Here is a 251,989-nt window from a genome sequence, read left to right as displayed (position 1 = left end):
TTGTATACTCCCACATCCAAAGACGTCCTATAAAACTGTGTGACTTCAACTTTGTAGTAAAGGTATGGGGAATATTTGCTGGAAAAGTCAGCTGTCCAAATACTTTTGTCCATACAGTGCAGCAATGGAGTGAAACATAGTTTTCAAGGACTGTGAAGCAACACCTAACATAATACAAGACTACATACAGTAAAGTGCAAAAACATAAAACAGTGCCAGGCAATATTTGGCTCTCAATCTTTTTTTTCCCAACCCATAATGGCAGGGGCTTTAATTAGGTTCAGATTCCTGATGTAGACTTGGCTCATATTTAAAGCCTAAGCCCAGTAGGAAAGGGTATGCTTTTGGAGGAAATTAGAGTTTAGACACAGTGGGCTTGCATAGGGAAACTAATCACTGCTGAAGCAGTATTACATTTTTACAGAAATTCCAAATGCTATATATTATACAATACTATATATTAAGGAGTGTGCACCCAGCAGTGTGAAAGGTATGAGCAAGATCAGGCCATTTATCCTTGATACAGAAACATTTAATTAATGTATGAAAAGAAAAATCTGGCCACAGTTCAACAATTCTAGTTGTTGTAAAACAATGATCAGATTCTCTGTTGTGGCCGATTCTAGCACACATTTCTGTAAATAAATTAGCTGAGAAAAAATTAATATGACAAGATTCTAGCTACAGGGTTTTGAGACACTATACCTGAAAGCGAAGATTTTTTTTGTACTGGCTTTTGTTGATATTTAATGCCTATTCCCTACTGTAACTGTAATGAAACTAATATATATATATATATATATATATATATATATATATATATATATATATATATATATATATATATATATATATATATATATATATATATATATATTTGTTATTATATCTTTGAGAATGATTTTATGTTTTCAAGTTTAATCTTTTAAGCTATCTAGTTGTTGGTTTGCTCAACCCAGCCATTACGGTTGCACAAGCCAGTGCACTCTTAGTGCTGGTCCCAAACACGGATTAATGTGGAGGGTTGCGTTGCATCCAGCGAAAAAACATGTGCCAAATCAAACATGTGGATCACGAATCAGAATTTCATACTGGATCGGTCGAGGCCCGGGTTACCTACGACCGCCGCAGGTATTGTTAGCCAACAGGGTACCTGTGGAATTTGGGCTACTGCTGGCCGAAAAAGAGAGGAGGAAGATGCCTACAGAGACAGCAAGAAAAGGAGAAGTGTAGGAGAGAGGAGGTTCAGGTGGGTTCATTAAATTTAGGTTCTATGACTGGTAAAGGGAGAGAGATAGCTGAAATGATGGAGAAGAGATATGTTGTGTGTTTAGGAGACCAAAAGGGAATAAGGCCAAGAACATTGTAGGTGGGTTTAACCTGTTCTATCATAGTGTGGATGGAAAGAGAAATGGTGTAGGGGTGATCCTGAAGGAAGAGTTTAGTAGGAGTGTAGTGGAGGTGAAGAGAGTTTCTGATAGGGAGATGAACGTAAAGCTGGAAGTGCCTATGCTCCACAAGTGGGCTGTGAGATGGAGGAGAAAGAAAACTTGTGGAGTGAGTTAGATGAAGTTGTGGAGAGTGAACCTAGGAATGAATGATTGGTGATTGGGGCAGACTTTAATGTGTATGTAGGTGAAGGGAACAGAGCTGATGAGGAGGTGATGGTAGATTTTGCTAAAAGGATGGAAATGGCAATGGAGAATACTTATTTTAAGAAGGATGATCATAGAGTGATGTATAAGAGTGGAGGAAGGTGCACACAGGTGGACTATGTTTTATGTAGGAGATGCAACCTGAAGGAAATTTTAGACTGTTGGCAACACTGTTCCCGGCAACACCCAGGCAACACTGTTCCCGGTGTTGCCTGGGAACAGTGTAGCTAGACAGCATCGGATGGTGGTCTGTAAGATGGTTTTGGAGGCGAAGAAGAAGAGGAGGAGAGTGAGGTCCGAAAGAAGAATTAGACGGTGGAAACTGAAAGATTGTAGTGTGAGATTTAGGGAAGAGGTCAGACAGGGGCTTGGTGGTGGTGAAGAGGTGCTGGATGTTTGGCAACTAATGCAGAAGTGATAAGGGAGACAGCTAGAAAGGTATTTGGTGTGACGTCTGGAAATAGAAAGGAAGACAAAGAGACGTGGTGGTGGAATGAGGAAGTGCAGGAGAGCATAAGGAGAAAGAGGTTGGCAAAACAGAATTGGGATCGACAGAGTGATGAGAAAAGTAGGCAGGAGTACAAGGAGATGCAGCAGCAGGTAATGAGGGATATGGCAAAAGCCAAGGAAAAGGCATATGAGGAGCTGTATGTGAAGTTGGACACTAAGGAAGAAGAAAAAGATTTGTACTGATTGGCCAGGCAGAGGGACCGAGCTGGGAAGGATGTGCTGCAAGTGAGAGCAATAAAGGATGCAGATGGAAATGTGCTGACTAGTGAGGAGAGTGTGTTGAGAAGATGGAGGGAGTATTTTGAGCAGTAACTACAGGGTAATAAAGTTGATTACTTACACCATAAAGTTATTGGAAGCCAGGATGAGAGAAGAGGTGCCCATCTGTGAGCAACAGTATGGTTTCTTGCAGAGGAAGAGCACCACAGACACATTATTTGCTTTGAGAATGTTGATGGAGAAGTATAGAGACGTTCAGAAAGAGTTGCATTGTGTGTTTGTGGATTTAGGGAAATGCTACGACAGGGTGCCGAGAGAGGAATTGTGGCATTGTATGAGTAAGTCAGGGGTGTCAGAGAAGAATGCGAGGGTGGTACAGGACATGTATGAGTACAGTGTGACAGCAGTGAAGTGTGCAGTAAGAAAGACAGACTGGTTTAAGGTGGAGGTTGGACTGCATCAAGGATCGGCTCGGAGCCCTTTCCTGTTTGCAGTTGTGATGGACAGGTTGACGGATGAGGTCTGACAGGAGTCTCTGTGGACTATGATGTTTGTGAATGATATTGTGATTTGTGGTGAGAGCAGGGAGCAGGTTGAGAAGAGACTGGAGAGGTGGAGGTACATGCTTGGGAGAAGGGGAATGCAATTCAGTAGGAGTAAGACAGAGTACATGTGTGTGAATAAGAGGGAGGGCAGTGGAGTGGTGCAGTTGGAGGAGGTGGAGGACTTCAGGTACCTGGGGTCAATAGTGCAAAGTAATGGAGAGTGTGTTAGAGAAGTGAAGAAAAGAGAATTGAGAGTGGCAGGAGTGATTTGTGATTGAAGAGTATCTGCAAGGGTGAAAGGGAAAGTTTATAGGACTGTGGTGAGACCTGCTATGTTGTATAGTTTAGCGACAGTGGCATTGAGTAAAAGACAGGAGGTGGAGTTGTAGGTAGCAGAGCTGAAGATGTTGAGGGTTTCGTTGGAAGTGACGAGGATAGACAGGATTAGAAATTAGTTTATTAGAGGGACAGTGCATGTAGGACGTTTTGGAGACAAAGTGAGGGAGGCGAGACTGAGATGGTTTGGACATGTGCAGTGGCGGGACATAGGGTATATAAGTAGAAGAATGCTGAGGAGGGAGCCGCCAAGAAGGAGGAAAAGAGGAAGGCCAAGGAGAAGGTTTATGGATGTGGTATGGGAAAACATGCAGGGAGTTGGTTTGAAAGAGGCAGATGTAGAGGACAGAGGGGTATGGAGACGCCTCTGTCCTCTACACCTCGCTGTCCTCGCTGTGGCAACCCCTAATAGGAGAAGCCGAAAGAAGAAGAAGAAGAAGAAGAAGAAGAGGTTTGCTGGACTTTTCTCACATTCTGATGATGAGAGTGTTTTATTGATCCACTGAAATTATCCACATAAATAATGCATTAAGGTAGATTTTAAAACATATACTTCATCCATTTTATGCCAGATGCCTAAATTCCATGCCAAATTAAAGCCTAGTGAATTATTATTTAAAACCCTTTGAATTATCATTCATATTAATTAAGTAGGTATTTTTTTGCCCCTTAAGATATTTTGCAAAAAGAATGCACCAGCAATACATGCTGTAATGCCTGGCATACTTTCACTTTTTCTGTCATGTTAAATTACACACAAAACATTCATAATTGACTCAAAGCCAGTGCAGTATATTCTGGTAGACATAGGTACATGGGTTCTTTTGGGTAAAACTTCACAGCTGTCCAAGCGATTGGGTAAGGAGTAAAAATTGTTACAACTGTGCCAAATCTCCCCTATGACTGAAGTGTGTACTGTCAGCTACTCAGTCATGTGAAGGAAAATGTGGGAAAATGTGTGCACTGTGTGTAAGATGTCAAAGAAAACTTGATGGATAACCAGCTAATAATGTGGGGAGAAGCAGGAATACTGTCATTAAGCAGCCAGAAAAATAGAAACGTAAAGGGGCTAAGCAATTCGCTGAAACCTGATTTGGGCAAAAGTATGCAGTTATCAGCAAACAGGCATAACATAGACAAAACAAAATTAGTAATGTGTAGGTTAGCATTAGCTTGTGGTCAAAACAATACCCAAAACAGACAGATCACTAGATCTTCTAAACTAAACACAAGGCTTGAATGAGAGTTCCCTCAGTTTACTTGTATCATGGGAGATGCAGACATGGACATTTTCAACATAAACCTGAATGGAATGAAAAAGATTCCTAAGATGATGAATGTACATGTGTATTAAATGCCTAACAGAGCTGAATGAAAGTGAAATGAGTGCAAAAAAAAAAGGCATGCAACAAGACAACAACTGATCTTGAAAGGCAACAATGACATTTAAATATTTCTCTGAGGCTGTCACTATGTATATGTGGCTATACATAGTGGAGTCTCTTTTTCTGCTTTCTTTTCTGTTACCTTCTCACTAGATTGTAGCATTACAATATACAGAGTCAGCATATTATCTGGTGAAGGCAGTATCTTAAACACTAACTGAATAAACTTAGTATGTATAAAAGACGGGCAACTTCCAAAAAACAAGGTTGCAGCATTAGTGTTCCATTTTTAATTCAAAGTAAGTGTATAGAAATCAGTAACTAAATCAGCCTGACAAAATTACATTTAAAGGTTGCCATCTGCGGTCTTTGTTTTCATGGATTTTCCACAAGAGAAACACGAGGTGACACAAGGTGATGTGGAGCATATGAAAAGAAAACAAGTCAACTAATTCAAACTTTGAGATATAATGTAAACATTAATTTAAATGAAGTACACAATGTTAATCTACTGAACTGTAATTCTGGTGGGATAGATAGTGTGCAGTAGCATTACTATAAGATAGGCTCCTAAGTACCAACAATATATTAATATTAATTATGTATTGCTTTGGTGAATGCTAGTTTTTTGCAATTAATAATATAATAAACTATACAAAAATACACACTGTGCATCTCAGAGATACTGGTACCTGTTTCTACTTTTAAGTTTCCTTATCTTCATATTTACTTCATGTATCCAATCTCAAATATCTTTTAATTGTCAAGATGAAAGCTTTTACTTCTACATTTAAGCAACAGCGTTTCTTTTCCAGCGCTTGTGAAGCAAACTTTTCGAACAATTTCTGAGAAAAATGCTGTAATATGGTAAAAGTAGAATGAAAACAGTGCTTTCTTCATATAATCATGTAATAAGTCAGTTGTTTAGTACTCTTTATAGGAACAAGTTGGCATGAATTCCACAATGACATCTCAATTAAAAAAAAATTATGTTGAAATATACGAGTCTCTGTACGGCAGTGGCGGGCCGTGCATTTGGTACCTGGGCCTTCAGTGGGAACTTACCCAACTTAATCCACCTCTTAATACCACCACTATCACGTCGCAATTATAACAACAGCAATTTAACAACGAGTGGCATTACAGAGAGAGACGCATTTCGTGTATGGAAGGTGAATACCATTTTACTAAAGCAAGAAACCCAGTTAAGACAACTCCAAACCTTTACACTACCACTGCAACTGTGCCACCTACATCATCTGGAGCAGCTCAAAATCAATATTTGTCTAATAACATGACAAAAACATAAAAAATTTAAATAAAATACAACCTAATCACCAGAGATGTATAGTCATAATTTGCACCGCTCCGTAGGCATAAAAAAGTCTAACTCGGATATATTAATGTGTGCAGAGAGCTACACATGTTTTTTTTGCCAGTCGAACTTGGCTGTAACAGTTTCCCTCTGACCAACCGAACAGAGGACGGAAAAATGCTGATGCTATTCTAGACCAGCACGCTGGCCATGTGAGGTGAATATGAAATCTGATTGGTTACATCCACCTACACATAATGGAAACAGTGCAGCCAAGAGAAACGCTACAAAATGAAGAGAATAGACTATTGTGAATAAATTAATACCTATTAATACAATAAATATAAAAATGTATGTTGTAAATGTAGGTCAGTGCTTCTGGTAGTGTTTAGGCCAGCAGAGAAGACTTTGCTGGCCCTGACCGCCCGCCACTGTTGTACGGTATGTAAAGGAAAAGCACATCTAAGTGTGGTATGTCTCTCATGACAGTTATATAACTCATATAAGAGCCCAGCTTTTAATTTAAATAACAAAATAATCTAATGAGTCTAAATACATTTGTAACATACAAGAATTCAAATTTGATTGGTTAAAAATTTTTCATGTCTGATTTTTTTTATTAGCTGTTGTTTGCCTGTTCCCCTTGGGCACATTGTTGGGCATAAGTTGACTAGGTAGTTTTTGAAGATTCTCTGACATATGTCTCTGCTGGAAATTTTTTTTAAAAGTCTTAAAGTCTTTTAATAAGTTATTATTAGTGTTGAAGAATGCAAATTATGCCATTATGATACAGTACAAGAGTCAGACAAAATGTATAATGAGTAATGAAAATCAAAATGAATAATCAGTTTATTAGTATTTATGGACTATTCTGAGCATCTACAGTATATTACAAGTTTGGAGTACATGTAGAAGTTGTGACCATACATCTAATTGCAGAATCTTTAGTATAAAATGTATATACATTTGTTTCTAATAGAAAAAAGTGTGTGTGTGTGTGTGTGTGTGTGTGTGTGTGTGTGTGTGTGTGTGTGTGTGTGTGTGTGTTGTGTGTGTGTGTGTGTGTGTGTGTGTGTGTGTGCGCGCGCATTCTTTAAATGTATGTGCGTTTCTAGAAGAAATTGAATGACATATTTGAAACCTGCTTTCCTTTTCCAAATGGGAGGGCTGGTATTGCATCAAAGCTGTGTGAGCAGCCATGTGGTGTGTGGGGAGATGGATGAGGGTTCTACTTCAGCTGGGTGCTCAAGGCAGGTGGGATGAAAGTGAGTGATCGTGCTGTGCTAGTGGGAACCTGTGATTAGTCTTTTCACTAAAGCCAGAAGGAAATGTACTGTGATCATTGAAGCAGCTTGATGTACAGACCTATGCAGTGTTTTACACATTTCGTAGCAAGTACTCAACTGACACTATTAGCTAGATATACTTACTTCTAAATGTTTTGTAGATTCAGGACTTTCCTCCCACCCCATAAAAAACTTGCTATTCCTGCCTTGAACTTAGTGCTCCCAGGATAGCTTTTGAAAAAAGAGAGCAAACCAGATAACCTTGCAGAAATCCACACAGAGAACATGCAAAAAATTATCTGCACACAGACAATGACTTAAACTCAGGAACAAACCAGAGATTCACTAGCTTAATTTGCATATTTTTCTTTCATCTTAATTTGGATGAAAACTGAACAATTCATAAAAAATCAGATAAGAACAGGTTAATGATGATCTTTATCCTACCATCCATTTTTAATCCTTTAGAATATTTCATAGTATTTCTAGTTTTACAAATGAGTTAATAATACAGTCCCTGAATCAAACTGTGTTAACTGCCATAGTATTTTTTGTAAATCTGCAATAAAAAAAAAAATCTTTTCAAAGTTGCATGTCACACAACTAGCTAGATTGCTTTTTATTCAACTTTACATATGCAAATAAAATATAGATATAATCAAAATATCTTTATTTCAATTAGGCACATATTATGTACATAGATGTCTGTTACATTTTATTTGCCAAATACAGCTGCTAAAAGAAACATAATACCTACTTACAACCTACATAATTATACCAAGTTTAGTGTGGACTAATTTCAGAAAAAGATAAGAGGATGTTTTGGTATATTTTTGGCAGTTGAAAGGCTTTTCCACATGTTTGGCACAAAAAAAAAAAAAAATATCTGAATCTATTTAAATACCTAAAACCAACAGTGACAACTAAAATCCAATCCAATATTAGATCAATTATTCTTTGCTGTGCTGTAATTTACAGAACAGTAACTATTAACTAAGTAGGAATTTCTCCAAAATGACTACTAGCTACTTTCACAAAAATATTAGCTACACTCTTTAATAATGACTTCTAATTAATCACTGATTTTAGTGTATTTAATTCCCATTTGTTAAGAATATCATTCCTGTTGTGTCTAAAATGTAAATGTTTGTTTTGTTAATGTCAGCTCCTCAGAGTAGTGCAGACTCAGCATGTTGTATTTATTTAGCCAGGAAAAGGTCTAAAGGGACCGCAGTAACCCACAACAGTACAAGGTTGTAATGTAGCAATGAGCAAAGAATATTCCCTACCTATTAATTATGGAGCAGTATTTTAAATTGTACCCAAATTAGATAAAAAAATAAATAAGAAAAGACAGCACTTTATACCCTGTAGCTTCTCATTTTCACAAGATATGGACTCAAATTAGAAGACATTTCAAATGGCACACATGTGCAATTCTTGGCCCACTGATTGCTAATCATTTATTTTCTCCTTTTCTGGTAGACTCATTATTTTACAGTTGGTATGAGAAGGATATGTGGTAATTCAAAACCTATTCATTAACAGAGGCTTTCATTTCATTCTTTCATTCAACAGTTAAAACCAAATTTACATAAAGGTTTGACTTTTTTCAATTATTCATAGGTGCTTGGTTTTGTCAAATAATTTTTGATCTTTTCCTGATAAATTGCTTAAAAAAATCCACCAATGAACTTTTTATGTTTTTAAACTTTTTTAAGATAATCAATGTACCAAGGCAAATACATCTATAATATACATGTTCTCAATAAATAAGATAACTATAAAGATATAGTAATATAGATCAAACTAGATAGATATAAGATAATTTTTTTCTGTGATGATCGCAAATGTTGAGCTATTTTATGAGTTGCTCAGTTGCTCATTTTATTAGATAGCGTTTGGCATATATTTATTTAATTATGTGAAAAGGATTTGCGGTCCGGCTGGACGCATCTTGCGGTCCGGATTCAGACCAAAGTCCACCAGTTGGCGACCCCTGCTCTAAAGTGACCCACAAGCAAGTCTTACTCAGGCCACTGGTCTAAGTACAGTTTGTTTATGGTTCATTGTGTGGTGCACCTATTTTGTGCATTGGGAAAACAAAATGCTATTAGTGCACATCTCATTTGGCCATAGAGATAATGAAATGCTATACATACAGCATACATATTATACCCCTAACAGAAAAAATACTCAGGTAGCTTTATGGGTGTTGTACTTGTGGTCCCACAAAAATAACAACAGTGTTAGCAATTTGCTAATAGAGCCACTACAACACAAGCAATTATGTTAAAGGCAACAGTGTTACAAAAGTGTTATGTAACTGACTAAACAAATAGTAACTATAAAATACACATATACAGGTATTATATTGTTTAATTAGTATACAGTACATAAACTATATGTATAATGTATGACATGCATGTATTTTGTCTACCCTAACCCATACTACATAACTCCAATTTAGTTGATTTTGATAGGCCAGCATTGAAAATGCTTCTGGTATGTCACTTTAATAAATCTGCTTTTCCTCCTATAAAAAAAAAAAAAAATATATATATATATATATATTTCTAAGAAAATATATAGCATTGCAAAATCTCAGCATTTTAAATGACCCTATTCAGTGTTACACAGCCACTGGACTATTGTAAAAGAGTCAACAAGTAGTCTGAAATTTTATCAATGCTAAAATGTTCAGAAAGATAACTAAGTTCCCTTCTGAGTCCACTTGTTTTGTGAACACCAAACGCACCAAGGCCATTTGCAGCTAATTCCCTTTTGGGTCCACTTTAACAGGACTGAGTATAGTTTGTTTGAAAAGAACTATATGTGAAAAAAACCAGCAGATACAAAGCACTACAGCAGTAAGCTAGGCACTTCAGTACTGATTTGGCCTCAGTAAATCTTGACTGATTTGGCCTTTCTGTAAAAAGATAACAAATATAAGTAAGCTTTAGAAATTAACCTTGTCAAACTCACTTCAAGAGTGGGGGTGTTTGCACTTATCCACCTCTCTTCAATTACACAAGGGTTTTCTTAATGCATTGGGAGGTAATGGAATTGTTAGGATGATGATGATGAATGGTGGTATGTGAGGAAGAACAGATGGGTATGTAATTACCAGTGTTCTGGGATTCACTCGAAATGCGGCTTCAAGAAACCATAGCAACACCATCCGTCACATGGCAGACTGCCAATAGAAATTGGATCCCTTTCCATTCTAATCTCTCATCTGGTGCACTTTCATGCTTGAAACATATTTATCTGCATTGTTGCAGCAAAAGGCATATATTAACTCTTCTTGACTGAACCAGTTTTATTAATTTGCTCACTAGGAACCAGCATGAAAATTTTACATCCTCGGTATAGCAGTAAGCTTAGAACACTTTTTGTTCAATATAATTTTTTTCAGCCATGGACAGTAATGAATTGGGGAGGTTAGTGGGAAGGTTGATGTTAAGTGGAGAGGACAGCTCGTCTTTGCTCTGATCTGTGCAAGTATGCAGATGCTCTCCTCTCTCATTAGTGCTGCTGCAGCCCACAGATGCTACTGCTCCCTCACCCAAGTGCTGTACATCAATACAGGAGCTGACTGACAGTGTGACCCAATCTACCACATTTGATGCTAAACTTCCTAGTTGAATGATAATATTTAAGCAGATATGACTCAATGTTATCAAACTTGGCAAATCTATTTTATGGTTAACGATTGTAAGTGTAAAGTTGGTTGAGTCAACACATAACTAACAAAGCTTTTTTTCTAGCACTTAAGTGAATGCGGAAAATAAAAGAGAGAGAAGGTTGGATGATGTTGGGATGGAAGCAGGAAGCGGATTGGATTAGTAAGGAGGAAGTGAGAGCATCAATTAAGAGAATTAAGAATGGATAGTCGGTAGGACCAAATGACATACCAGTAGAAGCATGGGGAAACTTTTTCTGGAAGGTGAGAGGATGCCTGAGGTATGGAGAAGGAGTGTGCTACTACCGATTTTTAAGAATAAGGGAGATGTGCAGACCTGCAGTAACTACAGGGGAATTAAGTTGATCAGTCACACCATGAACTTATGAGAAAGAGTTGTGGAAGCCAGGCTGAGAGAAGAGGTGACCATCTGTGAGCAACAGTATGGTTTCATGCCGAGAAAAAACACCACAGACGCATTATTTGCTGGACTGTATCAAGGATCGACTCTGAGCCCTTTCCTGTTTGCAGTGGTGATGGACAGGTTGACGGACATGGTCAGACAGGAGTCTCTGTGGACTATGATGTTTGCGGATGATATTGTTATTTGTTGTGAGAGTAGGGAGCAGATTGATAAGAGCATCTAAAGAGGGATCCTTCCTGGTGGCTACATCCTCAGCATTCTCCTACCGATAGATCCTTCCTGGTGGCTACATCCTCAGCATTCTCCTACCGATATACCACATGTTCCTGCTCTTTAGATCCTTCCTGGTGGCTACATCCTCAGCATTCTCCTACCGATATACCACATGTTCCTGCTCTGCACATGTCCAAACCATCTTAATCGCGCCTCCCTCACATTGTCTCCAAAACGTCCTACATGCGCTGTCCCTCTAATAAACTAATTTCTAATCCTGTCCATCCTCGTCACACCCAATGAAAACCTCAACATTTTCAGCCCACAGATGAGGTTTATGGATGTGTTGAGGGAAGACATGCAGGTAGTTGGTTTGAAAGAGGCAGATGTAGAGAACAGGGGATATGGAGACGAATGATCCGCTGTGGCGACCCCTAATGGGAGCAGCCAAAAGAAAAAAAAGACTTAAGTGCTTAAGTGCAATTAAGAAAATTACAGGATGCAACCTAGAATCGAACGTAAAACAGGTTAACGATCATTATTTACATATAGTCATAAAATTGAGAACAATAAATCTGAATCATCCAAAAGGACTTGATAGTTTTATAGGGTATAATTAAATGATTTTATGTCAAGTAACCTTTTCTTTAATCTTGTGACCTGAAAAATGGTCATTGTTCCATATCCAGAATAGTACAGTGGAAGCTTGACACTCTCAACCTCGATAGTTTGTGACTTTTCATTTGGAACTCGCCTAAGAGTAACTCACTGAAAATCTGATCAGTTCGCGAGAAGCAGCAAGTGGCTCAAAAGAGTAACATTTCAAAACAGAGTTTGTATTAATGAATTACATAACATTTAAAAAAATTATTATTGTTTTATTCGTTTAAAGTAGTAAATAAAACATTTATGACAAGTAATTCATAATTTTTGTTGAGTTTACAGTACAGTACATGTACAATTCCCCTGGAAAAAGCAACCATCAAAACAAGGGAGTCAAAACCTTGTGATTTTTTTTTTTACTCACGAGGGGTCATAGAACGTAACCCCCGCGAGTATCTAGGATGCACTGTATATACACATTCTATCAATCAGGGAGATGATATGTATAATATGTACTCCAGCATTATTGTTGCCCACCTCTTATCAACATCCAAACACACACACACACACACACACACACACACACACACACACACACACACACACACACACACACACACACACACACACACAAAAATAACATATACTATGTCATAGTCTTAGGAAAATAAGTGACAGGATTAGTGTGAACATTCATAGAAAACACAGACATAGGTTTAGGTCCCAGTAGCTCAGTTCTGGATAGAAGGATTATTTTTCTTTTTCTCAAACTCAGTGCTCACTGTCACAAGCCATTGTTTTTAAGACTCCAGAAATATCCACAGAACCTGAAGCCAGATCTGCGAAATAACATTGCACTGCAGTTCAAGAGTTCACATTTCCTTATTTTAATACACCCAACACTTTCATATTTCTTCACACATTTCTGACAGAAGTGTGTAACAGTTATTTTTTTTAACTTTAATACAATAAAGCTGACAATTAGCATGCAGATAAAAATGGCTAAAGCATTTTTATTTTACACACTTTACCCAATCACAGGCATCAGTTTGGGAGAATTTAATTATTTAAGGGATTTTTAAATTTACATTTACACGTATATCTTTAGTGTAAATGTGATCTCTGAATCAATTTTAAATACCTAGATAAAAAAAAAAAAAAAAAAAAAAAAAAAAATATATATATATATATATATATATATATATATATATATATATATATATATATATATATATATATATATATATATATATATATATATAAATAAATATATAAAACGTATTTGGAATACTAGAATATATATATATATATATATATATATATATATATTTTATACCTAGATAAAAAAAAAAAAAAAAAAAATATATATATATATATATATATATATATATATATATATATATATATATATATATATATATATATATATATATATATATATATATATATATATATATATATAAATAAATATATAAAACGTATTTGGAATACTAGAATATATATATATATATATATATATTTTATACCTAGATAAAAAAAAATATATATATATATATATATATATATATATATATATATATATATATATATATATATATATATATATATATATATATATATAAATATATAAAACGTATTTGGAAAGAAAGAAAGAAAGAAAGAAAGAAAGAAAGAAAGAAAGAAAGAAAGAAAGAAAGAAAGAAAGAAAGAAAGATTGAATAAATGAAAGAAAGATTTATTTTTAGTGCAACAGAGCAGCTGTCTTCCCATCATGTATAAATGCTGGTGTCTGCTCCACTGTATTTCTTAGCTCTGCAACCTCTTAAGTTCAGTATTCTCATTTTTACCTCAGTGTTTTCTTTCTTCACACATTAGATATTATATAAAAGACATCATGGTCTTTTATTCTGTAGTTCAGCCTATTTCCTCTCAAATTATTTCAAAGGTTCCAGTCACGAGTTCTCCAGCTGGCCTTCTGTGTATAATGATTTTAACACTTGGTTATAGATTGGTTTGTGTTTATTCTGCAAATACTCTCAATATGCTTTTCAAGATCACATATCGCCTTCATCGAGCTAAATTTAACAGAATGTTAATTATTTATTACTCTATTATATTGTAGCAGTCAACATAGAACATTGTAATAACCTCAAACTATAATTATTTATGCGGTAGCTTGTACCTGCTCAGATATTAGTCAGTCTCTTGCTAGCTTCCTCAGTAACAGCTGAAAGGAAATGTTTCTGCAGTGTAATTGCTCCCTAACATAACTTTCACAGAAACGGCAGCGCAAGTAACACAGAACTTCACAGCTCTCAGCTTCCTGTGAAAGGCAAGGTCACACGTCATCTCATCAGGATCAGCAAAAGCTTCAAGAACATTGCTCTCACATTGCAATTTCTGGATCACCCCTGCTAGCACTGAGTAGGTGTTGGATAGTCTATGAATTGCATTCTGCACTATGGACAGCAGGAGCTTCCACCAGGCTCCACATTTGGCCAGTGACTGGTAATGAAATACTTCCAAGAAGGCATTATGTCTGCATCAAGTGAGGATTACTGAATCTTTATTTTATAGCACAAAGTTACTAATCACTTCTGCACCTTTTATTTTGATGTTCAACACACTGCAGTTTTAAAATCACATAACAGAAAGAGATGGAATAATTAAGAGTGTGTGGTTCTGGATCATTGAGCTAGCTATTATAATGTTTATCTTTTATGTTTAGGCAAGTTATTTACGTCTAGGCAAGTCATTAACTATCTGTTCTAAACCCTTAATGTTAATACAATGCTTGCTGGTAATTTTTTTGTGTGTAACAGACACTGTACATTGTACAGACACTGTAGCTGTAGAGAGCAAATCACAAGTTTATGTTTATGGACTCGTTTTTTATTAATTTTTGTTTCTATTGTTACTGATCATAAATATGGATAGGGGATTCATCCCATAATCTATACCTACAAGAAACTAATTTAAACATATAAAAACATATAATGATCAATAGAGCTAAATAGAGTAGATTGTCCATTAATAAGACTAAAATGGAAGAGTTTCCATTGTTAATTCGATTTTTTATTGGTAATTGGATTTTGTGTTTTTTCTGGGTTCTTCATTCATTTGAGGATAAGCAAGAAAACCAATGCATCTCAGAATCTAAAGGAAAACTAATAACAATGGAATCATAAGCAATACATTACTCCTTCATGTGTACTGTGAGTTCTGCCTGTTATCAATATTTGTATTTCTTATCATTTTAAGCAGACCTCTGCATAACCTGATATTATTTTTTCAGAGAGACTTACTAGAACCTACATAGTAAATGAAATGTAGTTGTTTCACTCTTCTTCTGATTGAGATGTGCACTCTAAGTCCTAAAGTTGAGAGTATTGGATAACAATGAATTAGTTTTGACAAGTTGCTTCCATCCCTTTTCACTTAAATTATAATAAACATGCATTTTATGTTTATTTAAATGGTTTATATGAATACATACAGTGCATTTGGAAAGTAATCAGATCCCCTATACTTTTTTAAATTTTGTTATGTTGCAGCCTGATAATACAGTCGTACAAATTCATTTTTCTTTTTCATTAATCTACACTCAGTATCCTATAATGAAAATAGAATTCTAGTAATGTCTGTTTTTTTTATTATAAAAACACTGAAATATAACGTACATAAGTATTCAGACCCTTTAACTCAGTACTTAGTTGAAGCACTTTTGGCAGTCTCAATATTTCTCAATATTCATTATATTAACAGCACAAGTTGATAAAAAAATATGATAACGCTTCATGATTTTGCGTGTCATACAGTTTTGCATGGAATACAGTTACTGTGTAAATTACTCCTTTGAAATGAAATCATATTTCATATTCTAATCCATAGGCAGGTTGTGGAAATGAAACTACCCTGACAGCACACTTTCATTTTAAGTAATAATGCACTCAATAAAATGTGATGGACAGCTGCTGATTTGGAATATTTTGGAATATGTACAGTACTTATTATAATTGGCTCATTTACCATGCATTATTCAGCAAAAATGACAAATGTCAAAATAGAAGCAAAGTAAGCAGAGCAGAGTTTACTCTTCTATTGCTTTTTTGCAGATCACAAGCAATTAAATGTATTTAGTAAGGGGTAAAGTGTCAGCAATTGTTCATCAAACTACCTACAAGATATATTACATATAATTCACTTGGTTGAAATCTTTACTTTAATCTGCACTGTCAGAGGTAAAGAAAAAACTAAAGGAATGCTTTGTTTGCCTTGTTACAATGCAAATATATCATTAGAATTTTATACATGGTTAAAAAAACAATGTAAAATAGGACAATAGAACAGGACGGTATTAATATTTTAAGGGATCGCATCCAGAATGGCATATAATCAGTAAGCAGTATATTAAATCAAATTGGCTACTACTAAAGCATATCAAACAACATCTCTATTTTAATATGACTTATTTGCAGTAGGACAAATTGTTCACAGGAGTCGGTTTTTCATGCAGACTGAAGATTCTTTTGACTCAATGCACATATTGACATGCAATATAATGCCATATAATGAATGCCTAAATATAGGTTTTGCATTTTTGCACTTATTAAAATTCAGCTAACAATCAGTACTGATTTTTACAGTTAACTCAATTGTATAAATTCATGTTGAGAAATCTCTAAAATGTAATGCTATTACTGTGGATGTGGGTATGGCAAGCAGATACTTTAAGATTGTTGCCTGGGAAAGAGCTGTTTTGAGTGGCCTTTGGCCTCAGCAATGCCAGTCAGTTTTGAGAGGGAGATTGCTGCAGCAAAGGCTGATGGGATTGTTTGTCCTGCTGTGCTTTGACCCTGAGACTGGGGATGCTAGCTCTGCACCACTGCTTCATTTATCTCTGCCACTTCTTTCCTGTCTGATCAAGCCTCTGAGCTCATGCTGCTGTCAGGATAGAATCTCTCTCTTCCATCTTTAAACCTACAGTATCTCTATCCTGAATCCTGCCTGGGATAGACATGTTTTAACAAGTAGTGAACCAGATTTTCAAATTAAACATTGTTTGTTAGATTCACTTCCATTTTTTATTAAAAAATTTTTAAGATGCAAATGTTAAATCAATGAGGAGACAGTACCAGTCATTTGTTTAATTGTAGCTCCAGCCATCTGTTTTTTAGGAAAAGACTAATAGAAGAACAACCAATTTTTCAACTAAATGCAATTAATTTGTCTACTAGTTTTTGAAATCATTCCACAAAAATAAGCCATAAGTTCCCAGCATTATTTATGCTTATGTATTTTCATGAAAAATGTGTTTGGTTAGAAATAGTAGATTATAAAGGTGTGTGTGCAGAGGTGCTGCTGTGGTATTCAATCAAATCAGCTCTTCATTTTATTTCAAAATCAATTTAAGTGTCTTCCCTTTCATACTTCAGAACAAGTAAGCTTGCTCAAATATTATTAATAGCAGTATGTGAGGTAGTCTGCTGTCATCTTGACAATACAATAATAGTTTTAGCTTTTTACACTGTTATTTTGACAAATATCAACTTCACTTCCTCTTCAATCAAACATTCAATCATGTCATTAACCACACTGTAGCAGCCATAGAACGCTTGATTAACAGTGGAAACTTTGATGCATCAAATAATTTTTCTGGTATAATTCAATATCCAGCAATCCAGTAGATTAACTGTTGCTAAGTACTAGCCAATCATCTATAGGATCTAAATACAGAAAGGATCTGTCAGATTATGGGTTAAATACGAAACACAGTCGGGGGCTTCTTGCATTTCTTCATATCCATGGTTACTGATGGATAATTTTAAACTCATCTAAAAATAAAAGTAGTAAATGCAGACTTGCAATGCATCATCAAAATAATTTATGTAGTTCATAAAGCACAAAAGGCTTCAATGCTTTTCCAAGGCAGCGCTGCTTGTCATTAGTTAAAAAAATAATAAACAAATTGATGTAAAAGTGTTTTAAAAACCCACCATGGTTTTTATCTCAAAATGTTAAATTATTAAAAATAAAAATTAATTGAACAAAAACACAATGTTACCAACCAGTTTCATTAGTACATGAATAGAAATGCCTGATTGAAGGTTATATCTGGTGCCTGGAAACTAGCATGATTTGGCTTTGTTTTTACATAGTTCACCCAATAACAGGGTACTGTGTAGACTAGTAAAGACGATTCCTAATATAATATGCAAATGTTTGTTTCTTGGATGTGATTCTTTGGCCCACTTGGAAACAAATTCTTATAAACATCCCTGGGACTGTTTTACCACAGGATTTAGAGTTTGGAGTCAGGAATCTACATTGCATTTGCAATATGGTTAATAATATTAAATATGTGTAATATGTCCATTACCACACATGTCTAGGGTATGCCTGTGTATGAGAATTATGACATTATACAGTACTGTATATTAGTAAATGTATCAGTGGTATAGGTCATTGTTGCCAAAAAATAAGGATCAGTGAGTTTAAGTTTGGGTCTTGCAAGCAGCGCTATGGTTAAACTATTAAAGTGCATTCATCCATCCTGTGTGCTGCAGACTGAGGGGAGGAGTGCTAGATTCAAAGTGGTGTCATCCATCTCCTAACCCACTGCTGGATAAATGCAGTGTGTATGATGAATGAGAAACATGTCCTTGTTGAAAATAAGAGCCAGTACAATGAGAGAATGATGGGAAAGGAGGTTACCTGAGCTAAAGTGGTGGATCATGAGAAATTGGCATGCCATTGTAGTGTGTAAAATACTGAGCTGGTGTTTTGAAAAGTATAGTGTCTATCAGAAACAATCACAAAAGGGAAGCAAAGTATTTCTTATTCTTAAGAGTGATCACACTAAAGAGTGGTTGGAGAAAACACTGAACATTTCACCATTGCAGAAAAATGAAGATGAAACACACATATGACTTGAAACACTTGATTGTTTACATTAGTGGCATTTAATGAACATTTACAAACAACAGACATAGAGATCACAAATTTATAAGTTTGAAATATGGTTGTTTGTTTTACAGGCTGTCTGTCCTTGCTACAGGATTCATGCATTTTTATTCAGTTTTAGGGGTAAAATATGCTCTTTTTCTTGTTACATTTTGATATGATACATGTTTCTTTTGGAAACCCAGAGGAATCAGTGCTACTATAAATGCTAAAGCTTTAACAGAGATACATATGAACAGCACATTTACTGTAAGCATGACATCTGTTTTTTATTTTCCATGCTTGTGTTGGATGCTTGAAAATTAACAGATTGCCAAAGCTTTTTTGTTTGCTGAAATTCTTAGGAACGGTAGATTCTGGGAATGAGACCCTGGGGTCTGGTTTGGTTACACAATGCTTTGCTGTATTCTGTACAAAAGCATGTAATCTATCAAGAAACATAGTCCAATGGAACTGTCATGTTAAATAAGCAAAGCCCTCATAATAATGAACACAGTATTTTTACTAAATAATGATTTGAGGTCTGTCAAGTGACAGACTTCTGTAATTACAGCAATTACATCACTATCCACTTTATTAGGAACATCTCTACACCTGCTGATTTACGCAGTTATTTAATTATCCAATCATGTGGCAGTAGCACAGTGCATAAAATCACACAAATTCAGTTTGAAAAACTTCAGTTAATGTTTACATGAAAGATCGGAATTGTAAAAAAAGATTTATCCCTGAATTCATCCATGGCATGTCTGCTGATCTCCCAAAACGTAAATACCCTAAACCCTGTGGAAACCAAACCAAACCAAACCAAACCAAACCAAACCAAAACAAAACAAAACAAAACAAAACAAAACAAAACAAAACAAAACAAAACAAAAAAAGGACCTGCAAGATGAATAACTCACAGGTTAGTTGAAGATTGGAAAAATACAAGAATTTATTCTATTCCTTAATTGTCCAGTTTGGAGCTCCTGACCTGTATGTACATGATTTAAGGCATCATGCTGCTGCTGCACAATTAGCTGAATAGATAACTGGATAAATTTGGTGTATGTGCATAAGTGTTCTTAATAAAGTGAACAATGTCTATACAATATAGGACTGACTTTTGAACATCCTGAAGAGCAATAATTTCTTTTTAAAATAATACATGTATTACATCTAAATGTCAAAATCAACAGTAAAATATTCAATATACCAGTAGAATATTTTTAGCGACTTGTATGCATTATATATTCCTTTTAAAATGATACTTAGGGATAATCATTACTATAGGGATAAAAAAACAAAAAAAACAATATGGCAAACAAACAACAGATTTTGCGAGCTTATCTTAGTGTGTATGGTGGATGGCATGGCTTTGGTTTGTTGTGGTTTTTGCATGCTTAGATTGTCAGAGCTTTTGTTGTCTGTCTAAGCTTCTCATATCACTTATCATAGCAACCAGCCAGTGTGATCTTAAGTCCTATATTATTTCATGCTAGTGGGAAATTCTGAATCTGTGACTCAAAGTTGAAGGGTCTTTTTTGCTTCTTTTGGTCCAAGTTCTGTTTACCCCAAAACATCAAAGCCTATAAAAGGAACGCTAATTCATTTGAGGAGAAAAACTGACATCAACATGCAGGCAAAGTGGGAGAATAAACTTGGGAGATGACACTAACTGAAAATAGATGAAACGCATCCTCTATCAAAGATCTGGCACAACGTTTAGCCAAGAGCTTAATGAAAATCCATTTGGCATAGAGGCAGAAGACTCCATCCCCTTCGACCAGAATTAAGGCTCTTTGGACTGCCCTGACTTAAGGCCACACATGCTGATGCCAGAACAGCAGATGTGGGGCTTAGACTAAACACATGAAGTGGCTAGGCGATGGATTAGCCAATGACTTGTCAATGTGGCATGGCAGAATGGCAGACAGCCACTGATTAGTTGAACTGTGCATTTCTGTTCTGGAGCATGTGTTTGTTTCATCATCTCAATGCTCATTAATTCATTAATCAAACGCATGGGCTCCAGTCCTACAATCAGAGATGTGTTTTATCACATTCATTTATTCACTATTAGACTTGTACTCCTTGGCCTGAGTGAACAACTGCGGTGAATGCATAATGAGCAGAATTGAATTAATGCAAATACAAGAGACTAAACTGAAAGACATTTCAAGCTGAGAAGCAGCTTGACTCATCTCTAATTATTATTTTTGTAAATTTTACTGTACTATATTTTTCTAAACACATGGTCAATTCTAAAATTGACCAAATAGATGGTAGCAACATTTTTTAAATAAAGTAACAGCAAATGTTGTCTGACACACACAATAAATCACAATTAAACAAAATGTCTACAGAATTTATTTGCCACTGCATAAAAGCTCTATTAGCACAGGTAGAGAAACTCAGTGGAAACAACAGGGGTTTTCAAATTGTTCAGGGAATATATGAATGATAATTATCTTTCTGGTTTATCAACTTTTTATTCAAATTAAATTTAGGGCAAAAACTTTTCAGTATTCAAGTAAATTTGCTGAACATTATCATATACATTATTTTGATATTACTTCATGACAGAAATTACTGTAATTTCCGGACTATAAAGCGCACCCATATATAAGCCTGTGAATTTTACAAATATTTTTATTTTTAACATAAATAAGCCGCACCTGTTTATAAGCCGTGTCTACCCTAATGTACTTTACACAGGCTTTAACAAAAGACACGTTACACACGGTGTAACGGGTGAAATATGTTGTGCTTCCTTTAGGAGCATAGCGGTATTTTGGGAATAGCATGCCATTGCATTTTTCCAGTATTACTGCGTGTGTTCAAGACGAGGATTATGTCCTTATTATTTTCTGATGCTGATTTTCAAGTTTCTTTGACTAACCCTTAACGCTTTTGCCAAGAAAAATAAAAAAGCATGAGTTTTGGAAACCTGTCTGTGCTTATATGATTTCTGTTGCAACTGGAGTTAGTCTTCCTCCTTCCTTTCACAACTATTTATCTCAGGAGTTTATCTTTTGGCATCGTCATGCGTTAAAAAAAAAGTTTTTTCTCCCGATGCCGTGCAGCTCAGAACACAGGTGAGGTGCGTTTTTTCGTTTCCGTTCGGATATTTCATTGGTCTAATGTTATGGGGTGCAGTTTTTTGGCTTGAAGTTTGTGAAACTGGGAAAAACCCAGGAAAAATTAATAAATTAGCCGCTTCGTTGTTTAAGCCGCGGGGTTCAAAGCGTAGGAAAAAAGTAGTGGCTTATAGTCTGAAAAATACGGTAGTTATTTTGGAGTAGAAATCTTTTTTATTTGCGTTCTGTTTTCAACCTTGTTTTTCCAATAGCTTAGTAATTGTAATTACTATAGAACATATAGAACAGTAGCCCAATCTCATCAAATTGAGGACCCCGGCGTTGTTAGGTTGCAATGTTGCCTACTGAACCACCATTCTCCTAAACAAATAACTAATAAACAGGTATTTATCATTTTCAAAACAAAACATCTGCAATAACAATGTAATTTTCCTCCATTAGTCTTCTTCATATGCCAATTTCGATATTTTAGGTAAGGTATCATGATCAACACGAAACAAACATTAAATCATATTTACAACACAGCATGGTTATAACTATAAGGTAATATTATGTCACATTTAACATGAAGATGAATATCAGCATTTATTTCACTCAGGTGAACTAAGCAGCAAGAGAGACAAAAAACGTGCTAAGCACAAATGATACAAGCACTTATTACACTCCCGATGACATCATGCAGTGTTTAAACACTCCACAACATACCGCATAAAACCAGTCTATGCTCCTCAATGCTTACTGCTTGCCTAAGCAATTTGTTTCTGCTCTCTTTTGAACATGCACTGACAGACAGTTAATTATGACGACATCATCTCCGTATTTAACCAGAAGCCCTGTCGTCTCAGACTTATATTGTAAAAGAACATGTAAATGTAAGTAAAATTTCTCATTGTTTAGGGGTATTTTAAAAACATCTAATGCTTATAGTGTCATTATACTTAATAGAAAATAGATAAAACCATTTTATTGTGTTTTTAATAGTTGTTTATAGGTTGTTGAGTTTTTTGTTTAGTTTTTTATTAATTATTAAAATAATGAATTAATTTGGCATGCAGCTTTCATACAGTACTTTTCGTTTTGCCCACCCTGTTTTATGAAGGCCCCTAAAAAAATTCTGGCTCCGCCCCTGGCCGATGACATTTTCATATCCTTTGATTGGAAGGTCAGAGAGCGCACTTGCCAGAACTCGCAAATGCATCTGTTAGAAATATATTTGTGTGGATTTAATATCTGTTCTTTCATTCCACAGTTGCTGACAAAGGAAAAAAAAAATTTTTGGTCACAGATATACTTGTAAAGGACATTTACAAGACGAATTTTTCAAGAAAAGGTTGGACATCCTGAGGAAAGGTCAGTCAAAACAGTTCAAAACAGTTAAGCTTTTTCATGAACCATTTATATTATTATTTGCGCTTTCTTTCCTGTAGGATTGGCACAAAAACAAACAATTTGCTTCAATTTCAGATTGCCAGGAAAACTGTAACGCATGGAAACTAATGCACAAAAATGCACGGAAAACCTGGGGTCATTTTATGAGGTTAATATTGAGGTTTTTGCTAGACATAATGTATGTGGGTGGTGCCACTGTGAGTGCAGTGGAAGGAGGCTTGTTGAATTGTGTTAATTGGGTTTCATATTTAGTAATGCATTTCTCTGCATGATATACCTGTATGTGATGCAATGCTCTGTTATACTGTGTTTCTCTAGAATATTGATAGTTTCTAGCCACGGCATCATGATGATGGTATTAAGAGGTGGATTGATTAAGGTAAGACACCACTGAATTCCTAGGTGTTAAATGTATGGCACACCACTGGGCCAATGTAATATAGAATGTGAATGAAAGGGGTTTTCATTGCATTTTTTAGCCGAATTGATAGTTATTAGAAACAAACAAACAAAAACAAACTCAAATGCATCTATCTATCTATCTATCTATCTATCTATCTATCTATCTATCTATCTATCTATCTATCTATCTATCTATCTATCTATCTATCTATCTATCTATCTATCTATCTATCTGTCTGTCTGTCTGTCTGTCTGTCTGTCTGTCTGTCTGTCTGTCTGTCTGTCTGTCTGTGATATAATGATTTACTGGATGTCAAAATACAACACACAATGCAACCTTTCCTGCTAGAGAAAAAAGCAACAGAAAATACAGCACAGAGAGATGAGACTCTGAGAACATATCTATAACCTGTATGATTTACTATCTGTTATAGCAAAGAAGCTGTGGTATGAATTTGTAACAGTTTTCCAACATTATAAAATACCATCAAAAACATCAAAAAGAAAAAAACCTGATTTGAATGAAATTGAGGTTGACACCATGATATAATCTTAAAGTTCTCACACTGATTAGCAAATGTGCGCACTACATGGAAATAGTCCATTTTAATGAGCAAAATGAACATGTATTTATTACTATAAATTGCTTTGATTTTGTTAGAAACATGGTTGCTGTGCTTCTTCTTGATTTAAAACCATTTATAAATCCATTTGCTGATTACAATTAAGCGTCACACCATTCCATGAGCTCTCTAATTTCAATTTGTTGCTGTAGCTCAACAGGCATTAAGCAGCATCTGCTGTCTTTAATGTTCAAGAATGAACGCACTTAATCCACCTGTCAACCCCTTGCTGTGTCTCCATGGAAACTGACTCTCATCTCCAAGCCCAGCGACTATAGCAGCTTGAGACAGTATGGACCGAAGGACTGAGCTGTGGAGTAAAAGGAACAGGAGAGGCAGATCAGAGAACATTGTCCTTTAGCCAATCCATCAGTCTGCCACTGTGAACAAAGTGAATTTAAATGTGACATTAGATTTGGGGACCTCTGGCCACACTCATTTTCCAAAGAGTTCAAAGTGACCTGCTTTTGGGAAAGCATGCAATATGGCTGGTAGGATGAAAAGCTTAGAACTTTCAGTGAGTTATACTTGATCAGTTATGCTCAGAGCTGGACTGACTTATAAGCAGAGTGGACTTCATAGCAGAGGTTTCATAACTGCATGTGATATGATAAGTAACATCAACTACCATGCTGCCAAAGATAGTAGGAGCAGATTTTAGACAGCACATTCTTTGGGAAGCTTGAGGTCATGTTGAATCAAACTTATTTCAAAGAAATGCTCTAGATTCAGTAACCATGACATTTTTAGTTTGTGTTCCACTGTTCTGTGGTGGAATGGGAATGAGAACATAATACTATACTAATACTACTAACAACTATAATATTACGGACTTAAATTTCATGACACATTTATAATTATATAATTTTTTAAATAAGAAAAATATGAACAGTTTCAAAATAATTGGATTTGGGTTGATGTAAAAGACAATAAGAACTTTATTAATTTTGAATAAATATTTATTTTGTTCATTCTCTATCAAGTTTTGTCCATTTACATTTAGTGAATAGAATATTCTAGACACAGTTGTGGATGTGCTTTAATCATTTTTAATAATGGATTTAATGATGCTTCACTTGATGATCAACACTTGGTCAAAAAGCTTATTCAATATAGGGCTGAAAAAGTAGCCCAACATAGGCTACTCGAAACTTAGGGTTTGGCATTTTGTTTACAGTTCTTGCTTAGAATTGAATCTTAGTTGCTTTATGTTGTCAGTAATTCCGCTGCATACAAAAACAGAACAATTGGTTCACTAGCATTAAATTAAACCCTTCAAAAGGGCTCAACATTTTAAATTAAAATGTGAACTGAAAGTCAAATTTACTGCACAAAATTATTATTATTATTATTATTTTAATGTAGTATTGGGAAACCGCATTCTTCATCTCTCCAAAGTCACAGTTAAGTGTCAGATATCATGAAACACAATGGCATCTATCATCATTACAGAAAAAGATAGTAATTACTTGAAACTCTTACCCTCCATTTATTTGAGTAAAGTGCTTGACAGTCTCAGCCATTATGACAGAAGAACAAATCACTGGCAGCAATCAGCCTGCCTGAAAGTTATGGCCTGAAAAGGGTCAAAATAATAAAGTTCTGGAAATAGTAAAGCTGAAAATATATGAGTGGCCGTGTGTCTCATTTTTGAATTTGACATATTATTCGATAAACATCATGCAGAGCATAATCAAATAAGTAATAAGAACTAATTTTCTTTGCACATTTGGTATACCACATCTGTCTCCCAAATGAAAAGAATAAATAGCACTCTTCTGATGTGCAATGAATGTCCGTGATTTCAGATGTACTTAAAGTTACTCATGCATATCAATCCATTCATATCCATCCATTTTACATAAGAGTTCCTCTGGGCCTGTATTTTTTTCTTGCATATTATTGTCAGACATGAGTAAGAGTAACCTTATTGGTCATCATAGAGCAAACCTGCTGCACAATGATGCATGGTGGTGCCTCAGTCACAATAATGATGGGCCTCCCAATGCTGCCTGCATTGGCTTTAGGGGTATTGAGTGACACATTATGATTATATGGAAATGAACTATTCCTTTATTGTCACAGGCTCTCAGTATATCAAATCTCCCTGTGGGAAAAATATATATCTAAAAAAAATGCTGAGAAAAAAAAACAGCCACAGCTTTGCTCTTGTTCCTTTGTTGATGCTGAAAAGTCATTTGAGCTTTACCTTTTAAGAATTGGCAGTAATCAGCAAACACGAAACCCTCAGTTTTCTGCTGCCTTTACAAGTATAGCAAAAGGGAGTTTGCCCCTTTTAATTTGTTTGTTGAGTGAATGTCCTGACTCCTTTCCAATGAGATTACTGTTTTGCCAGTTTACACTTCCATTCCCCACATAAACATTAGCTGAAATTGGCCTGTGGGGAAATAAGCTATGAATGCATAAATGGAGGATTACTAGAGAGTGGGGGGAAAATCAATTATGCTAAAACCTCTCAATAACAATAAGTGTGTGAATTTAGCTAGGTTTAAAGATTTTGCTTAAAGCTAAATGCACCAACCACTGCAATATATCGTACCCTTAAGCAATGATTAGCCCTCACCAAATGGCTGTTTCTGTTGTGAAATCTGATGAAAAAAGACATGTTTACCTTTTTTTTTGTCAGAAGAATAAAAATTTGCTTGGCCATAGGGCTTTTGAAATAATGCTATTTAAAAAAAATGTCTTTATAAAATTAGCTTTGAACCTTGAAAGTAATGCTATAATAATAATAAGAAAAAAAGCCAGATCTGATACCAGATTATGACTAATAACACAGCTAATGATCAAGGTCAGCGTGATGCAAGGGAACTACATCAGTTTGTCTTGCTTCTTTCTCTTGCTGACTCTTGTGAGGTATGTAAAGATACAGGATGTCAGCAGGAGCAGCTGGAGGGGCACTGGGAGTTTTCCGCAGGCCAACTACCTAGACCAGTTACATGCAGAAACAGCTGGTGCTGTCTATCGAGTCCAGGTGGGAGCAGGTGGTCCTGTCATCTCCGACTGCTCCATCATCCCTGACCTGGCCTCCACCATCGAGGCCATGCCAAGACCACATCAGTCCCCAAACTTAAAATAAAAAAGTGATATTGGAGTTGTTGTTTTTTTGTGCTGAATCCTGAATAGACGCTTACTAAAGCTTCTGAAAACCATGCAGAAATGACCTTAAAGGACATCCAGATTTTTAGAAAAAAATGTTGACACTCGATTGCACTAGACTTGAAATGTATTTATGCCTTTATATAACAGGTTTAGTATTGAGCAATACATTTATTTTATAATGAAACTATGTGTTATTTATCTATCAATCTCATATAAAAATGACATAAACTAGCAAATATAGCTTATGACTGAATTATGCTTTGCCTTTGCTGGACTAGCTTCTTAATGACAAAATGGCAGCAATCACTGATATCTCAATATTTAAGTGTTAGAGACTAGATGGACTAGCTGGACATAAAACTAGATAACGTATTCATAGCGCTAGTATACCCCCAAAACCAGGAAGTGGCTAGCGGCTATGGATTCTAGTATACCCCCCAAACCAGGAAGTGGCTAGCGCTATGGATTCTTTAGCGTTTTATGTCCAGCTCCAAGAATTTCTCTAAAAGGAGAAAATTTTGACAATTCCACATCTTAAGGAAGTGAATGAACGAAGTAGGCATTTTGAAAACATTTGTTAAAGTATGCTGAAATGAGTAGAACAGTTAAGTAAATCATATCTTTAGAAAATTAAATATTAAATGTAACACACACACACACAAACACACACACACACACACACACACACACACACACACACACACACACACACACACACACACCTGAAATACACCTCTGTACCACTCAAATAGAGTATAACCAGTGTAAACTATTGAATTAAATTTTTTAATTTATAAAATTTTATTTAGTCTGTTAAATTTGTGCCATTTTAATTGATAAATTCAACTTAAAGTGATATGTCAATTGCATTAATTTGATTTATACTATTGAAATTTTATATATATATATATATATATATATATATATATATATATATATATATATATATATATATATATATATATATATATACCGTAATTTCCGGACTATTAAGCGCACCCAAATATAAGCCGCACCCACTGAATTCGACAAAGATTTATATTTTGAACATAAATATGCCGCACCTGTCTATAAGCCGTCTACAATGAAACTAATGAACTTTACACAAGCTTTAACAAAAGACAGTGTCTTTTATATATATATATACTAGCTGAAAGTACCCGTGCTTCGCTACGGAAGGCAGAACGCTAAGCAATATGGCAATAAGCAGTAAGCACTGAGCAGGACTGGATGATCAGAGATCAGAACGTAACGTCAACAAATAACGTACTACCCCTTTGTAGTACTGATACAGGGCAAACTACTTTGAAAATAATTTTTATCGTGCATCTAACATCTAATAAGAAACAATGTACTAAGTTTCATTAGGATCCGTACTGTTATTTCGAAGAGTTTACAATGCATGAGAAATTGCGTTTTTCGCGAGTTAGCCGCGATCCAGGGCGAATTTTTCAAAACCCTTTCTTAGTGAGCACCAAAGACCCAAGAGGAAGGTATGTTCCAAATTTCATTGCAATCCGTTCAGTGGTTTTTGAGATTTCGTGATGAGTGAGTGAGTCAGTCAGTGGTATTTGAGCTTATATATATATATATATATATATATATATATATATATATATATATATATATATATATATATATATATATATATATATATACACACACTGTATTTTTATTTGTATTTATATATATATATATATATATATATATATATATATATATATATATATATATATATATATATATATATATATATATATATACATATAATTTAACCAAGCAGGTATTTTATTCATATAAAATTGTTTTAAAAATGTAAACTGCATGTTTAAACATGCAAATTAGCACAAATTTTTATAATAATAATTAACTGCATTGATAAAAAATAAAAAAAAAACATAAACAATTTTATGTTTTGCATTTCTTCCAACTAATCATACAGAAATTAAACCGAACCATAACTTATAAACCGAGGTACGTACTAAACGGTAAATTTCGTGCACAGTTCCCCCCTAATGTTTATACATTTTTATAATTTACAATTTCATGTTTGAAAAGTTCCCGTGGGCTCACCACCTGCAGGAGGGACCGTAAGGGACGGTGCTGTGAGGATTGGGCAGCAGTCGAAGGCGGGGGACTGCTTAGACTGCTGCCCCCGCGACCCGAATTACTAATAAGCGGGAGAAAATGAATGAATGAATGAATGTTTGAAAAGGTATTTTAAAGTACAACCTATTTCTATTCTAATTTGTTCTCTCAAATAAAATGCCATCAAACTGTAACACTTTCGGTACAGTAAAACAGTAATATTTTTCTCAAGTATATCATTAACGTCCACAGTATATTCTGAACCACAAATACTGCAAATAACTTTTCTTTCCAAAGCTAATTACAGAGATTACAGAGTTTATTTGTTAGTGTTTGGTGGGAAATATCAACGGTAATAGTAGTAAAAAATTACTACTTTTACTACTATTATTACTTATAATAAAAATAATAAGTATAAAAAAAAACTTTCTACTAGACAATTTAATTTCAACCCTGAAGTATGCAAATATTATTTAAGCTTGATCTTTCTTTAATGACAAAACCTTTACATAGATTACACAGCAATATTAATATATGTTTCAAATAAAGCTTACTTTACCTGACCAGATATTAAAAGCAGGCTGGGCTACCAGGCTTTTTTTTTTTACAATCTGTCAAAATATCTGCACTATAGCAAGTTCTACAATAGATTTATTGCATGGTTGGTTTTAAATTCCTTGCTGCGATACATAAGATGTGTGGTATCTGCTTCTAGTTTGGAATGATTTTTAAATGCAGGAAATTCATCAATAAATCCCCCTAAGGCCTATAGTGATATGTGGAAACAATCCTATATGTACATGTATTATTTGTAGAACTCTATCTAGGTTGTCATGATCATGATGGGATTAAAGAGATCTCAATTCCTGTTCTGCTGACTCTGTAACTTGTGAGACAGTGTTTAGACTATATTTACTTTTACTATGCTATAGGGTAAAGTAAAAAAAAATATTAAAGCTTTTTATAATTTTCATCAGAAAATTGCATTATCGCAGATGAATTTGCTAAAAGAAATTCTAGGGAAGAAAATGTACTTAACAGTAAGAAAAGCTTTAGATTTAAAACCACTCTGCAAAATACAAAATACTACAATCTGCTGCATTTTGTAAAATGACTCCTAATTTTGCACTTACTCTGTTGAAATTGCAATTGAAAGACTCTCAATATGATCATCAGGCCTTAAAAGTCTTAAAAGACTAAAAGCCAAAAAATCTCTGGTGTATTATAAGGCCACATCTATTATATTGATTTATTTTATAGTAGAAAATTCTGTGAAGAGCTTAGATGGATTCACCTACTTTTTTCTCAGCTTCTCGTGATGGACTCTCTTTCTTCACAACAGGTAGAAGGGACTGGGTTTACAGTCAGGGGCAACTGAAAGACAGGGAGGACTGTTTAGCTAGAGTTCAGTGGAATAACAGTGATCATTTCTGACAGGATCATAAGTGACCAAGCACCTTTCATTTGTCATTGGCCACCTTGCCCTGTTCTGCCTGCCCAAGAGGGACACACTGTCCTCCTTTAAAGATTTCCACCATACTATTAGAAGACAAAAGGCAATGACGAGTTGACAGGGGTCGGTTTCTCAAAAGCGTAATGGCTCTACAATTATTCAATATGCTGTGCGATTTTCTCTACTTTTTCACTCTTTAAAATTACAGGCTGTTTGGAACTGCAATGCTTGTCAGGAAGACTGTAGACATCTTTTACCAAAAAAACATCTAATGCACACAATTTTCCCCTTGGCCGAAACACAAAAGTATACTGGACAAAGTAACATTTTGATGGAGTAGAAGCTGTCAGCTGAACTGCAAATTACAGCCTTTCTTTGCAAATTGTGTTGACATTAGTGACACACCTACAGTACACAGGATAAAATAGTTATTGCAGACAAATGAATACATGACAAATATTTATTTTTAATACAGACTTATTATGTATGTACATTTCAAAATAAATATTTAGCCAAACAATATATTTTGACACAAGTAATTATTCACAGAAGATTGCATGATCTTTATGTTCTTAAACCATCCTTCTTTTTTTTTAAGCAAAAAAAACCTGAACAAATATTTTAACAAATTATTACAATTATAACAGTTTTTAGACATAACAGGACAATAATTTTAATACAATAAATGTTTTAATTTAAATGCTTAAATCTGTCAATATGTTAAAGAAAGTTCAAAAACAAGAATTAACATTTGCGTTAATGAAACAAGCTTCTAGACAAGCTCTTACTTAATAGAATTAACACTGCATCATATTATTGTTTAAAACATTTAATGATAACATTTTATGATGCCTTTATAAAGGCATCAATCTAATTATTACCCATTTCTCAAAAACAGTTGCAAGGTCATGTTTTGAATCAGTCATACATGCAAGAGAATAAAAGCTTCTCTAAACCTTCTAGTTCGAGATATGCTAAATGTCAAGGCTTTGAAGATTCAACACTTCACTGGCATCCCATATCAGTGAGACACTATAGCCACTACTGTGTTGAAGCTTGAGGCAATTCTCAAACCAGTGCTCAAGCCTGTAATCTGAAACAGACTTTATATCATACAGAGGCATAACTCATGGAATCAGAGTTGACATGTTTACAGCTTCATATATACAGTATGCAAACATGCTCAGAATCACACTCCTCCCTGTGCATCCTATTTCTCAGCTCAGTCCTTGCCTGAGTGAAGTGATTTCAAACAACTACTGTATATGGATGAGATAGCCCTTGGATTCTTACTGCTGGGAGAAGGAATGGAGCAAGCATATAATGAACCTGTAATCATGGTGTTTCTCTGGCAGAATTGAGGACAGAGTATCAGGGAAGGATAGCATATCTCACCAGTGATTAGTGCTGTGGAGAGGTGCCTAGGAGGATTATGGCTCAGAGAGGTGCGGTCTGAGGGTAAAGCTCTCAGCAGCATGGAAATCACCTTCCTCAGGCTCTGCAGTTAAATACTTCATCATTCAAAAAAAATCTTGATGTTTACTGAAAATATTATATAAAAAAAAAAAGTCTCAGTACTATTTGTAAAATGACAACAATATCTTAATGTTTGCAAGTGAAATCGACCAGGATTGTTGTAATGTGGTCACAACAGAATAGTAATGACAAAATATTTTCTCTGTCATATTTAATACTCAATATGAATCAATATTTAATAATTAAATACAGAATTTCAACTGTATTTTTTTTTAAGCTGCAAAATTATACACAAGGAGCCTCGCATACAGTTAAAAGAAAAGAAGGGATTTCTTTCCTCACTGCACCCTTCACAGATCAAGCACAACTTGTTCCTTTACTCCTCCACTATTATCGATGTTCTGGGCGAAGATCAATGGTAGTGTGTTTGTTAGAAATCTCAGACAATAGGAAAAGGCTGAACTCTGCAGTGTGAAACATATCTAACCTCGGCAAAGGCCTCATTTATTTGATTTATCTACTGCGTACCATGGAAAGTGAAAATGACAGAGTCAGCCAAGCAATTACTAGGCTCAGGAGAGTGCTGCCTCATCGAGTGCCCAGAGTATGAGGGACCATCCCAGCAACATGAAACAGCAGGAAACATTTTAAACTATTAAAACCAGCCTGGCCGGTAGGCCATCATTACTGCTAGAGGCAGACTTTATATGCAACCTTATAAGTTGCATATACAATTTAATTAATGCCACATATACAAATGCGGTGTTTTTCAATATGTGACTACACATGACACTGGATGAAAAAAATGTTTTGGTTTTTTTTGTACTCAAAATGTACAGTTTTACTCCATTTGTTTTGGGGTAATTTTTACAAATCTGGATGGGTTTTTGTGCAACTCCGCTGCAGGGTGTGTAACCAGGTCAATCTAAATGAAAATGGACACAATGCTGATATCCCTACTTCTCTCACCTTCTTTCACCACAACCAGATATAGATACCCAGCGGCTAGGTCACTATAACCCTGTAAAAACTACTGATATTTCTTCAGTATTGAAGCCTCAGTTTTCCAACAAGTCCATTTTTACCTCAATTCCATCCTGTGACAGAGAAGAAAATCAATCAAATAAAATCTTGTATCTACCAAGAAATTTGTTTGGGGACACCAAAACACAAATTATAATTTTACCAGCTAGCAATAACTTTATATAGATTTTTCTTTTTTAAATATGCCAATACAAACAAAACAAACAATATTATATTTATTGTTTGTTAATGTGCCACTAATAATACTTAAAATTGTAACACCATATTAATAATACAAGAAACTAATATTCAATTGTATTATCGATGGAATCAATGGTTAATAGCAAATTGAATGAACAGTGTATTAATGTTTATCAATCTACATAATAATCAACACCTCATTGTACCTCATAATACCTCATTATAAAATTATGTTACATAGATTAAACTAATAACAAAATAATTACCTATAAGTTGTACACTTAGATAAACATAATTTTTACTAAAGTTATTTTATTAAATGTAAATTACATTTACATTTTTAATTTTAAGAATTTATTTTTATTTTATAATTAAAGCATAAACAAATCATCCTTTCATTTTAGTAAATGTGAGTTAAATTAAAACCCAGCTTTGTAGGTAACACAAAGAACACATACTGTTTGGGCTAAATTAATTCAGCATGTGCTCTTTTTTCTAGATACCCAGCTTTGTGGTTAAAAAACAACCCAGCCATATTTAGACTGTGTCTATCATGTATCAAAAACTCATTTGAAGCTATTGACAGTACAATTACGCAGACATATAAACACTTTACATCTGGCCTTCAGATGAAGACAACATGTGTTTCTTAATCAGAACATGATCGCAGCTCAGACAGCCTACATTATTGCTCATTTCCCACAACATCAGTTAGTGTGTGACTGCATGACATAGCTGCAATCAGATATAATTAACATATGCAGAATCCTTAATTAAAAATAGGCAGCCATTAATGAGCTGTTGTATTCCTGATAGCAGCACCCTGAGACACCCGAGTAAGAAGGACGACCTCTGAATAACCGGAGCAGTATGGCTCGTGCAAACGGTAGGCATCCATCAGCAGTGGAGCACATCCACCCAGCTCCTGCACAACAGCTACCTCTGCAATAAGGTCATTGGTGTGACAGAAGGACACTCAATTCAGCAAAAAATACTCTGATATTTAAAGGCAGAATAATAATAATCAGATTTTCTTATATTTCTGTGAAGCAGTCATCATGCATGTGTGTGGACTAGCTTATAATGAAATCCTGAAAATCATAAAAACATATTTCTAACAATCTGTGCTATTCTTTCAGCTTCTCCCGTTAGGGGTCGCCACAGCGGATCCTCCGCACGTTTGATTTGGCATATGTTTTTACGCTGGATGCCCTTCCTAACGCAACCCTCCCCAATTTATCCGGGCTTGGGACCGGCACTGAGAGTGGCTGGGGATGGTTCCCTGACCGGGAATCGAACCCGGGTCGCAGCGGTGAGAGCGCTGCATCTTAACCACTAGACCACCAGGGGACCAATATTTCTAACAATCTAGTCAACCTAAACCAGTGTCAGAATGCATCTAATATTGCTATAATTTTTCCTCTAGAGAAATATCCTGTATAGACCCAAAAACAAACTTTAAAATTGTAAAAGGGCAAGGTATTTATCAGTAATAAAAAACTGCTGATTAATTATTAAAGCTCTGACACACTGATGTCAGTTTATGGCAGAGATAAAAACGTGTGTGTATATATCTATGATCTGGCACATTTCTGCTTCTCTGATCATATACCATATATATTCATAAACACTGATATCTACCATAAGGTTATTATCCATAAATGTCAGCACATAATTAATTTTGCCTGTCTGCTGGTTGCTCTCTTTTCTCATTAGCACAGCATGGCTGACGGACTCTATTTATATTCATCCCCAAAATATACAGCCCCATTCCTTCACTGTCAGAGTCCATCCACGTCCTCTACTGCTGAAGGGCAGATGTGGGTCTGATCTTTCTACTGGGCTCTCAGTTTACCTCTTAAGCTGTATAAATAAGTTACTCGGTGGCTTGGGTGCTTAATATTTGGGTCTGTGGCATGTGTAAATTATCTAATAAAGGCTTTCATAGGCTTTCAAGTTCAAAAGCAGTATGGGTGTTGCATCTGAATGACTGGTTGGATCAGAAGGTAAATTGGCAGTCTTTAGAAAATTGATTGTCTTAACCCACCCTGTGGCTGCTCCATTAGGACCTGCTTGTGTTGGCTCTTCATTTTAAACCATGCTAATAAAAAATCCAATCAACAATATTCTGAAATTCACTGTGCAACGTTACACATGCAGGAGAAATGAACTACAAACACTTGTATCTAGTGTGATAAAAGAATGAATGAGAATGCCCTTCTGACATCTATGCACAATCCATTTCAACGCTTCATTGCTGATTCTGATGTTAGGCTGCGACAAATGCAAAAGCATTTCATTAGCCCTTATCATTAATGAAATCACATAAAGCAGCTCAAACCTTCAACTGAAAGGTTATCTCAAGCATATATTACTTCAATCTTTGCTCTTTCACCTTAACCATGCCTTGTGTGATAGAGTAAAAGAAAGTGAGTGTGAAGGACAGTTAAAGAATAAGAGTAAAGGAAGAATCATTTTGGCAATTTTGTAGCTATATGTCTGTAAGCACTGGTGGCAGAGAGCATTTGACCAGTCACCCTGACACTGTAATTATAAAAAAATTACCTAAGTCTGTCTTTTGAGCATATCTTAACACAGCTGCTCCAAACAGTCCATGGCATCATGGGAGATTATAAGAGCAGCCATGTTATGGAGGAGGAGTGCCTGCTTGTAAACTTACAGGAGGATTTTCTCATGTGAGTTCTGCAAGAAGCCCCGAAATGGTTTTCATTTATATTATTGTATTTGTGTTTGCTGAGGTGTAAACGTATGTGCGGAAAATTGTGATTTCAAGCAGCTGTGAGGTTAGTTACAACCTACTACTTACTGGTTTGTCACTTAAAACACCAACTTAAAAAAACTCATGTGCTTTTAAAGGTGTTGCTCCATTATCTAACGTGGGAGGAACTGAACGCTGGTTGACTCCTGGCACTGTGCAGATTACAGCTGAGCTTTTTCAACCTACAGGCTTTAAGAGGGATTTGCTCATTGAGCATAGAGTTTAAGTCTAGCATAAAACTTTTCGAATTCTCTGCCAGCATGTGTATATTTAGTGACTTTTTTAAAATACATTTTATGAAATAAAGCATATAATCAAATGCTTGATCAAGTAAGTAAATTCAATTTAAGGAAATGAAGTCACTATCTACACTATATAATAAATTATGTTTTATGTACATTAGTATGACATTTTCATAGATTGGCAATTTAGTCATGCAAAAGTAAATTAAAATAAGTAAAAATAACAACATCCAAATGTTTCACTGCGCCGACTGTCAACAGCTACTATTCTTTACTCATCAGAAGGGTTTTCTCTTTTACTTTTTCACTTAATTAATTGGCTTCATCATCAATTATTTCACTCTACCTGATGCTAAAGTGTCATCTTAATGCATCCTTTTTCGTCATTTATTGACAAATTAATTTTTTTTTATCTAAGCGGTGTTTCTATTTTAACGTTTACAATTTGAATTACCACCTACACAGGTCTGATTATTGCAATTAAGTTTACACAATCTGCATTTGCTTAGTGCAAATACTACAAATAATTCATTATAAACAAGGCTACATTCTAAACAGATACAGATATCTGTTAACATATTGTATAGTTTATTACATCTGCCAAAGGTTTATTTCTGGTAAATGTATGCACACAATAATATAATATTTTTCTCTTTCCAATAAAGAGATTAAATAATGTCGAAATAATTTGGATAAAAAAACAGTTAAAAAAAGATTATTGTATAGCTCTAGAATTATCTTATGACCATTAGAAACGTGGGTTCAATGTTTGTCTGTGTTTGATTGATGGTCAAGTTTTTGGAATTATTAAATAAGTGGTTTATTAGCTTTAAATCTTTTTATAGGCATCTATTAAACTTAGTTCAGTAAAGTCTAGTCAGATTATGTACATTATGCGACAATGAAGCAGAAAATGATTCAGGATAAATAATATTCAGGCAATAAGATGGGTAATAAAGACATGATTCTTTGTGTTGCAAATTAAGTAATTGCTGGCTGTGTTGTTTTATCCTTTGCCTGTCCATTTCCCTGATTCTGAATTAATGCTTTGATTTGTAGTGAGAGTAGGGAGCAGGTTGACAAGAGCCTGGAGAGGTAGAGGTACGCGCTAGAGAGAGGGGAAAATAATAAAAATCAGTGGGAGTAGGACAGAGTACATGTGTGTGAATTAGAGGGAGGGCAGTGGAGTGGTGCAGTTGCAGGGAAAAGAGGTGAAGAAGGAGTTTAGGTACATGGGGTCAACAGTGCAAAGTAATAGAAAGTGTGTTAGAGAAGTGAAGAAAATAGTTCAGGCAGGGTGGAGTGGCTGGAGAAAAGTGGCAGGAGTGATTTGTAAAAGAAGGGTATCTGCAAGAGTGAAAAGGAAAGTTTATAGGACTGTGGTGAGACCTGTGATGTTGTATGGTTTAGAGACAGTGGCATTGAGAAAAAGACAGGAGGTAAAGCTGGAAGCTGGTAGCAGAGCTGAAGATGTTGAGATTTTCATTGGAAGTGACGAGGAATGGACAGGATTAGAAATGAGTTTATTAGAGGGACAGTGCATGTAGGACGTGTTGGAGACAAAGTGAGAGAGGCTAGAGTGAGATGGTTTGGACATGTGTAGAGGAGGGACATGGGGTATACTGTATTAGTAGGAGATGGAGCCACCAGGAAGGAGGAAAAGAGGAAGAGCAAAGCGTAGGTTTATGGATGTGGTGAGGGAAGAGTAGTTGCAGGTAGTTGGTTTAAAAGAGGCAGATGTAGAGGACAGAGTAGTATAGAGACGGTTGGTCCGCTGTGGCGACCACTGAAAGAAGAAGAAGAGTCTAGTTTCACATGGCGCATAATTAAACATAACAAAAAATGCAACACAGTTTGACTGAGTGTTTTTTATTGCTATAAATGTACTGGGAAAACTATTTTTGGTCTGAAATATGCCAATGCTAAACAAACTAGCACCAAGTATGTATTTATAAAAAACATAATAATAAAAAAGAAAACAGAAACTGGGACAAAGCATACTGTTGTGAGCAAAAATCCAAATGATATAAATAACTAGTTTCAAAGATTTTGTGTAACACACATAGGGTTTATTTTCTTCTTTTGTTAAAACATCTCATTTCTCCAGCTCAAAAAAAATAAAATAAATAAATGCTATTACTATGATCACTTCAACAAGATTTAGAAAAGTGAGAGGATGGCTAAGGAATGAAGAAGGAATGTGCTGGTACAGACCTTCAAGAATAAGGGAGATGTGCAGACCTGCAGTAACTACAGGGGACTTAAGTTGATCAGTCACACCATGAAGTTATGGGAAAGAGTAGTGGAAGCCAGGCTGAGAGAAAAGGTGACCATCTATGAGCAAGAGTATGGTTATATGCGGAGGAAAAGCACCACAGACGAATGATTTGCTTTGAGAATGTTGATGGAGAAGTATAAAGAAAGGCCAGAAGAAGTTGCATTGTGTGTTTGTGGATTTAGAGAAGTCATACGACAGGGTGCAGAGAGAGGATTTGTGGTATTGTATGAGAAATGTCAGGTGTGGCAGAGAAGTATGTGAGGGTGGTGCATGACATGTAGGAGAAAGGTGTGACAGCAGTGAAGTGTGCAGTAGGAAAGACAAACTGGTTCAAGGTGGAGGTTTGACTGCATCACGGATTGGCTCTGAGCCCTTTCCTATTTGCAGTGGTGATGGACAGATTGACAGATTGACAGTGCGGTTGCAGGGAGAAGAGGTGGTGAAGGTGGATGAGTTCAGGTACATGGGGTCAACAGTGCAAAGTAATGGAGAGAGTGTTAAAGAAGTGAAGTAAAGAGTGCAGGCAGGGTGGAGTGGGTGGAGAAGAGTGGCAGGAGTGATTTGTGATAGAAGTGTATCTGCAAGAGTGAAAGGGAAAGTTTATAGGACTGTGGTGAGACCTGTGATGTTGTATGGTTTAGAGACAGTGGCATTGAGTAAAAGACAAGAGGTGGAGCAGGAGGTAGCAGAGCTGAAGATGTTGAGGTTTTCGTTGGGAGTGAAGAGGATGGACGGGATTAGAAATTAGATCATTAGAGGGACAGTGCATGTAGGACGTTTTTAAGACAAGGTGAGGGAGGCCCAATTGAGATGGTTTGGACATTTGCAGACAAGGGACCAAGGAGAAGGTTTATGGATGTGGTGAGGGGAGACAGGCAGGTAGTTGGTTTGAAAGAGGCAGATGTAGAGGACAGGGGGGTATAGAGACGGATGATCCTCTGTGGCGACCCTAATGGGAGCAGCCGAAAGAAGAGGAAAAGAAAGAAGAAGATGAAGATGATTACTCCACATTTCCATGTGGAAACATAGAGAACACATTTCCAACTATTTGGCAGTTTACTTTAGTACAGTTGGGGCTAATCAACCTTACCTGAGAGTGAAGAACAGGAGCAAACTATATGTATTGACAGTCTGAATCAAAAACTAACCAGATGCTCAGTTGTGGTGTTTTGCAGGTTGTAATAACTTTAAACTTAAATTAACTAATATAATAGCTCCAATTTCATGTTATCATTTTAGACGTATGCTCACACAGGACATCCATAGTGTGAGGCATAAGCTATTCTCCTAGCAAATAAGAAAATGTAATCCTCATTTATAGCATTGCAGTGGGGAGTGGGGAGCATATGAGAGGTAAATGAAATGACACAGAGTTTGAAAATAATACAAAAGGCTTTTAAAGAAATTACACAACACAGCTCATTGATTTGCAAATTTAAAGCCCTTTTCCTCCGATTTAAGCACACAGCAGGTAAATTAAAAACTAAAATTTGTTTTGTCTCATTTGTTTTTTGTTTCTAAAAGCTGTAATTGTGCTATATTATATTACTGTTATATTATATTGTATTGTATACTGTTATATACATTTTCTACTCTAATAGGAACATTACAAACTATATGTTGCTAAAAATAAATAAATGTTATGATCTTGTCCCAAACATATTTAGAGTCTTTGTAGGCAGAAACTATGACAAGAGAGAGTAAAATGTATTATTTACACTATTATTTAGACTAGACATAAACACTGATTTATGATCTAAAGACTGGTCCTAACAACAGGACCACGTTTTAAGTGCCACAACAATACACTTTAGTCTATCACAATTTCTGTTTCTGAACTAACTAAGGTCAGTTATTTGTACACAAAATAATATTTTTTTAACTACAATGTCCTTGCCTGTAGTGTTGCATTTTATTGAATTTAATCTTTAAAATCATTAATGTATAAAATATTTATAAAATATTATTTATATATTTATCTTTTACATTATTTTCTTAACATCCCTGTTTACAAATAGAGACAAAAATGATTCTACAGTTTAACTTTAGAAGAGCTCAGTTTTCAATGAGAAATCATGCTGTGCAAATACTGTAGGAAAAACAGTTAGGACGTGTGTGTGTGTGTGTGTGTGTGTGTGTGTGTGTGTGTGTGTGTGTGTGTGTGTGTGTGAGTGTGTGTGTGTGTGTGTGTGTGTGTGTGTGTGTGTGTGTGTGTGTGTGTGTGTGTGTGTGTGTGTGTTTTTGTGTGTGTGTGAAATATGGAATCATACCTGGTAGTTTAAGTTAGAAATGTGAGAGGTTTGAAATGATAAACCTCAAATTACTATTACTCCAAAAAGGCAAATTAGTTTCTCTCAAACATGCAAACAGAGACTTTATATGCAATGTAACAGGATTAAAAAAGCAGGCTTTTAATCAGACTATTTACTATTTACTTTTTGTCTTTCTCCACATTTGTGGTCTTTCTCTCATGTTCTCTCTCATTCCACCTCTCAGCTCTGACCCCCCCCCCCTCTCTCTCTCTCTCTCAAGCAAACAGACATACTTTTACTGCCATATTTTAGAAATAAAAAGATTTTCATAATTTTTAAGTCTACTTTTATTAAAGTAGGAAAGGAAAGGAAATAAATTAAATTAAACTGACTTTTTTTTAAAACCTTCACATACAAAATAGTTTAATTGCATACCAATCATTGTAGTCTGAAATGTTAAGCCTGTTAAACTAATAGACTATATCAAATGACGGGATGGTAATAAAGGAATGAAACGTTTTTTTAATAAACTCTAATCGGTGTGGACAGCACAGATGTTGTTTACTTTATCACCTAGCCAAAAATAAAAATAAAAATAAAAAAAATTTAATAAAAAAAATAATAATATCTGCATAATAATCCAGATGACCAAAATCTGCATTTTTGTGTGATCTTAACAGTGTTTAAACACAATAATATTAGTTATTATTTAACAGAAGTGTTATTTAATTTAAGAGACTTTAAAGAGCCTCTCACATAATTGTGGTGAAATTTTGGCTTACTCTTTATTCCAATGTTGCTTTAGAACATTAAGGTTTGTGGACATTTGTTTATACACAGCTCTTTTAAGGTCCTGCCAAAGCATTTCAGTCAGGTTAAGGTTTGCACTTTAACTGGGCCATTAAACCACCTCGATTCTGTTTTTTTTTCAGCCACTCTGTTGTAGATTGCTGAAGTGCTTGGGATCATTATCGTGTTGCATGACCCAATTTTTAACTGTAAGAAAGATGGCCTCATATTGGACTCTAAAATATTTTGGTATACAGAGGAGTTTATAACCAACTCACTTGAGTGCAAGTTGTCCAGGTACTGTGGCTGCAATTCAAGGCCAAATCACGCCTTCATCACAGTGCTTGACAGTTTTTACGAGGTGTTTGCACTTTTTTTTTTTTCCCAAACATGGTCTGTACATTATGGCAAAACATCTTCACTTTGGTCTTATCTGTTCGAAGAACATTGTTCTAAGTGTCTTATAAACCTAAGTTGTGCTGCCATGCCATTTTTATAGAGAACTCGTGAACTTTAACATTTAACATACTAACTGAAGCATGTAGTTTTGAAATGTACATTTTTTTTTTTATTTTTTTTTTTTTGCAATTTCTCTGAGCATTGTTAGATTTGACCTTGGGTGTTTTTTGTGGGATGTCCAATTCTGGGAAGATTGGCAACTGACTTGAATGGTATCCACATGTGAATAATGTCCCTCACTGCAGAATAATGGAATTTAAATTGTTTGGAAATGGTCTTATAACCCTTCCAAGATTGATAGGCAGCAATAATTGCTTCTCTAAGATCACTGCTGAAGTCTTTCTTCCTTTGCATTTCTTTAACACATCTGAATGCTCCAGACCAACAACTTCATCTATTTAAAAGGTGGTCACACTTGCTAATAATCAATGAATCATGGGCATTTGATTAGCAGCATTTGGCTTTTGAAAAGCAGACTTTTAATTCTCTGAATTCTTATAAAAGTTGTAAGGATGTACTTAGTTTTTTACACATTGTTTCAACGTAGGCTTTATTTTCGTAAAATAAATAATGACGTAATGCAATATGTCATGTTGTTTATCTGAGGTTGTACTTATCTAAGACCTAATAAAGACCAGATGATTTTTGTCCTCTCTTTTTTTTCAGTGCTGCCAAATTCTGAAATCCTTTCTGCAATGCAAAGCACAAGGTTTATATTAATATATTTTTTCTAACGCATTATGGTTGTCATTGAAAAAAAATAATTCATACCAATTTGTATGACGGATGCACACATCTAAAAATAGGTATATAATTTTCAAAAATAGTTGTTTTTTAATAATGAAATGTATAATTGTTACTATTGTGGGCTTTTCTGTAAGAAGACTTTTATCCACTATTTATACAAGAAGGCTGCTTCAGAGCAGAGTACATTGTGTTAAATCTTTTCCATTAATGTCTCTACTTGAGAAAGTTGTCATGGCTGAGGGCTTTGTGGCTAATTTTTTGAGGGGTCGCACCTCTCCAAATAAGCTGCTTGAAAAGAGTAAGCAAAAGTGAATGAGTGAATTGCCTCCATACCTAAACAGCAGGAACTCAATGCAGTCATAACAGTCAGTGAAGAGACTGCATCAAGGCTTAGTCATGGCACATTAAGCACAAATTCACAGGACTAATGACTCGACTGATGTCTGTCCCTTTGACAAACGTGTTTTGTTTGATGCTAGTTTAAATAGATTCTCAAGCTCTGCCTAATTCCTTCCCACACAGAGCTAGAATACACCATTAAAGACAACTTTGCCATTAAATCAGCAGTAAAATGCATGACAAGGCTTTGCACATGTTTGTGATCTGCCTAATATAACTCTGAAATGCAGGTGGAGGAGTATTCGTGCAGGATGAACATAAAATGAGTTTAATAGGGGTTAAGAAACCTCTAGAAGATTCCTGTGACTTAAGGTCAAAACACAAATAATCTATAATGGATAAATCCACAAAAGAAAACAGAAAAAAATAAGATAGCAATTGAAGAACTGCATAACTAAATATAAAAAAATAAAAACAACCCACAGAGGGTATTTATAGGCAAATGCTATAGAGGTAATAAGAAACAGGGGGAAGTCCTTAACTACCATGGTAACAAGAATCAAGAGCAATAAGCATTAAACAAATAATGCAAGTGGAGGCCAATGCATAGAGTATGGAAGCTAAAAAGGGGCACAATCTGGGCAGAATTCATTTGGCTATTTACCAAACTTGTCTTGACATTATAGAGAAAAGACAGCACACTTGGTTTCTCAGAACACAGCATCAGCCTACACTAACTGATAATAAAATGAAATTAAATGTTTTTTGCATTTTAAACAATCACAAAGCAACTTTACTAAAATCTAGATTGAGACTTAGATTCCTTATATTAACATTATTTAAGCTAGTACACAGCAAATATTTACATTTTAATTGAAGTCAAAATGAGACACGTCAGAATAATATGTTTCTTACTACTTTAAATAATTATGCCAATGTAGAAACGTGTATTTATTTTTTGTCAAATGCTTAAGAGACTGACATTTTAAAAAGTATAATATAGAATAATAATAATTAACATAAATTAAATCGAAATACACGCTACAGATACCTTTAAAACCTGCTTGCACCTTTTTTTAGATTTACTATTTAATAGTTTTTACATTGCAATTTCTACCTTGACAATATGTGATATTACATTATAGACAACAGGAAAACATTTTCTACAGGTAGTGAGAAAGGTAATTAGTAGTGTAATGCCAGCCTTTAACTCTGCATGTGTCTGTCAAACATTCCCTGTTGTTTTCTAGTATTGATTGCAGAAGTGTAATATGATCTACAAAACAGTGAAAAACTTGTGTTATATTTCAACTTTGATTTGCTACAGTATGCATTTGGTATGCAGTGTCTACCTGTAAGTAATATTCCTAAAATGAGAAGGAGCAAAAACACTGTAAGCTTAAAACATACATGTCATATTGATTTTAAAGCATAATCTAATATTCCTAATGCTTTATGGCTCTCAACATCTCTAGTCAATATCTAAATCAGTGAATCCAGCTTAAACATTTATATTGATGTATAGTATATATACACTTAAGGCTACAGAATAAAAGATTTTACAGAAGCTTAATTACATTTGGTTTGATTACATTTGATTTTGTATGTTTTTACAGTGTCATGACATTAAACATATGATAGAACTGTGTCTGAAATGCATAAATAACCGGGAAATAAACATTGTTAGCAACTATTAAGGTAAGCTGAAAAGCTAACTAGATGTTAGCATGCTAGCTAAATAGCAGCAGATGAAAACACTCTGATTGCTTTTTTTCACTCAGTAAAACTTGAATTTTTAATGTTATACTACACAGAAATCTCTCTCTCTCTCTCTCTCTCTCTCTCTCTCTCTCTCTCTCTCTCTCTCTCTCTCTCTCTCTCTCTTTTTGTCACACACACACACACACACACACACACACACACACACACACACACACACACACACACACACACACACACTCACTTTATATTGGTTGTTCCTCCTGTCAGGCACAAAATAGCCAAAGTTTATTTTAACAGCTTTCAACTAGGAAAGTGTGTGTGTGTGTGTGTGTGTGTGTGTGTGCATGTTTGCGTGTGTGTGTGTGTGTGTGTGTGTGTGCGTGTTTGCGTGTGTGTGTGTGGTGACATTTTTCATGTGTGAGTAGGTATACGATGTATACGTACAAAATTCCTGCCAAATTCAACTGACACAAAGCTGACAATAAATAACTTTTTATAGAATTGTCAGTGACTCACAGAAGCTAAGGAACATTACACATATTTTCACCTTTTCTCCTCTCCCCTGACTGATTTTATTTTATTTTTTAAGAACCCTACCTACTGTAATTTTAAGAAAACTTCTAGTTAGGAGAGTTTATCCATGTACAGTAAACTGTATGTCCAACAGTTAATCTAGAAATATTAGCAAAAAAATTAACTTCTTGCTGTGTTCTCTCCTAGCCCAATAATGAATCTTGGCACAGAGTACTGATTAGCAGAGGTGGGAAGTAACAAAGTACAAATAATTTGTCACTGTACTAAAGTAGATCTTTCTTGGATCAGTACTTTACTTGACTATATATTTTTTTTTACTTTTTTACTTTCACTCATTAAATTTTTACACAAATATCTTTACTTTCTACTCCTTACATTTTGAAAACAGGCTCGTTAATGTACTTTTGTTTTAGTGAAATGTCAATATTTGTTCTCATTGCGTGCCGTTTTCAGACCATCAACCTAATTCCTGTCTTTGCGCAGCTTTTTTAATCTACCAATGGTGTATAATTTCCTGGCTATCACACTCCACAGACGTAGGCTAGTAATTACGCTAACAACAAATAAGGCAGAAGGCAACAACAAGTATGTGGCTAAAGTGGATGAGACAGAGGGAGTCAGCAATGTAAACATGACTGAGAACAGAGACATCCTGATTACCTGATCATCATCTTTTCTCTGCTTGTGTTCTATATTGTGGTTGTTTAGCCTGGATACAAATAACAAAATTAGAAATTCGTTTTGTAATAATATATTAATTAGGGCTGTCAAAATATCATGTTAATAACATGTTAAAGCAAATACATTTTAACGGCTCAAATTTTATTAGCACAGTATGCATTTCTGTTTGACCATTTTTATTAAAATTAAGAATAAATACAAAGAGCTGAAATTAAAACCTTCAACGCAACACACATTTATTCACAATGTCTTTTCTTTACTCAAATATAAAAAATAAATTAGAAACGAATAAAAATTTTTTTTTATCAGTAAACATTAATTTTACTGATGTGCCAAGTTTCAAATTATAGAATAGAATAGAATAGCCTTTATTTGTCACATATACATTACAGCACAGTGAAATTTGTTCTTTGCATATCCCAGCATGCTTAGAAGCTGGGGTCAGAGCGCAGGGTCGGCCATGATACGGCGCCCCTGGAGCATAAAAGGTTAAGGGCCTTGCTCAAGGACCCAAGAGTGGCAGCTTGGCGATACCGGGGCTTGAACCCCTGACCTTCCGATCAGTAACCTAGCACCGTAACGGCTGGAGCTACCACTCCCCCCACCAAAATCCGCCCAAATGCACACAATGAACCCTCTGGGGTCGACAAACACGCCGTTGCGTTTTGTGTAATTTTTTCCTCATAGCGCTTAAACATATACAGATATACAGATAAGAGCAGTAAATCATTCAAATTTGTAAAGGGTTTACTTTTATTTGTATACACTCATAATAACAACAAAACACTGTGCTTTTGTAAAATAAAGAAAACAGGAAAACAGACAGGGGGTGCGCTCTGCCATCTCTGTCATCTGTCTTCACAGAAACATAAATAAAACAACCTGAATCTTAGTGAATAGTTGCCTCACAGACATAATAAATATACAGTGGCGGGCCGTGCGTTTGGTACCTGGGCCTTCAGTGGGGACTTACTATACAAAAACGCAATATAGCAATGCATGCCATTACAGAGAGAGGCAGTTTGCATATGGAGGGTAAATACCCTTTTACTAAAGAAAGATCCAAAACTCTACACTACAACTGCAACTATGCCACCTACATCATCTGGAGCAGTTAAGAATCGAAATTTGTCTAATAACATAAAAAAAAACCACAACATTTAAATAAAATACAAGAGATGCATAATCATAATTTGCACTGCTTCTCTGAGGCTGTAAGCCAGTGGTACGGCTCGTATTCACTGGTCTGGAAGTGGCGAACAAACTATTTCCTGGGCTGAGACGAGCTAGCTATCTTATGGGTTGGCCAACCTCTCCTCACAACGTCTAGCTTTTCTTAAAAAATTTATTTTTAAGTATGTCTGAGACCAAATCAATTTCTCTTCCTCCGTAGGCATAAATGTCTAACTCAGATGTATTAATGTGTGCAGAGCGCTACAGACGTGTTTTGCTAGTCGAACTTGGCTAAAAGAGGACCGAAAAATGCTGACGCTATGAGGAGAATTTGAAATCTAATTAGTTAAAAAAACAGATCCATTGCTAATATTCTCTAAGGTAAAAAGGCCAGCACTACTGACTTTGAAGGCCCTGGGAAGATTAGATTAACATGGCAGCACATACTGTAGAGGCTAAAATCTGATTGGACAACATCCACATACACATAATGGAAACAGTGCAGCCAAGAGAAATGCTACGAAATAAAGAGAATAGACTGTTGGGATTAAATTCAGTTCAGTTCAATTTCACTGAACAAATATTAAAATTTAGGTTCTAAATGTAGGTCAGTGCTTTTGATATTGTTTAGGCCCATGCTTATGTTGAAATTTGATGATAATATTAGTACATGTTAATCTCTGATAATCATCATATCCCATCATATTTTTTATGCCACTGTTACAATGATTTTCTTACAGTGTTACACCTTAATTCATCTTTATGGACTTTTTTATTTCTTGACCTTTAAGCATGATAAGCCCTACAACACAAAGTTTGGACACCAAACTTTAAATCCTAGTTATCTATTCTGACAAGATCCTCTGTAAATGCTACACTGTGAATCCCCTGTAGTTTATGGACTTAACCTTGAGGTGTGGTGAAAGCTGATGTAGCTCATAAAGAAGTCACATTGTTATTTTTTTTAATATCAGGACACTTTTATTTACAGCTGAAAATTACACTGGATTACAAGAGTTCCACAAGTATGGTTGGATTTATGGATGGACAAAACTTTCCCAACCCACCCCAAAGCCCCCATTCCCAATGTAGCAGACAAGCTGAATGTAAACAAACAAACATTCCAGCACTTTTATTTGGGCTGACAGTGAAGAGGTTGGAATCTTTAAGAAGCAGCACAGATGTAACTTAGAACGCTGTGTAACCTTTGGAGAAATCATTTGGATGAATGAAACATGACAGTGTCTGATTGAGATTCAGCTAAACAGATGATCTCAAAAAACCCAATGAGAATTTTAATTGGTAGACTGTGAACAGATTACACGTTTTAAACATTTTAAAGGTGGAGATTTTACCTAAGATCGCTCAGTGGACCTCAAGGCCAGTTGCTCCAGGTAAAGGAGTTAGGATGTAAATTGGTCGTAAATCGGATGTTAAGTATACAGTAGTTCATTAAAAACAGCATTTTTAGAATATGAGCTGCTATACAGCCACTGAAAGGATGTTGTTAAGTGCATGTAGATCAATACTTTGTGTTGACACATTGCACAAAGACCAGCCAATCAGATGACCATACCTTTTTTAATATAAACTGGAAATACAACATCCATGACTGAGAAAAAAATGCAAAGTGGATTTAAAGATAAAATGCTCTTTAATTTGCCTCGGCAGCATTTCTCACTTTGAAACGAATCACTGAGTTGTTTCTGAGTTGTCACCTAGGTTTGTTTGTACATTTAAGGTATAACTTGGGTATTCATGGCCCAAGTATTAAAATTTCAGTTGTCAGATGAAATTGCAAATATATATATATATATATATATATATATATATATATATATATATATATATATATATATATATATATGTTCAAATATATGGAATTTTACAATAGCGCTATACTTTGCTGGTGCAACTGGCTTTCTCCTTTTGTTTTTAAAATCGACAGAGGGAATCAGATTAGTTACAATATGCAATGCATATTGAGATTTTTCATGCAGGTTTGTTAATTGTTTTTTTTGAATTCCTGGACAGAGTATGATGTTTCTCAGTCCTCATTACTCTTACTTTCTGGGATTCTATAATTCTGCATGTGTATTCATCTTTTATGTTTGTTCATTTGTATTCTGACCCTCCTAATGAGTCATGAGTCAGAGTCTGGTAAAGCTTATTAATGAATTTGTGGAGAAACATTGCAAATGATGAACAGATTACGCACATAGCCAGCAATAAAAAACAGGACTTAAGACTGCAGGAAACAATACCTGTCTTTCCAGCAAACTGAGCACAGTCAAGTCCTATTATGAAATTATTAATGAGGAATGCCAACAAGCAATGGAGGTCTTATGAAATTAATACAGAGTCTGTGTTACACAAATACATTTCATAACTGGTGCCTTTGTTCCCCTCATTTGCAAAAGTAATACTATTGTATATTTACACTGAAACATTTGTGCAGATCACATTTTCATCAACTGCATATGTTCACTCTATTCTTTCCAACTTGCCACACAGTGTTTGCAAGTCACGTGTATCCTTTATACTTTCTCTTTTATTTTACACTTTTCACAAACTTTACCACAACATACTGCCACATCTGCTCATGTGTGTGCACACACACGCGCACACACTCACACACACACACACACACACACACACACACACACACACACACACACACACACACACACACACACGCACACACACTGCATTCGGAAATGACAGGCAGTAAGCAATAACAAAAATGTTACTGAAATGAAAGAGTTCAGTTTTCTATCCTGGGATCCATTTTACAGAGATTGTAGTTTTAAATTCTGTCTTTTTTTTATTTAAACAGAATGCAATTTAAGAAAGTGTTCATTTCAGTGCATGAGTTTGGACATAAGCAAGTATGGACAGAACCAGGGAATGCTATAAAAGTGATCTCAAGTTCGTGTCTCTCTAACGTCACAGCTGTAGCATTTTAATAAACACTACTGGCCGAGGTTGATGCTGCACAGTGGCCAAAAGGCAAGAACAGAAATACACTATAATTACCCAATACCACAACACACACATAAGCCCACACACAGCGGTCAGACTGTGACATGATGCAATCTATTCCTTTGTGGATGAATAGTGTGTTTGTGCATATGAATTCTCTCTGGAAAATTGAAGTGCATGTGGTTTCGAGCTTGGAGTGAGAGAAATATTGGGGAAAAGAACACATATCAAACCGCTTCCGGTAACAGAGAATCACACGCAAAGCTTCAGCCTTTAAAAGAAAGAACAACAATCACAGATAAACAAGAGCCTTTCTGTAGAAAGGCCTCCTCTGAAAGATGTATCACAAAACAACTGCTGTGTAGCCTTTTCGTTTTTTTTTTTATATGTACACAGTTTCTTTGTAGATCCCCCTGACAATCAGTCTCTAGCAAGGGACTTGTTCAACCATGTTCTTGTTTGTTTTCTCATTAACTTGCTGGGTTTTTGCGTTGTTTTGGTGTCTGGGTAGCTCGTGCATGTCCCCGAAGTGCACGGCAGCTGCTCCATTACGCTCTGCTGTCATCCGGCACCGTGTGTAGGCTGTTGTCACCATGAACTTTAATCTCGATTGTATCCGGTTTAAGGGACTCTTTGCCGTTCTCCTCTTTTAGTGGCAGCTTCCTGGAGAGACAGAACAAGGATACCGATGTTACTGGTCAAATTTTGCTAAACCTAGAATGCTTAACACGGATGATTAAAAATTATTTATTACTGAATACAATTATTTTGTGTATTTAACACCGGTCTCTATTTTACCTGAGTTTGGGTACGGTATGTCTTTGGCCTAATATTTTAGGCATTTAAAAAGAAAATTTTTACTGAATATGATGTTCAGCACTACACGTCTACATTTATCTATTATCATATATTTAGAAGACCATAAGGTGAACTTTTAGCATCAGAAAGGCGTAAAGAATTAAATGTAAATTCATGAAATGTACACTTAAACAAATTAAAAAAATGGTAATAAGAATGATGTGGTTTAGCATTTATGAAGACAACCCATTACCCATTATTTTTACCATCAGTTCAAAAATTATAAGAATCTTCTTCTTCTTATATCGGCTTCTCCCATTATGGGTTGCCACAGTGGATCATCCGTTTTCATACCTCCCTGTCGACATCTGCCTCTTTCAAACCAACTACCTGCATGTCTTACCTCACCAAATGCATAAACCTCTTCCTTGGCCTTCCACTTTTCCTCCTTCCTGGCAGTTCTATCCTCCGCATTAACGATATACCCCATGTCCCTCTTCTGCACATGTCCAAAACATCTCAATCTCGCCTCCCTCACCTTGTCTCCAAAATGTTCTACATGCGCAGCCCCTCTAATAAACTCGTTTCTAATCCTGTCCATCATCGTCACTCCAACTGAAAACCTCAACATCTTCAGCTCCGCTACCGGCTTCCAGCTCCACATTCTTTCTTTTAGTCAATGCCACTGTCTCTAAACCATACAACATAGCAGGTCTCACCACAGTCCTATTAACTTTCCCTTTCACTCTTGCAGATACTCTTCTATCACAAATCACTCCTGCTATCACTCTTCTCCACCCACTCCACCCTGCCTGCACTCTTTTCTTCACTTCTCTAACACACTCTCCATTATTTTGCACTGTTGACACCAGGTACCTAAACTCATCCACCTTTTCCACCACATCTTCCTTCAACTGCACCACTACACTGCCCTCCCTCTCATTTCCCACACATGTACTCTGTCTTACTTTGCTGACTTTCATTCCTCTTCTCTCCAGCACATACTTCCACCTCTCCAGGCTCTTCCCAACCTGCTCCCTACTCTCACCACAAATACAATATTATCCGCAAACATTATAGTCCACGGAGACTCCTGTCTGCCCTCGTCCGTCAACCTGTCCATCACCACTGCAAACAGGAAAGGGCTCAAAACCGATCCTGGATGCAATCCAACCTCCACCTTGAACCAGTCTGTTGTTGCTACTGCACACTTCACTGCTGTCACTCTGTCCTCATACATGTCCTGCACCACCCTCACATACTTCTCTGACACACCTGACTTTCTCATACAATACCACAACTCCTCTCTCTGCACCCTGTCGTACGCTTTCTCTAAATCCACAAACACACAGTGCAACTCTTTCTGACCTTCTCTTTACTTTTCTAATAAAATTCTCAAAGCAAATATTGTGTATAAATTATAAGAATGCAACCTATAAAATGATCCAGATTAAACAGTTAATATATTTTAAACAAAAACATAAACAGATATCATTTCAAACCACACAATTTCATTTTTTTATTTATTGACATAAAACTCAAACTGAGACCAAATCTGTGCACTGGAACTCGGATCTTGTACGACAATCCTAAAAACAAGATTTTTGCTTTCTCAGAGCTTTATCATTATCAGTACAGTATCTATGTACCACCCTAGCACATGGCGCTGAACTGATTTCAGGTTAATTATGTTGACACATGGGATACGTAGCGTTTCAGCGTGTGTATGTTGTTTGGTGATATTTTTAGGAAGCGTGTGGCCTTGCAGATTGTAGAGATTGCTGTGTGACAGTTTTATCGCTTTCTGGCTTTTTTTTTTGTCTGGAAGCCAGCCTCTCTGTTCACAAGAAGCATCAGGGTTCTAATAAGGTTATAAGAAGCGAGGCTTTAGGACAGTGAGGAATCAGAAGAGGCCTATCTGGCCATCCCACAGTCTGTGTAAGAGAGTATCAAAGAAGTCTTTTAAAGCCCTGCTACTTGTTATTGGAACTGAAGGCAATCTCGCCCCCTAATCCTTCTGAACTCATAGCCAAGCAAACGTGACAGGATTTGATTCTCAACTGCTAGAGGATGTCTCACAGACACATTACATGACTGGAGAACAGACACTTTTTTGGCAGCAGACATGAAGAAGTTAGATAAAGCACCTCTACAAAAGGTCAGAGTCTTGCAAGAATGAACATATCTCCTCTGGGCCATCCCATAGATACACAGCTTATGTCATATCATGGAACAAAATGTGAATTGTGTAAGAAAGATCCTGTTATTTTATTCCACATTGTTGCTTGCAGTTTATAATAAACATATTACTTGTTTATGAGGAAGATCCTGCTGTTAGGATTCACATTGTGGCTAGCAGCATGTAATAAATGTTTTACTTACTTTCATCAGACAGTAGTGCAGAGCATGAAAATGAGAATGATGCAAAGTAAATTGAATAGAATAATGAAAACGGTGTATTTGGGTTAAGGGAAAAAAAAAGTTCTGGCAAATAAACATATTAATAATAAATCAACTTGAAGAACTGAGAAAAAAAACCCAGCAAGTGCTTAGATGAGTAAGCAGGGACAAAGAACAAATCATTCAAAACAAAGCACAAAGCATTCAGGGACACTCACAGATAGGCAGCCTTTCCTTCCTCCATTTCTTTGCTCTTGCCACTGGTGGCGGTCTTCTTGCTGCACAGCTTGCGTGTGATGCACATGAGCAAGCCACACTGGCGCAGGAAGAAGCAGCTAATGTCTACCAGCACAAGCAGTAGCAGCAGGCCTGCCATGCCCAATCCCACTACTGCACCCAAGCCGAGGTTGCTGAACAGGGAGTCTGCTGAGACAGGAGAGACAAAGCACACTCAGCTACACATGCACTCACACCAAATACCACAGTGAACAGATCTAATACTGAAGCCAACTTCAAATACATGCCCAAAGCAATGGTCCCGTTAATGTGAACAGTGCATAAACAGATTAGTGTGGAGTTATTGTGCCTTACCACTGATTGTTTTTCATCTAACACCTGACAAAATCATGGTGCGCAGAAATTACTTGCGGTACCCAACCTTAGGGTGGATAAGCTACAACAGCAGAAGCCTATTTTGGGTTTTAATTTGTTCTGCAAACAAGATGAACAGGAATCTGAATCTACCATTAGGGTCTGTGTATCTTCTAGTCATTCAACTTTTGTTTTAGAGAGAGAAGTGAAACAAACTCAGAAAACTCAGAAAACAGTTAGGAAACCGGGAAAACCTCGGGAACAAGGCAGAGACTCGAGACACACAAACTCTGAACCAAGAACACACAAAATCATAAGCAACATAACGGACATCATAGCACCAAAGCATAAGAGCTAACATCACATCAAAACATAACAGATTCCTAACGTTGAATGTGGCTTAATGCATTTTCCTTATTATTGTTTTTTATGGGAGGAGACGCTTAAAGTGTAAGTTAAAGTGCTGATTGGGGGTAAATAGGCAGTTAAGTCATCTGATGTAATCCGGAAGTCGACGGCCCATGTACATACGATTGTGTTTATTCCGTACCATTAAGCCATATATATAAGTGATTACATTTAAAAAGATTTTTAATAAAATATTGTAGATATTCATAGAATAAAATAAATATATTTAAAATAGTTGATACCTAAAAAAAAGAAATTATCAGGTGCATATTAGGTAGCACAACTACCTTTATAGACTGTAAAAGCTCTGCCTACTTCTGATTTGACACTGCTGTGGCATATTGATTCTGTAGTTCTGCAATTAGACAAAAACAAATTCAAGGACTTTTTTGTTGTTTTAGTTTTCTTTTCATTTTCTTTTCTGTGCATTCACAAAGAATCTGGAAAATTACTTGTTTTTCAGTAGTTTGGTTCTGGAGTATTAGAAGAAAATAAAAATAACTGTCCTTTTTAATTTTTAAACTTTTCTTTCTAAAATGACCAGAAGATACACGGACCGATTATCACAGACTCCAGTATCTGAAATACACAAACAAACAGCCAACATAGTACCGAAATATGTTGCTGGCATCATAGTTTTTATTTATTCTGGTGTTTAATATGAAAATGAAATGCTCTTTAACTTTTTTTTGCATTGTGCTGCTTCCACATGAATGGCTCATTGGATAAATGTGTTGTGCACATGTTCCTAAAAAAAAATTGTGTGTTATATTTAGTAGCATATATACTTATATTTAGACGCTATATATATTTAGCTTTTTAAAGCTCTTAGCAGCTTTCTACCCAAAGTACAATCTAGTGCTAGACAATCTCATAATAAATAAAGACTAAATATTTTCTAATGCAAGCTCTGTTCTGGAAGATAGGGGTATAAGGGATGGAAGCAGTGAGAACAAGAAACACGGTTTGCTATTGCCCAAAGCCTGCTTTCATTTGAATAAATTATGAAGAAGACAAAATAAATAATTTACTGGAGTAAGTAAACAGTGTAGCTGTGCCAGGACAGATTATTTAATAGTGCTGAAATGCGGGACACCTTTACTAGTTTTATAAAGGCAGTGTACGTATTTGCTTGAATTGCGTTTAGCGCATATTTTAAGCTGCTCCACATTACCAAATTAACCCAGGTAACATTGTGTTGCGTTAGAATATAAAGTCTTAAAGTCATGCAGAATGATTGGCCTTGTAACAAGTTAAAGGCTGATGCTACATGTGAGCCTTATCAGAAATGAGGTATTGTCTGTAATGGAATTTAGAGATAGAATCCATCTCAAAATAACATTTTCAGGCCATTCTTTTGGCCTAAACACATTTATCACCCAGGCTTCTGAAAGCTGCTGTGCCATTAACTTAACATTCTATACAACTAAAGGAAGACATACTGTCCAGACATAATGATGGCAAGTTAGGTAAATGAAAGAGATTAGAAGAAGTAAGAGAGTTAGATGAGTGGTGTCTTGCACTTTAGATGAACCCTGGCATAATTCAACACTTGAGAATTCACATAGTCTTAAGGTAAAATGATATAAGAATTACATATAATGGAAGGTAAATCCACAGTTAAATGTGGCAGTAATAAAAAGGAATGTGCTTTTACCAATTTTGTCTAGTCTAGGTCTTCAGTATGAGCTTAAAGATAGCTACACAACACTGCACAGTAAATAATGAAAGTGTACTGCATGCACACGGACACTTCAGATTTTAGACAGGTTTTCACTTTTGATGTATGTAGGATGTAACAATCTCCTCAATGGCTTATTGGATAGTACATTCATTTTTCTACATCTTTTCCCCTCTGAAGAACGTGTCCCCATTCTTTAAACTGATTTGTTGTTGATTTATAATGTCATTAGAGGCTCAATTTAGCATCTCGTTAATATTACTTATCCCGAAGTTCCACAAATGGGTGTGATTCGTCTGCATCTGGGTTCAACGCACTCAATTAATTAACTCCGAGTGGTAATTGAGTCTTAGCAATGAGCAGCAATAATTTAGGCTCGATTGATTGTGCCTAGCCGGAACCTTCATACTAAGGGGAGGTCTTTGGGTGGGCACCTAGTTTCTGATTGACAGGCTAATGATCCTTATAATCTTGCATAAGGCTTAATGACTCTGTCACTGTGATACATTACTAAATAGGATGTAAAAAAAAGTTTGGAGCTTTGCTAGTTTGAAAACACTGACGTTCCTTAATGCTGACACAAAGATTAGTTATCTTAAGCTTACCTCAGTAAAATGTTTATATTCTTTGTTATTTTATAGATGTCACTTAATAAGCATTTTGCAGAGGCATAAGCATTAATTAAATAATTCATTCATTCATTCATTTATTCATTCATTCATTCATTCATATTTAATAAAAGCTCTATCCTTGTGAATTTTAGTCCCAAGAGCACTGTGTATGATGTGGGAATTCACCCTCAAAGGGACATCAGTCAATACACACACATTTACCCACTCACACCAACAATTTAGGGTAGACAATCCATCTACCAGCACAATTTTTTGAGGCAAGGGGAAATGGAAAACCTAGAGGTCAACCTCAGAGAAGCAGAGAGGACATGTAAAACTCCACACAGATAACCTGATTGTGTCAGGGACCCAGGAGCTTTGAGGAAGCAATGCTACCCACTATGCCAGCATGCCATATGTATATTATTAACTACATTTTAATTATTGTTCAAAGCTACAAAACCCAACAGTTTCTGCCAATTCAGAACAGTGTGGGCATTTCACAGTGGTGTCTATTTGGCACAAAAAGTAGGAATTACATAGCATGAAAACATTTCCAAAAACCTTTCATTGATAATTTTTTTTGCTGTACTATGCAACTATGACACCAGAACACAGTACAAACAGCCAAACCGATTAGCATAGAAACATACTGCTATTATGCTGAAGCAGGAAAAGTTAGCTATATGCTAATAATATAGCATCTATCTCGTTTTATGCTAGATTCCGGGAGTAAGAAAACATACCCTCCTATAAGTCTATTTTTTATTTGTTGGGGCCTAAATTATAATTGGGTGGTATTCACCAAAATTAAAAACCCAGTTTGGGAAACAACAAAGACACCACCACAATTACATGAAGTAAATGTATTCTGTAGGAGTTTTTTACATTGGTTTGGGGAAAACCCTATTTTCATTGATGTTTGAGGATATTTGTTTATGCACACTTCTCTTAGTATCTTGCTCTTGGGATCCTCAACTTTTACTTGGCTATTCCAGCATGTAGATTTTTTCTTCTTCTTTATTTATTCAGATGTTGTTTTTTGTGTGTCTTTGGGATCATTGTCCTTTTGAATAAACTATTTTCTATAGCCCTGTTTAAGATGCTGGACAGATGGCCTCAAATTTGTCTCAAGAATATTCTGAGACAATAACATACGTTCCCCTGATCCTGCAGCTACAAAACAAGCTCTAATCGTCAGCTCTACATCACCATGCTTAACATTTGGTATGATGTGTTGTTGGTGATGTGCTGTGTTGTTATTTTTTGCCAAAAACAGTAAGTCCTAAACATCTCTGCCTTAGTTGCATTGTTCAGATACAGTTTTGGGAATATGAGACATGCACCATATTATTTTTGGAGAACGGTAGCTTTTTTCAAGCCACCTTTTTCAAGCCACCTGTTCCTTCTCAAGGTTTCGTCATAATATTGCCTCAGACAGTTGTTACCTCTGGCTTGTTCATTAAAGATTTAAATCTTTGCTTTGTGACTGTCCATTGATAAATATTCTATATAACAAACAAACAAACAAAAAAATTGAATTCATTAATCAGAAACTACACTAATCCTTTTATGTAATAGAATTTTGTGATTCATCTTGTTTGTCTTGTGATTATCTACTGTACAGATGCATTTCTTCGGCTGGGATAAAAGAGGTACAAAATCATAAATAATTCTTATTTATTAATTATTATTATTATTAATTATTTATTTGAGGGGGAGTGGTGGCTCCAGCGTTTAAGGCGCTGGGTTGCCGATCGGAAGGTCTGGGGTTCAAGCCCCTTGAGCTAGGCCCTTAACCCTCTATGCTCCGGGGGTCCCTTACGAGGGGAATATCAAGGTCCGTGACGTCGGAGTGATGTGGGGCCGCCTTCCCGTGGGCTCACCACCTGCAGGAGGGACCGTAAGGAATGGTGCTGTGAGGATTGGGCAGCAGTCGAAGGCGGGGGCCTGCTTAGACTGCTGCCCCCGCGACCCGAATTACGGATAAGCGGGAGAAAATGAATGAATAAATGAATGAATGAATTCTTATTTATATGTAGGATTATGTCACACTTTGATCAAGAGTCTGAAACCAGAACACGAATGTGACGTTTATTAGCCTTGGAAAACAAACAGAAGCTAGGAAGCAGCATGTACCAGAAAACAGGTATGTTCCAAAACACAGGTAGTCCAGGGATGATCGCCAGAATTAACCGTAGATCGTACAGTGAGTAAGTGCGAACAGGGGCCTTATAAAGGGAGGTTGTAGATTGGAGACAGGTGAAGGTGATTAGTATGAAGGCGAGGTGCTGCGAGTGTGCTGGGTGCCGAGGGGGAGCGTGGCCGGTGGTTCCCTAACAGATTAGGAGACATTGCATAATACTTATATAGTCCTGGCCAAAGATCCCTATTATCTCCTCCAGGGGGCGGCTCTCGATGCCCTAACTCAGCGCCTGGACTGCCCATGGCCCCCCGAGGCACGTCCTGCCTGCGGACCCATGATCGTTCCTCTGGTCCATACCCCTCACAGTCCATGAGGTATACCAGGGTGCTACCCCTACGTCATAAGTTTAAAACTTACCGGACGGAGTACACCGATGGCTGGTCCAGCATTTCCGGCGGAGGAGGATCTACAGCGACTCCAGTGCTGTAGATAAAAAGAGGGGGTGTGGTAGGGGGTGTGGTAGGGGGTGTGGAGGGCTTTAGGAGAAACATGTGGAAGGTTGGATGGATGCGGTACAGAGGAGGCAGGTTGAGCCGATAGGCCAGGTCATTGACCTGCCTAAGGCTCTGCGAACCTCCGGGTGGTTCTGAGGGCACGTCGGAGCTGTGTGTGGGCTGACTCCCACACACGCACACTTTCCCGGAACCAGTAGTCCACTGCGGGAACGTTGGAGGGCTCGTCTGTCCAGGGAAACAAAGGTGGCTGGAAGCCCAGCATGCACTGAAACGTGTTAGGCCGGTGGTGTCCTGGTGCAGGAAGTTCTGTGCGTACTCGGCCCAGGGGAGAAAACGGTTCCAGCTCGTTTGGTTCTGGTTGCAGTATGACCGGAGGTAGCGTCCGAGCTCCTGTATCTTGCCCCCGTCTGTCCGTTGGTCTGAGGGTGATGTCACAAGAACAGAATGACTGTGAATCCCAGGAGCCGGAAGAATGCCTTCCACACATGGAATGTGAACTGTAGTCAAACACGATTTCCTCGGGGACGCCGAAGTTCTGAACGATGTGATGGAACAACACCTCGGTAGTCTCTAGAGCTGTGGGCAGGCCAAGAAGGGGGACCAGCTTGTAGGCCTTAGAGTAGCGTCCACAAAAACAAGGACGCAGGTGTTACGTATTCCTCCTGAGCGTAATCCTCTATAGCTGCCGCATTTCCGGAATATGAAGGAGGTGGGTTGTGGAACTCCGCTGGTGGCGGCCAGCGTGAAAGCCTCCCGGAGAGCAGTTCCTTGATGGGATCCGAAATGAAACCTGGTTGCGGATCCATCGAGGTTAGTGTTCGGTATCGGTCCGATCTTCTGTCACGCTTTGATTAAGAATCGAAAACCAGAATACGAATAGGACATTTATTAGCCTTGGGAAACAAGCCTATGGAAGCAGCAAGTACCTATTAACCTAGGAAGCAGCATGTACCAGAAAATGGGTATATTTCGAAACACAGGTAGTCCAGGGATGATCGCCAAAAAGAACCGTAGATCGGACGGTGAGTAAGTAAGAACGAGGGCCTTATAAAGGGTGGGTGTAGAGTGGAGAAAGGTGAAGGTGATTAGTATGAAGGCGAGGCGCTGCAAGTGTGCTGAGTGCCAAAGGGGGGGGGGGGGGCATGGCCGGTGGTTCCCTAACAGATTAGGAGACGTTGCAGAATACTTATATAGTCCTAGCCAAAGTTTCCTATTATATTTAAAGATTTTATTCCTAAAACCTGGCTAAGGTCAGCGGGGTTGACCGGCCCCCAGCATTGCAGATGTCTTGAAGGGAAAAAACAGATGACAAAGCCTTAAAGGCTGCCACACTCTGAGTTGAGTGAGCTCTAACCCCGAAAGGAGTGCAGTGACCAGCGTACTCATAAGAAAATTAAATAGCATTCACAATCCATCTGCTGAGCATTCGTACCATGCCGTGAACAGGCGCCGCCTCTCCTTTGAGGGAGCTTTGGATTAAGGTATGGTCTCTACCACTTTGATGGAGAGACCGGTGGCTAGGAGCTGCCCCTTCAGGGCCACAGCCACAGACTCCACAACTCTGGGCGGGAATGAATTACTATGCCCCCTGCCTGAGAGAGATCCCATCTAAGAGGAATCTCACAGGGAGTGTGTTTGAGAAGGGCTACCAGGTCTGCAAACCATGGCCTGCCTGGCTACTGTGGGGCCAACAGGAGGAGATGGACTCCGACCCGCCAAACTCTCTTTGGAAATTTCAGGATCAGTGCGACAGGGGGAAAGGCATACAGCTGCTGCCTCGGCCACACCTGTACCGAGGCATCCAGCCCTAGAGGGGCTGGGGGTGTAAGGAAGAACAGTGCGATGTCTCTTGAGTCGCAAACAGGTCCACCTGTGGTCTGGAAATATCTTTACCAGATTTACTCCATCACATTGCGGTGAAGTCACCATTCCCCAGGCCTCAGCCCTTGTCTCGCCCTCAGCCATCTGCTCCCTTATTTAAGGATATTAAAGGGAGAGCAGGGAGCGCAGCTTCCCCTGGGCCCACAGGAGGATCGAACGTGCCAGCTTGTACAGGATGCAAGATCACAGACCCCCTGGTGGCCAACATGGTGGCTTCAGGTCTGGAAGGAAATGCTTTAGAGCTCAAAGCACAGCCAGCATCTCTAGGCATATCTAGGCAATTGATATGCCACATGCCCTGAAGTCTCAGCGGGACCAGTGCCACATCCACACACTTTGTGAAGGTGTTGGGTGAGAGGACAAGACCAAATGAAAGGATTCGGTATTGGTTAGCTTCGGCCCCCGAAAGTAAACCTCAGGAACTTCCTGAGAGCTGGAAGAATGGATACATGAAAGTATGCATCCTTCAGGTCTATCGTGACAAACCAGTCCTCAGACCTAAATTGAAACATGACCTGATTCAGGATCAGCACCAACACCTCGGTCTCCTGGTCCAGAAAAAAAGGAAGACCCCAGCTTGGAGGTAGTGATGCAGGTTGCGGGAAACGCTCGTTGACAGGCGAGTTTTCTGCTGATCTGCGGGCCACTCTAAGTCAAGTTTGGCAACGGCTCGGTTCAATACCTCCAACAGCTGCTCAAAAATGACTGGCTGAGGGGGTGTATCTGAAGGCTCTCCAACATCCATCCCGTCTCCCTCCTCAGAGGAAGAGAGCTGGAACTGCATGCTCAATCGCAAAGGGAAGAAATCGCTAAATGGCGTGCGTCCGAACCTTGCGAGTGATGATGGACCCAGCAGGTGAGTCCTCGAACGCCACTGCACCTCAGAGACAGTGGGGCCAGAACCATGAGGAGCGGGAGCACCCTCCTTGAAGGAGCTCTCTGAGAGCAAAGCATTCGCATTGACATGCAAGCACAATTTGCGCAGTTGGCTCCCTCGAGAACCGACCAAGCATGCTCCGCTCTCAAAAAAACGGCACATAGGCTGCACATATCCATAGGCTGGGCAAGGAGGAACACACAGCTGAAACGTGTGCTTTACTTTCTTTGTCGCTTTAATTTTCTTATTTTTTCCCAAGGACATACACACATAGAGCGCCTCCTGAACAAACAGAAGATATTGCCAGTTTTACTCCATGTGCTTTTATAGCTTCCTGGCTATGACATCACCCTGACAGTGATGCTGTGCTCTCCATTTGACTGATTACACACGTGATTCAGAGCGTGGACATTGCGGAAGCATTGTAAAGACGCAGCTCGAGTTCCTGAAGGGGAACAGCAAAAAATTATAATTCTGAAATCTTTCATCTAAGCAGCTGAGAGTAAATTACCCATATGAACAATAGCTTGGCATATGGCTTTTGCAGACTGAATGAGCACAGAAATTAAGCATTTATTTTTTTAACGGATAACATTAAAACCCAAAGAAAACTCCTGGTCATTACCTTTACCCTCCCCTGATAGAAGGTACTGAAGTCAGGATGCAATTTGGAAAGCTGCTCATTACATAAATATGAGTGCTGCTCAAGCACTGTCCATGCTGAGGAAACAAGTGAGGCATAGCTCTATAATGATCCTTTAAAGACCCAGTAGCCCATTAAGACATTATGCTCCCCAAGCAGAGGTGACCCTCTGCTCATTACTGGTTTAACAGAGTCATTGCCCCTGGGATGGCCATTATCCAAAGGCAAGATGGCTGTGCTTAGGGGCTGGGCTCATGGCTCAGTAACCATTATGTGCATGTAAAGTTGTACCTAAAATGTGAAAAGTAATAAGCTACCACCTGGAGTCCATAGGGGAAAATGAAATTTTTTCGGCAGACAATTCCTGATGAACAGGTGGGTTCCAAGGCTCTCATGTGCAGATGCCTCTGAACACATGCATTTTATTAAATCAGAACAAATCCTAATCGTAGGCAGTCGAGAACAGAAATAAGTCTGAGATAACCTCCTTTTATTAAACTATCACAATTTCATCTAGTGTAAATGATTTTAAAGCACAAATAAATTATTCTTTCTTCATGCATATTACAAGTTTTAATCTGTCAAGTTCTCCTTTTCTCCTGAACTTTTATGCAATTCTCTAGTAGGATAGATATTTAGGTAAATTATAGAGCTTGTCAATAATAGGATAATGTGAACATTTTCTAAAGAGATCACAAATTGAAAGTTGCTCTTTCAAATCAGGCATTACATTTTGAAGCATAGTTTCTTCAGAATAGCTTCAGAATGTCATTTTGTGTAGTGCTTTTAAATCCTCACAAAAAGTGCTGCTTTCATGAACATATACTTATCTAAGCTGCTACAGCTTTTTTGTAATTTCATAAAATAATCAAGTCACTGAAAAATGTCTAAAATGGCTGCTTTGCAAAGACAATGTCCTTGAAAATTTAATTTATTCAAAACAGTACTACATAAGGCATTTGTATTCCTGCAAATGTTTAATACGTCCAGTGATTTATGACTGGTTGCATCAAACTTTAAAATGAATGACTTCATGCACCCTGGTTGGACTGATTTAGTTTATTTCTTTTCCTGGAAAAGAAAAACTTATTTATGACTAGTGTGATCACTTGTAATGGGTAACAATAAAACAACAGACCCATTTCATTTGCTGGAATCAATTCTAGTTGGAACAGTCAACAAAAAGCAATTCCACTCTAGTAGACAATTAAGTATCATTCAGACTGGAAGGCTTTTGTCAGTATCATTAAAGCAATGCAATTTTCTGGCAGGTTGTGTTACTACCTAAAAAAAAAAAAAAATCCAGTTCTGAATGAGACCTCAATTTGTCTGAGCTGTACAAAGAATCATATTAGCTTTAAGTATGTTGAAAATAATATCTAGTTTAAAAAACATTTTGGAGCTCAGCTGTAACTAAGCTTCAAATCAATGCTTAAGAAATTTACAGTAAATGTCCTAAATGTTTTCTTTTTTTTTTAGCCTCTCATTGACCATGCCAACTAGTTTAAGGTGTTATGACCACCAGATAAATATTACCATATTCTTTATTAGAATTGTGCATTTTCAACAATGTATACCTGTTCTATGTTTTTATTAATGAACACAATATGGATTTATGAGCTTTGCAAATCATTGCATTCTTTTAATTTTTTTGCATTCCAACTTTTTTGGAATCAGGCATGTAGAAAAACAGTAAAAGGTGAGTGCATTTATTATGACAATGATATTTTGTTGTGTTTTAAAAACTATTATTGACAAAACAAATTAGATTTCAGTTTATAGTTAGCTGAACTTTCAGATAAAGAGACTGTGTTTAGATTATACTTTTGTTCTCCTACCATTAAAGAGGTAAAATGAACAATTTGCACATATTTGTAAAGCATGCAATTTTAATTCATCAGCAAAGAACACAATTCTCCTTAGGCAAATTCTATGTATATAAAATGAAAAGCAATTGGTATACCATTATTGTAGTGTAATGTTGTGGTGTATTGTAATCATTAATAGTGGTGTATTGTGATCATTTAAAAGGGAGAGATCATGGTTTATGTAAAAACTTGGGGTCAGTGCAGTAATGGCTGATGTGCTTGAAATATATTTTTTGTCATTATTAAATAAGCACTCTATGTAAATGCACAGGATTAATAGTACTAACATAGATCAAGTAAAAAAACAGGCAACATTTTACACAGTGGTACAATATATACAAACTAAAGAGCAACAACTAAAACTCTTTCTCTTTGTGCATGTATAACTCATATTTAGATGTTTATCAATATTTTACACTCAGTTTATAGTCTGAGGATAAAGAGATACCAACCACAAGTGAAGATACAGTGCTTAATGTGGCATGTTTCAATGCAGTAACCATTGTAACCTTCTTATAAAGAAGTGTCCATAATGCTGAAATGCAGACATGAAAATAAAACATTAGCCATCAACTCAGACCTGCAGGTGAGTTCGATCACGTGCACCCATGCAATCATCCGACATTGCAAAGAATCAGTAAACTCCCCAAGAGGCTTGGCTCATTTGTGGAAACCTCAAAACTGGAGGTAAGTCTCTGGCTCAGTCTTTGAGTCTGTTCCCATTGGCGGGGTGGAGATGGAATGACATCAACAGTGACACAAATGCAGAATAAGTGACACTGTAGCTCCAATGAGTGCCACTGCTTAGGCAGAGTGAAGTGTGGGATTTCTATGTCCAGTTGGTGATAGATAGGCTGCTTAAAAGTAGGATTTATTTAAAGGAGGTTTGGTGTAAGTGAAATGGGAAGCATTGCAATCAGGAAGTGTTTTTATTTATTGTAAAGAAAGGCATATATGGAGGTGGAGAGAAGGGATTTTAGTGCTAGTTGGTAGCAAAACAAAGAGCCCAGCGATTTGTGTTGTGGTCCCGAGTGCATTGAATTATGCATTAGGTGGGAATAGGAGAGAAGGATTGTTTAGAGGGAACCAGAAAAGAGGCAACGCAATAGAATTATAAATAAGAGCACATGGAAGCAGGGAAGGATGTAGAGTAAAAGAAAATAGAAGGACAGAAAGGGAGGGAGAAGATGATGGAAGATATATCTGATTAGCAGTGAAATCAATGCAAGAACACATACAAAGAAATACCAATACATGGTTACTGTCACATATCAGAAGTCATTAATCTGACAGAGATTGTCATTACAAACTGATATATTGGAAGATTTCCAAGCCTATTTCAGCAGAGTTTAACAACATTAAATTGTTTTTAATGATCCTAACAGCTTTCATTGGTGTTGCAAAGCAACAACATCCAACTCATAGAAGGACTCATATTACTTTAATTCTCGCCCTTCTTAAAGTGGCTTCACACATCTGGTGCTGTTTCTTGTTTACCCATGTTCCAGATTACACAAGATGATTACTGAATATAAAAATTTGGCTACAGAGAAGTGAATGATAGAACAGAAAACTTTGGTTTCTAATAATATTGAGCTTAAAAATAGGAAATACAAAGAAAAAAAGCCACTCTTGATATGGATAGCTGAAATATTATTTTCACTAATATTACTAAGTATAAATGATGGTCTTGTATTTGAAGAATTTTTTTTCCTATATTTCTTTGCAATATGTCAGTCCCCCTTGACACCAAATTACATTCTTATGTGCTTATTAATAGTATGGTAGATAATGTCACTGAATGCTCCCATGGCGACACCTTTATTTGGGGTATCCATTGATCATGTTCTGGTATATCCCTCATACCACTATGCTAATATTACTTTTAAAAATTTAATTCCTATTTCTTCTACAACCGTCTCCCATTTCAGAATGGTGCAATATAACATTTGTTTTGGTCAGGCAGGGTAAGATGATCATCCCTTCTAATATATACTTATTGCCGTATGACTGAGATAGCTAGATTCAGGTTTGTAGACTCAAGGTCACCCTGTCAAGTATTATCCAGCCATATAATACTGGGTTTAATAAAGGTTGGTACAATTCTAATAATATCATCAGTAAGATAGCCATTATATCCTGCACTCTGATAACCTAGCAAATGCAGTGTTTAGGATCAGTGCTAAAAAGAAGTTTATTCTGGGGGAACATTTTACTATTATTTAAAGTATCAGTGCAGTTTAGTTGTTTTTGTTAAACTATAACTACTGAGTCAGGGGCCAAAAATATAAGCAGCTATAAGTTCTGACCTGTTGTGAGCTGTTAAACTTTAGCTAGTAACTAAAAAGAGAAGTTTGTGTATTCTCTGTATTTTTGAATTCCAGTGTAACATTGGGTGAAATTGAGAATGTCTGACAGGCTAGTGAGCAAAAAAAAAAAAAAAAAAGCAACACACTGGAAGTGATTAGATGTGATAGCTTTGTGCTCTATGGTGTATTTTAACTAGCTTAATAGGGTTAGCAATCAAGTTTCCATCGAAGAGCCTCAAAGATAGATGGGGAAAAGGACCAACATAACAAAGTTTGACTATGAGATAAAAGTAGAGCATTTGGAGCATTTGTACTTATACATTTTCTCAGTAACATTAAAGTTTGTTTTGGTTTTATAATGCTAAAATAATTAGGGGATAATGACAATTACACAATGACAATCTATTTTTTACTACTCAGTGCATAGTATGTAGGCCTCATATGTCTCGGTGAAGAAGGATTCATGATAATGCACATTAAATAAAGCAGAAAATGTTTTGATTTACATTTTTTGTTAAACTTAAGTGCCCACACTGTTAACAATAGTCAGTACTCAGAACTGATTATAGTGAGCGGACTTACCAGGCAAGGGTGTCTCTTTATCACCATGTTCAGCCCTTTTATTAAATTTCTTGCTGAGGCCATTAGCTTGAACTTTTCAACACTATCCCTATAAACAGGTGACATCATATTAAAAATGTCACCCCACTCTGCCCCAATTGATTAAGTTGATTACATTGTAAACTCAACTACTTCAAATCCATAATAAGACTTTCTAATGCCAGTTGGAAGCATCTAATGCTACCAGTGCACTTTGATTTAGACCCTGCATTTTCTTTTTAATTTAGGTCCAGGTAGAGGTACAGTATATGCATCTCACTAAGACTGGATGACTTGGGCATTACATCTTTACTCTTAACCCCAAGGACAAGGAAATAATAAAAAAAAGTTTATATTACTGTTGAGTTAATTAAATAATTTTGAAGTAAGACTTGTGGGAACCTAAAGTTCCCCATTCGGGAACTCGAGTTGCATCGAGTTCCCGGGGCCTTCCTGGGCGTTGTGTGGGACTCGATCAGGTTGCATGGTTGTCACCCCGAAGCTATTCTCACTACAATCAGGAGACTAAGAGAAGGCCAGTCACTCACTGTGAAGCAGTTCCGGAGGCTGCTGGTCCCATGGCAGCAGCCTCCTCCATATGAGACCCCTCCAGTGGTGGCTCCGGGACACCCGGAAGGGCAATTCACACCGTACCATTAAGGTCTCGCAGTAAGCCCTTGGATGTGTGGAAAAAAAGGACGTTCCTGTCCCAAGGCCCCACCTTGGGTGCTCCTTGTCATCACGTAATGCTAACGATTGACGCTTCCCTCACGGGGTGGAAAGAGGTCATGAGTGGCTGCTCTGCCCAGGGTCTGTGGAGCGGGCCGCACCTCTCGTGGCACATAAACTGCCTGGAGATGATGGCCGTATTTCTGGATCTGAAACACTTCCTCCCAGACCTGAGGGGCCACCATGTGTTGGTCCACATGGACAATGCAGCGGTGGTTTCTTATATCAACCACCAGGGGGGTCTCCGTTCTCGCCCCTTATACAAGCTGGCACGACGCGTCCTCCTGTGATCCCAGGGGAAATGGTTGAATTGGAGAGCAGATGCCCTTTCGAGGCAAGGGCTGAGGCCTGGAGAATGGAGACTCCACCCCGAGGTGGTGGAGCAGATATGGTGGAGATTTGACAGAGCCCAGGTGGATCTGTTCTCTTCTCCAGTTAGGGCTGGATGCCATGGTGCAGACTTGGCCGTCTCCTCCTGGTAGCACCTCGTTGACCATGGTTCCCAGACCTGGTGTCCCTTCTCGAGGGCCATCCTTGGGAAATTCCTCCCAGGAGGGATCTCCTTTCACAGGCAAGGAAGCCCTGGTTCACCTCTGCCCGGATTTGTTAAGGCTATGGCTGTGGCCCCTGAGGGGTAATAGTTCGTAGCAGCTGGTCTCTCTACTAAGGTAGTGGAGACCATCCTCCATTCCAGAGCTCCCTCCACAAGGAGGCCATATGCCGCAGGCACCGCCGGCTAGACCCAGTTAACTGCCCGGTTGGTTTAGTTCTGCAGTTCTACAGGAGCAGTTTGCCACGTGGGTTGACTTCTTTGACCCTGAAGGTTTATGTGTTCGCTATCGACCGCTTATATTACCCGACCTGCAGGGCAGTTGCCTTGTAAGCACCCTCTGGTGACACGATTCCTCCGCAGCGCCCGGTGGCTGAGGCCTGGGTCATGACCCAAAGTGCCTGTTTGGGACTTGGCCATTGTGTTGGCGGCTCTATTTGAGCCCCCCTTTAAGCCCCTGGCCGAGGTGGCCCTTAATTGGAATTTGCCCCTGGCATGGGCAGTGCGTTTGTCTATACCAAACCTGGGTACATGCCTAAGGTGCCTACGGCTCCCTCACAACCTGTCGTGCTACCGGCAGTCTGCCTTCCTCCGTTCCTAGCCCCTGAACAGGAGAAGCAGAACCGGCTGTTTCCAGTGCGAGCACGTGTCCGTGGAGAAAGTCAGAGCAGCTGTTTGTCTGCTATGGCCCTAACAGCAAGGGATTCCCTGCCAATAAGCAGACAGCCTGGACATCCGCGACGCTGCGGGCTGGTCCACCCCGGTGACCTTCGTCAGGTTCTATGACCTCGACCTCAGAGCCACTCCGGGCTCCTCTGTCCTACATGCTGGTTGCGAGGCCCACACACACTAGGCAGGGTCTGATCAGTGTGGCGTGATTGGACACTCGTTCCCAAAGCGTTGCCCAGTATGAGTTCCCGAATGGGGAATGTCTCTAGGTTACGTATGTAACCCTAGTTCTCAGAGGGAAGGAGGCCTTACCTTCTCTCTTTTGCAAAAGCTGATGTCGCTACCTCCACGCAGCCATTTTGTAGTTCCTCCTTGTTGCGACGTCACTCGCCGATGACATCAAGACTTGCCTATTGGCCATATTTCACATGTGGTTCAGAGTGCGGACAATGCAAAGCGTTCCCAAAGCATTGCGACACAGCGTCTTGTTTCCTCTGGGAACTAGGGTTACATACGTAACCCAGAGATGGTAAGCAGTTATGTTAAACCTGCTGCTCTTCAAGTCCCTAATTGCTATGATATACTGAGCATTGTGAAATGGATTTTAACTATTCTAGAAAACAACTGAATGGCACTGAATGAATATCAGCGACATATCCCTCTAAACCTTAGGGTTAATTGGTTTGCAGAGGGACAATTTAAAATGGTGGATAAGCTATTTATCATTCCCTTAGATATAGTACAAATTTTATTTCCACACATATGGTTTTTTTATATTAGGTGTGCACTTTCCTGTAGTTGTGGTAAAAGATATGATCAGAAAGAAGATATCTGATATTACTTTTGCCATTTGAGCCACTATTTCACATTGGTACATTATGATGGTACATTATGATGGGGGGTCAAAGGCATAAAAACAATATATAGTCTATAATACAGTATATTGTAATATGTAATATATTTTATCAGGAGTATAAAACTGATTCTAAGTAACAGGCCATTTTATACTTTTTTCAATATCGAGTGGGAGCACCAAAAAAATCGCTTTTGTAGACCAATTTCTCAATATCTTTTAAATGCATTTCTGCATTTTACTGTATGTAACCTACAAGAAAAGATGAACAGAAAGCAATTCATTGTAAGATTTTTTTTTCAATAAACATACAGTGGGTTGCATAAATATTGACCCCCTTGCATTGGGATTATATGTAAAAAAAAATATTGAGGGATGTTTACATTTCTTAATTTGATTTATTTTCAGTAGAATTCACCTCACTGTTGTGTAAAGGATTTCTTTCAGAATAGATGGTTACAGCATATTTCAGTTCGCTAAAAACATAACGTTTATTGCTCTATTTTGTCCTGAAATTCTAGTGAAAGTCTAGTGTTTTTCAAAACACTAGATTAAAAGACAATTTCAATACAATTTGAAAAAGAACTTAATTCAGAATGAATTTAAACCTTTATTAAGATGATCCTATCATGTCATGGGCTATATGTTTGATGCCCCTCTGGTTTTTGAAAAAAAATAAAACCCAAATTCAAAATGTCTGTAGTATATCTATCTTTTCAATTTTTTTTACTTTTTGGTTTGTACTGATTTATATAGTTTTATTACATATTATACAAAAGCAATACAAATCCTCCATTATTCTAAGCTGTACTTTACAAAAGCATAAAATTCTGAAGCATCATGGACAAAGGTGTTTAATTAATTGCAATTTTGTTGAGAGAGGACTCGACGCATGTTTGGTTAAACAAAAGCTAATTGAAAGAGACTAACTCATCTATGTAATAGTCATTGTCATGAATAAAGTGGATGTAATTTCGGTGTAATTTTGAGGTGTGAATAAAGACAAGGACAGACTTGTTGAAAAGCACTCCTGGGTCTTTGCCTGCAAAAAGCATGCAAAATGAGAGGGGACAGCCAATCCACCAGCCTCCTTTTCCATCAACCTCTCTCTGTTCTCTACAGTACTGCTTCCAGTACTACTGGCATTTTTTGCTTCAGTCAACACTACCCTCTTCCACTTCCACTGACAGAACTCACCGAACCGAATAGCAGTTCAAATAGCAGGAGCACAGATATTCAGTCACTAGCTATTCAAAGCTGCTTAATAGTTCACTAGTGCTGCTGATTTTATAACAATGAGCTCTTAAGACTAAACGACTCAAACTTTTAATGCTTTTAAGTGTCATTAAGTTTGACCTGATGTGTGTTAAGTGAAAAGTATTGTTTCTGTGGGTTGAAAGTCTGACAGTGATGTTGATGATGATGGCTGGCTAAGTATGAGTGGGTAGAATCTTGCAAGCAATTATAATCAGAGAATACTTTGAGAATAAAAAAGCATTCATGGTTTTCTATTAATATATCACTAGCTAGAACACACAAATCATAATATTCAAAGTGCAGTTATAGTGAGACTTTTCATACTGTATTGGCAAATTCATCATATTATGCTATTGTGAATAATCATATAATCCATTCTGCAACTGAAAATCTCATAACCCTATATTTTATTTACAGTAGAACAATATAACAAAATATTTAAATGAAGGAAAAGTCCTATTTTAAAGAAAATTAATTTTTTGACATTTTTTATTTGTGGCTGCAGCACATCTTAAAAAAGTTGGGACAGGGCCATGTTTACCACTGTGTAGCATCCACTCTTTTTTTAACAACAGTCTGTAGATGTCTGGAAACTAAGGAGACCAGTTCCTAAATTTCTGGAAAAGGAAATGTCCCATTCATGTCTTATAACAGGATTTTAGTCGCTCAACATTCCTTGTTCTTTTTAGCCATATATTCTCGTTTCATGGAGCACCAAAAGTTTTTAACTAGTGAAAGGTTTTGACAGCAGGCAGGCCTCAGACTCTTCAACTACAAAGCTATGCTGTTGTAATAGATGCAGTATGCAGTTAAGCATTGTCTTGCTGAAATATAATAGGCTTAAAAAAAAAAAAAAAAAAAAAAATATACATATATATATATATATATATATATATATATATATATATATATATATATATATATATATATATATATATATAATTATATATATTTTTTTTAAGCCTATTATATTTCAGCAAGACAATGCTTAACTGCATATATATATATATATATATATATATATATATATATATATATATATATATATATATATATATATATATATATATATATATACACACAGTACAGACCAAAGGTTTATATAGATATTATATATACAGTACAGACCAAACCTTATATATACAGTACATACAAACCTTCTCATTCAAAACCTTCTCACTCACTTTATTTTCATGACTATGAAAATTGTAGAGTCACACTGAAGGCATCAAAACTATGAATTAACACATGTGGAATTATATACATAACAAAAAAGTTAACTGAAAATATGTCATATTGTAGGTTCTTCAAAGTAGGCATCAAGAGAATGCCAAGAGTGTGCAAAGCAGTAATCTAAGCAAAAGTTGGCTACTTTGAAGAACCTACAATATGACATATTTTCAGTTGTTTCACACTTTTTTGTTATGTATATAATTCCACATGTGTTAATTCATAGTTTTGATGCCTTCAGTGTGACTCTACAATTTTCATAGTCATGAAAATAAAGTGAGTGAGAAGGTTTTGAATGAGAAGGTTTGTCCAAACTTTTAGTCTGTACTGTATGCATATATATATATATATATATATATATATATATATATATATATATATATATATATATATATATATATATATATATATATATATATATATATATATGGATGTAAAGGAGTGGTAAGATTTAAATCAATACATTCAAATCAGTCCATCCATGTAAAAGTTAAAAATGTGATGCATTCATTTTAAAAAGTAAGTATAGACAAATTTTAATAAGATCTGGACATCCCACAAAATTGGAAATTGGAATTGCGGGAAAAGAAAACACTGCACGGCTGCACAAGTTGTGAGAGTGTAGAGAGAGATGAGATGCATTGTTTAATCCACTTTGGCTAATGTATGAGTTCCACCTCCCAAAGTTCAATAAACCAAGTGTTGATCTCCTAAACAAAACAAAGCCAAGAACCCTTCGAAGGCATGTGGGGTAAGAACAGTAAAGCTAGTGCATAACACCACGTGTGCTACATGTATACATATAATTATTAGTAGATGCACTATTCTTTAATTACTTAGAAAGTGACCAACAATTTGTGACCAATATTTTATATGTACCGTAGATCGATTTCTCCCAGCTAAACAGTTTTTTTAAGCATGTTCTCTCAGCACCACTGCTGCTCATGTCCTGAGAGTCACATGGACTATAGATTAACAGAGGTAGAGGAAGAGCTAGATCTTCCTGAGAGAGTACATCAAAAGAGCAGTGTTTTTTATGTATAATTTTTCTTTCTTTTATTTTTGCTCTACAAAAACGGGCAATGAAAAAGCGATACCGTTTGTAAACGGGCCATGCCATCGAAATCAGAAGGCACTTAAGTAAATGTCTGTCTGAACCAAAGAAAAGAAATCTGTGCTATATTGAATTGCATGGCATTATATTTTTTTCCATTACATCGTATTGCAGTAAATCACATTGTGTTAAATCAAATTGAAATCGGATTTCACTGCATTGTAATAGGGGTGAATCGTATCACATTGCCTCAGTAGCTGCTTCATATGTATCTTTAATGTATTATATCATTGACTATGCATAGGCCTCAGTTATGGGGATGCACATCCTTAATATATATGCAGTACAAGTGTTTAATAAAACATGTTCCATAGGTGAATGTACCTGTAATATCTGGCTTTTGTGGCATTGAGAACTTCACAAAGGTGGGCTCAGACAGGCCTTTGACATTGCGGGCAGTGAGCTCCACTTCATACAACATGTTCCACTGGAGAGGCTGTAGCAGCACAAAGTCATTCGAACCTGGTACCACCTTGGTCATCCACTGGTCCTCTTTATCCTAAAAAACACATGCGCACAAATACACCCACAAAAGTATGTCAGTCCAAGATTCTTTTTTTTTTAATCACAGCCTTTGCCCGTATGGGCGAGGATGTTGCATTAATGAATAGAGCAATTTTTTTACATAATGATTCCATTTAACTTCAGTTTCTCTAGAAAGCACGTCTAACTTCCTCACACAGGCAACACAGGATGATTAACCCAAATCTGAGACAATTGACAAACTCCTCTGGCCATTTACTTCTTTTACTCTCCTTAAAAAAAAAAAACTGATTGTCTTCATAATCTCACTCAATGTTCCCATGCAATCACATGACAAGTACATGGTAAAACACATTTTCCATTAATGTTGTTTATATGTGTTTATATATATGTATATGTGCATGTGTTAATGGTATTATCCAGCCTGCTGTACTGCAATAAAACTCCAGCCCACACTCTATTTCTCTAAATCATCATCCTTTTCATATTTTGACATTTTCAGACTACCAGATCTCTTTAAAAGCTAAACGGTTGAATATATTTCCTATGCCTGACAAGCCTCAGGCACTACGTCTCTTCATTTCCATTTCCCATGTTCTTACCTCTGCATGCACAAAACTAAGACATCACAGAAAAGATATAGAAAGAGAGAAAGCTAGAGAAAGCGAGAGAGATAGATGGAGAGAGATGGAAAGAGACAGAAAGAAAGAAGATGATGTGGATGATGGACCCATGTGGGTCACAGAAGAGGGAAGGATTTGACATGAGACTGACTAAATTAGGGGCAGCAGCATTGATATTGAGGGATAGAAGGACAAAGCTAGATGTCCTCTAGGGTTCAGCGATCTGTAAACACAGATTTCTCAACAGCAGCTCATAATCCCATAAACAAGCTATACACCAAAATCCGAGCAACTTTTTAATGAGTATACACACAAACACAGGTACACTTGCACAGACAGACAGATAGACTCACATGCGTACACACGCACACATACACACCTGCTGGCTTAATTAGCATTTCTTAGGGGAACAATGTCCTTATCTTAGTTTAAAAAAAAAGGATTTCGTGTTTTGCTGATAAGGCTGCTGCTCTGGAAAGCTACACCCACTACAGTGCTCCAATGCAATGCCAGCTTTTCCACATATTAATATAATTAATTGTGCATATTTTCACATTTGATGTACTACTCCATTTAGAGTTGAGTGATATGGTATGGGCTGTGGGAGGACATAAGACTTTTTTTTGGATCTGATAAATAATGTGTTGTATGGGGATGACTGAAAGTGACAGCCACTTCTGCACCACTTTAGTGATTGACAGAAGGGAACAGCTCACCTTTTGGAGACTAATTGGAGAGTAATAGAGAGTGGTAAGGATGATAAAGAACCTACACACACCCCACTTCAAGCATTTCTAGTGCAGGGTGAACCCTTCTAAAAACAAGTCTAGTATTTTGTACCAGCAGTACAGTCATATTCTTTGCTGTTGAAACACATGCATCTTTAAGAACCTATTTTTGCAACCCGCTCTTAGCTTTATGTCTGGAAGAAAAAATTACTTTTTTACTTTTTTACATTTTATCTAAAGCAGTAATACTTGCTTGCATACATGTTGACATTTATTGCTCCCTATAATAACTCTGTTAATAGTCATTGGCTGAATGACACAAATTTTCTGATTTGTTAACAAAAAAATAGCAAAGAGTAATTAATTTGTTAAGTCAAGTTTGTATAAAAAGAAAAGTTGTGAAGAAATGTTTATGACTCACTGTTTTGTATTTGACAATATACTCCAGGATGGGCATGCCACCATCGTCCTGTTTAACCAGGCCCAGTCTGTAGGCCTTTCCAATGCACCTTTGACCCTGCACTAATGGGGGACTCGGCTCTCCTGCAACACATATATGAAAATGCTTTACATTTGGAGAATGCTCTCTATTTAATAATAAACAATATAAATGCATAAAACATTCACCATACAGCACCTATTGTTGTATTGTTTTATTCTAATTGGTAAATATATAAATATTGCTCTATAATAAAAGTAGTTATGGTTTATATTTGTTATTTGTTTGTTTAGAAATTCATGTATACAGAGACATTAATGGCAGATGCTCCACATAAACATATTAAAACATATAAAAACAGTAAAATATTAAGGGCTATGTAAAGAGCTTTAAGGTTTCTTCGTAACATACTGCAACTTTGCAATTTTTGTCATATTAAATTCAAGTGAGAGAGGAGAGAGACTGGTAAAAAAAAAAAAAAAAAAAACTGGATGGACCTGCTCAAATATAAGCAATATCATGATTTTATTTCATTGACATTAAACCTAATGACTGTATTAATGGGCAAAAAGCATAATATGTAACCATTTGACAACAACAACAAAAAAAAAAATCCAGTGAATGCTTTTATAGGAAATTAATATTGCATTGGAATATTTAGATTATTTTCTATAAATGAACATCTTTTTGTATTATTCATTGCATAATTTACATGAACAAAAGCAAACTAGTCACATTGGATATAAAATGTATTCACATTTCAGATCCTTCTTATGGCTAGCATATATGCAAAACAAACAAAATAAAAATCTTGGTTTAGAAAATTTTTCTTACCCATAAATCACAAAAACCTTCATGTTGGACTATCAGTGAAAAGTTAAAATATGTTTATTTTTGACATGAGTAGACACATAAGTAAAAAATTACCATCACGTCAATTCACAATATATAACAATATACATTACTGACATAACTGTGTGCTGTATGCAGTAGTCTAAATTCTTTTAAGATGAAAAAACATATCATGCAACTGAAGAATTTGCTTTATTAACTGGAATAATGTATACTCACGAATGGGCAATGTCTGAAAGCTCTCTGTGCGACTAAACTCCCCTTGTCCTTTTCCATTCACTGCTGCCACTCGAACCTCATATGTAGTGTTGGGCTCAAGGTTAGTGAGCAGCACTATTGCTGTAAGATGGAAGACAGTGAGGTAGTGAGAGCAAGATAGAAGAGAGATGGAGAGAATAGAAAAAAAACAAGAGAATGGATTTAACTGACACTTGAGATAAATATAGATTGAGGCCTCAATATCAAAATTCTGATTGCTTTCCTCAATCATGACCAAGGTTTGCAATGTCCAATTATTCTTTTGCTCAATCATGCCTCTTTGGCACAACTCTTCTCAGCATTATGGATATTAGCTCTGGGCCTTTTAAGTAGTTGAGCTTGCTTATCTGGCTGTCTGATTTGTCCTTTATGTTCCCGCAAGCCTTTCTGAGTGTTGTGCAGGAAAAATCAATTTGGGATCAAAAAACATTGCAATCTTGGCCAACTCTTAGGATGACTCGCTAACGCAGGCCCTCAAGGCAAGTGAACTTTTAAGGTCATTTTTTCCCCCTTCTTCAAACAAGCATCTTTAATATTTGTGTGTTTGTGGAAACAGACTATTTATCCCTGCAAAATATAACAAACTTTTTACATAAAATATTTTTCATATTGTAGCATGTCAATATACTGTACTAGTCACACATGTTACCTACTAATGAGGATCTGATAGTAGGAGATTGTCACTCACTTTGTGTTCCATGTGACTTCACATCTCTCCACTCATTTGAACTGATGTCTTTGTATCTGACCAGGTAATGGCCAATAGGAACTCCACCATGAGAGTCTGGCTTCATAAAAGTCACGGTAGCTGTGCGCTGTGCCACGGAGCTAAGATGCACCGAGTATGGGTTAGATGGAACATCTGAAACAGGCAGGAACAAGTAGAACATAAACAGCCAACCTGATCTTAAGTATATAATGGAGTACATTATCCTGGCTTTTTGGATAAAAAAAGGTTACAAAAATAAAACAGCTTGAAACAATAAAACATGCAGTTAAAATGTTTCAGTTATAATTTGTATTTATTTATTTATTATTTTTTATATACAAATGATTTAAATAATCTGGGCTACATGCATACCATCATGCCTAGGTTTTTTAAGTGGTATAACCTGTTTAAGCATACAGTGGGTTACCCACAAGTGTTTTTTGAGACAAAAAAAACAAAACAAAAAAGTGTTTTAGTAAGGTGTGAAGCCTTGATAAGTTGCCAGAATAGTGACAATGTACCTTGGCACAGATACTACAAATCTCTTGAACTACAAAGGCATACAATATTTTAGCTCCTCCAGTAAACCTGTTTTCTTTGCTTACTGAAACTTATAAATAAAAAGAAAAAAAAATCATTTTTAACACTGTGTACTCTCCAACGTTTAGTTGGTATCATATCCTTTCAAAGTAATCACAATTGTTGTAAACTGTCCCATACAGAGGCAGTAAAAGGTTTCATTCAGGCATGTGAGCCAGTCACAATCGCCTTTAGGATCTCTCCCTTCATTTTCCCTTGCTGAGCATGAGCAGACATCCTGAGCTGAATTACAATCACCTACCTCTATCAAGGGAGAGAAAGAGAAAGAAAAAGAGAGGGAGAGAGACAGGGACAAATGATGGAGACGGAGATTATAAGTGAGAGAATGGTAAGCAAGAAAGATTAAATGGCCTTTTAAAAACATGAGAGAGTTGGTGAGTGTTTGTGATTTAGTGTGGCAGAAATGAGAGGGAGATATAAATATGCATTTGACTGCAGAGTATTATTTAAGGATTCTAATGCTCTGGTGTTTCTCCGCTTGTGGGTTGTACCACCCAGTAGAGTCTCTGAGACACTCTAAGTAAATATAGAGTGCCCTCTGCTTGTTTTGACAGGAATACTATGTGTGTGTGTGTGTGTGTGTGTGTGTGTGTGTGTGTGTGTGTGTGTGTGTGTGTGTTTGCATATGCCTGTCTGATATTTAATATTTTATATTCACTACTGTATGTTTATGTGGTTAAAGTAATAAATCATTCCATGTTATAAATAGCAATGCCATCTTTTTAAAATCAAATGTTTTCTTTAAACATTATGAATTGCTATCTATAAGCTGAATCTATTTAGAGGAAAGGAAGGTGTTGTATAATGAGATGGAAAAGGAGACATGTGTACCAAATATTTGCATCTCGACAAATGTAGTTCATGTCTGGGGAATTAAGGACTATAGTGACACACTTTGATTAATGGTGATTTGTACAATCAATATGTAAAATTCACAAATGTGCCAAGAGGCATTTCCATAATCACACAGCAGGAGCTGTAAGTCCTCCTGAGTTCTTCTACTATTAAGAGTTGACTAAGAAATTCTACTTCAGAGACAATGAGAAGTGAACCTTTGGCTTTTGGAAAGGGGCGGTCTACTAACCTGCCTGAGCCAAGATGAACTCCTGAAACCGCATGCCAATGTTGTTTCTGGCTGTGCAGTTGTATCGGCCAAAATCCCGGTCTGACATGGGAGTGACCTGGATAAATGAGAGTGCATTTAGAGAAAAATGGTGACCCAATTTATCACTGGTTGGAATGAATTGAATCTGAGCTATACCTTGAAACAAATCTGCTTCGAGCATGAAGTAGATTAGACTAACAGTTTAGACAATCAAAGAATGAATTACTGTGCATATCAGTTACCTTCAGTAATTGATATAACAAGTGCAGATGTGGCCGTGTGTAAGTACCTCTAGCAAAGATTTGCCAGGAGCACTGTGTACTCGCATGTTAGCTGTGCCTTCAGTAGGGATGGTCATCTTGTCTCGCCGCCACAGCATAGTGGCCACGGGGTTGGACATCACTTCACAACTGATATTTACCGGGTTCCCCTCCCATGAGAAAAAGATGGTGTGATTAGTCTGGAACTTGGGCGCATCTGTTAAAAAATAAAAAGCCATTAGCTAGTTGGAACACTAAAAAGCCTGGCTATAGACTATTGTGGAAAACAGAACTGAGATCAGATGCCCAGAGTTAATTTTGAGCAGAAATTCAAATATATAATCCAAGAGCTCACTGGCACAGGTAAAACCACTGGAAGAGAATACAATGACTAAACTCTGTGACTGTCACAGATGTGAGTGTGTCTGCAGATACGCACATGATAACCAAAAAATGCATCTGGGAACTTGCATGCAGCTGGGTTTACAGGCTTGGGATCAATCTGAATATGTAGTAGTGCAATTTACTAAAACAACCTAAACAATCTACAGTCACTGCCCATCATATTCACTTTCCAAAGGCTTTTCTCTGCTTCTCTGTCAGATAGATATGTACACTCTCCAATGGACACACCTGCTTTTTCCATAATAGAGATTGATGCTGTCTCCTGTGTCACTATAGGCAGGCAACTAAATCGCTGAGTTAATGAGTGCCACTGTTGGATAATACATTCCACTGAGTCCCATTTAGAATACATTCACAGTTAATGTTAATCCACCCACCTCCCAGTGCTCTCCCCATCTACCAGTGTCACTCCACCGGATAATCTGTTCTTACTTTATTGATGGAATATAGAAATGTGTCACCACGCTGTGCCTAACGTAAAGATGAGATAGATATTTAACATTATCCATGGAAATTTTCTGTCACCTGGGTCATTTTTGAATATGTAGTAGCAATAATTCAGGATCTCTCTCTGTGAAACTAATGAAACCCTTCAGAACAGATGAAGCCCCAGTGATTGGTTAAATGCCTTCAATCCTTCAAATGCATTATAGACTAACTAAAAACACTCCAGTTTGAAAAGGATAGCACATGGTACTTTTTACAACAGAATGGGCTGGAGGAGGAATGGGAATATTTCCCAGATTCTTATCTCCTGCTGGTGTGATTAAGAGTTGTCATGTGTGTCATGTGTCTGGAATACACAATTGTGACAGTGTGTGCTTGTGTGGGATTTCTGTGAGTAATATCCACTCACACTCGATATCCAGGAACATGCTCTTCTGATGTCCTCCAATTCTGCTGAGAGCTTCACAGTCAAAACGGCCCCAGTCAGACAGGCCCACACCCACGATGGTCAGCATGGACTCACCATGATGCCCACGCACCTCCACACGCTCGTCTGGACTCTAAAACCACAAACACATGGCCCTTTATATTAGCCCAATATTTGAAGAGGTTTTGAGCACTGAATATTAAATACAATATAGGTATCTAAATACCATTTTTTAGTTAAAATTGCAAAGAAAAGATGTAATATTTGCAAATAGGCAATTATATACTAGACTCAATACTACTAGAGGCTACTACTGCCACTAATACTGCTATTACTGCTAATGCTATTACTATTGCTTTTACTACTGCTACTAGTACTGCTAATGCTTCTATTACTACTACAACTACTGGTACTCATACCAGTAAACTAAACTGATGATAAACTTCATGAATTTGACCAAAATTGTGATCAGTCCTTAACCTAGATTAAAATAACCATAGTAACTTCAGGAAGAGCGTTAGCAATGCTCACCAGGCTGGTAAAGTTACTAAAAACCTTTTACAGAATTTGGTCTTTACCATTCTACTGTTAAGCAGATTATATACAAATGGCAGAACAGCAATTACATTTAACAGCAATTTAATTCACCCAATTAGTGTTCATCTAGCAGAATGCACAACTATTAATATTATGGGAAATCAAAAAGAACCACAGGGTAACATCTACGGATTTACAGACCACTCTTGCGTTGTCAGTGTTACTGAGTCTAACATCAAGCAAATACTGCACAATAAAAAAAAAAACATCTAACATAAAACTTCATTTCAACTTAAGAAGTGCATTCTAACTGGGAAGCATGGGATGGCAGTATCATGATTTGGGGCTCTGCTGCCTCAGGTCCAGAATAGCTTGCTATTCCTGAGTGACCTATAAAGTCTGGATTGCAAATTCTACAGTGTAAACTGTAAACTGAACCTGAAGTGGGTCATGCAGAAAGGCAACAAACCTAAGTGCACAATCACATCTACAAAGAAATAGTTAAAGCAGAATAAATGTAAAATTTTTGAATGGCCAAGTCCAGACCATAACCCCAAAAAAGGTAATTAAAGGACCTGCAAAAATGCTGTTTGTGGACTACAGTTCAGCGTTCAACACCATAATTCCCTCCACGATTCATACACATATGACTGTGTGGCCACCTCCAACTCCACTACCATCATCATGATCTCCAACAACAATGAGACGGCCTACCTACAGGGGACTAAAAACCTGGACAGGCGAGCCCTCCAGAGGGTGGTGCAGCTGAGCGTACCATCCACACCGAGCTCCCTAACCTGCAGGACATCTACAGCACGCAGTGCCAGACCAGGGCCAGGAAGATCGTGAAGGACCTCAGTCATCACAACAATGGACTATTCTCTTTGTTGTGTTAAGGGAAGCGATTCCGCTCCTTGAAAGCAAACTCAGAGAGAATGAAGAGAAGCTTTTTTCCCACAGGCCATTCACAGTTTAAACCAGGAAACACCCAGGATCTAGTACTGGACCTCTCTCTCCATCTTCACTGTTTTTGCACTATGACACACACACACTTTAACTCTGGACTGTCACTTTAACTCTGGACTTGCAAAGCACAGTGGCACTTTATACCACATCATACTGCACATGGACACTTTAAGGACAATCACTAAATCACTTTAATTTGTACTGTCAATATCTACCATATGCATCTATGTATATACATATATTTTCACATATATTTTCATATATTTTATATAGTTTATACTTTTTATTTATCTACCTTCTTTTTTTTTTTTTTTTTTTTTTTTTTTTTATCATTGCTTTTATGCTTGAATGCCGGACAGACGTAAAAAACAAAAAACAAACATAAAAGTTTGGTTTAATTTATTGCATATTATGGTGTAACACCAGTAAGTCAAATCAAAGGTTTTTCAGGCAAAATATATTTTGTTGAATAATTTTGCTTAAAACTATATAATATTAACTATTGCAATATACACCGATCAGGCATAACTTTATGGCCACTGATCAGGAATACCAATATGACCTACTGCCTAATATTGAGTTGGTTCCGCCTTTGCTGCCAAAACAGTCCTGACCCATCAAGCATTAACAGCAGTAACAACTTTAGCAATTTGAACAATTTTATCTGTTGAATCAGACTACACGGACCAGCCTTCACTCCCCACGTGCAGTAATGACCCTTGGCTGCCCATGACCATGTCGGCAGTTCAACACTGTTCCTTCCCTGTACCACTTTTGATAGATACTGACCACTACAGCCCACAAGAGCTGCAGTTCTGGAGATGCTCTGACCCAGTCGACTAGCCATCACAATTTGGCCCTTGTCAAACTTTGTCAAACTTTGACAAACAAATGCTTACCCTTGCCCATTTATCCTGTTTTTAACACATCAAATGAAGACAAAATGTTCACTTCTTGCCTAATATATCCCACCCACTAACAGGTGCAATGATAAAGAGATAATCAGTGTTATTCACTTGACTGGTTATAATGTTACAATGTCTATATAACTATAACTATAAAAATAACTATAATGTTTTTGCATCCTTTATTAATTTGGTTCTCTTTATCTAGTTTTATGACATAGAGTAAGATCCGATCACATTTTAGGTCAAATCTATACAGAAAAACAGGGTTCAGAAATTGCACTGTAACTATACAGCCATATTGTGAATTCAGTTATACCAACAGGGGGTAACTGTAGGTGCTTCTTCTTTGCAATACATCCCTCCTTGATTGCTCTTTACCTTTCCCATCAGGCAGGCCATTTAAATTGCTTGCCAAGCAGTCGCTGCTAGATTAAGCATGGTGGCAGGGTATTTTATAAAGCTCCTGTCAAAGATCCACAGACTGCTTCACTGAAGAGCAACTCCATTTACCTCCATTGTTGCAGCCTAACAACTATGCTTTTATGGCATTCTAATGCCCTTTGACAGCTCCTCTTCTTGTCATGTTATCAGACTCGGCGTCCCTGTTGAATTAACTATTGTGCAGGACGCATTTTTATTCAGTGCAGACACAGAACATGGAGGAAGAAAGTGAACCAGCTCCTATATGCAGCACTGGTCACTGGTGACTCTAACAGTTCTGACCAGGGTTGGTGCATTTAAAAAAATGCAGCTCACACATTAGACAATGAGTGCATCAATCAATTGACATGCCTTCTCACCAAATTGAAAGGCACAGAATTTTGTGGAACATTGGAGAGCTATATTTAAATATGCAAAGACAGTACACAGCAAACATATTCTGATGCAATGAATACATCATGATTGCTCATTTCTCGTTTGTATTTCACAAATTTATATCATGGCAGGTTACATCAGACTTTTTTTGATGGTCTCTCATGTCTCACTATAGAAGCACATTGCATTACTGTGTTTATTCAAAACAAATGACTGCTTACCATTATCAGGTTCAGCTGTACCTGTACCTGTACCTGTACCTGTACCTGTACCTGTACCTGTGCCTGTCTAGAGTTTTACCTTTTTTCCATAAGAGAAACTCAATCCATCGCTGGCTCTCCTCCAGGTGATCTCTGGCAGGGGTTCACCCTCAGCTTTACAGGAGATCATAGCAGCACTGCCTTCCACAGCTGTTACATTCCTCAGCTTAGTGATATGTGGTTGGACTACAAGCAGAGTAAAACAGACCACCCATGTAATAGTTATATGAAGTATACAGTGAAACACATGTGATTTAAACAAGAATAAGCCATGGAAATGTTTTGAAATGTTTAATGTATTATACTATTAATAATATAGACAGTTGGCTGTCAACCGTTCTGGAGGCACCACACATGCTTGAATACACACACACACATACAAACACAATTACTTATGCTTAGATGATGATGCTTTTTTGTGGGATTGTTGATTAGGAGATTAACACTTTCCTGCTCAAAGTGAAATAGTGTCAAAGAGGAACTGCATTGCAGCATTTACCTTGAATAAACATAACAGGCTTTCTTTAACAGATCACTATTATTATCATAAAATATTTATATTTGTAGCCCCTGAGATTGCATCAATACATATGAAACAGTCCCATGGGGCAGTTCTGTTTTTGATATGTCTCCTGATATGTTAAAAAAAAAATTACCCCAACAACGAAATCATGCTCTTGACAGTACAAAGATAAATCAGAGAAACTGTGTATGTTTTCAATTTAGACATTGTTCATTAGTGTGCAAAACTAATTATATGATCGGATCAGAAAAATAAATGGCTGGTGTCTAATGTTTGACAGTACTCAGTACAGAGAATAAATGATAACTTTCAAACTTGCAGTCCTATGAGACTATTACAGCATGTCAAGGGATTTCAAACCTAAGACTTTCATATGCACATTATTAGATTGAGAAATAGGTCTTATTAGTATGGAGAAATAAGACAGATGAGATAAATGTTAAGTTAAAACTACGTTTCCCATCACCCTTTGCTAACTAAGCTCCCATGCAATAAATAGGCATCATTGAAATGAACTATCTGAAGAATGTCGAAGAATGTCCTTTGCTTGCACATTGAAAGGATTTTGATGACTACAGAATAAATCTCCATAAATTTACATGAACTGACAAGGTGCTATCTGAATAATCTGAAAGGATGCTGGCAGCTTCATGAAAACCTAAATTGAAATTCTTGGCCATAAAGAGTGCATCACCTATTTTCTTAAATTATTTTAAGAACCTGTTTATGGAAGGAAAACTGGAAGGCTGAATGTGGGAGGATGATGACAAAAAAAAAAAAAAAAGAATAAAAAAATGTCCTCCTGCTCAGCAGAATTGTCTCTTCTCTATGAAGAATATATAACGTCTATGGACGCAGCAATATTTTTATATTACCTGCGTTGTGTTATATACACATATACACGTTATGTAACATATTTAACTACACAAGCAGATGTATAGCCATGTGTACCAACTGAGCACAAGCTTTATTGTAATCTGATTTGAATGTAAATCGCCAGTATATTCAGGTCTTACAACTGCTATAAAAGGAAGGGATGCACCAAATGGCATAGTTCAAATACAGCCTGAAGTTATAACTTTAAAGATTTACATCAAGCCCCAAGTAGGTGCAAAATTTGCTGTGAATAAAACCATTTTAAGCAACATAAAAAATTACATTTATACTTATCTCATTTGTCTTGGCAGACCACAACATAACAATATGAAATAAAAATTAAAAAGAAAATGATATTTGTCTAAGGTGACTATATAAATAAACAGGAGTAAATTTATTACACAGACAAATTAGAGCAGACATGAACATACATGTCCTGATCATGTAGTTTTCTCTGCTTAATATATATCATGCAGATTGAGTGTCTGAGTGACTGTTTTGATCTATCAGTTTTGATCTATCATCACTTTATTTTTATAGTGTGGAAATTGTTAGCTCGGTGGTTAATATGGTAGACGTTAAATAAGAAGGTTGTGAGCTCAAATCCTAACAAGATCAAGCTGCCATTGCTGGGCGTTAGCTAATTGCAAGTAGCTCTGGGTAACAACATCTGCCAAATACAACAAATGTAAATGTTACGCTCTACTAATTATAATGTACCTTAATTGTAATTGGTAAGAATGGTTATATTTGGTGCCACTCTTTTTACATCCTGACTTATAATATTACTTATGATAAACTTGACATTGAAAATTTCAATTTAGAAAAAAATATGGATTAATATGTTTAAAAGCTTGTATTGCCCTATTATATTGTCATAATATTTTTTTGCATGTGTAGCAAAAACAGTCCTTACCGAAAACTTTGAGGAAAATTTCCCGCTGCACATCGCCAGCCTTGTTGGAGGCCTTGCAGGTGTAGGAGCCACCGTCGTCCTGCTTAATGTTGTGAATAGTGAGTGTGGTTCCGCGGGCTCGCATTACATACTTCTCTGGCTCCTGGAGTTCAACTCCCCTCCTACCAGACATAAGACGGCAAACATGTCTAGCCTGGTACAGAAACATTACTACTCTGAATGCAAAAGCACAAACAATAACATAGCATAAAGTAAAAAAAAAAAACACAAACACAAAAACACAAACAAAGCAAACTACATTTTAAAATAGCCATGTTTTATTCAGTTATTTCCCTACATGTTGTGAAACGTAAACATATAAATCAAGCTCTCTAGATAAAAGTGTGCACTAGCAATTGAGTAGTCTATTAAATTCAGGATTAATACTGTGCTAATGCTATAGGGCAGGATGATTGCATTGTGAGTAGTATGATATATAACTGAACTAGTCTTGTTCATACAATTAAAGTACAGTCATGGTTATAATAAGGTCAGAGCCTTTGGGGGAAAAAAAACCCTGCAACTCAGTATAACATAAACAAATTACTCATATTTTATTTAACTCCTAATAATGATTACAAATATATAAATAAAGTGTACCTGAAATACAATTGAAATTCAAGTTTTAGCAGGTGTACTTTAATTGTCAATGCTGTCTCAGTGTCTCCTAGCGTTTGGTTAGATTCATTCATAAAAGGTCAGCATGTGCCAGTTCTTGGCACCAATCAGATTCTTCTTCTTCTCTTGCCAATCTCAGTAGACGTAATTACAGTGATTGAAGGCCTGTAATTAACATGTTGGGTCGCCTGTCACTCAAAACCCACACATTAGAGGTGAAAAGTATTCATTCAAAATACAAATGTGTATTATGGACCATTTCCTGCTATTCTTTTCTCAGATTTCTCAGATCATATGGCAAAAACTCTTATCTCCTATGAGAAAAATATGTTTTATGGCACGAAATCTTTAAGTTGGAAACTCTTTATTTTTGTTTGTAACAGAACAGCACATTTAAGTGTTTCTTAACATCACACTTATTTATTCTAAAATCCAGGCAAATAAGCTGATTTACACAGGTGGGATGTCCTGCACATTACCACTGTTCATGGTTTTAGGGTGTCAGATGTAATAAATACTGTAGGTGTGTCAGGATGCAGTGGATTATACCTGTGCCAGGTAACATTAGGTTCAGGAGAGCCGTAAGCCCTGCAGGTGAATGTCACAGATTCACCATAGTCTGCTGTAGCATTGAAGGACTGCTGTGGAACAGACAGCACTGGAGGAACTGTGGGGAAAGATCCAGATTGCCATTAAAAGGTATACCTGTTACTCCTGAAAAAAAAAATAAAATTGTAACTGTAGTGTTCTTATGTCTCATTAAAAAAAATCTAGTAACTGTAGTGTCCTTATGTCTCATTAAAGTTATAATATAAAATGTTGTTACTGTGTATTATTATACTATTCTAATAAAAACTCCTGCCGTCCCAGTAAATTAAATGAAACTTTTTTTAAAGACAGTATTGGTTTCACACCTAGATACACATGTAAAACCGCTGCTTTAAGTCATCATATTCCATGCATGCATTATCAACCTTAACTTGACTGCACTTGAAAATAACGCTGATTGAGTAAATAAACAAAAGCACTTTCTGGCTTTAAATCAATATTTCCTATCCAGTTCAGTTTATTATATTGTGAAAGGTTAATGAGGAGGACAAAACGTCAAGTGGTTGGTTAGCCAAATGACCTAAAAGAATCCACATTGACATTCTGATAAATTAGCCACATATTCAATTATTCACAGTGATACAGTATGTGCATAAGTACTCCTTAAAATAATCTAAGACTTTTTTTTCTTTTTCTTTTCTTTTCTCTATGACCAAAGATGTTTGGACACATGACTGGTCATACCCCTGTGTGTTTAGTGAACATCCCATTATAGATTGAGTTTCCTTTTTGCTCTTATAACAATCTGCACACCTGAGAGAAGGCTTTTCACTAGATTTTGGAACGTGGCTGTGCAGATTTTTGCTTATTCATTCACAGGAGCACTAAAGGTTGGGCACTGATGTCGGGCGAGAAGCCCTGTTGTGCAGCAATCATTCCAGTTCATCCCAAAGGTGTTTCAGTGAGGTTGCGGTTAGGGCTCTGTGCAGGCCACTCAAGTACTTTCACACAAACCTTTGCAAAAAAAAAAAATTGGTTGCAGTGGTTTATAGTATAAAACTTAAATATGTATATGGTGGTCAGGTGTTTTCATATGTTTGGCCATATAGATTACAAATATTAGATCTTAGATGGAATATGGTGCATAAGAAAAACATTTATGCACAACAAACACATAATTAAGAACAATAAATTTTTTAAAAAACATTTTTCTAACCTTTTAGTTCAACACTGGCATTTTCTTAGCAAAGCAAGAATTTTTAGCATATTCTGTCACTTGTCAACATATACTTACCTGCTTTGTTTTATTATTAATTACTGTTTTTGGTTGACAAATGTTTGGGACTCCACCATTTAAAATGGATGTCATTTTGAATTATGCTCCATTTAAGATGTAACATCATTTAATGGAGTATGAGCATGGGTAAAAAGATTAAATTAAGAGAATGTTTTATTCATGGTCAGTATCAGGCTGCCTTGGCAGCAGATCGGATCAACGAAAACATCCCTCTACTCCTTTATTAGACACCAAAAATGCACACCCTATTTTCTATACAGAACACACATAATGGGACACCAAAATTCACACCCTGTTGACTAAACAGAACACACATAATGGGTCATTCTTTAGAAATGCCCAAACTTCTGCCAGTCTTGTCTAAATTAATCCACCAAGTCTTCCTGAAAGTTATTATGTGATAGAAAATGCAATCAGTTGGTGATGTATGATTGTGGTGGAGAAGGCGTTTAGAAGGAAATTGTGAAAGGTAGGCTACAGGATGATAAGGAGAATTTCTGTGACAGGGGCCCTTTCAAAGAGCAGTGATTGCAGATTAGCTGACAGCAATGGGGCTGTTACCATTACAACCAAGGTTCAAGTTTTACTCTTATAATCAAATCTGTCTTTACAACAGAGCAACACTGCACATAGCTTTGGTCCTGTGCTTGTACACTTTTTGTGTCACCCCACTTCAATACTAATAGACTACTTCACTAAATGTAAATCAGGCAGTTAATATGCCATTACAAACACACAAACACACACGCATTTAAATGTTTTAACTTTAAAATATAAATGCATTGTGTAAATAATTAATTAAACCTAACTGTATAAATACCAGACTTCCAAATTTATTGACGAATTATTAAAATTCTATGTACTAAAGGGTCACACTGACTATCATCTATAAAAATATATCAGAACGCATAAGGCATATGGTACCAAGGGAAGCAGAGAATGCAGGAAGTAGGTCAAACTAGTCTATTTCTTTTTCTTTTTTTTTGTTGCTAAATGTAATACTTAAAAGAATCATTTATATAAAACCTTGGGCACACATTCCATGCATATTTCCGTGTCTTTCATGTGTATTTTTTTCAGATATTGGTTGCTTTGTGATACTGCCATTAAATTATACTGCCATAAGAAAAATCCTGCAAGCTTCCAAAGAAGACAGAAAGTGCTTTAGTCAATTACATCAGTCAGCTGATTATTATTGCTTGATTATTGCTATAATACAAATGTAAAATATGTAGGTGAAGTATACTTGTATATCACTGCATGTGCATTTCTTTCAGATAATGAGAGGAGTGTGCTTAATTGGATATCCTCGCAGCATGTCTACACCCGTGAATATATCACTGCCTTACTTTTGATGCATAAAAATAGAAACTGTGGTTATTAATGTTTTGTTTTTTGTATGTTCAATACAATGATTTACATCATTGAGAGTGTTAGAAAGTATTCTGAAGAAGCTTGGCAACCAGAGGCTTTTGTTTTGTAAAAAAGTAGAACAATTTGGAAAGCCTAAGGAAATCTAACATGTCTATACTAAAATATCGACTTGGAATACTTAATAGTTTTCCTATTGAATAATGCCACAAAGACACACAGGAAATGCTGAGACATGTAAATAAAACACACTCTACACAGGGTTTAGTCAGGCAATGAAACAATGTCCAAGCAGATTATAATTGACTTTCTTGCCAATCAATAGCCATTTTCCAAAGGCTATAATCTAATTGATCTCATTCCCAGATGAAGGGACCCAACTGGAACAGTACTGCTAATATGAGACATAATTGGGCATAAAGACATCAAACCAGTTCAGTGAAGCATCTGGCTGAAGCTTATAATGCTCAGCAACTTTAGTCATTGAACACTGACCAGCTTGCCATAAAAAAAGGCAATTTTACAGTTTTGTGTCTTTAGTTACATGTACATGTTACAGGTTACAGTATTGTTATTATATGTAACAATATATATTTTTTATATTAATAGATTTAACATAAATCAAGCAAAAACATAAAATCAGAAAAGTCTTTGTGTTTTTTTGAGTATTATTCTTATGTCTCAAACTGATTCAGCCAGACTAATACGCACAACAGCAGCCACACTAATATGTTTACACGGAGTGCAGTGGTGGCTGTACGTACGGTTGCTTCATTTGTTTTAGGTTAGCCTCTGATGTGTGTTGTCATGTCTGCCAGATTATCAGCCATGCCTCATTGAACAACCTTATTAGATCAGTGGGAGAGATTTCAGCAGGGTGCTATAGAGACTCTGGCCTATGTTCACCCTCATCACATCAGACATAAAATATCATGGTTAATCTCTCCATATCATTGCGGCTCATCTATAGCCAAAACTCCAGTATCGTTTTTATGATGGCTGATATTTAGGAGGTCTTGGTCTTTTACACAGAGCCATTTTTTGAGAGAGGAAAGCAATGAGTAATAGCATAGAATGCAGAAACTGAAATTACAATTATATTAACCATGCTGTAAACCTATTTTTTAGAAGTAATGGCGCATTGTATGCCCATTGCCCAAAGTACTGGAAATTGCACACACAGAGACACTAACTTAGCCTGAAAGAAAACTACAATTTTGTGACTTTTTTTTCTTTTTGCGCTCTATGCACACCATATTTTCTTGCCAGGCATCACTATGAGCTTTCACTGCACATCCATTATAGCACTTTGTCTGTGATGGAAAAACTCACCGTTGACAACCAGGATGATATCTCTGAAGTCAATCTCACCCCTGGCCTCCACTCGGGCTTCACAGCGGTACACACCTTCATCTGCTTTAGTTACTCTCTGAACTTGTAAGTTGTTGTTTGGTAGAAGCTGAAACTCTGAAAAGGATCCAATGCAAATTAATGAAAGAAAGAAAGAAATTTTAAAGATCAAAGGTGCTTTATTTAATGCTGAGAATAGCATTTGATTACAATACAGTCATATCAATAGCAAATCCAAGGATAAAACCTTCCATCAAACCACTTTAATTTTACAATCTAAAAATAGTCTGTTTTGAATTTGGAGTCAGTCCTAATGGCAGAATAATGAAAATTATCTTAAAACTTTTTTCTATAATACATTACTTTTTGAACTTTGAAAACATAATTAATCCATTGCAGAATTTTCTTTCCTCTTAAAAGTTTTTTCCTCCTAGCTGTTGCAAAAAGCACTCATAACAAACCACTGAAAAGGGACTCACTGTCAGTGTCCTCAGTAATCTCCATATTATTGTAGTACCATGCCACCACAGGTACAGGGGAGCTGGTGACATCACACACAACCTCAGCCACATCACCCTGCCGGAACTCCTGAGGTGATGGCACCTCCCTAAAAGTTAGTTTTTCTAAAACAAAAAAACAGTACAGACCACTGATAATTTAACCGAATAAAATGTGCTCTTAAACTAGAAAGGATAACAAATGGTTAAATGTGCTGGACTGGTGTCTGTGGAGGTCCTTTAGGTCTATGCTAGTCCCTTCAAACTTGTGCTGGAAGCTACCCCATTAATACCATAATGTCTCTAAAAATCTTCTTCTTTTTCTTTCGGCTGCTCCCATTAGGGGTCGCCACAGCGGATCATCCGTCTCCATACCACCCTGTCCTCTATATCTGCCTCTTTTACACCAACTACCTGCATGTCTTCCCTCACCACATCCATGAACCTCCTCCTTGGCCTTCCTCTTTTCCTCCTACCTGGTGGCTCCATCTTCAGCATTTTTCTACCAATATAATTCATGTCCCTTCTCTGCACATGTCCAAACCATCTCAATCTCGCCTCCCTCACCTTGTCACCACAACATCCTACATGTGCTGTCCCTCTAATAAACTCATTTCTAAATAATGTCTCTAAAAATATAAAAGTTAAATATGATGATTGTTGACTTCATGTGGGCATCTAGTGTTTGCCCTCCACTGCACAGCAATGGTGCAGAGGTGAAGACAGTGAAACAAGCTACACATTCCCCCAACACCATCTGCTTGTCTGGGATGAAGAAAGCCACTAGCAACCTTACTTTCTGTTGAAGACCAAAACCCCCCACTTCCATTTCCTTTTACAGGGAGACTATAAAGATCATTCTGACCAGCTGTCTCAATGTTTGGCTTGGCAACTGCTCTGTGGATTGAAAGGACAGCTAAGAAGATCATTGTGGTCTCTTTTTTCCCATCACTTAGACTTTCTTACACAAGTGCTGCATCTACAAGTATTTCAGCATTGTGGATGACCCACACACCCCTCTCATGAACTGTTCACCCTGCTGCCATCTACCATATGGTGTAGGTGAATCTGTGCCACCCATAAGCACCACTTGGATAAATCAAGACCCTACCCAACACACACCCTTGAATGATCACACACCAATTCAATGAGCACCTGAAAATTACAAGCATATTTTGCACTTGAATATGTGAGTATTTATTTATACATAACATAAAAATATAAAATATAATTCATTTTGCACCTCATGTAGTCATATTTGCCATTCTCTTTTATTATTGCTCTATAGTTCATTACCATCTAAGTTTTAGAAGTTCTAAAGAGGATTCACAATAAAACCCACTTGTCTTGATCCTTTTCCAAGAACACTGAAAATGGCGAGAATACAGCCAGGAGTCCATTGCCAGGCACAGACTAAAACATTTCATCTTAATGAGTTCATCAAAAGAAGCATGCAGGCTCCTTTATATCTGCACAATCCCTGACTTTGATCCACATTAATAAATAAAAAATCTAGGAAAATGAGAGCAGGAGACATGTCTACTTCAGTTTTTGGAACAGTTCCAGCAAAGATGACAGAGTCTAGTTAGCACATTGTCTATGATTATTCACAGTTACACAAGTGAGAATTAGTTGAGAAATTCCATTAAATCAGTTTTTCACACACTATCAAGTGAAGCGCTCAGTGTGCGTGGGAAAACGTAGTACATATCAGCTTCTTTTCCTCAGACAAAAAAAGGAAATACTTAAAGAGAATGAAAAACTTCATCAGTCCCACGTCAGCACATCAGCTCTGAGTATTGATCTGTGAATCACGCCTGTTTACACATTTCCTCTGCTCAAAATATATCTTCCTGAAAAGCTTTTTAGTAAATTCCAGGCCTGCTACAAAATCCAAAATGCAGAAATAAAAGAGGAAACGTACACAATATTTCTGGAGCATGTTTCAGAGCATTCTGTTCGTAAAGCATTCTGTTCGTAATGCGCATTAAAGATTGATAAAGATCAATAAAAGATATTTTCCAAAATGCCTTTAAATCCAATATGTTTCTTTTGAATGTTTTTACATTTTGTACATTTCTTCCACATTCCCATTTTACCATCTCTTTACCTACATTTACCTTGATGCCATCAATTTTACAAAAGCGTACAGGAAATTTGAGCTGGATAACAGTGATCGTGCTTAAAGCATTCTGTAGCCACTGAGAAAATGTCATTCTGCCATGACTTCCATATAATGGCTCCTCATTTCTGTCCCCATTTCTGAACCATGTCATTTCTCTCGAATTCTTTGTCTCTTTTTTCCCCTCTTTGTTTCATTTATCCTTTCTCACTCCCTGCACTTGTCATGTGCCTAAGCTGTTTAATTTCTGGAAGAATTTAATTTAGGTTTACACAAGCCATTTTATCAAACGTCATCAAATTAATTCACCATTTAAAGTGTTTAAAGTTTTCTCAATAGAAAGATTTTATGGGTTAAATGTAGTAATATTTCTTATGGTTTAAATAAATTTTTTTGTTTAAGAGGCAATGTTTACTGCATTGCTTTATTTGACAGAGGGCACAATATGTGCTGCCCCTTACATTCAATTACACATACAACAATACACTCAGATGCCACATGCCTGCAACTAGATATTTTATCAGGTACCATATGCAGTTGTTGTCAATGTTTTATTTGTCAGCCCTTCTGTTAAAGGAAAGGGTCTATCTCTAAGAAAATGCATTATTTGGATGTTAGATTATTCTTAGAGCTAACTACTGTCAGTGACATTGTATTGATGTCATCATGGTATGAGTGTGTCACATCTGGCTTTAGAATAGACAACCAAAAATATCCAAGAACCAAGAAGAATGATTTGGTCAGAAACTGAGATAATGGGCTAGAGGATGACACATAATGGTGCATGAAAAAATATATAGATTTGTATTTAGAGTTGAATAAAACGTGTGAGGTCTCAGTGCTAAATTGTGCACACTTGAATTTAGACCTACAGCAGATACTATTCAAGGTGGTTATGTGAGAAGTTCTGACATTGGACATTTAACTGCTTGATATTTGATCTAATGAGGAGCTGAATATAGCACCTCTGTTGGAATGTTCACTGAGGTAACTGAAAAGTGTTGTGCTTCTCATTTATCTACTATCATGTCAGTGATGCTTTTGTTAAAAAGCATTTTTAAAGGCTATTAAAACACACACCATTGCAGATTCTTCTAGTGAGAAACAATGTGGAAAACCTAGAGGTGTGAACTACATGTAGGTAGTTTTAGTTAAACATTTGATTATTTGTATAGTCTGAAAACATACAGCGTAACCTAAAGTATATGGTAAGTGGGGGAAATTACCACAGTGTTCATGTAATGAAACATGTCAGGTATTATCAAAAAGTGTTTAAAATGCCAGTGAAGTAGAAACAAATCTCCTTGCTGTCATAAAAATATATATGTGCATCAGGTTGTAGGTCCAAATGGTAAAAATGGAGCCTAGACCTCCAAAATGCTAAGAACTGCCTCTGGCAATAGATTTGTGAGAGTAAAGCTGTCATTTATCAGTGGATAAAATGTTCTCAGGGCAGCCTGGAGTCAAACGTGACCCATATTCAAGGAGACCTGCAAGTACAGTCCACGTATAAAATTGTGGCAAGGTGAAAGAAAAAAAAATTTAAAGTGACTGACGTCTGAGAAATGACTCAGAAACTGAAGGATTCTAAACTGAGTTTGTCAGGAGTCTGCAGATTGTGTTCTAACACTGCTAAATGAAATTCTGCTATCTAAAACTTCTAGTCTCATCAGCTTTATTAATACCGGTCCTAGATGTGTGGTAATAATGCTCCAACATCAAAAACAGGTTCATTTAAAGAGAAAAAAAGAGAAAACAAAAGTAAGGGTAATACTGGTTACGGGTTAAGGTGTTTGTAGATATTGAATCAAGCCTTATATAAAGTCATACTTCATATAAGGGAAGAAAAAAATGGCATGAGCTGTGCATCACATGTATCATAGGCATCCAGCTTTGCTTCTAAAAGTGTGTATCAGTTGGAAAGCGAGGCTTTGTAAATGCTTCAATAATCATGCCTGTACCTAAGTAATACATGTACAATTTTACAACATTTTAATCAGTCCTAATGTGGCTGACACTTCTATTGTATTTGTGATATCTACAATTAGTGCCATTAGTGAAGCCACATATTGTTCAAGTAAAGCAATACAAATAAATTTAGCATCCGCTTGGCATGGGTATTTATTTATGCTTTTATTATGTTGTCACTAGAAGGGAATGTGGGCAAACTATTCTGAAAGCTTTCTCACTAGGAAGTCTTGCACCTCACTAGGCCACTCTGCATGCATAGAGCGTATGTGACAGCATAAAAAAAATCTTTTTTCCACTGAAGCCCAGTCTGACATGTCACAGAGCTCCTGCCGTACTCCTACACATAAGATTTAACCAGGATTTAGCCTGGTCTCTTATTAAGTTTCTCTTTAGCATGACCCAAACTACCTGAACAAACTGACACACTTTCTCTGCCAAGCAATAACAGTGTTCATTATCGCACTGAATAAAAACCTTTCAAATCAGCTGTGTGTGTAGAATGTAAAAATAAATATGAATTGGGTTAGTGGCATCTGCATTTCTGCATCTCTACCCAGCAGCAAACATGCTTTGGAAGATAACTATTAATTTAGCTAAAATGTAGGAATTTATATAGGCGTAGGTGTTAGTGTAGTATTATTCTTTCTTCTATCAGAAAAAGCTGAATATGTGAGTGCTTGTGTGTGTGTGAACTCACGGTAAATCTCCAGGACCACTGTGGCCTCTCGTGTCTGTCCTTGTGAGTCAGTGGCTTGGCAGCGGTAGATACCTGCGTCCTCTATGTTGGCGTTGTAGAGGGTGAGTCTGGAGCGCACTCCCTCATTGTGCAGAGCGACTCGTGGAGATGGCATCATGCGCTCACCTTGAGGGTTATACCACTCCAGGCTAATGGGTTCTCCAATCACTGCACACACATACCCCACAGTACAAAATACTTAGGAAAATGCTGTCCCATCCTATTGGTCATGTGACTTCCTATCCTAGTGCTGACATGAATCAAATCCATCTACTAAAATTACAGTTCAAAGTTGAATGAACGACTTCTATGTTTTCATTGTCAGTTTAGATCTACAAGAGACAAAAACACTGGGGGGGGTGCATTTTTTAAACTGATTTCATAAGTCAGTGGCAGCACAATGTGTGGTAGCAGTGTACACCCAAACCACCCAGTAGATAATGTTCCACAGGAGATAATGAGGAAAGGTGCTCTGAGGTGCTATTAATCTTGTTGTACTGGAAAGTCATAAAAAAGCCTCAGTATGGGGCAGCACTTCCACCTGGGGGTATCAGTTCAGGAAGAGAGAGAGGTAGATGGGTTTGGGGCAACCTAAGCCTAAGTGGACTCAGTGAACTCATCATGGCACAGGGAGGGGGCACACAGAGAGGTCTGCAGAATTTTTCTTCTTACCAAAATGACAGCTATACAGTTATAGAAATGGAATCTGAAATGTGGGGCGGTCTTTGATGTGTGATAAAAATCTCACAATTCTATATTGACTCTCTAGAGAACAGCACTCTACGCTCTAAGTTTCTATAAATTGGGTATACAAACTTACAAAAACTGATAAACTAGCACAGCTACTACTTGCGCTATAAGGTTGAATTATTTGCTTAATAAAAGAAGCCTGTATTGCATTTTGCCTTTTTTTGTCTCAAGACAACAATTTTTGTACATGTTTTAGTGCGCACAGGACCAGTGAGAAACATTTGCTGAAATAGACTCAAACAAACAAAGAAATAAAACAAGTCTGATAGGGTACACATGGTTGGTAATATTCTGATTTGAACATTTGTTATGCATTAGGCTGATTAAAACTTGCTAAAATAAGCAGACTCCACTGTGCCATGGAGACTTTAGCCATGCAGGAGAGTGTGAGAGAAAGCAGAGAAAAAGAACATATTAAAATATAGTAGTATTAAATCTTCTATTTGGATGCAAGTGTGATGTATAATCATGATCAGTGTGTACTGTGTACTGAGCTCACAGGGTATAAGCAAGAGAATTTTTTATCACTCTAAATAAAAGCTATAGCTGCACCAAACTCAATTTGACAACACAAAACCTCCTCAGCATACTTTATTAAGGCATGAATGACCGATTACTCTACAAACTCGTATCCAAGACGTTTCAGGTAATAAAGCTGAGCTCTGAGCCATGAGAACTTATTCAGCCTGCACTCATGATGCCTGTTTTGACAAAACGTCATTCACATGCTTTTAAACATACATGTAAAATCGGGAAACCTATTACATGTAGATTATATGAGCCTATACTAATTTGTAGCCTGTAATTGCATCATTGCTTTTCTATATGTCCCTCCTATAGCTAAAACTGTTTCCACTTCAGGAGGTTGACATGCATGTTTCAAGGGCATGTGAGCAGCTACAATGCTGCAGACATCCAGCCAGGCAAACTAATGAGTTGTCACTTGGCGGAGGACCGGCACGGGTCTGCATGCGTCACCCTGTTAGGGGAGGTTAGAGAGCCTGGAGCTCAAAAAGCCCCACAGCAGCTCGGCTTAGTGAACACACACACACACACACACACACACACACACACACACACACACACACACACACACACACACACACACACACACCTGTCTTACCTCAGTCCCCTTTTCCACCAGTGGTCATCCATACTGATTTACCACTTCCTAGACTAAATACTCCAATAAAAAAAATCTAAAACAAATAATGTAACCCTAACATGATTAGGATTACCAGCAAAATACTAAAAGTGACATAATATAACTCTATTACACACATTCTTTTATATTCAGTGTTTGTCTAAATAATTAGAATGCACCCTTTATAATTACTAATACAACAAACCCTAACTCCTCCCTGCTGGTTAACATTTGCATATTCATTTTAATGAACAGAAGGATCTCTGGCTGACCTGTGCATGTGAAAAACTTCGACTCCCCGACGCTCAGTTCTACCTTCTTCAGAGAGATGGAGACCTGTAGAACACCTATCAGAGAAACAGATAAGAGAAGAGGTCATGACAAATTCATCACACAGACAAAACAGAGCGCTGTGATCCTATGAGAAAAAACACCAAGCCAATTGCTGCATGTAAAAACTGTATATGAACCAGAGATGAGAAGTAACAGATAAGGAGTAAGATGAAGATCTTGGTGAAATAAGTACAGCAGGAAAAATTTAGAAGGTGATGAAGTGATAAAGTTTTAATCTTTCTTTCTTTTTTATTCCTGTGTGTTTCTTGCATCACTATTTGTCAATGGATTTAGGGATCTTTTTTTGTCAAGATTTAAAGAGAACAAATGAGTGGTGGTCTGCTGTGCCTGGTGGCATCATCTTGAATTAGTATAGATGATTCAGAGAGAGAGAGAGAGAGAGAGAGAGAGAGAGAGAGAGAGAGAGAGAGAGAGAGAGAGAGAGAGAGAGATGGTATAAAGGGTGTGTGGGTGTGTGTATAGTGGTGGGGGTGTTTGTTAAGGAATATAGTACCACTCATTACAAAGTGTGGGCTGCTAAGGTGTGGGCTTAAGTTATTAATGTATAAGACAGCGTGCAATGGAAATTCAAGTCTTTTAGCTTCGGGAAATGAAATAGAAAGAAAATTTCAAGTTTCAGGTCAGCTAGTTCCTTTCATCAGAAAATTACTCATCTCCTTTGCACTAGGGCAAAGGCTGAACTAGACAAATATTTCTACATGCCATACATATATTTTTACATATATATGAAGATATAAATGAGAGTGCACACACACTCACACACACAATGACTGCTAGGCTTGGCAATCAATAGCATTTGACAAAATGATTAATTACAGCACCGTCAGGCAAGAAGCAGTCATCTGGTTAGAGACGTGTCTGAGGCTATACATTAGTGCTGCTGCCATAGCAACAAATTTATATTTACAATAAGCAATACTCTACATGTACCTATTTATTTCACTCTCTTAATGCTGAACATCACCCTAAGTCATTTGATGCGTAGCCATCCCCAGGCAGGACTGAGAACAGGAGCTGTTATATCAAAGACGTTATCAGTGTTACCACATGTTTTACATGTTCTTCAAGTGCACATACAAATACAGTAATGGAACTGTAATAAATGAACATTCGGTGGCACTCACAAACTTACAATTATAAGGATCAAACTTATACATTCTTGTATATCCGCTTCATCTCTGTATAGCTTTGAGACAATGTCCATTGTTAAAAGCGCTATGCAACATAAATTGAATTGAACTGAACATAGAGTTACGGGGTATTTTTCATATATTGCACTGATTTTAATTATTATTTTAATAAAATAATTAAATAAAAAATGTTGTCCAGCTGATTAGCAGGAATACATACATAAAAAAAATCCAATGCATGCGATAAACAAACCTACACATTTCTATATCTTTTTTTTATGCATATTTTAAAACCATGCATTAATCAATGAGATGTTGGTATAAACCTGAATGAGTTAAGGCTAATAAAGACATCCTGACATTATTAATAATAATAATAATATAAAAATTATTATTTTTTTCCAAACTAGATTAATTAAAAACAATATGAAAAATCTATAATTGGAAAAAGGGACACATTAACCTTTAGCTACACTAAGACATCTTTACATTTGATATGCTCACATGAGATGACACACACACATTTGTCCAGGAGAGGACCTTCCACTGACATGAAAAAAAAATGCTTTTCTCACTTGGACAAGACAGAAGAACATGTATATGCCAATTAATATATATAACCTGCACGTAGATAGAGACACACGAGTAATGCTTCTGGGTCATGGGTTTTATATATATATATATATATACAAATGATATATAACACACATCAGCACACAGCTGCACAAAACCATGGACACACACACACACACACACACACACACACACACACACACACACAAACACACAAGTAGTGTTTCTGGGTCACGGGTTATCTCTGACAACATTCCTGTGTGTTATCAGTGGAACTTATTAGTAATTAAACTAATTAATTGTTCAATATTCTTATGAGACTATGCCTTTTTGCTAGACTCCATGTCTGTCAGCCAAATAATCTAATTAAACAAATAGGGATCACCAGTCATCATAGCCGCAGCCAGTCAAAGTGTGGTTTTACTACGCTTATCTAAGCATGCTTAAACTGCTTAAGATCAGACAACAAAAGCAACAAAAACCCTCCCTAATACATTAAATAATAATAAAAAAAAAAGTACACAATGTCAATAATATTACATGAAAAAATCTTACTAGCTGAAAAAAGTGTGACTTAAATAATGCTAACTATCTCTCATACAGAGTAATGACTTTGACTTCTTGGATGTTGATGCCAATATTGCCCACACCACTGACACTGACTAAGGCTTATTATGGGACTGTGGATTAATTACTATCTATCTTACACACATATTTATATATTTACACAGATTTAAATTTGATGCAAATTAATTCCTAGGAATTAGCACTAAATCTTGCAGTGTATCATGCACTATGACTCTACTATCTAGACACGATATCTATGTTGTGTCTGGTGTGTGTAAAGTTTAATAGATGTAGTAAATCTCCTTTAGACATTCCCTAACTTGCTGTAGTAGTTTTGAAGGAACTTATATTATATGCAGATATATTCCTTTTTTCTCATTAATTTTTAGTCTCAGTCAGAAATACTGCATACTGTAGGTCCTGTCGCGACACAAATACAAATGACCTATACAATTACCAACCAACCTTCAACTAGATTTTTAAAAATTCACAGCTTTATACTTTACAATGGCACTGTGCTGCACTTTTCATTTTTAAAACAATTTATCACAGGCATTCAACCCACTCAGTGCTGCTGAAAAGGTTTTACTGTAGGATTTAATCAATTCACTTAGAAGTCGATGGCACGAAACAGCAGAAATTACAAATGGTGTTCTCCAGTGGTCTGTACTATAATCTGCTTTCACATATTGCATATATTATTTATATATATCTCTCAGGTTGTTTGAAGAATTGTAAGTATACTGTACCCTCCTTGCAGCTCTGTCACATTGAAGAAGCTAAACAGTTAGCTAACAATCACACACAAGCAGTTTATCAATAGTGGGCAAAACAGTGAGGGTCATGGTTTATAATGATGTCACATGGTTGTTATGCATTTAGTTATTTCAAACGCACCAGAGTCTTATGTTGCATTGGGTATTTATGATTCCAAGCTACACACTGTTTTTTGTAGAATCAAACAAAGAACTTATTCAAGGTATAGTTTTATTTTCCTCCTTAATCTGAGATAATAAATCCAGACAACACTTAGACAAATCTGCTCTTGGTAGCATTGACATGCCTGCCATCTCTGTGTAGTCGTTTGCCACATAACTTGGTATACTTGCACAATGAATGAATTTCATGCTGTTGGAACACAGAAGCAAACGCAATCATTTCTAAGTTCTAAAGAAATATACGATACATTAAGAACATAAATCACAAATACAGAGTAATCAATCTTTTATTTTTTAGTAAATTTGTTCGTGCTTTTTGAAAATATATATAAAATAGACTAGATAATTCTTCAGAAGTTCTCTTCCATACATGCATCACATGCTTAAAACCCTGAGATCATAAGAATGAAAAGAAAAAGCCTTATACAGTACATTTAGTACAATCTTTAAAACGATCACTGCGAGTTTATTGTTTTGTTTTTTTTAATAAATATTTGAATGTCATTATGGTTTCTTGCTAGTATAGTGGAATGTATTTAACATATTTCCTTAAGCACACCAAAAACTATATTTTGATTATTTTAAAAGCATGGATTTAAACTAACCAAAACGCCGAAGCAGTTTTTTCCCCAAACTGAGTGAGCCTATACACATGATCATTTGAAAGAAAAAATCCTTATTTTTTGCATATTTATTGTAAAGATTGCATAGTGCAAAATTTATAATGCAAAATTATTTTCTTTGCAAATCCATAATGTACATATGTTTGAAGCTGAATTGCCAGCATTGTTGAACTAAATAAAACACTGGTTGTAATAAATCAATAAGAAATGTTGATTTCCTGAAGTCAATTATTCAACTGCAATTAATTCAAGTAGTGCAATCTGGCTAAAATACACTAAATCCCTTTTAAGTATTAGTGTTCTAGGTGGTATGTGACTGAAAACAGTAATTAGCCTAAGTGTGATCATGTACTAAAGCATACAGATGCCAAGCTTCCCTATAGAGTGCACAACACAAGTACTTAAACAAAACATACTCAGTGTGAAGGTTGCCATTTTATGCAAATTGTTCCTTAATCAAATCATACACTCCATGATTATAAAACAACAAAATTAGTTGCTGATTAGAACTTAACAAGGGCAAAATCTGCTTATGGCCATATACATACAAATTAAATATCACACACTAGCTTACAGTCATACAAAATCATGGACACACACATACACACACAAACACACAAACACACACACCCACCCACCCACCCACACAACACACAAACACACACACACACACACACACACACACACACACACACACACACACACACACACACACACACACACACACACACACACACACAATCTGAACTTCGAGCTCTGAATAGAGCTCTATGTATTGATTTGCAGTGACTCTTTTCTCTAAGGAGACAAGTGGGCACAAACCATCGAAAACAGAATGACCCAACAGCAAAGCAGTCTCACATTTTTTCCTTTGTTACACTTCTGTATGTTTGGAATACTTTTAAAGCAGCTGAATATCAAATTCAAATGAGATAACCTGTGCCATGGTGTTTAAACATTTTCTTACAATTAAATATTCGGAAAAATCCAATGTAGGAGATGCACAAACAAGCCGATTGTCAAGAGTAATGCCTTCATAACCAGACTCTTTATTCCTCACTTAGCTTTTCTGGGACATCTAATTCCCACTTCTCAACCAAACAAATTCAGAAAGATATTTTTTGATCATTAATCATGAAGAGTGGAGAATTCCTCTTTGTTTGTTTATTTCTTCGTATTTTCTCTGCCTAGTTAATTCAAAGCACTGTAGCACTGTGTACATTTGACAAAAATCTTTAAAAAGCACACTGAAATAACAGACATGCTTCTTACACAGGCATGATCACATTACATCCAATTACAAGGGGCGATAGGATATAACGCCTACTCAAACCAGTATGACTGTTAGGTCCAATACAAACTGAGACAAAGCACCTTCAACTTAACATCACAGTATTTTCCTATCCACTGTCTACCATCTTTAATGCAATAAGCAGCAGAAGATGGTCAGACTGAAAAGATGTGCCTCTTTGGTCTCTTGTGCTGCTGTTCTATGCCTTGCAGTTTAATGTGATTTTTCATAGTGTATATATTTGGTAGAGATATTGAGATCAAAGACTGGGCTCCCTGATGGAGAGGGGCCAAGGCCCTGCAGCTCCGAGTCAATAAACCACTGATGATGAGTTTGTGTTTTTCATTTGGCAGAGGTCACTCCCAAAGCACACAAAATGCACAGGGTAATTATGCCCCAAAGATAGCATATTGTATTTCTTTTTTATTATTACTTGCTCTCGTGTTACTATCCAGTATTGTTCCAAAAAATGTGTCATGAGTGTTTTATAAAAAAAGAATAAAGATAAAGATTATCAAAGTTTCACCAAAGGAGGTACAAAGTCATATTTCTCTGCAGTCTTGGCTGTAGGCTCATATCTTTTTATTAATGATCAGACAAAAAATATGTATTTTTAAACACAGAATAGTTGGATAAACATTTTTATTAGTGGGCTGGGTAGTATATATGTAAGTAGTTTATCTTATAATTTAATTGCATAAATACTGCTGCATACGAAATTGCCATGTGTTTTGCTTTGCATCACTTTAGCTAGACTAGGTTTTTAATCTATATATCCTGACTTAAAATGCAGAGGAATATCAAACACATTAAAATTTTGAGTGTAATGTAATTTTGGACAGTAGAAAGTATTGTGGTGCAGTGAGTATGTAGAATTGCCTTCTCACAACTTCAGATTTACTGACTGCATTTTATTGGCTCTGTACATGTACCCTGCACAATGACAATAAAGTTGAATCTAATCTAATCAATCCTGAGAACAGATTGTTGACTGTTAAGAGTTTATCATATTCTTCCCACGTTTACAAGGATTCCCTCCATATTCTCAATTTTCTTTAAACATGCCATTTAAAAATGCACATCACTATGAGGACTGGCTAAAATAACTGCCTATAGGTGTGAATGAGTGCCTGAATGTGTTCCCAAAGATGGACTGATAGCAAATTTGGGAAGAATTCTCCACCTTGTACACAGATTTCCATAGATCCACCAGGACCCTGTTCCAGGGGATAAATGAACAAAGAAAACTTTGTTACTCAAGTAGAGTAACACCCCACCACCTCCAAAAAGGATTACCTAAAATAATTACCAGACCTTTAGATTGCACTCATGAATCCCAACCGCTGATTGCAATTCTTGGAGGCTCAGATCCTGCAGTATTTTTTAGAAAGAAACGTGACTTCAGATCAAAGTAAGCTTGGTGGTACACTGGTATTGGTTATCCATATTTCACACATTACATCATTATTGCATTTTTACCTGAGACAGTGCACCCCTTCTTCCCTTAAATCCTTTCCCAACCCCTCTAGAAAAACACACACACGAACACACACACACACACACACACACACACACACACACACACACACACACACACACACACACACACACACACACACACACACACACACAACTAGATGTTAAATCCTATTAAACATTTAAGATTTAGAAATTTTACTCAGAACAACTGCAATGTGAGCAGATAAGAGGAATGGTGGTTGAATTGCTCACATTATGAGAGGATCTGAAACTAAAATCATGTAAGAATTGTGTCAGATCTGTTCACATTTTGTGATTGTAAAAGGGGACATATCAGTGTCAAAATTAACTAATTGTCTTTTAGTGTAGCCCAGGCTTTAGAGAACTATAGTAAATATAGTAACATAGTAACTACAAGATAACAGATTTGTAGCTAGACAAAAGTTGTAGTCAGTAAGATTAGCTTGCAATGTATTGTTCTTTTAGCTGATTGGTTTTCATCAAATAGATAGAAATAGATAAATGCAACTTTATTGTCATTGTATAGTACAGGTACACAGCAACATAATGCAGTTTAGTATTTAAGCGAAGTGCAAATAGTGGCAACTTTGCAAACTGACTAATGCAGATACATTTTCAAATATATATTCTGCATGTAATGTATATATGCAAATATATGTTCAGAAAATAAATACTGTGTGAATGCTATGGCAGTTAAAAATGTGCAGAAGCTGTTGAGTAAGTACAATAAATAAATATATAGGCTCTGGGCAGTGTAGGAATGTGAAGACACTTATGAGAAAGTACACTAAGAATATAAATAAACATATATATGAAATTAAATTAGTGCAGTATGCGCATAGATATATAAATGTACAATATAGAATATGTACATTGTATAACTGTTTTGCTTTACATTCTGCTTTTGTTTCACACAATTAAATCTATAGTACTGCCACATACTGTATATAACTACTTGAGGCAATTTTTTGAAGAAAGTGTAGGTCTGAGAGTAATTCTGATTACCTGACAAAATGATTGACGGTTGTAGGCTGTCTTCTGTTGACTAATCTCTTGTCTGCGCTTACGTCACAATACAGCAATCAGGAAAGAAACAAACAAACATGTGAAACTACTTGAGCATACACCACAGGCCCTGCCTTTGGTCCATCCAATCAGTGTCCAGAATGATTGGCAGTATATCCCTTAAACTCTTATGAGCCTCTGCACCATAAATCACCCTGTGTCATCAAGGGATTCTGTGACTTTGTCATAAATCATAGAGCAAAAGAGGACACGTTCAGTCAGCATCATTATCTGCCCGTGTTTTGTCAGGAAGATGGCTATTTTGAATACAGTGATTATGCCATGTCTAGTGATGGAGACCTCCTGAGGCTGATGGAGTGCCTCATTAATATTTAGTGACAATGTCACAGTACATGGCCCTGAGGAGTGTGTGACATGGTGACAGATCTGTGGGGAGTGCCAACATGCTGATTCCCACCCATCTCTTTCCAAAGATGTACAATACATACATCATAGAGCAACAATATAAACAGATTTAGTTATTTATTATTAATTGCATGGCTTGGGAGTTTTAAGAACAATTTTAAGACTGAGCAGGATTAGAAAGATAAGAGGATTGTAAAATGTATTGATAGGTTATAGTATTAAGGAAGCCTGAAATGACAGTGTGTCAAAGGGGTATAAGAGAAAAAAGACTGGAGATGGATACACTTGTGTTTGTCACTTAGACAGGACTGGCGAGTCTGAAAGAATCGCTCACTGTTGGTTTTGGACGTGAGAGGTTGACAAATAGCATTGTGGTTCTGATGCAGGCAAAATGACACTATCAGCCTCGGTGTAAGACACCAACTGTATGTCTACTGAGCTGACAGCTTAAGTCACTCTATCCCCACTGTGTTTGGAAAAGTGCTTTTCAATAGCACATAGATTTGCACATACCATATAGAGAACTTGCTGATAAAAGCCAGGGGGTAGAAGCTTCAAGCTTCGGCAGTTTTACATAAACATCAGTGAAATGTTTTCCCTCTGATGATGCAGATGATGGAGGATCTTCTAATATCCCTGCTGACCAATAAACAGCATGTTAGCTCAGATAAGAAAGGCAGGACATTTTCAAGCAGCAAAACTTGACCATATTTGTTTAAGCGTTCTATGTTCGTTTTCCTTCATTTTTGAAACAGAAAGAGAAACCAAAATGACTACTTAAATTCATCTTGACTCAGTAGTTGCAGAAAAACTTCATCATGAGATAATTAGTCTGTTACAGAATTGTGTTTTTATTTATCTTTTTTCTTTTATTTGTTCTGTCGGACACAGAAAGGCGGTTTTCAGCTCATGTCATCACTCATGATGTCCTCCCAATTAATTAACACAGCACGACTCTGACAGCAGTGACAGAAAATAACTACCAATTTCAGCATGGCCCTTAATACCCATGTAAACCCATTCGAAACTGAGATCCAATGTGACACAAAAACAAACATTACCTATAAGAGGGATTTCTGTTTGCTCAACATGTGACACAGTTTGTGTGCCCTTTATGCTCTAATAATTATAGCTTTCAATACTGAATTCATCTCTTAAGTGAAATGAGAGAAAAAAAATAATACACTAGAAAAAAAATCTATGTTTTTCTAAAGATGCATATGCAGTCAGTTAACCACGTTTCTGTCTGGTCTGGGTGGCCAGTACCTATATTATGTGGTGTGCTCAAGGCCATTTAATTCAAGTGAGACAGTCTTCCGTGAATTCAGACCTGCTCAGGCTTTAGTACGAAGTGGCAAGATACTTACCATCTCCCAGGCACTGAGTTGGAGCTGATAAGACCTATTTCCAAGCCCCATCTGCAGTTTCGCCAGTGTTCAGGCCTGTCATTGTCATCCAAGAAGTCTCGGATTCAGCATGTTCATATCTCCTTAATTCAGGCAGGTCAGCCTGTGTCTAGTCAATTCCAGTCTGATAATAAATTCGACTCAACAGAGAGTTTGATTCAATTTCACCATAATGAAATCTTAACCCCCTCCAGCACCAGAGTTGGTACCTACAGGAGATGAACTTTGTAGTCAATTCTCTTGTCTCTATTCATAAGAATTGTTCATAAATATGACTTTTATTTACCATTCAAAAATCAAATTTTTGTCGTCTTAACATGCTTTTAAAACTCAAACAGCCTGAAAGAAATCAATACATTGTACTTATGTAATATATGTATGTTCGCATTAAATGGCAGGAAAATGATTCTTAGAGTCACTCTGCAAGGTTTTTAGCATCTTATCTTTCTATGTATTTGTGATAAATTCTTTTAATGCGTATAACTTCATGGGGTTGGGTTACAAGTACATCTCCTTTAAGAAGAGATGTAAAGAAAGAGATCTCAGTAGCACTTCTTGCTTTAGGTGAAACCAATGTATGGAAATAGAAAAAGATAGATGGGAAAGGGGGATAGAAGTGAGTGAGAAGTCAGGTAAAGCTGTCGCAACCACTTATTCTTGCTTGTGTGGTAGAATGCTGTGTCTCTGGGGAAAATGTGCAGTGAAAAAAAAAGAGAAACTGAGAGAGAGAAAAAGGGAGAGTAAGATAGAGAAAAAGAGAGTGAGAGAGAGCGTGTTAGAGAGAAGCCTGGCTCCATTCACTTACAGAGCCAGCTGGAATAGAGTTAACCACTTACAGGTGCAAGGCCTGTGCCCTCAGAAAATCCCTACACACCACACATTCACTCCACTCACACTACTGTGTGTGTTAGTATTTGTGTGGGTGTGTTCATGTGAATGTGTTATCTGCGTCTCTGTCTTTCCAAATTTAACTAATTAAATGTAATTTATGTTTTAGATAGTGTGATGTTCTGTGCATTTCTTCATCAATTAAATATGACTGGGTAATTACAGATATTATCATTACCACAGCTAAAACATACTTTATGTTGTTTACAAGCATCAATAAAGACAGAGAGACAAGTGTGCCAGAGTGCTTTAATCACCATTATGAGGCCCAACTTAAGTGCAGTAGTAGCGCTTGGAAAGAAGGGAAATACATGAGGAACAGAAAAAAGTGTGATGCAGCTTGTGTCATTATGTTCAACATTACACACCTGGTCACAAGTACATACTGAGTGACTAGTCAGTGCAAAACATGCACCTGGTCTTTCAGAAACAACACCACAGGGTTGTGTGAGATACTCAGTCTATTACAGTGTGTTTAACCAAAGATCTGTCTTTGACTTTGGCTAGCTAGTATGCATAGTCAACAGGCTAGAATATTTTTAGATTTCTTCATTTATAAGAAAACACATCACATGGAATGTGATCCCCCAAAACTTGCCAAACAGCAGCGACTATACAACATTTTATAAGGTAAGCATTTATATTATTGTAGTGTTAGGTGTGTATATATATTGACCCCAGGTACCTAAACTCCTCCACCTCTTCTCCCTGCAACTGCACCACTCCACTCCCTCTTATTCACACACATGTACTCTGTCTTACTCCTACTGACTTTCATTCCCCTTCTCTCCAGCAAGTACCTCCACCTCTCCAGACTCTTCTCAACCTGCTCCCTACTCTTATCACAAATAATCTCACACTGCAGTCTTTCTCCTTCACTTTCCTCCTCTTCTTTTTCACCTCCAATGTCATTATACAGACCACCATACGATGCTGTCTAGCTATGCTGTCCCCTGCCAACACCTTACAGTCTCCAATTCCTTCAGGATGCATCTCCTAGAACATTGTCCACCTGTGTGCACCTTCCTCAACTTTTATACATCACCCTATGATCATCCTTCTAAAAAATTAATATTTACCACTCCATTTTCCATCCTTTTAGCAAAATCTACCACCACCTGCCCTTCTACTCCTCTCCTTAAGGCCATACCTACCCATCACCTCTGTTTCCTTCACCAACATGCCCATTAAAGTCTGCCCAAATCATCAATCTCTTTTTCTTAGGTACACTCTCCTCCACTTAATCTAACTTACTCCAGAATTTTCTTTTTTCCTCGATCTCACATCCCACTTGTAGAGCGAAGGCATTGATGACATTTATCATCATCCCTTCGCATTCCAGCTTCACGTTCATCACCCTTTTAGAAACTCTCTTCACCTTTACTACTTACTGTACTCTTCCTTCAGGGTCACCCCTACACCATTTCTCTTTCCATCCACACCAAGATAGAACAGTTTAAACTCACCTTCAATGTTCCTGGCCTTATTCCCTTTCCACTTGGTCTCCTGAATACACAACCTATCTACCTTTCTCCTCTCCACCATATCAGCTACATCTCTCCCTTTACCAGTCATAGTGCCAACATTTAAAGTGCATAACCCGAACCTCCATTCTCCTACACTTCTCCTTTTCCTGCTGTCTCTGACGTCTTTCTCCTCTCCTACTCCTCCTTCAGCTAACAGTAGCCTAATTTCCACCGGTACCCTGTTGGCTAATGATACCTGTGGTGGTCGTTGGTAAAATGGGTCTTGACCGATCTGGTATGAAATTCTGGTTCGTGAGCCGCATATTTGATTTGGCACATATGTTACGCTGGATGTGCAACTCTTCCCATTTGTCTGGGGTGGGGACCGGCACTAATAGTGCACTGGCTTGTGCAACAATAAGGCTGGTTTAAAGCCATTTTTATAGCTCTCTACTTATACCTCTTTTATCTTATTGTGGTTTTCTGTCTGGCCAATGCAAAGACTTTCTTCTTAGATTCCTGGATTTGACCTGGCTTGTCTTTTCGTATTATGGATTATCCTTGTTGGATGCAGCCTGACCTATGCTACAGACATTGGTAATGATTTTTTGTCTTTCCCTTAATATTTGAATCCTGCCTTTCACTACTGCACATTACATAGAGAACAATGTATGTTTATACATATCATAATATATAAGCAATGCATGACAATCTTGTAGATATGTTTAAATTAATTATCTGCATATTGTCCTGTTGTGTGTTGAACCAGTGCTGCAGCTATAAGTTACACTTACATACTGTAGGTGTGTAATTAGAGACGGTAGATCATTTGCTGCATAGTTCTTTAGTCCCTAATAACCATTTTAAGTAATAGGAAATTACCACTATAAGACCAATGCTATTGCTTGTGGAATGGATCCCCACAATGGTATCTTAGTATGTTTGGTGGCGGAACAAATGTAGTAGACACATCGTGGTGAGATTTTAACACTGCGGGTCTTAAATTTAATTCAATTAATTTTTATTTGTATAGCACTTTCAACCATTAACATTGTCTCAAAGCAGCTTTACACAGATAATAACCATCCTCATCTGGGTTGCACCGAATGTCCATTTATAGCAGATATACGATTGCGGGGTACAGTGATGGTGATCAGAAGCGAACTGTTGTCCTGAGTCAGTGTAGCAGTCTGATGATCTTACATCTTACATGATACCCTGTTGGTCATAACTTGTAGAGGTATGTTTGTTGTCAGTTTCTGACCCTTAACAGTTTCTAAATCTCCGGGTTTATGAGCTGTTTTCAAGTCAGGTGTGTAAAATCCAACACTTTATTTAAAGGCAATGCTTAAAGGGGTAAATGACATCTTTATATAGTAAACACTTACTGGCATATGGATTTATATTGGCATTTAGTCATTTAACAAGCTCATCTTAAGAGGCAAAAAGCACCTAAGCATTACAATGCACATAGAACACTAGCATGTAATCAGTCCTTTTATGCAAGAGCAAGAATGATGTAGGTGGTTACAAAAAAGCTAATTTAACCCAAGTGCATAAACAAAGAATCTATAAAATAGGTGATAACCTATTACCCTAGGTACTATATTCTAAACTTTTGTAAAACTTTTGATAATAATTTGAACCAGTAAGATTTTCTGTTTAGATAGAAACATGCCTAATACTCTGAAATTGAAGACCTGAAGTTTTGAAGTGTGATGACATGTACCCATCTATTCCACCTAGGAAACAATAATTGCTCAGTCAACGTTTAGAGACCCTTTCCCTCTCCTCTGCTTGGTGTGTCTATCTCCCCTGAAGCTGGTGTCTTTCTCCTTTTTATTGGCGTCACTGAACTAAAAGAACAAACTGATTAGTCTTATCAGCTACAGGTGTAGTCTTACTGCTCGTTTCTCCTGACTCCGCCCTCCACTCACGAACCACTGCCACAGTGAAGTATACTGAATGCTCCGTAAAAGAGATACTGCATGTGATGAGAAACCAGCAAGCAGTGGTCATGTCTGGAAAAAAATAGGTCTTATATTATAAGCCTGAGATATTTTGTAGTCAGAAAAAAACTTTCATACTTCTACAAAATTGGTCTTACAGTCCATCCTCTAAGTTCAAACAAATATTGTTTCAGCTGTATGTGCTAGATGGGCTGTGAGGTCGTCAATGCCGATGGTCAGTTCCAGCATGGAAGATTTTTTCTCAGGTTAGTATAGCAGTTCATTTTGGCAAGGCTGAGTTTCAGATTACAGGTCTTCCTCCATGATTAGATGTCAGAAAGGCTGTCTGTTATGATCTAAAAGACGATGAAAGAAATTCGACAGAGAAGAAGAGAGAAACCCTGATCACTAAGTCAGTGATTTCAAAATATATAAAAAGAACAAGCATAGACCATGGTAGTACTGTTCCCTGGGTGTCTCTGGTAGTAAGGCTGTCTTTGAGGTGGTAGGTGGTAGGATCAATTCTATAGGTATGATGAGAGCAAAGTAAGATCATAATTTCTGATGCCAAAGTTGGCAAGATCTGGAAACAAGGAACTGGGGATTTACAAAAACTGGTCAAGGAAGATGAGAAAAGTAGATATAAAATTCCCTCTGGGTTTGTATAAAGCCTCAGCGACTATAAGGAGAGCTGTATTTGTATAATGCATGCATTTCATAAGCAGAGAGCTGTCACAAGCAGACTTGGGAAAACATAATTAATAGAGATACACTATATAAGTTTGTGGAGATAAGATTGTATGTGCTTTTTGAAAATCCTAGGCCACATTAAATCGGAATTAGCTGTTATAATAACCTCCACTTTTCTGGGAAGATGTTCCATGTGATTATATAGTGTGGTTGTGGAGATTTGTGCTCATTCAGCCACAAAGACATTTGTAAAGTCAAATAGTGAAGTAGGGTGATGAGGCCAGGGGTTTCAAATTTATCCCAAAGGTGTTTAATAAGGTTGAGGTCAGAGCTCTATAGCAGGCCACTCAAGATCAGGTTTTAGGTCTCTTAATTCAAGTATTGGAAAAATGTCATGCTACTTTATCCAAAGACATCCTATTCTATTGTGTACCTCCAACTTTGTGACAACAGCTTGGTGTAGAACCACATATGGCTGGAAATGTCAGATGTCAGAAAGACTTTCTTCTGTGTAAAGTATATTAATCATAGGATTCACATGATAGATTTGTGGTGTTTACTGAAACAATTCGATCTTGATTAGTGGCATAAGCATCACCACATCATCCTCAGTTAGGGATATTATATTTCATATATTTGTGAAGGGTTGGGTCTGCATTGCGAGTATGGGTTGTTCTGTCACAGTTGGATAAGTGAAAGCTGTCCAAAATTTCAGCGAGTTTATCAACAGTAAAAGAACCTGTAGGGAGATCAGAGGGGATAATGCATAATGCATAAAGATAAAAGAACAATTTACATGAGTCAAAGATACAAGTGTTCATATTCATAGGAAGTGAGCGAAAGAATGCCATCTTGATGAAAGAAACTAGGGGTGGGCGTAATAATCCCAATATAACTATTTATAACGGATCGATCAATACTTTGGTTTAAATTTCTCCAAACTATGCTTAAGTACATTGCTCCTGTTCATCAAAGAGTAGACATGTCTCTGAAGAAGCTAATCTTTTCATATCTTGACTTGTACGTGCACGTTGCTTCTACCCTGATCTGCTATGTTTAGTTGTCCTGTAATCACGTGACTGAGCAGAACCAAGAGCATGCACGTTTGGCTACCCTGAATGAGAGATGGCAGAAAAAAACAGGAGCGCTCTGTAAAGTTGTTTTACTGCAGTAAATGAAAAATTGATAACTGCGATGTTCATAGAAAGTCTATTCGCTACTGTGGCAATACCACCAACTTACACAAACACATAAAACAACAAGAAAAAGAGAACGCAAAACTCAAAAAAAAAAAAAAAAAAAAAGGAGAGAGGAGGCAGCAAATACTTTAGACACACCACAAGCACTGCCAGCTCTGGGACAAAGGTCACTGGCCAAGTCCTTTCAGAGAGGCAATGAATATTCAGGTAGATATAGTGGTGAAATTAATATAATAGCTATATAGGAGCTTCAGCATTCGTTCATTCAAATTTATAGAAAAAGTGTAATTGGTCATTAAAGGTGTTACTATAAGCAGCATATTTAATATACATGCATAATATATATTATATAATATCTAATGTTATATCATGTATAATATGAAATAATTATATTTAATATTAAATATTTATATTTATTTATATTATAAACTATTATAGACTATATTCAGCACATTGAAACCTATTTATATGAATAATTTTACTGGAATTGAAAGATATATACATTAAACCTAAAAAATGAATATAGATGAATATTCTTATTTACATCTCTTTTGTTTTAACTGTGAAAGGGACACTATAGGATTTCTATATTTTGGCTACATAGGCAAGACAGGCTTTAGGCTTGGCTTATTTGCTTAATTACTAAAACTGCTCTCCCCCACAGTAAAGTACATGAAGGTTCATGTGCATGCTTTTAAAGATAAAAGTTAAAATCGTTATCGGCATCAATATCGGCGATACTGGCCCTGTACTTACTTGGTAGCAGATCAATACCAAATTTTGCAGTATCACCCACCCTTAATAGAAACACAATAGTCAAAGAAAATAAACACTGCAATCTCTCAGATCTGCAAAGTTGTAAAAGAAAATAGTGCAAAAGCAAGTGAATGTCAGAAAGTCATGGGTTGGAATGAGTTGGTTAAGCTGGCTTGGAGGTGAGAGGGCAAAGCAAGTCCAGAGCTGTGGAGAGGGATGTGCAGAAGGAACAGGAATAAGATAATGACGCCTGGGTCAGGGTTTATTCTGAATATAACAGAACACATGGAGGTGGAGGTTGAGTCTTGAGAAAGAGAAAATGAAGTTGGTATGAGGTTTGGTGAAGATAATGTCAAGGATGCTGTCAGCTTTGTGAGTTGGTGGAAGAGAGGCCATCCTCTGGAAATGCAGAGAGAAAGGAAATGTCTCTGATGATCCGACAGTTGTTTTTTTTTTTTTGCTAACAAAAGGATGTATAATAAAAATTTTCTTACAGCATGACAATGTGACAACTGACTCAAATTAAGAGAGAAAGTCAAGACAGCCTCATGACATTGTCAAAATAATCTTATGAAACTTCTTTACTTTAGGGTCACTGAATATATACATAACCTATATAACAAAACAGGTTTTTATATCAGTATTACAGAGAAGTGTCAAGGGCAATATTTGGAAAAACTCACATTTGTTCAGTTTTCCAGTGAACAGCACTTGGCAAGCTCCTATGTCACATCATCATCAATATGTAATTGATGTGCCAGAAGTGCTCTAAGCTTCAAAGTTAGCTGTCATGGTGGACTAATGGACACCAGGCCTGAAAGTGAACTGTAAAACTCTGTCACTTGTGTTGTTATCCTAACATCCGTAGACTTGACAACATCTAATATCAGATGCACTAAGCCTTTACAAATGTTCATGTGAGTTCATGTCAGTTGTCATTAATGACATAGGTGTCATGTAGCTCAGTTCTGGCAAAACAAAACAAAACAAAACAAAAGAAAAACCTTGTCACCACTCACACTACCGCATCATATCTGAGTCACTGCTATGTCGAGAATGGTCCACCATCCAAATATTATCTGGTCAGTTAATGTCCTGTGGTGATCTGTTTTCAGTAATAGACAGAATAAAGGGGGGCTGACAAATTGTGCATAACAGCTGATGAGCTACAGCCAGTAATTGTGTACTTCATCAAACAGAGCTCTCATGCAGACACACCATCTAGCTCAGTGACACGGCTACATTACTGTCACTTGTGCTCTTGATGATCTAGTGTGCTCTAGTTTCTGCTTTTTATATTTGTTATATAATATACATGTCATGGTAGTAAATGAAAGTATAAGAAATCGATCACAAAGAACAAACTCTCATGGTGTCTCTCAAGAGGTTGTGGTAGAATGTGAATGGGTGCACAGTTTGTAAGTTATGCATGCTGTTGGGTAAGCATACTGGACAAATGGTCAATTTATCAGGTTAATAAAGAGAGATTAAAGAGAGACAAAACGAAGCGTATGTATCTTTGTAACAATGATGCATGATAGAGCATTATACATAAGGGCAAGTCCATCTATTTTCCTCCTTGCCAAAAAAAAAAAAGCTTTCAAACTTATGTTATGTCATAAAAATTGTAGATACTATATATAAGCCAATGAGTCTATATAAAATCTCTTTTAATTGAATAAGCGCAACAGAAGATTTACATACTGTAATGTCCTGAAATGTATCCTAAATGTCCTAAAAATGTGTTCTAAAATTGTGTGTACATTTGCACAACCTATTATTTGCTATAAAGTGTTTTATTTACATTGATTTTTGGGAGATCAGAGTCCCTCTCTGGTGTCTAAACATCACAGGACTGGAAAAAATGAGTATCAAAACTCAGAGAGAGAGTGTGAGAGAGAGAGAGAGAGAGAGAGAGAGAGAGAGAGAGAGAGAGAGAGAGAGAGAGAGAGAGAGAGAGAGAGACTGGATCACACATGAAGCCACTGTGTGATACTGTGACCGATATCTCTGATTTATTAGGTGCCATTGCCTCCCTCCTTTATACAGAGATTAGCAGTAAAACCATGACCAATCTCCCAATGGTACCTTCACTGTTATTTATCATACATGGGTCTATACCAGCCCAGGAGAAATGCACTCTCAAGCAGACACATAGGCAGACTGACAAAAGAGAATGATCCTAGTTTTCACAGCAGTGTCCAAGAAAAGCATAACAACCTTTAACACACTTTAAGAAAGAAATGCATTCGTAATAAATTTGTGTCCTATCAATGCATAAGTGCACCTTTTAATAGAAATCCAGGTTCAATGCCTAGTTGTTATTTTACTATGGTTTGGTAGTATATAGGGTGATGGTGCTCACAGGGAGATTCAAGTGCTTAGCTGAGCATTCTCTTCTGCATGGTTGAAGAGCTCAGCTCCAGTGAGTGGATAGCAATTTAAAAATATGGCATGGCAGGTTTCATACATGTAAAAGAGAATGTGCTCTTGCCTTCACTCTCACAAAATGGTTGTGCTGCTATGCGATGTAGAGAGACCTATTTTAAAATGGCCAATTTCTATGTTGAGTGAAAACATGAAAGATAAGTATTTGCCCTAAAGTAATATATTAATAGATTAATAAAAATAAACACAGTTTTTGAGCGTCTTTGCCTGGTGGGATTTCTCAAAATAGCGTGTTTAGTCTTTAAGTAAGCTCAAGTCATCAAATAAAGTTTGGATGTATTTTTCTGTACTTGCTAGGGTAGTATTTGAGAGATATCAATTTGACACAAGTGTGGAAAGAATCCCTGCCATGCACAGGAGTACATGCCAAGAAGTAAAACAAGAGCGAGACATGGAGAGCTTCTTCAGCTTATCTCACCATCAGGTAGCCTACTACTTGCTGGGAGAAAAGCTATTTATACATCTCCCTTGGGAAATCCCAGCATGCTTTGTTTCTGCTGTAGAACAGGTGTGCAATTGTGGTTAAAAGAAGGGAAAGCTGCAAAAGTCAGCTGCTGTAAATCTAGCTAGAGCTGGAGTTTTCTCTCTAAAAATTGTATACTCTATATAAAAATGGGACATTTATCACATTCAATTTGTATTAATAATGAACCAACTACTGAATATTCTAAAGGATAGGCTGTTTGGATAGACTCCAGCAAACCTAATTATTAATTGTTTTATAGAAACATTCTCCAACCTTTTTGGCAACATTTAGATAATGTATGCAAATAAGCCAGCTGTGACAGAGCATTAATACAAGGCCAGTCCATGAGAGCATAAACCACATAAGACACTTATTTTTATAGGGCTCCATGGTTATGACACAATTACACTCGACAACATCTCAAGCTAATAATTGCAGGCAGTAAAACCAACCATTCTCACCAATATGTAATTAATAACGACAACAAGCACTTTCCTAGTGGCAACCCATGTTCCTCTTCAGCACAATAAAGTATTTACTGTGTGTTAGAGGAGGTTGTTTATAAAAACGCAGAATCTATTAACACATAAAATCGAACACTGGTGCAGAGGGACTGCACACACCAACAGAGACTAGAGAAGATTGCGAATACAAATTGTTAAATCAAATAGAAAGTAAAAAAATAGTTAGTTGAAAAACAGTGCTTTGATGTACACTTTCGTGTCTGATAATAAATGCACAAGTTGTGCCATAATTATGTATATATTCTTTTTTTTTTTTTTTTTTGTATATTTACTCTTAATTTAATTTATTATAATATGTACAGTGTATAAGTTGTGTCCATTTTTCACAACATCTTTAATTGCTGCTTTATTAGAGCCAGTACTACAGGACTGATAAGTGACTGATTTAGTATGCCTCAGGATGCAGTGTGCCATACACTCCCTAGAGTTCCATCATCTGGATTTTTGTGACACCCACATGCTCCGACGGCTTTTCCAGCATGGGGTTGGAGAGGGCACATTCTGACATACGGTCAGCAAGAGTCAGCCGAGAGTTTGCTTTGAATAAAATAACAGCTTCCTGTGTGACATGCTTGGGTACAGTAGACATTAGCAGATATTTCTTTACTTTAGTTCATGTAAAACGTATTTTTTTCACCTCACCTAATTCTCATCTTTTAAAGGGTTGTTTTGCTGTTAAACAATATTTTATTATTGTTATACACATGAACAGAGATGGGAAGTAACGAGGTACAAATACTTTGTTGTTACTTACATTGATTTTTCTGGTATTAGTACTTTACTTCACTTTTTAGTTTTCTGAAAACTTTCACACAAATGTTTTTACACAAATATCTATACTTTCTACTTCTTACATTTCCAAACCAGTGCATCAACATATTTCTTGTCATTGTGTGGCTTTTTCAACCAACCATTGGTGTATAATTTCCTGGCTATCACACAGCACAGATGTAAGCTTGCCTTAAAAATGAGCAAGGCAGAAGGCAACAAGAAGTTTGGGGCTAACGTAAATGAGACAGAGGGAGTCAGCGATGTAAACATGACTGCAAACAGAGACATTCCTGATCACATGATCATCATGCTGCTTGTTTTCTGGTAGATGCTCAGCTTGAATGCATTCTTTAGATAGACAAAATCATTTTATATTAATATATACATATGATACGAGGTCCAGTGACCAGTGTGACACTAAAACAGGTAGTAGTATTGGCTACTTTTTGCTTAAGTACATGCCAGAGCCCAAATTTCTTTACTTTAACATGAGTGAAAAAGTGCAGTCAATACCTTTTACCAGAGTCTTTTTTCAAACATGAGTACCTTTACTTCTACTTGAGTGAAGGATGTGTGCACTTTTGCCATCTTCGCACCTGAATCAAAATAACCAATCCTTCTTCCTCTGATAAAAAGCCTTTTTGCCATATATGTGTCATTTCATTTGTGTGAGCTTTGCCTTTTTGGGAGTATTGTGGGCATCACCAAATGAAAATCAGCTCTGCCTTGCACCTGCCTGGTCATTTATGGGCGCTCCACATTCATCAACTTTCCTAAAAAATATATATATATTTTGGGGGAAGTATTTAGCTTGGCTTACAAAAACATTTATACACAGCTTTACTAGAATTTTTATACTGCTGATTATTATTTATTTGTCTATTTAATTATTTGTACTGACATAAAAAGGACTGTTATATTCAGATTCAGTGTTAAGAATGAGTGCAACAAAAATGTATCAGTGGCAGTGGCTCCTTTAAAATTCTTGCTCAATTATAGATTAAGTTTTAGACACCAGATCTACAGTAGGACAACTGTATGGATTTTTAATACAGCCCAAATGAAGGCATCTTCTTGTGACCCTCAACACATCATATTTAATGAACATTTCTTCCTAGGGATATTAGAAGGTCTGGCATCAATTATTCATGCATATCCTCCATTTCTCTGTTACGATTGAGACTACTATTCATCATTCCACTGTTCCATCACTGTCTATACATCTTTTACTGACATAACTCTTTTCCCCTAGCGCTGTGGACCACATGATGTATCTATAAACAATCACAAGAAATCCAATATCCAGAGGGTGTATGCTCTGGGTGTTATTAATACACAATATGTTTATTCATAAACTTTATATATCTGCTTTATCTGAGAAATAAATAAATAAATAAATAAATACAAAATAAAATAAAAAAACAACCTAAAATATCCTAAACCATCACTATGGTTTACACACAATGGAAACCCCTAAAATGTTTGCATTTAATACTTTATTGCTAATTTTAACTGGCACCCTCATATCTATACTCCGTATTGATCTGTAAGAAGATGGCACCTGCTGTCTCTCCTTTACTAGGGAACTAAATGCAATAAATGAAGAGAGCCTTAATCATAACTTCATCGATAGCTACTTTAATGAAAATGTGTTTTATCGACAGGTACACTCTAGGGCAGGGCTGTACAATAATCTTATACTTCCCATGGTTCTAATGGAAAGTATGCTATCGTATAGCCACCAAGCCAAGTGAGATATCACAAACTGCTGAGTCACTATGTTGCACTGAGGCATAAAAGTAATAAATTCTGTTCCAGTACACATCCCTCTCAGAATGGGAGACTGCGCTTTCCTGTGCAAACACTCAGTCAAACCACTGATACCTGACCTTTTGACCTTTGCAGTATGTCTGACCTGGTGTGTCATTGTGGTGAGTGAGCACCGGGTCAGCAGCCTTGCATGGTGATAATTTATGATATTTTTATGCTGAGAGGTACAGGCAATGAGCCAGTATGAGTCATGTCCATAGACAGGCAGAGGAAACACAGGCTCTGATATAGACTGCAGCTCATCAGCTGCTTCTGCAGGACAGGAGGAAGAGGGACAAGGTGGGAGGGGGTAGACTTATGTAAGAATATAAAAAATTCATCCTTAATCATCTCCAGCAAACATTTCTGTACCTGCTGACTATTAGGTATAATTCAAAGATGCATATCTGCACCACCAATGTCCTTGCAGGAACACAAAAAAACCCTCTTGTTTGCGATTACTTAATCACCTATTGCCATCCTGACAGTGATTATTTTCCAGGTACACCTCATTCTGAAGTATTTTATTCTTCTTATATATTAGTAAATGATTACAATGTTAAATTTCAAAATAAACAACATATTTATCTTCTTGTAGTTATACTGAATCTGTTAAACCATCCACAAGGCAAGTAATCTTGTGCTGTGAATTACACTATAACCTGTTTCTCTATCAGTCTCTTTTTTCCCTTTGAAAGGTATTAATACAAACAATGCAGTGTCATGTTACCAAAAAAGAACCCTATACGTCCTGTCCTGAATATAATTTCCTGGAGCAGAAAATATACTGTTTAAAAGCATTGATATCTGATACTCCTTCAATAAATGTTAAATAGCTTTTTTTTTTATACATTTAATATTCGTTTTTGTGTATTAGATTATGTAATGCATACAACCATAGAGGTTGGTGTGAAAGAGCTGCTACTCGAGAAATGATTATGTATTAGTACATGTGCTTGAATATTACACATGATATGATTTACAACTAGACCGTCAGAGCTGTTGCTATAGAAAATAAACCAATCATTTACATAGTTGCTAAACAGCACTGTGGTATTGCTCAACATGAAACTCTGTTTTGGGCCAATGCATACTGTCTTCTATGTCTTATTTCAGTCCAGCACTGATGTGCTGTGCCTGTATGTTAATTGTGCACTTCTTTGAATGCTCTGGCATAATTAGTCAATAAAGCTGATTCTGAAACCAATAACAATGATACTAAAAATGATTTTTGATATTATATAAAGGAAAAATTATGTCCCTATAACTAATAACTTTGTAATAAAAATTGCAAGAACTCAACTGCTTTTCTTAACCCACGGCCACAGTGAATCCACTGCAGTGTCGAACACTTCATAAACCAGAGCAGTCTTTCCTCAATCACAGTGTGTCATTATGCACATGATGCAAGCCTTGCCTGTGCATGACCTTCCTCTCAGCATGTCATTCAGCTCCTGTGGCTAGAAAAGAACTCCACAGTATTACTGACATGTGAGCACTAAGGGTAACAAACTTACACAAAAGAAATGGCACTGGCACACTCAGACCCTGGCGGCTTATTATAGGCAGCGACCCTAAGTGCTGCTTTGGTGACTCTAAATCTACTAGTGTAAGATTATTTTCCATCACTGGAATTAAAAAGAAGGAATTGAGGTTGATCTCAAAAGTGTATCCTCTTAACCTATCCCACACAAACATGCCAAATAATATCCAATTTTATGTTAAAATGATGAAGAGAAAGTTGAGTTTTGACATGTAATTATTGCTTTTGTTTTAATCCATAAGTAATATGTGTAACCTTTCATGCATAGAATAATAAAAAAAAAATCAATAATTTGTCTATGTGCTCGAAATACATTTAGCTGACCATTTCTAACCTTTTTAATCTGTCACTATTGTGACTTAGAAAAATTATGATAATAATCAGTATAAATTCACAGTGAGCAAAATGGAAAAGTGCAAATGCAATTTCTGGGCTGATCTTAAAAAGTGAACCTTAATTAAACCTGTTGCACTCCTCTAATCTAATCAGAATTAGTTTAGTCTGTCCACACACAGACACCTACACAGTGACTTGACTTCCTATGTACAGAAGTAATACTTATTCTGCTGATGAAAACTAAGACAAAAAACTAAAATGAAATGAAAACTAAGTGATGCATTTTTATCCTCAATAAATAAAAACTAGATGTAATTGCAGGAATTAGTTGACTGGATGCCTTTTCCCCCTTATCTTAGGAAATATGCATTAGAAGGGTAATTAAACAGAGCAGTTAATTAAGACATAATGATACATGAAGTAAGCACCTTGCTTGACGGATTTCTGTTTTCTGTGATCACCATACGTGTGATAAAGATGAAGCCAACTCATGATAATAACATAAACTAAAAAGGCAACTAAAAAGGCAATAAAAAAAAAAAAATCAATATGAAATCTTATACTTTCAATGGGCTTTTTATATTATCATTATATCTATACTAAACTAAACATTTGTTGCTATGCTAATTTTGTTCTGTTGACTTAGCAGCAATAGAATCCAGCCATTAGGGTTGCACAAGCCGGTGCACTCTTAGTGCCGGTCCCAAGCCCAGATAAATGGGGAGGGTTGCGTTAGGAAGGGCATCCAGCATGAAACATGTGCCAAATAAAATATGAGGGTCACGAAAGAGAAATTCATACTGGATCAGTCGAGGCCCAGGTTACAAACAACCGCCACAGGTATTTTTAGCCAACAGGGTACTAGTGAAAATTGGGCTACTGTTGGCCGAAGGAGGAGAAGGAGAGGAGGAAGACGTCTACATAGACAGCAGAAAAAGGAGAAGTGTAGGAAAATGTAGGTTAGGGTAAGTACTTTAAATGTTGGTACTATGACTGGTAAAGGGAGAGAGGTGAACGTGAAGCTGGAAGTTGAAGGGGTGATGATAAATGTCATTAGTGCTTATGCTCCACAAGTGGGTTGTGAGATGGGGGAAAAGAAAAAATTTGTGTTAGTGAGTTAGATAAAGTGGTAGAAGGTGTACCTAGTAATTAACGATTGGGGCAGACTTTAATTGGCATGTAGGTGAAGGTAACAGAGGTGATGAGGTTGTGATGGCTTTTAAGGCGAGGAATGTGGAAGAGCAGATGGTGGTAGATTTTGCTAAAAGGATGGAAATGGCAGTGGTTAACACTTATATTAAGAGGAAGGAGGATCACAAGGTAACGTATAAGAGTGGAGTAAGGTGCACACAGGTGGATGTTCTATGTTCTATGTAGGAGATGCAACCTAAAGGAGATTGGAGACTGCAAGGTGTTGGCAGGGGACAGTGTAGCTAGACAGTATCGGATGGTGGTCTGTAGGGTGGTTTTGGAGGTGAAGAAGAAGAGGAAAAGCGTGAGGACTGAAAGAAGAATAAGATGGTGGAAATTGAAGGAGGAAGACTGTAGTGTAAGATTCAGGGAAGAGGTCAGACAGGGGTTCGGTGGTGGTGAAAAGGTGCTGGATGATTTGGCAACTACTGCAGAAGTAGTAGGGGAGACAGCTGAAAAGGTACTTGGTGTGACCTCTGGAAATAGAAAGGAAGATAAAGAGACATGGTGGTGGAATGAGGAAGTGCAGGAAAGCATAAGGAGGAAAAGGTTGGCAAAACAGAATTGGGATTGACAGAGTGATGAGAAAAATAGGCCAGAGTACAAGGAGATGTGGCAGCAGGTAGAGAGGGATGTGGCGAAAGCCAAGAAAAACGCATACAAGGAGCTGTATGTGAAGTTGGACACTAAGGATTTAAACCAATTGGCCAGGCAGTGGGACCGAGCTGGAAAGGATGTGCTGCAAGTTAGAGCAATAAAGTATGGAGATGGAAATGGAAATGTGTTGACTAATGAGGAGAGTGTGTTGAGAAGATAGACTGAGTATTTTGAGCAGTTGATGAACGAGGAAAATGAGAGAGAGAGAGAGAGAGAGAGAGAGAGAGAGAGAGAGAGAGAGAGAAGATTGGATGGTGTGGGGATGGTGAAACAGGAAGTGGATAGGATTAATAAGGACAAAGTGAGAGCAGCGATTAAGAGGATGAAGAGTGGAAAATCGGTTGGACAAGATGACATACCGGTGGAAGCATGGAGATGTTTAGGAGAGATGGCAGTGGAGTTTTTAACCAGGTTGTTCAACAAAAACAAGATTTTGGAAGGTAAGAGGATGTCTGAGAAATGGAGAAGTGTGCTGGTACCGATCTTTAAGAATAAGGGAGATATGCGGACCTGCATTAACTACAGGGGAAAAAAGTTGATCAGTCACACCATGAAGTTATAGGATAGAGTAGTGAAAGCCAGGCTGAGAGAAGAGGTGACCATCTGTGAGCAACAGTATGGTTTTATGCTGAGGAAGATCACCAAAGACGCATTATTTGCTTTGAGAATGTTGATAGAGAAGTATAGAGAAGGTCAGAAAGAGTTGCATTGTGTGTTTGTGGATTTAGAGAAAGCGTGAGGTTGGTGCAGGATGAGGACAGTGTGACAGCAGTGAAGAGTGCAGTAAGTACAACAGACTGGTTTAAAGTGGAGGTTGGACTGCATCAAGGATCGGCTCTGAGCCCTTTCCTGTTTGCAGTGGTGATGGACAGGTTGACGGATGAGGTCAGACAGGAGTCTCCATGGAGTATGATGTTTGCGATATTGTGATTTGTGGTGAGAGTAGGGAGCAGGTGGAGAAAAGCCTGGAGAACTGGAGGTACGTGCTGGAGAAAAGGGGAATGAAAGTCAGTAGGAGTAAGACAGAGTACATGTGTGTAAATAAAAGGGAGGGCAGTGGAGTATTGAGGTTGCAGGGAGAAGAGGTGGGGAAGGTAGAGGAGTTCAGGTACCTGGGGTCAACAGTGCAAAGTAATGGAGAGTGTGTTAGAGAAGTGAAGAAAAGAGTGCAGGCAGGGTGGAGTGGGTGGAGAAGAGTGGCAGCAGTGATTTGTGATAGAAGAGTATCTGCAAGAGTGAAAATTCAAAGTTTATAGGACTGTGGTAAAACCTGCTATGTAGTATGGTTTAGAAACAGTGGCATTGAGTAAAAGACAGGAGGTGGAGCTGGAGGTTGCAGAGCTGAAGATGTTGAGATTTTCGTTGTGCTTGACGAGGATGGACAGGATTTAGAAACGAGAGGGACAGCGCATGTAGGACGTTTTGGAGACAAGGTGAGGGAGGCAAGATTGATACGGTTTAGACGTGCAGAGGAGGGACATGGGGTATAATGGTAGGAGAATGCTGAGGATAGAGCCATGAGGAAGGAGGAAAAGAGGAAGACCAAGGAGGAGGTTTTGGATATGGTGATGGAAAACATGCAGGTAGTTGGTTTGAAAGAGGCAGATGTAGAGGACAAGGGGTATGGAGACGATCTGCTGTGGCAACCTCTAATGGGAGAAGACAACAAAGAAGAAGTAGCAACATAATTTGTCTTTTAAATAATAAATATCTAGCAGAGGCCATTACAAGACAAAAAGAGTTTCTCTAGTCTAGACCAGAGTTCTTGAACTATTGATATCCATGTGAAAGTGTCTTTCCAGAAAGACATGTTCATGTTCGACTGCATGAATGGATTCTCATGGTTAGTTGAGAGTAAGCATAGATGGTCCCAGTGAATGTGGGCCTTCTTGTGTAATTGGACTCTGTGGGATTGTGTATGTGACAGTGTGCTGCATGTCTAGCATTGTGACAATATATGAGAGGTTTTTGGACTGTGCAGAATGTTATAGCAAAGGATGTGAAATAAAGTACAATGCAATAGCCAGAGAGAAAAGCAAAGTTGTTGCAGATAATGTGAATCCCAAGTTAGTTACACTATGGAGCCTAGGAACCCAACAGTGCTTGTAATAATTTACACTAGTCATGTCTTGTATAGGGATAAATAAACACTGTCTAAGAGAGGAATACTGTATATGGTTAAGGGATTAAGCTACACTATGGGACACACAGCTCGGTAGGTGATAGATTTGATGGGCAGATAAAAAAAATGTGCATTTTATTTCTTAGACTCTGCAAAATAGAGAGCGGGGCCAGGCAACAGATGGGCCATTTGCATACATACTCAGAATATGGCAGGAGATACTGCCCCATGCCCAGCTGACAGACTTTGTGTTTACAAGAAAATAAAAAAAAGGAGGAAAAAAAATGGGTTGCAGGGTAGGTCTAAAAATTACAGCCTATAAATGATTTTTAAGTGAAGCTACAGAAAGCACCTGTGGTGAAAACCAAAAAAAATGGGACCCACCCACACACTCACACACACGACTCATGTGGAGTCTGTGGATGGAGTGTAGTGTTATATGTATGCAAGCTTAGTGGACTTAACCGGACACATTAGTCATTCAGACAGCTGTTGCACTAATAGAACAATAAGCAGCAGCAGCAGCAAGTATTAGCCTCGCCTCCTATCAAAGACAATTTCAATAGACACACATAAGCACTACCTTAGGCTATCATTCTCACTTTCTCTCTCTGTTGCTCTCTGTCACACAAGAAGTTAGAGAATGTACTAGCCAAACAAAAGTAAAGCATGTCACTTTATATGGTCCTATATAAATACTTGGAAGGAGCCCTTTTGCACTTAGTCTCAATTCCTCAGGTCATGGATTCAACAAGGTTTTTGTTCCCTTCCTTTGAAACACTCCTTTAAGATACTTAGTTTATGTTGAAATAATTGTATTACATAACTGATGGCGATCTGTTTACCATAACGGTTGACCTGTTCTAAATTATTTTCTGCTTATTACAGTCATAAACTGTAGTTATTTGAACTACTAGAGTCTTCCAGTCAGCCTGAACCGTTCAGGTCACTCTCCTCTTACCTCTTTTATCAAAGGCATTTATGCAGGCAGGACTGTAATTGGTACACAGTGGTATTTCTTAATTATATTGTGCACCAACAACTCTGTCACTGAGATTAAAAATTCCCCGATTCTGATGTTTGATATAAAAATGTGTAGCTCCTGAAATTGTTTCTACACTGTGTTATGCGCTATGCTACAATCAAAAGATTAGCTAATTGGATAATTATCTGAATATGCAAAGTAGTTCCTGATAAATTGGGCAAAATAATTGGTACATCCTGCCATACAGTGTGTGCTTCTTCCCCGAACTGTTACCACAAACATAAAGGCACATATTTATATAGTACATTTATGGACTCTGCAACGTTAAATTTTCCGTTTACTTGAACTAGAACAATACATGCTGTATGAACACATTATAATCCACATTATCAACATAAAACTGAAATTTTACATCAATCTGGAAAATTATTAAATATTAATTAGTAAAATGCCTGGTTTGGTTTAGTGCTCAGCCGCTTAGAGTATACCACTGTATACTTGCACAGGTGCAAACAGTGAACTTTCATGTCAAACTCCAGCCTAATTGCCCCACCTGACATCGATTATAGTGGTTTTGATTACTTGAAGATTCCACTGTTATTAGTGCATGGCACTGCAAAAATAATCACTGTAGATTTCTATGTGCTTTCAAAAGTTGTTGAAAGGCACAAAATAGGCTATAAAAGATTTTGAAGGCTTTCATTATTCCTCTGACTATTGTTCAAAGCATCATTAAGAAGTGAAAAGTGTTTGGTACAACCAACACATTGCCTAGCTCAGGCTGTCTTTGAAACTGGATGACTGAGCTAGGAATATATTGATTACAGAAGCTACCAAGAGGCCAAAGGCAACTTTGAAGGACTTACAAGACTTTATGGTTGGTCTGTGTATGTGACAACTATCTTATAAGCTTTAAACAAAGATGGCCTATATAGCAGGGTGTTGAGAAAGAAGCCTTTCCTAAAAAAGTGCCACACCCAGTCTCATTTTCTCTGTGCAAAAACACACCTGGAATACTCCTATACTATCTGGCAAGAGGTCTGATGAGACCAAAATTGACCTGTTTGGACTGAACTCAACGTTCAATGTGCTATGCAGCACATCACCCAAAACATACCACACCTACTGTGAAGCATGGTGGTAGCAGCATTATGTTTTGGGGGTGTTTCTCTTCATTAGAGGCTGGGTGATAAGTCAGTACAGCCAAGTACTTCCAAATTCTTGAAGAAAAACTATGTCTTTCTGCTAGACAGCTAAAGATGGGCAAGTCATTCACACATCAGAATCACTGAAATACGTTTTAATATATTTTTGTCTGTGAATATGTATTAAATTATTCCCAAGTGTTTATTTTCTTCATTTCAGCAGTTTGCACTGCTTCCTGGAGTTTAGGTTGGAGTTTCTATACAATTAGATTTCAGCCATCACATCACGTGTTGCCAGAATCAAAGGTATATGCAATAAGCCCTTCACAGTCAGCACTATGGGCTCTTGTAGCATAAAATCTATGTTGCTTAAAGCTGTCGCTTTGACTAATCAGATTGTGAGTTGCTGATTCCGGGGTTATCTAGCAGGCACATAATTCTGTATCATGGGTATTTTTTACGTCCTTTGAATGGATGGTCAGAGAGCGTGCTAGTCAGAGCCATGCATCTGGAGCAAACTGCAAAAGATCAAATATATTCATGTGGGTTTTAATAGCTGTTGTTTCATCCACAATGACTGACAGAAGAGAAGAAATTGATTTGGTTGCAGATATACCGACAAGGACATTTACGATACTGACTTTTGAAGAAAAGCTAGACATTGTGAGGAATGGTTGGACAAAACAGTTCAAAACAGTTATTAAGCTTTATTAAGCAATTTTTTTTTTTTATATAGTTTATTTGCACAACAACACACAGTTTGTCTTTTAAATCCCCAGAAAAACATGGGGTGAAGGGAGACTTTTTGAATTGTGTTAATTAGGTTTCTTGCTTTCATAATTGCATTCATTCTCCCTGCATAAGATACCTGTCTGTGATGCAGTGCTCTGTTATACTGTGTTTCTCTATAACGTTGATTATTTCTAAAGCTGTGGCATCATAATGATGTAGAAATATATGTGTGTGTGTGTGTGTGTGTGTGTGTGTGTGTGTGTGTGTGTGTGTGTGTGTGTGTGTGTGTGTGTGTGTGCGCGTGTGCAAAGTATACAAAGTATCTCCACTTTTTAATGCATTTGAATTTACATACAACAGTTACACCGACTGGCTCTGTTTTATTCCAGATATCACCAAAATAAAACCACCATTCACAAGTCAAACAAGACCACAGACACAGATTAAATCCTAGACAGCAACCATGGTAATGCATTTCTGTGCTGAGAAACCTTTTTTCTGATCCCAGGGGCTACTGTAGGTTTATTAGCTTGTGCAATTGTTTCACTCACGCAGGACTGAGTTAATAAAGCATTTATATTAGCATGATTGTTATTCAACAGCAGATTCAACCACAAATATGTTTGGAATATCTTTTCCCTTCTTCCTGCCATTTGCACCCACCACCCACCCCAAAAAAAAAATTATTAATATGCGGATAATCTGACTTGCTCAGTGTGAAATAAGCCTGGGTGAGCCGGCGTCAAGTTAACATGCCCCATTGTGCTGCCCCACGCTTATGGTGCATCGTATTTGCATAAAATCCCATTTCCCCGATGAAGGCTTAGTGCCTCCAAATCCATTCGCCGCCACCATCACAACATCAGAATAGGTCATGAAGACGAGAGAGAAAAAGAGAGAGATGGAAATGCCTGAGCATCTCTCTCTCTCTCTCTCTCTCTCTCTCTCTCTCTCTCTCTCTCTCTCTCTCTCTCTCTCTCTCTCTCTCTCTATCTCTCTCTCTCTCTCTCCATTTCACACCTTTTTCTCAGCAACCTGGCCCCTAAAGACAAACAATGATGGGAGGACAAGATGTACTGCATGTCTCTTAGTGCACTCTGTTATAGCCTGTATATGAAATAGTCATTGTGCATTTGGGAAAAAGAGATATGGGCTATGTGGCTAGACCTAGCACTTTAAGTAGTAAGCCATCAAGAGAGCAAATGCTGTAAGGTATCAAAGCTGGAGGGCTTACTCTATTTTAGTACAAGCCTGTCTTTTTGTGTGTGTGTGTGTGTGTGTGTGTGTGTGTGTGTGTGTGTGTGTGTGTGTGTGTGTGTGTGTGTGTGTGTGTGTGTGTGTTCGACATTTGAATATTTGAGTTCTGTTCTCCTTATCATGCGTTAGCATGTTCTGATAACCAGCCAACTGTGGCCTCACTAAGTAACATCCTGAGGGGAATATGCAATTATATTCTTTTCTTTATAATCTTACTGTGTTTTTGTGTGTGTGTGTCCTGTGTCTGTTTTTTTCTTAATCAAATTATCTCCAATTTGGTCATGTTGCTAACTAGTCTCCCTGAGACAACACAACTACCAACCAAAAAGAATAAAGTCTAACACTGCTTTCTGGCAACAAGCATGAAGCCAGACCGTATCTTTTCAAACTGCTGTGACAGTGCACCTGGAAATGATTCGAATAAAAAAGCACTAGCATAGGTAAGTGTATAATAGACAATAAATGAAAAAAATAGATGTCCTAATTTACCTGCTTTTGAAAATGCCATGTAAATCATCATAATGTGAAATACTAGCGCAAAAAAAAAAAAACCTAAAAAAACAAGGGTCTATTGTGGTCTATTGTGTTTTATTGTGTTCAAATGAATCTAACAGCATTTTCTGTTATGTGTTTGTCTTAATCAAAATGAAATTTGAGATGTTCCCACCTCAACACGTAAACTATAACACAAATAAGTGCTAGTTTTAAATATCCACTTTAAATATAACCCTTGGAGTGCAATTTTATAAACCTGATAGTTACTTCAGTGACAGATATTACATAGGCACACTGATACAAATCAAATTGTATGTATGAAATATTCAAAAGACTATTTCCAAGACTTTAAGACAAAACTGAGCAATTATTTCATTTCAGTTAATATTCCCTTTAGGTTTACACTTCCGATGTTAGAATAGGAGCTGGTGAAAAGGTATGATGCAAATGTCTACACATTTTAAAACTCTTTAGCAGTTTAGTGTCATCAATCACCATTTAATCAGTATTAAAGTTTGACATGTAATTACTCATACGCTGCTAGATTAAGTTGAACTCATCTCTGAAGCTTTTGCACATGGTGTCATTTTCGAGTTATTCTTTGCAATTCATTCGTAACACATCGGCTGATTGCACAATTCATTGGCACACATGCAAATTAGCTTTCTTTATTTAGAATCGTACTAAATCAAGTCATTTGAGTGTAATAAGGCTATATACAATGTAATTTTTGCAAACAGATATGTATATTACCATATTACATTAGCATAAGGTTTTAAAAACATGTAACTTCATAAAAAAACAAAGAGCTTTTATTACAATATAGGACATGTTTATTGTTGTATGTATTACTCTTTACACCTAGTCAATTTCACATTTTTTAGCAATAGACAAGCATGGGTAAAGATTAATCAGTTGTGAGGAAGTCTCTCATTTGTCCTGCTGACAGTGGCCTCATTGCTTTCTGTCTCGCTGTAACACTTCCTTTGAATAGCAACCCTATTCACTTGAAAAATCATGGCGAATGTACAGCGATTTGCAATTTACAGCATTTTTGTTATCTTGCTAAACTATTTCTGTCTGAATCCCACACAGAAATTGCTTGCCCACAAAGTGCAGATATAAAACGTTGTGTTCCTTGTGTTTTTGTATGCCAATCAAGGGCTGTTCCTTGAAAAAAATTGATTTATTACAGGTATCTCAGGGCCATGAATTCAAAAGAAATGAACATGCTTTTCAGCATTTTACAGTACAATATTGGGTTTCCTAATGGAACTACTATATTGTTGGCTGTAAATGGAGCCCAAAGGGGAACCTTTATTTTTAACCTGAGTATTTGAGACTAGGATAGTCCACTTGATGTGCCTTTACTGTGCTATCAACATCAACAACCAACCACTTGGAGAAAGACGAAAGAAGGCCATGCGGCTAAAAACAAAGACAATCACAGTGAAGACCAATAGAGATGGAGAGGTGTAGATTGTGCAGGTGTTAAACTAAATTGAGGCCTAACTTTAGCAAGGGAGATGCCTCCCCGTTATTATCCACAGTCTGCTCCACTCTGCAGCTAATGGGCTCTCAAGTGTAAAGCCACAACACTCTTCCCAGCATGTAACTTTAATGAGAGGACAAACCTGTGCAGCTTTTACTCACACTGTTAAACTCCATATCAGCAGAGCATGCATAAGAGCCAGGATCAACATTAATGCCCCTCTAACTCCACCTATTCTCACTCACTTCAATACCGCATATCAAGAGACCTTGACCATAACTGTCGTTGTGTACACCATATTCCATTGGATTTTTGATATGTTCCGAGCAGCTGTCTTTATAAAAGCATATATGGCTTCTGCTTGAGAAAGCACTGTATTGAGAGCTGCTTTGCACTTAGCTGACAAAATATACACCCTTAAATAAATATGATATATGAGGAATTCTCAAAATATTTAAAAGCCAATGACTGTTTACCTATACAAATAAATTCCAGAGTCGCTCAGTATAGATTTGTTTTATTATAATAAAATGTTTTCAAATATTAGGCTTTTTATTCCTTAGAGCTCCTAAAAGGCACTACTCTCAAACACTCCTCACATGGGTCCTCGCAAGGACTTTCTGGTATCACTTTTCTTGCCACAAGCTTATAGATAATGAACCTGACAGGCTCTGCACTGTCATGTGGCCAATTCCAATGGGATAAAAATGTAATACAAAACAAGATATAGTATGATTTAATCATTCAACGCCCATCCACCCCCCCCCCACCAAAGAAAATTAAAATAATATTCACGATGTTTACAATTGTTTCTCTTGTAACAACCAACAGTAAGATAAAAAAAAAAAAAATCCCTGTGTATTTGCTGAAAGGTTACAGTAAAAATATGCTTTATCATTTGCAATGTCAGTCAAATGACCCTTTTCCTTTAAAAGTAGGCCACATTTAGCAATGTTCTCATGCCTGGCTTGTGAATCTATCACTGAACTGAACAGAAAAAGACACTGCTTTTAAAATGAGTCCAAGTACATCTTTTTTACCACTTTGATCAAAACTGCTTCTTCTAGGAATTTCTAATTGTTTAAAAAGAAATAGGCAAGGAACTGTTGACTCTCTTTGATTGCAGAACTTCCATTATAACATGCTCTAATTAGACCCTACTGGTGTCTCTCCACCCTGTTCTCATTAACAAAAACTATACCTGAATAATAACCTTTCTATGATCCCCGTAGTTCTGAAGAGCAAAGCATCACCAACTTCCGGCACTGCGCTGATGAGAAACATGACCTTTGCGTTGCCACAGACCCATGTAGAGTTAGCAAGGCATGCATGTGTCGAGGATGACAGCATGCTGCAACTCAGCCAACTCCCTCCAGAGCTCAGGTCACAGAGTGCTGCCCTCTGAATGAAATTGCTAAAAGTGTAAGTGGGGCAGCCAACAAAGACTGCTGCAGAATAAGCGTTCAACAAACACCATTCTAAAAATAAAAACAAAAACAATGCTCAGCTCCAAGTGCAGAGTCATCCAGGTGTACCTGTTTGTAAACATGAATGAAACAAACTGATCGAGGTATAGCCGGAAGCTCCACTGTGTGGAATTAGATGTTTGAAGCAAAACTTTCCATTAACTTTGAAAATTTCTTCAAAGAGAAAAACTTGAAACAATTCAAATCCATATTTTTTTTTGTCACCTCAACCACATCACCTTAACCACTACACATTGTCAAAATGTGTACAAGAACTAAGCTTTCATAACTTTTTTTCTAGCCCTTTTGAACAAACTTCCACACATTCTACGGGAGTTCACTCAGAAATACAAATGTCAGTAAACAAGACAAGAAAAATGATCTCGCTACAGACCTACACTTGATTGAAAACATAGACACTATTAGTAGACAGTGTTATACTATGGGATGCATGGTATCTCTAGTGTGTGAAGGAGTTTCTATCAAACATAAAAATTCAAGGTCAGAATATTTTCAGCTGATTCGTTCGGTTTTCCATTATTTCATAACCCAAAGAAAAGACTGAGCTTTTGATTTCAATGACCCCCCAGTGCCAGTTCCATCCACAAATATTATACTCACTTTTAAACGTAACTTATTGCAAGAAAGACCCCAGCTACTCATCCTCTACAGCAAGTGGAAGGAAGCCAGCTGGCAGCCAAATGATGTTAAATGTGTCTTACTGAGCAGTATGGAGCATTTGGCTCAAACTGAAATGGGTCATTAAACAAGTGATTGGTTACGGCTAGAACTAATTCAGTTAGCCCGCATTTGTGTTGTTTATTTAAATATGAAAATAATAATTGAGAACAGACAATCGAAAGAAACAATAAATACCTTCCTGCAACAAAAAAAAAACAAAAAAACAAATGCAATATGAAGGCAAAAATTCATATAAAATTGTTACTTCAATGTTTTATCTTATATTGGTGATTCTGACAAATCCTGAAAGATATTAAAATCCGTGTACATGTCAGCCCACACATATACAGTATCCTTGCCACATGTTGATAAGCTGGCTGCTTTTCCTCTAGCACTGTCTTGTATGCAACAGGGTTTATTCATATGCTTATGGTAAAGGAAGAAATCCACCCACACTAATGCATGGCTATATATGATAAAAAGGAAAGGTTTTTATGCTTTTTGTTCAGCTACAAAGCACTTACTTAAACCAAAGCGCTGCAGCAACTTCGCAGTACACTTGGGTTTTACGGTTGTGTGACAAACTGAACGTTTCATAAATATCAGAGCTTCTCTAAGCTCCTTGAAAAGCAAGACACAGAAAATGAATTCTAGTAAAGGTTCTTAAATACATTGAATTATTATATAAAAAATGTGATTGAAGAATATGGTTTTGTCAAGCACACTTACTGTTGATGAGAGTGTGCCATCAATACAAAATACATGTATTTACTCTGCTGTAGAAAACTTGTTTGTATACGGAAAATAATGAATGTATTCATTCATCTTCAATAACCACTTTATCCTGGACAAGGTCACAAACGAACTGGAATATGTCCTGAAAAAACTGAGCATGTGTCAAAAATAAAATACACTTTGGATGGGATGCAAGGCACTGTACACACATACATATTTACAAACTCTAGTCAGCAGCTAATCCACCTCATGTCATGTTTCGTGAGGTGGTGGGAAACCAGGGGTGATAGATGGGGTAAACTTCAGCCTCCCACACTAGGCAGTGCAATGCGATGTTGATTTATAAGCAAACAAGTTTAACATAATAACATGATATGATATGATTTGCTTTATGTTAGTAGCAAACTTTCTTCATAATAAGCCTGCATCTATAATTTATGACCGATGATGATGTAGACAAGGACAAATTAGCTTGGGAGCCTATTAAATAATTTGTGCATCAATTATAAATAACTTCAAATTATAAATTACTTTTTACACACAAGTTGTTTGTTCAGGTAGTAATTAATGTATAATCAATGAATGATTTTTGCATCAATTCGTTTTAGCCACTGCCTAGAATTGATGCAGCAGTCCAGATTGTTAAATAGTTTCACCTCTAACAGTAACACATGTGACCCACACAGAGAGATATCTGAGCTCAGGGATTCTGTAGCTCTGCAGCATCAATGCTACCCTCTGTGCCACTGTACTACCCAACAAACTAAAGATAAAGCTTTTGATGAAATTTTGTATCATAATGTAACAGACATTACATGTCTTAATATGCATACATAAAATGCCAGAGTCAATTTCATTTTATTTTAAAGGCATGACTATCTATCAACCTATCAGAATTGGTTAGGGTGTATTATGTATACTTTGAGCGTTCTGAAAGCAGACCAACCTGATTTGTGCACTGCGAATCAATATGTAATTTCATTGAAGTTCAGTAGCAGACAGAACACTTCATCTTGAGTATTTCGGAGTGTGAGTCCGTGCAAACATAACTTTAATAAGCTGTGTGTGCAGTAGGGAAAGCAAGCAGGTATAAGGGGAAACTTAAACACCTTAATTCTAAAGTAAACCACACGAAGTTAAAAATATGGCAAGCAAAGAAGATGTATTAGGTTTCAGATTTGCAAAAGAAGATTAGCATTTGTGTCAAGAACACAAAACTGTTTCGAAAGCATTTAATGTTTCCCTTTTGGCCCAGGTTTCTAATGTATACATCTTTTGTCTGGATTGAAAGCCCAGAAGAATGCAGATGCATAAAAGTGAAAAAGTCAATTATAATTACAAAAAGTAATTTAAATAGTTGTAATTGTATTTGCTGCATTTGACATTTTATTAAATATAACTGCATTGAGTCCAAGAAACTCTTCCATCAGCACCATATCAGATACGGTTTCTCTTTCAGTAATATACACTAAAATAAAATGCTCATTGAATTAACTTTAATTCAAATGTGTAGCTCAGTTGCACGTGATTCAATTGAGTTTTATTGGCACAATTTGTCTTTGTGTATAATTTGCTTATGTAATTTTCAAAGCCGTAAAAAAATATGGAAGCCTGCATGCTTACCCAAGCTGAGGATCAAGCGTGGGTTGCTGGCGTTGTGAGAGAGCAACATCTCCATCTGTGCTATTATACCACACATGCATTAATTAAGTTAATTGTAATTCTCGACAGCGTCAACATCCACGCAAAATTCTGTAACGTAATTATATCACGTTTATACCCTGTAAACGAATTACATTCACTGTACGTAAGAAACAATTAATTACTAACTTGTTTGAATTTCATTTAGAATACGCAATTAAATTTTCACTTTGAAGAAAAAAGCTTATTTTGTTTACTTACAGATGACTTTTTTTTTACTGTACCTTCTGTTTGGAAAATAACTCTTACATTAATTAGTTCTTACATTTTATTTATTTATTTCATTTCAGTTAAAAAATGTATCTCTGGTTTTATATTTTATCCTGTAAGGGTGAACGTTGAATGTCATTTTTTATTATTTTTAACTTGGCATTTTGACAGTCTCATACTCAAAAAATAGAATGTTTCCTCATACAGCAGAGTTAAATTCTTTGATTCAAGTCTTAATTGGGCCTGAATTGTATATTAACAAATTTCTTTAAATGACAAGGTCACACTATTAGCAATAAAATAATAATAAAAATGCCAGTTCTGTCATGCTTGTACTTTTTTAACTATTTTTAATTAACAATAATTGAATTAACAGGACCTCTAACTAAACTTCCTACAGTTGAAAAACAGTGCTGTGTGAAAGTAGCAGTGATGGTTCAGTGGTAAACGTACTTGGGTACTGATATGAAGTTTGGGGGTTCAAGCTGCCACTGTTGGGACCTTAACCCTATCTGCTATAAGGGTGCTATATCATATCTAACATCATATCTAACCTGTACTGTACATGTGACAAATACAAAATACAGGGTTCCTTAAAAAAAAAATCGTTTGAACTGAGCAAGGAATTTTATTGTGAGAACAAGACAAAAAAAAAGTATGAGAGAGAGTGTGTGTGTGTGTGTATGTGTGTGTGTGTGAGAGAGAGAGAGAGAGAGAGAGAGAGAGAGAGAGAGAGAGAGAGAGAGAGAGAGAGAGAGAGAAATCGAGAGCTATAAAAAGCTGAAAGGCAGCTGATGGAGATTAGAAGCTGTCTGTCAGCACAACGTCACACACACTTCACTGCTCCCTGACAGCTACATGTTCTCTTTTTTATGCACCCTGATAACGAAACACTTTATTGTCCAACTGGACTCTAATTTCTTCCATGCAATTAAGCAGTGATGGCTTCAGACTACCCTGGCAAATTGGCTGCATGAAAACTCTTCAAGACAGAAGAATTTGCACTTTGGGTTTTCTCAGTTATGCAACATACTATTTTCTCTGTGAGGAAAGCAACACTTTATAGCTGTTAGAACAAAAGAGATAATCCAAAAGTTTAAATGTATATATAATGATAAAAGTATCATCAGCAAATTGCTGTGGCACAAAAAAATACTGGTACAGAAAAAAACTGAAGCAACTTTGTGGTGTCAAACCCATGGGGTTGTAAATTATTGGTTATTTTCCTAAAAACGGCATGCCCTAACCTACCATGCTTTAATTCCCTAGTAAATCCATTGTGGGTTTCAGGCCATGACAGCCATAAGCATGATGAATGAATGACTAATGTCAGGTTCATGTTCATGTTGTGTTTTATGGTCCATATGGTAGTGACAAATGTACAGACTGGGTAGTGAGTATGTGGTTGTAAGTATTATTGTGCTGTAATATTGAACTTACAGTCCAGATATACAATGATTATCACTTACAATAGCACCAAAACACAACTGCTGCTCTTGTACCTAAAGTCCAGTGCAGTGTGCAGCACGGTCTTCAAGACAGTTAAGTGTTATAGCTTTTTGCTCATTAATTTCTACAAACTGCCCTGTCCCTAGTTTTCACATGGTTTAACTAAATGGGCTAAATTCTGCACTATATTGCCAAAGGTTTGCGGACACCTGGTCATAAGTATGATATGTGCTTTTTTAACATCGCAATCCACATTTAGTCCCAAATTGCTCTTATAATTCCCTAGATGTTCCACTAGATTTTGGATTTTGCTTGTTTGGATTTGTGCTCATTCAGAAACAAGGGTGTTAGTAAAGTCAGGTACTGATGTAGGTGAGGAGGCCTGGGGTGTTCCAATTCATCCCAAATGTGTTCAATAGGGTTGAGATCAGAGCTCTATATCAGGAGATCTTGTACTCCAAACCATGCAAATCATATCTGCATGGATTTGCTTTGTACACAGGGGCATTGTCATGCTGGAGCAGGTTTGGGTCTCCTAGTTCATGTAAAGGGTAAATCTCATGCTACAGCACCCAAACACAAAAAGCACAATTGTGTGCCTTCTGCTTTGTGATAACAGTTTGGGAAAGAACCACATATACCGGGAAAAGTCAGATGTCCCAATACTTTTGTTCATATAGTATATATATTTAAGGAATTATCAGATGAGTTTATTTGCAAAGCAAAGTAATTCTTTTTTAAACAAGAATGAAATCCCTGTGAATGCAAGCTTTATCTGCTTCACAATAATTTTGTTAGTGTAAAATCTATTTCAGCTTTAAACCTGAAAAGGTTTACAGTTCAAAATGTAAACTGAAAATCTATTCTAACCTTAAATTCTTGTGAACTTATGCTTTGAAAGGATTTTAAGGGTAAAGCATCAGAAAAAGAAAGGTCATATGAGAGACAAAGCATAACTCAGGTGAAGAGAATTGACCTGTTGTGAAATGCAAACACAATAACATCACTCTACCAGTTGCAGTGTTCATTCTGTACATGAACTGATTGTTTCAATAGAGTGACTACTTCACTGTAAAGATGGCTGGGTCAAGCACATCGCAAATGAAAAAACTATGGAAAATGGGAAAAAAAAATGTGTCTATATACACATATTGTACAATGTATCTATAAACATGCCTGTGAGATAAATGTATTTGAAGAATATAATATGAAATATTTAGCAAGGCTGCCCTATTCAGAAAACTTAAAAAGGTTATATTACATTTTTGTAATGAAAATCTATCACTGCACTTCACCAGACATGCTTAAACACCAATGATGCAGTTGATTGGCTGTGTAATTGGGTAAAACAGTAATCCCATAATACTTGAGTAAACACTTAAATAATCCCCATTCAGTATGTCACTGTAATCCCATTGTCTTTGAGTCACACTAAATAAATGGAATTAATTTAACCGGTGTGATGCGTGTGAGACGTATTGCACTTGGGTAAAGGCCAGTGCCAGCGCTCTAATTGCATCCTTGTGAGAGCAGGAAATGAGGGTGATTATGAAGCTCACCTTATATGACTCAGTCACCTGGGTGGGGACAAATGATTATGTGTGTGTGTGTGTGTGTGTGTGTGTGTGTGTGTGTGTGTGTGTGTGTGTGTGTGTGTGTGTGTGTGAGTTTAATTGTCCCCCTGTCCAGGTGGCAGTGCAATCATTTAGTACCGAATAACACACAAGGGAAATTTGACATCCGACATTTTTAACTGTTAAGGTCAAAAAGTGGCACACCTTGGAATTTCAATCTGCTAAAAGCATTTTGACACACACACATGCACACACGCACACACACACAAGTACATGCACAATATTCTCATACATTATTTACACTCTACTCTCCAGGTTCGAGAAGAGAGGTATCAAGAAAGGTAACTAATGAGCTTTAATCAAAAGAGATTGTTTGTCACTTAAGTGGAGCTCAAGCAGCCCACCGTGTTAAATCATTCATTTGCACTGGACCAGGCTGTTAATCTGCATCACTAAAGCAAATTTTGCTATGCACAAAACATGATTGGTGCATTGCACAGAGACATGTCTCAATAACTTAATGGAGGCAGAGAAACTGCAGAGAGACAGTGGCATTGCAGCAGCCATACCTCCATCATTAACCACCAGCAAACTGTCTCTTCAACTCCATCTCACACTACTGTTTATCAATTAACGTTCAGGGCCAGCAAAGCATGTTGGGAAAAGGCTTCACATTACTAACAAGGGGGTTGCTGTATGTAATCCAAAGGCGAACGCTTTGTGCTTTTGATTTGGGACTACAGGAGCGGCAGCATGTAATGCCTTTACTCTCCTGTTCCCTGCTGGTGCCCTTGAACAAGAAACTCAAACCCAAGATGCTGAATTGCTGCAGCAACATTATGGCTGTGCCACTATTTTATGTCCTCCTTCCATGTCGACTGCAGTGGCATCTCACACCTACATTTACTGTCACTAAAAGATATGCGCACCGTGACAAAATAAAAAAAAAAATTTCTTCTGGAGGTTTTGCGGTACACCACCTATTTTCTCCATTTGTCACAGTGTTGCTCAGTTCACCCACGCACAACTGCTAACGGAGTACAACTCCGGTGTTCAATCTCATTCTCCATTTACTACAATATGCATCCTGCTGTGCCAACATGACTTCCACATTAAAACAATGTTCCAGGACTATGAGAGCAGGACTGGCATGTAGAGAGGTGTTTCTGTAATACTAGTAATTTTATGCTGTTCAGAGGTTATTCCAAAAAGATTGTATCCATTTCATATGTTGGTAGAAAGCATCAGAGAAAGAGAATCAATACTAGAGTGTAGTGCAAGCATATCCAATCCAGTGCAATGAAATGGCAAGTTTCAGACACACAAACAAACACACATACAGAGGCACCAATACTCCCACAGAAACAGCCCAGTGGCACAGCTATAGGCTATTTAACTTAGATAAGTAGAGGTTATTCTTGTATTTTTGTGCCATACAGTATACCAAAAGCTTCCTGTTTACGTGGCAAATCAATCATATAATATTAAAATGTTGTGTTTTTTATAATTATTCATTTATATAAAAATAAATTAATAAATGAATAAAAATTGTCAAACAGAAATTTGTTCTGCATTAATGGTGCATTAATAAAAATTAGTGCTGTTAAAATTAATTTGTGTTAATACGTTATGTACACTGACAGGCTATTTTATTTTCAGTGGCTATGAACTTGTATGAACAAATAATTGATTATTTTATGTTAGCATGTCTCTTGTAAGATTAGTCAGGACTGGGTTTTTGTATGCAGAGTATCATGTGTCTGTGTATATCTGCTGGACAGCACTGCAATGACAAAGCGGAGGGAGTGTGAGCCTCCTGTTGGGCAAACCAGAACTTTTAACAGACAAAAATACACAACCACCACAATACCACAATACAAAATACAATATACAATAACAAAACTAGGTTAAAAAAAATATACAAAACTGCAAATTCTTTAACCTATGAGTGTCTATTGTTATATGAGCTATTAACTACGATTAATATACTAATGGAAATTCCAAATCTACATATTTTATTTACATTTTATGGAAGCAAAAACAAGTTCAAAAGTACACATTATTAACTACTGAATGTTGTAGAATAGCCTACTTGCACTTCTTGAAAGACTTTGATGGTAAAACATACAGCAATGGATATTTATGAATACATTAATTTTCTATTTTTATGTGTGCCAGGAAAACCAACAAAAAAGCTGTTTTTATAACACAAACATAAAAATAAAAAAGGCCTCAGAAAAACAGTCTTTCATATAGAGCTTTTTAATATCTCTGTGCTATTTAGCATCTATAATGTCACACAAATTCTTTAAATATAAATAGCAAAAATCACCAATGAAAATAATCTGAGATGAACTGACTTACTCAGACCAAAAATAACACGCCCTTATGGCGAAATCCATCCAATGGCACAAATGTCAGGAGAAATATAAGAAAAGTAGCATTTGTCACCAATATAGAGCTCAGACTTCCAAAATTCATTAAGGAAGCTCTAAGGCAAGACACAGATGTCAGTATCTTAAAGACTCAAAAGTGACATTTTGCTTGCATGAACATATTTAACTAAAATGTAAAACATTAATAGTTGTGTTAAAGCTAATAATAATGAATCAATAATTATTTATTATTTCTTAGCCACACCAATATTGATTAAATCAGCAACAGTTTAAATTGCCGTGTATCATTTTAAATAAGGAGACTTCATGATACATTTACAATCCAATAAAGAATGATCAACATTTCAGTTAACAGCTAAAGAAGGTATTTACTGCATAGTGTTAACTATAATGTGTTAACTCAAAACACAACTGTTTATGAAGTAGTTCCAGCGCCACCTCCCTCGCCGCTCCCATGGAGCTGCCTGGCGGGCGCAGCCCCAGTCAAGTACAAGCAAGCACCTTAAAGCCCCAGAAACAGCCAACGGATGGCTGGGAAAGCCTGCCAAACGTGTCTCAGTGGGTCCTGCGCAGTGTAAAAAAGGCTACTTGTTTCAGTTTGAGTCTTGGTCTCCCAGTTCATCAGGGTGTGTCCCACTCTGGAGGGACCTGAGCAGGCTCTGGTCATGGAACAAGAGTTATACACTCTCTTAAGGAATGAGGCCATCAAGGTGTTCTGGGTTCTACAGCCAGTACTTCATAGTTCCTAGGAAAGATGGGGGGTTGTGTCCCATTCTAGATCTATGCCAGTTGAACTGTTCACTATTGAGGCTCAGGTTCAAGATGCTTACTCTAAGCAGGTCATGTCTCAAATCAGATGCGAGTACTGGTTTGTCACAATAGATCTGAAGGACGCTTACTTCCACATATCCATCCTTCCTTCGCACAGTAAGTTCCTGAGGTTTTCCTGCACCTTTACAAAGTGTATTAATGCTGCTTTGACCCCACTGAGACTCCAGGGCATCCTCTTTCTGAACTATATGGACAATTGGTTGATATTAGTTTAATCGGAGCTGTTGGAAGTTTGTTCTTGCCCACATGAAGGAACTGGGGTTAAGACTAAATGCCAAGAAAAGAGTGCCAAACGGAAGAAGAAAAGTGTGCTTTCTCGTAGTGTGGGATTTGACCGTTATGTGGCTAGACTCGGATCGAGTCTATCCTCACAGCCATCAAGAGAGTGAGAGAAGGGCAGGTGCTCACTGTAAAGCCCTACCCTAGTGGTGGCTCAGAGACAGAGGTTTCACCCAGAAGGGCACAATCGCCACACAATCAAGGTCATGCGGCAAACCCTACAGGCGTTAGACATGTGAAGAGGTGTGGGGGTGGTCATGAGTGGCCACTTAGCTCAAGGTCTATGGAGCGGTCTCCATCTCACATGGCACATCAACTCCCTGGAGATGCTAGCCGTATTTCTAGCTCTGAAAGACTGCCACGTCTTGATCTGTAAAGACAACACATCAGTGGTCTCCTATATCAACCACCAGGGGGGTCTGAAATCGCTCCCCCTATACAGGCTGGCACGTCAAATCCTACCGTGGGCCCAAGGCTGACTGTTCTCTGTTAGAGCAGCATACATCCCAGGGCGTTTAAACCAGAGCCGAGGCGAGGCTTCACCTGAATGTGGTAGAACAAATATGAAAGAGGTTTTGCCTCACTCACCCAGCCCCTCTTGGGCTGGATGCCCTCTTGCACCTGTACGCCTTTCCCCCTGTTGCGCTGCTCCAAGGAGTTCTGGAGAGAGTTCACTGGGATGGAGTCCGTCTACTCCTGGTGGCCCCGCGGTGGCCGAGCAGGCCATGGTTTGTGGACCTGATAGCCCTTCTCAAACAACCTCCTTGGGAGATTCCTACCAGAAGGGATCTTCTCTCTTAGTTATGGAGGCTGTGGCTGTGGCCCCTGAAGGGGCACAGTTCTTAGCCGCAGGGCTCTTTGCCGAGGTAGTAGAGACCAGAGTAGAATCCAGAGCTCCCTCAATGAGGAGGCCGTACACCACATAATGGCACCTGTTCACTGTGTGGTGCGACTGCCCGGTTGGTTCAGTGCTGCAGTTCCTTCAGGGACAGTTCGCCATAGGGTTGTCTCCTTTTACCCTAAAAGGTTACGCGTCGGACATTAACGCTTATCATGCTCCGCTTGCTGAGCAGTCACTGCCTGTGTGGGATCTGTCCATTATCCGAGATGCCCCTGAGCTTTAAATCCAGGTCATCTCAGAGCAGTTCAACAGTATTTACGTGGAGTGACTGGGCAGGCCAGTCCATGATTGATAACACTTTATCCAACTGTTTGCTCTCTTCATAATGCTTACATTACGATGTTGTACAGTGTAACTTGTCGTATGGTGAAGTTGTTTCCAGTTAGGTCAAGTCCAGACGGAATTGCATGGTGTTGAGGTATTCAAGGTAGCCATGTTGGTTCAATATTCCTTTTAACTGGAATAAGTCTCCAACCTTCCCTGAACCAAAACAACCCGAAACCATGTTTGACTGTGGGTGTGAGGCAGTCTGCTAACAACATCTTTTCTGTCTTACATACATTGTTCTATGAGCCAAACATGTTGAATTTTGTTTTATTTGTCCACATTTATTCTTCCAGTCATTTTATGTCGTTTTCTTGTGTGTTTTTGCCTTTTATTTAGTTAATTGCTTACTGTATAAACAAAAATAACATGCAGGTGTCTCAAGGAGACAAAAAGTATTGGGACACCTGACCTTTCCAGGCACATGTGGTTCTTCTCCAAACTGTTACCACAAAGTTGGAGGCACACAATTGTATAGTATTTCTAGGGATAAACACATATTGCTCACTTTAACTTCTGTAAAGCTGCTTTGAGACAATGTCCGTTGTGAAAAGTGCTATAGAAGTAAACTTGACTTGACTTAATTTGTCTTTGGATGCAATTAAACATTACCATTACATTTTCCCTTTATTGAACTAGGAAATCCACAATGCCTTTGGGAACAAAAATATGGTTTACATGAATTGAAGTTGAAGATCTTAAGTAGCCTGCTATAGAGCTCTGACCTCATCACTACTAAACACTTTTGGGATTAATTGGAAGACTGACTGCACCCCAGGCCTCATCACCCTACATCATTAACTGACTTTACTACTGCCTTTGTGGGTGATTGAGCACAAAACTCCACTACATTTTAAAACCTGATGGACTATTTTCCCAGAAGAAAGTCCATCAGGTTTTGGAATGTAGTTGTGGAGTTTGAATTCATAAAAAGCAATCTTCTGACAAGTTTTGGAACCATTTTAGTTTCAGATATCTAATGTATGGAAAAAAACAGTGTAGAAAAAAAATAATCAAATGATAAGATGAAGCTGTTTTGAAATTTATTTCAGCTCCAAAATACATTAGAAATGCAGTATAACATATATACTTTCAGTATCTTAATATCTCAGAATGCTTTCAGAAACTAGGAAAAAATATTGCTTGTTTTTACTTAGCCAAAGATTTCATTTTGCACACACTCACGCACACGCACGCATACACACACACGCACACGCACACAAACACACACACACACACTCACACACACACACACACACACACACACACACACACACACACACACACACACACACACAGATGATTGGCTTTCATGAAGTCAAAAGAGTTCATGAAATCATGATGCTATGTGGTTGCTTCATGTCTTGAGCCTGCTAAAATCTCATCCACTGTCAAATTGTAGCCAATTTTAAAGAAAGTTATCGAATCATTCAAGAAACTAGACTTGCATATGTTTTATAAGCTCTGTCAGGGCCAGGTTATTAATAGGATTTTGAGATAGGCTTTTGGGGCATTTAAATGACTGTCTTACAAATGTTTGAGCCAAACAAATCAATGCTGTCACCAGTAGTGGTTTCTCAGACCAGCTCTTCACATTCTGCCTGAGAAAGAGGAAATGACAGTCCAGAAACATAACCTGACATCACTCCTATTTTTTCTTTCTGTGTAATGGAAAAGAGTTGTAAACACTGGACACAATCAGAAACAAAACAGGAGAAGAATAAACAGGAAAAATAAAAGCTAATCCTGTTCGACTGGTGGTGATGAAAATGTCAAAGAGATGAGCAAACGAAGAGAATATAAGTAAACATGTTATAGTTTGGGGAAAAGAAACAAAGAATGCTTACAGAGGTTTATACAGGTTTAAAAATCAGTGTGTTTTTGGCGTTCTTTATGACTTTACATAAGGGTCCTATAGGGAGGTACAGCAGGATGCCAGTGTGTTGTGTCTGAGGGACACTGGCAGGGGAAGCAGCTTTATGGCAGAAAAACAGGTGGACGCTGCCATATTCTTGTCAAGACATTAATCTTTATCTGGTTGTGGAGCTATTTGGATGTATGGCCCATGTGTGTGTGTGTGTGTGTGTGTGTGTGTGTGTGTGTGTGTGTGTGTGTGTGTGTGTGTGTGTATGTCAGTGGCGGGCCGTGTATTTGGTACCTGGGCCTTCAGTGGGGACTTACCCGACTTATTCCACCTCTTAATACCACCACTATCATGTCGCAATTATGGAAACCATCAATACAATTCAAAAACGCAATATAACACGTGGCATTACAGGGAGAGACGCATTTCACATATGGAGGGTGAATACCATTTAACTAAAGCAAGAGACCCAGTTAAGACAACTCCAAACCTTTACACTACCACCGGAACTGTGCCACCTACATCATTTGGTGCAGCTTAGAATCAATTTTTGTCTAATAACATGACAAAAACATTAAAAATGTAAATAAAATCCACCCTACTCAACAGAGATGGAGACTCATAATTTGCACTGCTCCTCAGAGGCTGTAAGCAAGTGGTATCGCTTGTATCCAATTGTCTGGAAACAAACCCTTTCCTGGGCTGAGACAAGCTAGCTAGCTTCTGGTTTGGCCAACCTCACGATGTCTAACTTTTCTTGAAAATGTATTTGTAAGAATGTCCGAAATCAAAATCAATTTTTCTTTCTCTGTAGGCATAGAAAAATCTAACTTGGATGTATTAATGTGTGCAGAGCTACACATGTGTTTTGCCAGTCGAACTTGGCTGTAACAGTTTCACTCTGACCAACCAATCAGAGGACGAAAAAATGCTGACGCTATTCTGGGCCAGGTAGCTGCCCTGTGAGGTGAATATGAATCTGATTGGTTAAATAAACAGACCCGTTGGTAATATTCTCAATGGTAAAAGGGCCAGCACTACTGATTGTGAAGGCCCTGGGCAGATTAGATTGACATGGCAGCACAGAGAGGCTGAAATCTGATTGGACAAAAAAATTTAACATCCACATGCACGTACTGGAAGCAGTGTAGCCCAGAGAAACACAAGGAAATGAAGAAAACAAACTGTTGGGAATAAATCAATACAATTTCATGGAACAAATATTAGAATTTAGGATGTAAATGTGAGTCAGTGCTCCTGATATTGTAAAATTAATGATAATCTTTGCTGGCCTTGACCGCCTGCCACTGGTGTATGTGTGTCTGTCTGTCTGTCTGTCTGTTTATCTGTCTGTGCAGTAATTAACATTTTAGTCACAGGTTCTCAATTCATCAGTCTTGGGAAGCCAATAGTCCCATTTGAATTGCATTTCATTGTTAATGTTTTAGTGTGTCACTCAACACACACCCTGAAATTTTCAAACCCCAGATAATTTCAATATATTGCAGGGACACATCAGTGTTTGACCCTGCTTTATTTAACCTTATCGCATGATTGCCTTTTTGGGAAAGCAATCGGAAAAAGACAAGCTCTACACAATATGAACATAAGCTTGGAATTTCTGTGTTTGATGTTTCTACAGCATAGCAATAAGAAATGCATCATGTGTGGTATCAAAGCTCTATAATAATATGATAATCCAGTGGCTTCCTAGACAGAATGGAGTGAGAAATGGATCAGAAAAAATAAGAGAATGGACTAAATCTTGTAATCCTGTTTAAGGATTAAGGACTGCTGCAAATCCAAATATAAAGATAGAGAGAAGGAGACGGAGATTTGACATTTGACCCTATTAATGTTTAAAGAGCATTTCAGAAAGCACTTAATAAAGCATGAAGGTGAGCATAGCTGGTAGCATTTGCCGAATCCTCTTAAAGAATATCGGAGGGGTTATTTATAATGCACGTTGATGCAGAAGATAGATTTACGCAGACATAAAGCTATGATTTTCTTTTTCACTTCTTGTAATATTGATCAGCTCCATAGCTTCTGTTTCTCTGTCAACTCTGACAGCTTATGGATGTTAGAATTTTTGACAGAGAGCATGAAAAATAAACAATGAAAAGATCTCAGCTTGTGAAGTTAACATAGCTAGTTTTAAAGGTAATTTTATCTGTTTAAAAGTCTCCTCCCACACACACACACACACACACACACACACACACACACACACACACACACACACAAACAAATCATTCGCAGCAAATATCTGACCCTGAAAATGGAGGAGGACACTTGAGAGAAAGCAGATTTATTAGCTGGACTTTACCTTTCAGTCCTTGTCAAAAATAAATTAATCTTCATATGTACTGCATCTGAAGACTTTCTAAGCACACAAAGAAATTGTGAGAGTTTGATGCAAGCTACTATTAACATGCATAACCCTTACTTTCTGATCTGCATTTCAAATGGTTGCCTCAGTGCTGCTGCACAAGCCTTAAACTGTCTACACATCACTGATTGCTGTTTAAGCCCGGACAAACCGCATACATCTTTTCCAGCAGAAAACAGTGACAAATATAAAAGAAACACAGAGAACTCATTATCCCAGCTTCTAATTTGGCTTTTGGATTACTGCCCAGCCAGATAATCTATACCACGTCTTGATTCTAAGACTTTGTGTATTTCTGCTGACATTTGGAAAAACTCTTTTTCATTCAAATCAGACACAGATCCTGTTTGAAAACCTTTGTACTCGTCCTCTTACCAAATGACGTAGTTAGATTAGCCATGTTACAAATACAGACCTCTTAATTTTCATTTTGCCAAAACCGTTTTTTCAAGAGCATATCCAGCATTCAGTAGGTTACTAATTAAAATATTCAAAGCAAACAAAAACAGAACAAAAAATGAAACATATTTTTCTTTCGGTTGCCCGCAGTAACAAACTACCTTTACCACAGAGCAAATGTGGAGACCTCACAAAGGTAATGATATAAAACATAAGCTTCATCTCATACCTAAATGTATAACATAACCTGTAAAACGACTTACAGAACTTTTCAATCAATACTGTAGTCATAGACAAGTCTACAAAATATTATTGTGTTAGTTTGACATGAGAAAGCAAGCGTACCAGCGTACCAGCATATAATTCTGCACTAACAATAGAGTTGGTGCATAAGCTATAATTTAGCTCAGTCATAGCTGTCGAGGCAGCAGCTGCTTATCAATAAAGTGTAAGTTGTATTTGAGAAGCAGTGCCTCAGAGCAATGTCAATAGTACCCCTCTTACAAACACTGTAAAAACAGAGTGGATGTAAAAAAAAAAAAAAAAAAGAAAGATACAGAGTGAATGGGAATAACACTTATCTGAACCGGAATGTAGTTATATGTACAAACAACGCGCGTGTATTCAAGAGTAACATAACCACATTTATACACGCTGCAGTGTTGCCACTTTGATTTATTGACATACGGAATTATTTACTTCATACTTGCTTTTTATAGGAAGACTGTAGTTACTGTCCTTTCAATAGAGACTAGGGTCTGCCACCTATTTGTGTATGCACAGGTATATACATGCACACACAAACACACACAAACACACACACACACACACACACACACACACACACACACACACACACACACACACACACACACACACACACACACACACACAGGACACAAACTAAGGACACAAATATTTGAAATGTGACATGCCGAGTTTGATAGAGAGAGAGAGAGAGAGAGAGAGAGAGAGAGAGAGAGAGAGAGAGAGAGAGAGAGAGAGAGAGAGAGAGAGAGAAAGAAAGGAAGAGAGAGAGAGAGAAAGGAAGAGAGAGAGAGAGAAAGAAAGGAAGAGAGAGAGAGAGAAAGGAAGAGAGAGAGAGTGTGAGATGGATCTGATGGCAAGGACAAAAAAGGAGATCCATTTACCACTCCAATTTATCACTCTAGGAACCTCAGAACCCTGCAGATATCCCCATCTCTAAACACACACACACACACACACACATACACAAAAACACATAAAACACACACACACACACACACACACACACACACACACACACACACACACACACAAACACATAAAACACACACACACACACACACACACACACACACACACACACACACACACACACAGACACACCCCTCACATATCACAGCAGGGCAGCTGAGAAAGTTTCTCAAATACAATTTATGAAATGACGAACTGTCTTGCACGCAAACGTGTAAAAGCGGATTTTACCTGGACAGCGCTCAAAAGGAATGTGCAGTCTTCTGAGCAATTGTTAGCTCGGTTGACTGCGTAAGAATTTATTTAAATTAAGACCCTTTTTAAATCCATTAATCAGAAAAGACTGCGCTTAAGAAATTCTAAATGATATTTGAATAAAAATTCAGGAGCATTTAGTGAGTCACTCAGGCATGTATGCATAAAAAGAAAACATTAATGAGAGGTCACATAGGGCAATGTCTGCCTCTCATACAGTAGGTGCTACAGAAATCATGTGTCCTGTTCCATGTCTATGTTAAAAAATCTATCTTTTGATATCCTCATAAAGCTACATATCCGTTAGTCTAATATACATATATATTAAGTGCTTAGAACAAGAAAGTTGAACTTTTATGTATGCATTTGTTAATGCAAAAGATTTTTTGAACATGCTTCCACATTTCTAATATCCATATCTGTAGGACAAACCGGATGTGGCCTAAATTAGATAAAACTAATCACTTTCTGCCAGCATGGTAATTAGATTCTCGCTGATAGGTCTTGAGTCTAAGTTACATCACTCATATTCATAAACTGCCTGAACAAATTTATTTTTCAATTATAAACCAATATAAAGTGATGAATCATAAAATATATATAAAATATATATTTCTTTATAGTTAATTGCATAATATCTGGCTGCCTGGAAAACATTCTATTCTATTTCATATTTTTTATTGATTCCCATTAGATACCAGTCTAATGGCCCATGTCTACTTTCAACAGGATGATGTGAAAACTACGGTGTAAGAAATAAAGGTGTGTGAGTGCATATATAGTATATTCTGAAAAACTACTTATAACAAATACCCACTATATATATATATATATATATATATATATATATATATATATATATATATATATATATATATATATATATATATATATATATATATTCTACCAATATTCTATATTATTCCAAATAATTGAGTAATTTTTTTCAACAATTAACAATTTTTTCTTTATTAAAGAGTAATAGCAAATATACAAGAGAAAGTAAGACAGGCCTCTTAAAATAAACTAAAAGTAAAGTAAATAGTTTTTTTTATAATGCTGAAATTGCATACAAGCATATCTGTGAAAACTAAACCCATTTAGTGCATTTAACTGCCATATTACATCAAAATTCAAATGCAAATATATAAATAAAAAATATTTTTAAATAATCAAAATAAACACACTGTATGGTGTTTTCTTTATGTTTTAGGTTGAAATGATCCAAACTTTGAAAACTGTCTTTGGCCGGAATCCTATGGAAGTCCATTTCTGTCTCGTAAAAATAAAAAAAAATTAAAAAAGGTTTGCCTAATTCCACATTTTTTTTTATCTTAATTCTGAGTTTTTTCTCACAATTTTTAAGTGTTAGACAGAGATCTCTCCAGGGAGGCTTAGTTTAATACCATGCAATTCTATTGATTGTAGCCTATTTCACTTTCAACGTGTAAAGTTTTCTGCCACTAAAGAGGGGGGGACTGGCCTGAAAAAAGTTGGAAATGGCAGAAATAAAGTCAAAATTGCGAGAAAAAAAATTGGAAAAAGCTAATTTCCCTTTTTAATGCAGCAGAAACCGGCTTCCATATGAAGATTTTACTTCTTTATTTATTATATTTTTTATTCTGCTGCATGTGTTTACCTGTCCAGAACACTCTAGACTTTAGCAGGTGGTGCGTCAGTAATAATAGTCTGTGGGGAAACATGATGCTCTGTGTGTAGTTAAATGGACTGAACGAAACAAATTTTTGTAATCGAATTACTCGAGTTCCTCCAGCCCTAACACACACACACACACACACACACACACACACACACACACACACACACACACACACACACACACACACACACACGTGTCGTACATTCCAAATTGTAATGCGTTAGATTAGTAGGAATTTATTAAATTACACATTTCATTTATAGTTTTTCAAATTAAGTGTTGCTTTATTCCACATATCTTTTTACATAATTGTATCAATCTCAGACATTTTTGTTAATTACTTTTTTAGGTGATTTAATTCATGTGGCTTAAAGTTCTACATTAAGCAAATGACAGGTCTCAAGATAAATTATAAAAAGCATGAAATCGTGCAATGTCACATGCAAAAGGCCAGGAAACAACCTATATTTTCCCCAAAATAAAACAAAGATCATTAATAAATGCACATTAAAGAATACTTTCTGCCAGACAACCCAAGGATAATAAAAGAGCAACCAACTATAAAATGCAGCAAACAATGATTTGAAGTTGCTGTTGTCCACCAGAGAATGGATTTGTGCATAAAGCTGCATTTCAGTCACCCCTATTCAAACTCATAAAATACATTTGCTTGGGCTCAGAAATATAAAAGACAAAATTTCAAACGTTGTAGTCACAGGTGAATGCCTTGTTACACTGGATGGCTCTAGATAGATGGAGTATTGTATAGATTGTGAATAACTTCTCTGCTGGAAAACTGCTGGAACATCGGCTAGAAAATGACAGTCATGATTTGGGCTGGAATATAGGGAAGTGAGTTGGTCCCTTTAAGGCCCCTCAGGGTGTCAAAATAACATCTGCAAGATATGCAGAGTTCCTACTCAAGCATTTCTCACCACAGTATAAAAAGAAAAATTGTGCCTTCAGAAAAAAAAAATTGCAGGACAACTCACCAACCCATGCTGCAAAAAACACCTCACCTCCTTGGTTTCTATGGGCATAAAGGGAGAAAAAATACATGGTGTGGCCATCATAATCCCCTGACCTCAATCCCATTGAAAAACCTGTGAAGCATCTTTAAAAAGCAAGATCTACAAGGGTGGGTGGCAGTATATCTCCAAACAGCAGCTCTGGGAGGCAAAAGTGGCATTTTTAAATAAAATACAATCAGAAACTATACATAGACTTACAAGTTCAAGAGATGAGAATGTTGTCCTCAAAGAAGGGCTCATTTATTAATATGCAACTTGAGCTGTAAACATGTTTCTGTTTATTGTGAATATAATAATTTTAATTATTGGACCATTCAAAACACAGGTTTTTTTTTGCTCTGAACTGACCTCGTGAATGTTTTCAAACTGCTTAATTAATTGAAACAATGCATTTTGCTTTCTTTCCATAATATCAATAAAGTGGTTGCCATTATCGGTAAGAATTATTGAGAATAAAATAAATCCTTAATTTTGTGTTTGAGAGAGAGAGAGATAATATGTGTGTGTGTTTTCCAAGTTTTTTTAACAATCTATTTTCCAGCCACCAAAATACACCCATTTAGACATCCAGAGCAACCCCCTTCAAAAACTCACAAAGAGTTACAGTATCTTATGGTGTAGTGTTCCAGAAAAACTACCTCAATGTAATAATTGTAGGAAATCAATGCATTAGAGCTGAGCAAATTGATGTGCATTCCTGGACTTTTTAATCTTATGAAATAGTTTCATGGGATCGTGAAACACAGAACAGTGTTTAGTTAGTCAGAGGAGAAGGTAAAGTAAGCTTGCTAAAAAAGTATTTCAGTGAACAGATGAAAATAAAAATTTAGAATAATACGAGGCAGATAATAAGAGGTCATGACCTTGAGGGTAGCAGACTGCAGCAGGATACACAGTAGAGTAAGCACTATTTATTGCTGCACTAAACAATGTAGTTTTATTCACCCTTTACACTTTCCCTTTGCCTTTTCTACCTCTGTCTTTTTTTTTTATCGCAGATGGCTTCTTCTGTGTCAAGAAATGTGGCCACACACATACCTCCATTAAGACTGCCCACTCCTAGGCCATCCCTGTCCGAAAAGTTCAAAAGCTGGGGTTCTGGTGCTTACGCTCTGCTTGTTCTTTTGTTTCTGGAGCCTGGCTACTTATGAACTTAAACACCATCCAAAAGCTGACATGATGGACCTTCTGTTTCACACTGTCTGCAAAAGAAATGTTAAACCTGACAAAAATATGTCTAGGACTTTTCAAAACCAGCTGCAGTTTTGCATTGAATTTGGCCACCCACTCTGAGGGCACAGAGGCTATTGCACACTCTTCTGGATGATTATGGCCTTTTGTAATAGCTTCCACCCACTATGAAAGCTAAGCTGCATGAGGAGTTAAATGCAGGACCATTACTCAAGCTGGTGGAAATTGTGCTTCACAGCAACTCATCAACCAAACCACCCCCCCACCCTCCTCCCAAAAAGAAAATGGTGGTGTTCAAACTAAAGCAATTGCACCTGAATAAACTGCAGTGCTTAGAAATACACCTCCTTTTAATATGGGTTTCACAACTCATCAATCTGCTCACAGTACCAAAGAAAGTGGCTGAATGCCTCCCCCTGAGCTGACCCAAATACATGGCATGAAGAAGGCTGCTCAGTTTATACCTTTGAGCTGAACCCATAGTGACCCCACTCACTGCCCTTACTGTCTACACCACTGACCAATTTGCTCCCCATGTAACGAGTCAACCTCTGCACACTGCCTCCCTCTGACACAAACCCTTTCTCAGCATGATCTCTCTCTCTCCACCTGCCCTGCCTTCACACTGGGATCAAATTCATCTCCCACAGGGCAATTACGGTAAGTCAAAAGGTGAAACATTTCAAAGAAACATAGATTTCATTAAGAATAGACCAAAGGAGGAGAAGACCAAGAAGCAACTAAGCTCAACATGTTGCTCCTAAAGCCCAGTATAATCCATTTAGTTCTTTATTAGCTGAGCAGAAGAACGACATTGATAGAAGCACATTAATCTGGCTAATATCGTTTCACTGCTCCAGAGTCCCCTCTGATCCAGCTCAAATGGAATGCTGCTATCAAACGGGAGCGCATCTGCCAGTTAGCCTGCAGCCAAGTTCACAGCAGAGGCATACAATTACTGATCCTACTCAGCTGATCCGCTCCACAGCTCAAACTATTAAACCCAACGTTGACGTGCAGCACCATCACTACATGCATAAGAGCTGAGCTCTTGCATTAACACTGACCAAAGTAGCTAAAAGTGCATTGTTGGCATGAAAGGTTCTTAATTCATCTATTACTCTGGGAAAAAAATTGCTTAAACAAAGTTACAAGCAAAACACCAAAAGCCAATTACGATTAAGATTTTTTTTTTCTTTTTTTACCCGAAGCAAAATTCAATTATATGTACAGTACAATAAAATCAATTTAAAACACTTTTTTTTTCCTATTTCCTAAAACATGATCCACTCTCAGGTCTCACTTTCTCCATGCATACATTTATACAGAATTTCAAAATGCACTCATGACTTGTACTTGAGTACAATCCATGTATCACTTGCCCAGATGACTAAGCATTGCACACGTTCCCTCTGGTGTCTGTAATACCATGTTAATCATTTTAAATGCCATTTTATCACAGGAAATCTAATTCTGTAGCCTTGTATGAGAATCACTCTCCTCTGTCTTGGTGAAATTAGAGAACAATCAAATCAAGTTCAAATGAATACTTAAGAGAGCTTTTTCCTCATCCACTAATGTCTTCATTAATTTACAATGATCTGTTCTCTCGCTTCTGAAGCGCGACAAAGGGAAAAAAGTAGTATGGCTTTGCTGAAGTAAGGATGACAACAAGACTATTGTTACTAAAAACCTGAAAAGTGTCACAGCCAATTCAACAACACTTAATATCAAGCATGTGAAATTGAAATGAAAAGAGGAAAAGAGGAAAACAGGATAACAGTTAGATATTACTACCTAAGTCCTAGACATTGTTTTGCATTGTAGATGCTTTATTTTTAACTGAATGGGAAAGACCTGTGCCTTTTGTGAGTGTAGATAATGCTCATTATGGCACGTATCTAACAGACTGTATTACGGACTACATTAACATCTGTGTGGAGACTACTGTACCCACCAGGACTGTACGGTGTTTTCCCAACAACAACTGTGGATTAACCCTGATATAAAGACTCTCCTTAAAGAGAAGAAGAGGGTTTAAATCAGGAAACAAGGAAGAGCTGAAAACTGTCCAGAGAGAACTAAGAAAGAAGATCAGGGAAGGAAAAGTTTGCTACAGGAGGAAGATGGAGGATCAGCTACAGCAGAACAACGTCAGCGGTGTATGGAAGGGGCTCAAAACTATCACTGGTCAGAAGGAACCCAGCTATCAGGCTGAGGGTGACCAGCAGTGGGTGAATGATCTCAATCTATTCTTTAACAGATTCGATCAGCTACCCTCCCCTGCCCCCATCCAGTCCCCCCTGCTGCAATCTCCCCTCTCTGGTTCCACATCAAGCAGCTCCAGCCCCACCTCTCTCTGCACTGCTATCAGCTCACAGACCACACATCTAACCCTGGGATAGCTGGGAAAGGTGCCACAGATATGGAAAACATCCTGTGTGGTGCCTGTTCCAAAGAAGTCGCGCCCAAAAGACTTCGGAGACTATCGACCAGTAGCACTGACCTCGCATCTGATGAAAACATTGGAGAGGCTGGTGCTCACTCATCTCCGACCTCTGGTGAGCCCATCAATGGATCCACTTCAGTTTGCCTACCAACCTGGCATTGGAGTGGAGGGCTATTTCACACCTGGAAAAGTCTGGGAGCACTGTGAGAGTCATGTTTTTTGACTTCTCTAGTGCTTTTAACACCATCCAACCAGCGCTCCTGAGGGATAAGATGGTGTACATGGGAGTGGACCATCATCTGTCTGCATGGATACTGGACTACTTTACAGACCGACCACAGTATGTGAGGACTCGTGACTGTGAGTCTGACATGATTGTCTGCAACACTGGAGCTCCGCAGGGAACGGTTCTTGCCCCATTTCTCTTCACCATCTACACTGCAGACTTCATGTTCAGCTCAGAAACTTGTCACCTACAGAAGTTCTCTGATGACTCTGCCATCGTCAGTCTGATCAAGGATGATGATGATAGGGAGTACAGAGGACTTATACAGAACTTTGTGGACTGGTGCCAACAGAGCTGCCTCCAGTAAAATGCGGGGAAAACCAAAGAACTGGTGGTGGATTTCCGTAGGCACAAACAAACTTCATTACCAGTGAACATTCAGGGAAAGGACATTGTGAGAGACTCTTACAAATAACTGGGTGGCATCACTGAGGCAATTTACAAGAAAGGGCAGAGCAGACTCTTTCTGCTGAGGAGACTAAGGTCTTTTGGAGTGGAAGGAGAGCAACTGAAGACCTTTTTTGACTCTGTGGTGGCCTCAGCCACATTCTATGGTGTGGTCTGCTGGGGCAGCAGCATCTCTACTGCAGACAGGAAGAGACTAGACAAGCTGATCAGGAAGGCCAGCTCAGTCCTGGGAATTCCCCTGGACACTGTACAGGAGGTGGGAGAAAGGAGGATGGTAGCAAAACTATCATCATTGCTGCAGAACGCCTCTCACAAGAATGTAGCTGTTACATCGCTGAGCAGCTCCTTCAGTGACAGACTGTTACATCCTAAGTGCCTGAAGGAGCGATACAGAAGGTCTTTTCTCCCTGCTGCTATTAGACTTTACAACCAAAGCTGTTCTCAGTAAAAAACCAGTCACCAAAAAATACAACACTATCATTACTTTTTTTTTTTAGCTGTGCAATAACTTTACCTGTGTGTAATATTACAATGCAACATGTACAATATTATGTGCAATATTACCCGCAATTCCTGCAATTATGTGCAATACCACCTGAGATTTTACTTGAAAAGTTTTACCTGCAATGCGTACTTTTCTTCTTTCTTCTTCCCTTATTTGTATTTATACATTGTACTTTGTATATATTGTATATTATAGTATGTGTATATTCTTTTTTTATATATTTACATTTTATTTTTATTTCTTAGTTTCTGCTGCTGTAACATTGAAATTTCCCCACTGTGGGACGAATAAAGGTTCATCTTATCTTATCTTAAAAAACTATAATTTTTCCTAAGCGATACATTTTTTACTATGTGCATTAGCTATCAAACAAGACACCCAAAAGCAAACTCAAATGAAAAGAGAACTGTAATCTAACAGTGTTTTAATTCACTGATTTACATTTACCATTTGTCTGAATGCACTTTCTTGATTCCAGACAAGTGACACATTTGACTTGACCACAAAGTGGGAGATGAGGGAACAAAATGCTATGTTCATATTTCTATTCTTGTACATTCAACAGAGTACATGCAATTCATAGACATGCACACACACAGGTAAGTAGAAAACAATACTCACCTCAAATAAAGTATCCAAGGTAAATAAAGCCCAGACAATTTTATGATGATAAACTGCATCTAGCTAAGCCCTCTGTTTGAGCAGAGACATACATTCAACAGATGCTTCAGCAAATAAGACTCATTTCCAAAACAAATGTGAGAAGTACTCCGAAATGTGCTATTTGTTCTCTAGCCGCTTGGGCCACCCGTCAAAACACCCAAAGACCGATTTAAATGAAGGATTGTGTGGTTTGTCCCTATATCTCAATATTGTCAGCTCTGCTTTTGTCAATTTAAAGGGTGAACTTTTCTAAGAAAACAGAGTATTATTCCATACACTCATCACAACCGAGAAACTGCTCTGGTCAAAAACTGGAGGTCTGATATCCGCAGGTCCAATGTCATAAAATTTTATCTAATGACACCTAATTAACTCATGACCACTTTATAACCCCTAAAAGTGCTGAATTGGATGTCTGACTGAATAATCCCAGTGGTCTTGGTGTGGAGGAGCAAGAGTTTACAAGGTGACTGCACACATACGACCACCATGCCACTTTAGAAAAATAACATTCCAATACAATGCCATGAAATGTTATTTCAATAATGCTTTTCCAATACTATGTTATCTAATACCATTGCAGTCCCATTCCAATACCATTCTGGTATCACTCATATACCATACCTTGTAGTATTATATAGCTATAATTTAGATACCATCCTATAATACTATTACAATACAATCCCATCTAATGTCATTCCAATTCAATACAATTATAATACCATACCAAATATCAGAGGTATGGGACAAAATTAACAGTCATCTGAATTCTGTTTAAAATCAGTGTCTGTATCCTGCACCTGATGGAAGTTACATTTCTGTCTATAAACCATCCAGAAGTATGTTGTGTGGGATAATCAGTACTGACACACCTAATAATAACACACCTAATAATATCAGTACATTTCTGACATTATTATACTATACTATACTATACTATACTATACTATACTATACTATACTATACTATACTATACTATTCCATTGGAAAGCAGGTTCAATACAAATTTTTAATTCAGAGGGCAAGAATAATTGACAATTGTGATTATTATGACAATTTGTAATGTTTCTACAGTGTTTTAGAGATCAATATATAAAAAGATAAATGAAACAATAGATATAAGGCTGTAGCAATTGAAGTACTTTTTTTTTTTTTTTTTTAAAGAGCAATACTAAATATACAAAAGAAAATAAAACTGGTCTCTTTAAATGAACAAGCAATTTGTTTCCTTCAGAGAAAATTAACATTTTATTGCTCAAAATGCATACAAGAATATCTGTGAAAACTAAACACATTTAGTGCATGTAATTGCTATATTACATCAAAATGCAAATACAAATATACAAATAAAAAAATCCTAAATAAAATATTAAAATAATTCAGATAACACTTAAAAAAAAAAAAAAGTAAACGCACTGTACAGTGTTTTCTTTATGTTTTAATTTAAAGTGATCCTAAACTTTGAAAACTTTCTGTCGTTTTCTTTAGCCTGAATCTATGAGAGCACTTCCCCCCACATAAAAAAGATTGCCTAATTCTGACTTTTTTTTCTCGCAATTGTGACTTTATTTCTCGTTAAACTTCCAACATTTCCGGTGCAAACATGTCGTGGGCCTGATGTTTGAAGCTGTTGGTGTATAAAGGAGGCCTCCTCTGCGTCATCTGTCTTGTTCTGTCTCATCCAGTGTTGATTGTTAGACAGAGTTCCCTCTAGGGATCGAAGGCTCAGCTTGATACCATGCAATTCTATTGATTGTAGCCTATTTAATTTTCAATGTGTAAAGCTTTCTGGCACTACAGAGGGGGTGACGCTGCCCGACTTGCAAAAAAAAGTTGCGAGAAATAGTCAAAATTGTGAGAAAGAAAATGTTGTAATTAGGCAAACCTTTTTTTAGTGGCAGAAACAGGTTTCCATATGAATATTTACCTTGCCCCTTGTTGTTTTCTTCCCGTTCCTTTTTCATTCTGCAGTGCATGCTTACCTATCAAGAGCACTCTAGAGCTTAGCAGGTGGTACGTCAGTAATATAATATATTAAAATAATGTAGCAAAATAATGACCTGCAGTGAAACACAATGTTCCGTGTGCAGTGAAATGGACTAAACAAAGCATTGATGTTTTTTTGTATTCAAATTACTTGAGTTACCTGAGGAATCATTTCAGCCCTAAATAGATCAGAAAGTTTCTTTGAGGTTTTGAACAAGAAATAGGCATAGTAAATACAACTATTTGGAATGTTTTGAAAAAGAAAGAAACCACAAGTGTATAATAACCAGACAACCAAGAAAAAAACAACAACAGCAGTTAATAATCTAATTATTGTGAAACCCCAAAATACACAGTCTGTGACATTGAAAACCTCCACAAGCTAGGGGTAAGTGTATCACAATCCACTGTTCAAAAATATCAATACAGGTTATACTACTTAACAGAGCCATAAGTTTCCTGGAAACAAGATTTGCCTCTACCAAAGTAAAGGAAGAGTAAAATGTTTTGTGAAAGAAATAATCTGATTATGATCCAAAACAACCATAGAGGTAGCTTGGGATTTAATGGGTGCTTCTGAAATAGGCTCACTAATCTTTATTGATGATGTAACTCATGAGAGCAGAAGCAGTATTCACAAGTCTAAAGAAACATTCTCTCTGGCAATGTAAAGACAATGAATCCCAATTACATTAGAAAGATAGTCATCATGGAACAAGAAAATGACTCAAAAAACAGTGCCAACACCATAAAGTGAACGGTTTTATAAGAAAGAAATATACTGTAGGGTGAACAACCTAGTAAAACATGGCAAAAGAAGGATTCTATCTATCTATCTATCTATCTATCTATCTATCTATCTATCTATCTATCTATCTATCTATCTATCTATCTGTCTGTCTGTCTGTCTGTCTGTCTGTCTGTCTGTCTGTCTGTCTGTCTGTCTGTCTGTCTGTCTGTCTGTCTGATTAGGATTCAGGGATAACTTTGATGAGAATGGCAAAGTTGTATTTTATCTTCAAACAAAAGATTTCACAGGTGCAAATCTTTCGGCAAAGTCCATTCTCATTCAACTTAAATAACGTTATATTATATTTGGTATTTTAATGACAAAACTTCTTGGCATTTAACATTTTGATGTACAAATGGTAATAAAAAATAATGCCTGGAGATTAATAATGTTGGACACGCATATTGCTGTTTTCTGTTTCATGTCATGAGTATTGCAAAACACTAAAAACTTTCTGTGATTTTAGACTTGTTTATTATGGATGTTTAATATCCATCTCCCAGTAAATTTTAGCAAGTTTTTGTTTTATCACATTGTCAGTTCCTTAAATTAAGACATTGTAGGCTGTGGAATCAAGACACGAGAGTGAACTTTTTCATACTATGTACCAATGACATTTGATAAGAGTAGGTCTATCGTTAGCTGAAAAAAAGATGAGTGCTACTGGGCCAAGTGCCAAGAAAATATGCAGTGAGAAAGTAAAGACACATCTGCAGTTTGGCTAGAGTTAAAAAAAAAAAAAGAATGGATCACCTTTTTGTTAAATGAAGAACAGGTGTTATATATATATACACACACACAACTTAAAATAAAGGGTACTTAATAACAGCACATAAAGGCAGCACACATTGTCAAAGCTAAGCCATTTGGGGCTAATATATGATATATATATATATATATAATTCACCATTATAATTCAAAATATATATATATATATAATTCACCATTGATAATGGTGAATTTTTTTGCAACATTAATTATTAATATTGTTCTGGCATACAAATCACCCCAAAAGGTGTCTTTTCCATCTGTGAATATTCACTTCTAACAACGGATGTGTCATATGGACAATTTACATAAAATTGACAAGTCTGAATGGATATGCAAAATATTTTCTCAATTAAAAGTGTTAACCAGCGTTTCCAAAATCACCTATATATATGTATATTTGCATTAACGCATTAATTTTGACAGCCCTAATATATATATATATATATATATATATATATATATATATATATATTAGGGCTGTCAAAATTAATGCGTTAATGCAAATTCATTTTAAAAACACTAATTTCATTAATGCATGAAGAATGCAGCACGCATTTCTGTTTGTGAAAACAGAATTATTATTATTTAAAAAATAAAGAAACATAGAGACGAAATGAAATCCTTCAATGCAACACACATTTTTTTATGACATCCTGTCTTTACTCAGATATAAAAATAAAAATAATAAACTCCACTACAATATAATTTTTAATCAGTAAGTCTGAAATAAAACATTAAAATCCGCTATGATACACACATCCAACAATTAAAACCGTCTATGTAGAATCATAGCAAAAGTTTAGTTTGGTATTGATTTATGTAATTTTAAACACCATAATTAATTAAAAACATTTTTCAAAAGTATTTTTACTAGCTGCCCTGTCATCTGAAAATGTAAACAGGCTGTTTAAGCAACTGGTTCCGTGCAGATAAAGAGAACTAATGGGAACCTGGTATTTCTGTTCTTTTTACATTTGTCTACTATACATGAACAAGTTCTCAGAAAAACATATATGACCTTCGAAACATGTCTAGTGTTTATGCTCTATGCTAAGTATGGTTTCTCAAAAAATAAATATACATTTGCATTAACCACCCATATTTGTCCATGGCCATCTTGATTAGAGTATTAAAAACTTAAAAAAGTTTTAATTCAAGGTCCAGTTAGAACAGACAAAAATGTGTGATTAACTTAACTTAACTCATGACAATTAATTGCGATGAAATATTTTATTTGACAGTTTTGCTGTCAGTCACTGAAAGTGTATTATTAGTGTATAATATTCAAGGATTTTTTAAAAGTACAAAACAATCTACTTCAAACATAGTCTGCATAAATAATTTACTTACAAAAGTCAACTGCAGTAATGGTGACATCAGAAAAACTAAAACATAAACTAAGATAATACGTTTTTTACAATTGAAAAAAATAAAGAGTAGCAACCGTAGAATTGTGATTTCTTTTTTAAATACATTTTTATTTATTGATACTTTACTGAAATCTTTAGATCCTTAAATACCAGGTCACTTTACTATTTCTCAGTGCTGCAGTGTTAATGCTAATTAATTTAAAAGAAAGTGTTCTTCAGATTAATTTTTATCTTTTGCTTGTAAAACAATATTATGTATAAATAATAATAATAATAATAATAATAATAAAAAAAGTCATCACAATACATTGGTCCTTAGTCATCATGTTGCACAGAAACAGCAATGCATAAGCACCTGGAATGGCATATTAATACTATATGACATTAAAATGTGCAGTGATTTATGTCCTAATAATAATCAGATTAACTTATGTGGGGAAGAATTTCCTATTCCAACTCTCAAAACTTTTTTTCATACTGGAAAAAAAAACAGCCAAGAAAAGTGAATAATCCCAAACAAAAGTAATAGTCACATCTTATGTGGGTTAGTTTGTACATGAATTTATACACTAAACAGCCATAACATTTTTTTACCAAATTCAGGGTGTTACTGATCTTCTTATAGCCGGACCATCTTTCTGGAGAGCAACAATTCTTATTTTCAAGATACACACATTTGTATGGTCCTGTCAAGCAGACAAAAAAATGATAAACATGATGAATAGACATAGGCTTTGCATAGCTAAACGACGTACAGCTGTTATCACTTGTACTCACTTTTTTTTTGTCAGATATTTTGACAATAATGGCTGTATGTCAGAGGAAAGTAAATATATACTGCTACAGAAGCTGCACAATGACTATAAAACATATCCGTATAATTTCTATAGGATTGTCCCTTAAGAACATTTAATAAACTGGTTGCTAAAATGTGAGGGGCATACTCACTTTTGTGAGCTAATATGTATATGTGTGGTCACACATTCTAAGATTTTCTGCACCCCCTTTCCTAAGATTATGGAACGAAAATTTTTTAATAACAAACTTGACAGGTAGGTTGCTCAAAGCATCATGTAGAACTAACCACCAATGTTCATGTAATTCCAGACATATTCAATGATGTTGAGATCGGGATGTTCTCTGGACCAATCATTACTTTCAGGACTCCTTGTTCTTTTGTAAGTTTAGAAAAGTTCCTAATGACATTGGCTTTATGTTCGGGATTGTTGTCCTGCTGCAGTATAAATTTGGGGCCAATCAGACACCTTCCTGAAGGTATGGCATGATGAACATGTGTCTGCCCGTATTTCTCAGCATTAAGAACATTATTAATCCTGACAATCATACCAAATCTCCAATTCATATCAGCCCAAACTTTCACCTTCACCATGCTTCACTTTTGGTTCTCTTCAAGCCTCATTACAACTGCCCCTGAACCAAACTTTCACTCTTCAGCTCACTGTTCAGCTGAATATCAGACCACATGCTGCCAATTTTCTGCAGCCCAGTTCCTATAATTTTGTGCATAGATGAGTTGCTTCATTTCCATGGCTTTTTTGCTGCAGTTCTTCCATGAACACCACTCAGTCAATAGGTGTATTTGGGTCAGACTGGTTTCCACCAGTTCTTTGCTGATGGCACTGCTGGACATCTTCCGATGTTGAAGGGAAGTAAGCATGATATGTCTTTCATCTGCTGCATTAATTTTCCTTGGCTGACCACTGCATCTATGTTCCCCAACCTTCCCAGATCCTTTGTACTTCTTTGAAATAGCTTGAACAGCAAATCTTGAAACACCAGTCAGCTTTGAAATCTTCACCTGGGAGAGACCTTGCTGATGCAGTATAATTATCCTGTGTTTTGTTGCTGTGCTCAGTCTTGCTGTGGGGTATGCCCTGAGACATAAAACTGTCTTCCACAACCTCAACTTACTGTAGTAGCAGAGTCTGGCTGTTTCTCACCCACTGTTTCTGTTTCACTTAATGACTTTGTTCAAATCTGCATATGAAATAGATTTTTTTTTAGCACTTGCTTGGTGTAACTGGTCAGTAGTACCAGGGGTGGACGAAGTACACAAAACATGTACTTAAGAAAAAGTAGATACAGTAGGTAAAATATTATATATATATATATATATATATATATATATATATATATATATATATATATATATATATATATATATATATATATATATATATAGTTGGGGCACTGTACAAATTGTGAATAAAAACAGAATGCAATAATGTAAAAGTTTAAAATTTCAATATTTTATTTAGAATACAACATAGATGACATATCAAATGTTTAAACTGAGAAAATGTATCATTTTAAGGGAAAAATAAGTTGATTTTGAATTTCATGGCATCAATACATCTCAAAAAAGTTGGGACAAGGCCAAGTTTACCATTGTGTGGCATCCCCTCTTCTTTTTATAACAGTCTGCAAACGTCTGGGGACTGAGGAGACACGTTGCTTAAGTTTAGGAATAGGAATATTGTCCCATTCTTGTCTAATACAGGCTTCTAGTTGCTCAAATGTCTTAGGCCAAATGTCTCAAATGTTTTCTTTGTTGCATCTTCATATTTATGATGCGCCAAATGTTTTCAAAGGGTGAAAGATCTGGGCTGCAGGCTGGCCATTTCAGTACCCGTATCCTTCTTCTACGCAGCCATGATGTTGCAATTGATGCAGTATGTGGTCTGGCATCGTCATGTTGAAAAATGCAAGGTGTTCCCTGAAAGAGACGATGTCTGAATGGGAGCATATGTTGTTCTAGAACTTGGATATACCTTTTAGCACTGATGGTGCCTTTCCAGATGTGTAAGCTGCCAATGCTACACACACTCATGCAATCATATCAGAGATGCAGGCTTCTGAACTGAGAGCTGATAACAACTTGGGTTGTCCTTATCCTCTTTAGTCCGGATGACATGGCGTCCCGGTTTTCCTAAAAGAACTTCAAATTTTGATTGGTCTGACCACAGAACAGTTTTTCACTTTTAAATGAGCCTTGGCCCAGAGAAAACACCTGCGCTTCTGGATCATGTTTAGATATGGCTTCTTTTTTGACCTATAGAGTTTTAGCCGGCATTCCGGCATTCCTGTATGTGATGCAGTGCCGTCTAAGGGCCCGATGAATACGGGCATGCAGTTTGGTTTTCCGGCCTTGACCCTTATGCACAGAGATTGTTCCAGATTCTCTGAATCTTTGGATAATAGTATGCAATGCAATTATATGTACATTTAACTTTTCCGGCCTCTTATTGCTACCTGTCCCAACTTTTTTTGGAATCTATAACTCTTATGAAATTCAAAATGAGCCAATATTTGGCATGACATTTCAAAATGTCTCACTGTCAACATTTGAAACTTTTATCTATATTCTATTTTGAATAAAATATAAGTTTATGAGATTTGTAAATTATTGCATTCCTTTTTTATTCACAATTCGTAGTGTCCCAACATTTTTGGAATCGGGTTTGTATATGCTTTAGAACTTTAACCCAGCCATTAGGGTTGCACAAGCCAGTGCACTTTTAGTGCCGGTCCCAAGCGCGGAAAAATGGGGAGGGTTGTGTTAGGAAGGGCATCCAGCGTAAAAACATGCGCCAAATCAAATATGCGGATCACTAAGACCAAGGAGGCGGTTTATGGATGTGGTGAGGAAAGACATGCAGGTAGTTGGGTTAAAAGAGGCAGATGTAGAAGACAGGGGGGTATGGAGACGGATGATCCGCTGTGGCGGCCCCTAATGGGAGAAGCCGAAAGAAGAAGAAGATATGCTTTAGAACTTACATAGAGATTTTCAGTAACTTTGTCTAAATGAGAGAAATAATGCATGTGGCATAAATCACCTGCTTTTGGTTCCAATTGCTGATATTAGGGGAAAAAAACAGCACTATGTTATGTCCCTTAACTTTATTTATGTGTATGTATGTATAAGAGGTTGACCAATTAATTGGTTTTGCCTATAGTTCCAGCAATCAGCTATCCGCTATTTTGTGATATTTTAGCCCCAAGCCTGGCTCACTGCTAAGGATGGGGACTTTAATTGGCAAATAGGAAACACAACAAGTTTGCAGTTGATTTTGAATTTTTACCTCAATATGTTTTCTATATGCATCAGTGAATTTCTGTGTTTTGTTGTGCTTATTTGTTTTGATATTTCGATGGGAGTCTCTCATACATTGAGAGGTTTAGTGAGCTGTAACAGGCCTGACCATGTTACCATCAATACACCATCCATCATTAGTTATCACATTAAATGCAATGAAATCAGAATCATTCTTGGCTTGATGCTACTTTATCGTTTATGGCAAAGTAACTACACATAGTTAATACAAGCCTTTTACAGTTGATTTGTGGATTTCAGACTGCATACACGTTTTAACACCATTGTACCTAGCTTAAAGACTTTTTGGACAAACACTGTAAAATCATGTTCCATGTTGAGGACCACTGGGCTGGAACCATGTCTAAAATTCTTTCTCTTTCAGAACCTTTTGGTGGAATTTTTCTTTCTCATTTTCTTTGTGACCCACAAATTTGCACTAGCCAAAGTCAATTACCCAACTGGTTCCATGTGTTTACATTTACATTTACATTTGTGGCATTTAGCAGACGCCCTTATTCAGAGCGACGTACAAAATTGCTTTGAGTCTCTAGTGTTTATCACATTAATATACCTATTTTTAACAGAAAATAAAGGTCTTTTTAAATAAATTGGTAATGTTTTATTTTTTAAAAACAAATAACAAAAATATTAAATGTTTTATGACATTTAAGGGCTTATTTTTTGCTAAATCCTTTAATGACAATACGTTTTTAATGCCCCACAGAAACCACTGAAGTTGCTTTCGGCAGTGGACAAAGTCAGCACTTTAAGAGATCTCTGGCTCTGACTTTGGTATCTTTCCATCACAGCCAGCATTAACTTGTTTAGCAATGTGTAGTACAGTAGCTCTCCTATGGGATCGGATTAGACAGGCTAGCCTTCACTCCCCAAAGCCTTAGGCGCTCGTGATCCCGATACCGTTTAAATGATTGTCCTTTCTGGATAACTGGAACACCCCACAAGTCCTGCTGTTTTGAGGATGATCTGACCCAATTGTCTAGCCATTACAATCTGGCCCACATCAAAATCATTCAGATTGGTAAACTTTCCTTTTTTCCTTCTGCTTCCTATCCATCAACTTTGAGAACTGACTGTTTATTTGCTGCCTAATAATCCCACCCTGTGACAGGTGCCACTGTAATGAGATAATCAATACACTTCACCTCAGTGGTTCTAATCTAATGGCTAAATTATAATAACATAATAATCTGGCTAATGTTCTTTTTGAAAAAACAAAGAACACAATTACAAGCCAAAAGACATGATAAAAAATACTTTTGAATTTTAGGCTCTTGTATGTGTAATTGTGAGTAGTAAAATTGTCTGATTTGCTACACGTGATATTCAACCTGCTATACTTGCTTTCACATATTTGGTTTGGTTATTCATCTTTAAATAGTGCATTTTTTAGTTTTATTGAAAATAAATATTTGCAACCAGACATGAGATTGATGGCACACCAAAGATGAAACCGATGAAGAGAACTGTTCATGGAATTTGTGTACGCCATTTACAATCGTATTTGTCAGGAGAACAGTGAAAAGGGGCCAATTACACTACTGATGATGCCTCAGCAACATACATCTTGACATTTATCAGCACAGTCTTTGTACCACACAAAATCCAGCTTCCTTTCATCTCCCCTTTATCCTCACCTGTGGTTCAGTGCTCTTCCACTGGCTTCGGCTCCCTATTATTTTTCTTCCTCATTTTATTTCCTTGTTCTTTATTCAGCACGCCCCTTTAAAAGAAATTGATCATATCTTGCAACATTTTAATTAGTGCAACCTGTTAAAAGGCCATAATAAAGAAAAGAAATCACATCTTTGGAGTGGTTTAGCCAAAACGAAGCTAATGCATACTGTTTCAGTTTAAAAGAAAGGAATAAATATGGAAAAAGTAAATCGATATTGTAACTGAAAAACTTTAAAGCCTGAAACCTAATGGTCAGGAAGTGAGTAGAAAATGCCAAAATTGATTTTTTTTATATTTTTTTTGGCAGAAAAGAAATGTCATGAAGCTGCTTTGTTAGTGCAAAAGAAATTCTGCACTGTCTTTTTCACTCTGTCAGTCAATTTCAGCCCGCCACTGCAGTATTGGTTATATTTTTATTACCGGCATTAGACTGATTTCTGGATTTATTTTTTTCATATCAGAGACGCTTATCAGGAAGGAAGGAGGTTATGAAGATACAGCATAGGAAATAGTCCAGACATCTAAATGCACTGCAGTATGATGGTGAAGCTCTATAGCTCTAAACTTTATTAGATTAATAGCAATATCGGTGCAGGAAAATTTGATTAGCACACTTGTTTTGACCCAGAGGCAATTGCCTATATTATGTTAGACACAAACATTCTGCATTTTGACCTGATTACATTATTCTTAAAGAAATAATCAAAAGGCCATCCATTTTCATTTAATTGCAATCATCTCCAGGGAGCTCAGGCGCCTCATGATAATTCTTTCCCAGGATCTGTTCTTAGATAAGACGTTGGCCTTTATTTATTAAAGCTTCATACAGTACATTCTAGTTGGTAAAAAAAAAAAAAAAAAAAAACACTTATTCTTGCTTACCCAGATTATATCTAAGTGGAATTTATGTACATTTAAACATAATGCTTTAAAAAAAATAGATAATGGCTAGAAGCGGGTTATCATTTTTAAGTGTAACAAGAATAGTAAGCCAAACTGTAAATAAAATAAAATATAAAAGTGCAAACCAGTGCAAAAAAAATTATATATACAGTGTATATATATATATATATATATATATATATATATATATATATATATATATATATATATATATATATATATATATATATATATATGTATATATATATATATATATATATATATATATATATATATATATATATATATATATATATATATATATATATATATATATATATATATATATATATATATATAGTTCTACCTGAATATGGCTGTATAAAAAATATTAAACGTCTATAAGTCTCTCTTTTTTTGCAGTAACCTTGGACAAAAGCATTTGATTTTTTTCCACCCCCTTAAGCTTACTTCTATTTTCAGACAGCTCCTTCCTACCTCTGATCTGCTGCCAAACTTTCTCAGCACCTGAATAAATTAGGGTGTGTTTTCATAAAGATGCACAGAAGTATATGAGGATGATTTTGGGCATGCCGTTTGCATACAGCGTATTAACAGGGACTAGTGAGCAGAAGATGTTTTCATGCCCCTGAAGCTGATTCATCATTTGTGCTCGAATCATCACTTGTCTGGATATCATGCTACTGTTTATTGGATCTGACACAGATATCTTCATATTGGTGTTCAGATCTGTTTTTTTACTATAATCTAATGAAACACTTCTACTTCTACTTCCCGTACCGCCATCCCCCGGAGGAAACGCTCAAGATATGTTTGCCTTTAACGGTTCACTTTAGCGATCATCCCTGGACTACCTGCGTTACGGATTCTACCCACATTGCGGTTTATACCCGGTCTCCGGTTCGTACTTCTCACCAAAGCCTCTGGCTTGTATATGTTCAGACTAAATAAAGGCAAGGTCTTTAACCATACTCCGGTTTCTGACTCTTAGTCTATCCGTGACAGATTTAAAAAAAGAATAGCAACAAAACAAATTAGCGCCACTTACCAGTGAGCTGCATCTATGGTGAACTATTTTTAGAAAAGGCCCATGGGCGACTCATGTGGTCATTGCGGGTGCCATGTTGGTGACCCCTGACCTAGAGAGATCCTTTGCCATGTATTCTCCAACCTTACCAGGCATTACTGAAGAAGATTTAAAACTTGTACATGTATCTTTGCAAAGGGAGGTGACACAAAGTATATGCTAAATTGTTTTATATGAAACAATATAAGTGTTGTGTTTGCAATTGTAAATTTGAAAAGCATTATTGTGTTTTGCTTTGTTTTTTTTATCCCTTAGCCTTCTTTGCTCCTATTTAACTAGGGTGCCAATATTAGTGGAAAGCAGTGTATTAAAGATCTACTATATGGCACTCTTTAATAACAATTTTACAATTGTATGCTGGGGCATGGTTCATTGTTGGTCTGCACTGGGAGGGAGGCTTTTCGAAAGAAAGATGTATAGTGAACAATGTGATAAACTTGTGCCCTGTTCCATGTATATTTATGTGATCCCTGTCTCACTCTCTCTCTCACTTTTTCTCTCTCTCTCTCAATTTAAGCAGTGTTCTATGCATCTACATGGCAAAGAGCTGCCCAGAAAAAGCAGCGAGCTGAAAAGTGACTTCATTTACTTTTCTTTCACTTTACATTAATGTGTTTCTGTTGGGTCAGAGAGCATGAACAACAATAAAAAAAAATAACAATGTTTAACCACGACCTCACTCTGAGACTCATACTGCTTATGGCATTTGTTCTGCTGACAATGAACATGCCTGTACAATCTTAGGTGAAGCGGCACAACAAGGGTGTGACATCTGTTGGCACATTGATACACTGTTGGCACTCACTTAGGTCTAAGATTGGTTCGTGAATAACCCCATCGCAGGCCATTTGTTAGAGCAGATGCAATGCCAAAAGAGTTTAAATCTTAGGCCCATTTCCTGCACCATAATCGTGTGCATGTACAGCATAATCATTACCCTGCTTTTTTTTTTTTTACTTATTATTATTATTAGGTTACTTTAACTAATTAGTGTTGAGTGTGAGACATTAAATAATATGATAAAAATCTATTTAAAAACATTAAAGATGAGAGCTTGTTTGTGAATACTTAATGTAAGTCAGGCAGTGGATATCATTATGCACAGAAGAAAATGTTAATGAAAAGAATCAATAAAACTAATTAACATCTAACTTACCAAATTATTCAGTGTAAATACTGTCCTTGAGACTCAAGACTGAATGCACACGAATGCACACAAATGCGTACCAGAAAATGCATTTGTTTTGTCATCCACTCACAAAAATGAGAAAAATATAAAAAGATTATAGGTGAAACTGATTCATACATCATTTTTTAAAATGTCAGCACACAGAGCCACTGTCTCACACTCAAGTCATACAGCTGATGTTTAATATAGCTGATTGGATATTGTCACAGCACATCGAACGCAACCCATTTTTAGAACTGTGCTGCTCTTCGTCTGATTCACTGGTCACAGAAATAGAAAGAAAGAACATGTCTGCTACATCCTGACACACCAGTGCTGTAGTCATGCACCTTAACTATGTGCTTGCATTCTATTTATAATAACAAGGCCGACACAGTTAACACATAAGATGAAACATTAATATATGGTGTGGAGAGAACAAGTCAGGCCGAGCAAACGCTGGCATTTAAAATAAAGATTTATGATATTAAATGGCAATCACAAATCCTGTTGTTACTGTACATAAGGTCTTTGATTTACTACTTCTTCTGAGGTATAAGGGATGATTCCAACAGAGCTGCTCATGCTGCCGTGACAAGTTTCTAATGATGAGAGGAATGAGTGTGCACAGGTGCTGCTGGTGCCGCCCACGATGAAAGCACCTTTAATTGGAGCAGATCAAATGACAGAACAAAATAAAAGCCTGGTTTAATTAGGCTCTGGATCCCGAGCCTCTGTATATCTCCCCAAAGGTTCATTACAGCAAACCGAGGTTGTAAACTGCACTTCAAAGCAGCCTGACCTGCACATTACATGCATAAGAGATTTGATTTTTCACATGACATCACTTTATATAATGCACCGCTTCTCTACTGATAACAGAATAAAGACAGCCTGGCAATAAATTGTGATATATAAGAGCTTGGATTTTTTGACACAGTCCAGCAACAATACAATTTAGTTACTTGACCAAAGCCTTACATGCATGTAAGTGATAGTAACTAAAGTTTTGCAAAACCATTGAGAGCTTTTGATGAACAGGTGCCATGTGTCATGGCTCTGCCAAGTGAAATAAATGTGTGTGGTGAAAATGATTTTAAAGTATGCTTTGGGAGTTCTGGATACTTGAGTTTACTTTATGGTCCATGGCAGACGGAGGTGTAAAGTGGCCATTCATGATGGACCTGCCTGAAGCATAATTACAGGCAACATAAAACTGGCATGATGGCATGGAGAGTATGCTGCTGTACCGCTGTGTGGAGTTCTCACAACAGATTACAAAAGAACATTATAAACTGGTCATTGTTATCAAAGTTGCTCCCATACAGTACAAACATATGGACCTCCTCTTATTTCAGGCCAGCGTGGGTGACCCAACACAAGGACAAAAAAGCTATGAAATGGTATTAAGCGTCAATAGTGTGTGGAGTGGTATATGCTTGGAAGCTCCTGTGATAGGCATGCCATCTGTTCAGCTAGTAAAAGATGTGGTGGTGTGGCTCCAGTTTAATATCCTTAAACATCAAAAGCCAATAAGCCTTTTTCCTGCCTGAAAATCAGACTGCAAAACAACAGCGGCATACTGTGTTTTTAAGAGCGTTGTGAATTTCTAAACAGTGGGACCTGTTCAAATACAGCCATTTTTAATATGCACAGGCATGCGTCTCAAACATTTATATTGTTAAGACATTTGTTCTTGCTTACTCTCTCTCTCTCTCTCTCTCTCTCTCTCTCTCTCTCTCTCTCTCTCTCTCTCACACACACACACACACACACACACACACACACACACACACACGGTGGTATAATAAATTAAACGATAAGCTTTATTTAGCCATGAATGATCACGTCCTTTTTGTGTTGGTATAACAGAACATGGTTAAAGGAAGGCACCTGTTTACTTGTATATCGCTATCAGGAAAGCTTTATGATTAAAAAAATTATAGCCTTATTTAACAGGAAAAATGTTTTCTGGTGAGGACTAAAAGCAGTTGCTAGCTAGGGTCTTGAACTGCTGTTTACTCTTTTGCTCCTCATAGAAGATCTGAATATTTATGGCGCTCTCTCAGTGGTGCTTAAACCACCAACATTTGGAACAGATACTGTGAAAACTTCAGAAACGTGCAAAGCGCATTCTGTCGAACGGCGTTGAGATGTCTGCTTCCGTAACAGCTGCCTGCAGTTCTTTGAAGCGTCTGTTGCTGTACTGCTATCTATCTGCATTTTCTTTCCTCGTTTTTTTTTTTTTTCTCTGAAACATTCCTTATGTCTGCACTACTGTCAGTCAGGCAATTCCATCTGTGCCCTCCTGTCCTGCCTGTCTCAGTGCATTCCCTTTAGAGTGCAAGGTGAAAGGAGCATGGCAGGTACCAGCACACCTAGCTCTGGATGCAACCTGCACTTTCCTGTCTGTCTTTGTCTGTCTGTTTTTAGAATCTGCTTGTCAGGTGCTCATGCTTAACGTGCTGCACTGCTGCTTAATGCAGGCTCCCTAATCAGATGCAGCACTGAAATATTTAGCCTGAAGCATAAGCCTCCAAAGTAAACATCACAGCATCACATCACTGACTAAGGCAATTATTTTCTGACATGGGGTGAAAATATTAAGGTTAGCAATAGATGGGAATGAGGCGCTAATTATTTCTCCTTCTCTCCTGTTGACTGCCAGCTTCCCTCTGTCTGTTTGTTTATTATGACAGTGGAACCTGGAAGCTGTGGGACGGACATTAACCACAGGAGCATGATGCAATTCAGCCTGTAAGACTGGCTCAGTTAAGAGGAGGTGAGAAGACTATATCACTCATTTGTCCCTTTAACATGACTGTCTATACACTGTAAAAGGTTTTTGTAAAGATCTTCATTAAAAAAAAAAATAAATAAATAAATAACTGGTTAAGGACACTGGCTGCAAGGATTCAGTTCAATGTTCTGTCTTTTATACGCATTTAAACGAAACATCATAATACCCTTTCAGCTTAATTTTAAAACATATTTTTTAATAACCACCGTCAATTTTTTTTTTTTGTAATTGTAGTAAATCCTGTAGAAATACTATATAGTTCTCAGATTAACGGATTAACAAAATTGTCTGAAAACTGACAAAAACATTTACATCAGAGTCTGTGTTTAAACATTTACCTCACAGCAATGAGATGATATTTACATACTCTGGCACATCAAATACTAATTCAAAAAACAATCACATTGCCTTTAAGCAATGTTTTGTTATATATTTGTGGATGAATAAAAAAAAATTATGACAAAATGAATAAAAACAATTATTAGTGTTAACACTTACATATGTGGCATTTGGTAGACGCCCTTTCCCTGAGCACCTTACAGAAGTGCTTTGAAGTCTCTATCAATAAATACACCCTCGAAAAACCCGAATTGGAAGGTAATAGACTATAACACACAGATAGCAAAACACAGCATTTTTTGTTTTTTTTAAATAGTGTTCATTTAAGTCCTCTATGAACAGGTATGTGTTTATTCATCATTGGAAGACTGCCTAATGGCTAGATGTTAAAAACTGTCATGAGCTGTATTTCTTTGTACATTATTTGTGCACTGTTACTTGTCATTGTTAAATTTTCTAAAAGATTAATGGAATGACCTTGAACTCTTGAAATATTAGACCAATTACCTGCGGGTTGGTTAGCTATAGAAATGCTAAACGGCTCATTCCTATGCATTGCAGGCTGCACAGGTTCAGGTAGACAGGTTCAGAAAATCTATTATCATATTACTACAATCTATATTACTATACATATTTAATGTGATAAATTAGCAATTGTACTACTGTATAGACATAAAATCATTAGCTATGTATAAAATATTCTGCTGCAGTGCTGCAGTTTTAACCTGTTCTATTCTCAGAGCTCCAACATATATACTGTACATGTGTTACAAAAAAAAAACATCAAACTAAATTTTCTGCAAACATATTTTGACATAGCATAATGTACTTTAAGAAAATATAAATATATATTTAACTTTGCCTAGGATTGTCCACAAAGATGATGCTTAGTAAGGAGCAAGAATAGGCAAGTTTTAAACAGTTTCATCGATGAAATAACTAAATATTTAGTCAACAGAAGAAAAGTGAAATCTAGTCCAGCCATTTCCGCTCCTGACCTCCAGAGAGCACGTCTAATCTTCCAACACACTTATTTCATTGTCTCATCCATTTCCTGTTTGCAGACTTTCATTAGAATCTAAGCATTATGGTGTACCATTAGCTCTGAGCCTTGTTTTCTGAATATTCTTTGGCATATGAACCTTTTTGCCTGATCGTGATTCTTGTTTTTTTTGCCTAGTTCTTACTGATGCTGTTTTTGATTCTCACTTGACCTTTGTGAATATTCCACAAACTGTGTTTATGACCCTTCCATTTCCAAACTGATCCATATTCTGTGCCTGAAACCCCTTCAAATATTTCTGCAATTATTTTAATCATAATTCTGGATTAATATTTAGTATGATCAGAGATCGGTTGAGTAAGAATAATGATAACGAGGCTTCAGTTTAAATGCTGTGATTGGCTTTTACCAGAATTCCAATTGTGGACCTATAATTCTTTTACGTTTAACAGGTGTTTTTTTTTTTGTTTTTTTTTTTAATAATTAGAGGTAGAGTTGTAAAGGTAGAGGTAGAAAGGCATATTTTTAGTGGAATTGAAAATGAATCTGTAAATGTTAAATGTTCTGTAATTTTCCCCCCTTTTACATTTTGGATCAACTAGATTTTTAATAAAACTTTGTTATGGATGTTGTGTTTTCGAAACACACCAAAGAGAAACATGTTTCAGGAAGGCATGTAAAGAATTTTCCAGGGTGCCATACGGATACATTAATGTTAAAAAAAGGGAAAACCCAAAAAACGTTCTGCTTCCATGCAGGGTCCTGTGCTACATGCTGGTAGCAGTCGCAGCTGTCTACAGTGCATATTTTTCTAGTGGCAGCTAGAAGTCTCCGTTAAGTATAGTTTCTGTTTGTTTGGAGTGCAATGCCTTTCTCCTGTGTGCTTTACAGGGTGAAATGTGCTGAGGATTTGATGGGGACAGTATTGCAAACTGCATGTACTGCTAGGCTCTCTGCAGTCTAACACACTTCATTGACATCTGCAGCACAGCCTGACATCCTTCTGACCCACAATGCATTTCTGCTTTACTGCATGTTCGCACATACACAACATATATTCCATGATTTCACACAGTTTGCTTCGCTGGGAGGAGAATAAACTGTAATACCGTAACCACAGTTTTGGCAGTTTTACCGAAGCAGAACATTTAAATCTTTAAAATGGTTCAGCATGCATGCCAACTATGTGTACTTGTTTGCTTGTATGCGTATGTGTGTGTGTGTGTGTCTGTGTGTGCGCTCACTTTTTCTAAACGCATTAAGCAATTTTTTATATAAAATGTGCACAATAGCATAAATTGGGAATACAATAAAACCGCATGACGTGTGCATTAGTTTAAGATCACGTGACTAAGGAGACCATAAAACAGAAATAATTGTTTATTTTAAATCAGAAAGCTAATTCGAAATTTTTAATAGGATTTTTTTTTCTCCCCCTTCTACCCCTTTCTCTTGTCCCTTTTTCTCTTTGTGACACCCAGGACCTGGCTCACAAAACCGCATCACTGCTCATATAATGCAATATACGATATATAGGAGAAAACAAGCATAGGTCTCTTATATCATAAAGGTCTCATATATCACAGGTTTCTTATCGTATCTTTTTATATGGGCAAACAAAAAGAGACAGATTGCAGATCGTCATACACTTTTCTCCTAATTTAATGGTGCATGATAACGGATCCATAAAGAGAAAAAACTTCAAATAAACACAAGTGAATTATCAATGTCATGATGAAAGTAATGATGTAAGTAAAACCTTAATTCAGGAATTTATGAGGGAGAGAGAGAGAGAGAGAGAGAGAGAGAGAGAGAGAGAGAGAGAGAGAGAGAGAGAGAGAGAGAAACACTCTCTGGCTTTCCATCTCTAGATAAATGAAACATGGCACCATGATAACATTTTCATTTAAATGAGAAACAGAGAGGATAGATCATCCCTTCAGTACAATGCAGGCAAGAACGCAGGAAAAGAACTGAAGAACAAAGGTGTGTAAGAGAGAGAGAAAAAAAGGAGAGGGAGCAGCGAGATAGAGGAGATTGGGCCTGTCAAAGGCAGCAAAGATGGTTTGGAAGGGCTGTCAGCCTCACTGCATCCAAGTGAGTTTTATGCCAAGGTTGCCGAAGGACACACACATTCGTGCACACGGGCTCATACGAACACATGAACTCCCACTCACACACATGTACACATCTGTGTCCAGATCCAAAATCACTGCAATGAGAGCTGTATATACTGCTATATGTGAACAGAAGCAGAAATGCTTTCACATAATATCACAGCCAGCAGAAAAAAGAGAGACAGAGAAAGGGCATGAGCTTAAAATGAATGATAGGAAGCAGCAAGAAACTGAGGACAAAGACAGACTGCAATAAAGAGAATCACAAAAAATATTTAATTAGAGAGTTAAGTGGAAAGAGTAGAAAAGAATAGCTGAGCTGACTTCACTTTGAGTGGAGGACTGCAGCACAGAGTAAGAGACAATAGGAGATAGAGTGGGGTGGGGGGCAGAATAAGACTAAAACAGCAAAGCATTTCAGAATATTCTAAAGCCTCTTTCTACAGGACACACTTTGACAATGAATGTGTCTGACAGAATTCTGCAGCTGTGGACCACAACAATTCAGACAATGACCTCTAGTTCCACTCTAATAGCATCTAGTCTCACTTACTGAACCCTCACTGAACCACACAGGCTTTTGTATCAGTGCCAAGCACTGCTAAAAGCACTATTGCTTAAAATCACAGATGCATGAATGATGTTAGCTCTTGGTGGGATAAAAAAAAATCGAATTTATCATCTGTGATTGCTTCAAAGCAACCCAATAATTAATAGAGGAATGATAGGACTCAGAATATACCTGGCAGGCAAATCAACTGAGACTACGTAGAGAACTGTTTTCACTGTTTGAAAAACCATGTCTTACACGTATTGGGAACAGGTAAAAGGAATTCAAAATGTTTACTTAGATCTGAGGTTTCTAGCCTTTGTCAACCTACAGCCCCATACATCCAAATACCAAAGCTTTTATGCTCCATGACTGAAAGCAACTGACTGTTTTAAGGCTGCAATTACAGGTGTAACACAATAATCAACCTTGGTAAACAGAGACAGCAGGCCTCCACAATCTGTAATGACTTGAAAAAGACATCATATCGATTACAGATGAACCCATCGTATCTTCACCAAACAGAACCTATACTGGCATAAAGATTTTTAGTGTGAAGACAGGGTTCCTTTTGAGGGAAAAAGTGTGGATATGGCTGTGCTAAAGCTAGTGTTGTTGTCCACCTAAACTGAGACCAAGTCAAGACTGTACAATACAAGAAAACACTTGTATAAAAACAATATTAAGTTTGCAATTGTGCTCATATTCATAAAAACAGCTCTTGTGATATTATTTATTTTATATCAATTGCTATTAAAAAAAAAACCAACAAGGTCTCATTTACTTTTGAAATTATGTCTAGGATTTTGTATTTTTTTTTATTAATTTTTGTGACATTTTTGACATGATCCTCTATTGATTTCTGTCCTGGCATAGTAACAAAAGAAATCCAATTAGAAATAAGTTGAGTGTATTTGCAAAAATAAGTTTTGTTTCTACTCACATTAATGATGTTAACAATTAAATCAGACTATAAACCTGCAATTTAGTGTTGAGGTCTTTACTGGTCTTGGGAATAAAGGCTGCGTTTACACCTGGCATTAATATATGACCAGTATTTGGAAGTTTTCCACATACATAAGTGTAAACAAATATCAAAACAAATATCCGAGTGTTCCCCCAACACACTCATGTAAACTGCCTGGCCATCCAATGTTTATGCTGGTGAACCTAAAAATAGAAGTCAAATCACCTTTATTTAGCACTTAATACAATTATACAACAGATTGTTTCAGGCAGCTTTAAAGCAGCCTCCTCATCCTTCTCATTTTAAGGGAAAATTTCCTGTGACTGAAAATGTTTTTTAAATGAAAACCCACCACTTCAAGTCGACTCTGCACCGGGGCCATCTTCTGCAGACTTATTTAAATATTGCATGGAAAATACGGATTTGATCGGTTATCTAGATAGAAAGGGCAGTTGATGTTGCCAACTGTGAATGCACTGTGTCCTGATTGACTGATTATCCGATCTGCTTGATCAGATCAGGGTGACTGCATGTTAATGCTAAGTGTAAATGCAGCCAAAATCCCGAATCCTCTTAGTCTGAGACCAAGATAAACCCGAGTCCAAATTGTTTTAATCTTTAAAAATGACTGGTCTCAACCTAAAGGAAGCAGTAGAAGTAGTAGTTGCTATAAGTCAATTATTAAATAGTTAAAAGCCATACAATGTTTATTACATGCATTAGAACGTATTTCACGTTACAATTGGTTTGTATATGATCACAGGGTGTTAACCCCTTTCACTGCATTATTTCTCAATATTCACTGGTCAGTAAATCTCTGGCATGATATGTCTGATCACATATTGAATATGGATGTAGTGCACCATTCGTATCTAGTCTCTATGTGCAATTTGGGAAAAATAAATGATCATTATTTTGTATAAATATAGTTAACTGATAGCAAGACATAAAATGTCAAAAGGTAGGTATAAAGGTTTGCAGGGCCAACTCTTATGTCACATGTTGACAGTTTCATCTGTGTCACATGTCTGAGGTCGACTCTCATTCATGCTCACGTTTAGAGCTTTCTTTCTCCTGCTACAGCCACCAACTCGCTGTCATAATACATTCTTCATTCATTCTATTGTAGCCTATTATATTTTACCATTGTTTCAATAAAACACTGCCACACTGACACTTATGGAAAATTACCAAAATAACATGGCACTTTAATTGTATTTTGCTTTTATCATGCCAGTTCTGTGCAACACTCAACATAGTATTTCTATGATTACTTTATGAATCATCACTTTTGCTATTTCAATTGGGATAATAACTGGGGTGGACAAATCACTTGTCAAATAATATGTTTTACAAACAAAGAACACCGCCACTTACAGCCAAACAGCTTTTTGTGAAGATCACAAATAAGCTACATAAAAAAGTTACGAGGGAATAAAAACTATTTCTACACATTCACATTTCCAATTCTTTCACTTAGTCTAGATTAAGTTACATGAATAGCTGACTATTTGCCCTGTTCATTATTATGCTATGCTAGCTACCACTTTCTAGCCAATCAATTATTTTTCAATTAAAGGGATTAATTTTACAATTCTATTTGCAATTTCACTATGGCCAGGGCCCACAGAATAGTTCCCTTTGTATAGCTTATGCCTAAGTGGAAAAAGACTTGAATATAGTATTTATACTGTTGCACATAGGTAGGATACAATGATACTCAATGTATGTGGGAGTGAAGTAGAGACATCTAGTTTTACAACTAGGAAAATAAACAAGTGGGTATTTTTTCTCTCAAGATGCCTCTGAATGCAACTTGACGTTTTTGCCTAGAGACAGACTGGAAGAGATTGTCAAACCTAATTACTGCAGTCATTCAATGTGTATACATACATGTACACATACAAGTGGGTGTTTACACAGTATCCTCCTTCCTACCGCTTCTATAGAACTTGGGGTTTCCATAAGCCATCACGGAAATATGCAGCCTGAATCTGATCACAGTTTCAGTGTGAAATCGAGTGCAGTATAATCTGATTGGCTTTTGGCAGAACACACAAATAGAAAATTCCTGACTGACAGAGGCGCTCTTCACTGTTCAGCTGTCACATGTTCAGTTAAGGCTGAGCAGCGGTAATGATCTATAATCTTTTACAGCAACTACCAGGCATCCATTTGAAACGTCCAATCTCTTCCAGTCAAAACGGTGACCGATTCCGTTGTGGAAATGGGAGCTCTGGAGTGAGACTAAGACCTGGATGTCAAGGGGAGAAATCTGAAAGATTAGCTCAACTGTGTCACTGATTAATCCAAAGATGTTCTGGTCAACCCTGACAAACATTGGGATTATTAATGATTTATTTTTAATATTATAATAAATATGTGATAATAAAAATGTGTATATATTTATTTATATTAAAAATAAATCAATAATAATCCAAGAACACCTTTGGATTGATCTAAAAAAAAAAAAAAAAAATATATATATATATATATATATATATACAGTGAGGAAAATAAGTATTTGAACACCCTGCTATTTTGCAAGTTCTCCCACTTAGAAATCATGGAGTGGTCTGAAATTGTCATCGTAGGTGCATGTCCACTGTGAGAGACATAATCTAAAAAAAAAAATACAGAAATCACAATGTATGATTTTAAAACTATTTATTTGTATGATACAGCTGCAAATAAGTATTTGAACACCTGTCTATCAGCTAGAATTCTGACCCTCAAAGACCTGTTAGTCTGTCTTTAAAATGTCCACCTCCACTACATTTATTATCCTAAATTAGATGCACCTGTTTGAGGTTGTTACCTGCATAAAGACACCTGTCCACCCCATACAATCAGTAAGAATCCAACTACTAACATGGCCAAGACCAAAGAGCTGTCCAAAGACACTAGAGACTAAATTGTACACCTCCACAAGGCTGGAAAGGGCTACGGGGAAATTGCCAAGCAGCTTGGTGAAAAAAGGTCCACTGTTGGAGCAATCATTAGAAAATGGAAGAAGCTAAACATGACTGTCAATCTCCCTCGGACTGGGGCTCCATGCAAGATCTCACCTCGTGGGGTCTCAATGATCCTAAGGAAGGTGAAAAATCAGCCCAGAACTACACGGGAGGAGCTGGTCAATGACCTGAAAAGAGCTGGGACTACCGTTTCCAAGGTTACTGTTGGTAATACACTAAGACGTCATGGTTTGAAATCATGCATGGCACGGAAGGTTCCCCTGCTTAAACCAGCACATGTCCAGGCTCGTCTTAAGTTTGCCAATGACCATTTGGATGATCCAGAGGAGTCATGGGAGAAAGTCATGTGGTCAGTTGAGACCAAAATATAACTTTTGGGTCATAGTTCCACTAAATGTGTTTGGAGGAAGAAGAATGATGAGTACCATCCCAAGAACACCATCCCTACTGTGAAGCATGGGGGTGGTAGCATCATGCTTTGGGGGTGTTTTTCTGCACATGGGGCAGGGCGACTGCACTGTATTAAGGAGAGGATGACCGGGGCCATGTATTGTGAGATTTTGGGGAACAACCTCCTTCCCTCAGTTAGAGCATTGAAGATGGGTCGAGGCTGGGTCTTTCAACATGACAATGACTCGAAGCACACAGCCAGGATAACCAAGGAGTGGCTCTGTAAGAAGCATATCAAGGTTCAGGCGTGGCCTAGCCAGTCTCCAGACCTAAACCCAGTAGAGAATCTTTGGAGGGAGCTCAAACTCCGTGTTTCTCAGCGACAGGCCAGAAACCTGACTGATCTAGAGAAGATCTGTGTGGAGGAGTGGGCCAAAATCCCTCCTGCAGTGTGTGCAAACCTGGTGAAAAACTACAGGAAACGTTTGACCTCTGTAACTGCAAACAAAGGCTACTGTACCAAATATTAACATTGACTTTCTCAGGTGTTCAAATACTTATTTGCAGCTGTATCATACAAATAAATAGTTACAAAATCATATATTGTGATTTCTGAATTTTTTTTTTTAGATTATGTCTCTCACAGTGGGCATGCACCTACGATGACAATTTCAGACCCCTCCATGATTTCTAAGTGGGAGAACTTGCAAAATAGCAGGGTGTTCAAATACTTATTTTCCTCACTGTATATATATATATATATATATATATATATATATATATATATATATATATATATATATATATATATATATATATTTTTTTTTTTTTAGATCAATCCAAAGGTGTTCTTGGATTATTAATGATTTATTTTTAATATATAATAGTATTTATTTATATTTTTTTACAGCTGCCAAAGGGCGCTGCCTCACATCCACAGATTCATTAGTTGGATCCTAAATTCATTTTCCTTTCATTATGGGTTTCTGGGGTCTGATAAGCTAGCAGCTAAATTGCTAAGAGCAGGGTTAAGTGAAGATGAATAAATGAATTATATATTATTGTGTAAAATTACTTCCAATAATTTTACAGAGATCCCATATACATTACATAAAGGCCAATTAAATCAACACTTTTGAGTGCACATAAGACATATGTCTTGTCTAAAAGTGATGCATGAGAAATCTGTTTGCGTTTGTTTCTTACTATTTGAGAAAACATCTGCACCATCTGAACATGTGCATGCTTGAATTACAGACTTTCCCTCACAAAGAAACATAGTTGTTTAAATATGCAGATATCAAACACAAGGCTTTACTAAATAATACAGCACTGGATCTATGATGTTGCACCAGTACCTACATGATGAATGCATAAATGCTGTTGTACCAATTTTTGACTGCAGTGGGTTAACAACCTTTCATGTACCTAATGTACAAAATGATTGTAGCCCACATATGCTTCACTGTTGTGAAGACCTGAGCCAATGCAGCCCCTACTCCTGCTAGAACTGTGTGCTTTGTCTTTATTGAGTAAAAGCAGGATACTTGTCTAGGCAATTTAAAAAAGCAATTTGTACTTTTTCTCGCTGCTTGCATTTACACGGTTCTGGAGTGTGCACAGGCACAACACTATCGTTACATAAATTACACACGACGCAGATGAAAATGTCAACAAGGCCCCGCTATGCTGGGGGAGGCAGGTGGGAGGGTGTCCAGATGAGGATAGATGTAGACACACTCTTACACCCTATTTTTACCCAGTCAGTAAATGTTTTACCAACACACACACACACACACACACACACACACACACACACACACACACACACACACACACACACACACACACACACACACACACACCTCATTTCACAGACCGGCCTCAACTAACCCACAGTGGACACACAATAATTTAACAGCTGACAAATATAGTAGATGACGTGAATGATCCGTGTCAATGCCTGAACTTTATTCAGAAACAAATTACACTTTCTATATATCTACAAGGCATGTGCTGACGTTAGCTGTGTTTGCAAATCTAAAGGTTAGAATTGTGCTATGACTGTGTCGCAAGGGAACTTGGCTGCATCACAGATTCTTCTGCAACTACAAAACCGTGTAAACAACCTATTCCCAGAACAAGTCTCTTTATTAACACTGACCCCACTCTTGGCTTAGAGATCTTGGCTATAGTTTGAGAAATGCTCCCCTAGGAGGCCAAAGAAAGCCATTAGCCAAACAGATGAAGAGAGCGAGGGTATGCAAGAGAGAGGGTATAAAAGAGAGTGACTACATGATTAAAATTTCAAAAACTTGAAATACTTTGTGCGTATAACACGTTTAGCACAGTAACAGCATTTAGATGTATGCATATATTTTTTCTGTAATGACAATGTCTATTGTTAAATGAGCTGTACAAACAAAAATTTAATTGGATATGTAATCTCTACATGCAATATGGTGACAACAAATCATCGCTTTATTGTGTAGTAAACTTTGTTGATATCAAGACATATCAAGACATAAAATGGCAAAAGGTAGGTATAAAGGCATGCTTCAGGCACTGATGGATTGGCGGGTCAGCTCATGTGTCACATGTTGACAGTTTTGTCTGTGTCACGTGTCTGGGGTCGACTCCTGTTCAAGCTTACTTTCTCCTGCTACAGCTGCCGACTCATTGTCGTAATTAATTGCTGCAGCATTAGGTGTCACAATTTGTTGTCACCACAATACATTCTTTATTCTATTGTAGCCTATTTTATTTTACTATTGTTTCAATAAAACACCGCCACACTGACACTTATGGAAATATTACCAAAAATAACGTCACTTTCATTGTATTGCAGTTATGCTGTCCTATCAGAGTATAGGTATCTCAGGTATGAATCATCACTTTTGCTATAAAAATCTCGATAATAACTGGAGCAGACTAATCACTTGTCAAATAATATTTTTACAACGAGAAAGCACCGTTGCTTACAGCCGAAACAGCCTATTGTTGAGGTCACAAACACAAGGTGCTACATGATAGAACATTTTTAAGAGCGGAAGACAGGATTAGAACAATGGTTGCACATTTATATACTTACATCTAAAGGTTAGAATTTGTGTGCAGCTGTATCATTATGGAACTTGGCTGCATCACAGATTCTCCTGCAACTACAAAATAATGTGAACACCCTATTCCCAGAGTCTCTTTATTAACACTGACCCCACTATTGGCATAGAGATCTTAGCTATAGTGTGTGAAATGCTCCCTTAGGAGGCTGAGGAAAGCCATTAGCCAAACAGATAAAGGGAAAGCATGCGCGAGAGTGAGTGAGAGAGAGAGTGAGTGAGTGAGTGAGTGAGTGTGAGAGAGAGAGAGAGAGAGAGAGAGAGAGAAAGAGAGAAAGAGAGAGAGAAAGTAAAGGAGAGAGATTGCTGATACAATAGTAGTGGCAGAAAAAGGTGTGTGTGTGTGTGTGTGTGTGTGTGTGTGTGTGTGTGTGTGTGTGTGTGTGTGTGTGTGTGTGTGTGTGTGTGTGAAATTCATTGCTGTGCCTGAATGCACAGCCCAACAAAGACAAGGAAATGACAATCTGCACATCCTGCCCTTGAGCTAGACTGCCTGGAAATGGCAATTAGCCACACGGAGACATGATTAGCATCCAGCAGACTCGAGAGATCCATGCGCATCACACTGAATCAGCTACCGCTTGAATCATCTTCCTTTTTTCTGTAGAATAAAGCAAGACAAATACATGACTATAGGAGCCAAATATCGCTGCAACCATTGCAGCTGAACCATTAATATCCAATCACCATTTAGAAATGTAGGAAATAAGACAGGGTTTTAGAGTCTCTCAAAAGGGTTCAAATTAGAGAATCAATCACATTTCAATCAAACTAAAATCCTGTGGCGCTGAATGTAAAGGCTACGCTCAAAACATTTCTGATAGCATTATAACAAACTCATTACGTGATAATAGGATGATCATGTAATGTGATTCGCTGGCACATTTTTCGATTTTTTCTACCATAGTGCTGCTGATTTCTCGATTCACATTGGCCAGAAGGTATTAACTAGTTTGCTGTAATAGCACAGCTTAGACACTTGTTCAGGCTGCAATTTATTATTGCTTTTGTTTTCATAGAATATAGTTTCAGTACTGACAATTTATTTACAGGGATCTGTGTGGCAGAAGTGCTACATCATCTAATGCTAAAAATAGACAGTATAAAAATAACAATTACAACAATTTATAATATTTGATATGATGTAGCTTTTTGGGAGGAGACATCTGCCTAATATAAAAACAAAATGTGGAGCTCTTTACTGTATGCTAATCTACTGCACACCACACTGCCATTGAATGCTTTTCTGCAACAGTACATCCTATTATGGTTTATTCCTTACTTAATGTTTGCTGCTTTGCTTCTGAATGTTTTAGAACATGCATTCCACTTTTTGTGCCAAAGCAGTTTTAATAAAATGGAACAATTCAAGCTTAAGTAAATGACTCTGATGCTCATATTTCTAAATTGCTCCTTAAAGTTCCCAGGGACACAACTCCACTTTTTGACTTTATACTATAAAGTTATACATAGGAAATTAATTACAGTAACACTACCTGCTGTCAACTAGATGAGTATTTGCTCCCTTCTGAGCCTGGCTCTTTTCAAGGCTTCTTTCTAATTTCAACTCAAGCAATTTTCCCTTCCTCTGCCCCCTCTTGTTCATTATAGATACACTTATGAATTAAATAGTTAAACCTGAAATGTATGCATTTCTGTAAATCTGCTTTGTAACAATGACCATTGGTAAAATAAAATCTACCTGAGTCAAGCAGAATTTTTTCTGCAGTTTCTTTGGCACCCCCTTATAGCTTTGCAATTTTAGAACCATTTATGTATTGTAACTCACATTTTTAAGTGCATAGAAAGAAATACAATATCTAGCAATTCAGTTGCACTTGATTTTTTGTCAAATGCAATTTGATTATACAAAGGAGCCCCATTAGATTGTCTAATAATCAGATACTACAGAAGCCGCTTTTGTTTAAACCTGACAGCAGGTCACATATATAAATTCCTTTCTTATGCATATATGCATAAGTGTTAATCATGACATAGTGAACATTTTAATGAGTAGTTGAGTTGCATAATTTAAATTCGCAAAGGAGGAAATGACGGCTGACAAGGATTTGTTTTGGCAACATAAGAATAAACCAAGCAACTGGCAGTGCTTTCCTATGAAATCTACACAAGTGCTTGGCTTAACTGCCTGCCAACTCTGGCATTTTTCTATTCATTCTCAGCGGATGGCTGAGAATGGCTACAGTGACTTTTCTGATACCCACAGTGGCTGGCACTGAGTATAGCAGCAGCTAGAATAAGGGGCGCAGTGTGTTGTCTTGTTCATGCTGACATAATGAGCATGCTGACAGAACTTCAGTATCGATGTTACTGACACGCTTGCTGGAATAGTTGGGCAAAAGTTACCGATTGACTGATTGATTATTTTATTCATTGTGATTTTATTTACCATGAAATCACAATCATGCAATTGTGGGAAGACTGGAGCACTCCTTCACCAAGAATTTCAAAGCAGCTTTTTCTTCTTAGGTTTACGTATGAAGACTACCCTCTTGCATTAAGTTGACCATTCCACAACACAGATTCCGGTGTTGACTTGGGTTTGTTTCTTATGTTATTCAAAGCTCTATACAACTTCGAAGGTCACTGGGTCCTGGTGGAAATTACTATAGCCCTTACTCAGCTTCCCTGCATGACCGAATACCAGATCTAAGGAGATCCAAAGCAGTACCACATTTTACAGTTGGTGCTCTTTTTTTTTTGCATGCAGCTCTATTTTCTAGGCCCAAACATGCTAATGGTATGCAGCCGGCTTTTCGTTATGGAGGTGAATTTAATAGTTGAACGATCAACTATTAAACAAATAGCTTGTTAATCAAAAGCTTTTACCTCCTACAATGTCAGAAGCACTTTTATCAGAATAAAAGTTATTAATTTATAAATTAGGCATAATTAGACACTTGAATTTGGAGGCTATTATTAAATGAAATAAGGGTTACTTAAACAAAAGCACTGTGATCATATGAAACTTGATCTCAGGAGGTGACTAATGGCTGGACAAAAGGGATGATAACCACCTAGGTGAGATCACAACATTTCATCACTTTTCTCTTAATATTGTGCTAATTCTAATTAATTCAAATAAGTCAAAATATTTAGAATTTTCTTTTTTCAGATTTTTAAGTACAGTCAACCACAGTTAAATACAACTGTGCCAACTAAAACTGTACACAGTATTACTGTATTGTAAATAGAGTAGCCTTGACAAACAATATGGAAAAGATACAGTATGCAGAAAACCATGTAGGCATTCTGTGCCTTTTCTTTACCTTGAGTTGACATCACAAATCCAGGGTGCTTGCAGAGGCCATGTTGTTTTATATCCCCACAAAGACGGGATGGATAAAGACATGCTTCCAGACAAGATAACTCATCAGATACAGAGAGCCGATAGTGCTGACACAGAGAAAGTGGCAGATGTCCCTCTCCACAATCCTCTTCTTTCACCCCAGCAAAGCAAAGCTCCTAACTCCTCCAGCCAGTTTCGACCAGGGCAACAGTGACAAGACAGCCATAAAAAAGAAACTTAACCTCCGTAATGGGCCATCTTTGAGGCTAAAATGTAACCTCTCTCACTCCCACTGTGCAGATTCTCACACAATGACAATAAATTCCACACCTCCTATACATCAGAGCCAATTCCATTATGGGGGTGGCCATTCAAACAAAGTATTAAAGTGTCAGGCAGAATGGGGACAGTTTTAGTTTATGTAGTGATTAGTGCCTGTCCTTTATGTCCTCAGGGTGTCCGTGCGTCCTGCTAATAGATATTGGCACATGCTAACATTGTGAAGACTCTTTACTTGGAATGGAATCTTTATCAGTGCTCGTACACATGGGGCCTCACAATGTACTCTTTATCCATCTGCTAAACAGATGCTTGAATCAAAAAAAGTCTCTTAATAAAACCTTCAAAAGAAATGTCTTGCCAAAAACTGTCCCAAAGAGAGTTAATCACTGCAGTGCAGAATGTGCATGTACGTACAGTATATGATTACTTTTACCGGCTGAAAAAGTAAAACTAAAAGCAGTAACTTGAAAATGCATGAAAATTGAAAGGAATAATTAGAGCTGTGCTTAAGAAACACTTTCTTTTCAGAGCTACATTAAAGTCTAAAGCTGAATTCATTCACCAGCAGGCTGCTACAGCTGACCATTTCCACATCGTTACTCTTCATGCGTGATGTAGCAAGCGCAACAGCAGCTGCAATTAAAGGTACACTAAGTGGGGCTTTCCATTTTTAAACTCAGCTCCCTATTAAGCATGCTAAATAGAACATATGGCACTTTTTACACACAAGTGTCACAACTATCACAACTTGAAAAATGTCTTTCCAACATTCGATGGAAAGATGATGAAACTAACTTTGTTTTCACGCAATTGACTCAATTGTTAAATTTCCAACTTGCAAATAATAAGTTATTATAATCTTTCATCTACGTTGTACAAAACATTCTTCTTCTTACAAGTCGTTCTTCTTCCTTTTACACTTCCTGTTTACACAACATGACATTTTCTCTTCTGCTACTTTTGCTCAAATTCTTTTGGATTTTATAATAACTCTTTTTACCTGCATTGACAAAGGTCCAGCATTGTGGCTAAGCTCATAAATTAAGTACATGTGGTTGCACAGCTGATTAGCTGGGAGCTTTTAGATTAAATTGCTGAGCTAATATTTAAGCTCTTAAAAGAAATTGAAAAAAGGAATTTTCTTTATCCTCTTGGGCCTGAGTCCAGCAGGCAGTTTAAGAACCATTAACAGCGTTTCACCTGAGTGAGAGACTTACATGAGCACTCATTTAGTTGACTCAGATGTTCAATTACCTAATTAAACGGCAGCAGGTGAAATCAACATTAACCCATTAAAGCAAATTATTATTTTTTTCTTTCATTCTCATTTTATGCACTCTACTTTTCTTTTGTAAATGGATATGCACTCCAGCAGAGCTGTGCTACTGGACAGTAATGGGATACCTTGTAATGGCTAATACATTATCTATGCTAATTCTTCACAGAAGATGATCACTCATTATTATTTTAAAAAGCCAGTGAAACAGGCAAATTTTCAATATAAGCGTAAGGATTTGAGCAAATTGGCAACGGCCAAATTGTGAATGGCTAGAAGACTGGAAAAGAGCATCTCCCAAATTAAAGCTCTTGTGAGATGTTCCTGGTCTGCAGTGGTCAGTAACTATCAAAAGTGGTCCAAGGAAGGAACATTTCAACCCACTGTTAATGAAAATGTGCTGGAAAAAAATTATGTATACTTAAAAAACAACTATTTCATCTTCTGGGTTGGCTGCTTCCACAAATCATGAGGCTACAGCGATAACATAATAACCACATTTAAACCAAAGAAGATTTTATAATATTCCTTTTGGTAGAGTGTCAAGAAACACATTGGTACACCACGTTAACAAGTAAGAACACTTCACCAACACATGTCCAATCCAAACATTACAAATAACCTGCTTAACTTAATAAAGTCTTTATAAAGTGATTTTCAGTTTAAAAGCCATTGCTTTTTTTCATTTATAAATTTTTGTATCACTTTAGTCCTTGTTAAGGAACATTTTTACTACATTTTATCCAAACTTGGTTTGCTCCACAATAAAATAAGTTTGTATGGAGCTCTTAATACTGGATTAGAGTTTTCATCAAGTGGAAACCACTCACTGCTGCTGAGGTTTGTTCCACATGAACACCCTAAAGATACATGAGACTACAGTTAATGGTTCCACTTAGGAACCATGAAGATGGGTTTGGACTGTAATAATTTTGTTCTGCTACAGTGGCTTAGAACTACAATTGCCCACAGTTTTACAATCAAGTGTCCTTTAGTGAACAGCTAATAACCTCAGCAATGACGAGACTATAATGAATAGATTTCTGGTGTCACCCAGATGAGAATGGATTCTCTTTTGAGCGTAGTTCCTCTTAAGATTTTTTCTTTTTTTTGCTCATTTGCTACACATAAAAATTTATAGAATTTAATAGAATTAAGCGAAGTGCTACCTTAGTGTGGCTGTATTGTGCATTGGTTGTACAATGCCAAACTAATAAAACGTGTCCCCTGAGAATAGTGCACTAGACAGTAACTTTGCATAGGATATCTTTTTTTATTGCACACAATGAACACCAGCTTTGATGTAAGACTAGATATAGGATCATTTTATATAAGACTGTCACCCTCGACAAAACTTTCTATATAAACAAAAACAAAATAAAATTCATGTTTGGTGTCTACAAACATTTGTGCATATAATGTAGCTTGTACAAAAATATACACTGTAAGCACTAAGTCTGTGAGCTTGCCTCGTTTCATGTTTTTTTCTTTTGTGAAGACTGTGGTTCATGCTTGCGAGTTCTCTTTTATTGATATATCATTTGATCGTTTCGATTGTATGCACATAAAAATGCTGTTAAATCGAGCTCAGAGGTGATAGACAGCTGGCAGTGAATTGACTTCAATTTAGTAACTAAACGGCAGCAAGGTAACACGTTCTAACACAATTCAGACAAATGTCAGAGCATGACTGCAATATTATACCTTCATATTGTCAAAAGTGGAAAGTGAAAGACATTTTTGCTAACGGTTAAAAATTTTAGCCTATTAACTTTGAATAAAGAGCAGCTCTAGCATTAATGTCTGGTATGGCTATTTTTAAGCTGTATTTTAAAAACGGAAATCATCCCATTGAGGAACGCTCATTGTAATCCATTGAGATAATGAAAAAATGTTTTTTGACAGAGTGGCTAAATTTATAGTAAAGTCGTGTGTAATCTTTTCTGAAATGTACCTCTGAGCATAAGAAATGTGCATGAAAATCCAGAGAGCTGTAGCGTCAACAATAACATTAGCCCTTATTGGTTCATGGCGATGTGAGTAAATGTATTTTTGAGGATGAAAACTATTCCTATTTTCCTCAGATAGCCTTTCATTTTCAGCTCATAAACTTTCGCTATATGTTTGTTTTCACCTTTTTTTTCACCTAAGTCTCTTCCCTTATCACACAACTGCACACTCATCCTGGGCTTCCTGCAGGGTGCTGGAAGTGTGGGGAAGCAAATCAAGCATTGCACGCATTGCCCAGTGCCTCTATGCTAAACACAATATTAATCCTTCTGTGGCCTACATGGGTCCTGAATTTAATCTATGTAGAAACCAAAAAACAAAAAAAAACAGAGGCTAATAATTTTAATCAAGCCTTTATTGCTATACAGTGCAGTGCTTTGTAATCTTCCACTTTACACTTTTCTGACATTGTACAGTGGAACTCTGTGCAGCTTGACTCTCACATTAACCCTATTATCGTGATGGTATGGATTGCACTGTGTATAATGGAAATGTAAACAAATTAACAACATCTTTTTAGGCTTGCTAAAGCGCATCTCTTCGAATGTTTGCCTATAAATTTACAAGAAAAACAAAGTGTACTTTTAAGTCAGCTTTGCATCTTCAGCTTAATAGCTAATCAAACTCAATTGCTTCACTTGTTCTGCATAAATGAGTGCATCTCAAAGATAGCAAACATCATCAGAAACCTTCTACTCAAGAAAAAAGAAGAAGAATTTGAAAAGGGAAGTAAAAGCAGACTTGCGCTGTGAAAATCACACGCATAGTTCAGAGGTGTACTTTGCTATCGGGGCCATGCTGGTGAAATGGCTATTTACCGTAATGAGCTATTTTCTCTTTAGCACCTGAAAACAGTTAGTGTTAAACTCAGAGCCATTACTAATTAGTAGCAAAGCAGATTCTCTGTGCACTTCAATGGCCTTGAGTGAGCACCTCCAGCTAAGCTAGCATAATTGCCTCGTGCGCATTCAATATCAGAACGCTTTATGTACAAGAGCTGTCAGTCATTTCATAACATGGATGGCTGTATTAGCATTTAAAATTACATACTCGGCACCTGAAATTCAACTGCATGTGAGCACACACACACACACACACACACACACACACACACACACACACACACACACACACACACACACACACACACACACACACAGAATATTTTCTTTCTCCATCTCTTTTGTGTCCATCTTTTCTTCCGCTTTGTACCTGAACTGCATCATTGATCAATTTTATTGGATGATTAATCTTCATTAAGCCTCATGTAGCTGTTTTGATCTAGCACCCTGTTCTAAGGATTAAACACTAACAGCCCAGACAAGCTCAGCAGGAACCCTAATCTGCATCTCTGCATGCCTACAGAAGTTACCAGATGGTCTCCAGTAGTGGACATGGAGTTCTTTGTGGTCAAAATCAATCACTTCAACACTTGGGCTTGTTTATAGAATAGAAAAGATGGATCCACAAGGGAGGTTCAGTGAAAGTTTAGCACGAACTAGCTAAGCAGCTAGTCGCACTGTTTAAACCTCTCTTTTCCTTGACAAAAGTGTGAGGTCAGATACAGTGAAAGCAGAGATCTCATTCGGTAACACAGTGCAAACCTTCTCACCTGTCATGCAGCATTAGTAAAGCAACTTACACCCCTCAGGGAAGTTCCACAGAAAGGGCAAATGATCACACTTCGGGCAGGAGAAAATCTATAGTAAAACACTTTCAGAAACATTCTGCCACTGTCTCTCTATCACACCCGAGTCCTTGAACTTGCAGTGGCCAGTGAAACTGAATGGGGCTTTGAAATCTGCCAGCAATTATTGCCACCCCTGGAAAAGATTGGTAAAAAGGTAACAAAAAAAACATCTTTCTGGTTACCCACGACTTCCTCTTTGACTGGTGTATAAATACACACTGACACTGAGCCTGATTTTCATTAGTCATTCATTAACATGATGAAGATCTGGGAAGACACAAAATAAATGAGACAAAAGTGTGGTGACCTTCATAAATCAGGTAATGGCCTGAAAATGACTGTCTGCTGTAATGGACTCTTAGTGCTAGAGATTAAACTCTTGACCTTCTCATCAGCAACTCAGAGCCTTAACCGTTGTACCACCAATGCTGGGGTCACTGCCGTTTGCCCAGTTTCCCACTATGCCTAATGTTGTATAACAAAATGGCAATGTTTGACTAGAGTGTGGGAATGTAAAGTAATTTGACGGTAAAAGGGAAATGTAAAATTTCACCTCAGGTGGAAAAAGCAAGGACCATCATTCCGACCAACACATCTCTAGCCAAGAGGAACAGTGAGTCACCTCCTCGACTGTAACACCTGTTTGCTGTTATACTTTTGCTCTGCCAATTATGATTAAGGGCTTTGCTGTGAAATGTTTTTCTCTCCTCTTTCCCCACACTCCACTCAGCTATCTGTCACTCCCACCATTGTCCAGCCACAGATGAGTGCTGTGTCGAGCAGCCTGAAAGCTGATGCCCTGTAAATCTGGAGGGACATGAATGGTTAGGGGCAAGAAAACTAGCATTTTGACTGTCCCTGTGGGTCTGCACTCGCACAGAAAGGTTCATGAATGATGACCTGCTTCCTAGTTTCCTTTTTGTGAAGCCCAATTCTTATTGTTTTCACACTTCAGGCATTGGCTAATCCATCAGAAGAGAGAAATATGTGGTCTGTGTACTCCACCAATCCAGGAAACAAGAGCTGAACTCCTTCCTGCAGCTTTTAAACCAATTGAGACAAATCAGCACAGGAAATAGGACAATTTAGAGTTTTTTGGGGGGAGAATACAGCTTTACATAGGATACTGATGAAGGTTAAAATCAAGATAAAAAAAATCAGGCTTTTGACAGAACTAGATATAATGAAGATATAATGTGTCATAAACAGATCCATTATATTGAGTCTTAATGAAATACGTGCATTAATTCAAGTTATCATGTATTTTATTATAAGACTATTTGGATTAAAACAGTTTAACCATCAGTAGTAATTTTCCTTCTTTTAAATTAAGAGGTGTTACTTTGGTGCATAATCTGGAGATAGATTGGTATCACATCCAAGATGTATTGCTCATTTTGAGTTCTCCTGGTTTAGGCTCTGGGCAACTCACTCTCAAAAAAAAAAAGTTTGCATGCAACCGCATTGCAACACAAACTGCACTGGTGTCCAAGTATAGGCTGCATAGTAATGTATGAAGTTTTACTAAAATGTTCTATGCTAACCTCTGGCACTATGAAATTTGAATAAAATGAATATGTAGTGAATAATTTAACTTTTTTTGTTAACATATTGAGTGTTTCTCACTTCTTCTTCCAGTCTGTACTATTCACGCCATATGATTAGACATTCCGGGCTCATAAACTGACCGTAACTGCAACCTATTCTTGTGCCAGAATGTTGATATTAAATGTACAGAAGGAACTGCAAATAAGTAGGTGAAAGTTTTGTGGGGTTTTTTCTTAGTTTTTTTTCTGCATTGAATGGTGTATGCAATTTTAGTTATAAATGAATACTGAATGTCTTGAACTTCATGTTTAATTCATCTGGTTCACCCGAGAATGTCATATACTGTATGCATGTTCACCTAATAAGTTATGAAATTCTTGCAACACCATATAATATGAAAATTTGTAGTTCAAGAAACTTTACTTAAGGGTGATTGGGGGGGAAAAATTATTTTTAATAGTAACACTAGTATAATTTAAACGCTAAAAACAATCAGTGCTACTGCAGAAATCTATTTGTTGTGCCGCTTTAAGCACACGAGTGAGAACAAAAAGCATCAAACATTTAACAAGCATGGTCAAGGTCAGCAAAAAAACAAACAATAATAGCCTAGCTTTTATAAAAGGTGTGTATTATGTAGACTATAATGTAGATGTAATATGTACACCCCAATGCAGCAAAATAAATCCCAAATCAGCTTTAAATTAATGGATAGTTAGTAAACAGTATTCTATTAAATATATTTGATCCCTAACTGAAAGCATTTCCCCTCTCTTTCTATCTTTCTCTTTCTTCAGATAGAATTGTGAAGACCTCAGGTCTGTAAGAGCAGTGGGTACTTGAATACTGTGAATACAGCCACAGCTGGAAGAGGCAGCAAATTGTGTTTTTATTATAGATGAAAGAGTCAGCAGGAACTTAAGATGCACACACAGAAATTGGTCTTTCCTTAGCAAAAATTCCCTTACACAATGGGCATCAAGACAAAAGATTAAAGATTCGACAGCTGTTTGAGCAGGAAATGCCTTCACTCAGGTCTTGACTGTTGACTAGGCACCTGGTGTTTGCATGGAGAAATGTGGATTGTGGACAACATTTACTGATGTTGTAAGTTTAGGACTGTGCAACACAGTACAAGCCTGAGCTTTGTTGATAGAGTTAATAAATCACAATATAAAGTATCGTGTTTTGTATTTTGAGACTGATATGTATTCATAAGTATTATATGTATTTAAATATGTTCAATAATATTATGTCATAGTAAAATTATCTCATATATAATTTATTATACTATATCCTATGTCCTTCCTACCTCCTTATCCCATGTCAACAAGGGAAAAGGGACTTAGGTGAGACTGCTTTAAATTAATTGCAGCACAGCTTTCAAACCCATACTCTCGCTAATGCTGTTTGGTAAGCTGTGGAAGATATGCCTGTGTTCCTTACTCTGCTGCAGGATACTGGAAAAAAAATACATTTTTTCCCAGGATGGCCTCAAGTGGTGAAAACAAGTTGCTTCACCACAACACTGTCACTCTAAACTAAAACTCCCAATGGCTATGTTTCCAGCTTTTCTGCTGTATTCCTATACACACACAAAACATTGTAGCCACATACAAATTAAACACTACTGTCACGTTTGTAGGTGATACTGTGGTGGTGGTGGTGGTGGTGGTGGTGGTGGAACTGATCACCAGGAGTGATGTTAAGGCCTTTGTGGACAACATTACTGTTTGTCCCTAAATGTCAGCTAAGCTAAGAGACAGGTTGTGGACTTTAGAAAGAAGACACATAGAAAATATGCACCGATTGGAGACAGTGAGCAGCTTAAAGTACCATAGTATAACAAGGACTTCAACCAACACTACAACCAACAAACACAGCATTTTTACCACAGTTCAATATTACCTCCGCTATCCAGTGGCCCTTCTATACAGCAATATCGAAAGAATCCTCACTGGAATTGTAAACTGCAGTGCTGAGGACAGCAAGTCCTGCAGCTGGTGGTAAGGTCTGCTGAACAGATCACTAGATCAGCACTCCAGGCAGACCAGGACCAGTATAGCTCTCCTAAAACCTCCTTATACCCAAAACTCTGACTGTTAAAATGGCTGTGTCTGGTAATCTCCTCCACTATAACATGTCTAGGACATACATACTAAGGAGGAGCTTCTTCGTTCAGGCCATCACAGACATGAAGCCCTACCATGATTCTCTTTTCACTGCATGAATCAGAACGTACACAATATCAGCACTTCCCATATACGTATATCGCATATGACGCATAAGCCCAGGCCACTTTAATGTTTATACATACACAGATATTTAGCCGCATACACTTTCTTATAGACTTTTTCTTATTTTGAATGCTCTTGTCTTGTTGATTATTGTCTTGTGCTTTTTCTTACCTTGCATACTTTGTTATATTGTCTGTGTTATCTATTTATTGTGTTGTTACTTACAGCCTCCAGAGCTGCCACATCTCATTTCACAGCACCACTGTACCTGCTATGAATGCGCATGTGACAAATAAACCCTTGAATCTCTTGAGTCGTAAAAGAAAAGTAGAGCAAGATGATTATTCAAGTTAAAATAGGGGATGCGACAAAATTTCAGCCACTGCAAGAAGGAGAAAAAAAATGAAAGAAAATGAATGCAATGTCCTACAATGAAGTGTCAAATCATCATTTTTTTTTCCGATTAACCGATATGCTTTCAGGTCTACACGGTTTAATCAGCAGCAGACCAACAGACGGAAACATTTCATGGTTTCTGTTTTAATGATAGACTTTCTATGATAGACAAGTGATCCGTAATCAATGTTCATCCTATGCGTTAACAGAGGAAACGTACAACTTCTTCAGTATGGGACTGAAACAACACTTGAAAACACGACATCCCAATCTGTAGGATGTGCTCCATCAATGCCATTTGTATTTAAAAGATTTTTCAAAGCAATAAGTATAAGTACATTGTAATAGAATTGAGTGCCTTGGGCAACCTTTCTCTGTTGCTGAGAACAATAGATTTTTGTAGACTAATAAAGCAGGCTAATTATGCTTAGTTTCGCAGTACACAGTAGATGCTGTTTTTCAGGTGCATTTATCAGCAGTAGTTGCATCTCAAATTGCAAAAAGGAGAATTTTAATAATAATAATTCCACTGTTTCCAGAATTTTGTTTTCAGTTTCACATTTCAGTGTGTTACTAATTCTAGGCTATTTACACATTACAAACAGCACATACTTTTCCAAGGTGATAATGAACACAATATGAGTTTACATTAACTAATAAATAACTAGGAGATCGTATGTTTTGTAATACTTGGAGAAAGAGAAGTAATGGCTAAAAATGGTTCAGGCACTATAACTTGTGCATAACATTAAGGACCATGAAAAACATCAACAACCATAGAAAGACAAATGTGAGATGATGTGTATGGTGTAAGGAAAGATAATATACAAATGATAATTATCCCTAAACATGCATCAAGAGCAGACAGTCATGTGGGATAGTGACTGCAGGGATCAGGTCATGTGCAGTTACTGTAGTTCGACGGCATAATCTTGGCAGATCGCATGAATAGAAATAACAAAACTGCACATGGTACATACATCATCTGAATGAAAAACTGGCCTCTCCTGAAGTTAAGATAGCTTTCACACCTTTCAAAACAAACTTGTTTAATCTGCCTCTTCTCTGTAGAGCTGTAGTGAAGGTCACGGCCCTGAAGGTTCCTAAGAATAGGATAATCTCGGTCTAAATAAAAAGAGAGATCGAAAAAAGGGATAATATGCCACAGATGAATGGAGAGTTAAGACAGTAAATAACACCACCGGCCACTTTAGAAGCCAAAGGGGAAGTTATCGGGAAAAACCAGAGAGAGTAAAAAGACATGGCTGACATTCTTCATCACTGTGCCTGTGATTGGGGGATAATTATGGTTTGTTGCTGGCAAGTCTTTCATAGAAAAGCTGTCAACCAGCATACAAACGATAGCAGGAGTTCAAAAACAATGAGCACCATTCATGGCCATTAGTACTGGAGCAATGACCCTTCAAAAGTCCACTGTACTGCTCCAATCTGCTAACAAAGAAACAAAGACAATGCTAATGCATGGAATCAGGAAGCTGGAGCTGAACATGAAGACATTACTGAGGTCAATCTTTATTAAGCATTACAAATTGAGGACAGTTACCATTGTGTAATAGATCTGAAATACTCTGAGACTCTCATCAAAGAACGCAATGATGAGCAAACAGAACTTTTTCTCATTCCTGACTACAAGCAACTCTTTCTCACACACACACACACACACACACACACACACACACACACACACACACACACACACACACACACACACACACACACACATATTTGATTGCTGTGAGCTCCTCTGAACACAGGAGCACTGACTGACCCAGCACACGTGCGTTTCCTTGACAACTGACCATTTGTGTGTTATTATTGCTCCAGGCACAGAATTAGACTGACACACGGAAACACACCCGCACACATACACACAACAACTCTTTGTCTTTACTGATGAAGTACCCTTCAGGACTTGCACATCTCTCAGGTGTTCACACACAAGTTGACCTGTCTGAGCCTAAATCAAAAGAAATGTGTACAGATACAGTGGATTTACTGGCACAATGCAATATTTACAATACTGACTACTCCAGAAAGACAGAGTTGTTTCTAAAGCTAGTGCTGTTTGTAGCATGTTTTTAACTTTTCATCATACATGACAGATATGACAAAAATAAACAGAGCAAGAATTTCTCACAGCCATGCTCTCTTTCAGCTTATAATGGCATGGTATATGCATGACTCATTTTTAAATAACATTTTATGGGAAAGTCTTTCTAAAAAAATATTTTTCTAAGAAGTAACCACATTTAGTGGATTTTACCAATTTGTTGTCTTTTGTTTGTGCAGAGAGATTTTTATATTACGTTTTTTTTTTTCCATCTAATTTCTTTCTGTAGAATTTTTTTTATTTAGCTAAATTAAAACTGTTGAACCATGCTATGTTTAAAAACCTTTTATATTTCAATACATCTACAGTTTCTTAAAACGCTAAACTTTTGGTTAAAAAACTCTGTAAATAAGCCGTGTAATTATTGCACCCTCTTACAGAACACTAAGAGAGATTCAAGTGGAAGAACTCTGATTATCCTCTCACATGTGCATATTTTTATGTTACATTCCGGGGATTAGGCTGTTCCTCCTCTATATATTTTGCTATCTCTGGCTTGCAGCTTGACCCATCCCATGATTACACAGATAAACAAAATCCAATCAGCCCTTTCTAGATTATGAAGGAATAAAAATATGTGTTTTGATTGTTCGATTGTTCCCGGAAATGTATTTTTTGTCTGTCAAGCACTTAATTGGTAGGCCCCGATTGTTGTTTCATCACAGCATATAATCAGACTCACAACACGCAAATGTTTGGAGGGCAAGAATCACCTCTCCAAACAGTAGATAAATGCAAAGCTGAATCACAGTGGATAGCGATGTGTAGATGAGTGGGACTGTGTTACATTTATAACATGAACCGATATCACAAAGTGGCTATTATCTAGCATTATGTGTTATTTTGTCATTAAGCTGTTCATCAGAACTAAAAAAAGACCCTGCTGACCTAGCTTGCTAAAGAGAAAAAAAAAAATCACACACAAACTGATATCTGCTGCTGCTGCAGGGATCATGTTTCCAACAATTAATGAACTGAATCGAAAAGAGGCATACAAGAAACCTGAAGACCAACATGACTAGCTTTCAGAAAGCTTTTCCTTTGATTTTCTTATGTGTAAAAAAATAAAATAAAATAAAAAAAAGAAGGAAAAAAACATGATGCAGCCATAATCATATGACATAAATCATGGTGTATGCTGTATGCATCAGTGGCATGGTGCACTTAACTTTTATCTGCCCTTTGCCCAAATGCTTTAGCATTAACCTGTCAAGTGGCACTGTGCTCCAGAACGACAGCAATGCATATGCTCTACGACAACACAAGAACATGGCAAGAATTATTCCCAATGCTTTTCATCCGTTGTTTTTTTTTTCCCGTCAGAGAAAGTCTGCATTTTATTTCAGTGTAGTGAAATAGGAGCCTGGTTTAGATTTAAGTGAGCTCAAGGAGCATTAGTTTCTTTACAACACACAACCTCTGGGATGAAAAATAAAAGGAGGGCCTGTTGTAAAAAAATGAATTGCAGTCCTGCTGGTGTTTATTAGCCTACATCTGTATAATTCTCAGATGGCAGTAAAACTCATCCCATCCTCATTGCTGAGTAAATCCGTGGAGCAGGACTTAAATTAACACAGTCTGGCTCTTAGAATCACTGAGCCCAATAATTAAACAGCCCAGCACTTCCCTTAGTACTAATGAGAAATGCCTTATTGGAAAGGGTTTGGGGAGTTCGGTATTTAAAATCACTTTCTTGCACATTGCCATACATATTCTGCAGCAGCGATACCTCTGCGTTTAGGTAGGGAATACCGATCATTTTACATTAACAGCAAGTGTGAGATTATTGGAGTGCAGCACCTGAAGTTCCATTTTGTGAATTTAACGATGTAAAACAGATTCTGTCTTTGCCTTTTAGACTCTAACCTGCAAAGGAAATGCATGACACAAATAATAACAAAAGTTTTAAGTGTAACACACAAACAGGATACTGAAATACAAATAATATACTGTTACACAAACTGTAAAAATTAATAATGCACTGTGTCATAACCTGACTACATCCTTGTCATTCAAGAAGCATGTTATAACTCCACATAATATTGCTATATTAGATGAGAAATGTTTCGTATAAATAGTTTCTTGAATTAAGACGCTGACAGCAAAGTCAAAAATAATCGATAAACCTTGTGTTAAAATGCTTGACTGAAATTATACTGTTTGTTTATATTTAAACATATATGTAAAAAAAATTTTTTTCCCAGACCTGTACCTTATAATACATCAATCTGATTTTAGATTAGGAATTATTACCTAATTACTTACTTAATTACTATCATTAATATGTTCCCAAGTTTCCTGATCATTATTATACTACCTATATTATACTATAGTTCTTGAATCAGTAGCCTTACATCACAGTCCTGACAGTAGTATTACAGCACAGTAATATTCCAGTAGAGCCCTGACAATGGAATTACTTTCCAGACCGTAGCTTCATTACTGTACTTCAGTAGATTTTTCTGGTATCAGTACTTTATTTCACTATTTATTTTGACACAAAAATATCTGTTCTTTCTACTTCTTACATTTTCAAAACAGGCTCGTTACTTAAGTTTTGTTTTAGTGAAATGTCAATATTCTTTCTTCTCACTGCACGCCGTTTTCAGACCATCAACCTATTTTCTTTCATTGCGCAGCTTTTTCAATCTACCACTGGTGTATCATTTCCTGGCTCACACACACAACAGATGCAGGCTAGTTTATGAAGCTAACAACAAGCAAGGCAGAAGGCAACAAGAAGTATGGGGTTAAAGTGGATGAGACAGAGGGAGTCAGCGATGTAAACATGACTGAGAACAGAGACAATCCTGATCACCTGATCATCATCTTTTCTCAGCTTGTGTTCTATATAGTGGATGTGCAGCCTGGATAAGATATACCTTTATACCTTTATTGTCCCACAGTGGGGTAACAAAATTAGAAATTCATTTTGTATTAATATATTAATTACAGCTGTCAAAATGTACGTGTTAATAACAAGTAATGCAAATTAATTTTAACGTCACTAATTTCTGTTTGACAATTTTTTATACAAACTATAAATAAATAAATAAATATAAAAAACAAATATTCTCTGATTGAGTAATCATTTACAAGAATATTTTTTCTTCATGCCTTACGTTGAGTTTAGTAATAATAAACATACATTTGCATAAAGCATCAATATTTGCCCATATAAACTTCTATGAACTCGCAATTGTGACAAAACAAGTGAGAATTGTGAGATATAAACTTGCACTTACGATTAAAAAAAAACAGAATTGCTAGTTATAAAGTCAGATTTCAGATTTTTCTCACAATGCGAGTTTATAACTCAGTTGTGACACTTCCTGGCAAAGCACATAATAGGTTTTCATATCTATTATGACATACGCAAATCGTAAAGGATCATCATGATAGAGTTTATATGGCCATACCTTCAAATGTAAAATGGCATACAAAGCTCTGTTTACAATAAAAAGGTAATTTCCGTATTCTGTAAAAATCACATCTCGTGGTTTCCTATGGTGGTTTGCCAGAATGTGTCGCAAATGCGAGTTCATATCTCACAATTCTGATTTTTTTCTTGCAATTCTGACTTTATATCTTTTGACTTTTTTTCCCTCAGAATTGTAACTAATAATATAGTCAGTACCTCAACTTTTACCATTTAGCATTTTAAAACATGAGTATCTGTATTTCTACATAAGTAAAGCATTTGTGTACTTTTGCTATTCTGGACAGTAGTATTATACCACAGCCCAGAGAAGAGTAATACAAGCCAACACAGTAGTATTACAGCACAGTAATATTGCAGTAGAGCCCAGACAATAGTACTACAAGCACACACAGTATTATTAAAGCTCAGGCAGTAGTATTACCTCACACTCCTGAAATAGCATTACAGCAGAGTAGTATTTAAGCACAGCTCTGACAGAGGTATTACAGCATAGGCTTGTTGATGAGAGAGATCAATGGATTGGACTGGTTCAAGCTTGAATGCTGTAGTAATTTATATAACCACTCAGAGCAGAAAAGCATCTCTGAATACACATCAGACCTACTACAACAGCAGAAGACCACCTCGGGTTCCACTCCTATCACCCATGAACAGAAAGATGAAACTGCACTGGTCACTCACTCACCAAAACTGGACAGTTAAAGACTGGAAAAACATAGCCTGGTCTCAGAAATCTTTTGCTGAGGCACACAGCTGGTAGGGTCATGTGATGCCAACAGCATGAATTAATAGACCCAACCTGTCTGCAGTCCAGGCTGGTGGAGTGGGTGTAATGGTGTGGGAAATGTTTACTTGACAATTTTTGAGTACATTATTACCAATCAACTATTGCTTGAATGCAACAACCTATTTGAGTGTGTTGGTGACCATGCACATCCCTTCATGGCGACAATTTACCATCTACTAATGGCTACTTCCAGAAACATGTCACAAAGGAAGTCATCGCAAACTGATTTCATGAAGCATAGCAATGAATTCATTGCCATCTTTCCAGTCACTGGATTTGAATCCAATCAAACCGCTCTGGGATGTCGAAGTAAGGGGGATTTACAGCACGAACGTGCACCTCAAAAAACTGCAGGAAGTGTGTGATGCCATCATATCAGACCAGAATCTCAAAGGAACAATACCAACATATTGTAGAATCCATGGCATAAAGAATTGAGACTGCTTTGAAGGCTAGGGAGGCATTACCATGGTGTTCCTAATAAAGCACTCGGTGAGGGTATGTCCCGTCATGTTTTATTCCTTACTCATACGAGTGAAATAAAGTCGACAGCCAAGATAAATAATCATCAGCCCAACAAGTCATAATAATAAAAAATAATAAATAATAATGCGACAATGCTTTTACCAAGAGCAGGGCGATAAATAAACAGAGGAAAACATTTACTTAGTGTTCTCAACAGTCTACTTATTTTTTGCTATCAATTTTCCTACTTCTCATGCGCTACTTTGTTTCTCAGCCCTCCATGTTGTCTCACACATCCTCCTATCCCATAATCCCTGTGCCTCCCTTTGATTTCCCTTTCTCTCTTATCCTTGACGAGTTTTTTTTTTCTCTCTCCTTCCTCTTTGGTACTGTGCTCTAAATCAGGTTTGTAAAGAGTGTTAGAAGACCTGCTGTGACAGACACCAAGAGAGAAGAGAGAGAAGAGAGAGAGAGCAAGAGAGAGAGAGAGAGATAGAGAGAGAGAGAGAGAGAGAGAGAGAGAGAGAGAGAGAGAGAGAGAGAACATGCATCACCCTCCTACATTATTAATCCTGTTTGTTTGTGTGCCTTTTCCACTCATTAAATAGCCAGGCTGTGGATGAGAGCTGGAACCCTCAAGCCATTGTGTATTTTTCTCCCTACCTCCCTCTATATCATTCTCCATCTGTCTCTTTCTGTCTATCTCTCTCTCTGTCCCCAATTAGGCTGCAGAGTGGAGGCCAGCAGACAGCACCTGCCTGTGAGAGCAAGCAGAGCAGATGAGAGGAAGAGCTTATGACTAAACCTAATACCCAAATGGAGGGATGGGAGAGAGGATGAGGTGAACATGGACAGAACATCTGCGCATCAGCAGCATTAGGGTGTACACGTGCATCTGTGCATGGGTGTGCTCAAAAACGAAGGCATGCATAATAAATGGCAAAGTAAATTGTAAGTGACTTTTGAGAAAAGAAGATTTGTAATCACAGGGGGGATAGGTGTTACAGGACATCACAGCACTGCTACTTTTCCCAATGTGCCTCGACAATGTTATGAGACTATAAATTGAAATGTGCAATAAATCACGAAACATGACAACAATTCAGTTCAATGAATGATTCACAATGATTAATTTCTTTATTTGGAAAAGGAAACTATATGCAGCCACTTAGTTTTCTTGCGATGCCATTTAATATGGTGTAATAAAATCGGATATGTGTAGTTAAGCATACCCTTAGGACAAAAGAAGATTAAGAAGTCTATTTTTGACCAACAAAACGTGATTTCTATGGTAGACTTCACAAATATTCATTCATGATCTCAGGGAGCGAAGATCATGAATGAATAAACAGTGCATGTCAAGCAAATATATTAATAATACATCTGACAGAATGTGATGCAAATATATAAATATATCCTAATGATAGTTATACCAGCACTTCACCTTTGTATTAACCTTCGAAAAACTTACGATTTATAATAATCTCCATCAATTGCCTGTGTATTCCCTTCCCTTTTCTGCTCTAATTTTTACAGATTGTCAGGTAAATCTTTGCTCAAGCTCCTTGACATTCTGTTTTAGCTCAGCCAGATGCTCCTGCTTTCAGCAGTCAGGTATAGTCAGGCAGATTCACTGGACAACTTTTGCTATTTTTACCCATGATATTTTTGTGATGTTTCGGATTCCTGCCTTGCTACAGATTGTAGAGTTTTATATTTCACCAACTGTAACTGATAATATGTTGTCAGATCTCAGGCTGCCGAGACTACAAATACCACAATCTCCAAACGTTGCCGAAAAAACACCTTCAACTGCCAAGCTTCAAATACCTTCCCATAATTCGGTTCACCTAGTTACTGACTGAGCACAGGCGTGCTTAATGACATTTGACAAACTCTCACACTATGTAAGAGACTCGCACGCACTCAATGCGAGGTAACTCATCTAGTTTTACTAGGATTACCAACTTTTTTTTCTTTCTTGTTTATAGTTCATGTGTTGCATGGTTTTGATCTTGCTTTCTTTTCATTTTTTCTTTAACGGTTTTGTCTTTGTATTGTTTTTCGCTAATTGCCTGACCTTTTCCAGTTTCTCACTCACAATTTTGCCTAATGATTTGGATCCGTTTGCCTGTTTCACCTGTTTCTCTTACCTGCACTTTTAGCCGCTCCTGATATTGTGATTAACTTTACATGGCGTGTATATTTTCCTTTTACTGTTAAGGACCATCGAGGATATGAACCTTTAAGGACCATCGAGGATATGAACCTTTACATTGAATTGTATGCGTCACCGTATTGTTTTGGTGCCCTTCATTAAAATAAACCATTGCCAATCATGCAAACATAATGCAAATAGTTTATTACCTGGAAACTGGCACAGTCTCAAGTCTATATTATAAAAACATCTATCAACAAACTCACATGTTAAAGCCCGGTTCACATGATCTATAATTTCCAAAGAAAACCAACAGTCTTAATGGCCTAATTAAAAAATTACAAACCAAAGTGGACAAAGGCAAGTCCACTGGTCATGTAAAAGCTTCAATGTGCTGACTAGTTTTCGTTGCTTAGAAACTGACTAGGTTAAAAAATAGCAACACATAATAAGCTACTTTGCTAATTAAGAGCATTTATAAACAGCAAAAAAATATATAGCTGCAAATAGCAAAGAGTCTGCCATTACATCAAACTACCTCAGGGCCAAATAACACTAATGTTCTGTACTTAGTCAGGACATGGTTTTTAAAATAACTTTAGAAGAATTGATCTGAATCATATTTAGTGAAACCTGCTGGAACATTGTGAGCTATAAAAAATGTTATTTTTTTCCTGAAAAATCTAAATAGCAGAAAATATAATATGGTGTATGTCATATAGAAAAGGATTTTGCTCCTACACATTCATTCATTTTCTCCCGCTTATCCGTAATTCGGGTCTCGGGGGCAGCAGTCTAAGTAGGCCCCCGCCTTCGACTGCTGCCCAATCCTCACAGCACCGTCCCTTACGGTCCCTCCTGCAGGTGGTGAGCCCACTGGAAGGCGGCCCAACGTCACGGACCTTGATATTTCCCTCGTAAGGGACCCCTGGAGCATAGAGGGTTAAGGGTCTTGCTCAAGGGCCCAAGAATGGCAGCTTGGCGATACCGGGGCTCGAACCCCCGACCTTCCGATCGGCAACCTAGCGCCTTAACCGCTGGAGCCACCACTCTCCCTGCTCCTACACAAACATTTCAAATGTTATAGAAAGAAAATGCATGTTGAAGTTTGATCCAATGGTGGTGATAGAAGTTCTGAGGGGTAGAGCAAACAATTGGTGAAATTATTTAATGAGTGCTGGGACTTAGTCAGTGTACCAGTGTGCTTTTAGCGGCTGATACAGATTTCGAGCATAAAACAATAATTACACAAACTAAAACTTAATTCTGTTCAATTTAACCGCAAGATTTTGTTAAGTAGCTTCCAAAGTTTTTTCCAACAATAATAATTGAGGCAACTGTGCACAACATCTAGGCTCCTAAGCTTTTACTATAATTGTGAAATTGTACAGATACTGTACCAGATGCATTATATCTGATAACTAGGCTTAACCTCATTCATCTCAGATATGAAACTTGGTTAATGCAGACCTCAACTGCACTTGTACTTGACAATACACTTGAAATTAGTCTGGAAAAAAAGAATCAACATGCTTTTACCCAGTAGGTGATGCTAACGAGCAGCTCATAACGTACACAAGAAAAAAATAGTTTAGTGCGTGGGATGATAAAATATAAATCGCATTAAACAAGAGATTAATGTTTATCAGTATTTATTCAGTCTGGTCTCGAGTCACCCACCACCTAAATGAGAAAAAAATCAAGACTTTGAAGCTGATTAGATCTGATGAGATTATCATGGGAATAGGCTAAGGTTGCATGTTGATAATAATCACTCTGACATGTGTGTGCTGTGTGTATCGGCAGCAAAATTTAATTTCACACTCTTCAAGCTTATCAACCAGACAACGCCTGTATCCTGACTTTGATGTCATAGATAAGACTTGTTACATAAGGTTTACGGTACAAAATGTGCTTTACAACTGAGAGGAACTCATGTAAAGCGATGCTGAATTAAAATTAGAGAAAAGCTCCTGCAACCTAATCTGGCCCTCACGCAGTGTTAGCCCAATTCTGCCTCTCAAACTGCACCCCACTGCTGATGCTGCAGTGAAACTGCATGAAACTGGGAGGAAATAGCATAAATACTCCGTCCCAATATCTACTCTACCAGGAGGGCTGCATAAATATGTAGCAAGTCTCTGGGTAGAGCTACCTTCTCCATTATTGATTGTATTCCATAACAGCACAAATGCACAAATGTGTGCCCTTCTCTAACTACCTAAGTGGAATGTAATCAAACATGAAGAGTTAGAAGTGGCCAACATCCTGACAATTACACTGGGTGTGTGTGTGTGTGTGTGTGTGTGTGTGTGTGTGTGTGTGTGTGTGTGTGTGTGTGTGTGAGAGAGAGAGAGAGAGAGAGAGAGAGAGAGAGAGAGAGAGAGAGAGAGAGAGAGAGAGAGAGAGAGAGAGAGAGGGAGAGGGATAAATAGTTTAATTACTGTATGCAGAATTTAAAATGAGAAAGAAAGTAGCACAAAAGAAGAGACTTGTTTAGACCTTAACCCTGTTATGGACCATATTCAGTCAATAAATACAGAGGACTACAGCAGTAGAGCAGGCTCATTTGTACGCCTTTGGAATTAATTCACATACTGAGAAGCAAAGCACGCTTTTTTAAGAGTGAAAATGGTCCAAAAGCATTAACAAAATCCATTAAAACTTTTTTTATTTTCACGGTGTATGTTGTCATGACCTAATTCAGACAAATGGACACTTGCCTCAATACTCCATGGTCAAGCTGCATGCCAGTGTGTTCATCAAATGTATTGTTGAGGTATGCAGCTGAGATAACAAATGTAATTGCAAACTACACTCAATTTAGCAGTGCATTAGAAAAGAAATAACAGGTTTTATGCTTTATTTAGGACAATTTATCAACAGAATTTGTAACCGAGTTGTGGCTCGGTTTCATTTGGCAACACAGAATGATCTTTTCTGTAAAATGTTAAAAAAAAAAAAAAAAAGTCTGGAAAATATAATGTAGCTTGATTTTTGTAAAGGTCAAAAGCACAGAAGTTCAGGAGTACATCAAAAAGACATTTTCTTAGGATAAATTGTCTTTTCTTAAGACAATTTATATCTTCCATACCATGCATATGACAAATGCACCAAATGATATGATGGCTATAACTTGCGAAGGGAAGAGGAGTAATTTAGGTTCGCCAAGCTTATGTAGATGTCTCCACAGCACAATAGTCTTATAACGGGTTCATCCTGCGAATGCTTATTTGCCACATGCTGTTCGACACTGTCACCGCCTCTGGCATGCCTTTATGAGGCAGCTCGGATCTGCATAGTATAAAGTTTTATGGCAATGGATTTGCCCTTGATGCATGTACTGAGTCAGTTAAAAATATTAAGCGCGTATACGAGGAAGTAGAAGCCAGCAGCAAGTTGTAAATGAACCCCAGAGATTCCATCTGTGCTGAATTGTTCTGCATAAAATAAAGATTCGCATACTACAAAAGATCTATCAGAGCCTTACAGACTGATTTTATTGTGGTAATATTGAGTAAAAAGCAGTGTATTACGTAATATAAATTAGATAAACTCTTTTAAACCTTTGGTCTTCAGTCTGAATATGGATCAGCTGCAAGAATTTGCGTCCGACATCCATAATATTAGGTTATGCTATAATTTTGTGTGTAGATCCGACTATATCCCTACCACTGCATAGACTTCAATACTGATGACTGAGCTGTCATTTCTCAGTAAAATGTTTGATGATGGGTGTAATCTTTGATGTTAGGATGAAATCCCTCTGCTTCACACTCCAGAGCTGAGCTCTGATAGAAAAAATAAGGACAGGTGTGTGTTTATCGTATAACTAATGCACACCAGATGGCAAATATGTTAACGGTTTAAGATATAACCACTGTACGTTTTGGTGTGTAAATAAAATGAAATAATATGTTAAATTGGTTTGCACTCACAATTAGAAGAGTGGCTGCTAATAAAATGATGTATTATGGGAAACCAGAGCTCTTTGCCCAGAAATTATTTACAACATGTAGTCAAGTCAAGTCAAGTCAAGTCAAGAAGCTTTGATTGTCATTTCAACTATATAGAGCTGACGCAGTACACAGTGAAATGATAAAAGGTTCCTCAAGAACCTTGGTGCTACATAAAACAACATAAAACAACCTAGAGCTACAGAACAGAACACAGGGCTAAGGACTAAAGTAAGTCGTTTTCGACACATAAAGTGCATCGTGTGCAACCTGGTGCGAGACAAGACAAACAGACAACACAAAAAAGTGTAGTATAAATACACAAAACACCAAATAGTGCTGCCAGTAAGCCTAATGTTTGTTATACAGTACAGTGTGCAAAAGAGAACTGTATACAGGAGAGTACTTGTAAATAAACACAACATGTAAACACAAAATGTTGTGCCAAACAGCAATAGCAGGGGTCAAATGGATGTGCAAAAACCAGCATGTAAAAAATTATCAATTTAAAATAAAATAATAATATAATATATGTGGCGCTGAAGACATGGATGTGTGAAATGAGTATTGAGTGTGTGATTGATTTCAGGTTTGATTACGATCTATAAGAGAATCAATCATATAGTCGTTAAAGGATTACGAACATGACAACTCTATCAATTACTCACTGGAAAATTTAAAAGGAAAAAGGTGACTGATATAATATTTGATTCTAAATAATTGAAGATTCTAGAAAGACAAGGAAGAAGGAGCCTGTTTCAAAAAAAGAAACGCCTGCATGTAATACAATTGATCTTTGAAACTAAACCAAAAAAGAATTGAAAAAGCATGAAAGAATAATTTGCACCTGTTTTATATGACTTTCCTTTTATGAAGCACTTTGCTATCCACTAAAGTGCCATTAAACAAGCATAAATCTTTCTACATTTCAGTTTTAACAAACAAACTCTGGATTCCCATTTAGGTGATAATTAATTGCATTAAGCTTTAATTAATGAACAGAAATCTCAGTTGGAGGGCAGAGCCCTGAGATTTGAACGAATGCTTTAATCAGAGGCAAAGTGGATCATGGGGAGAGGGAAAGAGAGAGTGATGTTTACTAATGGAGAAGGGAGAACTGCCGTTCCACATCAGCTGCGGCGATTCTTCCTCCTTCCTCATATTGAGATGCATCAACTGCACTGCTGGAAAAATGAACATTGACATAAAAGGACTCCAAAAAAAGGGAATGTAAAGGACACATAAACAAATACTCAAATACTGCATCATCGCTAGGCTCAAGTAGGCAACACAGTGTATAAATAAATTAGATAATTAGATTTTTTTCTATACTGCTACACTGGAAAATGCTACCGAAAGACTAAACAGGAGCAGTTTGCTCTTGATTTAAAATGGATATGGTTCCAGATATTTATATTGGATATGATTCGTGACATCCTGATCTTAGCACCCATGTTTTTCAAGTAATTAGAACATCTCTAAGATGACATGTTGCCCAGATTATTGTAATGTGTAAGTGTGTATATATATATATATATATATATAATTGAATGGCACAAACACAGAGTGCATCTATCAGGATTGATTTTTACCCAGAGTGCTTTATGTGCTGCTATCTGCAGGAAAACAGAAAACTGCCACAACTAATTATTTAACTAGCCATTAATACTGCTTGTGTAATATGGCTAGGGTTTGCTTTTCAACTGCAGAAACACATCTCACTGCCTCCTCATAGGACTTAAGTATTACACTAATGCTGATTGTTTGTCACAGAATATACTCCGTAACAGTAAGAACGTGTCAGAAATTCTGTATGTGGGTCATGAATTGTGCATTCATACCACTCATTATCTAAGCAGTACCCTGGTATTCGTAATACAAGCCGTTAATTCATGTGCCATATGACCTACAATTCCTGCAGTATTTGATATAAAAATTACTTGAGGCCAGAAGATGATAGAGATGTTAAGTCTTTTAAGATTCTTTTGATTTAAGTGGAGTTTATATTGGACGAAGTGCTATAAAAAAGTGTATTCATTTCATTTTTCTTTTTTTTTTTATATATATTTAAGAAATATCGCACGAACAAGGGTGCTGTTGTATTGAATATCAGCCAACTATCATGGGCACAATATTGCTTTTATAAGGCAGTTCTATAAACAGGAAATTAATATCACGTAACTGACATTTCAGACACAATACAGCCAAATATTTTGTTTAATATTTATATGTTTATTTTTTTCTGCCTCAAAAAAGAACAGCTTCCTAAAGAAGCCATAGCTGGATAAAGTGTTGTGTTTTGCTGTACAATGCACAGCCTGACTGAGAGCCTGTAGTAAGTGTGGCAATTGTTATACTAAAAACTCAGCACTCTTGGAATTTGTCCAATCAAATAAGTGGAGAAGAATACACCTTTGTTTAAATGCCACTATCTTTAAATGTTTTTGTTTTTAAGCTGTTTGTAAGTCGGTGGGTTTGGGGGCAATTTTGATGAATGTCATTACCTGAAAAAAAAAAGACACAATATGCAAAGACATGCATAAACAGTAACAGCACTAAATATGATCAAGTTGGTAATTACTATTAAAGGTCGGTGTAGCAGGTGGGGTCATAGTATTGTGTGGCTTTGAAAGTGGCAAGCAAACCGATGCCCATGCTACAACACCTTACTATTATAAAAGCATACTGGGTGAAACTACATTCCTATCTATAATCCCCAACACAATTAGATTATGACAGGGACAAAAATGCAGAGCTCTTAGCCACAAAAGTTAATATTTCATAGTGTTTTCCTAGAACTGTCAATGCAAAAGGTTAGCAAAATGAAGCTGTCCAAAAGCGCAGGCACAAAGCCCAGAGTCGGAGAAAATCAAATTACACTCTTATCTGAATTTTATACAGCTTTCAAACATTGCCAAAAGGGCATGTCATTGTCATTATCTCGTTGTTATTGTTGTCTTCATTATTATGTCTGTCATTACATTGTATCATTTTCATTAATTGGATATTTTTTCAGTGTAATTGATTTAAAAGATAAGACTAAATCGTAATATGTATGGCTGCTGGCCTCTTTTGTCATTACCACTGCTGAGCTTGTACCAAAGGAAATCAGCAGTGACACACACACACACACACACACACACACACACACACACACACACACACACACACACACACACACAAATATTATATATACATACACACATTTTTTTTTCACATTTGTACTAGTGCAGTCCAAAAATTTTGTGCAGTGAGATGCTAGTCTCCCTGTACGATAGGAAGGCAGCTCATTAGAGCTTTCTCATTAATCTCTGCTGCATGATTAATACCCGGCCAATTTGAACTAGAGGCAGGCAGGAGCGCACCGAATCACAAACTAATGAAGACGATTCACCACCCCCTCCCAACACCACTCGCACAAATATTGTTCTAAATGAGTAGAGTTCTTATCCCCAGGCTAGATCACTCAAACAAGTGTGACCACCTGTGCTACTTCCTTATTCTCTCTCATTCTCCCTCATTTACATTCACAGCCCTTTATTAAACACGGAAAATATATTTATTGCAGCCCTAATATAATTAATGTCACTGAAAATTAAAACAGATTGGCTCGGGCTCATTATTACAGAATTGTACAGCGTTTCAAAGTTTACCAGTTTCTCGGCACATTTGCATAATCGCGCACACACAAATACACAAACGCGAACACATACACATGCATGTCCTTGTAATAGTCTTTTCCTGTCTTAACCCTTGCTGATCATTCTGCATGTTCACTGTTGTTGTCCAACCCAATACTCATCTCACACAATCACCGCTTTATCTCTCTCCTGCTTTCCGTGACAACCCCTCAATTTCTGCTGCCTCTCACACACTTTCGGTGCCTGCCAACCTCATTTCATGCCACGTCAGCTACCTAACCTCTCTCACCCCTTTTCACACCCTGCATGCCAGGTGCCTCTATCACCTCTCACCTGTCCATCTCTCAGACATGCTTAGTCTGGTTTAATAACAACAATCCTTCTCACTCTCACTCGTCCTCCAGTGATCATCCAACCATGTCACAGCGCTCATTTTTTTCCTGCTTATCTATGCTGCATTGCTGTACACATTAATCAAACCCAATGACTAATGTGTTATTTAAAAAAAAAAAAAAACATATTGTGAATGCCCACAATATCATTTTGGTGTGTTTCATTAAGGTTTCCCACAATGAAACATGAACTCCACAGAAATCAGAACACTGGCCATTTTAATGCCAATTCATTTTCAGTCATTTAATTTGCATTTGTATTGACATGAGCATAAAGCACGCTTTCTTGCTTGCCCCGGTGTATAATCTTAAAAGCAGCCAACTAAGAAATTTGAATAATAAAAAAGAAAAACAATTCTGGAATAGAATGTCATTTCAATCATTTGTCAGCATTTAAGAAAAAGCTCATAATTTTCCCTTATTAAATATTGTTTTCATATTTATCCACTATAGAGAAATGATTCAACAAGATATAGGCAAATATTTACAAATGCACAAACACTGAGCTTATCATGGTGACCTTCACCACACTGTGGACTCCTAACCATTCCCTATGTTTCTCACTAATCACCACGCTCATCACAGCCCCTCACTCCTATGGTTGCATCTTCCTCATTCCCTGCAGCTCTGTGACCTCTCTCCCGGTCTGTACCGGCCAGTGCAGCTCACTAACAGGTGCCCTACCCAGATAATTAACTGTGTGCATCCCCAAGTGGCATTGGGACGGCTCATTTGCACACTGCAGGAGCCCTGTCTAATTGCATTTTCAGCAGGCTGATTAAAGCCAAGCCATAAATCACTCGTGCTGCTGACTTTGAATTGAGCCATCAGGCCCGGCATGGCGTCTACTACGGCTAAAACACAGGCCCACATACCACATGCTTATATTTCAGTAAAGTCTAAGCTTCACACACAATGTCTCATTTACATGCATAATTCTACCAACATTTTACAAAGTTTGTGAATGCTTAGAAAATGCTTGACACAATTGGCCTTGAATGAGATGTATATAATCAGTATAATCACCTTGGGGTGAAGCAAAAACCTAATTTAATTCCAGTTTTTGACTCTAATTTACCTTTTTATATAAATTTACAGAGTGGGAGCTCAATGCTCTGGCAGCGTAGTAGAGTAAATGGGTGTCCATTTTGATCTGAGATTTTAATATTTCATATTTGAACATTTTAAATATAACGTACACGTATTGTACTGCAAGCTGATTCTTGATGCTACAACATACAAAGACTTGATAGAGACAATAGATAATGACAGGACCAGTAACGAGAAAAAAAAAAGAAAATCGCAAAGAGATGCACAAGCACTCTGCATGGGCAGTGGACCGGAGATGAAGGACAGGCTCATGGAAATCTGGCAAACACCTGACTGCTTTAATAATGTATCAGGGCTCCAACAAGTCTTACAAGATGCAGTAACTTCAGCTCCATCTTCATGGTGCATGTTAACAGGTTTGGGTTTTTTTTTTTCACTGTCCCTATGCCACAATAATTTTATTAAGGCTTAAAGTCTTCTGTTGAATGAGAAATGGAGTACCGGTGCGAGAACAAACTTTTACAAAATTTATAATCAGAGAACCCGGAGGACTCCTGCACCCAAAACCCACACAGAGTTTAATAATTTTTCAGTATAGTTTGCATAGAAATATGCACTATATAGACAAAAATACTGGGACACATGACTTTTCCAGCCATATTTGGTTCTTACCCAAATATTTACCCCAAAGATGTCTTCGGATGTGGTAGCATTTAATTTTCTTGTCACTTGAGCTAGGAGACTTAGATCTGTTCCAGCACAACACAAGGTGAGCTCCATGAAGATTTTGTTTACATGGGTTGGAGTGAAAGTTCCTGAGCAGCCTGCTATGGAGCTCTGTGTTCAATTATACTAAGCACCTTTGGGATAAACTGAAACGCTGACTGCACCTCATGACTCTTCAACCTACAGTACATCAGTATCTTACTTTACTAATTTCTTTGTGGCTAAATAAGCTACACAAACATCTAGTGAAGCATAGTACCTGCAGAGCGGGTGCTACTTTAACAGCAAATGAGGAATCTAATCTTTCTTTCGGCTTCTCCCGTTAGGGGTCGCCACAGCCGATCATCCCTATTCATGATCCGCATGTTCGATTTGGCACGTTTTTACGCTGGATGCCCTTCCTAACGCAACCCTCCCCATTTATCCGGGCTTGGGACAAAGAGCACAAAAGAGTGCACTGGTTTGTGCAACCCTATTGGCTGGGGTTGGTTTCCTGACCAGGGATCGAACCCGGGCCGCACCGGTGAGAGCGCCGCATCCTAACCACTAGACCACTAGGGAACCCAAAATGAGGAAAAGTGGAATAAGATGTTAAAAAAAAGCACATGCCAATCTTATGGTTCAGGTGACCACAAACCTTTGTCCATACAATCTATTTCCAGAACAGCTGCTACATTTCCTGAGAATACACTTTGTATGATGTTAAGTGTCAAATTCTACAACCATAGTAGGATCAGCAGCCATTTCATGCACTGGATAACATGTTCAGGAGTTTACCACAAAACAAGTACACACTGTAAAGTGTTTATATATATATATATATATATATATATATATATATATATATATATATATATATATATATATATATATATATATATATATATATATTTATTTATATATATATATATATATATATATATATATATATATATATATATATATATATATATATATATATATATATAAGGATCATCTTTTTTGCAAAATGGCAGACAATTAAAATCTACAGAGGGACCAACTTTATGGAAAAGTGAAGAGTGAAAAGAAATAAAAAACGAGAATGTGACAAAGCCTTTAGACAGTTATTTCTCTTTTCCTGCCCTATGTAATGTGTCTACCCTGGATCCAGAGTTAATGAGCAGTAGCCTTGTCTCCATTTCCTACCTCTCGGCCCATTTAAGAAAGTAATCACAAGCACACACACACACACACACACACACACACACACACACACACACACACACACACACACACACACAGACATAGATTCAAACCATGTCTATTAGTCCAAGTTTAATATCATTACACAAATACTGTGAACCAAAGGAGGCAGCTATGGTGCCACATAATCTGATTATTATGGATGTTACATGACAGAAGTCTGTCATGAGGAAGAAAGCAAAAAAAGAATGTGTGGATAAAGAGGTTAAAAAAAAGAAATGTGTGGTGTAAAAGAGAAAGAGGCAATGAGCAGAGGTAGTGCACTTCATGGCGTTAACTCTCTTAGTCTGCTTACATACAGATTAGACAACAACAGCTTGAGTAAATACTCTGGAGAACCAGCAATAGTCTGAAAACTACCATAAGCACAGCAGGATGTAAACAGAACACACATACACACACACACACACACACACACACACACACACACACACACACACACACATACACACAAATATTCGCAACTAGTCACGAATAATCGATAATGAAATTTGTTGTCAACAAATATGTTATCGAATAGAAGAGCTGCTCAAGTTACAGGTTAGCATGACGGTCAGAAAACACAGTCGCTTGTGAAATGGCGGAAAGTACAGGTCAACCTGCAGCAGGAAAAAGTGTGGGGCCCAAGTCACAGATGAAGGTGAAACTTCAGCATGGTGAGTAAACACTGTATAATCCTCATCATGTGAAAATGGTATAGTTTTATGAAGTGCTATTGTGTAAACTGTTTGTTTGCTAACTTCAGGACAGTCGCACTGTCAGGGCTTGCGAGCATCAGGTTGCGCAATCAGCTCGCTCGTGACGTAATGATGGATTCAATTAAAACAGAGTGAACAAACACTAAAAGCAGCAAATAGCAGCAGCAGTAAACGATTATATTTGTAGTCACTGTTGTGGTTTTCAGCAAATGCTTTTGCATTAGTACACCAATGCATATTTTTTTTTATCAAGCCTGCTGCTAGCCTGCTGCGTTTTTTATTCCAGTCTCTTTTTCTAGCATTCTTTCTACTACAACAGTAACTTACCGGTTTTCAAACGTGATTTACTGTGACTTTACTATACGCTCAAATGCTTGTTTTCAATGTTTGTATATTTAATTTTTGCATATATATCATTTAATTATTATACGAAATTTAAGTAATTATATATATTTTAGATGCTTAAATCTTCACAAATGAATAAAATGTCTATATATTTTAAACATAAATTGTCAAAACAATATTGTTTTTTATTTTATAAAAAATGTTTTAGCATGGTTGTCAACTTGTAATCTGCAATTATAATTAAAAAAAACAATACAAATGTTGATTTACACAAATGCCTTGCATATTCAAAAGCTTTTTTTATTTTTTTTATTTTACATAAAGGAACAACCCAGTATGAGTGAATTTGTTCAAAGTGAAATCCCGAATACACTTCTCAACGAGCAGCCGATATAATCTTTATAAAAGTTCAAAATTAAAGATAGTTTAACTCAATATGTGGCTTTTGCATTTTATATACACTTTTTTACATAAATACCCTAAATTGGGGTTTTATATAGTTATAATAAGTAAAACATCTAATTACATTTTAAAAAATCTGATGAGTCAATTAATTGATTATAAAAGTAATCTTTAGTTGCAGCCCTAATAAATATCTCAATACACACATATACTCTAATGCAAAAGAAAAAAAAAAAAAAGACCACATTTAACAGAATGACAAGCACCACACACACACGGAGATACAGTGATTCACTGCAACATTAATCATAAAACCACCAACCGCCACATGATATGACTTATCTGGGCATTACACAGTGATTTTTGTTCACGCACTGTTTCCACTACACCGGCAAAAGAAGGAGAGACGCTAAAGCTTTTATTACCATGATGAAACACTCTCGAATTCACCATGCCATCAAGGTCGACCTGGCTTTTAATCATTCCTTTACAGCTTCCTGCCGATACATATCATATTCATTACATCGAAGCAATTGATGTTTGTCTCAAATGTCATTGCTGTGGCTCCACATTGCAGGCTAGTTATAAGTTTTGGGGTCACTCCACAATGACAAATAGCGACCGTGTAGATGGAGAAGACAGATCCGACTATATGGCTATAATTACAAGGAGACTGAAGAAAGCGCAGCAGGGTCAAACTCACTGTGAATTCTATATGATATGGTGTTCAGCGTATTCAATGCAGCTGTGTGTACACTGTAGCACATGCCACAACATTACACCCTCATAGTTTTTGTGTAAGTAGTAATTTGGATTGTTATGATAGAAATGCAAATAAGATTTATTTCGTTTAGCAGTTCAATATTTTCAGTTAGATTTTGTTGTGTCTGTGAATGAGAACTGTAAACCTACCAGCTATTTATTTTGTTTTGAGCATTGTTACGGCATATATATATATATATATATATATATATATATATATATATATATATATATATATATATATACACACAGTGGGTACGGAAAGTATTCAGACACCCTTAAATTTTTCACTCTTTGTTATATTGCAGCCATTTGCTAAAATCATTTAGGTTCATTCTTCTTCCTCATTAATGTACACACAGCTCCCCATACTGACAGAAAAACACAGAATTGTTGACATTGTTGCAGATTTATTAAAAAAGAAAAACTGAAATATCACATGGTCCTAAGTATTCAGACCCTTTGCTCAGTATTTAGTAGAAGCCCCCTTTTGATCTAATACAGCCAGGAGTCTTTTTGGGAAAGATGCAACAAGTTTTTCACACCTGGATTTGGGGATCCTCTGCCATTCCTCCTTGCAGATCCTCTCCAGTTCTGTCAGGTTGGATGGTAAACGTTGGTGGACAGCCATTTTTAGGTCTCTCCAGAGATGCTCAATTGGGTTTAAGTCAGGGCTCTGGCTGCGCCATTCAAGAACAGTCACGGAGTTGTTGTGAAGCCACTCCTTCGTTATTTTAGCTGTGTGCTTAGCGTCATTGTCTTGTTGGAAGGTAAACCTTCGGCACAGTCTGAGGTCCAGAGCACTCTGGAGAAGGTTTTTGTCCAGGATATCCCTGTACTTGGCCGCATTCATCTTTCCCTTTGATTGCAACCAGTCGTCCTGTCCCTGCAGCTGAAAAACACCCCCACAGCATGATGCTGCCACCACCATGCTTCACTGTTGGGACTGTATTGGACAGGTGATGAGCAGTGCCTGGTTTTCTCCACACATATCGCTTAGAATCAAAAAGTTCTATTTTGGTCTCATCAGACCAGAGAATCTTATTTCTCACCATCTTGGAGTCCTTCAGGTGTTTTTTAGCAAACTCCATGCGGGCTTTCATGTGTCTTACACTGGGGAGAGGCTTCCGTCGGGCCACTCTGCCATAAAGCCCCGACTGGTGGAGGGCTGCAGTGATGGTTGACTTTCTACAACTTTCTCCCATCTCCTGACTGCATCTCTGGAGCTCAGCCACAGTGATCTTTGGGTTCTTCTTTACCTCTCTCACCAAGGCTCTTCTCCCCCGATAGCTCAGTTTGGCCGGACGGCCAGCTCTAGGAAGGGTTCTGGTCGTCCCAAACGTCTTCCATTTGAGGATTATGGAGGCCACTGTGCTCTTAGGAACCTTAAGTGCAGCAGAAATCTTTTTGTAACCTTGGCCAGATCTGTGCCTTGCCACAATTCTGTCTCTGAGCTCTTCAGGCAGTTCCTTTGACCTCATGATTCTCATTTGCTCTGACATGCATTGTGATCTGGAAGGTCTTATATAGACAGGTGTGGCTTTCCTAATCAAGTCCAATCAGTATAATCAAACACAGCTGGACTCAAATGAAGGTGTAGAACCATCTCAAGGATGATCAGAAGAAATGGAAAGCACCTGAGTTAAATATATGAGTGTCAGAGCAAAGGGTCTGAATACTTAGGACCATGTGATATTTCAGTTTTTCTTTTTTAATAATATCTGCAACAATGTCAACAATTCTGTGTTTTTCTGTCAGTATGGGAAGCTGTGTGTACATTCATGACGAAGAAGAATGAACTTAAAGGATTTTAGCAAATGGCTGCAATATAACAAAGAGTGAAAAATTTAAGGGGGTCTGAATACTTTCCGTACCCACTGTATATATATATATATATATATATATATATATATATATATATATATATATATATATATATATATATATATATATATTCATTCATTCATTCATTCTTTTTCTCCTGCTTATACGTAATCCGGGTCGCGGGGGCAGCAGTCTAAGCAGGCCCCCGCCTTCGACTGCTGCCCAATCCTCACAGCACCGTCCCTTACGGTCCCTCCTGCAGGTGGTGAGCCCACGGGAAGGCGGCCCCACGTCACTCCGACGTCACGGACCTTGATATTTCCCTCGTAAGGGACTATTTTTTTATACGAACACCAGTTAATGTTTATTGTGTTGACGATAAAAATCAACACCGTCAAAATTACAGCACAGAAATCCGGAGTGATATCAGAAACTAGAACAGCAGCGTAATCACAAAACTCTAAATCACAGAATCATCATCAAGTCCACAGTAAGAAACAAGGCACAAACACATGGACTATATATTCGCTTATAGCATAATCCTAGTTCCCAAAAAAAGAAGGGCCCAAAATTGCAAAATCACCCAGAGTTATATATCCAGATTTTGCCGTATATACAATTTTCTGGTCCTGGTGACGCATCCACACACATTTTTTGCAAAGAAAATCACTTAGGAATGTGTAGTACAGCATAGGTTAATGTCCAAGATGCGAGCTTAAAACTGTTAGGAGACTGAATACACAATAAAAAATCAGTCCCAATATTCTAAATTATATCTCTCTTTTCACAAATTAATGTACCAGTTTAACAAGCACCTGACTGACTTTGGTTGCAAACGAACGCTAAAATGTCTAACAGATCTACAAGTAGATTTAAAGGTTAAATCATTTCTTTTAAAGTAACAACACTGTAGAAACTGGAACCTACAGTACAAATTCGTTAATCAGACACTAAAAAGACGTTACTGGTTCCCGCATAATTTCGACCCACAAAATATAAACTACACCATATAAAAAAATTTTAATTAAATAAAAATCTTTATACACTGGTACATTTACAGACGTTTGCTTCAGAGAGATGAAACGTATTTATTCTCACTGTCCAGAGATCAGGTCAGTTAAAATATCAATAAAATTGTCCAGGCCCCAAAGGTAGCCGTCCTCTCGGTTTCCCTCCACCCACGGTATATATATATATATATATATATATATATATATATATATATATATATATATATATATATATATATATATATATATATATATATATATATACAGTGAGGAAAATAAGTATTTGAACACCCTGCTATTTTGCAAGTTCTCCCACTTAGAAATCATGGAGGGGTCTGAAATTGTCATCGTAGGTGCATGTCCACTGTGAGAGACATAATCTAAAAAAAAAAAATCCAGAAATCACAATATATGATTTTTAAACTATTTATTTGTATGATACAGCTGCAAATAAGTATTTGAACACCTGTCTATCAGCTAGAATTCTGACCCTCAAAGACCTGTTAGTCTGCCTTTAAAATGTCCACCTCCACTACATTTATTATCCTAAATTAGATGCACCTGTTTGAGGTCGTTAGCTGCATAAAGACACCTGTCCACCCCATACAATCAGTAAGAATCCAACTACTAACATGGCCAAGACCAAAGAGCTGTCCAAAGACACTAGAGACAAAATTGTACACCTCCACAAGGCTGGAAAGGGCTACGGGGAAATTGCCAAGCAGCTTGGTGAAAAAAGGTCCACTGTTGGAGCAATCATTAGAAAATGGAAGAAGCTAAACATGCAAGATCTCACCTCGTGGGGTCTCAATGATCCTTAGGAAGGTGAGAAATCAGCCCAGAACTACACGGGAGGAGCTGGTCAATGACCTGAAAAGAGCTGGGACCACCGTTTCCAAGGTTACTGTTGGTATTACACTAAGAGTCATGGTTTGAAATCATGCATGGCACGGAAGGTTCCCCTGCTTAAACCAGCACATGTCCAGGCACGTCTTAAGTTTGCCAATGACCATTTGGATGATCCAGAGGAGTCATGGGAGAAAGTCATGTGGTCAGATGAGACCAAAATAGAACTTTTGGGTCATAATTCCACTAAACGTGTTTGGAGGAAGAAGAATGATGAGTACCATCCCAAGAACACCATCCCTACTGTGAAGCATGGGGGTGGTAGCATCATGCTTTGGGGGTGTTTTTCTGCACATGGGACAGGGCGACTGCACTGTATTAAGGAGAGGATGACCGGGGCCATGTATTGCGGGATTTTGGGGAACAACCTCCTTCCCTCAGTTAGAGCATTGAAGATGGGTCGAGGCTGGGTCTTCCAACATGACAATGACTCGAAGCACACAGCCAGGATAACCAAGGAGTGGCTCTGTAAAAAGCATATCAAGGTTCTGGTGTGGCCTAGCCAGTCTCCAGACCTAAACCCAATAGAGAATCTTTGGAGGGAGCTCAAACTCCGTGTTTCTCAGCGACAGGCCAGAAACCTGACTGATCTAGAGAAGATCTGTGTGGAGGAGTGGGCCAAAATCCCTCCTGCAGTGTGTGCAAACCTGGTGAAAAACTATTTGAAACGTTTGACCTCTGTAATTGCAAACAAAAGCTACTGTACCAAATATTAACATTGACTTTCTCAGGTGTTCAAATACATATTTGCAGCTGTATCATACAAATAAATAGTAAAAAAAATATCATACATTGTGATTTCTGGATTTTTATTTTTAGATTATGTCTCTCACAGTGGACATGCACCTACGAGGACAATTTTAGAACCCTCCATGATTTCTAAGTGAGAGAACTTGCAAAATAGCAGGGTGTTCAAATACTTATTTTCCTCACTGTATATACTGTATATATATATATATATATATATATATATATATATATATATATATATATATATATATATATATATGTTTGTTTGCTGGTTTTAATAATAAGTGTCTTTCATGTCCACTTTTTACTCCCCAACAGTATCAGTTCATTTAAGCATTTTTTTCAAGTATAAATGACCTAGCTTTTATGTCGGAAAGTTTATGGTGACTATCACCATATTTTTCAGAGATTTGCCGAAAGCCTGTTGAGGAACCAGGTGTTTAATCGCAGATGCATTAATTGTGAAGGTGTTTTATAAAAATCCCTGGAAGATCCTCTTTTTATAGAAGTGAGCCTTGTAAAAGAGGGTGGGCACAACGTGGGATATAGATGGTCTATAATTTTGAGTCAACACGTGACAGGAAAATCATAGGGGCAGGGGAATGTGCTCTCGAAATTGCGCTACTACATGATAGAAGGAAAAGAGGGAACAGAAGATTTATTCATGTATGCTTCTTAATAACTGGGACTGGAAGGCTAAAATGCCAGCCTTGTGATTTCATTTTAGACATTATGAAAATGGCCTCACATCCCTCTGGCTTTCTGTCAGGCACTGAGTGTGTGTGAGTGTGTAAGACAAAGAATAAAAGAGACAGAGAGATAGAACATGAGGCTGCAAAATAACTCTTACCATTAAATATATCTTTCTTTTAGCTTGTGGATCATGTCAATGGGGAAGGTCCCTGTTATGTCCATGAAAGCTGTAATACGTAAGGACACTGACTGTGCCTGAGAATGTGCAAGCATAGTTACTAATACCAGGGGGGCCATGAGGCTCCTAAATTCAACTGTGATTGTTTCATGCTCACTATTCTCCGCTGTTTTCAGCTTCAATTTTGCACATATTTCGCAGTCTCCTTTCAAATTGTCCATTGGCCTCTTTTTTTGTACAACACCAATCCTCTTAGCTTGTCAGTCTCTGTCTGTAGGCAGCACTGATGTGTGGAAGAAAGAGGGCTCCTCTGCTAGCAGGAAGCCTTGGAGAGAAGCTGACTACCGGTAATCAATAGTCCTCGCTTACTGCTCTGTATTGAGCTTCGCATATCTTCACTTGTAGATATGAACTGGTTAAGCTTAGAATATATGGAGCATAAAAGATATACAGTGCATTTTTTAAATAATTAGATAAATTGCATTTATGAAGAGTAGATTCTCCTAGACTGGTTTTGTAGAAAACTAGCTCCTTATACACTATAAATCACTTTGCAGGATCATGGAAATAAGCTCTGGAAAAAAAAATGAAACAAATTACTCCTATGCCTAATAATAAATTATTTCAAGCACATCGAGTATCGAGCTTATACCAAATTCCTTCAGGGTAATCTCGTATCGGTAAAAATAAATTGCTATTCAGCTTGGCAATGAAGTATTCGCTATGCTAAAGTTTAGTTATATAGTTATTCTACCTTCAAGCAACCATGGAAGAATGTGTATTAGGAAATAATCAATGACATGCCACATTGTTGATTAAAAAAAAAGAAAGAAAGGCTATCCTTAATGTGTGTGAATTAAGTACACACAGGTTATAAATAATTGTTTGGCAAAACTACTATATGCTGTAATCATGCTAGCAGCTATGAATAAAGAAAGGTCTCATTAAACTGAACATTGTTTCTCTACTAACGCGCGGCACAGATATATCTCATCAAATTGATTTTCATAAGGAAGTCCTGCAGGGGGTAAGTTTTTTTTTTTTTTTTTCATGCAAGCTTAGTGGCACTGCATTCACTCAATTAACCCCATAATGCGATCGATTTATGCCTGGAAAGAAGTCATACACCAGCAATTTCCTATGAACCTCTTGACATATCTTTTATAGGACAGCCTATAAAAGTTAAATTACATGATGTCTGAAAATACAGGAGGAGAGTGGGTCAAGTAGAAAAAGGTTTTCACAATCTCACACACACACACACACACACACACACACACACATATATATATATATATAAGCACCACTATATAAGCATATATATATATATATATATATATATATATATATATATATATATATATATATATATATATATATACACACACACACACACACACAAATATATACAGTGGTGCTTAAAAGTAGTGCTTGAAAGTTTTACATTTTTTAGAACATGAATCTATCAATGCCTATCAATGCCAATGAATCTATCAATGGAGTGGTCCCCTGGTGGTCTAGTGGTTAAGATGCAGCGCTCTCACCGCTACGACCCGGGTTCGATTCCCGGTCAGGGAACCGTCCCCAGCCACTCTCAGTGCCGGTCCCAAGCCCGGATAAATTGGGGAGGGTTGCGTTAGGAAGGGCATCCAGCGTAAAAACATATGCCAAATCAAACGTGCGGAGGATCCGCTGTGGCGACCCCTAACGGGAGAAGCCGAAATAAACTTTAATCTATCAATGCCTTATGTAAATAACAAAAGCTTGTGGATTTGCTTTTGCTAATCAGGATTAAAAAGTTTACAAAAACCATCTCTAAAGAGTTTAGACTTTACAAATCCACAGCCAGACAGATTGTGTACAAATGGAAAAAAAAACAGGAGTACTGGACAAAGATCACACCAGAAGGAAGACAAGTATCGATCTACAAGATCATAAAATAACTTTAAATTCTAAGCAACTAAAGGGCTCTCCTATGTTGTCTAATGTTAAAGTTTATTACTGTCCAAAAAGAGCACTGCCGCCTGTCTAAAGTTTGCTAAAAATCATGTAGATAAGCCAGAAGACTACTTGAAAAAGTTTTTTTCAATGAGACCAAAATATTTTTTTGGGTTTTAGTGCAGTAAACAGAAGCATTATGTTTGGAAATAGAAAAACACTGCATTCCAGAATAATAACCATTGTATCATGGTTTGGGACTGTTTTTTTGCATCTGAGACAGGATGCACCAAAAGTCATTATAAGACAAGTTATTATATTAAAGATTGGCTAAAAAGAACCAATCTTAATGTTTTGCAATAGCCAAGTCAAAGACCTGACCTGAATTTAACAGAAATGCTGAATGGACCTGAAGTAGTGAGAAAACACAAATATCTGTTCTCTACTGAAGACTGGGCAAAAATTAATTAAAGCCGTTGTGCAGGAATGATCAATATTACTAATGCACACAAGATACCGAAAGCAAAAGTTCACAAACAACCTAAATGGCTCACAAGCTTTCAAGCACCACTGCATATATTTATATACAGTATACGGAAAAACATTTGAGAGCACTCATTTTATTAGCTTGCAATCAATTCAGTGTGCTTTTCTGTTTTACCATTTTTATAAAAAAAAAAAATTAAAAAAAATAAATATAAAAGAAGTGACAATAAAACCTTAAACACAACACACAAGGTATAAAATAATAAAACTTCACCAAAAAAAATATTTTTAATCACTTAAACATTTGTTTTACTGCACCAAGTCTCAAATCAAGCACAGAAATCCGCCATTAAAACGGTCAGTGTGAAACCATTATAAAGGTTCCTTCTGGTGTCCTGATAATTTACGTAATTTGAAACACCAAAATTACTTTAAAACATTTACAAGTATATATGTCTTTATGCTCTTTGTTGAATATAGTTTCACTAATAATAAACATACATTTGCATAAAGCATCCATTTGTGTCTTTGTTATTGTTGATTAGAGCATATAAAACTTGAAAAGTATTAATTTAAGGTACATTAAGCAGCAGGAGGAAACAATACTGGAACACTTACAGTCCTGCATCGAGCTACTGATATTTTAAAGCACAAGATCCTGTGCTTTTTTTTTTTTTTTTTATCTCCCAAGAACAAGTAGAATGCAGAAAATATTAAATTGGCCAAACAGCAGGTGAATTTTCCGAATATATTATTTTCTCCTGCATTGCTGATAGACTGCTGTAACGAGTGTGTGTGGATATAAGGAGTGAGTTGAAGGGCACATGAGAGACAACACCCGTATTTAAATTTACTGCAGTTTTCTATTCAGTGAAGTGGTGACAATATTTCATGTCTAAATTTTCAGATCCGTCCTGCCATTATTCAGTGCTTGCCTAAATAAATGTGTGGCTAAGCCACTCATTTTCAACCTGGCACATATGTCAACCTGCTCTAATGCTAAGCTGCCAGAGCTGTTGGCACACACGTCCTCCCAGGTGCTAGAGATGCACCTAGCGTCTGCTGTCCAAGCAGCTCAGCATGGGAGGCTGCCAGCTAAAATGTAAAAAAAAAAAAAAAAAAAAAAAAAAAAGGAAAAGAAAGAAAAATAGGGCTTCATTCCAAAGAATGAACATCAACAGAAATGGTTGTACTCTCCATAGCGTATGCATTCTGGTCTTTTTTTTTTTTAACCCAGCCAACATAATGAAAATCAATGGCGGGCTTATTATTTTTACTGCTCTGCGGCTGTGATTACAGTTGTGCTGTGTGCATCACATCCACTGACACTGGAATACCAAACTGGATGCACAGCAGGAGTGTGCCACTCAGTGAAGCATAATGCGATCAAAACTTCAATCTACTATCACTACAATACATCATTCCATCTCAAAAATGTTTTAATGATTTCAAAAAGATTAATGATAAAATCAGTATGACTTGTTCATTGCTGTTCTAACAAAAGCCAGACATAACAGACACAACTGCAAAGTTTTTTTTACCATGCTAATAAAATATAGATCCTAATAGCATCTTACTAAAACATCATCAGGCGATCGATAGGGGCAGATGGCTATTTGCTTTAATGTTCCCTACGTTTGTCCAATATAAATGAAATGAAAGTGCATGAGCTTGTATTATGACATAAGGCGACACTACTGCATCATTTCTCCTGTGCTGGATCCTGCAAATGCGTATCATCTGCTTTTAACATAAACACTGATCAATAAACAATACATTAAAAGATTAATTTGCTAAATTCTTAACCTTTAATCTTTTAATCTTTGATAAAAATGCAACAAAGCACATCTACATTCTAGTGAGTTTCTTTATTGACTGTTAACTTAAACACCACTGAATCAGGACCAAGTTCAGTATCTAATTCCCTTCTGCCAGCTATCATTTGCCTTTAAGTAGGATTTTTTATAAGAAAACAAACAATTAAACAAAAAAAACTGAAAAAAAAGAACAATGAATTCTTAGATTTATTTAGCTTGGTTGGTTATGCCACTATGTACAATGTGTTCACAACACCACTCACCACACCTTTCTTTATCACTCTCTAGTTTACATGCATCCACACTCGAAAGAAATTCATAAATGAAGCGATCATACACAAACCTTATGATGTCAAGTCTATCTCTGCAAAATAATCAAAACAACCTGTGACAATAAGGGTTACAAATTTATCTAAAGTTATTGCTGTAGTAAAGTTATTTTTTTTATTACACTCCGAGTTTGAGTAAAACCAACCTTGGTTAATGTTAAGAAGTAGATCTGAACCATAACCAGGTCTGCAAGTGATTCTACACTAATTCTAAAACGTTAGAATTGATTTTAATTTATTATAACAATCTCCAATTAGTTACAATATGAAATGGTCTATTTTGTACTACTGTGTAGATTTTATGTCTACTATATTGATGTGGAGGTTAAATGCTTGCTAGCAAGTTAATCAATACTATAGTTTAGGTGCTAGCTGCTGAATCCAAATACTGTATGTTCACACTAACTTTATAACAGTTACTTTTCTCTTACAAAAGTCAGAAAACTATAATCAGCAAACTGTTAACTTGACTTCTGCTATTTCCTCACTAAGAGCATTTGTTTCTATGTTTGGTTGTAGTGTGTTTTGCCCAGATTCTCTAATCTCCGGCAGCAACGGAGCAGTGCTGCTCCTCACACAGGAAAAAAACTGCAATTTCCTTGACACGAATTAATCCCGTGTTTAATAAAATTTCATCAGGTTTAACATATTACCGGATTTCAAGGACTACAAGGTTAAAAAAAAGGTTTTTTTACCAGTAACTATTCTCATCTATTTTAACAAAGCTGGATTCTATCCTCTGTGCCACACTTACTCTGTTTCTCCATGCATCAACGAGCCAGTCAAACTTTATAGTCCTTTTTCTAGTTTCCTTTCTTTTCTTATCGTTGACTTTCACTTTATGCTGTATTTTTTGTGCAAAGTATCCCTTTTTGAGGCTTTTCATACTTGATGTTAGCAAAATGTTTTAGTCTGTGCCATCAGATTCTTAGACTACAATGTGAGGCTGGTACTCATTTTTGATTTGCCTCACAGTGATCATTATCTAACGAATTAATTAACACACACAGCAGTGAGTTTCATGGCACAAGTAGGTGTCACATTGGGGTTCCTACTGCCATCCCAGGAAAATGCCATGTTTAGTGTTTTATGCATTGCTGCTTTCAAACACTGTCAAGAGACATTTAAATTTCTAGGTAACACTACCAACTCTTGATATTACATGAGAAGATTACATCCTAAGAGAAAGCCATTTAATAACTATGAAACATAAACATAAAGGCTCTATTTACAATAATATCTGCACTATATATATATATATATATATATATATATATATATATATATATATATATATATATATATAGTGCAGATATTATTGTAAATAGAGCCTTTATGTTTATGTTTCATTGTTCCTTCTGAAAAGGGAATTTTACCTGACATAATATGTTTAAACTCTAAAACATCTAATTAGAGATAAATTAATTATTAGTTATTATTGATAGAATTTAATAATAATTATTAAATTATTAAATTATTTAATAATGTAACAATGCACTTTCCTATAATGATGCATTAATATATATATATATATATATATATATATATATATATATATATATATATATATATATATATATATATATATATATATATTGGATAAAAGCTGGGAATTACTATTTTGGCTATCATGGCTATTTTCTAATTAAACAACATTTTTTGGTGAATGTCCTGGATGTGACATTAAATATTCATGAGTTTACTTGGCATAACACTGAATTGTGCAACATATCAGACTGTTACCAAAATAAATGCTGCTTGCTAAATGGCAGATAATTAGCCAGTTGGGACCACTGACGCTAAAATGTTAGTCACACGACAGGCCTAAATTAAAAAATAATGCCTCCAACCAGGAGAACTGATCACATTGGAGACAATTATGCACATCTACTAGCTCATTGATACGCGTGCTCAATTGGTACATGACAGCCTTGCAGTTAATTTAGCCATTTTTTCATTAAAAGTAAATTTCACAAGAGACAAATCTGGAGATTCATTATAGCGAGATGTGTTTTAGTGACTCAAACAAGGAATGACTCATTGGTTGTGTCTTTTAACATAAATCTGCATTTTCTTATCAACATTAACTGTGACTTGTTAGGAGTAACTATATATATATATATATATATATATATATATATATATATATATATATATATATATATATATATATATATATATACAGTGAGGAAAATAAGTATTTGAACACCCTGCTATTTTGCAAGTTCTCCCACTTAGAAATCATGGAGGGGTCTGAAATTGTCATTGTAGGTGCATGTCCACTGTGAGAGACATAATAAAAAAAATAATAAATACAGAAATCACAATATATGATTTTTTAACTATTTATTTGTATGATACAGCTGCAAATAAGTATTTGAACACCTGGGAAAGTCAATGTTAATATTTGGTACAGTAGCCTTTGTTTGCAATTACAGAGGTCAAACGTTTCCTGTAGCTTTTCACCAGGTTTGCACACACTGCAGGAGGGATTTTGGCCCACTCCTCCACACAGATCTTCTCTAGATCAGTCAGGTTTCTGGCCTGTCGCTGAGAAACACTGAGTTTGAGCTCCCTCCAAAGATTCTCTATTGGGTTTAGGTCTGGAGACTGGCCAGGCCACGCCAGAACCTTGGTATGCTTCTTACAGAGCCACTCCTTGGTCATCCTGGCTGTGTGCTTTGGGTCATTGTCATGTTGGAAGACCCAGCCTCGTCCCAGTACAATACATGGCCCCGGTCATCCTCTTCTTAATACAGTGCAGTTGCCCTGTCCCATGTGCAGAAAAACACCCCCAAAGCATGATGCTACCACCCCCATGCTTGACAGTAGGGATGGTGTTCTTGGGATGGTACTCATCATTCTTCTTCCTCCAAACACGTTTAGTGGAATTATGACCCAAAAGTTCCATTTTGGTCTCATCTGACCACATGACTTTCTCCCATGACTCCTCTGGATCATCCAAATGGTCATTGGCAAACTTAAGACGTGCCTGGACATGTGCTGGTTTAAGCAGGGGAACCTTCCGTGCCATGCATGATTTCAAACCATGACTCTTAGTGTATTACCAACAGTAACCTTGGAAACAGTGGTCCCAGCTCTTTTCCGGTCATTGACCAGCTCCTCCCGTGTAGTTCTGGGCTGATTTATAACCTTCCTTAGGATCATTGAGACCCCACGAGGTGAGATCTTGCATGGAGCCCCAGTCCGAGGGAGATTGACAGTCATGTTTAGCTTCTTCCATTTTCTAATGATTGCTCCAACAGTGGACTTTTTTTCACCAAGCTGCTTGGCAATTTCCCCGTAGCCCTTTCCAGCCTTGTGGAGGTGTACAATTTTGTCTCTAGTGTCTTTGGACAGCTCTTTGGTCTTGGCCATGTTAGTAGTTGGATTCTTACTGATTGTATGGGGTGGACAGGTGTCTTTATGCAGCTAACGACCTCAAACAGGTGCATCTAATTTAGGATAATAAATGTAGTGGAGGTGGACATTTTAAAGGCAGACTAACAGGTCTTTGAGGGTCAGAATTCTAGCTGATAGACAGGTGTTCAAATACTTATTTGCAGCTGTATCATACAAATAAATAGTTTAAAAATCATATATTGTGATTTCTGGATTTCTTTTTTAGATTATGTCTCTCACAGTGGACATGCACCTACGATGACAATTTCAGACCCCTCCATGATTTCTAAGTGGGAGAACTTGCAAAATAGCAGGGTGTTCAAATACTTATTTTCCTCACTGTATATATATATATATATATATATATATATATATATATATATATATATATATATATATATATATATATATATATATATATATATATAAAAATAATATAATTTAAATTAATTATAATACACCCATTTGCAACCAACCAGACCTAAATAGCACCAGTCAGACTTTTCCTCTCATTACTGTCAGGTGACACACAGGAACATTGCTTCACACATGAACATTGCTCCTAGGCGTTTATTACTGCTCCTGCTGCTGCCTTTTGAAAATAAGATTTAGAGCAATACCTTCATTACTGCAAATAACAACACGATGAACTGCCTCCCCTGAGACTGGCATAGTACATAATTCATCACAGTGATCTTCATTTAAACTAAATGGACTCCTCAACAACGTACATTAACAACAACCCAAGTGTCAAGTGTAGCAGCCTGAATGTCTCTATCTCTAAGAAGTTCAGGTTGAGACCAATCACCACAAAGATTGTATGTGTTTGTGTGAGGGACAGTGATAGATAGAGAGAGAGATCAAGTAAAGTCGTATCAGTATATTCCATTGCCCAGTCCAAATTCTCTCTTTTTTGCTTTCTCTCTCTCCTTGAGTAACTCGAGTAATTCAATTAAAAAAATTCTTTGAGCCAAATCATTTGCCTCACTGCCTCGTTTAGTCCATTTAACTACACATGAAGCACTGTGTTTTCTGTGGACCATTATTACTGACGCACCACCCACAAAATTATGGACCGCTCTGGAGAGGTAAATAAAAATGGAGGAATAGGGGAATAGCGAGGAGAAGAATTAGGCTAAAGAAAACGGCAGAAAGTTTCCAAAGTTCGGGATAATTTCAAACTAAAACATAAAGAAAACATCGTACAGTGAGGTTACTGTTTTTAATAGTAATTTTAAATAGATTTTTAAAAAGTTCAAAAAGTCCCTCTGAAGTGGCCACATAGAGTAGGTAGTGGAGCACATTTTTTGAAGCTGCCAATAAATACACTAAATAGGTTTAGTTTTCACAGATGTCCTTGTATGCAATTTTAGCAATAAAAATAAAAAATTTCTATAAAAAGAAAACAAATTACTTGTCCATTTTTAGAGACTGGTCTTATTTTATTTATCTTATTTAGTATTTCTCTTTAATAAAGAAAATGTACTTCTTATATGATTACTGGTTTCATTGATGAAATAATCGTTATATATATATATATATATATATATATATATATATATATATATATATATATATATATATATATATATATATATATATATATCAGAATCAGAATCAGGTTTATTGGCCAAGTGTGTTGACACACATGAGGAATTTGGTTCCAGCTGTTTGTTACTCTCAAAAGTACAGACATAAATAAAAACCTATACATGACAAAACAGACACAACAAGACAAAACAGACAATGTGAGACAGTATAGACAGTGTGGGTAATAAATAGGGATACAGACCAGTAATGTACATAAAGTGTGGGAGTGCATGGTAGTGCAAATGACAGTACTGTGTGCCAGGTATGATTAGAGAGTTTACTATAAACCTTTGTACAGTATATAGCAGCAATAGTGTGTGCAACATATACAGATAATGTGATGACTGACAGTCTGTATATACTGTGTATATATATGTATGTATGTATATATATATATATATATATATATATATATATATATATATATATATATATATATATATTTTTTTTTTTTTTTTATTATTATTTTTTTTTTAGAGAGAGAGAAAGAGAGAGAGAGAGAGAGAGAGAGAGAGAGAGAGAGAGAGAGAGAGAGAGAGAGAGAGAGAGAGAGAGAGAGAGAGAGTCTGGAAGCCTAGCTTCTATTCCACTCCTCAGGGAAATCTCAAAGGGGCCAAAGTTTACTCTATTAGTTCTTAAACTCTGCACTTAGACACCATTTTAACTTTATTATTAATTAATTAATTAATTATTATTATTATTCCATGGATCAATCATTACAAACTTATTCAGGCATATTATTTTATTAGAAACATTTATAAAGCTGTGTACTTTATTATTTTGGATATGTATTAGGGCCAGAGATCTTTTCATGCCTTAATTCACTAAAGTGAAACACCTGTGGGCCCTGACCATCAGACCCACCTGCTACTCTTCCCTTTTGCCATTATAATAGCCTCCACTGTTCTGGGAAGGCTTTCTACTAGATTTTGGAGTGTGGCTGTGGGGAAATTGCCCATCCAGCCATAACAGATTTAGAAAAGTCAGGCACTGATGTTTAGTGAGGAGGCCTGGGGTGCAGTCTGCTTTCCTGTTCTTCCCAAAGGTTTTATGTGGGGTTGAGGTCAAGACTCTCTGCAGGCTACGCAAGTTCTACCACTCCAACCTTGGCAAACCTTGTCTTTATTGGTCTTACTTTGTGTACAAGCTGGAACAGGTTTAGGCCATTTAGTTTCAGTGATGGAAAATTGAAAAAGCTACAGCATAAGCTACAGCAAGTTTCCAACTTTGTGGCTACAATTAAAGGAAGACCACATATGTGTCTAATAAGGTTATTAGATCCTAACATAGTTGGAGCTATGATCTCCATAGATATGTACATATGACAATGTTTTTAAACATATTTAGAGAGACACACCTTTAAACCTGGATAGGAACAGCACAAAAGTGTGTAGAAATTCTGTTGCATCATTGAAACATATGAACAACTTACATATTACTGTATAAAACCATTTATAAGTAATGTCTTCTGAGTCAACTTTTTACTTTAACATGGTCTATTCAGTTCATATTTTCTGAAATTACCCACAATGCTGTTGAACTACTTGCTGAAAACAGTACCAATGGGAATTAGACCTTGCTTCTTATCTACCTAAAGAGACTAGAGCAGTGTGTAATCTACAAACATTCCAAAGCTTCATCTTTCATACCTTTAGTACTAATGTTCACCATCATGTCATCTCGCAGATCGCAAATCTCGCAGAGAGCAGATTCTCTGACATGACTCATCGCATGAGCAGCATACCGCTGTATTGCAGTCTGGACCATGGGCCCCAAAAATTGTTCTTTCCATTGCGTCTCTATTAAACTTTTCATTAAATTGACATAAATGCCTTTTGTTTTTTATGAGCTAACAGTGAACCCTGGCCGGTTTCCCATTCGTAAAATTGTTAAAATGTTTTCTTAAAAAAATAATACCATTGAAACTGGTGCCAGCATGGAAGACAACCACAGTTATTTCTATTATACCTTCAGCATGTAACCTTCATCTGGAAAGGAAAGTGTATTTTTTTTATGAAATTATTGTTATTGTGGAACATGAAAGGATCTTAAAGACAGAAGTTAATCTCAATTCGTTTTAAAGATGCACCACATTCACTTTCCCAGATGAGATTAACAGTACAAGCCTACAGTTTTTAATGTAAAGATGGCATACACTATTTCTAGTACTCCCAACTACCCCAAAAGCATGAAGTGGTAGTAGCCACAAGTATACATCATTTCTACCTCAAAAATATATCTCTCACTTGGAAACAGATATAGTGTAGCTTTGTGACAATTATAAAATGTTTATGTTTTAGGAATACTCTATCCTGATAAGTCACTGTGGATCTATCCTTAGAACAATGTAGTGTAGCCAATCCACCTATTAAACTGTTTTTGGTAGAAGAGAAGAAACAGGAGGACCCAAAGGGAAACCCACATGTACACATGAAGAACATGCACATAAACCCCAGACAGACAGTGTACAGTACAGTAGTTTTACCCTATATCTGAGATCCTGGGTGTCTGTATGTTTATAATTTAAGGTACAGTATTTACTATAAATAGATTGGAATTTGTTTTCAAAGTAAGCTTAGATGCAAATATATGAAATATTATATACCATAGCTATAAAAGATGCACAGTATTACCCTAGTGTCAAGGAAATGTATTAAGATTAGTACAGTTTTTCCTATACAAGGGGGTAGTCTCTGGTTGTCTTTTCGATTTTGGAATTTTTTATAGTCCACATGTCTTCAACAGAAAAGAAGAAACCAATATTAGTCACATACATTAAAGTACAATAAAATAATTTTCTTATCCCAGCTTTTTAGGAATCTGTCAGAGAGTCGGGTCAGCCTTGGCACAAACCACCAGGAGCTGACAGGGTTAAAGGCCTTGCTCAAAGGGCAGATTGGTTGGACCCCACAACCATCTGATCAGTAACCCAGAACCTGAACCACTGATCCACCACTGCCCCACCACAAGAAGTGCTACTAATAGCAGCAGTGTATTTTTTGTTCAGCTTGCAGTTCGGGATATATTTTCACACTTCCTAGGATGCCAGTTGTGTATATGGATTCGTTCAAATTTTATGCAAATCGACTATTTAGGGTGGTAATGTGCGCTTCGAGACATTGCCTGTTTAGCGTGTGTGCCTGCTGGTCAGTAGAAAAGTGCTCTATCTCCACCTGCTGTCGTGTGGAAAGAACCGGTGTGTCCCAGCAGGCAACACACACCCGTGTCCACGCGGAGTCGATCAGCCGCGCGCGAAGGCACCATGTCCGTCTCCCCTCAGCGCCCAGACTCACACTCGGACCAAGAAGTGTCCAAGTTAATGACAGCAGCGTTGAAGTGAACTGAGATCACGGCTGAAAACTGAGTCGTGAGACTGGCGGGGAGGGACGGGTTAACACTCAGTACGCTCCAAAGCGCTCACCCTGCATCAAACCACACCAAATTACACACAGATCTGAAGATCTCTCCAAATCGCGACTTTGGTGCTACACTTCTCTCATTCCGACAAGCAAATCTCTTCTCAGCACTTTCTCGTTAAATGCCAACATCCAACGCAAAGACTTTCATGGATCGATCCTCTAGAAGAGTGTGTTCATGCACAGCGTGCTCAAGCACTATAAGCAAGTGTGAACACCGAGGCATTCTCTCTCTCTCTCTCTCTCTCTCTCTCTCTCTCTCTCTCTCAACAAGCCCGGTTTAAAGATGTCAAAAGAAACGCTTTTCTCCACCAGGACGTGCCCGAACTGCAAAACTGTGGCCGTCTCATTTCTTAGAACGCAAACCTTTCAGTTTTCTCTCACACACACACACACACACACACACACACACACACACACACACACACACTCACACTGTGCACACTCAGGCCAGCCCAAACACTCCCACGCGCGCCGGGAACCTCAGCATCACTCCAACGTACCTTCGCTGCCGCTGATGAGCAAGCCGAGCACGAAGAGCAGATGCCCGATCATTGTTTCAGGAGGGACGCGTGCTGACCGCCGCCGATGCCTGAAGTCACTTGGATGTTCGTGTGGCGAGTGCAAAAGGGGGGAAAACCACAGCTCTTCGATTCGCCCGCTTCTCTCTCTTTCTCTCCTTCTCCCTCCCTCTCTCTCTCTCCCTTTCTCTCTCTCTGCTGTCTCGCGCGTTCCGTTACCGACGCGCGCGCGCACTTGTTAAAATCCGCCACTGGAGAGAGAGACAGAGAGAGAGAGAGAGAGAGAGAGAGAGAGAGAGAGAGAGAGCGCAGCAACACGAGCTCAGCCTCAGAGATCCAACGATTCGATTAATCGTACGACTCAATCGAACCGTGCAATAGCTGTTTGGTTTCTTACTCAGTGCAAGATTTTCTCCCTTTTCTCCTGTCAGGTCTCTTTTTTTAATCATTATTATTATTGGTTTGGTTTGGAAGAAGCCCACTTTACAGCCTTCAAGTCAAGACGGGTTTAGAGTGAAACACCATCCTACCCACACACACTCATTTTACACACACATTCACATTTTATGCAAACTTGAGAATAGATCAACAGATGCCACATAATCCCACAACTGCACAAAAATTTAACCAGAATACTTCAGAAAGGATATCAGTGTCAACACAAATCAAGGTTTCAATGCCTTTAAACTAGGACAGCGTGCTATCAAGACTATACCTTAGCAGTACATTAAGGAAAGTCACATAGATACCATCAGACGGAGGTGAAGTAATAAAACAAACAGAAAAAAACTTTTTTTAAATGAAAAAAACCTAAAAAAGTTGAAAAGTTTTCTACACTAGTGCCAAGGATAAAATTCTTAATCAGATAAATGGCAATTTCTGAACCAACAAAATGCAGACCAAAGAATGTGAAATAAATGGTATTGAGAAGATACAATTACTAAATGAACTTGTGTATGAAACCCTATAAACCTTTTGAACAAGTCTTTCATGGTGAAATGTGAACACCTGCATGCTGGTATTTCAGCTTTTTCAGCATTCATACTTGTGATTCATATTCAAATATAAGTACATTTAAAAAAAATATTCCTTACCAAGTGTGATTATAATGATTGTCTAGAGCATTTTTCAATGCTGGTATGAAGAACATTTTTATGAGAGTTTTTGTGAGTCGGTGATGTTGAATTTGTGAATCTGAATGGCCCAAAGGTGTTTATTAATTTTCTATAGCAGCATGGCTCCAACAGCAGTGCAGGCTGCCAGTTGAAGTCCCATCTTATTATTCAGATATTCCTCTTAAAGTGTATTATTCAGTTACTGCTATTAATTATTCAGTAACTACACTGAAAATAATAGAAAATGCATGTAGTAAAGAGAGTGAAGAAAGTCTAGACCTCGCATAAGAATGTATGTATTTACAGTATGTATGCATAGATAGATAGATAGATAGATAGATAGATAGATAGATAGATAGATAGACAGACAGACAGACAGACAGACAGACAGACAGACAGACAGACAGACAGACAGACAGACAGACAGATAGACAGATAGATAGATAGATAGATAGATAGATAGATAGATAGATAGATAGATAGATAGATAGATAGATAGATAGATAGATATTTATTTAAGTGCACCCATATGAAGAGAATTCATACTTCATTTCTAAATTTTGGGCCATATTCAGCATCATACTGAAATTGTGTGCAAGGGTATATTAATGGTTAAGCATACTGAAAAAAAAAAAAAACCTAAAATAAAATCAACATTCACTTACCAGATAAAAAAAAAATATGTACCCCCCAAAATTTAGAAAGAAATAAAACAAAACCTTTTTTTTTCTCTCAAAGTGTAATTAAAAAGTTTGGGCCCATTCTTCTTTATCACATTGCTTCAGTTTATTGATGTTTGAGGGGATTTGTTTATGCACAGCTCTCTTAAAACCCCACCACAAGATCTCACCTGGGTTGAAATCTGGAGTTTTGTTCGGCAATTCCAATACCTTGATTGTTTTGTCCTTTAGCAATACGCTAAAGGATATGATATGGTCAATTTGCTATTGTACTTGCGATCATTGCCTTGTTTTATTACCGTATTTAGCACTGCTGGACAGATGGTCTCTCATTTGTTTCATATATATTCTGGTATAAAGGTCATAATTCATTGTTGTATCAGTGACAGTAATTTTCTCAGGTCCTGTTGCTGCAAAACAAGCCTACATTATCACCCCTCTACCACCGTGCATGGTAGTTATGTGATGATGTGTCACATTTGTTTTTTGTTAAATGTGAAGCTGTACATGATGATATTTATCTGAGCATTAAACATTCTGACCTTGGACTGAATTTGCTGGGACATTCACTCATGGGAAAAAGCAACTGTCTTGAAGGCTCTCCAACAATCCTCACTGTAGAATATTGAATTTCAAGTTGTTGGGGGTTGGCATTTTAACCCTTCCCAGATAATCAGTTGCTTCTCTGAAGTCATGGCTAAAGTATCTTTTTCTTGGTATGATGCACTGTGGTACACCTGAGTGCTTGGGAACAGTACATTGCCAAAAGTTCTGCTGAATAGAGTTAGTCACTATTCAGGATGATTAAATGACCTTGTGCTTTCATTAGTACCACCTGGCTGCAAATTACTCACTTATGATTTTGATAGGAATAATAAATAATAAACAAAATAAAATAAAAACATAGAATTGAAAAAGGTGTATTTTCTTTTTCCAGTGACTTTGCATCATTTTAGTATTTCTTCTGATTTGCTTATTTTTTAATAATTGCTACTTTTTATTTTACATTACATTACTCCAGTTGTCAGAAAAAAAACACACATTTTGCTTCTTCAGTATCCCTTGAGATTTTTTTGAAAGTCAAGTGCTTGTTTTTAAAGCCTGAGGTCTAGACAACATTATAAAACCATGTCTTGGGTGCATTTACTATGGCAAACTCTGAGGAAATCTATTACCTTTAAACTACATGCAGATAATTATTTATCAACTTAATTCATTTATCACCCAGAAAGTTCACTTAATCACCATATGTATTTACAAATGCAAATAAATAAATAAATAAATAAATAAATAAATAAATAAATAAATAAATAAATGTGATGATTCAGATAAGTACACAGTCTAATGAAGTTATTGTGGTGCAGAAATCACTAAACTGGTTGTGCTGAACATTATAAAATAAAAGCAAAATAAAATACAATGGCTTATGCTTGTTAAAAAATTGCAATTATATGGCAAGATTACAAGACCACTTACTGAACAGACCTGATTGGTCTCAGATTTCTGCAAAATGGTTTTCTAAGTTTACAATCGTTTTTAAAGATTTGGTCATTGAACCATTTCCCAAAGCCCATTAAGTTCTTTAACTTCAATTTATTCTGGCAAATGGCACGTTTATTATTAGAGGGGAAACATAACCCAGTGTAAAGCCACCTACCAGCAAAGCTCTAAACTTTTAGTGCCCTCATGAACTTGTAACATAAATAATGGGAAACTGGAGTGCACATTACTTACTTACTTAACTTTCAATAGTAGTTATTTAACAGAACATAATAAAAAATGATATGGTCCTTACTAGGTCTTAAAATTACGGAAATACAATTTTATACAGTATTAATAACAACACAGCATATTACACATCAGCAAGTGTGTCCAACTCTGGTCTGGTTTGATGCATTCAGGTGTGTGTTAAAACAATGCCAAGGAGAAAAACTTCAGCATTAAGCTTATTGAATCAATTGTTGCTGCCTGTCAATCTAGTTTATAATCTCATTTCCAAACAACATTCTAAGTTCATCGTTCTGCATTAAAGAGCATTAATCACAAGTGGAAAACTTTATGCCATAATGCACAGTGCCACATTTGGCAAAAACCATACACAGCATACCAGCATAAACACCTCATACTAACTGTCAAGCAGTGTGGTGAAGGGGTGATTATTTGGGCTTGTTTTGCTGCCAAATGCAGTCATTGAGTTTGCCATGAATCTCTCGGTATTCCAAAGCATTCTAGAGTCAATTATGAGGCCATCTCTCTGACAGCTAAACCTTTGCTAAAATCGGGTCATGCAACAGGACAATGATTCCAAGCAGAGCAGCAAATCTATAAAAGAATGGCTGAAAAATATATGAAAAAACAATGTAGATGAACACACAAACTCACACACTCACACTAACAACTGAACATTTTCCAGATGTGAATGAAACATTTTAAATTTTATGGTTCAATACCTGAACATTTTTGATCTTAACTAAATCCCTAAATGCATCCTGTGGTGCCAGCGATTAAATGATTGCCAGCCCCAAACACACACCACATTGAACTTACCTATCTTAAAAATCGACCCATGACTCAGTATAGCTTTGTCCAGTGCATAAATCTGCCTCATATTATTACAGTTTTCATCAGTTGCTTTGGAGCATTTGCCAAATCATCCTTAATATTTGCAAATGAGTAGCATTTTTTATACAATGTGTACAAACAGCACAACACATTAGATTTCTTGTAAAAGACTGTACTTTTCTCAAAAAAGTAGTTTAGTACATCTAGTACATTTAGTACATAGTACACCTTAGTACATCTCTCAAAAGTATTTGTGTCAATAAACATATCATTGCCATCAGAATGAAAAGTTCCTTTGTCATTGTCCACAAACAAGATTGTCAAAATGTATGACGGTACAAGGTTTCAGTATATATAAATGTTTGGATTACAGTGATTGAAAATACACAAAGTTGAATTTCTTCTGTATAGCATTTATGAATAACAGCAGCACAAATGTATTAATTTTATTTATATTGACTGCAAGAGATCAGACAGGATTTACAGTTTTACTCTACTATACAAGTGTTTATTTGTTTCTTAGTTGTTCATCCATTTTCAGAAATTATAATTCTGTGTTTCACTCCAATTGAAGGTTCACAAGAATCACATTTGACCTGTTTTAGACAGGTGACATTTACAAAAAAAAAAAAAGTTGAATAGAAATGTTAGATGAAAGATGATATTAGACTGCTTTAACCATTTTGCATTTAATGACATATACAAGGTGAAACTAATATAAAATATTTTGATCAAGATGACATAAACAACTAATAATATAGGAAACAGCAGACAATTGTACACAATCGATTAAATTAATGTACAAAAGCATTCACAATTTGATCAAAGCAAAAATAAATGTTCTTATGATTAGCACAAAAGAATAAATTATGTGGAGGTTGAACAAGTAGTTTTGAGAATTTCATGTTTGATCTAAGAAACGCTCCAAAGCAACTGAACAAAACTGTATTCATCTGTGCAATTCATCATTTACCAAAAAAAAAAGTTCAATAGAAATTTAAGCTTGGCGGATTATGACAATTGTTTTTTATGATGTGCACAAGTGACTAAATGACATGGAGGTTAAACGAGGACATTTAAGAATTAAATTTCTGATCTGAGAATTGCTCCAAAGCAGCTGAGAAAAACTGTAAACTGAATGTTTACTAGAAGATATTTTGTCTATCATGCTTGTTGAAAAAAATAACAACAACATTGCAAAAAATGTCATATAGTTCTGGAGGCCTTAATTGGAATTGAAATCTTTACAATAAAAAAGTGGAACTTTATTTTGGTTTGTAGGAAAGCTTTTAAATTTCAAATTTTTTTATGACAGGATATTATCTAAAATGTGATAGAGGAGCGTGTGTAATGCCGGCATGGGTGCATTTTGTATTACAGACTTTTTTATCAATATTGGCTTATCACATGTTTGACAGACACTGAACAGGAGAGAATTTCCCAGGTGCACCTTCATGCATCATGACAGACCAGTGTTAAAATATATATTTTTTCTTTTCTGGTTTAAATTGTTACAGCAGTTATCTTCTGAGACATTCAATGAAAGTGCACAAATGATTAGTATAGATAGTGTAATGTCTCTACGGTACTTTCTTCTTTGTAATAATGCAAACAATGTTTGATCAAAATACCCATACTGTGTGTGTATATATATATATATATATATATATATATATATATATATATATATATATATATATATATATATATATATATGGTATATATTATATTATGGTATGCGAGAATTTAATAAAAACTCTGAATATTTTGATGCTATACGGTATATATTAAATGAATTCTGAAAACTCATATATATATATATATATATATATATATATATATATATATATATATATATATATATATATATATATATATATATATATACAGTGAGGAAAATAAGTATTTGAACACCCTGCTATTTTGCAAGTTCTCCCACTTAGAAATCATGGAGGGGTCTGAAATTGTCATCGTAGGTGCATGTCCACTGTGAGAGACATAATCTAAAAAAAAAATGTCAGAAATCACAATATATGATTTTTAAACTATTTATTTGTATGATACAGCTGCAAATAAGTATTTGAACACCTGTCTATCAGCTAGAATTCTGACCCTCAAAGACCTGTTAGTCTGCCTTTAAAATGTCCACCTCCACTACATTTATTATCCTAAATTAGATGCACCTGTTTGAGGTCGTTAGCTGCATAAAGACACCTGTCCACCCCATACAATCAGTAAGAATCCAACTACTAACATGGCCAAGACCAAAGAGCTGTCCAAAGACACTAGAGACAAAATTGTACACCTCCACAAGGCTGGAAAGGGCTACGGGGAAATTGCCAAGTAGCTTGGTGAAAAAGGTCCACTGTTGGAGCAATCATTAGAAAATGGAAGAAGCTAAACATGACTGTCAATCTCCCTCAGACTGGGGCTCCATGCAAGATCTCACCTCGTGGGGTCTCAATGATCCTAAGGAAGGTGAGAAATCAGCCCAGAACTACACGGGAGGAGCTGGTCAATGACCTGAAAAGAGCTGGGACCACCGTTTTCAAGGTTACTGTTGGTAATACACTAAGACGTCATGGTTTGAAATCATGCATGGCACGGAAGGTTCCCCTGCTTAAGCCAGCACATGTCCGCGCACGTCTTAAGTTTGCCAATGACCATTTGGATGATCCAGAGGAGTCATGGGAGAAAGTCATGTGGTCAGATGAGACCAAAATAGAACTTTTGGGTCATAATTCCACTAAACGTGTTTGGAGGAAGAAGAATGATGAGTACCATCCCAAGAACACCATCCCTACTGTGAAGCATGGGGGTGGTAGCATCATGCTTTGGGGGTGTTTTTCTGCACATGGGACAGGGCGACTGCACTATATTAAGGAGAGGATGACCGGGGCCATGTATTGCGAGATTTTGGGGAACAACCTCCTTCCCTCAGTTAGAGCATTGAAGATGGGTCGAGGCTGGGTCTTCCAACATGACAATGACCCGAAGCACACAGCCAGGATAACCAAGGAGTGGCTCTGTAAGAAGCATATCAAGGTTCTGGCATGGCCTAGCCAGTCTCCAGACCTAAACCCAATAGAGAATCTTTGGAGGGAGCTCAAACTCCCTGTTTCTCAGCGACAGGCCAGAAACCTGACTGATCTAGAGAAGATCTGTGTGGAGGAGTGGGCCAAAATCCCTCCTGCAGTGTGTGCAAACCTGGTGAAAAACTACAGGAAACGTTTGACCTCTATAATTGCAAACAAAGGCTACTGTACCAAATATTAACATTGACTTTCTCAGGTGTTCAAATACTTATTTGCAGCTGTATCATACAAATATATAGTTACAAAATCATACATTGTGATTTATGGATTTTTTTTTTTTTAGATTATGTCTCTCACAGTGGATGATGACACCTACGATGACAATTTCAGACCCCTCCATGATTTCTAAGTGGGAGAACTTGCAAAATAGCAGGGCGTTCAAATACTTATTTTCCTCACTGTATATATGCAACCATTCCATTTTATTATATGTTTTAATGACAATACTGTAGAAATGATACTTGGATATATTTTAGTGTAGTCAGTGTGCAGCTTGTATAGCAGTACCGATTTTCTGTCCTCTGAAAATAACAACATACAGCCATTATTCTCAAAATAGCTGGTAACAAAAGTGAGTACACCCTAAGCGAACATGTCAAAACTGTGTCCAAACTGTCAATATTTTGTGTGAGCACCATTGTTGTCTTGCAGTGCCTTAATCCTCCTATGCATGGAATTCACCAGAGCTG

At 37.0% G+C, this 251,989-nt stretch overlaps 1 protein-coding gene and 1 long non-coding RNA gene across 5 annotated transcripts; one reads left to right on the top strand and one right to left on the bottom strand.

Moving 5' to 3' along the window:
- Nucleotides 1-23,486: 23,486 nt before the first annotated feature.
- Nucleotides 23,487-25,497, top strand: LOC310722837. The gene is made up of 4 exons (XR_014532514.1): nucleotides 23,487-23,572; nucleotides 23,687-23,759; nucleotides 23,930-23,990; nucleotides 24,789-25,497. It is a non-coding gene; the product is annotated as an uncharacterized lncRNA (long non-coding RNA).
- Nucleotides 25,498-49,941: 24,444 nt separating this feature from the next.
- On the bottom strand, nucleotides 49,942-244,186 carry ncam2 (neural cell adhesion molecule 2). Of its 4 annotated transcripts, none has more exons than XM_083536557.1 (18): nucleotides 243,831-244,186; nucleotides 100,562-100,636; nucleotides 98,357-98,563; nucleotides 93,549-93,692; nucleotides 93,052-93,186; nucleotides 89,052-89,169; nucleotides 87,846-88,006; nucleotides 85,571-85,716; nucleotides 82,026-82,176; nucleotides 80,794-80,981; nucleotides 80,484-80,580; nucleotides 78,779-78,952; nucleotides 78,052-78,171; nucleotides 76,963-77,084; nucleotides 75,032-75,206; nucleotides 54,394-54,601; nucleotides 50,127-51,640; nucleotides 49,942-50,065 (listed from the first exon to the last, which is right to left on the bottom strand). In XM_083536557.1, exons 1-17 carry the CDS (start codon nucleotides 243,880-243,882, stop codon nucleotides 51,526-51,528), a joined length of 2,388 nt encoding a protein of 795 aa, XP_083392683.1. In that variant the 5' UTR covers nucleotides 243,883-244,186; the 3' UTR covers nucleotides 49,942-50,065; nucleotides 50,127-51,525. The 4 variants fall into 4 exon arrangements, with proteins under 4 accessions (XP_083392683.1, XP_083392684.1, XP_083392685.1 ...); XM_083536558.1 differs by having other exon boundaries at nucleotides 54,394-54,598; nucleotides 243,831-244,071; XM_083536559.1 differs by lacking the exons at nucleotides 49,942-50,065; nucleotides 50,127-51,640; nucleotides 54,394-54,601 and adding an exon at nucleotides 65,141-66,250 and having other exon boundaries at nucleotides 243,831-244,071.
- Between the last annotated feature and the right edge of the window lie 7,803 nt (nucleotides 244,187-251,989).

The sequence above is a fragment of the Silurus aristotelis genome, assembly GCF_946808225.1.
Source record: "Silurus aristotelis genome assembly, chromosome: 3".
Taxonomy (NCBI): Eukaryota; Metazoa; Chordata; class Actinopteri; order Siluriformes; family Siluridae; genus Silurus; species Silurus aristotelis.
This window is presented reverse-complemented; position numbering and strand designations above follow the sequence as displayed.

What these genes read in the sequence shown, in the direction of transcription:
- ncam2 (XM_083536557.1), bottom strand. Translation starts at nt 243,882, where the DNA reads ATGATCGGGCATCTGCTCTTCGTGCTCGGCTTGCTCATCAGCGGCAGC. An exon ending in CCTAATGTTACCTGGCACAG is followed by an intron (nt 88,007 to 89,051) that starts GTATAATCCACT and finishes TATGTCTGGTAG; the next exon opens with GAGGGGAGTTGAACTCCAGG. An exon ending in CTTTCAGACATTGCCCATTC is followed by an intron (nt 77,085 to 78,051) that starts GTGAGTATACAT and finishes TATGTGTTGCAG; the next exon opens with GAGAGCCGAGTCCCCCATTA.